Raw genomic sequence first — 272527 nt, 5'->3', positions numbered from 1 at the left:
GTGATACATAACTGTTACCCAAGTTTGGCAGCAAGGGCAAGATAAGATTGCAACTCAAGCTGACCATAGGCAAAAAACAAGATTCTACCTAAAAAATAACCAGAGTAGAAAGGGCTGAAGACATGGTTCAAGGAGTAGAGCACCTACCTAGGTAGCAGGCATGAAGCACAAAGCCTTGAGTTCAAACCCCACTACTGAAAAAAAAAAAGGAAAAGGAAAAAAAGGAATAAAGAAAACCAAATTTGAAAAAGAATTAATGGAACAAAAGAAAACTTTAGTTGGGCTGGCATATGTGGCTCAAGTGGCTCAAGTGCTAGACTGCCAGCCAAGCAAGGGAGCCTAGCAAGTATGAGGTTCTCAATTCAAACTCTGCTGGGGGGGGGAGGGGAAAAAAAAAAAAAGAAAGAAAGACAATTTTTATTTTGGCTAATCATGAGACTTGAGCTCAGGGCCTGATCACTGTCCCTGAGCTCAAGGCTAGTGCTCTACCACTTCGAGCCACAGCACCACTTCCAGTTTTCCTGAGGTTAATTGGAAATAAGAGTCTTAGAGACTCTCCTGCCCAAGCTGGCTTTGAGCCACAACCCTCAGATCTCAGCCTCCTAAGTATTAAGGATTACAGACTTGAACCATCAGCAGCCAGCAAGAAATTTAAAAAAATAACTATATGATATAAAAGAAAAGAGATATAAAAGAAAAACACCCACGAATCAAGCATAGAATATATTTTTAAGATAAACTCCCCCAAATGAATAGATGAACATATATATATGATTTATAATACCAGAAGTATTATAATAGGTTATTATAAATTATAAATATTATAAAATAGAAGTATTCTATTATTCAATAGAAGGTTTTCTTGATAAAGTTGAGCAAATCATGAAGAGAGGACTGTGGAGTAATATTTTTTAACACTGTAACAAATACCTTAGAAAACAACTCAACCAGGTAACTTGAGGAGATGGGGGTTGGCAGAGATGGGGGAGGATGATGAAAGGGGTAGCATTGATCTATAAACTGACATGTTGTACCGAAATGCTTTTGTACAAAATTGTAATAAAACAAAAACAAAAAGCAGATAAATATTAAAAAGGAAGAAATATCTAATTTGGCTCAAGATTTCAGTCCATATTTGGCTTTCTCCATTGCTGTGTCCTGTGGTGAGGCTGAACATCATAGATGTGGGAGAATGTGACAGAGGTTGCTTACTCATGGCAAACAAGAAGGTAGGGGTCAGGACAAGATATAATGTCCCCCAACACATACCAGGATGTGCCCAAAAGACTCAGGCCTCCCCTCCAAAATTTCCAACACTTCCCAACATAATGCCACTATCTGGAGACTAAACTTTCAACACATGAGGCTGTGAGTAATCTTTCATATTCAAATTATAACAAAGAACAAAAATCTACAGAGATAAAAAAAAACCAGGAGAGATAAAACTTCTAAACTAGAGAATAAATACAGAAAATCAAAATATCTAGCAAGGAATAATCTCAGAAAAAGAAGACAAAGAAAATAGATATGAGAAATTTATCAAAAAAGAATTTCAGCAATCAAGAAGCTGAAGCAGAAGCATCATCAGTTCAAGACCAATCTGGGCTAAAAAAAAAAAAAAAAAAAAAAAAAAAACTTGTCTAAAAATAAAATCTAAGGCCAGATGCTGGTGGCTCACACCTGTAAAATCCTAGCTACTCAGGAGGCTGAAATTTGAGAATCACGGTTCAAAGCCAGCCTGGACAGGAAAAGTCCATGAGACTCTTATCTCTAATTAACCACCAGAAAACCAGAGGTGGTACTGTGGCGCCACAGCATTCACCTTGAGATGAAGAGCTCAGGGACAGCGCCCAGGCCCAGAGTTCAAGCCCCATGACTGACCAAAAAAATTTTTTTAATAAAAATAAATAAAAAATAAAAATCTAGAAAGAATCCAGAAACAAAGGACATGGATTTTCTACATTGAAAATGCCTACTAAATATTCAGTACAATGGATTTTACAATGTTTAATGCCAATGCATATAAAAATGAAGTAGCAGAACACCAAGAAAGACAAAGAAGCCTTCAGAATGACAGTAGAAGGAAGGAAAAATCAAATGTAATATTTTAGAAATAAGAATGGCAACAGACTTCACAACTGCAACAATGGAAACTTTAAGGCAATGGAATAATGTCTTTGAAGTTCTTGGGCAAAGACGTCAAGTTTAAAACTTCATTTCCAGTGAAAATATCAAGGGGCTGGGAAGGTGCAGTGGTGGAGTGCTTGCCTTGCATGCATGAAGCCCTGAGTTCAATTCCTCAGCACCACATAAGCAGAAAAAGCCAGAAGTTGCACTGTGGCTCAAGTGATATAGCAGTAGCCTTGAGCTAAAGAACTGAGGGACAATGCACAGGCCCAGAGTTCAGGCCCCACGGCCAACTAAAAAAAAAAAAAAAATATATATATATATATATGTATATATATATATATCAACTCTGAGACTAAAATAAATGTCATTAGCTATCATTCAAGGTCTCTTAAGATGTAATTTGAATGTTTGTTCTATTACTTACTTCGCATTTGAGAAGCCTTGGGTCCAATCCTTAGTATCACAAAAGATAATAATGAATAAACAAAGAATAATTGTTGAGGTCCAGTAAGAAGATCTACCATAGGAGAAGTGAGAAATTCCCAAAATGATGGAGGAGGAAAGTTCCCAGTGGCAGCTGTGCAATGTAAGTGTGGAGTTACTAGTATCAAATAGGATCAAACGAATAGGTATATCACATCCAGTTATGTAAGTTGAACCCTAACCTAAGATATCTAACGGAGTCAAATAATAGGTAAAATCCTTTTTGCACATTGCTTTCCAAGTCGAAATCCTGCTGAGAAATTGCATCAAACTTAGAGGAAAAGGAATTTCTTAGTAATTGGTCTTCCCAAAGAGAATGTTAGTTTATAATTTATCACCTCAGGAAGTTTCTTTTAAAAATTTACCTTTTCTTTCAAGTCCCTGTTCGGGTGCCAAAAAAAATAAAAATTAAAAATAAAAATAAAAATTTACCTTTTCTTACTCAAAAGGACCATGTATATTAGTAGTGGCCCCTAGTAGAAATACTGTAAGTCTAAAAAGTAGCTGGATGTTGGTAGCTTATACCTATAATCCTAGCTACTCAGGAGGCTATGATCTGAGGATTGTGGTTAGAAGTTACCCCAGTTAGGAAAGTCCATGAGACTCTTATCTCCAATTAGCCATCCAAAAGCTAGAAGTGTATGTGGCTCAAGTTGTACAGCATTAGTCTCCAGCAAAAAGTGCCCAAGCCCTGAGTATAAACCCCAGAACCATCACACACACAGACACACAGACACACACACACACACACACACACACACACACATACATGCATGTGTGCACACACACATATGCCTTCAATAAAATATATAATAACAGCAATTATAAAAAATTTGACAAAAATTTAAATGATCTCATACTTTGGCTGAAGAAACATTAGTAATAAGTAACTAAAAAAATTAACCAATAAATAAATAATAATAATAATAATAATCTGAAGCCAGGCACCAGTGGCTCACACTTATAATCCTAGCTAATCAGGAGGCTGAGATCTGAGGATCATAGTTCAAAGCCAGTCCAGCAAGAAATCTGTGAGACTCATCTCCAATAAAATACTCAGATAAAAAGCCAGAAGTGGTGCTGTGGCTCAAGTGGTAGAACACTAGCTTTGAGCACAGAAAGGCTCAGGGACAGTGCCCAGACCCAGAGCACTTCAAGCCCCAGTACTGGCAAAAAAAAAATTGAGGCAATTATTATCTCTAGGGAGAACAATGAGAAGTTAAATAGAATGAAACAACATGGCTCAGCTGATAAAAAGAAAGACTTGCACATTTATATTTATAAACACGAAGTATTATGATATGACTATATTGAGAGGACAAAAAAATTAAATGCAGATGATGATAAGAGACACAACCCTTATTTTCATAATAATTAATCAATGGATAATATCTAAAAATAGCTAAAATTAGCAATATAGCACAATATTTCTGTATAAAGAAGGAAGTACATACCAGAAGACTTAGTTAAAATTTTTAAATAGTTACTGATTTTGAGGAACTGATAGAAGATAACTATACCTTTCTTTTTGGTTGCTTGTTAAACTAAAAAATATAACTTACTGTTGTGGTGCTGGAGATCTAACCCAGAACCTCATACTTCATAGGTGAGTATGAGCTATATCCTTAACATAAAGATGCCATTTTTAATGTGAAATTCAAACATACATACATAAAATTTGAGGACACAGTACAATGAACTCTTTCATTACGATTCCTCAGGTTTAGCAATTAGTATGATTTTTTTCATATTCGTTTCATGTAAACATTGCTAAAATTTTTCAATATTTTGAAATATACATGATAAATTAATGATATCATTACTTCAGAAGCCTGTAACTGATATGGAGAACAGGAAGAGGTGAAGAAAGAGAATATTTTTCTCTTTTGAGCTGATTTATTAATTTTTAAATTATATTTTTGTGATCTTTAAGTAGTTATACAAAGGAGTTACCATTCAACAAATCAGTTTGTGAATACAGTGCATCTTGATCAGTATCACCCCTTTGATCATTCTCCCCCATTCCTCCCAACACAAATTCCAAACTCTCCCCTTATATTTAAATTGCTATTTGTTTTATTTTATTTTATTTTTGGTCAGATGTAGGCCTGTGTGACGTCCCTGAGATTTTTTGCTCCAGACTAGCACTCTACCTCTTTGAGCCACAGCAATATTTCAAGTTTTCTGGCGATTAATTGGAGATGAATCTCAGAGACTTTCTTGTCTGGGCTTGGCTTTTAATTTGATCCTCAGATCTTAGCTTCCTGAGGATCTAAGTTTAGGCATGACCCACCAGAGTTCAGCTCTTTAATTATTATCTTACATACTTATTCAACGCAATGTTATAAACACTTTACAATCATTTAATCCTCACAGCAACTCAACTAAGTGAAGACTATCCCTATTAGGTAGAAGAGAGTTGCCTATCATTTGAATTTTTTTCAGTAAGAAACTGTTCTCCATTGTGTGTGTGTGTGTGTGTGTGTGTGTGTGTGTGCATGCGTGCGTGCATATCAGTATTTGGGCTTGCATTCAAGCCTAGCTCTTTTTCTCATCTTTTTCTGTTCATCACTATTGCTCTACCATTTGAGCCACACCTATACTTCCAGCTTTTAGTCCCTTAATTGGAGATAAGAATCTCATAGACTTCTTTACCTGTGCTAGCTTCAAATCGTGATCCTCAGATCTCAGTCTCCTGAGTAGCTAGCCTGGTTGCTCACACCTACAATCCTAGCTACTCAAGAGGCTGAGATTTGAGGATCACAATTCAAAATCAACCCAAGCAGGAAAGTCCATGATAGTCTTATCTCCAATTAACTACCAAAAAAGCTATAAGTGGGGTTGTGGCCTAAGTGGTAGAGAGGTGGCTTTAAGCACAAAAGTTCAGGGACAATGCTCAGACCTTAAATTCAAGCCCCAGAACTGACACACATGCACACGTTCACACACACATACCCGCATATAATATATATATATATATATATATATATATATGTATATACACACACACACACACACACACACACATATATATATATATATATATATATAGTATTTTCCTGATCTCAAGCTGGGTGCTGGTGGCTTATGACTTTAATCCTAGCTACTCAGGAGTCTGAAATGAGGATCACAGTTCAAAGCCAACCAGGGCAGGAAAGTCCATGAGACTCATCTCCAATTAACCACCAGAAAACCAAAAATGGTGCTGTGGCTCAAGTGGTAGATTGTTCATCTTCAGCTGAAGAGCTCAGGGATAGCATCCAGGCCCACAGCTGACAACAACAACAAAAAAATTCCAGGTCTCATATGATAATTCTTAAGGTTTTTTTAAACATTTTTTTCTTTCTCTAGTATAAAAGTCTTAGTTCTTACAATGATACTTCAAAAACAAAATCATGATATAGTCTATTGTTAATAATATGTTCTCCAGCTGGGAATATGGCTTAGTGGTAGAGTGCTTTACCTGGCATACATGAAGCCCTAGGTTCAATTCCTCAATACCACATAAACAGAAAAAGCCAGAGGTAGTGTTGTGGCTCAAGTGGTAGAAATCTAGCCTTGGGCAAAAGAAGTTCAGGGACAGTGCCCAGGACTGTTCAAGCCCCAGGACTGGTGAAAAAAAAAAACAAAAAAGTTCTGAAACGTATCCCAGTTTAGGTAATAAATTTTACAGTCACTCTACACATAAGATTCGATGCTTTGAGTCCTCACCATCAAGGGTTGCCTCCTCTGGACATTACTCTTCAGTGTTCTTGGCCCTGAATTTAGAAAAATATAGGGCCTGGTGGAACCATTGACCTTTTTTATTCCAAGATTTCTGCAGCTACTGAGGCAGCCTGGGAGTCACGGTGCCACACAATTGACTCACAATGAATTTGCTGTCAAATAAACTCAGCCTTTTTCATGGGATCCATTCCTAAGCCAGGGTTCCCAGCCCAGCATTTGTACTTGCAATCCTCTTCAGACCTGCCTTTAGGACTCCATATCTATCCTCTCTAAATGTCATTTGTTCATGTAGGAGCGTCGTTCCAGCCTGCCAAGATCATTTCAAATCTCAATTCTGTCATTCAACCTATTAGCCATGCTGTTAACTCTTGGTGTCATCTCAAAGTGTGATGAGCTGGACATCTACATCTTCATCTAAGTCGCTAAGAGAATTCTGCATCACATGGCTTAAAGACCTACTATTGGCATGATATAAAAATCCGGAACCTCTTTGGCTACAGTGAAGTGTCAGCTATGGATCCTCTAAGTAATCATTTATATATTTACTTTAATTTTATGGTTTAGTGTGTGTGTACGTGTGTGCATGTGTGCGTGTGCGTGTGTGTGTGTGTGTGTGTGTGTGTGTGTGTGTGTGTGGTTCTGGAGTTTGAACTAAGGGCCTTGTGTTTGTACCGCTTGAACCATGCCCCCATTTTATATCCCAATTTCATTCAATACATATGTCTCACAGAAATATTCTTCTGCTGCTTAATAGGGAGAACAAGAACAATATTTGTGTTTCCCAAACTCAGTTTGGTATTATACACATAATGATTTACAGGAAGAATTCCAAGTTACATTTCCAGTAGAATGGGTAGGGTGTCAGAATCACGTGTGGACAAGGGCAGGTCAGTCTGGAATGTGGCCCATACCAAGAAAGGCCTCAAGGCTGCCAAATGAGCAACCATTTGTTGTGAAGATGTTCATTGTTTGGTACTCAGGAAGCAATGTTTTCAGCACTTTACTTCCTAATACAATAATTTGTTATTTATTTATAGGCATTTGCTGTGCTTTAGTTACATTTTAGAAAATCAGTTGAAGGATTTGAGTTGACACACAACCTGTTATTATCTTTCCCATCTGAAATAGTGGAAAATGGGCAGCAGTTAGTATTCTCACACAGAACATGTGATTTGAATGAATGGACTTAAGGAAAATGTCTACATATCAACAGCTGAATGTATAAACAAAACATGGCATATATACTTAATGGAATGTCATTCAGCTATAGAAAAGGATGAATCTCTGATGTATGCTCCAACATGAATGAACCTTGAAAGCAGTAGGCTAAGAAAAAAAATCCTGACACAAAATGATAAATATTGTTGATGTCAGTGGGTCCTGTTTATAATCCTAGCTATTCAGGAGGCTGATATCTGAGGATTGAGGTTTGAAGCCAGCTGATACAGAAAAGTCTGACACTCTTGTCTCCAAAATAAGCAGCAAGAAACAGGGCTGGCTGGGCCCAGTAATCCTTGCTACTTAGGAGTCTGAGATCAGAGGATCACAGTTCAAAGCCAGCCCAGACGGGAAAGTCCCTGAGACTTAGCTCCAATTAGCCACCAGAAAAACAGAAGTGGAGCAATAGCTCAAAGTGGTAGAGCCCTAGCCTTGAGCAAAAAAGCTCAGGGACAGTGCCCAGACTCTTGAGTTCAAGCCCCACAACTTATAAAAAAAAAAAAGGGCTGGAGGCATGGCTCGAGTCAAGCAAACAGCTGAGCAAACAAGTCAAGCAAGCAAGAGGTTCTAAATTTAAATTCCTATGCTGGCAAAAAAAAAAGAGACAAATATATGATTATATCTAGAATAGGCAAATTTGTAGAGACAAAAACTAGAACAGTTATTGGGAGCTACTAGGAGAGAGAAAAATGAGATGTTACCACTTAATGGATAGAGTTTTTGTTTGGAGCAAAGAAAATATTTTTGAAATAGTAGGAATAGATGCACAATGCTGAGAATGTAATAAATACAACTGAATCACACTGATTAAAATGGTAAGAATCTAACATAGAGGATGTTCTTTCATTGTTGTTTTTAATTCTTTCTTTCTTTCTTTTTTCTGTCCTGGGCTTGAACTTGGGGCCTGGGCACTGTCCCTGAGCTTCTTTGCTCAACATTAGCACTCTACCACTTGAGCCACAGCGCCACTTCCAGCTTTATCTGTTTATGTGGTACTGAGGAATCAAACCCCAGACTTCATGAATGCTAGGCAAGCACTCTACCAGCCACATTCTCAGCCTGTAGTATAATTTTACTACAATAAAAAAAGAAAAAAGTACTATTTGAAAAAAAATTGACTGATAGAGTACATCCATATAGAAGAATCCAGGGATAATCTTGTTTTGTTGGGATGTTTTTTGTGCTGCCTTTTGTTTTTCTGGTTCTTGAACTCAGGAACTTGCACATGTGCTCAGATTTTTCTGCTCAAAGCTGTTGCTCTACCACTTGGGCCATGCCTCTAGTTTTAGTATTGTCCTATTATTTCCCTTGAAAGAAAAAGACACACACACACACACACACACACACACATACATACATACATACATATACACACGACCATGTTTTGTTCCATAGTCTGCTTTTCTCATTCAACAGCATACTCTGTCAAGCTGTCTGTGCTAAGACTTTCAGCTTCCCACTTTGTAACTCCTGTTCTGCAGCCTTGTCTAGGATAGATATGCACAGGGTCTGCTGAGCCATCACCTGTCAGGAATTTTACCAACTTCTGCTTTTCCCGAGCTCTCACCCTTCAGGTGTAACCCAGTATGTTGGCAATCTGACATCCTCCTTGGTCACTCTTGCTTCCTCGCCAGGTAGATAGATCCAAAGCCTCCACCAACATGGACCCCTGGGGGAACCTTCCAGGCAGTCACACTGATACGCCCGTGTGCTCCTCTTCTTCACACATATACAGCCTCAGAAACAATTCTTGCATTACTGTTTCTAAAATCAAAAAGCATGGACAATCATGACCAAGATTATTCAATCCTCACATAAACTACTATGTGACCATTAACAATGTTAATATAGATTACAGAACTGTATTCAATGGCATGAAAAATTGAATGGGAAAAAAATTTCAAAGTAATACATCTTATGTAATTCCATTTTTGCATCAAAAAACACACAAAGGGTTAAAACTAAGTATTATGGTACATGCTTGCAATCCTAACACTAGAGTGGCTCAGGAAGGAGGATGGAGAGTTTGAAGACAGTCTTGGCTACATAGTGAGATCAAGCCAGAACAGAGGTTTGAACTCAAGATCTGGTGCTTGCTTGGTTGCTTGCTCACTTCTGGCATTCTACCACTTGAACCATGCCTCCAGACTAACTTTTTGTAGGTTCATTGGAGACAGAGCCTAACAAGAGGGCTTTTCTGCCCATAATCATCATATCCCAGCTTCCTTGGCTGGAAAATTAATCTATTATGGTGTATGAGCACTAAATAATGTGGGTGCATATTAATAACCAATGTAGTTTCACCAAGAATCAGATGTTCAATGGAGAAAGTTATCAAAAATAAATAAATAAAAAGATGGGTATATGTTCAAAAAGAAATTTCTAGACTTGTCCCAGGACTCCATCCTAGACTCTTCCTCTTCCCTGTTTTTGTTAATAACCTCCAGGCTTACCAGACCATCAGAAATTTTAAAACATAAAATATGTTAAATGACAGAAGACAATATTAGGGCTTCACAGACACCTTGAATAATAGGACAAAATTAATATGTTGATATTTAAGGGAAGTCCTGTAGTTGTTTTAGAAATCAATTGTGCCATTACACTGTGAAGGATTCATACTTTGCCAGTGGCTCATAGGAGAAAAAGCAGGATTTATTTTTTTAACCATGGTCTTAACATTGATCCACAAAGCCAACTGGCTATTAAAAATCTAGGACATAGCTGAGCATGGCTGTGTCCTCCAGCTCCTCAGGAGGCCTCTAGACCAAGACCAGACTGGGCAAAAGCATGAGACCTTATTTAAGAAATAAAACTAATAGTAAAAGGACCAAGGGTGAATATAAGTGGTTGTTAATCCCAGGTGGGGTGAGGGATGGAGCTGGGTAGGTAGTTTGTACCTCTCCTGGATCCCAGGATAGGCTAGAAAAGCACTGTCCTCTAAGAGGACCCTGTACCCACACAGAGCTATCAGGGCAGACTGCAGGTGACAATAATGATGTACACAATCTCTCCATGATTGGTTTCAAGGCAGACCACATAATTTTTTTTGCACCAGTCCTAGGGCCTGACCTCAGGGCCTTGGCACTGTCCCTGAGCTTCTTTTGCTCAAGGCTAGTACTCTACTACTCGAGCCACAGCACCACTTTCAGTTTTTTCTGTTTATGTGGTACTGAGGAATCGAACCCAGGGCTTCATGTATACTAGGTAAGCACTCTACCACTAAGCCACATTCCCAGCCCTAACCACATAATTTATCCCCTCATTTACAGAGTGGTCAACCAAGGTCCAAAAGATGAAAGGAGGGTATTCTACATGATACTAGCAAGTTTATACAAGAACTAGACAACTCTCAACTCTCCTAGATGAAAGAATGTATGTATGGATGTATGGATGGATGGATGGATGGATAATATACATAAACAAGAATAAAGTACTGGAGGGGCAACAGATGAGATCGGGGACACACATTTCATTTCCTTTGAGGCATCAAGGAGGAATTCATCACAGTGATGTTTTTCTATTGACTTACAACCAGGGCCTTGCGCTCAGTATATACAGGAAAGTGCACATGCCACACTTGCAAAGGCTCTGCCTTAACCCCACATTCTCTCCTCTCTGCCATAGGGAACAGGGAAAGCATTGTGTAGCCCTTGCCCCCTCTGTGGATTTTCCTTTCTCTTCCCAAGATCCCTCCTCCAGGAGCCCTCTGGAATGGAGAAAGCAATGAAAGATCCCTCCAAGCTTCAGCAACCCCTGCTCAAAGTTCAGTACTGGGAAGATATCCTAAACTATGCTAAAGGAGCAAGATCCCAGGCCAAGCTCCCAGTATACACCACTCTACCCTCTGATTCTGCAAAAGCTTCCGTGCCTTTGGCCACTCATTACCTCTCTTCAATCCATGTCTCCTTCAGACCCCAGATCCCCAAGTCTCTTCCCCTCCCTCAAGATTCTCTGTCATTATATCTGGAAAGTGAGACTTGTGCATCATCATTAATGGACTAAACAGCAGGGTCAGCGAGGCAGGTAGCAGTAAATGCGGCAATTACGGCCGCCCCTCCATTCCAGTGCCTTCGCTCCCAATCCATCTCCCCTCATCACCGGGCGGTGCTGAGCCGGCCCTGCCTTCATTACATTAATCAGGTTAATTCCAAGTTAGAGTCCACATTCTAATCAAAAGGCAGTCCACAGGGGTGGGGTACTGAAGAAAGAGGGAATCCTTTTCCTCTCGAGGAACAGGGGCTGACAGGAGGGCCCAGGCCTGGACACTAACAGTCTAGCCTCCAGGGCGCCATCTCTTCCAGTGGATGCCCTCAACTCTGTCAGGGTCTTGATACTGAGACCTCTTTTGCATCCTAGATTCAAGTCAGGGCTAAAGCTCTGATATACCATTAGAAGCAGGAGAGAGTCCAATTCCCTGTCATTCTAAACAGAGCAACTACACCATCAAGTTCTTTTCCTTTCTTGGGCATTGTTGGCAAGATTGTACTTAGAGTCACATTGTAGTCTATATGAATGATGCACATCAGAGAGCCAACACTGGAACTCAAAGAGCTCATTGAGAGGATACAGAGAACTACCTTGATCTATTGTAAGTATTATAATCACATTATAATTCTCAATAACCTAAGAACCTCCTACTAAGTCACCTGTTAAAGATTTTACTATCTATACAGCCACATGGAGGTCCAAGCCTCCAACCTATGAATCCTGAAAGACAAACCACAGCCTGACCCCGCAGCCTGGCTTTATATCCTACAGGAAGAGCTCCACAGAAGAAAACTTTCTCTTGCCTTTTCCAGATTCTAACGTAATTCTGCATTCCTTGGTTTGTGGCTCCTTCCTCTATTTTCAAGGGCAGTAGCATATCATCTTCAACCCACTGACCCTGACCCCTTTGCCTCCTTATTAAAATATAAGAACTCTGGGGAGGACAATGGATTCATTCAGACCCAAGATAGATTTCAGTAACATAATGTATTTAGATTCTTCTAATTAGGATATAGAAATTGGGATGGACATTGCTTAGTTTACTATAAACTCCAAAGTCAAATTTATCTACAAGTCCAATTAATTCTGTACTTGCAAGATAGCCCTGCCCAAGAACTTGCCACAATGTGGCAGATTCTTCCATTGTTCTTACATCTCTTCCTCTTGGCCCACTTCTTGTATCAGTGCAGGTAATCCAGGAGAAAGGATGGCATGGCCCTGATAGCAACCTTCAACCAAAGAAGACCTCACTCCTTAGAAAAGTGACCAGCCTTGTATCCTTTCAAAAGCACAGTATAGGGGGCTGGGAAGGTGGATCAGTGGTAGAGGACTTGCCTTGCATGCATGAGGCCCTGGGTTCAATTCCTCAGCACCACATAAGCAAAAAGAAAAAAGCCGGAAGTGGCCTGTGGCTCAAGTGGTAGAGTGCTAGCCTTGAGCTGAAGAGCTGGGGGACAGCGCCCAGGCCCAGAGTTCAGGCCCCACCACCGGACCCAAAAAAAAAAAAAAAGGAAGAAAGCACAGTGTACATGCCTTTTTTTTAAAAAATCCCTAAAGATAGAGTTTCAGATACCTACAGTAGCACCTAGCTTTATTCTCTTTCACTCCCTGGGATCACCTCCCAAATACACTTTCTTCCCCTTAACACTTGAATTAAGCTCTCTAGTCAAACTAAGAACAAAGAATGTTAGCTGAAAATCTGACCAAGTTCTCATCCTTAACAAAGACAGTCAATAATTCTCGGCCTTGGGTTAAAGTACTGTACTAACTTGCGTGTTGGTACTTAAATACAACTCAGGTCTCCGATCTCTTGGATGACACCATCCACTCATCCTACACACGTGACATGCCCACTTCTGCCAGGGAGGTTCACATCCCTAGCCTTCCCCCCCCCCCCGGGTCATGGGGCCTGACCTCTGGGCCTGGGCGCTGTCCCTCAGCTCTTCAGCTCAAAGCTAGCACTCTACCATTGAGCTACAGCGCCACTTCCAGCTTTTTCTTTTATGTGGTGCTGAGGAATCAAACCCAGGGCCTCATGCATGCAAGGCAAGCACTCTACCAGTGAGCCACCTTCCCAGCCCACACACCCCTAGTCTTAACTCTTGCTGAGAGCACAAGGGTCAAGATCCTGCCGCTGGACACTGTTATGTGGAGGTCTCCTAGCACACCTCAAACTCAACAGCTCTAAAAACTGAACTCTCAGCAATATTCTCTTCTCTTTTTTCTCTCTGTTTTGCCTGATTTTCCATCACCTTTCTCTGTTTTTCTTTAAATTTTTCCAGCCTCATATAATGAGTGATTCAAGCTTTTGTCCTTGACCCTCCTCATTCCTTTCTCTTTTCTTTTTCTTTCTTTCTTTCTTCCTTCCTTCCTTCTTTCCTTCCTTCCTTCTTTTGTTCCTTTCTTTCTTCTGACTTTTTTTTCTTCTTTTTTTTTTTGGGGGGGGGGGGGTCAGTCATGGGGCTTGAACTCTGGGCTTGGGCACTGTCCCTGCACTCTTCAGCTCAAGGTGAGCGCTCTACTGCTTAAGCCACAGCACCACTTCCAGTTTTCTAGTGGTTTATTGGAGATAAGAGTCTTATGGACTTTCCTGTCCCAGCTGGCTTTGAGCCGAGATCCTCATATCTCCGCCTCCTGAGTAGCTAGGATTATAGGCGTGAGCCACCAGCGCCCGGCTTCTTCTGACTTTTTTTTTTTGGGGGGGGAGGGGTGTCCGGTCGTGGGGCCTGAACTCTGGGCCTGGGCACTGTTCCTCAGTTCTTCAGCTCAAGGCTAGCGCTCTACCACTTGAGCCACAATGCCACTTCCGGCTTTTTTCTTTTTGTTTATGTGGTGCTGAGGAATCGAACCCAGGACCTCATGCATGCAAGGCAAGCGCTCTACCACTGAGCCACCTTCCCAGCCCTTCTTCTGACTTTTTGAGACAAGTTCTTACTATGTAGCACAAGCTGGCCTTGAATTTACAATCTTCCAATTTCAGCCTCCCCAGTGCTAAGATTATAAGCATATACCATCATATCTGGCCCTAGATACTTCTTTTTTTCTTTTATGCAGTGTTGGAGATCAAACCCAGGGCTAAACAAGCACTATTACTGAGTTTACACACACACACACACACACACACACACACATTTTCTTGATCTGAATACATTCAGAGGTATCTCTTCTACTCCTGGGACATTGTTTTGACCTCTATATGCTGAAAATTCTCCTTTCTGCCTGTAAGTATTCCTTTCTGCTGACCTTTAGTTTCTTATTCATCTACTTTCTGGATATTCAACACAGATGTCCTAGGTTCAAACTTACTTAAAGACTCAGTTTAAGAGTGAACGAAGGCTTACACCTGCAATCCTAGCTACACAGGAAGCAAAGGTAGGAGACTCATGGTCAAGGCCAGTCAGGACAAAAATGCAAGAGACCCTATCTAAAAAATTGCTAAAGCAAAAAAAGAAGCTTAGAGGTATGGCTCAAGTGGTGGAGCACTTGCTGGCAAGGCTCTGGGATTAAATCCCATTACTGCCTAAATAAATAAATAAATAGGCACACTCAGTCCCCAATTCAATCTTCCTCCATTATGTCCCTTAAAAGAATCATCCACTACCTAGCTGTCCAAAACCCTACAACATCTTCCTTCCTCCCTCCCTAAATCTTTCCCAACATACCTAATCTGTTCCCTGTTTCTTCTTTCCTCAGACTCTCATAATATCTCCCCTACATTGTGCAATGGTGTAAACTATTTTTCCTTGCCTTCTCCAATACATCTTCCACCAAGCAACCAGAGCCATCTTTCTAACACTCAAAGCTGAAAGATAGTTCCCATTCAATACCCTACAGGAAAAAATCAATATTTCTTAGCATCATCTAGAGTTTTTTTTCCTCTGAGGTCTGCTCTTTTGGGCAACCCCACTTCTTTTCATGCTGTACATAGTGTTAAATCAGGCTGGAATATTATTCTTATATTCCAACTTAGCAATCTCTTCTTTATTTAGAAGCATTTTTTTAATGGTATGGTAATGGGGACCAAACTTACAAGCTTTGCACTTGCACTCTACCACTTGAGCCTCGCCTCCAGGCAGACCAGCTTTTTTTTTCTGGTTATTTTGGAAATGGAATCCTTTAGACTTTTCTGCTCATTCTGGTTTTAAACTGTGATCCTCCCGATTTCAGCCTCCTGTGTAGCTAGGGTTACAAATGGGAGCCCACTGGTACCCAGCTTGCTTTGACTATTTTCAAAGCAGGATCTCACACGTTACACCTAAGCTGTGATCTTCCTACTTGTGCCTCCCTGTAGCCAGGATCATGAACCACTATATCAGCCATTGGTTGAAATGGAATCCTAAGAATTTTTTATTTTTATTTACTTATTTTTTTAATTTTTAGCCCAGGATGATCTCAAAATGCAATACCCTGATCTCTGCTTCTAAAATAGCTAGGATTACAGGCATAAAACTCTGAATTCAGAAAAATAAAATTTTAGGGCTGGGAAGGTGGTTCAGTGGTAGAGCGCTTGCCTTGCATGCATGAGGTCCTGGGTTCGATTCCTCAGCACCACATAAGCAAAAAAGAAAAAAACCAGACGTGGCACTATGGCTCAAGTGGTAGAGTGCTGCCTTGAGCTGAAGAGCTGAGGGACAGCATCCAGGCCCAGAGTTCAGGCCCCACAACCGGACCAAAAACAAAAAAATAAGTAAATAAATAAAAGAAAAGAAAATTTTAAAAACTTAGTTTTTTCCAGAATGGTATCACCAAAGCAACCTACGTAATCCTTGTAAGAGCCATGATGTCATTTACCAGTTGGTCTCCTTTATTAGACTGAATTCTTGAGGGCAATGATCCTGTTACAGTGTCCCATAGCATTGTGCCAGGCTGGTAGCAACAATTCATTTTAGTGCTTCTTGAACAAATGAACTAATAGCTATGCAGCCCCCGCACAGGGTAACTCTTATCTATGTAATGACATATATACAGCCACTGTATTCATGGTTACACAGGCAGTGACAGTCATTGTCTGTTACTCACACTGTCATTCCAATGCACGAGGCATCTTTGACAGTCCATCACATGCCTCTAACGTCACAAACCTACAACCAGACACCAGCATTTACCCACCTACCCTCCTCCACGTCAACCAAATCACTCAGTCATACCCACGCAAACATGCACAGTCACAAACTCCCACATGGCCGAACACACACAAACTTACACACAGAGCCACACACGCACAGCCACGCACACAGCTCCAAACACCTCCAGGGCACACTTCATCTCCAATTGTGAGCAAATGCTGTTGGTTTTCATTAATCTGCAGACTCTGTGTTTGCCAGTCCCTCTGGCTCCCCTCTCCCTCTTCTCCACTCTCTCTCTCTCTCTCTTTCTGCTCCGAGGCAGGTGAGCGCATCAATTTTCTCCTCGTCTGTGGCAGTTAAATTAAATGGAATCGGCCTGATTGCTGAAAATCAAAGGGAAGGCTGATAAAGCAATTAAATCCCTCTAATTCCTCGTCCTGAAAGGTGCAGCGGCTCTGAAGCTAATTAACTTCATAATGAAAATCCTTCTTCACCCTTTTAGGTTCTTCTCCCCAGGTCTCCTCTCCTCTCCTTCTCTCCTTCTGGGGAGAAGCTGGCAACTGAGGAAGCGCTGGATCAGCAGCATTAAAAGTCAGAACCCTGAAGAGGTCTCAGGGGGGTTCTCCTGTGCTCCAGAATCCATTGTCCTCTCTCAGTGCTCCCCCACTCAGCCCCCTACCTCCTACACCCAGTTGCCTGTTAACTTTGCAGTTGTATTAGTCATACCTAGCCATACAGTTCTATGGAGCACCTAGCACTTACGGCAAACACAGACCAGCATCACCTTGTCAGTCCTTCCTGACATCAAGTCTGTCTCGGTCTCCAGTGGTACCCAATATACTCTTTCTCTTTCTCTTTTGCTTTCTCTTTTCCTTTTTCTCTCTCTCTTTCCCCCTCTCTCTCTCCAGCCCTCTTTCCATACCAACCTATTTTAATATGCCTATAATTTTGACCACTTAGTTTGTGCCCAGAACTCTACTAAGCACTGAAGCTACTATGAACAGGAACAAAAGCCAAGCTGTACTCCAGCACATCTGTAGGTAGAGACAGACAAGCAAAAAGCCAATCACTATATGAGCCAATAAGGCTTTTTTTTTCCTTGTATTTATTTAAGCAGTACTGGTGTTTGAACTCAGTGCCTTGCACTTGCCAGGATGGCTCTCTACCATGGAGGCCCAATAAAGCCTTTCTAAAGAGAAATTGTCTTATGCTGGTTATGTAGCCCAGTGGTAGAAAGATCTGACTTGATGTCTTCAGGCTGCTATGACAAAATACCATAAAACACAAGAGCATATGCACAGCTGATGGTGGGTGAGAGCAAGGGCTCACCAAGGGCTGGGAGTTACTTTGGAAAGGTAGCTCTGGGACATGTGAGACCTAAGATCTCCTCCTGGGACATGGCACCTAACATCTCCTCCTTACCTCCCTCTTCACCCACTCTCATGACTTCTGGCCCCACCTTTCCTTTAATGACTGTGAATCCATAAGGGAAGAGGGCATCTTGTCTCATTTGCTACCACTTCCTCAGCCCCATCTATCATAGCTGCTCAGTGGGTATCTGTTGGATTATATACAAAGAGTGACTCCCAAAGCTACATCCACAAACTCTAGGCCTTGGTTTTCCCAAGACTCACATCCTGGTTTTCTGCTTCCAATGGAATGTTTTCACATGGACATTTCCATCTCACATTTGCCATGGGCAAAACCAAACTCAATCCTTCCTCTACCTCTGCCCCAACTCTGCTTCTCTTCAAAGGTTCCCATGTTAGCAAATGGCACCATCAGTCTCATAATCTCATTTATAACCAAGCTAATGTCTTGGGTGTCTATCATGGCTGCTCCCCTCTCTCCTACCCTTCCCCCAATCCCAGCCAGTTTCTACTCCTATTCATTCCTTCTTCTCCTTAGATTCCCTTCTTCCCCCTCCCACTTCACTACCCAGTTATCACCTGTCATTGTCTTTCTCAATGATTTCCTGACTGGTCTGTGCTTTGTATCTCAGCCACCTCCAATCTGTCCTCCAAATGATTACACCATTCATCTGCTGAATGTCTACAGAGCAAAGGCCAAACTCTTCTGCCAGCCTATGGGATCCTCCTACAGCTACAAACACCCTGAACTCACGCCATAGTGTCTTGACTCATGCCCTACCTCTGTGTAGAATGCTCTTCTCTGAACTCTACCACCCCAGCTTCTCCTCCACTGCCTCATTTACTTTACAAATCCTACAATGCATTTTGCATTGAGCAAAATTTTTTTTGCTTTGGTTTTGGGTTTGTTTTTTGTTTTCTCATAGTGCTGAGGTTTGAACTCTTGGCCTTACCTCTGCTGTCACAAGAATCATACCTCTATGCCTGCTTTTGGCCAGTTATTTTTAGAGATGGAGTCTAATCCATTGAACCTCCACCTTCAAGATCTCAAAAAAATGTTGGGCTGGGAACGTAGCTCAGTGGTAGAGCACTTGACTAGTATGTGCAAAGCCCTGGGCCCAATTCCCAGCACAAGAAAGGAGAGGAGAGGAAAAAAGAGAAGAGGGGAGGAGAGGAGAGATTTTAATATAGCAGAGACTCCCTTCTCCATAAATCTTCCTCCTAGATCCTTTGGGGCCTTATTAGACATCTGTATCTGTTTGCACGTTTGTCTCCCTTACATGGTGAAAACAGGAAGGACAGAAGTCCATGGCATCTTTTTCATATTAGTTAGTACAGTGCTTGGTTTATCCAATGTGCCTCATGATTGCTTAATGAATGAATGACCAAATGGCCTGAGAAGAAGCTGAGGATCTTTCCTGTGATTAGATGTTTGGAGCACTTGCTGTAGAAGAGAAGACCAGCCATGCCCATTCCTTCATAGAGCATTATTACATTCCCAATCACCTCCCCTGGATCTCTTTGCCATGAAGAATCCTGCTGGTTGAGGGAAATGCTGTCAAGAGAATTTGCCAAATGGAGAGAGGCACACTGGGGCCTGTACTCAGCACCAACCCAACTTTGATTTGTATCTCCAAAGATCCTCAGAGATGTGGCCAGGAACACAAGAAGAAAAAAAAAATGATGGGCGGAACAGAAATGTGGAATAAAAGCAGAAACTAAAAGAAGCAAATATCATGAGGATATAGGGAGAGACAGTACCAGAGATATAAGGAAATTAGAGGAGCAACAAGATTCCAAGCCCAGCTCAAGAGCCTTAACCCACACAAAACCTATGCTGGGATTGGGAGACAGAGATCCTGAGGAAGGGGAGAGAAAAGCAGGCTCCCAATCCTCCCTCCGCAGGTGCCAGCTCCCATCTTGGGTAGTTGCCCCTCCCCATTCCAGAGCCAGCGGGCAGTACCCAGCAGGGGGTAGATGAAGCTGCAGCATGAGTGATGGGCACTGATTTGGACCCAGATTCATTGCTTGTGGGGGCTGGCACGGCTCCGATATTGGGAAGGGAGTGGGCAGGCGAGCCAGGCTGGATTGGCAATAGGGAAAAGGGTGTCTCCATAGAGGAAACCCTAGCTTTCTTCTCTGAGGCTCCAGAGGACGGGAGACTTAAAAGAAGACCCAAATGAGTCCTAGTTTCTATTCGAAGATGGCAATGTGGGTACACATCTGTGCGGCCTAGACATCCATCTAGGCCTACTGTTCCCAGCATAGTATACACAGCAACAACAAACTTGTGTGAGATGGCTGCATGCCCACACTCAGCAACACTACCTACTGTGTGTCACCGCCCATCTGAAACATTTATTCACATTCAGCCACACCTCGCACAACCCTGAACCCTAAGTCCCCGCAAATCCTTCATATACCACAGCCACACACTACCACACTCACCACATCGCCACCCAAACTCATGCATATCCATAAGGCACAGTCCTGCTAGACAAAAGACATAGTGCCAGCAACACGTATGTACACCCTCTCGCCGTGGCAATTCACACATAAGACCACTGACAATCTCCCAGACACCTTCATACATAAACACAAGCCGATGAGTATGCATGAACACACATACCCAAAGACACAAATTGTTGAAGTCTGGCAAAAGTGGTAGGGATAGCTCCATAACTCTGGATCTCTATCTTAAAGAGAGCAAAAGATGGTCAGGTTACTGGATTTGTAGAGACAGGTCTATGACCACAGCTCTAGTGGAGAGGCACATAGTGAGGGCAGACTTAGGGTTCAGATCTCTTCAGGACAAATCTTCTGTCCCAGATGTCTTGGGCTCCACCCACATGGTCTCAAGAAGTCCAAGGCCCTGCCAGGGTCTAATCTCTTTCAATCCTTACAGTCACCCCCCTCCCTGGCCTCTCTCCTCTGAGCTCATTCTCTTTCCATCTGCATGCCTTCTCCTCCCCCCACAGACCCCCCCACTCCGGCCCCCCTCCCCTCAGCCTTGGTGATAAAAGAGCCAGATTGGAGCGGGTGCCACGCAGCTTCATTCCCCACCATATGGGCCCAAAAGCCAAATCGTCAGCTAAGCGATTAAATCAAGTATGTCGAACAAAATGTTATGAACTGACATTATGGGTATATAATTTTATGCCATTTGTTGCCATCTGTTTATCTAAACAGCCCCCGTTCCACACAGACATACAGACTCACACCTTCCCTGCTACCCTCCACCCAGCAGGACCCTCCACTCCAACCTGGGCCAGAGGTCAGGGACAAGAAGACATAGTACCTGTAGTTGAAGAAGTTGGGGGGGGGGGAGCTGTTCTGGGGTTTGGGAGAATCTGAAGGAAATGAGGGACCAGGAGTCCCAGAAGGGTGAGGAATAGGAATAGGTAGCAGTCAGTATTACTCATGGGCCTAAGAAAGCCCAAGCCCCTGGAGAACAGGAGGTCAAGGCATCTGAAGTTTTGAACATAAAGATTGTGGCTAGAGCCCAGTTCAGGGCCATGGACAAGGGCCAGGGGAGTCTCATTGGCCAGCCTCCAGCCCGACACGTGGCGCGTGCGTGCAATGTGTGTGTGCAGGGGCAGGCATGAGAATAGCAGCTGCGCACAGCCATGGCTATAGGCACTTCCTCTCCCTGTCCTGCCACAAGCACAGCTAGGGGTCCAGAAGTTTAGGCTACATTTGCTTGGGTCTCCTTAGCATAAGGTCCCAGGGCAAGGTCAATGTCCAGTGGCTTAGGACCTTCTCCTCATCAGCATCAGCAGAATAACCCCTCAGTACTAGGCCTATGGTCCTTGGGAGCTCCCAATCACAGACGCTCAGTGACCCTACTTCTCCTAGCTTCTATCACTTGGCCCTTAATATATGTCTGTCCTTGTCGAATGGGTCTTTCTGTCCCCTTGTCTACTTCTTCTACCACAGTAATTGTCTGTGTCTCTCTCACCTCTAGGTTGGTTTTCTGTCTGCCTGTGGCTCTGTTTTTGGCCTTTCACTCTTCTGGAGGTGCAGGTTTGAACCTTGAGGCTATTCAGTTGCAGGGAGGTCTCCATGAAGGGTGCAGACCAGAATAGAGTGAGGAGCTGGGCCAGAGGGAGGACAAAGCAAAATATTATACACCTGAGAATCTGGTAGTGGACAATCAAGTGGCTCTGGAGCATTGAAAACTGTGGAGCTATTCCAGGAACTGGACCAAGGGTGGCTGGGAGTCAGAAAGTATAAGGAAAGAGGCAGGAACTTGATGCTTGGGACAAGCTAATGAAAAGCACAAGACCAAAGGATGGACTGGAAAGATGGTGGGCAGCTTCTCCCAAGGTATACTCTACATGTAACACACATACAGGGAAGCAGGTCCCAGGCAAATACCCATGCCAACTCTTCTCCTCACACAGAGGTTGGTCCCTTTCCACATCCACACCTCAAGGTTTCTAGCACACACCTTCCCAATCTGGGACAGCATCAGTAGCAAAACAGTAGCTCTGCTCTCAGGGAGGGCAAGCTCACCTTCTGCACAGTGGTGCCCCCCTGCCCCCACTCCTCCCCCAACCCCCCCCCCAACTGTATTGACAGGATGTGCCCGGCCCCAAGCTCTGCCTCTACTTCCAAGAGGCCACTGGCATCATCCAAGACTAACATCTCTATCATTGCTGCAGTGATTGGGGGGGGGGGGGGGGGGGGGAAGGAAGAACCCAAGGGAGAAGAGAGAAAAAACAAAAACAAAACACCCAGAACTACTCCAGATCATACTGAAGCCAAAACGGAAACTGGGAGAGAAAGATGAAGAAACAGAGACACGGGTCAAGGGATAGAAAGAGGTGGAGAAAGACAAAGAGAAGAATGAGACTTGAAGGCCCGTGGGGAGAAAAGCCGGGGGGGGGGGGGGGCGGACCACAAGCGGCGCGAGGGGACGCTGGCTGCAGGCGGGCGGGGGGCGCCCGGACCCAGAGAGCCGGGCAGGCGCGGGTGGTGGCAGCCGAGGCTGGAAAAGCTCATTTTGCTGGTAATTTACTCTCCTGCTTTTGGGCCGCTCTGCCTGCCGCTGCCGCCCGCCCGGGCTGCCTGTTCCAATATTAGATATAAACAAGTAAACTGTGTAATGGATCACATTAAGCAGGCCTTGCGTCTTGAGGCAGGATTTAATTTGCATGGCAGATTAGCTTGTCTTCCCAGCAAGGCACCCCGGGGCACCCCGAGCTGTAATAGGATCCCGCCTCTTAGAGCCCATTAAGGCAATTGAGAGCGCCTCCTAATCTCCTTCCCCGCCCTGCTCCAGAATCCCCTCCTGCCGGACGTGGGGAGGAACTTGTGATGGCCGGACCCCATCTTCTGATCTTGTGTGGTACCCACATCCATCCCAGGTCCCACTGCCCGCTTACAGTGGCGACACCAGACCCCATGGGCGACCCCTTTCCACCTCTTGTTTGGGGCTCAAACCTCAGAGAAGTTGCCCTCTGCACACTTCCAACTCTACATTCCTGTTCTACAGTTCCCCGGATTCTCTCACTGTGCTTTTCCCCACCTCTCCAAAGTCTCCCCAGACTTCAGCCAGTGTCCTGACCCCCTAGCCGTCTCCCTGAGATTCAGAGTTAGACCTTGTTCCATCAGTCAGTTATTCGTTGAACAGCTCTTTTGCAGAACTTCTTTTTTTTTTTTTTTTGCCAGTCATGGGGCCTGAACTCTGGGTCTGGGCGCTGTCCCTCAGCTCTTCAGCTCAAGGCTAGCGCTCTACCACTGGAGCCACAGCGCCACTTTCGGCTTTTTCTGTTTATGCGGTGCTGAGGAATCGAACCCAGGGCCTCATGCTTGCAAGGCATGCACGCTACCACTGCTGAGCTACCTTCCCAGCCCCTGCAGAACTTCTTATAAACACAGGATGGGAATCAGAGCGGAACTCAGAACTATGGAAATCAATATTTAATTCACAATTTGGTTTCAAAAACTTGGGGCTAAGGTGAGTGGTTATGATGACCCTTATTTGCGGGGTGCTTTAAAGATTGCAAATGGTATAGCTATTGGGTCCGTAGCCCTTAGAAGAAACTTTTCAAATCAGCCCCACTTGAAAGATGGGCAAATTGAGGTTCAGAGAGGAGAAATGACTTACTAAAGGTGTAACTGGAAAGTGGGTATTACAGGACTCAACCTAGGTCTCTTTGCACTCAATGCAGCAGCCTCTCTGGTATACCAGAGTAGAACAAGGCAATCTTAGGGTTAAGGACTGTATCAGAATCAAGCTAGCCAGGAGTGCCCAGCATCTGCTCCTTACCTGGTCCAGGTAAGTGGAACCGTACCATGGTTATATTTCCCCACTTACTTAATAAGAACCATTCCTAAGTGAGCATACTAAAAAGTTGTTAAGAGGACAAAACAGCCAAAGGCTGGTGACATCAAAAGCTAGGGTGACTAGTGGTAAACAGAGAAGGATTTCATCTGTGGAAGCACCTACCGTGTCCCCTCTGCATTGGAGAGACACTGAATTGGCTTAAGCTGGGCTGTAGAAAAGGCTGTAGAGTCTTCTAGCAAGGAGTTGGGGCCCCGGGTGGGTGGGATGGAGCCAGGCTGGTGGAGAAGGGTCAGTCCAGCCCTACTTGGCTCACAAAGGGTCCTTGTTGTGGGTAATGGGACTCCCCTGCCAGCTTTATTTGCTGTCAGTGGCTTTTATTAAAGTCTCCAGTTTCAGACCCTCCAACCTCCAGCCATTGTGTGTCCTCCCCTTGGGCCCTGCCCCCAGCCCCTGGCTAAGCTGACTCTGAAGGGCACCCCCTGCCCTGTCTCCTGGCCCCAGCTCCCCCAGCCACCAGCCTCCCATCTCCATCTCCCAGTGGAAAGGTAGAGCAGCTACACATGCAGGTTATACTTCTCAGTCTTGGCTCTCCACACCCAAAAGGAGTCTCATAGCTCAGATGTTGTGGGTAGGGGGTAGGGCAATGAGTCAGTCTGGGCTGACAGAATTCAGAGTGGCACACACATGTGTGTACGCACATCTATGCATCCCTGTGTGTCCTTGAGGGGTATGCACCCATCTGTTCCCCTCGTTCAAGTCTGCATACAGACTCACTGAATGTGTCCCATTTAGGAACTGAGAAAGTGTTGGGAGGGAGGCTGAAGTGATACTATAAGCATTTAGGAACCTTAAACCTTTACTTTCATCAGGCACCAGGTTAGTTGGGGTGGGGTGGGGGGCAGGGATGCATCTCAGCTCCGACTTGGGTAAGCTCTTCCTTCTCCTTCTTTTCCTGCAAGCAATAGGGAGAGTTTGCCCCTGGAAGGTTAGTGGAAGCTAGGCTGACCTTAACCTTAGATAGGTAGGACCCTTCAATGTCGTGAACATCAGTGAGTAGTTTGATTTCACTTCTCCCAGATACAAACCCTTCCTTGGCAGCCCAGAGCCCCAGGCCTAAATTCACATCCCAGAACTCAGACAGCAGCGGCCTGAACCTCACATGCTTCGTTCCAAGAGAACCCATTTGGAGAGAGTCAGGCCAGGCTTTTCAAGATGACCTCCTGATCAGAAAGTGGAATAAAAGTGGGTGCTTGAGCCAGGCACCTGTGGCTCATGCCTGTAAGCCTAGCTATTCAGGAGGCTGAGATCTGAGGATTGCAGTCCAAGCATATTATGCCTGAGCATAATAGTCCCTGTAAAACTCTTATCTACAATTAACCACTTAAAAACTAGAAGTGGAGGTGTGACTTACAGTGGAAGAGCTTTGTTTGTTTTTGTTTTTGTTTTTGTTTTTGGGTCCGGTTGTGGGGCCTGAACTCTGGGCCTGGGCGCTGTCCCTCAGCTCTTCAGCTCAAGGCTAGCGCTCTACCACTTGAGCCACAGCGCCACTTCCGGCTTTTTTCCTTTTGCTTATGTGGTGCTGAGGAATCGAACCCAGGGCCTCAGGCATGCAAGGCACGCGCTCTACCACTGAGCCATCTTCCCAGCCCCAGTGGAAGAGCTTTGAACAAAAGAGCCCAGGGGCAGCACCTAGGCTCTGAGTTCAAGCCCCACAATCGACAAAAAGAACATTAATTAAATAAATTAAAAGTGGTCACTTAATCGCAGAAAATCTTTGTTGAGCAAGGGGAACAGAAGAAAGGCATAGAAAATGGCCTGAGGGACTCAGTTGGGGACTAAGGGCTCCTCAGATCCCACAGGGGAGCCTCTCTGCCATGCCCTAGCCCACTCTGTAAAGGAAATGCAGATAGATGGCTCCTGACCCAGGTGAGATCTGAGGTGGGCATAATGCATGATCTATGACAGGTACATGTGGCAGGGTGTGAGCCAACGGAAATCAGTGTGTGGGTATGCACATGTATAATGCATGCACATTTCTGTGTGTGCTTGTTAGGGGCCCAAGTGAGCACAAATATTTGAAATCAAGCAGGAGATCAATATGCACGTTTATGCCTATCTCTTCTGGGGATGCTGCTCAGTTTGTTTATGTATGAGAAGGTATCTGTGTGAAGGTGACTAGGTGTGTTTGCTGCAGGATGTCAGTCCTTTGTATGTTGGAGTGTGTAGGAGAGGGAGAGGTCCAGAGAGTCCACAGGGCTCCCCAGGGTCTTCCGAGCGCCTGTCTTGGCCTGTGCCAGGCCATTTGGGGAGCGCCCGTGCTTTATGGTGCGCGGGTGAAAAATGGAAATGCTAATAAGGAGTCGTTAAGTTGTCTTGCAAAAATGTTAAATGATAAATTGGGTAATGTTATTGTTGAAATGAAATATGTAAAATAAATGAGTTATTTATTTCTAATAAATATTTTGTTTACGATATATTTGTAGGGGTGTTAATTATTTTCCCCCTCAATTGGGGCAACATATAAATTCTAATAAAGTGCAGGCTGTGGTGTGAAGACTGTGGCGATGGTGGCAGCTCCTCTAGGCCGGGCTACTGGAGGACCTGGGCCTGTGATGGATGCTGCAGTCACAAGTGATTGTTCTACTTGCTACAAATGTGGCCAAAAAGAAAGAGATGGAGGGAAGGCAAAGCAAGTCAGGAGAGAGAGAAAAATAGACCAGGGTTTCCATGATGAGATGATTAAATATCCTTAGGTAAGGTCTCACTCCTAAAGCAGCTGTTCAGACCCTGAGCAGTTGAGTCACGATGGGACTCAGCTTTTCAGAAGAAGCTATAAATACATAAGCAAACCAAGCAGTGAAGAACTTTCCAGTCACCTATACTCCCATTATTCCTGCTCTCCCCTGCCCTAGTTGAAGGTTCCCAGAGCTGCAAATGTTCCCTTCCCGGTTCCCTTCCACTGTTCCCACCCTAACCAAATCTTTCTCCTACCACCCTTCAAAGGAGGCCTACTCTCCTCCTTAACCCTGTCTCTTCTCACTCTGCCCTTTTCTCTCCAACCCACCCATACAGGAACCTCCAGGACTAGGACCATCCATGGCTGGCCTGTCCAGTGGGATCCTACGTTAGCCCCTTCAGGAACCATCTGACCAAAACTTGAGCTAGGTCCTGGCCTGGCCCCTGAGGCTGGTGGGGGTGGGGGGTGCACATTCCCCTTCAGAACAGGCTGCCACCCTGCAGGGCGTTATCTCTCCATGGGTAATAAAACTGCTGAGGCAGGACCACCTGGTGGGCAGGGACAGGCAGCCCAGGCACCAGATGCAGGGCTGTTCTGTCCCTGCCCCAGGGGCCATCTAGAACTCCCTCTAACCCCTCACACCCTGGAGCTGAGCTAGGTACAAGTTCTCACGGTAAGGCTCTAGGCTAACCTCCAGCCAGGAGTCTCAACTGCTTAGCACACTTTTTTTCAGGTTGGAGGAACCACAAGTACAGGATCAGACAGATAAAGGAGGCTGAGAGTCCTTTAGGGTTGGGATGCCCTGCCTCCTATGCTGGGGCTCCCCAAAGTCTGTGGGAAAGGGAACCTTTTTATTTTTTTACCTCTTCCACCCACCTACCTTTGCCTACCACCCCCATAAAACCACTACAGCAGCCGCTCAAAAATAAACCAAAAACACCCATCTACATATATGCATGCATATGTACTTGGTAACGTGTATATGTGCAAGAAAAATATAAGGCAAGGCTTGGAGAATGGAAAAAACTTTCATCCTGGGACTAAGGTAAATAGCAAAGGAAACTAATACAGACACATCACATGCAAGCTACATTCATACCACACTGACCCACACACAAGACACCACAAAGTCTCATGAGGTTCCAGTCTCACACGATCATAGTCCCACAAATGCTAATGCTACACAATAACACTTTAGAGGGAAGTTGGATCAAGGTCCAGTAGCTGGGAGGAAGGACCATGACAAAAAAAGAGACATGAAATCATTGCTTATTTGGAGGATTCAATAGGTGGGGAGGGGGGGGGGAGGAGGAGGAGATATCAACACTAGGGAAGGGTGCGCCCTACTGGACAGAACAGCTATAACTGCTGTCCCTGCACCCAAACCATTCATGCTGAAACCATTCAAGCCACCTGATAATTTTACCCCAACCCCATTATTCATACCAAGGTATCCAAACATCCCATACATGCATCCAGCCCACTCAGGGTGAGCCCCCTAGCCAGGAAATATAACTCTGGATTCTTTTCAAAATATGTAAAATCTTTGATCATCATTTGTTTAAACTGTATAAATAATCCACCCGGTTTTAATAGGATTTTTCTATGAATCAGCAACAAAGCATGAAATGTGATATTTTCACCATGAGTAACTGGGAAATTAGTCACCTCTGTTCATGGCTCTTTGCTGGCTGGAGACCCCCGTGCTATCTGATCCCTCCCTCCCATTCAGCTAAGGCTATCCTGGCCCCTTCAAACACTATCCCTACACTCCTGCTCCTCTTGGATAGTAGGGGCTGGAGAAATTCTGATAATTTCCTATTGGTCATCACTTGTTCTAGTAGCAATACCAGGCTACCCTGGGCCCTGGAATCATATAGTCCTCATCTGAATTCAAGACGTGTAGTTTGGAGTCCCACCACAGGCTGAGCTGGGGTTTAAGATGGGCAGTCAACCTAGGGATAATTAGTTGGGTCAAGAATGTTGTTTTAGGGGCTGGGAAGGTAGCTCAATGGTAGAGTGCTTGCCTTGCATGCATGAGGCCCTGGATTCAATTCCTTAGCACCATATAAGCAGAAAAAGCCGGAATTGGTGCTGTGGCTCAAGTGGTAGGCCACGAGCCTTGAGCTGAATGGCTGAGAGACAGTGCCCAGGCCCAGAGTGCAGGCCCCATGACTGACCAAAAAAAAAAAAAAATTGGTTTAAGGGAAGAAGATTATGCTATCTACCATTTACCTCCTGCTCCCCAAAGTGCTACCACACTTGCCTCTCCCCAGGCTGCTGTACACCATGTGTTGTTATATACTCACAGAGGTGAGACCCACACCCTTCTCAAAGGACTGGGCCTGCTTCTGGAAGTTGCCAAGCTGCCCACCCAGGTTGGGAACAGGAGATGCTGAGTCTAAGAAAAACACTGTTGGTGACAAAGAAGGGTCAGAGATAAGGGATCAGATCTGAGAAAGCAGGAGATGAGGACTTGGAGGTGAGCTTCAGGGGTAGGAGCCAAGCAGAGATCAGAGGGAGGAATCAAAGATAAGGGCAGGACTGGGGAGTTCTAAGAGTGAGACAGTGATGATAGGAACTGTCTAATACTTAAGAAAGGCTTTCAATCTCATTTCCAGATGACTCCTGACTCCTACCTCTGCTACCAAGTCCAGCAGCCCCAGGGCCCAATTGAGAACGCCAATAGCCCATGCCAGTGACCAAGGGCTTAGGAACAGGGCTGGCCCTGAGCCAGACAGCTCAGACCAAAGCCTGGTGAAGCTCAGCCTCAGAGCTGGGCATGGGCCATGGGGAAGTGGGGGTAGGGCCTCTTCCCCTCATCTTCCACGTGCTCCAGGCTGAGCAGAGCCCCTTTCCTCTCTGCCCCCTTTCCCTGGCCCTAGATGAATAAAACTCAGGGGGTAGGGGGAGCTATTCATGAGCCAGAGAATGTGTGAGCCGCCCAGCAGCCCCCTCTCATTAGGGGACCCCCGTCAGGTGGCACTCATTAACTTCAAGTTGTCTCTTGTTTTAAAACTCGGGTGAGGGGGGCAGGGTGGAGGGGCACATTGTCTGTCTGCTGCCCCAAAAGAGATTAGGCGCCCAGGGGGAGGGGGCAGGCAAAGGCCCTTTAATTAGTTACTTTCAAAGGTTCCCTGTCCCCTTTCTCTCGGGTCCTCCTCCTAACCCCTGGCTGGGCCCAGCTTCGAGGGGGGCGGTCTTTTCTGCTTGGCAGAGCCGCCTGGTCACTCAGCTTAAATCCTCCACAGTCTTTGTTCCTGCCTGGACAATGGGCCCAGAGCATCAACCACGGAGGCCAGGGAAGAATCAGGACCTTCTATGCAGTCAGGAGCCAGCCCAGTCAGTGCATCCTGGCACCAGGGCACAGCAGGGGTTGGGTACCATCGCCCCTTTCTAACCTGAAAGGAAGAGGATATAGATACATACATATCCCAACCTCAATACCTAGCTCTACAAAGGAAAAAGAAGGAACAAACTTGTATTGGTGCCCTTTTACATGAGTTTCTTGGGCGGGGTGTGGGGGTACTCTGCCTTTCTATATAGGAAAAACAATGTCCTGAGTCAAGCAGAAATGAGTACCAGTTTTGGTTCTGCTACTTATTAACAAGTGAAGAATCTCTCCAGTCCCAATTTTCCTCTCCCTTAAGACAGGAGAAATAAACCAGGCACCAATGGCTACTCAAGAGGCTTAGCTCTAAAGACCCTGGTTTGAAGCCAGTTTGGGCAGTAAAATCCACGAGATTCTTGTATCCACAAAAAGAAATAAAAACCTGGAAGTGGAGATGTGACTCAAGTGGTAGAGTGTCAGCAGCATTGACAGAAAAAATTAGGGGACAGCACCTCGATCCTGAGTTCAAGTCCCAGTACCAGCACAAAAAAATTTAGGGCCTGGATGCTATCATTGGGCTGCTGTTGCTCAAAGCTGGTACTCTGCTATTTGAGCCACATCTCTATTTTTTTTATGGTAGGTTATTGGGGATAAAAGTCCCACAGATTTGCTGCTCAGGCTGGTTTCGAATCATGACCCTCAGATCTCAGCCTCCTGAGTAGCTAAGATTATAAGTGTGAGACACTGGCAGCCTGGTGGGGGGAAAAAAAGAATTTTCTAAAAAAGGAGAAATAAAGCCATCTTCTTGAGTTCTGGGAATAAAATGACCCAACTATGTAAAAACATCTAGCGTAGAACCTGACACAGAGTAAACACTCGATACATGGTGGTGTCTTCTTGTGTGGATTCTATGGCTAGAATCTCATCCAACACCCCCTGTAACCAAAGAGCACACACAGGGGACCCCTTCTGCTTTTGAGTGCTGGTAACTAGTATGGACTAGCAATTTAACACAAAAAGTGCTGGGAGAAGCCTTGGAAAGTGGTGGATGTGCGGACATGAGTGAGGAGGAAGGACCCTCCCAGATGGAGGTGCTGAGAGTATGGAGGCATCCCATAGGAAGGGGTAAATGGGAAAATGAGGAGGAAGGGGAGAATTAGCCAGCCTGGGAGGGTGTTGCAGGAAGAGTTGGCGATTTGCCTGGGTCAGCAGATTAATGGCACTAACAAAGTTTCCGAGAGCATAGTGAGTTGGGGGGTCGAGGGGCGTCCATGTGGAAAGGCACATGACTAGGGATTGATCAGGCTGTAGATGAAACAGAGAAAGCTTCCCGGGCAGCGGAGGTAGGAAATGCCAAAACCAATTACTCCCCATCTCCTCTGGCCTCCAGATCCCTCCCCCAGAGAGCACGGAAGGAACTGTGACCTCTGTTAGTATGTGCACTTCTAATCCTGCATGAGCATGTGTGCTCGTGAATGTGTGTGTGCACACGTGCATGTGCATGCACGCGCGTGTACACGCACACACACAACAGATGTCACTCACATGGATAGGTGACACCCCATACACTCAGGAGAAGATCCACTCTTGGAAATCAGTAGCCTCAGCAGATGAGAACACGTGCTGGTCTGTATCCTCCCCTCCCAGTTACCCCCCCCCCCCCATGTAAACATCCTTTGACTCCTGACCAATCTTCTCACATCCCACCTGTGTCCTCACATAGCAATTTACCTGGAGGATCCAGGGACCTATGAGCTACAGGAACTGGGAGAGGGAGCCGCTGAGAATCCTTTTGAATTTCACCTCCATACAGTTGTTAGTTTGGGCTCAACCCTAGGCTCTTAGAGCAATAATGAATTAGCATTTAGGTAACTAATTCTCTATGCAAATAACTAACAACTTATCAGACCCTAGTTAGTGAAAGTGAGCCCCTCTTAAAAAATAAAAGCAACCCTATCCTTATGGAAACAATCAATTACACGTAGATTCCTTTTAACCTCTGTTTGTTGAATGAATAAATGTGAGGGACAGGGCAGCCAGCTTAAAGAATTCTTAAAGGCTATCAAAGAACCAGATCAAAGAGCAGGCAAATATCCCTTACAGGACTTAGAGAGAAACCCATGATTAAAAATCAACAGTTAAGAAGTGATTAAATGTAAGATACAGGTCCTTCAAACTCATATAGGTAGTCCAACATTTCCTACACTTAAGGTCTTTAAGAGAAATGGGAGTTAGGGTGAAGAGCTAGAGACACAGGAAGGCCAAACTTGCTTCTTATACGTGGAGGGGCAGTTCCCTTTCAAAGAGTATATGGATTGTGTGGAGTTTTCTACCTCCAGACACAGGGCTGAATTTGTGTTTCATGCCATATGTTGACTGGTGCTATTATAGTTATTAGCAATTATGTTTTATCATAAAAATCACTTTTCCTTTAAGTATGTGGGTAAAAAACACACACACACAAAACCCACAGTTGTTCTTCAAGTAAGTACTCATCCAGCCTATTCCTCTTGGAAATTACTTCTAGTTTTATAATATAAGGCAACAGGCAAGCAGGAAGGGAACTCTGAACATTCTCAGAGAGGCTCTGTTGGAAGCTAGGCCATGTGACACAGCACATAGCCCCCCACAGTGCTAGCTACGTTTCTACAGGGTTGTTCTGTAGGTATGATTGTGCCCCAAGGTACTACACAGCCAGTATTCCCTTCCCCAGGCTCCTTGTCTACCCCTCCTGAACCTCCAATCTCACCAACTCAGTCATTGGGACTCTTCATGACCCAAAGATGCCTTCCCCAGTCCCATACCCCCCACCCCCATCTCCACCCCTTGCCCCCGCCACAATGTCTACCAGGGAGACCGGCTCCTCTTGAGGCCTGCAAGCTTTTGTTAGTGTTATGTGAGCCGCTAGTGACAAGGGCCCTGAAACCCAACTCGACCAAACTCATAAAAGGGGTCACTGTCTCTTTAATTAAAGTTCCCTGTTTGGAGGTTAAAGACAAACCGTTTGATGGTGCAGGTGTGTAGAGGGGGGTGGGGGAGACCGGTGGAAGGGGCTGGAGGGAAATGGAATTCTATCCTTAGAGGGGAGCGGGGAGAGGCCTCACCAAGGCAGACTAGATGACCGCTGGGCAAGGTCTGATGGGGGAGCCCAGAGAGTCTCTAGTATGAGGATGGTCGCAAGGGAAGAAAATAGGCAGGAGCACACAGGCACCCCTACAAGCATGCCTGCACTCCAGGCCAGGAGCCAACCCTGCACAGGCGGCCTCCCCTTAGCCTTCCCGCCCCACATTCTGCCCCTCTGACCACTCCTCTTGTTCACTCCCTGATCCTTCCCCTCCCTACCCTTCCCAGAAGTTCTCCATTAAATGAGGGTCCAGGGCCTAATCCCATCTCCACACTGAAGCAACTTCATCACAGTTTAACATAAAAAGATCAGCTGGTATCGACCCGTAATTTGGACCCATGCCACGCTATTGGCAGGAAGACAGAATAAGTTAGGGTGGCCATGTTTCAAAAATTCTCTGTGTGCACTCAATCACGGCCCAGGGAAGGCGGGCGAGTGCGTAATAACCCAGCCGCGCTCTCCATTTCCCCTGTAGATCAATGCTAATACCAGGAGGCCCCGGAAGATGGATGGAACCGACAGGAACCTTGAAATCCCGACACGGGGGCTGGTGCCTCAACCGATAAAGGATTTCATTGCTGCTGGGGCAGGGACACAGAAACCCTAGGGGCCTCAGGGAGACAGTCTAGTGGGGGCCAAGGAGCTCAGGAGAGGAACAGCCTCTCTTTCTTGCTCACTAATACCCCTGTCACTTACAAGGCCTCTGACTGATGCTCACTTCAGAGGCTCTGACATGCACACCAGCATTGCCTGCCACCCCCTTGCTCTTATACTGCCAACCCAAAGCACTAGTACTTCCTCCAGGCCTCAGCTCTGGAAGGCCATGCTCAAGGGATCTCCAACTGCCATGTGTTCATGCACTTACACAAACTCATATTTGACACGGGCACACAAGCCTGCCACAACACAGATATACTCACACACTGGTACCCACATCTGTCCCCGTGGGACACTCGGGTACATATCCTTACACATATGTGCATCCATGTCTGTCCATTCTTCCTTTCCCCTTCTGTCCTTTGCATTTTCTTCCAATGCTGCTCAGAACATTTCTGGCTGATGACCAGTTGAAGAACTTTTCAAGACCCATTGGAAGCAAATCACTGAGACAGAATTATACACCAGATATACATTTCTAGAGATACCTAGACAGGAACATCCATGCTGGTCTGGGGGCATAGTCCTGGGTTCCAGGGGACAGCCTAGTCTCAGACTTGTAAGACATTCTGTCTCTAAATTTCTATGCCTTCTCTATAAAACCAGAAGCTAGACAAGGACATTGATAAGGTCCCCTTCCAGGTCTGAATTTCTGTCTATGCAGACACAAATCCTTACAAAGAATCACTCATAAACACAGAATCTGGGGCTGGGAATGTGGCTTCATGGTAGACTGCTTGCCTAGCATGCATGAGGTCCTGGGTTTGATTCCTCAGAACCACATAAACAGAAAAAGCCAGAAGTGGCACTGTGGCTCAAGTGGTAGAGTGCTAGCCTTAAGCACAGAGTGGCTCAGAGATAGAGCCCAGGCCCTGAATTCAAGCCCCAGGACTGGCAAACAAAAAACAAACAAACAACAACAACAAAGCATGCCCTCCTGGCTTTTCTTTTTTTCTTTTTCTTTTATTTTTAACTTAAAAAAATATCAACTGATATTCTAAATTGTAATAACTGCCATGTAATGTTCAGAATATGTAGGCATTGTATAAATCAGGTTAAATATGCTTATCTTCTCAAATACTTGCCATTTCTTTGCCTCAAAAACTTTCAAACTCCTGACTTTTGAAATGTATCACACATTGTTGTTACCTATCCACTCGCCAGCTTTGTCTGCTCCATTCTATGGTGTTCTAAGGCAGGGCCAAGAAGCTCCTCATTCTTCCCAGAGCAGGATGTTAGGAAACCTCAGAATCCACTCCTCCAGGAGCAAAGAACTGGGCGCAGAAAAGAAAGAGCATTGTGGAGAGGATCTGGAGAATCAGGGGCTACCAAGTACTTGCGCCCCTCACAGCCTGCTTTCTGATTTCCATTCCTGAGCTCAGGTCTAGGGCAAGGAGCCATTTGCACGGCCTCGCACTGACATCTTGTGGCCACATGTGAGGATTGCAGGTACCACAAGGAGGCGCTCTGTCCCCTGCAGAGAAGTACTGCACCCCTGACAATCCTAGACAGGACAGTAAATCCAATCCCTAGATGCTGGAGAAGAACACCCCCAGGGGTAGGGAAAGGACAGGAGGCTTCAGGGTCACTTGGCAACAAAAGAGATGGGAAAAAGCGGATGCTTATGAGAGCCTTGATTCTTAATAGAAATAAACCCATGCTTTTTTACAGCTTCAGTCTGGGGCTCCAGGCTGAAGGAGGAGATGCAGCCTTTCTAAATGATCCTCTGCCAAAGGAAGTGACACAGCCCTGGCCTCAGAGAAGGGAAACATCTGGACCTCCTTACAGCCTTAACCCCAGGACAAGAGAAAGGGCTTGGTTCTGGCATAGTGGAGCCTTTACCTTTGAGGAAAGAAAAAACTCAGCCCTGAGCAGGGCCTTCAGTTGTATTTGGAAAGCAGACAATATGGGGGTTTGGAAGCCCTCAGCCATCCTAGCCTCCCAAGTCAAGTCATAATCTGTGAGTCTGAAAGGAACATGTCTTTCTGTGGGTCTACCAGCAGCCTAGGGTTGGGAAGAGGGCAGAGGCATTTGTTTGGAAGAAGTGGCAAGTTCAAGTGCCAGCTTCATTTGCCCTGAAGAGATCTGAGGGAAAAGGGTATACAGAAATAACTATGAGGAGGCAACAATGCTTGATAAGAAATGTATTCGTTATCTTGCCCATGTAATTGTAACCTCTCTGTATGGTATTTTCACAATTAAAAAAAAAGAAAGAAAGAACTATGACTTAAGTCTCAGGCTTGTCCTAGAACTTTTATAGACCCGTTTTGTTATGCTTACAAAATAGAGCCTCCTGCTACTTCTAGAGCCATCTCAGTTACCTGGGGATGACAGACCACACATGGGGCAGAGGCCACATATTCCCAGCCTAGAGCCAGAAAACCCCGGGAGGAACTGGTCTGATGAGTTTGTTATAAATTAGAGACTCATTAAGAGGGGGTGAGAAGGGCTCAGTAACAGCTTTCGGGTCCCATCTTTTCGATTTCTTGTTCAGTTTGTTTATTGCAATTGTTCCTGTCTCATAAGATTATTGCAAAACCAATAAAAATGATCTATTCAGAGAAGGGAACTGCTCTTTTGACTGGTAAGCTGCTGCTTGGACCTGGACCCCACCTTTCCCCCCTTCCCATAGCTGCAGCCCTAGCCTGGTTGACCAGCTGTCTCCTGCCACGGGGTCAGCAGAGAGTGCCAGATTCCTGCTCACCAGGAACTGTCTCCACCTGCTATGCAGCCACCCTGGGCTGGCCTCAAGCCTCCAACCTGGCCCCATCACACCAATGACCAGTGTGCCCCAGCCCTCCAGCTCTTCTCAGTTATTAGGAGATGAGAGGCCAGAAGAAGATCCAAGGACAATCACTGGTGCCTAGAATTTCAAGGGAGTCTTTGACTAGGCTTTCTCTCTGTGCCTCAGTACATCTGTGTTTTTAGCATGGTCTTCCCTGCTCTGAAGTAGCCCTAAGGGTTACCTTCAGAGATTCCCTAAAATCAGAAGTCTTGGCTTTGACCTTGAGAAAACAGAGGCCTCTAGCCCCTTGCACATTTAGGAATCAAGTCACAAGTAAGAGGGGGGGATATGAAACACAGATCCTAAGAATTGTTTCTCTCCACATACACATGCCCTTATTCTGTGAATGATACCAGATCCGCTCAGGTATTATAATTTCCCTGAGACATCAGAAATATTGTTCTATTACTGGTGCTTGGTTGCAGGGCCTTTCAAGTGTGAGGAGATTAGAGTTGAGGGGACTTGATTTCATACAAAGTTTCTGTGTAGCCAGTTGCCAGTGCCTCATGCCTGTAATCCTAGCTGAGATCTGAGGATCACGGTTCAAAGCCACCCAGGGCAGGAAACTCCGTGAGACTCTTATCTCCAATTAACCACCAGAAAACCAGAAGTAGTGCTGTAGCTCTAGTGGTAGAGTGTTAGCCTTGAGCTGAAGAGCTGAGGGACAGCACCCAGACCCAGAGTTCAATCCCCATGACCAACAATAACAAAAAAAAAGTTTCTGTGTGTCAGAGTCAACATCTCCTGAGCTCATTCTTCCTAGCTCTTTCCTGTCTCAAATATAGAATCAAGGTCAAAGTCATGAAGTGAATTTGCCAAATTTCCATAGCCAGTGAATGGCAGCACTAGGAGAGGAATGGGAGGTGATTGGCCCATAGCCTTTCGCTTTTTACAGTCTTCTGTTCTGTCATCATCTCTTCTACTCTTGAGCCCTGTCTCAGGCTGGGAAGGTGGCTCAGTGGTAGAGCGCTTGCCTTGCATGCCTGAGGCCCTGGGATTGATTCTTCAGCACCACATAAGCAGAAAAAGCCAGAAGTGGCCCTGTGGCTCAAGTGGTAGAGCGCTAGCCTTGAGCTGAAGAGCTGAGGGACAGCGCCCAGGCCCAGAGTTCAGACCCCACAATCGACCAAAAAAAAAAAAAAAAAAAGAGCTCTGTCCCCTTCACCACTCCCTGCAGCCAACACAGGTCCAGGAGCATCCTCCAGCTCCGTGCTATCTAAGAACAGGCTTGGTCTCTCTAAAGCCACATAGATTTTTTTTTTCCCCCCAAGGTCAATGTACTAAGAATGCCCAAGGACCAGAGGAGGGAAAAACTTTTACATAAAAACCTTTGGAGGGCTGGGAAGGTGGCTCAGTGGTAGAGTGCTTGCCTTGCATGCCTGAGGCCCTGGGTTCGATTCCTCAGCACCACATAAGCAAAAAGAAAAAGCCAGAGGTGGCGCTGTGGCTCAAGTAGTAGAGCGCTAGCCTTGAGCTGAAGAGCTGAGGGACAGCACCCAGGCCCAGAATTCAGGCCCCATGACCGGACCCCAAAAAAAAAAACCTTTGGAGTTTATCATTTCAAAGAAATGCTATTATTTGGCTCTTTTATCTGTTTGTTTTAGACAAGGAGGACAAGAAGTGAAAAGTTTTCAGGAATCAGACTTTCAAGGACTTGGCACATTTTCAATGAATCCCATCAACATTTTCTCTTGATCTCTGCATATTTGTTTATACTAACAAATAAGATATAGTCTTATTATATGTCAGACACTGTTCCCAAGTATGTTACATACTTGATTTATTGATTTAATTTTAAATTAATTTATTATATAACAAAATTAATTTAATAAATCATCTTAACAATCCTATGAGGAAGGTACTGTTATTAGTCCCACTTTACAGATGAGGAAATTGAGTCACAGAAGAATAGCTTGCCCCAAGCCTCACAGGTACAGAATAATAGATAGAGTCCACATTCAAAGCCAGGCATTGTAGCTCTTATCCACTAAGGTAGTATTGGAGCAAAGAGAATTTTTCCTTCTCTCTTCTCTGAAGGTTCAGTATTTGAGTCTATAAAGTACACTAGTAATAGAAGAATTAACAGAAGAAAAGGCATGCAAATTTCTTACATGTAAGTGCATAAGAGACACACAAAATAAGAGACTCATAAAAGGGACGGATCACTACATCTTTTTTCTTCTTTGAAATGGTGCCTCATTACATAGTCCAGGGATAGCCTGAAACTATCTCAGACTATTAGGCCTATAGGGTAGGTCTCTATACCCTGGCATGGCATTTGGGGCATACAGAAAAAGCCTGGGATATGGCGCTCATAGAGAGTGGCTATGGTACAGAGATACATAAGAGTGAGAAGAAGAAATGAAGGTTGCTATATCATGCAAGCAGTGTCTCAGGTAAAAAGCCTTTCAAAGAATGTGTGATTATCGGGTGACAATCTCTGGGCAAGGTGTCACATTATCAGTTCTCAGGGCCAGCTAAGTAGCAGATAAGGGGCCCTGATTTACTTCACTAATATAGATTTCTCATTCTGATGCAAATGTCCAGAGAGAAGGAATAGCCATTCCAAAATAACCACAAATAAGCACACTTGGGGGTAGCATATTTGAATCTCCTACACTAAAAATCTTCTCTTTACAGAAGTACCAGTTCAAGGGCAGCTGGGGCCCATGTGACCAGGAAGGGAGGAAGATTCTTGAACCCTCAGAAGAGATAAGACGTCCTTGGAGCATAGCACCGTGTTCTCTCTAATCTCTTGTTTACCGCCATCCTGTCCACCTCTGCCCTTAGCTTGTTTAAAGGCCAATGTTTTATGCTCAGGGTGACGTGGGGAAGCACAAGCAGCTTGGACTATGGATCCCTCCCACATCAGTCCCTCAGGGGAGGATTCTACTCGATTCTGGAATCCAGGGACTGAGGTGTGATGCTGCGCACCCACAATCTCCTTGTGCCTTGCTCCTGCTTCTTTCCACACAGCCTCCTGCACTGACATCTCTGAGAAGGCCTTTGATTAAAGAGACAAGTGACTTTGCCCATTCTATTGATCAGAATAAATTACTAGGAACTAATTTATGGGCCTCCCCACAGCCGATGACATGGTGGATTGTGCGCTATTGGTCAGTAAATTGGATTGTCAGGCTAGATTATTGGTTCGTATACAGTTATCTCTCATAGCAATATCAGGCAGCCCAGGTAGCGGAGTGAAATCCTTTCTCTGCTGCCAGATGCCAGCATGTCATGAGGCCTTCTGGAGGCTTGGGAGGAAGGGGTGAGAAGGGAAGAGGAGGAGAGAAGAGGAGAGTCAAGGCGAGGCCTCGGTGCAGGATGCTTATTAATTAGTGCAGCAGCACAGCATTAAAAGAACATTAGTGTGGAATGTCTGCAGAGTGATGGGGAAATGACATTGTGGGCCTCCTCCTGATTCTCCAGCTATGGCTCTGCTGGGTAGAGGCAGGGAGGGGGGCTGATGAGCAGACAAAGGGGGATGGGAACCGCAGAGGGTGAGGAGTGATAAGGGCCAAGAAGAGGGGAAGGGAAAGGAGAGGCCACATTTGCTGGATGTTGCAAGCAGAGCAGGTCTGCTAAGTGCCAGCCTCGCTGAGCCCCACGCCAGGGAAATGGAGCTGCTGTTCTGCTCCGTACATCACAGCCAACGATGAAAAGTTCTAGAGCTGGGATTTCTCAGGCAATTTGGCCAGTGATGCATGGGGCAGTAGATCCTCGCGCACTCTTCCGTGCTTCTGCCAAGCCAGCAATAACAAAAACTTATTTTTTGCCAGGGAAACGGATATGAGTCAGGCAGCCCATCAGGAGTAAGGGGGGTGCTTTACCACGCTGCGATTTGTACCGCTCCACTGTTTCCCCCGAGCTCTAAAGACCTGCCAGGAGGTGACAAAGGCGAGACAATTTCAAGTTCACAGTCCTGTGTCCTCAAAGCATAACTGCGTGCCACGGATGGGGACTTGGAGGGGCTGTGGGTTGCATAGTCAGCTGTCTTTTCTAAGCCCACTGAGGTTGGGGAGGGGGGAATGGGAGGGGTTGGGGAGGGGCAATAAGCCAGCGGACCTGAGATACTGCTGTGAATTCTTAGTAGAGGCTCACCCACAGGGCACGGCAGGAGGGCATGCAAAAGTAGGCAGTGTTGGGGTGCCAAGCTGGTCATGAAGATAAGCACACCAACCTCCCAAGTGGAAATTCCCTCATGCCATGGGGATGCCAGTGTCCTAGCCACCTATCTGAACCCTGAACCAACTACCAAGCAATCCCTAAAGGGCTAGGTATGGAAACTGCCTTTGGTGTGGTTTTCTCACTCCTTTGTTGAGACATGACCCCAGAAGGGCTGCACTTGCCTTGAGGTTTGATCAGGAACACAGATAACCTGTTCTCTGCATTGTACACCTCAGGGGAAATGTTTCACGTGGTGCACAGGGTCCTTTTGATTTGGGCTATTATTCATAGGACACTGCAAGCTACCCAACAAGTAACCCCCTGCTGGCAGCAACCCAGACCTCAGGGTGTACTTGAGTTGACTCAGGGAAGTTTTCCCAGGGCCTACAGAGACACCAAGATTGCTCTCTTTCCTTGGGTGCTGTATAGCATGCCAATTTGGAGCCATGAGAAGAGGCCAATGAACTAAAAATGTTCTGCACATTCAAAAGAGAGATTTCAGAGATGGAAGCCCCTGTCCAGACCTCTAGATACCATTTTGTATCTACCCCTTAGTCACTCTGCTCTCCAAAAGTTAACCTGGGCTTCCTGGCCATTTCAGTATGAGCTTTGCTTGCTCAGTCACTCTCCCTTTATACGTTCTGTTAATAAATAGGAGATTCAAAGGAGGAAAACCCCTTAAAGTCAAAGGAAACAGAGGTAGGTCCAAATCCTCCAAGCTCCAAGACACTGCCCACTTCCACAACTGGTGCTGTGTCCCCGCTTTTCATTACTATATGGAAATGAGCACACAAGCCCCAGAGCACCCAAGCCTCCATGATGGAAAAGTTTGCAAAGCTTGAAACAAGAAAAGTGGGCCTGCTAGTCAGTCTATAAATTAGAGACTCATTAAGAAGAGGCGGGAAGGGCTTTGGGGGCCTGCGCCTTTCGATTTCTTGTTGAGCTAGTTTATTGCTATTGTTTCTATTTCATACGTTTATTGCAAAACCAATAAAAATTATCTATTAAGATCAGGAAACTCATCTTTTGACTTGTTGGTTGAGGTTTCTATAGAATAACCTTTAACTGGTCTGGTATGACTGCAAGAGAGGAACAAACCAGCGTAGCTATCTCCGGAGATCAAGTAAAAACAGAGAAATGTCTTCTGGGGGTGGGGGACAGAAAAGAATGCCCCTAAATAAGAACACCCCATCCAAATTCTGTCAGTTTGTTATATAGTTACATTACTTTCCTGGCACCTGTAACTGTGTAGATTTGCAACTTCTATTTCAGAGGAGGAGGAACTAGGTTGGAAAGGGGAAACAGGTAAATATTTAATTTATGGAATTCTTTTTTTCATTTTTCTTTTTTTCTTTTCTTGTTGGTCATGGGGTTTGAACTCTGGACCTAGGCGCTGTCTCTGAGCTCTTCAGCTCACGGCTAGCACTCTACCACTTGAGCCACAGGGCCACTTCTGGTTTTCTGGTGACTTATTGGACATAAGAGTCTCATGGACTTCCCTGCCTAGGCTGGCTTTCAACCATGATCCTCAGATCTCAGGCTCCTGGAGTAGTTAGGATTACAGGTGTGAGCCACGGGCGCCCGGCTTGGAATTATTCTTTAAAATGAAATTTTGGAAGAATGTTTCCACGTAAGAGTAATAAAATGTCTCTTCCAAGATCCCAGAAGGAAGGCTTGGGTCTTGTCACAGCCAAAAGAGAAGCTAACAATTACTGAATGCTGATGTGCCAGGCTCTTTCACACACACATCCTTTAAAAAAAATTTGGGGGGATGAGCAAAGGGGCACAGTAATGGAGGGAGAATGGGTGAGAAAATGTAGTCATTATATTCAAAGTAAATATGTAAAAAATGAACTGTGTAGCTTGAGGGTAGGGAAAAGAAGGGGGAAAACGGGAGAGAAGGAAGGAAGGGGTAACACTGACCAAGAAGCATTGTACTCATAACCTGACTTAGGGAATTGTAAACCTTTTGTATGACTGCTTAATAATAACAATTTTTAAAAGTTCTTTATGCTGGGAGATGTCAGTGATGAGCTAGAGGGGAAAGGACAATATAATCCCCAGCCTGAGAACACTAGCCCTAGAAGACCCAGTCACCATGTCTCTGGTTTTAACATAAGATCAGAAGGTACACAGTGCTATTCTCCAGGCCTTTTGGGATGTCCTCTGGGAAGATTCACAACCAATTGAGGGAAAATCCACCCAACTGTGACTCAAGTTAGAACTTGTCTCCAGAGTTACCAACACCCCTAAATCTAGTAAGAGGGAACCTCAGGGTCTTTAATAATCACTCTGTCAGGTCATGGGCTGGTGACTAATGGGCCTAGAGGAGGAGATGGTGAAAAACACTCTAGGAAATAAATTTGGGTGATTAAATTTCAAGGCAGTTCATGGAACAGCAACCTGAAGCCTAAACTAAGCCATCAAGTTACCAAGAGTATCAAGATTTCAATTTAACCACTGATGCCCAGGAACAAAGCTTGGATCTGCAAAGCATTAGTAGTTAAGAAAGTGCCTTCAAAGAAACTTTCCCAGTAACTCCAGTACCTTCCCAACCTTAGCTTTTCCTTCCAAAGGGCCAGCTAGCAGTCAAGAAAGTATTAGCTTTCCCCTGTAATTATGTCATTTCAACTTTTTAAGTTAAAAAAAAATCCATGCTCACTTAAGTAAGGGAGGTGAAGGAAGGGCTCCAATCAGGCACAGGCCAGAGCCACTTATGAACCTGAGACTCTCAGTTTACTAAACTAACAGAAGAGGTCCAAATTCCTCTAAGTCTCTGCTATTTCAATTGAATACACGGGGATTCAATATCACTGATTGAATCTCAAGGCCAAAATAGTCTTAGTCTAGCAGCTAAGGAGCAATCCCCCTTCCCAGCCCAATCATATCCCAGATGTTATTCAACTTTGCAGGTGAACAATGTCTAGCCTCCAAAATAAGGGCCAGAAATCTGATTTCCCCTTTCTCATACTGTCTCTGCACAGTGTTTATGGTCCCTGGGGCCATCACTTTAACTTGTTTATTTTTTGTAATATTTTAAAAATTGTTATTATAAAGGTGATATACAGAGGGATTACAGGTCCATAAGTCAGATAAAGAGTCGCCTCTTCCCTCACTCCCAGTTTTTCCCTCCTGTCCCCACCTGTAAGTTGTATAGTTAGTTCACTTTCAACAGTGTCTAAAGTACTGCTGAACTTGTTAGCTTTTTAGTAGAGCCAAATGGAGAAAGCTGAAGCTGCCCCTCCCCATTCTCGGTGATGAACAAGTCCAGGTGGGAACAGCTTAGCAACTGCAGCTGCTCCCTACCCCACCCCCCTCTCTCCTCTCTCTCTCTCTCTCTCTCTCTCTCTCTCTCTCTCTCTCTCTTTCCCTCCCTCCCTCCCTCCCTCTCTCCCTCCCTCCCTCCCTCTCCCTCTCCCCCCACTCTTCCTCCCCCTTCTCTCTTCCTCTCCCCAGATTTCCCCTCTCACTACCCTGGCTCCACGAGCCATTTCTTTCAAATCCAGCCGAGACAGCTGCTGGTCCCACCACGCTAAATTTCTAGAGGCCCTGGAACCCCTTAGCTGTTTTGGTGCAAATGGGCAATCTTCAGGGTCCAGACAAGGCTGAAATAGTTCAAAGAGTACTTCACTAGGAAACCGAGGGGGGGGGCAGCCAGAAAAGTAAATTATAAAAACAGAGAAATTCACAGGGAGCACAGATTCCTTCACCATAATAACTCACCTAACAGTCTCAGAGAAGTTTGTTACAAGAATAAGAAGATGGGAGGGAGGGAAGAAGGGAGGGAGAGAGAGGGAGGGAGAGGGGAGGAGGGAGGGAGTGGGAGTGGGAGAGAGAGAGAGAGAGAGGAAAGAAAAGGTAGAGTTTATTGAACACCCAGATCTCCTTGCTCCTCACTCTTTTTTGGTTCCTTTGTTCTTGGATACAGAACATACACACTCACACTTTAACCCATTGCCATGCCTGATAAGCTTTTAGTGGCTTTTAGAGCCTGTCACATAGCCCCCTGTCTACATCCAATTCCCAGATCTATATCCAGGAGCACCACATCTGCTCTGCCTACTGCCTGGGGGATCTTGACCCGGACTCTAGAAGAGGAAGGTACTTCTCCATCTACCTTCTGACACAGGTTCCAAGGAGCTTCTTTCAGAGAGCTCAATGACCACAAAAAGGCTACCTCCTCCCTAAAACTGCTTTTACCTTTTCTGAAAGCCAAGATCTTGATCTCTGACTGCTTGGGTGCTGCTTTGGTCTCTCTGGTTAAAGGCTGCCTGACAAGTTGATAGTGAAGCCATCTTTCCCAAGAGTCTTTCTCTCAGAGCCTTGGCAATCTGTAGATGCCTATCTTACCCCATTCAAATGCCTGCTCAGCTCCAGTGAATTTCCAGTATTCTGTCATTCCACTGAAGTGAGCAAGCACAAATATTTATTTACCTACTCTCAGCAAGAACTCAGAAGTTCCATTCTCAGTGGGACCTATAGAAGAGTGAGGCATGGGCTGAATGATACCTCCAAGTTCATCTCTAGATCTAAACTCAGCTACCTTCTACCTCTACATGCCCCATTGTTCATAGGAAATTCCTATCTGGCTGATTTATCAGCACCTCACATCCATTATCCAACTTGCTTTCAACCTAATATGTTATCTTAACATTGCCATGAAGCTGGAATCTATTAATCCAGTTATGCATGGGTTTGGGGGTCGAAATTGATTCTACTATCTATTAGCTGTATTGCCCCCATTAAGTCATTTAAGCTGAACTCTTTCTTTCCTTTCTTTCTTTTTTCTTTCTTTCTTTCTTTCTTTTTTCATTCTTTCTTTCTTCCTTTCTCTCTTTCTCTTTTTCTTGCCGGTCCTGGGGCTTGAACTCAGGGCTCTGGCTCTGAGCCTCTATGTACTCAAGGCTAGCGCTCTATCACTTGAGCTACAGTGCTACTTGCGGCTTTTTTTTTTCTTTCTATTTATGTGGTACCAAGGAATTGGTACCACATGTGGTACCAGAGTTTCATGATTGCTAAGCAAGCACTCTACCACTAAGCCACCTTCCTAGCCCTTTTTCTTTCTTTCTTTTGGTGAAGCCCACTTCACCAAACACTTAAGTGTTTTATACTCTTTCTTATAGTTGATATGAGAAATTAATAAAAATCAATAAACTATCTAGTATTTTATCTGGCATATACTAAGAACATTAAAAAACAGATACAACTTTATAGATAAACTTCCTTTCATAGGCAAACTGGTATCCCATGTCAATTCTTCAATATCCTTCAGTGACTTCATTGCCTCCAGAAAATTCTGCCTCCATAAACTGAAAGTGATGCTTGCAGGATTATTGTAGATTCACGTGATAGACTTCTCATTACAAATTAATAAATTCAGTCTTTCAAGCTTGATTAATATGCTTTTGCCACTAGGATAAAGGTCTGTTTCTGGTTGCACATAAAATGAGTTTTCTGAGCCCATTAGGCTGACCTTGGACCGGAGAAAATTCTCCAAGTTAATGGCTGACCCCCAAGAAACCTCCCAAGAGATGATCTGCCCATCACTCCTATCACACCTAGTCAACTCTGTATCAGACACCCCTGGATTTGCTGCCTTTTGTCCCATTTGAAATTGTTCTGAGTTGGGCCTGAGGCTCCCAGATAGTAAGTGTTTAGAACCTATTTGTTTTGTTGGTGGCTGGGTGAATGGATAGTTGAATGGGTCATTGGAAATTTGTATCTTTTTTCTTTTCTTTTCTTTTCTTTTTTTGAGGCTGGAAAGAAGTAGTGGTGGCCTAGCAACAAGGGATTCTGCCTAGCAACAAGGGTGGGAGGCAGAACCTGCTGGAATCATTTACAGTGGCTGACGAATAGGCAGAGGGAAAGAGACCTTTCTGGATTTTGTCAAGCTGGAGGTCTCAGACCAAAAAGAGAAGGGGGACCCCTAGGGATCAGGAAAAGAAGAGTGGGAGGCAGGGCAAACAGAATCAGCATATTTGAAGAGACACTGCAAACCCAAACTGGAAGAAAGCCTCCTGCCTTTTTCAAAGTGTGCATACCTCTAGCCAGGATGAGATGGTGCCCCAGGTAGACAGAGTCTACTTTCTGCACCCCAGTTTCCAAGGATGTTCATATGTGCTGTCGAAGCTGGAATTTGTTCAATCAGAAAGTCCAACATCTTGGAAAGGATAAAGACCTTCATTCACTTAAAATGAACCCACAGGCAGATTAAGTGACTTTGCAACATTGTCTAGGGCCAGGGACCATTAAGAAGTCCACTGGTCTGGCTTGGATACTTTGCCTCTTTTCCTCCCTTTGCAGAACAAGGGTCTGGACACGCCCTTCTGTGAACTCTCAAGACCCTTCCCTGAAGAGAAGAAAAATTGTCATCAGCCTTTGACCTGATTAATAATTAAAACTGCTGAGTTTGAGCTGCCCCTAACCGTGAGGTGTTCCAAAAACCCTAGCAAACTTTAACAAATAACCAGCCCGCTCAGGGGAAAGAGAAAGCTTTTTTCACTAGACAAACTGACAATTAGCCGCTTTTCAAATCCCCCTCCAGTCTTAGCATATTGGTTCTCCTTTGAAAGTGACTCGGCATGGGGTAGAATTTTTGGCCTTGAGTTGAGAACTACTGTGCATAAAATCAAAGAGAGGAAGCCAGCAGTTGAGAGAATAGAGGCTATTCGGGGATTAGTGATTTCAGAGTTAGATTTCTAATAACTTGGTGAATGGTGGGTTAGGAATGTCCTCCAGGAGCATCAGGCAGTAAACACCGTGGGACATGTCCTCACATTGAACTAGAAAGCAGTGAGTCACTACCCTAGAGAGCGGAAATACAAAATGCCATGAAGGAACTGCAACTCAGCAGCACCACATGGTAATCTGCCTTTTGTAACTGCTGCAGGCAACATCCCATGCTTACAATCTTGGGGTTACATGTAATGTCCCAAGTTGGGATCCAAGTTTTCTCCCCAAAGAGCCACAAATATAGACGCCCCCACATTAGACAGCACTCTGATAGAGAACAACGGGAGGAAAGTGGATGAGATAGGAAAAAGGAGAAGGAGGGGGCAAGCATTCAAACTGCTCATTTTCCCCTAGGAAGCATAAGGCCCAGCCACTACGGTGGGTGAGCAAAGCAAATTGGTAATGGGTGATCCAGATTGCATTGCAGTGTCTTGCCTGCTTTCCAGGCACTTATTGAATTTTATAACTCTTTTGGGGGTAAGACACAAACACCCAGGGTTTCTTATTGACCAGTTGGGGAGAGGGAAGCTGAGCTGGCTGGTCCAAGGCTGTTGCTCTTCCACAAGACTATACTATAGTCCATCTAGAAATTTTCTTTGTTTTTGTTTTTTAATGATTTTTTTAAGGTAGACTAGTGGTTGAGTGCTGGTGGCTCATGCCTACTATCTACTCAGGAACCTGGGATCTGAGGATGGAGGTTTGAAGCCAGCCTGGGCAAGAATTAACTCCAAAAGAGACTCCATTTATCCACCAAAAAGCTGGAAGTAGAGCTATGTCTCAAGTGAAAGAGCACCAAGGGACAATACCCAGGTCCTGGGTAAAAATCCCAGTTCCAGAGCTAATTAATTAATTAATTGATCAATAAAATACAGCTAGAGAAATAGAATAGAAAAATTGTGACATGATCAGCAGCTGTAACAGCTTCAAGATTTCAATAGTCCAGCCTAGAAAGCACTAGAATACTGTTTTTCAGACGTAGAGAAGGCAGAAGGCAGAGATCTACACACAGTTACTCAACATAGTCACCTTGAAAGGGTAGAAGGGAGCTTCATGAGTGAATTTTTTTTTTTTTGAGTCCGGTCGTGGGGCCTGAACTCTGGGCCTGGGCACTGTCCCTCAGCTCTTCAGCTCAAGACTAGCGCTCTACCACTTGAGCCACAGCGCCACTTCCGGCTTTTTTCTTTTTGCTTATGTGGTGCTTAGGAATCAAACCCAGGTCCTCGAGCATGCAAGGCAAGCGCTCTACCACTGAGCCACCTTCCCAGCCCCTCATGAGTGAATTTTTTTTCCAGCTTTGATACTGAGATTTGGACTCAGGTCCTCACACCTTCCTGAGCAGGCACTCCTAGCCCTGCAACCCTTAAATTTCCTTTTTCTTTTCTTTATTTTTATTGAAATATAACTTGCAATCAGCAAAATGGATGGTTCATAGGACTTGATGAATATACACACGTGCACTAGCTAGATCAAGTGGTTACCAGCAAGTTCCCTTGTATCTCCTCAATCAATATGCATCTACCACCACACACACACACACACACACACACAGTCACTATTTACCCTAAAATCTTTAAATAGTTTCATTTGTAGACTCATTTCATATGTACTCTTGTGTCTACCTTCTTATGCTCAACTATCTGCAGTATGTTGCTATATCTGTAGCTCATTCTTTTTCATTGTTGTGTTATCCCATTGTATAAATATACCACAATTTATTTATCCATTTTATAGCTGAGATAGTTGTGATACCTCCAATTTTTGTCTATTATCCATAAGCTACTATGAATATTCTTGTACTATCTTGGAGTGGACATCAACACTCATTTCTGTTGAGTAGATGCCCAAGAGTGGAATTGTTGGGCCATTTTTTTATAAACAAAATAACTGGGCTCAAGGAAGATACTGATTTATCATGGCTTGTTGTAAAGTTGATCAGTAAATATATTTGAAAAGAATAAAAGAAAGAATACTGAGCTGGGCACTGGTGGCTCATGCCTGTTATCCTAGTTACTCAGGAGGCTGAGATCTGAGGATCATGGTTCAAAACCAGCCTGGGCAGGAAAGTCGGTGAAACTCTTACCTCCAGTTAACCACCAAAAAACCAGAAGTAGAGCTGTGGCTCAATGTAGTAGAGCATTAGCCTTGAGCAGAAAAGCTCAGGATAGCACCCAAGTTCTGAGTTCAAGTCCCACAACCAACAACAACAAAAAAAAGCTGAATTTTTTTTCCAAAATTAACAAACACATTTGACACAATACTAACTGAATAGTGAGTTTTTAGTTGGAGGGAAATTTTAGTAAAACTAATCTTAAATTTATATAGAAGGCTTTGGAATGGCAGGTGCAAATGTGAAAAAGAAAAATGAACTATGAGAGACTTGTCTTTCCAGATATCAGACTATTCTATAAAGCTACTGTAATTAAATCAATTTAGTATTGGCATGGGAATAGATAAATAGATCAGTGGAAAAAATAAAGAACCCAGAAATAGATTGAGCATATATATATGTATGTATATATATATATATATATATATATATGAAAATTTACTATACAAGATATTGGTTATTTCAATTCTATGAAAAAATGGATTATTTAATAAATGATGCCAAGACAACTTCCATTTGGAATAAGATAAAACTAGACTTCTATTTTATACTATATTCAAATATAAATTTCTTACAGATTAAAGACAAATGTAAAAAATAAGACAATAACAATCTTGAAAATTTAGGAGGCTAAATGTTCAATATAAAGGGAGGGAATGTTTTATAAAGCAAGATTGGAAATTCAAAAGCTGTAAAAGAAAATATACACATAATTTATCTTGTAACAATTTTTTAAACTCTTGTATGGCAAAAGATAAAATAAAGTCAAAAGACAAATGATTTCTATAGGAGAGATGAATAATTAAAAGCAACAATAAACAGAAAGGTTTTATGAGTAAGCAAAAGGAAAACAAACCCAATAGAAAAGTGAACAAAGGATATCAGAAGGTACTTCATAAAAGAGCATATTTAAATAAACAACAGGCATAGAAAAAGAGGCACAAAATTATTAGTATTCAGAAAATGCAAATTAAAATATGAGATATTACTTCATATCTTTCAGACTATCAAAAATTTAAATGGCTGTAACTTCCATTGCTAGAAGGGATATTGGAAAAATAGTTTCTCCATTGTTGATAGAAATGTAAATTTCTACAATTCCATGTAATCAGGCAACATCTTCAGAAACTGGAAATATATATTCCTTTGACTCATCAATCATACTCTTTTATACCATAGAAATGGGAAAGAGTGTGTGTGTGTGTGTGTGTGTGTGTGTGTGTGTGTGTGTGTGTGTGTGTGTAGTACTGTTTATTTGTATTGGCCATTTTCCCCACCAGTACCTTTGAGAAAATATAGAAACAACTTAAAACCTATGAATAGGGACTAAGTGAGGTGCTAGATAAAACCAGGGGAAAAAAGTCCTTGATTTAAGGCATTTGAAGATTTCTATGGTATAAACTCCTACCACACCCAATTTCAAGCTACCAGGTGGATGTCAAGATACCAGGTTGAGCCGGGTGCTGGTGGCTCACGCCTGTAATCCTAGCTACTCAGGAGGCTGAGATCTGAGGATCGCGGTTCAAAGCCAGCCCGGGCAGGAGAGACCGTGAAACTCCTATCTCCAATAAACCACCAGAAAACCGGAAGTGGTGCTGTAGCTCAAGTGGTAGAGCACTCGCCTTGAGCTGAAGAGCTGAGGGACAGCGCCCAGGCCCAGAGTTCAAGCCCTACGACCGACAAAAAAAAAAAAAAGATACCAGGTTGAGAAGACATGTCAGCAATTAGCTCTAGAAAGTTGGGATCTTACATATTCCACACCTTAAATAAATTATAGCATACTTACATCTCTATTTGTCAGCCATTAAAAAGTACGAGACAAACCAGGTGCCAGTGGCTCATGACTGTAATCCTAGGTACTCAGGAGGCTGAAGTCTAAGGATTATAGTTCAAAGCCAGCCCAGGCAGGAAAGTCCATTAGAATCTTTTTTTTTTTGGTCGTGGGGCTTGAACTCTGGGCCTGGGCACTTTCTCTGCACTCTTCAGCTCAAGGTGAGTGCTCTACCTCTTGATCCATAGCACCACTTCCAGTTTTCTAGTGGTTTATTGGAGATAAGAGTCTCAGAGTTTCCTGCCCAGGCTAGCTTTGAACCATGATTCTCAGATCTCAGCCTCCTGAGTAGCTAGGATTACAGGCATGAGCCATGGGCACCCAGCTTCCATTAGATTCATCTCCAATTAAGTACCAAATAGCCAGAAGTGAAGCTCTGGCTCATGTATTAGAGGACTAGCCTTGAGTAAAAAGCTAAGGAACAGTGTCCAAGCCCTAAGTTCAAGCCCCAGGACTGGCAAAAAAAGAAAAAATTTGTGTGTGTGTGTGTGTGTGTGTATGTGATAGTCATATAGAAGTTTACATGATGCATTTCCAAGACATACTGTTGAGTGGGCAAAGAAGTGTATGATGATATAACTATATTTTTGTAAAACTATATGTTGACAAAGCCTATATTTGTATGTGCATAGGACTATATAAGTTTGAGAAGAGGGAGGAGGAAACCCAGGAAAGAGTGAAAAGGGCACACTTAGGCATTGTATATGTATAGAGAGAAATACAAATTTTTTAGTTGAGAAAAAAAGAAAGAAAAACACATTGAACCTCTGATACATGTCCAGTTCCTTACTAGGCTGTTCTGTACTTGCAAATATAGGAACATGTAAGACATGGTTTCCTTCTTTATTTCAGTTGGAAATATAAAGGCAAATAAGCAGAAGGCAATTTATTATGTTCAAGCAGGTGTGAAATCTCCAATGAACCACCAGAAAACCGGAAGTGGCACTGTAGCTCAATGTGAAGTAGTAAATCAAGGGAAGACTTCTCTTGTTGTAAGTAAGTTCCCCTAGATCTTCTTTGTTTCAAGTTTGCTGCCTGATCAGAGGCCTCCTCTTTCTTGCAGGAGACATCAGGACATAGATTGGCCAGCCTCCCAAGCTCCCCTTCCCTTCTTGCCCTTAAAGACAAACACATTTTTGCACCAGTTCCTGTCCAACCAACCCAGGTGTTGGGATGAGGGGGTTAGCTTGCCAAGTAGGCTCTCTACTACTTGAGTCACACTTCCAGCCCTGACAAACATATTTTATTTTAAAGCTTTTACTGCTTTACAGATACTGCTAATCACCATGGAAACAGACTGGAAAATATAAAGAATACAACTAAGGAAGTCACACATGATGAAGAATCTTTCAGGTGACACAGATTTGATTCTTGACTTCTTTTTAATAAGGTTTCTGGAAGTCCTCACTAGCTGCTAGTCTCTCCTTCCACTCTCTCCGTTTCTCTTATTCTCTCACCTTACCTTTCCCTCATTTCCCTCTTCTCCTATCCCTCTTTCCTTGGGTGACCAATTATTCAACAAGTGAGACCCTTTTTTTTTTTTTTTTGGCCAGTTCCGGGGCTTGAACTCAGGGCCCTGTTCCTGCCCCTGAGCTTCTTTTGCTCATGGCTAGCACTCTACTACTTGAGACACAGCACCACTTCCGGCTTTGTCTGTTTATGTGGTGCTGAGGAATCTAATCTAGGGCTTCATGCATGCTAGGCAAGCACTCTACTACTAAGCCACATTCCCAATCTGAGACCTGCTTTTGAAGTAGGTCATGTCCTAAAGCCTGAAGCCCGACAGAAGTAATGCCATTTATCTATTTATTCCCTAAGAGATGAGGCCCAGACCCCAGAGCTGTAGTCTGCTTAGGAAGTGCTAGGTGTTGCAGGAAACCACAAGTTGTTTCGCTTAGTGAGTGCTGCAAAAAAAATCCAAAATATTCCATCCGCCCAGTATTCCGGGAAGTAAGTCTAGACCTGCTAACAATGTTCATTCTCACTTCCGTACATGCTATGCAAGAAAAAAAACCTTTCACACATTTTTTGCCAAAAAGGATGTGGTTTTTATTTAAAAGACTAGTTCTGAGCTGTCTCGGGGTTACATGATTTGGGAAGCCTATGCCCCCATACACACCCACCCCCCACCCTGTGCAGTCACTAGCCTTGGTAATATAGGCTCCTATAATTTGGCGTATTAATTGTAGAGTCCTTTGTTTTCTTGCTGATTGGGTTACAACACTTTGAGTTGCCATCAGCCTCCCCTTGGGGGAAGGGTCTTTTCACCTCGAAGGCCTTTTTTTCTCCTGGGCCTCTCTTTTTTTGGGTTTTTGTCTTGTATGACACACTAACCAACAGGCCAGACAGGTAATCTGTATGTCTCCAAATCAAGGATTAGCTAAAACCTAGTAAATCCCACTTCGTCCCAGCAGCCTGTCTCCAGGAAGCTCTAGCCCCTGACTAATTCTCCATGGAGAAACCTCTTAGCTCCTCAGTCTCCCTGGCCACCTGATAGCCAAACCTGTCATTCACTGCAGTCTTCTCACTGCCAGAGGCAGTTTTAGCTCCCTTAAACTGGCTGGAATTGGTTGAGCATCCTCCAGCCTAGAGAGGATAACTTACCTCAAATTTAAACACTGCTTTCTGAAAACTCTCTATGACTAATATCATCCATTGATCACATCCGGATTTTATGTTTAGCTAGCCTCTCAGAACATTTACATAAAGTATGGAATTAAAGAAAAAGACTCAGGGCCGGGCGCCGCTGGCTCTCGTCTGTAATCCTAGCTACTCAGGAGGCTGAGATCTGAGAATCGCGGTTCAAAGCCAGCCGGGGCAGAAAAGACCGTGAGACTCCTATCTCCAATAAACCACTAGAAAACCGGAAGTGGCGCTGTAGCTCAAGTGGTAGAGCGCTCGCCTTGAGCTGAAGAGCTGAGAGACAGCGCCCAGGCCCAGAGTTCAAGCCCCATGACCGACAAAAAAAAAAAAGAAAGAAAAAGACTCAGAACCTGTTTACATAGGAAAAAAATGGTTTCATTAGTGGTAGTAAGTCAGTTCCAGAGGGTTAGGAAACAGTAGAAAACAAAGCAGAATTTGCCCTCTCTCCCCCTCTCTCTCTTTTCCTCTCTTCCTTGCAGTACTGAAGTTTGGACTAAGGACTTCATTATTGCTAGGCAGACACTCTATGACTTAAGCCATACTTCCACCCCCTCTTGCTTTCAATTTCAATTTAGGTAGGGACTAGTGTTTTTACCCCAGGTCTGGTCTTGAATCACAATGTTTTCCTACCCAATTGCCTCCCAGGTACGGGACTTGCAAATGTCTGCCACCACACAGTTTCTTTTGTTGAGATATGGGGGGAAGTTTCACTATTTGCCCACTGTTGATCTTGACCCTGAACTGGGATCTTTTTTTTTTTTTAACCAATCCTAGGACTTGAACTCAGGGCCTGAGTGTGCCCCTGAGCTACTTTTGCTCAAGGTTAGTGCTCTATCACTTGAACCACAGCACCACTTTTAGCTTTTTCTGATTAGTTTGTTTGAGATAGAGTCTCATGGACTTTCTTGACCCTGTTGGATTTGAACTGTGATTCTTAGATCTCAGCCGAGGATTACAGACATGAGCCACTGGTGCCTGACTCTGCCATCTTGTGTGTGTGTGTGTGTGTGTGTGTGTGTCAGTTGTGGGGCCTGAACTCTGAGCCTGGGTGCTGTCCCTCAGCTCTTCACTCAAGGCTAGCACTCTACCACTTGAGCCACAGTGCCACTTTTAGCTTTTTCTGCTTATGTGGTGCTGAGGAATCGAACCCAGGGCCTCATGCATGCAAGGCAAGCACTCTACCACAGAGCCACCTTCCCAGCCCCTCTGCAATCTTTTCAATATCTGTCTCCTGACTGGGAGGCAATCACTCTGGCTGGAATTACATATGTATACTACCATATCTGGACTTCTCCCCTCCCTCCTCTGCTCCCTTCTTTCCCACCCCCCATCCCTTTTCTCTTTTCCCTTTTTTCTTTCTTCTTCTTTTTTTTTTTTTTTTTTGGTCAGTTGTGGGGCTTGAACTCTGGGTCTGGGCGCTGTCCCTCAGCTCTTCAACTCAAGGGGAGTGCTCTACCACTTGAGCCATAGCGCCACTTCTGGTTTTCTGGTGGTTTATTGGAGACAAGAGTCTCACGAACTTTCCTGCCAGGCCTGGCTTTGAATTGAACTTCAATCCTCAGATCTCAGCCTCCTTAGTAGCTAGGATTACAGGTGTAAGTCACCGGCACCTGGCTCCTTTGTATTCTTTCTTTCTTTTCTTTGTTTCTTCTTTTTTTTTTTGTCAGTTGTGGGGCTTGAACTCTTGGCCTGGGTGCTGTCCTTCAGCTCCTCAACTCAATGCTAGTGCTCTAGCACTTGAGTCACAGTGCCACTTCCAGCTTTCTGGTGGTTTATTGGACATAAGAGTCTCATAGCCGGGCACTGGTGGCTCACCCCTATAATCCTAGCTACTCAGGAGGCTGAGATCAGAGGATCAGGGTTCAAAGCCAGCCCGGGCAGGAAAGTCCGTGAGACTCATCTCCAATAAACCACTAGAAAACCGGAAGTGGCGCTTGTGGCTCAAGAAATAGAGCACTCGGGGCTGGGAAGGTGGCTCAGTGGTAGAGTGCTTGCCTTGCATACATGAGGCCCTGGGTTCGATTCTTCAGCACCACATAAGCAAAAAGAAAAAAGCCGGAAGTGGCGCTGTGGCTCAAGTGGTAGAGCACTAGCCTTGAGCTGAAGAGCTAAGGGACAGCCCTCAGGCCCAGAGTTCAGGCCCCATGACTGGACCACCCCCCCCAAAAAAAGAGATAGAGCATTTGCCTTGAGCTGAAGAGCTCAGGGACAGAGCCCAAGTCCAGAGTTCAAGCCCCACGACCGACAAAATAAAATGAGTCTCACAAACTTTCTTGTCCAGGCTGGCTTTGAACCACAATCCTCAGATCTCAGCCTCCTGAGTAGCTAGGATTACAGGTGTGAGCCACTGGTACCCAGCTTTCTTCTTTCTTTTTTTTCTGTCTTTCCAGAGTTGTCTTTCTGTGTTCTCCAGGCTGACCCTGAACTAGAAGGCAGTGATCCTCTTACCTCAGCCTACTATTTGGGACTACAGATGCACTTCTGCAACTCAGAGTTTGCAATCTTTATAGTCAGATGAATGCTACTGATCCAGCTAGACTGGGAGATATAGTTGACAAGAAGTCAGAGATGGCAGCAGAGGTCACTGCCATGTATCAAAAAGGTAAGCATGCCAGGCACTGATGGCACACACCTGTAATCCTAACTACTCAGGAGGCTGAGATCTGAGGATCACGGTTTAAAGCCGGCCCAGGCAGGAAATTCCATGAACCACCAGAAAACCAGAAATGGCGCTGTGGCTCAAGTGGTAGAGAGCTCACCTTAAACTGAAGAGCTCAGAGACAGCGCCCAGTCCCAGAGTTCAAGCTCTATGACCAACAAAATTTAAAAAAAAAAAAAAAAGGGTAAGCATTCAGGCAGGGCTTAATCAGAGTTCACCCCTGCATTTTGCAACAATAGGGTGTTTCAGTAGCCTAAACCAGAGGTGAGACTACATATATAACCTCACACTTAATGAGTAATATTCCCAGACAAGACTTAGCTACCCACTGCTGGCACTTCACATTTTATTGACTTTAATCTTCATATATTACAACCTTATAAATGTGAAAAGTTACAAAAACATGCAAAGTAGAAATGAAAATTCTATCCCACACAAATATAATCACTTTGACAATGAAGTTCATGTTCTAGATAGTTGTAATATTATGGTCACGTAGAGTTTAAGCAACCTTAAGAATCTAAAAATAGTTACTGTGTCCCCTTGTCTCACCCATGTGTAATTTAAAAAAAAATTTTTTTTTTGGTCGGTTGTGGGGCGCTATTCCTCAGCTCTTCAGCTCAAGGCTAGCACTCTACCACTTGAGCCAGCACCACTTCCAGCTTTTTCAGCTTATGTGGTACTGAGGAATTGAACCCAGGACCTCATGTATACAAGGCAAGCACTCTACCACTGAGCCACCTTCCCAGCCCCTAAAATGAAAAATTTAAATAAATGCATTACCTGAATTGTGAAATGGTAACCCCTCTTTACAACACCTAAATAATAACAATGAAATTATATTTTTTAAATAATATTTTCCCTTTTTTGGCGGTCATGGGGCTTAAACTCTAGGCCTGCATGCTGCCCTCAGCTCTCCAGCTCAAGGTGAGCACTCTACCACTGGAGCCACAGCACTACTTCCAGTTTTCTGAGTGGTTTATTGGATATGAGTCTCATAGACTTTCCTGCACAGGCTGGTTTTGAACCCTGATCCTCAGATCTCAGCCCCCTGAGTAGCTAGGATTACAGCAGTGAGCCACTGGCGCCCAGCCTTTATAATTTATTGAGAATAAGTGATCACATAAATTTCACAGTATTGTGAGATAGTGATACTTAATCACAAACACATTTTAGTCCTCACAAAGCAAATTGTCATTACTATAGTCTATAATGTTTGTGAATTCTATGAACTTTAATAATACAACTATTTCTTCCACATCAGGTAATATGTTTGTTTCTTTCCTTTTACTTAATGTAAGCTGTTCCCTCTTGCCCTCTCATTCCCTCCCTCCCATCACTGCCCTTGAGTTGCTTAGTTTGTTTTCATCAATGTCCAGTGCAGCTGATGGGTCCCTCTGTTGTATATTTTCCCATTTCCCTCTGATTCTGTGTCCTCCTAACTTCACTCAGACTATATATATATATATGTATATATATATATATATATATATATAACCATTTATACACCATATATGTGGTCAAGAACATGGAGTCATTTAGAAATATGATAAATTGGGTGGAGGTCCTTTGTTTCTCGAGTCCTGTTTACTTTGTCATATCTTCTTGCATTTTGGATTTAATATCCACATAAACAGGGAGACCATGTGACATTTGTCTCTCTGTTCTTGGCTTACCTCACTCAAAACAATTTGCTCTAGTTCCATCCCTGTGAATGCCATTTTTTGTCCTTTCTAATGGTTGTATAAAGTTCCATTGTATATAGGTACCACAATTTTTGGATCCATTCATCTGTAGTGGGGCATCTGGGTTGTTTCCATATCTTGGCTATTGTGAACAGTGCTGCAATGAACATGGAGGTGCATGTGTCCTTGTATCCTGTTCCTGTTGCTTGGGGTAGATGCCTAAGAGTGGTATGGCTGGGTTATAGGGGAGGTATATATTAGCTTTCTGAAGTACCTCCAGACTACTTTCCAAAGTGGTTGTATTAGTATTAGTATTCCCACCAGCAATGCAATAGGATTCCTGTTTTTCCACATCCCCGCCAACATTTGTTGTTGGCTGAATTTAGGATGTGGGCCATTCTGACTGGAGTAAGGTGCTATCTCAGGGATGTTTTTATTTACATTTCCTTTTCAGTCAGGGATGATAAGCATTTCCTCCTGTGTTTCTTTGCCATTTTTATCTCTTCTTTTGAGAAGTTGCTCTTAGCTCCTTTGCCCATTTAATGATTGGTTGAAATTATATTTTTTAAAATTCTAAGTAAACAGGCAACAAGCCAAACCTTTTGTTTTTCCTTTAATAATCATCTCAGTGTTTTTTTTTTAAAAAAAACATATTCTTTCAAAAATTGATTTTCTTTCTTGGTTTCTAAAGCACATGTCTGGTTTGCAAATGAGATAATCTAACAATGAAATATACGTTGTCTTGCAACTTGTTCTTCTACCACACACACAGAAGATATTGTGGACATCTGTCCATGTCAATATCTAAGCATTACTGTGACTGGCAGGTGTGAGGCTCCTCTCTAGAGAAAAAACAGAATTCTTCAAATGCCAATGCTTATAGCTGAAGGTTGGGATCTTAGAGGAATTTTCATGGCTTTAATAAATTAATGTTACAAGCACTGGTAAGAAGGATTTCTCCGACTCAAAAGTTCACTCACAAGCAACTGAACTTTCCTCAAGCATTTATAAAAAGAAGTGAAATATAAATTAACTTGTTTGTGTATTTACAAGTACTTGAAACCAGGAGTAGAGAACTTTTTCATTATAAGTGAAAGTGAAAAACAGAGAAAATTCATTAGTAAGTTTTTCCTTTGTTATCTGTTAGAGAATTTCAAATGGGCTGTTTTTTCATAGTTTATTTAATTATTACTAAGGATTGAATTCAGGGCCTTGCTCTAAAGTCTCCCTTTTTAGCACTGGTTATTTTCAATGTAGGGTCTCTATGTTTAGGCCAGCCTGGGCTGTGATCTTCCTGTTTGTTTTTCCTCATATAACTGGGAATAACAGATGGCTGCTACCTTACCCAACTCTTGATTGAGGTAAAATTTCATAAAATTAAAAAAATACTTACTACAAAGGGGTTTCAATCCTAGAAGTCATATTCTCATAAACTTTTATGCCTGGGGTTGGTCTTGGACTGCTATCTCCCATCTTTGCTTCTCAAGTAGCTAAGCTTCCAGGCATAAGCCATTGCACCATCTAAGAATGTGAATTATACTGTAATTTTGTTCATCACCCACAGTGATGGAAGAAACCAGAAGAATAAAGTCCATATTCCTATTTGAAATTAGCCTTTGAGGGATGGATATAAGCTCAGTGGCAGCATTGGTGCAAAAACAAATGGAAGGAAGAAACGAAGGGAGGAAGGAAGGAAGGAAGGAAGGAAGGAAGGAAGGAAGGAAGGAAGGAAGGAAGGAAGGAAGGAAGGAAGGAAGGGGGGAGGGAGGGAAAGAAAGAGAGAGGGAGGGAAGAGAAAAAGAGAAAGAAAAAGAAAAAGAAAGAAGGAAGAGAGGGAGAGAGAAAGAAAGAGGGAGAAAGAAGAAAGGGAGGAAAGAAGAAAGAAAGAAGGGAAGGAAAGAAAGAAGGAAGGAAGAGAGGGAGGGAAGGAAAAGGGAGGGAGGGAGAGGGAGGGAAAGAAAGAGAGGGAGGAAAGAGAAAGAAAAAAAGAAGGGAGGGTGAGAGAAAAAAGAGGGAGAAAGAAAGAGGAAAGAAAGAAGAAAGGAGGGAGGGAGGGAGGGAAGGAAGGGAGGAAGGAAGGAAGGAAGGAAGGAAGGAAGGAAGGAAGGAAGGAAGGAAGGAAGGAAAGAGGGAAGAAAATTAGTATTAAGAGATAAGCTTTCTAGTTCAATAGTTTCTTTGAATCCATAGGAAACTGGTTCTAGGGCCTCTTTTTTTCTTTTTGCCAGTCCTGGAGTTTGAATTCAGGGCCTAGGCATTGTCCCTGAGCTTCTTTTGCTCAAGGCTAACACTCTACCACTTGAGCCACTGTGCCACTTCTGGTTTTTTCTGTTTATGTGGGACTAAGGGATTGAACCCAGGGCTTCGTGCATTTTAGTCAACCACTCTATCACTAAGCCACCTTTCCAGCCCCAGGACCTCTCTTAAATACAAAATCTATAGAGCCTTAAGTGTCTTGTATCATTTGGGTATAACATATGCACAATGTCCTATATATTTTAAATCATTTCAAGATTACTTATAATACTAAGATAATATAGATACTATTTAAATAATTGTTATATGGTTTAGGGAATGATTTTTAAGTCTATATATGTTCAGAATAGACCATTTTTTTCCTAAATATTTTAAATTCATGGCTGATTATACCCACTGATATAAGCGCTGTCTGGCTTGTAAACCTTGAACTCCACACTGCTGAACCCATCAAAAGGATCTTACAAAGAAATAAATAAATGATTTTTAACAAATTTCATTTCCAGTGATGCAGAAAAACCTTTTGACAAAGTTCAACATCCTTTTTTGAAAAAAAAAGCTCTAAAAGAACTATGGATAGAAAGACCATATCTGAACTTAATAAAAGCAATATATGACAAACCTACAATCAAGCCAGGTGCTAATGGCTCAGGCTGATAGTCCTAGCTACTCAGAAGGCTGAGATCTGAGGATTGCAGTTCAAAGCCAGGCTTAGCAGGAAAGTCTATGAGACTTTCATCTCCAATTAGCCACCAAAAAGCCAGAAGTAAAGCTGTGGCTAAAGCGACAGAGTGCTAGTCTTGAGTAGAAACACACACACACAATCAACAACAACAACAACAACTATAGTCAACTGAAATTATTTCCTCTAAAGTCAGGAATGAGATAAGGGTGTCCATTCTGCACTCATTCAGTATGGTAGTGGAATTCCCAGCTAAAACAATAAGGCAGAAGAAATAAAATAGATTCAAATAGGAAAGGAAGAAGACAAATTGTCCCTATTTGTAGATAATATAATCCTATACTTAACAAACCCTAGAGACTCCTTCAAACCAAATAAAAGATTATAAAGTTGAAAATAATCATTCTCTCATACCTCCCTTGTATCCCAGTCTTGGAGGACTGAGTGGAGTGAGGCACTGTCAACAGTTTTGTACATGAACAGTCTCTGATTTATGATGGCTCCACTTAATGATTTTTTTTACTTTATGATAGTGAGAAAGCAGTATACATTCAGCAGAAATTACATTCTGACTTTTGATTCATTTCTTAGGCTAGCAGTGTGTTGTATGATGATCTCTAGTGGATGCTGAGCTGTAGCTCCTAAGTCAACCAGGAGATATCTTGGGCAATATTCTGCTCTACCCTGTGCTGTCTTGCTAAGTTGTGATATTCAGTAGGAAAAGTGTACTAAATGCCTTTTCCACTTATTTCCACTTGAAATCAGTTTATCTCTATGTCTCCCCATTGTAAATCAAGGAGTATTTATATTTTCTTCAAGATATTGTCTACATACACAAAATATGTAAGCCAATTTTACATGACAATTCTTATAAAGAACCCCCACATAAAGCTGGGTGCTGGTGGCTCATGCCTGTAATCCTAGCTACTCAGGTGGCTGAGATCTGAGGATGAAGGTCCAAAGCTGGCCTAGATAGAAAAGTCCATGAGACTCTTACCTCCAGAAAATTGGAAGTAGTGCTGTGACTCAAAGTGAGAGAGTGCTGCCTTGAGCAAGAGATCAGGGACAGCAGCCAAGCCCTGAGTTCAAACCCCATTACCAAAAAAAACCACAAAAAACAAACCAACAAAATAGAACTCAGACAAAAGGGATTTCACTATATGCACAATACTCGTGCACTTTGAATTTTTTCACATTATGAATCTCAGGTATTTTTTCATATCCATACATTTATACCCTCTCTAGTCTTCATAATGATTCCTTAGTATTCCATGATAAAGCTATTCCATCATTTAAATAATCCCCTTTTGATGGACAGTTGCATTATTTCCAGTTTGGCTATTACAGAGATAATGCTGCTATAAGCAACTCTCATTCATATATGAACTTTGCTGCTGCTTGCCCAGTCCCTTCTGCTACTTCCCACAATGCATCTTGTCCAGACTTCTCTTCTTCCTCCTTTGCTGCAGACCCAGGTACTTTTTCTGCTTTGGAGACTATTCATTCTTTGGGGTCCTCTACCTCTAAGCTACCATGTTTCTATTGAGCAGCATATAAGACATTTTAGTGTTAATGTTGTCTGCCATCACTCCTCGATACAAACAGGGAAATCACAATGAGAGCAAAATGAATATTCACTCTAGTAGTCCCTGGCTCTAGTTTCTGTCTACTTTAGGAAATAATAAATGAAAGTCTTCTTTCTCATACACCAAACTCATTCATGATTCCAATATTAAGAAAATCAGGTTGATTTTTCCATAATATACCTTTACCATTTTGAAAGTGTGTGTGTGTGTGTGTGTGTGTGTGTGTGTGTGTGTGTGTGTGTGCGCGCGCGCGCATGTGCATACTTCTTTTATTCAAGGTTAGCACTCTACCACCAGAGCCAGAACTCCCCTTCTGGCCTTTTCTGGGGAGTTTATTGGAGATAAAAGTTTCTTAGAAGCTGGGTGCTGGTAGCCCACGCCTGTAATCCTAGCTATTCAGAAGGATGAGATCTGAGGATCTTAGTTCAAAGCCAGCCCAGGCAGGAAAGTCCATGAGATGCTTATGTCCAATAAATCACTCAGAAAATCAGAAGTGGCGCTATGGCTTAAGTGGTAGAGCGCTTGCCTTGAGCTGAAGAGCTGAGGGATAGCGCCCAGGCCCAGAGTTCAAGCCCCACACTGACGAAAAAAAGAAAAAGAAAAAAAGGTTTCGTGGAGTCTTCTGCCTGGGGCTGGCTTTGAACTGATCCTCAGATCTCAGTTTCTTGAGTAGCTAGAATTACAGGTGTGAACCACTAGTGCCCTGCTAACGTCTTCTTTTAAGAGAGAACTCATAGATGGGATCCTTGTTCTCTGTCTGCTAGTCTTTGTTGTTCTGAGTATTTTCTTAAACCAAGAAACTTATACTTTTAATTATAATGCAAGCAGGTAGGCTGCAATACTCTGTGACTAACAACTGAAAATGTCAAAACTTTGAGTACTAAAGCCAAATAATCCTGGGTGAGTCACACATAACCTCTAGGTACCTGTAACATAAAGCCAGTAGAATGAATAATTTCCCAAACCCTGTGGAGAAAGGGGGTAAAGCCTACACAAAGAGAGGGCAAGATTTCATGAGAGAATTCAGTACCAAAGTGAGCTTTGAGTATGAATGTCTCATGGGGCAGTCCATCTGTGGACACCTGTTGTTTTTCCATTTGTTCTGCTGAATTGGAGACACTCAGAATCCCTGAGGCTGATCCCTTGACTTTCACACCTGTCTGCATCTGAATTTTTCATTTGTGATCTAAGCTAGCAGCACTCTAAGGGCTTCTAGAAAATTAGGCGTGGCATTTCCTGGCTATGCTCTACAAAGCAAAAACAAAGCACATTTTTCTGCCTCCAACTACTCAGGAGAGGCTATTTTCTGCTCTGATCATAAAAAGAACACAAAGTAAGAACTTTGTGCTTGCAAAATCTCAGAAAGAAAACATTATGATAGGGAGCATGTGAAGCTCTAGCATGGGAAACTGAATTCTTGGGAGAGTCCTGGCATGGATGCTTTGGGTTTGTCATTTGTTGGCATCTCGGTTGAAGCCTGCTTCAAGAGTGAAGAGAACAGAGAAAAGGCAGATTTGGTGAGTGCCTGTGTGGCTAGCCAGGACCTTTCAAATGCAAACAATGTTCTCTGTTCTTTGATGCAATACAGTTTTCTATACTTCTAGTTGTTTCTTATGGGGAAGCTGAGTGCCTAAAATTGAGGGGCTGGAGAAAGAGTGGAGGAAAATGGGCATTCATTGACCAAGACCAAAACCAGGAGTAATTGAAGTCAATATGGTAACTCCTAAAATTTTACTTAGAGATGTCCAGGTGTCACCTAGGCTAGTACTTATCTGCACTATGTACTTCCTCTTGCTAAATGCTTACTATTATTAGTAGTAAATAATAGTTACAATTTACAGCTATCAGCTAATAAGCAGATGAAGAACGAACAATTACAGAGTATCTACTAAATGACAAATACTATTATTGCACTTTATATGGATTAATTAAATTAACACAAAGCAATGAGACGAATACTATTTCTATCTCTATTTACAAATGCAGATTCGGAGGCACAAGGTTAAATAACTTTCATGAAGAGTAATGGAGCTAAGATTCAAATCTGAGGAGTCTGGCTTCAGAGCCAAATTCCTGATCATCCTGTTATATGGCTTCATTTTTATTTTATTTTTGTGCCAGTCCTGGGGCTTGAACTCAGGGCCTGGTCACTGTTTTTGTGTTTAAGGCTAGTGCTCTATTAGTTGAGTTAAAACTTCACTTCTGATCTTTCTGGTGATTAACTGGAGATATTGGAGATAAGCATTTCATGGACTTTCTTGCCTGGGCTGGCTTTGAACTGTGATCTTCAAATCTCAGCCTCCTGAGTTGTTAGGATTACAAATATGAGCCTATAATAGCTATACTGCCTCTTTAGATGAGCAGTCACAGCCCTATCAAACTGAAGCTTCAATGTAGATAAACCACACACACACACACACACACTTATTTCAATTTCACAAATGTAAAGTGAATTACATATTACAGTGGACTCAACAATGTGTGGAAGGATTGAGCAAGAAACAACTAGGTCTCTTGTTTACAGTAGGAGGGAAAAGTAGCGCTATAATGGCTCTTATGAAAGCCCAGAAACATGAGTGAAGCTGATGTGCCCAAACAATAGTCAATCCCACTGTTCTGAATGGTTGGAGAAGATGCACAGAGAGCAACAGTGGGATAACACAGCTCAGAGAGAGAACTTATCATGAAGCACTTAAATTTCATTTGAGGGTTTTGTATGGTTTCTATGGTTGATGAAGTTTTGTTTTGTTTCCCTGTGGGTGATAAGTTTTGGAATAACATGCCCAGATTTGCTTATATAGAAGATGGATTAAAGAAAAGCAAAACTTAAGGCAAGAGGCCAACTTGAAAGCTTTTGCAAGAGACTTGATAGGGTTTCACCAGGATCTGTATCAGGCAGCGACGGAGATATAGAAAGGATCTGGGGGTACTTGAAATAGGTATTTTTCCAAATTCTACAAACCAATAAGAAACATATTAACAATTTAGGAGAAAATGGGTAAAATTTAAAAAGATGCAATTGATAAAAGAAGAATCCAAGCCGGTTGCTGGTGGCTCACTCCTGTAATCCTTGCTACTTAGGAGGCTGAGATCTAAGGATAGTGGTTCAAAGCCAGCTTGGGCAGGAAAGTCCTCAAAACTTTCATCTCCAATTAACCACCAGAAAACCAGAAGTGGTACTGTGGCTCAAGTGGTAGAGCACTTGCCTTGAGCTGAAGAGCTCAGGGACAGTGCACAGGCTCAGAGTTCAAGACCCACAACCAACAAAAACAAAAAGAAGAATCCAAATTTATGCCCCTAAGTGCATATTCAACCTAATAATCAAGGGAATGCAAAATAAACAAACAAAAAAGTCTGCCTTTCATATTACTAGAATGAAAGGGATGATGATGTAAAATATTGGAGCAGACATAAGGAAAACAATGCTCTCATATGTTAGTAGTAGGACTGTGAATTAGTACAAACATTTATGGGGGGGGGGGGAGATAAGGCAAGTAACCAGATAAAAGGCTTGCTTTTTCCAACTTTTTAAAAATTGCTATTATAGGACTGTGAAGGTGGATCAGTGGAAGAGTGCTTGCCTTGCATGCATGAGGCCCCAGGTTCGAGTCCTCAGCAACACATAAACAGAAAAAGCCAGAAGTGGCGCTAGAGAGCTAGCCTTGAGCTAAAGAGCCGAGGGACAGCAACCAGGCTGAGTTCAGGCCCCATAACTGACAAAAAAAAAAAATGCTATTATAATATACAATATGCAATATAATATACAAAGGGATTACAGTCACATAAGTCAGGTAATGAGTATATTTCTTTTCATGCAGTATCACCCCTTCCCTCACTCTCTCCCAGGTTTTCCTTCCCATACCCATCCACAAGTTGTATTGTCCATTTTCAACATAGTGTCTAGTGAGTAACACTGCTGCATTTGTTCCTCTTTTTTTCACGATTTCTGTGTCCCTCCTCCCCTCCCAAAGACAGATAAAGGAACAAACAAGACAGAAAGAAAAGAAAAGAAAAACAAAGAAAAACCTCTTTATTTCTTGGAGTTCATTTTTATTTACATTATTTTGTTTTGTTTTGTTTTTTGTTTTTTTGCCAGTCCTGGTGCTTGAACTCAGGGTCTAGACACTGTCCCTGAGCCTCTTCATGCTCAAGGCTAGCGCTCTATTACCTGAGCCACAATGCTACTTCTGGCTCTTTCTGAGTAGTTTATTGGAAATAAGTGTCATGGACTTTTCTGCCTGGGCTGGCTTCAAACTGCCATCCTCATCTCAGTCTCCTGAGTAGCTAGAATTATAGGCATGAGCCACTGGCACCCAGCTTGATATCTATGATTTTATATGGTCAGATGTATATAGGCATTGCACGTTTGTGCTCCTCTCTTAAGTATCCTCTTTTGGTCTCACTGCGTGTGAGTGTCTAGAGTCCTATAGAATTTATCATGTCCCAGGGTATTTTAGATCTATGAGAAAAAATATGCGCCATTTGTCTCTCTGAGCTTGGCTTACCTCACCTAACATGATTTGTTCTAGATCCATTCATTTCCCTGAAAATAACATAATATTATTCTTTCTAATGGCTGTATAAAATTTCATTATGTACCACATTTTTTTTGGATCCACTCCTCTATTGTATGGCATCTGAACTGATCCCATATCTTGGCTATTGCGAATAGTGCAGCAATGAACATGGACATGCAAGTGTCCTTAAGATATCCTAGTTTGTGATGTTCTGGGTAGATGCCCAGGAGTGGTGTGGTTGGGTCACAGGGAAGATCCACATTTAGTTTTTTGAGGAACCTCCAGACTGCTATCAGAGTGGTTGTACTAGTTTACATTCCCACCAATAGTGCAATAGGGTTCTTTTTCCCCCACATCACCGCCAACATTTGTTGTTCGAATTCACAATGTCAGCTAGTCTAACAGGGGTAAGATGGTGTCTGAATTTGATTTACATTTCCCTTATGGGAATGCGAGAGATGAGCATTTTCTCATGTGTTTCTTTGCCATTCTGACCTCTTTTTCTGAGAAGTCTCTCCTTAGCGCTTTTGCTAGATAAAAGGCTAACAGCTGTGAGTTAAAGGTGGCTAATACTATGTTTATAATATTTTTGTATATTTCTCTGTAGCTTTTATGCTTCTAAAAAGAAGTATAGAATGTCTGTAAGAGAAAAGATACAAGTAGTACTTAGCGTGAAAATCATAAGACTTGGTGACTGATGTAACACATGGGTGCTGAGGGTGACAGAGGAAGTTAGACAGTGGGACGCATTGCACAATTCACCACAACACATCCTGTGTGCCCAAATTAGACTTCCTGGCATCATTTACTCAATTAAAGACATCCTATTGGACTAGTGAGTTCCCTTTCAGTCTTTTGCTGATGAACATAAAAGTATATCTCTAAGGGGTTGGAGGCATGGCTCAGTTGGTAGAGCAATAACCAACGGATGAATGCATCAGGTACCAAGTTCAAGTCCCAGTATCAGACCAAAAGAAAAAGAAAAAAAGAATTATATCCGTAAGATAAATTAGAAGGCAAATTGCCAAATCAGAGGTCAGGTGATACGCATACATATATAGTTTGTGTGTTTTGTTTGGTTGGTTTTGGTGGTACTGAGACTGAACTCAGGACCTCGTGTTTAGTAGGCAAGTGTTCTACCACTGGAGCCATTTCCCCAGTGTAGCACTTCATGTATTTGATAGACATTGGCCATTGGTCTTTTTTGTTGTTACAGGTAATTTCTAAAAATGAACCCTGAGTAAGAAACTTCTTGTCCATTCCCTGTAACACTCCTCCAGGCACTCAAAACACTATTTCTTCTTTTGGCTCTGAGAAACATTTGCTTTAAGAGAGTATGATCCCACAGTACTATAGAAATAAACAAACTGCGTATATATCCAAACATTGAATGGCTGCCTGCTTTTACTGCAGGTCTGTCATGTTTCACTCAGTCCCTCCTCAAGGTCTGTAGCTGAGAGGAAAGGAAGCAGGCCTGCCTTCCCACATGGAAACTATGACCTGGAGACGCTGCCCCTATTTAATCAGGAATGTGCCCTCCAATTCTCATAGTCCCACCTTCCTCACACTGAAGCTGGGTACCAGGCGCCATTTATCATGCAAGAGCAGACTGAACAAAGGCCACTGTTTTCTAATTTGCAGGAATGTGGTGACTAAATAGATCTGTATTCATAAACTTCTTAGGATAGTGCCTAACCCACAGTAAGGTTCACAAAATGTCATTGAAGCTGCTGGCATTGTTAAAAAATAATCTCTGACTCCAACTCTCTATAACAGATAGGAAAACAGACCTGATTTATTTACTTTTTTTTTTTTTTGCTGGTCATGTGGCCTGAACTCTGGGCCTGGATGCTATCCCTCAGCTCTTCAGCTCAAGGCTAGCGCTCTACCACTTAAGCCACAGCACCACTTCCGGCTTTTTCTGCTTATGTGGTGCTGAGGACTCAAACCCAGGGTCTCACACATGCAAGGCAAGCGCTCTACCACTGAGCCACCTTCCCAGCCCGATTTATGTACTTACATTTTACCTACCTAGCTCCTATAAACATCCTCCCCTATACTTTAGATTACTTACCATACCTAGTACATTGAAAATTATATGTAAATATTGAGCATTCTTTATTATTCAGAGAACAATGACAAGAACAAGTCTACATGTCTAGTATAGACACAACCACTATAGGCCTAATTATACCGCATATGCAAGAGATGAGAAGCCAACGTTGCTCCACAAGTACTAGAGACAGAACAGAATGGCTGGTGCATACAATGGGGTATGCCCACACATCATTTATTCACATGGACTTCATAGAGTGCTTTCTCAAGAGTGTGGCAGATTCAGGTTTTGCTTTTTGGAACTTTCTGGAATTTTTTTTGGAATATTCTCAATCTATGGCTGGTGGATATAAATTTACAACCTGTAGATACAGAGGACTGACTATACACCTGTAACTAGGAAGCTTCCTTGAAAAGACAGCTATGGTATCATGGAACTCCTTCCACACAAATCTCTCTGCTACTGGAGGGTATAGCCATAGGAGGGCAGAAGGAGTGTCTAAGTTATGCCCCTTTGCCTTACCAGCTGGAGTGACCAAAGGAAGCCTAGATCCTTCGCTGGCATCCACATGCAGAAGTAGGAAACATCAATACAGGTTGTGGGAACCACTATCACAGTGACCAGTCTACAGCAGGGACCTTTTACATAACTGTCAGGGGAAATGCATATACAGTTAAAGAAGTAAAAGTTTTGTAAAAGATGCTCTGTAAGGGCTTTGTATGCTTTAATTTATAGTGGGTTAGAAATAAACTGCCAGGAAACTGGACACTAGGCAAAAGACATCAAAGAACTGTGTGTTCATGTGGGAAGACAAGAAGAGAGAAAAACTGAAGGAAGGCTGGGGAGAAGGAAGATAAATATTGTAAGCAAGACTAAGTTAAAGAATTAAAACAAAACCTCAGCCAGGATTTGGAAAATAATTTGGAGAAATTAAGGCTGGTTGACCATAAAAGGTTTGTTTGGGGAGATTTCTGGGCATGGGGACAAGAAAGCAAAGACCAGAGAAGTAGAGTAGCTTCTGCACGTGAAGTTTTTATGGGGCACATCTCAGTACAATCTTAGCCCCCTGAGTTGTGCAAAGCAACAGGTCAAAGGGCTTTGTCTTTGATGGGAAGGAAGGGGACAGTCACTGAACCAAGGTTAACATAAACAATAGTTCAAGTGTGCTGGGAGAGTCAAGCTCAAGGTGGGAGTCTTAGGAGGAGTAACACAACTGATAGCAGAGATTCTAAGCAGTCACAAAGAGGGAAAACATCTTGGGCTGACTGGCTCACATAGTACTTTAGCTCACAAAGACCAAGAGAACAAAGGTCACTCACAAAGAATGTTATTAAAAAGCTTGGGACTTTAACTTCTAATTCTACAAGTTTGGCAAAATTTTGCTCTAAAATTGTTACAGTGTGGTATTAACTCCAAGGCTCTTGGAGGGTACTATAGGGTAGACCAAGAAACAAAGACTCATTAGTTGGGAGGTCTGGGGAGCAGGGGGCAGGAGTATGTGGAGGGTGGCTTGAGAAGTGGGATAAAGAACAGGCACAGAGAAACAGGAAATAATTAACTTGAAAGCTTGACAGAGAAAGAAAGATCACGTGAGGGTCTCAAGAAAGGAATGGCCAGGCACCTAACTCAAGATCCACACACAAAACAACTGCAAACTACAAACAGAGGTTGAACTTAAAACTGCTGAGCAGATACATGGGAAAAAACATCAACTTAGTTTTAGGGGCCATAGGAAACTCCAAGTGTAATTTAATACCATTAAATGAGATCCAAGGTTCTTGGGAGTACTTAGTAAAACTGGCTCACGGTTTCTGAAGACAGCATTTCCCAATACTGTATGTCTAAGTGGAGATGAGCAACATTATAGGGAAAAATAAGTCAAGTAACTAAAACAGTTACTAGGGGTTGTTATTTTTCTCTGTATTACACAAAACTATGTAATATATGTACATAAGGTAGGTAGGTAGGTGAGGAGAGAGAGAGAGAGAGAGAGAGAGCAAGAGATTAAAATTTCATCTTGTTTACCAGTAGTGGTAGGCATAGATATTGCTTATCATCTGAAATATAATAAAGCCCTTCAGAAATATTGGTTTGAGAAATTCCAGACTACAGTCAAGTTTCTCATGCTTTGACTGCAAGTTATTAAGAAGGTTTTGAAATTGATATACTGGGTCACTGGACACATTAAAACAACTACAAAACAACAAACTCCACCACTGAATAGATAATAACAGGACTCTGCATATAGGATATGGGCATATATATGAGTTTATGTATGGGTCTTTAGATACCTGGCCTTTCTCTTATTTTATTGTTATTATAAAAGTAAAATACAAAGAGGTTATAATTACGTAAGTCAGGTAAAAAGTACATTTCTTTTTGGACAATATTATACCTTCCCCTGGTCTCTCCCAGTTTCTCCTTCTCATTCCCATCCACAACTTTTATAGTTCATTTCCTTCCTTCCTTTTTCCTTCCTTTCTTCCTTTTTTCCTTCCTTTCTTCTTTCCCTCCTTCCTTCCTTCCTTCTCCTCTCTCCTCTCCCCCTCATTCTTTCTTTTGCCAGTCCTGGGGCTTGAACTCTGGGCCTAAATGCTGTCCCCAAGCATCTTTGTGATCAAGGCTAGTGCTCTACCACTTGAGCCACAGCACTACTTCTGGCTTTTTATGAATGGTTTATTGGCGATAAGAATCTCACAGACTTTCCTGCCTGGGCTGGCTTTGAATCTTGATCCTCAGATCTTGGCCTCCTGAGTAGTGAGGATTACTGAGGATTACTGATGTGAGCCACCATCGCCCCACTGTATAGTTCATTTTCAAATAATATCTAGTGAGTACCACTGCTGCATTTGTTCACCCTTTGTCCCTCCATTTCTGTGTCGCCCCTTGCCCACCCTCCAAAGACAGATAAAATGAACAAATAAGACCAAAAAAAAAAAAAAAGAAAACAAAAACAGCAACAAAGGAAAAACCTCATTTCCATTTCCTGGGGTTCATTTATAAATATTATTTTATATGATTAAATGCACATAGTTACTGGCCTTTCCATTCTAGAGATAGTCACATGATGTTTCATAGATGATAAGGCCCTGTGTTACATCTGCAGCACTGCAAAAAGCAAACAAACAAAAAAGGCCTTAAAGTAACAGGATGAATGGGTGGGAAAGGAGTATAAACACAAAAGAGGTTCAAGTCTATTTCAAGGGAAGAAGAACCTTTAGAAACTCTCAACTTTCTGGTTAGTATGTTGAACGTATTTTCACCCTGCAGCACAAATCTCTATCATTTTTCCTATGCAGCTTAAACAAAGAAGAGCCTTGATGCTTATTGAGGATTTAGATAACTACTTCCCTGTTAAGAAGAGATTTTTAAAATTGTGTTTTCATTATGGCTCCATCTCCATTTATTGATCAAGGGATTTCTTGCCTCACTTAACTCCATAATCTGTTGCTTAGATTAAGAAAATGTGAAAACTATTGTTAGGTAGCATGAGTACAGACTTTAAAGTGATACCTTGGAGGCTGGATGATTCAAATGCTATCATCAAAAAAAAAAAAAGCAACTAATTGATCATGCAGAACATGCTTTTATGCATTATTCTTCTTTATGGACTGAGCATGCAGTGAAATGAATCAGATTAAATGTTTTGTAGATATAATGTTATAGAAGCAGGAACTTCTTTATGTAGAAACAGTCAATAAAAAGCACTAAATCGGGATAGGGAATACATGAAAAAGGCCTTAATAAACAATTTCATGCCATTCATTTCAACACATTTTCAGCACCTGTTATGTTCTTTTATATGTAAGGAACAATGCTTACAACAGCATTAATTTTTCAGCTATTAGAAAAATAAAAGTCCTTTATTTTGGTATTTCCTTTCTTGTAGTATCACTACCTCACATAGAAGCTTCCTGTACATAGAAGCTTTCTGGCTGAATCAGAGAAGAGTATGTTCACAATTTGCCTTCTACCTTCCCCTCTGCCAGTCTGTTGACCGCTTTAATCTTGCTAATTCTTTCTCCCCAGGGCTGCCATGGAAGAGATAGGAGGTGAATTTTTGGTCACTTAGGTAGGCTTAGCAACAGAAGCAGTGAGTTCAATCCTTAGTACAATAAACTTGAAAGATTTGTCCAATTTTTGTTGCTCATTTTGGGTTTTGTTCTTTCAACAGATTGAGCATCCTTGTTCATTAAGGCTTGCATACCCTTGAGGGAGGCATTTTGGCTATTAACAGTTATTATATTACAGTATTAACATTTTCCCTGTGCTAGGAAGATTTTTGCTTTGATTTTTTTTTTCCTTTGGCGATTGTTAACCGAATATAACAGTATTTTTCCTATCCTTGGAAGATGTTTTTTCGTTCTGATTTTTTTTTCCTATATAGTTCAAGTTAGGTTCCAACTCTCTCTCCTGCCTCAACCTTGAGTTCTGGGATTACAGAGCTGAGCTGAGTCACCACAACCAGTCTGGATGATTCTGTAAGAAATGAACTGACTGCAAGAACAGTGTATCTGGGGAATACAGGGAAAGGAATAATAATTTACTCAGCACCAATTACATGCAAGCATCTAGATATTTACATTTCTTTTATGGCTTATGATTATGCAGAAAAATGAGTAATTGTATAGGCTTGGAAACTGAGGCTGAGATTCTGTGACCAGTCTTTCAACTTATAAAGAAAGGAAATCCTTGGCTGACAGCTTGCAAAGCACAAGCCTTTTCCAAAGGACTGGAGACAGCTGGCAGCTTTTACTGATCTATGCTGTCCACACTTAATTGAAAGCTGACCCTATGTTCCTTTCAAAAATTTCCAAAGGAGCATGCTGCAGGGGCCTCATGAACAACTAGAGAAGAACAAAACATCTTTACAGAATGAAAACTGTTGTTGTTATTTTTCATATCAATGGGTTTCTTTTTTCTTAGAGAGACAGAGACCAAGACCCAGAGAGATGTACCCCTAACACTTAACAAGAACCTCATAAAATACACAAGTTTTCAGACTGGGATAGACTACAGAGGAAATGGTGACAGCATTATGGCACGTTGGCCTTCGGTGACGATGAAATTATGCACAACTAGGGATTAGTGGGGCATCGTCATGACGCGGGGGGCCCAAATGTTGGCCATCCTTACTGAGGGAGCTGCAGGTTTGGGTTCGCTTCTGCAAATCTCATCCCTAGCATAAGACGAGCCGGGTGTCGCCAGCTGCCGCAGTGCCCACGACGCCCCCGCTTCTCCTCCCCTCTCCACACGCCCCCACCCCCACGCACCCGTCAAGGCCGACGGGTCCCCGACGCGGAGGCGCGCGCCCTCGGCGCACGTGACTGGCGGGGGAGTGCAGTTTTCCTCCTCCCCGCCCCTTCCCCGAAGCCCTGCCTCCTCCTGAGGGGCTGCCGCTTTCTATTGCGCCACCACCAGAATGACCACTGGGCAAGCCAATCAGGGCCCGACTCCTCCACTTAAGGCCCGCCCCCGCCGGTCCTCAGGTTCCTTCCCGCTCACACCGGAGTCACTTCCGAAGAGAGAGAACCGCCATGAAGAGAGAAGGGGGTGCCGCCCACCTCTGCTCCGACAGCGTCCCCGAGTCCCAGCAGCAAGACGGCAACCACGCACCCAGCTTCTCCAGCTACAGCTCATGCCGCCGTCGCCAGCGGCGCCGACATGACAAGGCGCTGCATGCCCGCTAGGCCAGGTTTCCCCTCATCCCCAGCCCCGGGGTCATCGCCCCCGCGCTGCCATCTGAGACCCGGTAGTACCACCCCTGCTGCCTCGGGAAAGAGAACAGAGAGCCCTGGGGACAGGTACCGTGCAGAGGGGTTGAGAAGGGGCCGGGTCGCGGGGGCAAGGGTATGAGGGAGGACTGCGGACCGCCGCTCTTAAGTTCCCGCCATCCTCCGCGAGCTCAGGCCTTTGCGTTCCGGGGCCTGCAGGCTCTCGTCCCGCCTCCGCGCGGGTCCTTATGGGAGTTGGAGTCTTTCTTTTTTGTGTGTGTGTATTTGGGGAGCTACTCTGGGTCTAGTGAAGGACCGACCACCAGCCTGGCAGTGGCGGAGAGCCTGCCTTCAGGTGGAATGTGATTTTTGTCATGTTGGAAAACTTGGCCTGGGACCCAACCTATTTGATGGATATTAGGATAATTTTCTTAGGTGTTCTGTTATGATCCGAGTGATGTGGTAGTATGAACCATTTCTATATTCTAGGTGGAATTATGTAAGATGCGAGAGAGAAACCCAAGAATTTCTCTGTGGTCTTGGGTACACGATAATTCATACTTAAAAGAACATGCATACTTGAAATGTGATTGTTTTCTCTTGCAGTAACTTTCTACCTCTCCAAGAGACCAGTTTTGTACAGACTTTGCGGGAACTGTGTCATGAGATGAATTCATCAAATCACATCCTCTTAAAATAAAACATGTTTAAATTCTCTACCACTTGGGTGCTGTCTTTTATTTTAAAAGCTTTAACAGAAGTTTTACAGTGAATTTATGTTCCATTGTGGTACAAGTCCACAGTCACCTTAATTCTGGAAGCCGTGAAGCTTGAAAACTAAAAGGTTTTAGTAAGTTTTGGCACCACATCTAATTTGGCAGTCAAAACTAATAGAAGATTGTTTATGGTCTTTATTCCATTAAGTGTGAATATTCATAAGTCTTGTTGGAGAAATACTAATACATTTGATTACAGGCTGCAGCACCAAATCCATTGGAGGCTTTGCACAAAGAATTTGTCATCCCTTTCCTAAAATCCAGTATGTTCTTTATTCTAACACAACATTTGGCCCCAGAAGTTTCAGATAACTATGCAGCAATTAAAATTGTTTTTTTTTTTTTAACAATTATAAATAATGGGCATTTCTGTGCATACAAATTAAAAAAAATAGTACCACCAGTGATAATATGCATAGTTTTATCTTTACAGGTTACTGATGTTTTACTCAATGCCTTTTTTTTTCTAATGTATTAATTGAAAAGGAGCTTGAGCTCTTAATACTTTGAGAAAGATACTATTACATTTAATAATGAATGTAAAGATGTATTTAATATCCCATCTTGAATTAGCTTTTGTTCTTTAGTATTCTCCACCAGTAATGGTATTATCTTTCTCCCTTTAGCAGACTGTCTAGCATTTCTTACTTTGCTCTGTGGTAAAGTTAATTTACCCAATTTATTTTCTGTAAACAAATTATGTATTCTTTGATAGTCTGACACACATTCATCTCATAACCACTTAGGTTTTCTGCCAACATCTCAAACATGGTAACCTCAGTAAACCAGTATAAAGATACACAAAATACAGGGAGCTCAGCCTAGAATTTGGATTGTTCAGGTTTTCACTGAGTAAGTCTCATAGTGGATAAATCTTTACAAAAACTGGTATTCTACAGTCCACCTCTGAAAAACGAGTGATTTTTGCTTTCTGTATAACCCCCTTTTTATAGCTGACAACTTTACATGAACAAATACAATTATTCTGGTCATGCAGTTCTATTTTGTTTTGTGCCCATTTAGGATACAGAGTTTAAAATGTTAATCCATTTTTTTAAATTCATTAACTTTCAAGTCTCCTTTTTTGTTCTTGTTCTTGGTTTTCCTAGGTGGTGTGTTATTTTTGTAAATATCTTTAAGGATTGTTAGTAAAAAATCTGAAACACCAGTTAAGGCACATTCCAATTTTTACTGTTACTTAGATGAACATCTTAGTAGTATGAGCTTAGTATTTCATTTTTTTGGCTCTGCCTGGCACGTTCCTCTTCAGCCACCTCCCCACATCATCTGGATTGCTCATACATTCTGTCATCTGCTGTTACATTCTGAGAGTCAGTTTTACTCCACTTTTGTAATCTCCATTCAGCAAGTTTCTATGTTATTTTGCATCAATCACTGGAAATAACAGGATCAGATGGCTTTCAACATTTTCCATTCTTTCATATAGCTAAGCATTTCAACAAGAGCTCTTATCAATGCCCTGGATTCACACTTCAATCTTTACATTTCAATATTCTAGATTTCATTTCTTAAACTTACAGAAAATGATGAATTACATTCTTAACACTTGCCCAGCTTAACAAAGCATAATTGCCATTGTGTGAGCTTGATTAAACTATATAGTGAAATCCAGCCTGTAGTCTATAAATCTTAGATTTTCTTTCCACTTAATCTGAATTATTGAGGTTTATTATTTGTTTATGTGATACCATATTAGCTATGCTTTTATTTTCAGGAAGCAGTCAATTATAGATTTCTTCAAACGAGCTTCAAAACAAGGTATGCGTACTGCTAATACTTTTGTTGGGGGAGGGGGGCGGGGATGAGAAGGGCTGTTGCAGAGAAAGAGAGAGACGGAGCCAACTTTATACCATATCTAAATTTTGTTTGAGTCAACAGTTTTCAAAATTGTAAGTCAGAACTATATGTATTTATTTTTACAAAGATAGTTTAAATTCGAGACAGTCTTCACTCTTGAATGCATTCTTACATGTAAAATATCATTTACTATAGTCAATAACTCTTGATTCTCTATTACAGTAACTTTTAAGCAGAGCTATAGGGATTAGCAAGAGAATGTAATGTAGCAAAAGAAGGATTTATAAAACTAAAGCTATTGCCAAATAAGCCATGTCTTGATAACTACCATGTGTATCACTGTGCAGATATTAGTTTGAATTTTCTTGTGGTAACTTCAATACAGTATTTTAAACATTGATGATTAAGTAAGGCAGTGGCTTATTTTTAATAACATAATTTGTATGTTTTAATTGGCTATTTTAGACAGACATATGTTGGATTCTCCACAAAAATCAAACATCAAATATGAAGGAAGTAGATTGCCCATCTCTGGAACAGAGCAATTTGAAAGGAAATTATCCTCACCAAAAAAATCTAAACTCAAAAAGGTGTCGTCTGAAAAGAGCCCTATTTTAGAAGCTTTCATGAAAGGTGTTAAGGAGCACCGTAAAGATCCTGGTGTGCATGAGTCACGTCGGCCTTGTGTGTCACTAGCCTCCAAATATTTACCCAAAGGAACAAATATCTATGTTCCGTCTTCATATTTGTCAAAGGACATGAAGGCACTGAAGAAAAAACATCATCGATCTCCAGAACGAAGGAAATCACTGTTCATACATGAAAATAGCAGGGAGAAGAATGATAGAGATCGATGCAAGACTAGTGCAGACTCCAAAAAGCAGACTACAGGGGCTGACATCTTTAAGAACAGCCCCAGAAGTCTTAGTAGCAGAAGCAGCCTATCAAGACACCACCCAGGAGAAAGTACACTGGGAGCTAAGTTCCAGTCATCACTAGCTTCTTACTGCAGAGAACGAGAACTAAAGAGGTTGAGAAAGGAACAGCTGGAGCAGAGAGTCAACTCAGAAAACTCTTTTTCAGAAACAAGCAGTCTTTCCCTAAAATCTTCTAATGTAGAAAGAAAATGTAAACCAAGGCAGGAACAAAGTAAACAGAATGATATCATACCTGGAAAGAGCAATCTTTCAAACCTGGTATGTACAGTAATTTTTGCTGAATTAGCTTTACCATTACTGTATCATATAAAATCTAAAAGTAGTAGATAATTGCTGCATCATATTGGTATGTTAAGGAAAATAATGATGTACAGGTTGTGTACATTAGGATTCCTCCAACTACCCTTCATTGAACTCAGTAGTGTTTATTGGCCTTAATTTTTCAGAAAAGGAACAAAGGTTTGATTGTTTTTTTGTTTTGTGTTTTTTTGGGTTTTAGTACCAGTCCTGGAGCTTGAACTCAGGGTCCAGGCATAGTTCCTGAACCACTTGCCACAGCTCCGTTTCATCTTTTTTCAGGTCATTAATTAGAGATAAGAGTCTCATAGACTTTACCTTGGCTGGCTTCTATGATTATCTTCAGCTCTCAGCTTCCTGAGTAGCTAAAGTTACAGGTGTGAACCACTCACTGGTGCCCAGCTCAAAAATATATATTTTTTAACCGTATATTTTTTGGCGGGGGGAGGGCCCGCAGGGGGCATGGACCAGTTGTGAGGCTTGAACTCGATCTGGACACTGTTTCTGAGCTCTTTTTCCTCAAAGCCAGCACTCTACCATTTAGAGCCACAGTGCCACTTCCGGGTTTTGATTAGTTAATTGAAGATAAGAATCTCACAGGAACTTTTCTGCCCCAGCTGGCTTGAACTGTTATCCTCAGATCTCAGCCTCCTATTGAGTAGCTAGGATTACGGTCATGAGTTGCTGGCGCCCAGCTTGTCTTTTCTTTTTCAGTACTGAGGTACAAACCCAGGACATTGCGCTTGCTAGGCATGTGCTTTGCCACTGAACTACATCTCAGCCCTTAAAAATCTTTTTTTTTTTTTCCTTTTTTCTTTTTGGTTGTTGTTGGCCTGGAATCCTGGGCCTGGGCACTGTCCCTGAGCTCTTCAGCTCAAAGCCAGCACTGTACCACTTTGAGCTACAGTGCCACTTTTGGTTTACTGGTGGTTAATTAGAGATAAAAGTCTTATGGACTGTCCTACCCAGCTCCTCAAAAATTTTTATCAGGAAAATAAGCATTGTTTTTTGTTGGTGTTTTGGGTTGTTTTTTTTTTTTGCAAGTATAGTCATTTTTTAAGTTCTGAACTGCTAAGTGGAAATAGAATGGAAAATCTCATAATCACTAGTTTAGATTATATATTAGTTTTAATTGAATGTGGGTCTTAGAAAACTTAGATGGCAACTTAGAAAATTGTACAAATATAGCCATTACTTTTTTTTATATAAAATATAAACTAGAGCATAAAAACATCCCTCTCAGCCAGGCACTGGTGGCTCATACCTGTAATCCTGTAATTGTTCAGAGCTAGCACAGCCAGGAAAGTCTTGTGAGACTCCTTATCTCCAAAAAAGTACTTAGAAAAAGCTGAAGGGGCGCTGTGGCTGTTGTGATAGAGCACTAATGTTATGCCTAAGAAGCTCAGGGACAACATCTAAGCCCTGAGTTCAAGCCTCAGGAGCAAAACTAAAAAATTTCTCCCCTAGTGAAAGAAATTGTTAATTTTGAAGTACTTCTCTCCTTACAGAGCAAATGAAGGAAGGTCAGATGTCAAGGAAGTACAATGCTAAGCTATTTGTGGTGGTGCACACTTGTAATCCATCATTATTACCAGCAAGTCCTGGCTGGAATACATAGATACAGTTTAAAAAAAACCAAAAAACTTATTTTAGAACTTAAATTTTACCTCTAAATATAGATTTGCTTATTTCAGTCGAGAAATCTGTATTTCAATATTACAAAAAAAGTTCACTTTTGCCCAAAATTCTTAATCTTTTCTCCTTTTCCGGATAGGAAAATGGACATCCCTCAAGAAAAAGATCCTCTTCTGATTCATGGGAACCTACTTCAGGTAGAGTCAAAATTTAATTTATGAACTCTTAAATAAGTTTGCATGTTTTATTGTTTTTCTTTTTTGAGACAGGATCTCCCAGTGTAGCTGAGCTAGACTTGCACTCACCTCTGTCTGGGACTGCTAAGATTATAGGCTAAGTTTGCATCTTAATGACACTGCTTTTAAAAATAAATTTGTGCAGATATACAGCTCCCCTTCTACAGGTGAATTGTGTCACCTTAATTTACCTCTTAATTGTGATTCAGACGTCAGCAAAATGATTTAAAAAAGATGGTCCTTTAAAAAAAAAAAGCCAGGCACTGGAGGCTCATACCTACAATCCTAGCTACTCAGGCTGAGATCTGAGGATCACAGTTTAAAGCCAGCTCAGGCAGGAACATTCATGAGACTCATCTCCAAATAACCACCAGAAAACCTGAAGTGGCACTGTGGCCCAAAGTGGCAGAGTGAAAATGCTCAGGGGCAGCACCAGGCCCCAAGTTTAATCCTCATGACTGACAACATTTAAAAAAAAAAAAAAAAAAAAAAGTCCTTAGAGTCAGGTGTGATGAATCACTGTCTCAAAAAAAAAAAAAGTGCTTAAGCCAGGTGCTAGTAGCTAACCCCTATAATCCTAGCTACTGAGAAGATTGAGATCAGGAGATAGATTCAAACCCAGCTCGGGCAAAAAAGTTTAAGAGATTCCATCTTTTAAAAAGTAACAAAAAGCAGGGCTGGAGTTGTGACTCAAGTGGTAATGGCAGCTATGAGGAAGAAAGCCAAGCAAGAATAGGAGGCTCTAAATTTAAGCCTTGGTATTAACTAACTAGCATACACAAAAAAACCCAATGCTTGAATTTAGTATGCATAATCTGGTTTGTCTTGCCATCTCTCTGCTTTCTTCAAGAATTTTTTTGTTTCCTTCAAGAATTCTTTTTTTTTTTTGGTCGGTTGTGGGGCTTGAACTCCGGGCTTCTGCACTGTCTGGGAGCTCTCAGCTCAAGACTAGTACTCTACCACTTGAGCCACAGTGCCACTTCCTTCCTTCAAGAATTCTTAACAGGGCTGGGAAGGTGGCTCAGTGGTATAATGCTTGCCACCCATGCATGAGGTCCTGGGTTCGATTCCTCAGCACCACATAAACAGAAAAAGCTGGAAGTGGTGCTGTGGCTCAAGTGGTAGAGCTCTAGCCTTGAGCTGAAGAGATGAGGCACAGTGCCCAGGCCCAGAATTCAAGCCCCATGATCAACAACAACAACAAAAAAATTCTTAACAATATGATTCTCATGTTTTACTTTTGAATCCTTGGCTCCTTGGCTATATCAAGAAGCATGAGTTTAGCACCAGGCATACTACATAAGCCTATAATCCCAGCACTCAGCAGATGAAGGCAGGAAGATTTTAAATTTAAGTACAGTCTAGCTACATAGTAAGATACAGTGAAAAAGAAAAATAATCCTACATTCTTAGAATTGTGGACATAGTTCTTGGTATTAAAGATGCTTTATATAAAGATGAACTGTTTCAGTCATCAGTTTTTGTTTGTTTGTTGTTGTTGAGACAAATTCACTGTTAGTCTGGGCAGGCCTCAAAATTGATACCCCTCCTCCCTCTGACTATGCTGGGATTATACCACATTTAGCCTAGATATTAAAAGTTTAAAAGTTCTTCCGGGGCATGGTGGTACATGTCTGAAATCCCAGATCTTGGAATTTGAAAGTAGAAGGATAGTATATTTTAGACTCTTATTTGGAAGAAAAAAAAACAAAAAATCAGTAATAGCTCTTAATAAGCTAACTTATTTTAAAGCTATTCTATAAATAACTTTTGTGTCCTAAATTCATCCTGAATAATTCCTGAGCAAAGCAGAAATTTCTCATACTACAGCTGTACATAAATAATCTGGCTTCTGTAGAAAATTGGAATAAAACTCAAATCATCATCTCTGGAGTTTTCTTTGTAACTCCATATTAAAACCAAGCTCATACTATAACTACTCCAAGTCTTCTCTTTCTCTTAATCATTTGTAAATTTTCATTGCCTTCCCAAATATACCTGTTTTTGTGCTAAGGATTGAACTCCTGGTACCCAGACACCTAGTGCATAAGCACATGCTCTACCTTTGAGCTTTGAATGCTCCCAAATGCTGTTTCTTTTTTGGGGGGGAGGGGGGCCCCGGTCATAGGGCCTGAACTCTGGGCCTGGGCGCTGTCCCTCACTCAGCTCTTCAGCTCAGAGCTAGCACTCTACCACTTGAGCCACAGCGTGCCACTTCCGGCTTTTTTCTTTTTGCTTATGTGGTGCTGAGGAATTGAACCCAGGGCCTCATGCATGCAAGGCAAGCGCTCTACCACTGAGCCACCTTCCCAGCCCCATGCTGTTTCTTTTTTAAAGAGAATTTAACTTCAGAAAACTGAATGAGCATTGAATAATTTCATTAGGTAGTAGATATCTGTGAAAGATACCTTTGAGGGTCATTTGTTTATTAATTGGTTAACTTCATTTTATAAATTAAAATACCCAGATGATTTTATTAATAAAGTTGCCCAAACAATAATTGCCTAACTCTCAAATAGGCTTTGGGGGTTGTTTTTTTCTGTTTTTGTTTTATTGGTGGGAGGGCATTAGGGCTTTGTGCATGCTAAGCAAACTCTATTCTATTGATTTAAATCCTTCTCCTTTTTTTTTTTTTTTTTTCTGAGACATGGTACCACTATTGTAGTCTAGAGAGACCATGAACTTGCTAGAGAACACAGACAGGCCTCAAACTTTTTTTCATTGCCAGGAACATGAACTCTGCTTGCTCACTTTACTTACTCATGGCTGGTGCTCTACCTCTTGAGAGCACTTTTTTTAATTTTAATTTTTTTTGTTGTTGGTTGTGGGACTTGAACTCTGGGCCTGGTCGCTGTCCTTGAGTTCTTCAGCTCAAGGCCAGCACTCTACCACTTGAGCAACAGAGCCACTTCCTTTAGAGCACTTTTTTAACAAGCTTTTTGCAGAACTGCCGATAAGAATCCCATGGACTTTTCTGCCTGGGCTGGTTTTAAACCATAATCCTCTAGATTCTAGCCTCCTTAGTAGCTATGATTACAGGTATGAACCACCAGCACCTAGCCTGGCCTCAAACTTTTATTCTTCCTGCCTTCTAAGAACTGGGATTGCACATAGCTGTCACCACGTTTTTCTTGTTTTAGGATATTTACAATCAAATTTTTGGAGAGTGGAAATATCTGTCCATATACAGAAATATGATTTAGGGAAATTTGATTTTGAAAATAGGGACGGTCACATAGTCATAGATTTTTGTTTGCTTGCTTGATTTTTGCAGTGTTAGTATCAGACGTAGGACCTAGGGCCTCATGGATGCTAGTCAAGCACTCTACCACTAAGAATTACTGAGCCCTATGCCCAGCAATGGTTATTCTTTTTTTTCTTTATGTGCCAGTTCTGGGGCTTGAACTCAGGGCCTGAGCACTGTCCCTGAGCTTTTTTGCTCAAAGCTACAGCTCTACTTCAGATTTTCGTGATTAATTGGACATGAGAGTCTCATGGACTTTTCCTACCCAGGATGGCTTCAAACCATGGTCCTCAGATCTCAACCTCCAGAGTAGCTAGGATTATAGGTGTAAGCCACCAGCACCTAGTTAGATTTTTGTTGTTGATAGATTTTTGATGATTGGTTGGCTTTTGAGGTAGGGTCTTACAACTCAAGCTATACAACTCAAGCTAGCCTCAAATTTGTGATACTCCTGTCACTTTCACAAGTGCATTACCACACTCAATTGATTTTAAAATAGAAGTTATAAGTTATCTGTCTTCAACTACTTTTTTTTTTTTTTTTGTCAATTGTGGGGCTTGAACTCTGGGCCTGAGCTCTGTCCCTCAGCTCTTCAGCTCAAGGTGAGCGCTGTACCACTTGAGCCACAGTGCCACTTCTGGTTTTTCTGGTGGTTTATTGGAGATAAGAGTCTCATGGACTTTCCTTGGCCAGGGCTGGCTTTGAATCATGATCCTCAGATCTCAGCCTCCTGAGTAGCTAAACTCATCTTGTTTGTTTGTTTGTTTGTCATAGAGCTTGAACTCAGCTAGCACTCTACCACTTTGTGCCACAATGCCACTTCTACTTTTCTTTTTTTTTTTTTTTTTTTTCTTTTTTTTTGCCAGTCATGGGGCCTGGGCGCTGTCCCTCAGCTCTTCAGCTCAAGCCTAGCACTCTACCACTTGAGCCACAGTGCCACTTCTGGCTTTTTCTGCTTATGTGGTGCTGAGGAATCGAACCCAGGGCCTCATGCATGCAAGGCAAGCACTCTACCACTGAGCCACCTTCCCAGCCCTACTTTTCTTATATACAGAAGTAATACTATACTTTTAGATGTAGAAGTATTACATTTCAGGGACAAGGTAATCCTCTAGAAGTGGACCTCAAGTGGTAGAGTACTAGTCTTGAGCACAGAAACCCAGGGACAACTCACAGGCCTTATACTCAAGTCCTAGGACTGGCACAAAGTAGAAAAAATACTTGAAGGTGAAATACCTTTTGGATCTTTTCATTGATATGAATATACATTTGTTAATGTGTTAGAGATTTTTTGGGTGTTTTTGTCGGTTGTGGGCCTTGAACTCTGGGCCTGAGCGCTGTCCCTCAGCTCTTCAGCTCAAGGCTAGTGTTCTACCACTTGAACTACAGCACTACTTCCAGTTTTCTGGTGGTAAGAGGTTCACGGACTTTCCTGCCTGGGCTGGCTTTGAAACACGATCCTCAGATCTCAGCCTCCTGAGGAGCTAGGATTACAGGTGTGAGCCACCGGTGCCCGACTTATGTTAGCTTTGGAAAGAAAATGCGTGTTTATCAGTAGCTTTAAATTTCTTGAGTGCTACAACTCATCATTTGATAAATGACAGTATTGTCTTTGTTTATTCCATATATAACAAAAAGTATCAGCCTAAGCTATTAGAACTTAAGCATTTGAACAGTATACTTTTCACTAATCTGACAAAAATTAAATTTTAGCAGGCTCTAAGCAGAATAAATTTTCTGACAAAAGAAAAAGGAACTCTGTGGACTCAGATCTGAAAAGCACAAGAGAATCTAGACTATCTAAAACAAAAGAGTCCTTCCTTGAGAAGCGTCCTGACAGACATTCAAAAACATTTGTAAGATCTATTGCATTGAAGGAACCTGGTGATGTGCTACGCTTGGAAGATATATCAAAGGAACCCAGTGATGAAACTGATCGCTCTTCTGCAAACTTGGCACCTTCAAATTCTGGCCACCATTCTTCTAGGAATAGTGACCAAAATCGTGTGACAAGTACCAAAGACACTAAGATACAGAAACCCCACTTACCTTTACCTCAGGAAAAATCTACCATGAAAAAATCTAGCAACCTTCAGAAGACTAAAACTGCAAGCTCTCTGACATCAAAAGAAGAGACAAAATTTCTACCTTTACTTTCTCATGTTCCAAATGCTGGTTCCTCTCGAGTCCCATTAGATGCTAAAAATTGCACTCAAGTTCCCAAAAAAGAGAAAGATCGCTCCTCATCTAAAGAATGTTCTGGGCATTCTACAGAATCATCCAAACACAAGGAGCACAAAGAAAAGACTAATAAGGCTGACTCTAACATGTCTTCAGGGAAAATTTCTGGGGGATCTTTGCATTCAGAATATAGCACTCCAGCAAAGTCTCCCCCAGCTGCTTTGGAAGTTGTGCCATGTGTCTCAGGCCCTACAATACCTTCAGTTACAGCCCCGTCAGATAAAGACAGTTCAGGAAATATCAATGCAGGTAGCAGTGCACAGAAAAGAAAATTCAGGGGTGATTTTGATAGTGATGAAGAAAGTTTAGGTTACAATCTAGATAGTGATGAGGAAGAGGAAACATTAAAATCACTGGAAGAAATAATGGCTTTGAACTTCAATCAGACTCCTACAACTTCAGAAAAGCCTCCTCTTCCCAAGGGGCTTAGATCTCAGTCATCAGACTATACAGTAAGACATTTTATGGCTTCTTTTTTGTTACTTATAGAGTTAAAAAAAATGGATTCATTAGTGAAAGGATGAGTTGTTAAAATTTATTTTTAAATTTATCATTTACTACAAGTCATTATTAGAGTGAATCTGATATAATTCTTACTTGGTAATGACTTTCCCTTATCTCTAGTTTTATTACTGTAAATCAGTGGTCTCCAAACTTTCTTGATCACACTTTTTTTTAGTAAAAAATTTTTGAGCATGTACCCAATATATATGTATACTTATAGATTATATACATGTACCAATATAATACTGTTTACTTTCTAAAGTATATGCAAAAACAAAATTTTAAAGGAAAAGGAAATATATATGAATATTTTCTATAGAGTTATATAGAAGTTACTATAGACTAAGTTCTACTGGAGTTTCTATAGACGTTCCATATAAATAGAAGTTCTATTATTTTCTTCCTGCACCCCAATGGATCACCTTGCACACCCCCTGCTTTGGAGACCACTGCTGTAAATGAAGGTAGAGTGTAGAAATGTTGTTAATTGTGGTGTGCAATTTTATTTATAAAGTGCTTCATTCTATCTTGGGAGTAAGCTAAATTCTAAGGTGTCTTTAAATTTGGTGGGGAGGGTGTTACTCTTCATAGTAACACCTAGGAATTGATAGTTTTATTCCACTGACATAGAATTTAGGATTAAAGATAGGGTAGCCACAGAGTCCTTGGGTATTTGCAGTCAAATTGTAAAGCTAGCAGGGTTTTGTAAGTAGTGTCTTTCCTAATAGTAAAATCAAATTGCCTGCAGTACAAAATACTAGATTTAAAGCATGATGGTGAAAATTCTCCTTTAAAAAATGTGTATCTTGGCCCAGGTTATTGAAATAGAAGATAGTCTTTAGCACTCTGAATAACTTAAAACACATCTCAATTCTTCTAAGATTTTGTTACAAATTATTTTTAAATTTTCTTGTTTTAGGAACATGTTCATAGTGGAACTTACACAAATACTTTAGAGCGTCTTGTGAAGGAAATGGAAGATACACAAAGGTTAGTTAGCATTATGATTAATTTACTAAATTTTTAACATACTGCTCGTTTCTTTGGCTGGCTTTTAATGTACATTTTAAAATTCATGAAATATGCTAAAAAATGAGAAAATCATAAAAAATTAGTATGTATTTTATGTTAGTACTGTTAAAATAGTTGTCAGTTGTATGCTCTTGTTTATAAGCTGGACCCAAAGCCCCAGATTTTTTTTTTATAGTATTCTGTGTTTTGCATTAATCATGTAATTTTTTTCTGTGTTTACCAAAACTAGTATCCAGTAACTGAAATTCTTGATCAGAATCAGGGGTAGAATGTATGTTAAGTGTAAGCTAAATTCAGTACATTGACATGCTTCCATCACCCCCATATACCTCCAGAACTTCTTCATTATCCCGTATTCCTTATCCTTTAAACAATAACTCCCCATTCTTCCTTCCTGCTTTTGGCAACTTTGTGTTTCTATGAAATTGACTAATCTAGGCACTACGTATATCAGTAAGAGCATATCATATTTGTCCTTTTATGACTGGTTTATTTCACATAGTATAATGTCTTCATTTTTTTACTCATGGGAAAGACTGTTTCAGAATTTTCTTCCCTTTTAAAGTTTACTATTCCATTGTTTTATGTGTATACCACATTTTGTTTATTCAACTATAAATGGCCACTTCGGTTATATCACAGGTACTGGCCAAAATTTTTTATTTTTTACTAAACACAACAGACCTTTCTGTTCATTTTTTTTTTTTCATCTAACAGTGATTTTCTAATTCAAATGCAGTTTTGGATCTCCCTATAATCAATCTCACAGGGCTGGGCACTGGTGGATAATATCTTAGTTACTCAGGAGGCTGAGATCTGAGAATTTCAGTTTGAAACCAGCCCAGGCAGGAAAGTCCATTTAACTCTTAACTCCAATTAACTACCTTCCCTCCCCAGCCAAAAAAAGCCAGAAATGGAACTGAGGCTTAAGTGGTAGAGTACTAGCCTTGAGCAAAAAAAAATCTGAGGGACAACACCCAGGCCTCTGAGTTCAAGCCCCAGGACCAGGACACACAAAAAAGTTTATGTGAGCCGGGGACTGGTGGCTCATGCCTGTAATCCTAGCTACTCAGGAGGCTGAGATCTGAGGATCACGGTTCAAAGCCAGCCCAGGCAGGAAAGTCCGTGAAACTCTTATCTCCAATAAACCACCAGAAAACTGGAAGTGGCGCTGTGGCTCAAGTAATAGAGCGCTAGCCTTGAGCTGAAGAGCTGAGGGACAGAGCCCAGGCCCCGAGTTCAAGCCCCACGACTGACAAAAAAAAAAATTATGTGATTAATTGCAGACCATTTTTGCTAATAAGAAGGGAAGTGCATTCCTTATCAATTCAAGAAATATCCATGAAACTAGCAAAGAAAAGTTTATGTGATTTATGGGTATCGGCATGGCTTAAGTGGTAAAGCACTTGCCTAAAACAAATATTAGGCTCTGAGCTCAAACCCCATTACTACCAAAAATAAATAAGTTGAGGTAAAGTTTACTTGACTTCATTACATAGAAGGTGGCAAGTATATATATATATATATATATATGTGTGTGTATATATATATATATATATATATATGGCTGTAGAGATTTTTGTAGAGCCTTAGGCTAAAAATAATTTTTCTTGCTCTGAATTTAGGGAAGTTACCTCTCTTGTAAAAAAATAATACAGTGTTTTGTTAATTCATCGGATCTGGAACATAAAATCTGAAAAGGCTTATTTAAAATCAAGTATTGCTGCTAGGCACTGGTGGCTCATGCCCTTATTCCTAGCTACTCAGGAAGCTGACATCTGAGGGACACGGTTTGGAGTCAGCCTGGGCAGAATAGTCCTCAAGACTCTTATCTCCAGTTAACCAACAAAATAGTTCAACTGGAGCGATGGCTCAAGAGGTAGAAAAACAGTTGTGAGCAAATGAGCGGAGTCAGGATATGAGGCCTTAAATTCAAGCTCTAGCACTAGAGCTTTCACACACACAGTGAAAAATCAAATCGGTGTTGTTTTGCTGTTTTTCTGTTCACACTCTGGATGATTGGACGAGTCATTCTTGAAGTCCTAGTTATAAAGAAATACTTGAGTCTTGTATGCAATGGAACACTATTCTAATACTATATTGATAGCTAGACAAAAGCCTATTACCCAGAGTAAACTTTCTTTGTTTTGGTAAACATCATAATATTTATTTGGACATATGATTAGACCTATGGTGTAACAAATTTGTAATATAGCAGGATACTTAATGATTTTTTTCTCGGTGCTGCTTTTAAATATCAACTAAAGTTTTGTTTTTTAATTTTAATAATAAACTATTATGGCATTCTTTCGAATCTCAGGCTAGATGAACTACAGAAGCAACTACAGGAAGATATAAGGCAGGGCCGAGGCATTAAATCTCCAATCAGACTTGGTGATCAAGATAGTACAGATGATGAGGATGGCCTCTTGGAAGAACACAGGTATATCACTTTTCATATGTTCTCACGTATGCATATACACATACAACATACACCATTTAAGGTTTACATTTTGTAGTTTTCATTTTTGTAAAATAATTGAGCCATTGCTGGCAGTTTGCATAGTGAGTAATGTACCTGGGGTTTGTTGAGCAGGAAATGGTAGGTTGAAGTTACATCTTTTCTCCTGGTTATAGTTTCTTTTCATACAGACACATTTACTGATTCTTGACAATTAGCAGAATGTAAAGTTTTTCCTGCTCCCATCTTTTTAGTACAAAAACGTATGCAGTTTAACTACTTAGTATTTAATAACTTTTTGTATTTCAGGGAATTTCTAAAAAAATTTTCTGTTACAATTGATGCTATTCCTGATCATCATCCTGGCGAAGAAATATTTAATTTCCTAAATTCTGGAAAAATTTTCAATCAGTATACCTTGGATTTAAGGGACTCTGGTTTTATTGGACAAAGTGCTGTAGAAAAGCTTATTCTCAAGTAAGTAGAAAATAGACATTTTGCTTTTTACTATATAAAAAACAACTAAAAAAATTTTGACAAGTATAATCTAAAATCTTCTAACTTGAATCGTGACCTATATCATTTCTTAGTCCTTTTATTGCTGTTAGTCTTTGTATATTCTTTTTTTACTCCAGAACTGGGCCTTGAACTTGGCCTCTGTACTGTCCCTTAGCTCTTTTGGGCAAGGCTACACTTGATCCACAACTTAGTCCACTTTTGGCTTTTTGCTGGTTAATTGGAGATAAGAATTTTATGAACTTCCTTGGCTGGACTCTTTAAAACCTCAATCCGTGGATTTGGTACCAGCCTGGTACCAAAAGGGAATAAGGAATAAGACATTGTCTCAAAAGAAACAAATATTCAGCCGGGTGGCTTACGACTATAATCCTAGCTACTCTGGAGGCTAACATCTGAGGATCACAGTTGAAAGCCAGCCAGGCAGGAAAGTCCGTGAAACTTTTTTTTTTTTTTTGGGGGGGGGTTCCAGTCGTGGGGCCTGAACTCTGGGCATAGGCGCTGTCCCTCAGCTCTTCAGCTCAAAGCTAGCACTCTACCACTTGAGCCACAGTACCACTTCTGGCTTTTTTTCTTTTTTGCTTATGTGGTGCTGAGGAATCTGAACCCAGGGCCTCAGGCATGCAAGGCAAGCGCTCTACCACTGAGCCAGCTTCCAAGCCCCCGCACCCTCCCCCCCCCCCACTCTTATTTCCAATAAACCACTAGAAAACCAGAAGTGGGGCTGTGGCTCAAGTAGTAGAGCACTCGCCTTGAGCTGAAGAATGCAGGGACAGCGCCCAAGCCCAGAGTTCAAGCCCCACGACCAACCAAAAAAAAAAAAAAGAAAGAAAGAAACAATCCCCAGGATGAGCTTAAAAATACATTTATAACTGGTTGCTGATGGCTCACGCCTGTAATCCTTACTACTCAGGAGGCTAAGATAGGATTGCAGTTTGAAGCCAGCTCAGGCAGAAAAGTCCCAGTGAGACTCTGATCTCCAGTTAACCACTCAAAAACCAGAAATGAGGCTGTGCCTCAAGTGTACAGGGCTAGCCCTGAGCACAAAGAGGCCCAAGGACAGCGCCCAGGCCCTGAGTTCAAGCCCCACAACTGACCAAAAAAAAGAAAAAAAGAAAGTAATATACTTATTATTTAAGTGATAGAAATAAAGAAGTAAGTCTAGGAGTGTTTTAAATCTAGGAGTGTTTTCATCTTTTCTATTTCTTCTCTACCATTTTTAGCACCTAGTGCTTCAGGTACAATTGAAGTACTAAATTTCATGTTTAAATTCCCAGAAAGTCCACATAACATTTTTTTTTTTTTTTGGTTCTGGTCGTGGGTCCTGAACTCTGGGCCTGGGTGCTGTCCCTCAGCTCTTCAGCTCAAGGCTAGCGCTCTACCACTTGAACCACAGCGCCACTTCCAGCTTTTTTCTTTTTGCTTATGTGGTGCTGAGGAATCGAACCCAGGGACTCATGCATGCAAGGCAAGCACTCTACCACTGAGCCATCTTCCCAGCCCCTCTACCTAACATTTCTGCTTAAGGTTAGTTGGATAGAATTTAGTCAGTGCAGCCACATATCAAACTGAGAGAAGAAAAAAAAAAAGAGGCTGAGAAATGATGTTTGTTTTAGTTAGCCCAAATAAAAATCAGTTTGGTTGCCTTGAGAAAAGCAAAATTAAATGTTGAGATAGACAACTAGTAATCTATCTCCAGGCCAACCTAGTATGATTTCTCTCAATAGCTCCTCCAGTCTAGAAAGATCATTAATTTTGATGCTGAGTTTTTTTCAAGTATGTCCCCTAAGTGGCATAAGCAGATATCTTGAGACTTAAACTTTTAGCACTGTCCAACAGTGTAGCTTTGTTCCTCAGATACATGTGGACCCCAGTTAAAAGGCTGAATCAGCTTTAGACCACCAATTGAATTTTTTTTCTTTTTTGTTTTTGTTTTTTTGTTTGTTTGGTTGGGTTTTTGTTTTGTTTTGTTTTGTGGTTGTGGGGCTTGAACTCAGGGCCTGGGCACTATCCCTGAGCCTCTTTGTACTCAAAGCTAGTGTTCTACCACTTGAGCCACAGCACCACTTCTGGGTGTTAGGTGGTTTATTGGAGACAAGAGTCTCATGGGGACTTTACTCCTGGGCTGACTACGATCATCAGCTCTTAGCCTCCTGAGTGTCTAGAATTATAGGTGTGAGCCACCAGCACGTGGCTACACCAGTTGGATTTTTTAATGAATAACCCACTCATCTTGGTATAGAATCCACCTCCATAGACTGAGGATAATTTTCTTAACTCTTATTGTGTCAGATGTGGTGGTGTTGGTAGAAGAATTTTACCATGAGGGTGACAGTCATTGATTTTACTTTTACTTTTTCAGATCTGGAAAAACAGATCAGATTTTTTTGACAACACAGGGGTTCCTTACCTCTGCCTACCATTATGTCCAGTGTCCTGTACCTGTGTTAAAGTGGCTGTTTCGGGTAAGAGAAATGTTTGAGGAATTGCCTTGTTGTATCTTCCTAATCAAAACCAAACTTCTAAATATAATTTTTTGTATATTACTGGAGAAAAGTAATTTATTATATCAACTAATTATTTCATTGGATTAGAATGAGATTAGAAAAAGATTTTAAAGAAATGATAATGCAGATCTTGTGCAGAATAGTTGGTCATATTTTACATATTTAGACATCTTATCACTCTGATAAATAACTGTTAATATGTAGTTTTAGAATGGTTTTCTAATGCTTGTATTCCTGAATTTCTTTTTAATTTTTTCATGTTTATGGAAGTACCTATGTTCATTTTTCAGGATATAGTAACTATATTAACTGTATATATTAACTAAGAATATTAATATTAATTATGAATATTCTTGCATGTATTTTGTGCAAATCTATTTCTTTCTCTTATTTATATGTACTCTTAAATCCATAATATATATTTTTTTCTTTTTCTTTTTTTTTTTTTGGCCAGTCCTGGGGCTTGAACTCAAGGCCTGGGCACTGTCCCTGAGCTTCTTTTGCTCAAGGCTAGAACTCTACCACTTGATCCACAGCACCACTTCTGGCTTTTTCTGTTTATGTGGTACTGAGGGCTTCATGCATGCTAGGCAAGCACTCTACCACTAAGTGACACTCCCAGTCCCCATTAATTATATTTTTGTTGTGTAAGTAGCAGCTTATAAAATATCGAAGCAGAATCTTGATGTTCCTCTAGACAGGAGTAGAAATGTATTGCTTTTGACATTTGAATAATCAGTATAGGATTAAATATAGTGTTTATGTTGTAGCTGGATGCTGGGCTCATGGCTGTAATTCCAGTTAGTGAGACCCCATTTGAGCCATTGCTGAACAAGCACACACGCTTGTCAACCTAGCTGTGTGGGAAGTGTAAATAGAAGAATTGTAATCTAAGGTGGCCAGCATAAACATGAGATCCTATCCCCAAAATACCTAAAACAAAAAGGACATCTTTTCCAAAAAGTGCAGTATATGTTGGGAAAGCTAAGAGGTTATGGAGAGGCTTTTTTTTGTTTTGTTTTGTTTTGTTTTTGGGTCCGGTCGTGGGGCCTGAACTCTGGGCCTGGGCACTGTCCCTCAGCTCCTCAGCTCAAGGCTAGCACTCTACCACTTGAGCCACAGCACCACTTCCGGCTTTTTTCTTTTTGCTTATGTGGTGCTGAGGAATCGAACCCAGGGCCTCAGGCATGCAAGGCAAGCGCTCTACCACTGAGCCAACTTCCCAGCCCCTGGAGAGGCTTTTTATACTACAGTAGGTTCTCTACTGATTAGTAGTGTAGTGATACCCAGTTAGAGTGGAATTCTTCACCTCCTCTAGACAGGAAAGATTATGCATGTCAAACATTTTTCTTAATTACTGAATATTCTACTTTAATAAAATCCAAAATACATAAAAATATGCCCAGCACCTGCCGGACAGGAAAGACTCAACTCAAATTAACCACTAAAAAGTCAAAAGTGGAGGTATGTTTCAAATGGTAGAACTTAAGCCTTGAGCAAAAAAGCTGAACGACAGCACCCAGGTCCTAAGTTCAAGCCCTAGGACTTGCACTGAAAAAAAAAGTACACATACTTGGAGGAAATTATTCATAGCATGAAAGAATCTTTTAAATATATAAAAGTTTTCCCCAGATAGTATTTTTTAAAATATTGATATAAAAGAACCATGACTATTACATGTGAACCGAGCAGAAAAACATATGGTGTTTCTGTCATGGAAGATAGTGTTTCAAGGAATCTCATTTGTTAATTTTTGTTCATACAGTTATCATTTTTGAGGGCCAACTGTGCCAGCCACTAGACAGAATAGCAGTGAAAAAAATCAATTTATTCTCATAGGGCCCACATTCTAGGATATAGATGAATTATGTGTGTGTGTGTCTTTATAAAGGGTATAAATGTATGTGTAAATTCTTAAGTTCTGTGAAGAAAATTAAAGTAGGCTAAGGTAGATAAAGAGTAGAAGAGGAAGGAGAAAATGTACTTTGTTTTATTAGTAAGTAGTTTATGAAGGCAGTTCTGTTAATATATGATTTGGATTAAAGAAGAGCTTGACAGTTAACAGTACTTAAGAATTCTTTCCCCTCAGTAAATGGACATATGTTCTAGGAAAGATCTGCCTTACTAGGATTTTTTTTTAACCCATCTGAAGAAAGTAATGGTATGAGTAAATAATAGTCGTAGCTCTTCACTATTCTTACCATCTTTTTGTGACCTTCAACTTGTCAGTGTCTGCAATCTCCTATAAGGGGGTATGTTCCTGATAAATTCTTTTTTGGGGGGGGGGGGGGCGGTCCGGTCGTGGGGCCTGAACTCTGTCCCTCAGCTCAAGGCTCAAGGCTAGCGCTCTACCACTTGAGTCACAGCACCACTTCCAGCTTTTTTCTTTTTGCTTATGTGGTGCTGAGGAATTGAACCCAGGGCCTCAGGCATGCAAGGCAGGCGCTCTACCACTGAGCCACCGTCCCAGCCTGTTCTTGATAAATTCTGTCTCACCAACAGTTCCCAATGACACACTTGCTCATCTATCTCACTCACATATCTGTTTATTGTAACTCAAAACTTCATTTGCTGCTATGCCAGATATAATTACATAATGTCTTTTATTAAATTTACAGGTAAGATTTTGCATTTATCTATATTACTTTTCATCTTGTTATTGTTGGGCCTATAATTACAGCTTTTAAAATCATACATATGACAATGCAAACATATTTGAACATTTTTATTCTCTTCATATTTGAAAATCAAATTAATCATTCTTAGACTATCACTGTGTTAGACATTGTGTTACTTTTCCTTTTCAATTCCATTTCACAGTGGAGAGATTTTACCAACTAATAAGTGCTTTGGGGAAATTATACTCAAATTTATATTAATGTTATACTCTCAGCCACTATTTTTATTTTTTTAATTTATTAAGCTATAATAAAATAAACTGGGCATGATGGCACATGTAATTGATGCGTTCTGGAGGCTGAGGTATAAGGATCATGAATTCAATGATGCCATCCTGGGCTACGTGGCAAGACCCTATCTAAAAGAAAAAGTATAAAAATATTTGCGTGTATAAATGTAGTGGACCAGAAAAAATCTACTACTTAAAATAAATTTGGGGGCTGGGAAGGTGGCTCAGTGGTAGAGTGCTTGCTTTGCATGCATGAGGCCCTGGGTTCGATTCCTCAGTACCACATAAACAGAAAAAGCTAGAAGTGGCTCTGTGGCTCAAGTGGTAGAGCGCTAGCCTTGAGCTGAAGAGCTGAGGGACAGCGCCCAGGCCCAGAGTTCAGGCCCCATGACCAGCAAAAAAAAAAAAAAAAAATTGCGGGGCTGGGAACGTGGCTCAGTGGTAGAGCACTTGCCTTGCATGCCTTGAGGCCCTGGGTTCGATTCCTCAGCACCACATAAGCAAAAAGAAACAAAAAAGGCCAGAAGTGGCGCTGTGGCTCAAGTGGTAGAGTGCTAGCCTTGAGCTGAAGAGCTGAGGGACAGCGCCCAGGCCCAGAGTTCAGGCCCCATGACTGGACCAAAAAAAAAAAAAAAAATGTTGATGAGTGCCAGTGGCTCACACCTATAATCCTAGCTGCTCAAGAGGCTGAGACTTGACAATCTCAAGGAACGTCTGAGACTCTTTATCTCTAATATAATAGCCAAAAGAACCTGAAAGTAGAGCTCTGGCTCAAGTGGTTAACTGCTAGCCTTAAGGAAAATAAGCTCAGGGACTGCACCCAGGCTCTGAGTTCAAGCGCCAGGACTGGCACAAAATGAAATAATAATAATAATGATGATGATAATGATAATAATAATTTTGGTTTTATCATATTCGAAGGGAAATTGTTTTATTATGAAAACTTTAAGTACATAGGAAAGACATTTAAAATTTTTTCCAGAGCAGGCTGAATTCATCCCAACCCCAAATATATAGGAACAGTTAACATTTTGATCAGTGTTTTTCTAGTTTGTTCTGCATTTAAAAAAAAAAAAAAACTATTGAGCATTTTCATTTCATTGTTCTTTTATCCTTTGTAATGACTTTATAGTATTCTTTTCTCTGGCTATACCATGATTTATTTAAGGAGTGAAGAGCCTTCGTGGACTGTATAAGTTATTTGGTATGATGGGACAGACTCATGCTTCTTGTCAGCTGCCCAAAACCCATCTGCCTCTATTGATAAATTTGTATGGCCCAGGTATGATGTTATAAATATCTACATAGTCCTTGGCAGAAAAAGGGTTCCCACTCCTGGAACCAAGCTCAGTTGATAGACATTAAATTGTGTATATTTCTTGGTATATTTTTATATTATTGTGTTGCTTACTCTAAAACATCTATAAAGACCTATAAAACATCTTTTTTAGATAAGACAATTATCTAAACCTTGTTCAGTGTGCAACAGTCTAAGTAGTGCTATCTCCTCGTGACAAAGCTTAATACAGTCATAGCAAAGACACTTTTTCATGTGTTTTCTGTTTGCTTGTTTTTGTACCAGTACTAGGGCTCGAACTCAGGTCAGGGACTGTGTGCTGTACCTTAGCTTTTTCTTTCAAGGCTGGAGCTCTGCCATTTGAGCTAAAGCTGTTTCTGGCTTTTGGGTGGTTTATTGGAGACAAGGGTCTCACAGACTTTGCTGTGTATGCTGGCTTTTAACCTTGATCCTCAAATCTCTGGCCTCCTGAGTAGCTAGGATTACAGACATGAGCCACTGATGCCAGCTTTACAGGTTTGTTTTTGAAGTTACATATGTCCTATATCTAATTGAGAGCAAAACTCAGGTTATTTTCTCTACATTTTAGACTTGAATTTATTATAGCCATAGTCTGTGTGTCTTAAGAAAAACAAAAGAAATTGAAATACAATGAGTCTTCTAGAAAAATTACTTTCAATAACTTTATTTTTAACTTTATTATGGGAGGATACTGAGGATCAAACCCAGAGCCTTCATGCTAAGTAAATAATCTGCCACTGAGCTATACTCCCAGCATAACAATATTTTAGATTTTTATTCATTTATTTTATTTAGCAGCAAGGTCAAGGAGGCTGCCCTTGAACTTTAGGCCCTCTTGTCTCAGCCTCCTGAATACTAGAATAACATGCACACCATAGCCCTCATTCAGTTTTTTTGGTTTGGGTTTTTTTTGTTTGTTTGTTTTGTCAGTTGTGGGGCTTGAACTCTGGGCCTGGATATTGTCCCTGAGCTCTTGAGCTCAAGGCTAGTGCTCTACCACTTGAGCCACAATGCCACTTCCAGTTAATGGTTAATTGGTTAATTGCCTGAGCTGCCTTTGCAATCCTCAGATCTCAGCCTCCTAAGTAGTTAGGATTATAGGCTTGAGCCACCTGCACCTGGCATCAGTTTTTTTAACTTGAGATTTTATTCCTAAAAAAAGTTGTCTTCTAAAAGTTACATCATTTATCTCTGTACCAAAATTCCTATGTTAAAGGCCAACTAGATCAAAGTACAAGTGCAAGTGCAATGATTTTGCATAAACATTACTAAATTTTAATTTTTACCAGATTTACTCATTCAAAGCATAAAACTACTTGCCTCTTTTCTAATACTTTTGGTAACATGATATTATCAACATTCTTGATCTTTTATCAATTTTGAAATCAACTAATAATACTTCATGTTTTCATTGCTAATGATATGGAGCATCTTTTTTAAAATGCATTGGGAGGCTGGAAGCATGGCTCCGGTAGTAGTATAATAGAGTACCAGCTGAGCAAGTAAGCCGAGCAAACAAAGGCTCTGAGTTTGAACCCCAATACCATTCCCCTCCCCCAAAAAAACAAATTTTATTTTTTTTTTTAATTTTAAAATAAAATCTTCAGCCAAGCATCAGTAGTTCACACTTATATTCTAGCTATTCAAGGAGGCTGAGATCCAGCAGATTGCATTTTGAACCCAGTCTAGACAGAAAAGTTGCAAAGACTCCTATCTTTAATAAAACCAGCAGAAAGCCAATTTGGAGGCATGTCTCAGCCAAGCAAGCAAGCAAGCTAAGTAAGCATCAGGCCCTGAGTTCAAACCCCAATACTATCCCCCCCCAAAAAAAAATGCATTGGTAAGCTGGGCACCCCTGTAATCTTACCTACTTGGAAGGCTAAGTGTCACTTGAGCCCAGGCATTTGTTTTTTTGTTTTTTTAGTGTTTTCTTTTTTTTTGTTGTTTTTTGGGGTCTGGTTGTGGGGCCTGAACTCTGGGCTTGGGTGCTGTCCCTCAGCTCTTCAGCTCAAGGCTAGCACTCTACCACTTGAGCCACAGCGCCACTTCCAGCTTTTTTCTTTTTGCTTATGTGGTGCTGAGGAATTGAACCCAGGGCCTCATGCATGCAAGGGAAGTGCTCTACCACTGAGCCACCTTCCCAGCCCTGAGCCCAGGAATTTGAACCTGGTCAACATAGTGAGACACTGCCTCAAGAATTTTTTTAATTAAAAAACATTGTTGTATTAATCTATTTGTATATTTTTGAGTACTTGTACTAGTTCATGGTTTGATTTTTACCTAATGTGATCAGTACAGCCTTATTTTTTTTAGTTTCATGTTATATGCTCTAGAAAGACTTGGTTTTTTTTTTTGGTCCATCATGGTGCTTGAACTCTGGACTTGGGTGCTGTCCCTCAGCTCTTCAACTCAAGGCAAGCGCTCTACCACTTGAGCCATAGTACCACTTGCGGTTTTTTTTCTAGTGGTTTATTGGAGTTTAGAGTCTCATGGAGTTTCCTGCCTGGGCTGGCTTTGAACCGCGATCCTCAGATCTCAACCTCCTGAGTAGCTAGGATTACAGGCGTGAGCCACCAGCACCCGGCTTAGAAAGACATTTTTGATGGTTTCATATATTTATTTCTCTAAATATGATTGAAAGTTAAACAAACAAACAAAAAATACCAAGCAATGTGTTAGAGTTGAAGGAATTCTGACTTCAAATCAGATCTAGATTTAAATTCTACCTCTTCCATGTATCACATGTGTCACATTGGGCAACATATTTAATTTCTTTGAGTCTATTTGCTCATATGTGTCATAAGAACTACTTTAGGGTTATTTTAAGAGTTAAATAAAGTGCATGTACATTATCTTATGTTTCCTTTTTTTTTTTTTTTTTTTGCAACAGACCCTTGTTATGTTTCCTACACTGGCCTTCAGTTCTCAATCCCCCTCCCTCAGCCTTCCAAAGTATTTGGCTATAGGAATGTGCCACCCTGCCAGGCTTAAAACATATTTATATGCATCTAGCAAGTAATAAGCACTCATCTTTTCTGCTTTTTTACTTATATTGTCATTTACTTTTGACAGATGATGTCAGTTCATACAGACTGTATTGTATCAGTGCAGATTTTAAGTACATTAATGGAAATAACAATTAGAAATGGTAAGTACCTAAACTGACAGTAAATCGTAATATGTGTTATTGGTTGTTGTTAAATGCTTAATTTCATATTCTAAAATTAGGAGAAATTACTTTTGAAATCAAATATCTTTAAATATGAAACAAAATGTGCTACTCAGAAATGAAATGTGCTGCTTAGAAATGTGTATCTACATTTCTCCAGTTGCAATGGGGAAAAGGGTATAAGATCTTAAAAATGGCAACACTTCCCTAATGTTCACCAAATCATGAGTGACTGTATATTAAATGGAAATAGTTGGCAGTTTATTCATGTATAAATTCAGCTAATTTATTTAATTGGCTTATGAGTAAGCAGTAGTATTTGATAATGCACTTAGGCAGACTGAAAGCATATAAAATTATGAAAGGGCTGGGAAAGTGCCTTAGTGGTAGAGTGCTTCCCTTACATGTCTGAGGCCCTGGGTTCGATTCCTCAGCACCACATAAACAAAAAAAGCCAGAAGTAGCTCTGTGGCTCAAGTGGTAGAGCACTAGCCTTGAGCTGAAGATCTGAGGGACAGCGCCTAGGCCCAGAATTCAAGCCCCACGGCCACACACACAAAAAAAAGTATGAGACCTATAGCATGTGGTTTACCTAGTCACTTGTTTAAGGATTTACGACTGTTAAAGGTACTAAAGATGACAAAAATCTTCCTGTGTTAACTGTAAGTTAGGATTTATGTCATTTCTAGTTATTTCAAAATGTATTACTTCTTTCTTTTTACATTCTATTGTCTATCACTTAGGTATTTTCGTACATTTTTTTTTCATGAACGATACTTTTAATATTGTCAGTTCTGCAGAATCATTGTAATAATAACAAAGTTGGGCATGGTAATGAATGCTTGTTATCTCAGCATTTGGAAGGTCTGAAGCAGGAAGATCTCAAGTTCAAAGCCAGTTTGGGCCCTGTCTTTAAAAAAAAAATCAGTGTAGTAATCTGTTTTACATGCAGATTATTTGCAAATGAGTTTGTAAACCAGTGAAATAAAGAATTTTCTTCTTTTAATCAGATACTTTCAGTGACTCACCAATTTGGCCCTGGATTCCATCCTTGTCTGACATAGCAGCTGTGTTTTTCAATATGGGGATTGACTTTAGATCTTTATTTCCTTTGGAGAATCTTCAGCCAGACTTTAATGAAGACTATCTAATGTAAGTTTTCTTTTCATTGTTAACACCAATGTAACAGTAAGTTTTCTTTTCATTGTTAACACCAATGTTAACAATGTTAGCATCATTTTAAACAACTTACACAATACAACAGTAAATATTCACTTAATGAATTCTATATTCCGTATTTTTTTAAGTGAAAGTTAGGTCAATTTTAAGTTGATATTAACCTAAAAGTTATTGATATATTTAGCAGGAAAATAAGAGATATTCCCATAAAAAGTTTTTTTTTTTTAAGAAAGACTTCTTATTGTTATTTGATATTGTTTTGCAAATATTGGTCAAAGAAAATTAGATAAGAGAAAAAAGTGAGATGTAAAAATTGAGAAAGAGGGGGCTGGGAAGGTAGCTCAGTTAGTAGAGTGCTTGCCTTGCTTGCATGAGGCCCTGGATTCAATTCCTCAGCACCACATAAGCAGAAAAGGCCAGAAGTGGTGCTGTGGCTCAAGTGGTAAAGTGTTAGCCTTGAACTGAAAAGCTCAGGGACAGCGCCCAGGCCCAGAGTGCAGGCCCTATGACCAAAAAAAAAAAAAAAAATTTTGATAAAGAGTTGGTAAAAGATGGTTTGATAAGTAATTTAATCTATACATCAGAGCCTGTAGATCAGTTAAATAAGCAAGCATTTCTGTTTACTTAATAAAGAGAAACAAGTAACCTTCATATTGTAAGATACACTGAAAAAAAAGACATCAGTGGCAGTAAAGGAAAAGGAAAATAACTAAAAGTAAAGTAATTAGAAACATGTATATGAAACATTAGTGAAGAACCTAAATAAATGGAAAGCCTATATCATGCTTTCATATACGAAAATTCAGGGGTTGGGGTATGGCTCAGGTGATAGAAAGCATCATATGTAATGAGATCTTAATAATGTCAACAGGATTTTAGGGGTGCAGAACAGTTTGAGACAATACAACTGATTTTAACACCATATGGAAAAATAATATTCATGAAAGTTACATGTCATGACTCCCCTTCAGGCAACTTGAAAATAGTATGGTACAAGCTGGGCGCCTGTGGCTCATGCCTTTAATCCTAGCTACTCAGGAGGCTAAGATCTGAGGATCATGGTTCAGAGCCAGCCCAGGCAGAAAAGTCTGTGAGTCTCTGATCTCCAATAAAGCACTATGAAACTGGAAATAGCGCTGTGGCTCAAGAGGTAGAGCACTAGCCATGAGCTGAAGAGCGCAGGGACAGTGCCCTGGCCCAGAGTTCAAGCCCCATGATCGACAAAAAGAAAAATAATAATATGGTACAAATAGGAGGACACAAAGTTCCACCAGTATAACAAAGTGTGAGGTCCAAATATGATTTAGTATATGCTAAATGTCACATTCAAAAAATGAAGGAGGAGCTAGGTGCTGGTGGGTCACACCTATAATCCTAACTACTCAAGAGCCTGAGATCTGAGGATTGAAGTTCAAAGCCAGCCCGGGCAGGAAAGTCTGTGAGACTCTTATCTCCAATTAACTACCAGAAAACTGGAAGTGATGCTGTGGCTCAAGTGGTAGAGCGCTCACCTTGAGTTGAAGAGCTGAGGGACAGCACCCAGGCCTAGAGTTCAAGCCCCATGACCAATCAAAAAAAACAAAAACAAAAAAATGCAGGGCACTGGTGGCTCACACCTGTAATCCTAGCTATTCAAAATGATGAGATCTAGCTATTCAAAATGATGAAATCTAAGGTTTTGGCATGTAGAAGCCAGTGAAGGCAGCAAAGCCCAAGAGACTCTTAGACTCTCATCTCCAAATAACTACCAAAAAAGCAGGAAGTGGAGCTGTAGGTCAAGTGGTAGAGGGCAGGCCTTGAGCACAAAAGCTCAGGGACAGTATCCAGGCCCTGGAGTTCAATCCACCAAAAAAAAAAAAATGATGAGGGGGAAGTAAGCTGTTCAGTATCTGGTTTTACCTAGAATCTGGAAAGCCAGGTCAGTGACCTGGGGGGAAAATTGAACTTATTGAACTTATACTTCAGATTTATAATTCAAAGATATAAATAAATATACACAATAAAACATTAAAAAGTAAGCCCAGCACGGGTGGTTCATACCTGTAATCCTAGCTACTTAGGAGGCTGAGATTTAAAAAATCTGTGGTTCGTGGTTTGAAGCCAGACCATGCAGGAAAGTCCATGAGAAACTTAACTCCAGTGAACCACTAGAAAACTGGAAGTAGTGGGCTCAAATTGGTAGAGCACTAGCCTTGAGTGAAAAAGCTCAGACCCTGAGTTCAAGCCCAGTGACTCACTAAAAAGCAGAAAGCATGTCAAGTATTACCTGGTATGAGGGCATTCTGGACACAGGCAAAGAAGGATTGCTAGTTATAGAGGTCAGCCTGTTCTATATAGTGAGACCTAGTCTAGAAAAGCTAAGAGTAGAGCATTTCTATAATCTCAGCTTTTCAGGAGGCAAAGATTGAGAGAATAGCATTTCCATGCCCACCCAGCAAAAAGCAAGAACATATCTCATGATCCCAGTTACATTTTAGGCATGGGTGGAAGGATTAGCATCTAGGGCTAGCCCCAGGCAAAGAGCACAGCTCTGACTTGGAAAATAAGGAAAGTAAAGTGTGACTCAGGTGGTTGAGTGCTTACCTGCCATGTGTATGACTGAGTTCTACTCCAGCGCCAATAAAACAAATAAATAAGTGAAAATAATAGAATCTGGCCATGGATTTGAGGTTTTTATTCATTATAGAGATCATGTATGGTAGTGAAATAAATACAACATACAAAATTTATTACACTAGTGTTGATTAACTAGATTTCTACCTTCTATGTGTGTCCTTAAGTTACAACTCTTTAATCACAGGTTGGTTATGCTGGCCTTCTGTAGTCACCTCATTAGCAAGAACTCAGGTATGATTGAAGTTGATTTACAATGAATAACAAAAGAGGTTCCTCTTACCCCTGACAATAAAAAGGTCCAAGAGTTTCAGGAGGCCAGGTGCTGTTGCCTCATGCTTGTAATCCTAGCTACTCTGGAAGCTGAAATCTGAGGATCAAGGTTTAGTGTCACCCCAAGGCAGACAAAGCTTCAGGACTCTTGTCTCCAAATATCCAACCAAAGGCCAGACCTGGAGTTGTAGCTCAAGTAGTAAAGCACCAACCATGAGCAAAAACACCAACAAGTGTGTGAGGCTCTGCATTTAAGTCTCAGTAACCAGCACCAAAAAAGCTTCTGAGAAGAAAGATCAAATTATTTTTTACATTACAAGTGGTAATATATTCACATTTATTTATATATAAAATACTGTCAGAAGAAAGGATTAAAACTAGTGGCTAATTGTGGGAAGAGGAAATGGGTAGGAAGCTAGGTGAGAGGGCATCTCTTCATCGCATATTGTACCTCAATACGGTTGTTGTTGTTGTTGTTGTTGTTGTATTTTAACCTAACAATGTAAATGTACTGTTAAGTAAAAAAAAAATTAACAAAACCAGCTATGTTTTGAAAGCCGATTTTATGCCTCTCCCTGTCTCTGAGCGCCTTTACTTGTTAAATCTCTTCCATGGCTACTGACAACCTGAACTCAAACTAGAATGCTTAGAACTATTTGTTTATATTGTTATGGAAGGTTTTGTTTTGTTTTTCCATGCCTCGGGCTGGGCCTGCATGCTGTCCCTGAGCTTTTTTGTTCAAAGATAGTGTTCTTCCACTTGAACCACAGCTCTGCTTCTGACTTTTGGAGATAAGAGTCTCACAGACTTTCCTGCCTAGGCTGGCTTTGAACCAAGAGCCTAAGATCTCAGCCTCCTGAGTTGCTATGATTACAGGTGTGTGCCAGTGGCACCTGGCTTGCTATGGAAATTTTTATAGGCCATTTACGAGGTTGTGAGTTCTTTGTCATCAGAGTCACTTCCTCCATAGCTTTTTGCCACTAAGAGCATTGAGGATAATATGAAACAGCTAGTTCAAAGGAAAGCTAATGCATAGAAATAGAAATCAATCATACTGATAGTTACTTCCACTTGGAGGTAGCAAATTGACTTGGATCTGGTATGATGGGTCTAGGGTTGATGGAAATGATCTGTTTCTTGTCTTGGATGATAGTTACAGTAATATATGCTTATCAAACAATTTAAATGGGGGCTGGGAGTGTTGCTTAGGAGTAGAGTGATTGCCTAGTATGCATGAAACCCTGGGTTCGATTCCTCAGTGCCACATACACAGAAAAAGCCGGAAGTGGCGCTGTGCTCAAGTGGTAGACCACTACTAGCCTTGAGTGAAAAAGCTCAGGGACTCAAGCCCCAGGACTGACAAAAAAGAAAAAAGAAAAGAAATTTAAATGGGTACACATTCCTTTTGTTGTATATAAAATTGTCAGTGGGGTATAGTTTTAAAAAAGTAATTGTTTTATGGAATTGTAACCCCTTTGCACAACAACAAAATGATGATAATAAGTAATGATAATAATATGTAAAAAAATAAGATAATAATAAGGTAGACATAGTGGTGGAACCTATAATAGTGGTGGAACCTATAATAACAGCTTACGCTGGAGTCTAAGGCAGGATTTCAAGTTTGAGTCCAGCCTGGGCAACATGAGATCCCATCTAAAGAAAGAAAAAGACAATTTGTTGAAGTGTTTCTTATAATAAATAATTTTATATTGCTTTATTCCTTACTAGTTCTGAAATATTGACACCATTGGGGGGAAAAGGAAGTAAAGAAGATTCATCTTGTAAGCCAATATTTTCAACTCTTCCTGAAACCAACATTTTAAATGTAGTTAAGGTAGGAAAAAGCTATTTTGTATGTCTTTAGCAAAGAGCTAGAGCCATTTCAGTTTTGTCGTTATTTTTTTTAATCTACTAGCTTTATACCAAGTGATTATCATTTTGAAATGAGTAATTTTTTAGTTAGAATATATGAAAAAAAGAAGCATTACTTATAATTTAGTGATTAAGAAGAACAATGTGAAAACATTTTTAATGATAGAAGCAAATAAGTGATTCTTCTGAACCATTAAAAATATATTGAACCAGGAGCATGGGTCAAGTCATAAGTCCCTGAGTTCAATCCCTAGTACCAGGAAAGACATAACTATATGGGTGGGTGGGTAGGTGTGTGTGTGTATGAGAGAGAGAGAGAGAATTTAAAGAGAGAGAATATAAAGAGAGAAAGCATATAGAAATACATGTGTAGCTGGGTGCCGTTGGCTCACACTTGAAATTCTAAATACTTGGAAGGCTGAGATCTAAGGATCCTGGTTTGAAGCCAGCCAAAAGCAGGAAAGACTCTTAGCTCCAATTAACTACCAAAAGCCCAAAGGAGAGCTGTGGCTCTAGTGGTAGAATGCTACCTTTGAGCATAAAAGCTCAGAGATAGCACTCAGGCTATGAGTTCAAGCCCCAGGACCAGCACATACACAAAAAGTGTGTGTGTATACATTCACAGACACATATACATATATCTAAATCAAACAAATATGTATATTTATATACACACTTTTATTTATATTTATTAAAATCTTGTTGGGCTAAAATTCTAGCAACTTGAAAAGTAGAGATCAGAAAAATTGCAGTTCAAGACCAGCCTAGGCAAAAAAAAAAAAACTTATGAGCACCTCTTTTCCTCTATCTAAATCAATAAAAAATGGTAAACATGGTGATATCAGCCTATCATATCAACTACACAGGCAGTGTAAATAGGAGGATTACTGTTCAGGCCAGCCCTTGGAATAACTATTTGAAAAATAGTTAAACTTTTTAAGATGTGGGTAGAACTCAAGTAATTAGAACAGTTGTGTGGCAAGCACATTGGTCCTTAGTTCAAAATCAGTATGGCCAAAATGGAAAACCTTGAAAATGGGGGGAAAAAAACTAATACTTGTCCCTCCATTCTACCATTAGCATTAATCTTTGTGGCCACGTTTTCCTAGACATGTTATTTGTTACCTGTCTAGTTTTCTTTTGTGTCTTATAAAAAAAAAATCGTAACTGTTCAGGTAAAATATATTTTCTTTAAGTTACTTTGTGTGTTTGTGTCAAAAGTTTCTAGGCTTGTGTACATCTATACATCCAGAAGGTTACCAAGATCGGGAAATAATGTTGCTGATTTTAATGTTGTTTAAAATGAGTTTGGAAAAACAGCTGACACAGATTCCTCTAGTAGACTTTCAGAGCCTCCTGATAAACCTGATGAAAAATATCAGAGATTGGAACACAAAGGTAACATTACTAAAATTACATTACGTCAGTATTGTCTTTTTGTAAATCATTAAAATTTGACTCCTGCAGTACATGTAGAAATTGTATTTAATGGGGTTGGAGGTATGGCTCAGTTGGTAGAACACCAGCCAATGAGCAAAAGCATCAGGTAACAAGTTTGAGTTCCCATCTCAGACCAAAAAAAAAATAAGGTATATTTAAGTTCAGCTAAGATCTTTGGAAGATAAAAAGAGAACTTGGGGAAATATTGGGGGCAGGAGGAGTTTGTTTGGTGCCAATTCTGGGCCTTGAATTCAGGGCCCTGGGTGCTGTCCCTGAGTTGTTTTTTTTTTTTTGCTCAAGGCTGAGCTCTGCTACTTTTTTTTTTTTTTTTTTTTTGGGTCCGGTTGTGGGGCCTGAACTCTGGGCCTGGGCGCTGTCCCTCAGCTCTTCAGCTCAAGGCTAGCGCTCTACCACTTGAGCCACAGTGCCACTTTCCAGCTTTTTTCTTTTTTGCTTATATGGTGCTGAGGAATCGAACGCAGGGCCTCAGGCTTGCAAGGCAAGCACTCTACCACTGAGCCACCTTCCCAGCCCTTGAGCTCTGCTACTTGAGCCACAACTCCACATCTGGCTTTTTGGTGGTTAATTGGAGATAGGAGTCTCATAGACATTCCTGCCCAGTCTAATGCTCATATTTCAGTCTCCTGAGTGGGATTACAGACATGAGCCATCTGTACCTAGTGGTATTGTAATTTTTTTAATAATTGTTTTGTTTTGTTGGTCGTGGGGCTTGAACTCTGGGCTTGGGCGCTGTCCCTGCATTCTTCAGCTCAAGGCCAGCGCTCTACCGCTTGAGCCAAGCTCCATTTCTGGTTTTCTAGAAGTTTATTGGAGATAAGAGTCTCACCGAGTTTCTTGCCCGGGCTGGCTTTGAACTGAGATCCTCAGATCTCAGCCTCCTGAGTAGCTAGGATTATAGGCATGAGCCACCGGCACCCAGCTTCAATAATTTTTTTTTTTTTTTTTTTTTTGTCGGTCGTGGGGCTTGAACTCTGGGCCTGGGCGCTGTCCCTCAGCTCTTCAGCTCAAGGCGAGCGCTCTACCACTTGAGCTACAGCACCACTTCCGGTTTTCTGGTGGTTTATTGGAGATAGGAGTCTCACGGTCTCTCCTGCCCGGGCTGGCTTTGAACCGCAATCCTCAGATCTCAGCCTCCTGAGTAGCTAGGATTACAGGCGTGAGCCACCAGCGCCCGGCGCTTCAATAATTTTTAATACCAGTCTTTAAGGTTACAGGTAATCCACAAAGTGGAAATTACTGAACTAAGAGGGTTATTCATTTATAGTAAATAACATTATGGATTTACTGTCAATTAAGTATTTGTGTAAGTGCTAGAGATTCAACTGTGAAAAGGACTGTGTCCTTGCCCTCATGTGGCTTTCATCCTACTTAGGTGATAAGTAGATGTAGATTTTAGTAACATCAAGTGTGATTAGGTGCAACATAGAAAAGTAAAGTAGGACAAGCTAGGCGCCTTTGATTTGCACCTGTAATCCTAGCTACTCAGGAACTTGAGATCTGAAGATCTTGGTTCAAAGTCAGCCCTGTCAGGAATGTCTGTGAGACTCTTTATCTCCAATTAACCACCAGAAAACTGGAAGTGGTGCTGTGGCTCAAGTGGTAGAGTACTCACCTTGAGCTGAAGGGACAGCATCTAAGCCCAGAGTTTAAGCTCCACAACTGACAACAAAAAAAAAGTAAAGTAGTACATGAGAAGAGAAAGTAGTAAGGCAAGAATGCCTTATTATTTCATACGAAAAAACTTTTCTGAAGTTGTATCTAAGTAGACACTTAAATGAAGTGATAATATGAGTCATATCTACAGCCAGAATATGAGTTGTACTTCCATAGCCATATGGAGAGTAAACATGTATAGTTTTTATTAGGCCTTTTAAAAGATTCTATTATTTTTAATGGAAAGTTTAAAACATACACAGAAGTATGGAGGAGTATGAGAAACCCTTAGGAACTGTCACCTAGCTTAAAATGTTTTCCAGTCATAATCCTCTTGTTGATTTCATCCCTATATTTCCTTCCTCTATTTTATCAGATTTTTTTTTTTGGGGGGGGAGGGTTGTGTGTGTGTGTGTGTGTGTCAGTCTTGGGACTTGACCTCAGAGCAGGGCATTGAAATCAGGGCCTAGGTGCTGTTATTAAGCTTTTGTGCTCAAGGATAGCACCACTTTGAGCTACAACTCCATTTCCAGCCTTTTAGTAGTTAAGAGATTCGGAGTCTCACTGAATTTCCTGTCCAAGCTGCCTTTGAACCACATCCTCAAATCTTAGCCTCCTGTTTACAAGCATGAGCTACCAGGACCTGGCATCATCAGATTATTTTGGAACCCCACTGCTAGACTTTTAAAATACTGGAATCAGGGTTGGTAGAGTGTTAGCCAATGAGGGAAAGCATCCAAGTACCAAGTTTGAGTCCATGTCTCGGACCTTAAAAAACAAGAAAAGAAAAGGAATAAAAATTCTGGAATTGTCGGGCGCCAGTTGCTCACACCTGTAATCCTTGCTACTTAGGCTGTGATTCTGAGAATCTAGGTTGGAAAGCCAGCCTGGGCTGGAAAGTCTACAAGACTCTTCATTTAACCACCAAAAAAATAGCCAAAAGTAGAGCTGTAGCTTAAGTGGTAGAGCATTAGCTTTGAGCACAAAAGCTCAGGGACAGCACCTAGACTCTTGAGTACAAGCCCCAGGACTGGCACAGAAAGGAAATAGTAGAATAGGGAAAGGTGTGGTTTAAGTGGTAGAGCATCTGTGTGGCAACCATAGGCCCTTGAATTCAAAGTCTAGTGCTTCCACTATCCCTCCAGAACCCTCCCAAAAAATACTAGAGCCCAGGCACTCAAAAGACAGAACTGGCACCAGTGGCTCACATCTGTAATCTTGGTTATCCAGAATGCTGAGATCTGAGGATTACTGTTCAAAGCCAACCCAGGCAGAAGAGTCCTAGAGATTCTGATTCTAATTAACCAACAAAATCCCATCCTGACTTAAGTGGAACAGCAGCAGCCATGAGCACAAAATCAAAAATGTGCCAAATGAGATTGGGAGGTCCTGAGATCAAGCCTTACTCGTACAAGCACCAAAATAAAAAAGTGGAGGAGCCAGGCGCCTGGTGGCTCATGCTGGTAATCCTAGCTACTCAGGAGGCTAAGATCTGAGGATCGTGGTTCAAAACCAGCCTGGGAAGAAAAGTCTCCATGAGACTCTTATCTCCAATTAACTACCAGAAAACTGGAAGTAGCACTGTGGCTCAAGTGGTAGAGCACTCAGCTTGCGCTGAAGAATGCAAGGACAGTGCCCAGGGCCAGAGTTCAAGCCCTGCAACCGACAAAAAAAAAAAAAAAAAATGGAGAGAAATAGGATCCCTAAAGTACAAAAATTTTAGATCAGGAACTTACATGATTATATGTGACTCTCATACTTAGAAAGTGATATTTGTGTTTATTTTACTTTATTTTTCTAAGAGGAACCATTTAAATATAGATAGAGATAATTTAAGATAAACAATATATATTGTATATATTTAACAGTTTTTAGACTCCATATATCTTGAAAAAAACTTGTGTTCCATTTTGTTAGTGCTTCCATTATTAAAGGAAGGGAGATGTAGATTTGATGTCTTCTTTTTAAAAGAAAATCTTTCATTTTTTTTCTTTCTTTCTTTTTTTTAATTACAGATGCATGAACTCTGTCTGGGCATAAATGAACTCTCCAGTCATCCTCACAACCTTTTGTGGTTGGTACAGCTAGTTCCTAACTGGACATCACGTGGAAGGTATAGGAAAATGAGATATGTATCAAGAAAAATTTAATGAAGTGCTCTTAGATCCTTTATTTAAATTCATAATTTTGTAACTTTAATTTTTTTGCTGAAATAAGATCTTGCTTCATAGCCCATATTGGCTTAGAACTTGCTATATAACCCAAGTTAACCCCAAACACCTGGTCCTTCTGCTTCAGATTCTCAAATGCTAGGGTTACAAGTTTGCATCACCAAGTCAGTCCACTCATTTTTTTTCTTTATTTTTTGTTCCAGTACTGAGGTTTGAACTCAGGGCCTGGGTACTGTCCCTGAACTTTTTTGCTTGAGCCATAGATCCACTTCAGGCTTTCAGGTTTTAATTGGAAATGAGTCTCATGGCAGGCTGGCTTCAAACTCCAATCTGCTGGTACACATTCTTATCAGTTCAAAGTTAGATCAAAGCCTTTTATTTCCTTAACTATCTATCTATCTACCTATCTACCTATCTATCTGTCTGGATGGCCTGATTCTGATTCTTCAGATCATATTATATTCTTTTGTTGTTGTTATTTATTTAAACAGTTAAAAATTTAAGCCAAGCACCATTGACTCACACCTTTAATCTTAGCTTCCCAGGAAGCTTTGATCTGAAGATCACTGTCCAAAGTCACCCTGGGCAGAAAAGTCCACAAGACTCTTTTTTTTTTTTTTTTGGCAGTCATGGGGCTTGAACTCTGGGCTTGGGCGCTGTCACTTCCAGTTTTCTAGTGGTTTATGGGAGATAAGAGTCTCACGGATTTTCCTGTCCAGGCTGGCTTTGAACCTCGATCCTCAGATCTCAGCCTCCTGAGTAGCTAGGATTACAGGTGTGAGCAACCAGGAGCCTGGCTTCCACAAGACTCTTATCTCCAGTAAACTACTCAGAAAAAGCTGAAAGTGGTACTATAGTATAGCTCAAGTGGTAGGCTAGTGAACAAAAGAAACTTGGACAAAAGAAACTCAGGGACAGAGCCTAGGCCCAGAAATTAAATTTGTATTTCACAGTTGTGAAGACTAGAAGTTTAGGATTAGAATATATTCTGATGAAGTATTTCTTCCAGGTTGGAGAGCCACCAGCGCCTGGCTCTTGACTTTTGAGTTTATATGATAACCAAACAATATAGGTGACACATACCCTAAAAATGAATTCATTTTCTTTCTTAAGCAGAGAACTTAATTGTTCCAGCAATAAAATAGAATGCTTTGTATTAGTAAATTAGCAAGATTTAAAAAAAAAAAAAGGTAAGGGATCTTGCTAATTTACTTAGCTTTAAGCAATTCTGACATCATGTTCAATTTTCTTTTTTTTCTTCCAGTCCTGGGCTTGAACTCAGAGCCTGGGCACTGTCCATGAGCTTCTTTTGCTCAAGTCTAGCACTATACCACTTAAGCCATAGTGTTCTTTCCAGCTTTTTCTGCTTATGTGGTACTGAGGAATTTAACCCAGGGCTTCATACATGCTAGGCAAACACACTAAATCACATTCCCAGCCCTGTACAAATATTTTACATAAAAATCTTTACCATTCTTCAGTAGTTGGTTCTTATACAGCCTTTTTTTTGGAACATTGCCTGTATTTCAAATTAGAACTAGAAGAACTTTTGGCTTGTTTATTTACATTCCAAGGAATATTAAGCTGAGTTCTAAATACTTTTAAATTATAATTCCAGGCAACTGAGACAGTGTCTAAGTCTAGTGATTATTTCAAAGCTTTTGGAGGAGAAACCTGAAGATGTCCCTAATGCCAGTAATCTGCAGGTATGAATATACTTTTACTTTTAATAAATGGGAGAGGTAGTGAAATGTAGAGAAAATTGATAAATCCTAATCAAAACTTCTGAGGTTAAATCTCAGCTTTCAGCCATGTAATTCATGTAATTGTGTGTGTGTGTGTGCGTGTGTGCGTGTGTGCGTGTGTGCGTGCTGAGGTTTGAACTCAGAGCCTGGTGCTTTGCTCAGTTTTTTAACTTATATTGGTATTATACCACTTGGACCACATTTCGAATTCTGGCTTTTTGCTAGGTAATTGAAGATAATAGTCTTTTGGATTTGTCTACCAATACTAGTTTCTCATCTTTTTCATGGTACTTAACCACATCTAGTTTCTTCATCTATGAAATGAAGATGGTAATCCTTTTACAATAAATATAAGATGGATGTGGATAGTCAGATAAATTAATGAATAAATTCTTGGAAAAGCCATGTTACTATATTGAATGAGATTATTCAGTTTATCAAGTTTAGCAGTATTATGACATTAGAAATTCCAGAGCTATTACATTTATTAACTATCTTGTACCTATTTTGATGTTGAGTGGTCTTTTTAGATCATAGAACTTAGATGTGATTTACCTCCAATACTTATTCAGTTTGAATATATCACTATTAACATATGCTGTGGAAACTACTCGGAGATGTTGATAGGATTCAAAGATCTACTCTTAGTTTGATTCAGAAAGTCAACATAGAACCTAATCTGTGTGCCTGTGTTGTTCTTATTTGAGTAGCAATTGAGTACAAAATTCTCCATTATAGATCCTGGGAATAAATTAAAATATTGAAAAATTAAAAGATTAGAGATCTGCCTTTGCATAATCTAGTGATTGTAACAAAATAAAATCACCACTGAGGGTTAACTAGTATAGTAAAAACAATATTAGAAGTAAGTATAAGATGCTGCAGGACAAAAGATAAATGGGATGGCTTTTTTTTACTCCAGGTTGAAATAGATTTGATTCTAGAAATACGAACCACCAAAGTAGCAAATTACTCTCAATTCTTGCAGTGATATTCACTGCCTTTAAGAGATGAAGATAGGATTTCTGCTTTTTTTTCTTTTTTTCTTTGGCCAGTCCTGGGTCTTGAACTCAGGGCATGGGCACTGTCCTTGAGTTTCTTTTGCTCAAGGCTTGCACTCTACCACTTGAACCACAACGCTATTTTGGGTTTTTCTGTTTATGTGGTACTGAGGAATGGAACCCATGGCTTCATGCATATGCAAGGCAAGCACACTACCACTAAACCACCTTGTCAGCCCTGCAATTTACTTCTTAGCTGTTCTCTATTCTTTTTTTGTGTGGCTAGTACCAGAGCTAGAACTTAGGCCTGAGCACTGTTGCTGATTGCTCAAGGCTAGTGCTCTACTACTTGTTTTTGTTGGTTTACTAGAATAAGAGTCTCACAGATTTTTCTGCCAGGGTTTATTTTGAACTACCATCCTCCTATCTCAGCCTCCTGAGAGGGTAGGGTTACAGGCATGAGCCAATAGACCCAGGACTCTTCTCTCTTCTCATTACCTTTTCCTTTTGAATGAGTAACTCCTCAGGCTTACTACTTTATATTCAAATTACACAGATTAGATGTGATTTTTTTTTTTTCTATCCACCTTTTTTTTTTTTTTTGTATGTGTACTGTATCAGAGCTTTAATTCAAGGCCTCAAACTTTTGCTGGGCTTTCTTTAGAACTTACACTGGTTCTCCACTTGAGCCACAACTCCAGCCTTACCCAGTTGCTTACAGTGCTTCTTTCCACAATTCAGTGATTTACATCCACAAGGAAATTCAATTGTGTTTGTTTTCAAATAAATTTCAGAGAAAGCATTTCCTTGACCTTAGCTGAATGGTTTGGTCTGCTAAGCATTTATACTAAATCTTTAACTAGAAAACAATTGAAGGGGCAGGGAAGGTGGCTCAGTGGTAGAGCGCTTGCCTTGCATGCCTGAGGCCCTGGGTTCGATTCCTCAGCACCACATAAGCAAAAAGGGAAAAAAAAGCCGGAAGTGGCGCTGTGGCTCAAGTGGTAGAGTGCTAGCCTTGAGTTGAAGAGCTGAGGGACAGCGCCCAGGCCCAGAGTTCAGGCCCCACGACTGGACCCAAAAAAAAACAGCTAAAAAGGTCAAGGTAGAATGTACAGACTGGACAACTAGCCCAAGAAAAAGCAACTATAGAATCCTGGCATTATTGGCTCACTCCTGTAATCCCAGCGACTCAGGAGGCTGAGATCTTAGGTTCAAAGCCAGCCTGTGCAGGAAAGTTTGAGACTTTTTATCTCCAATTAACCACCAGAATACCAGAAATGGTGCTATGGCTCAAGTGGTAGAGTACTGGCCTTGAGCAAAAGAGCTCAGGGACAGTGCCCAGGCGCTGAGTTAGTTCAATCCCAAGACTGACAAGAAAAGAAAAGAAAATACTTAGTATTTATTGTTCATTGTCTCCTTTTTCTTTGTTAGATCTCAGTCCTACATCGATATCTAGTACAAATGAAGCCTTCTGATTTGTTAAAGAAAATGGTCTTGAAGAAAAAGGCTGAACAACCAAATGGCATTATTGATGACAGTCTTCATCTAGAACTTGAAAAGCAGGTATTCAGGTCTAGATTTCAAAGAAGTAAATGTTACTGCTGTCATGAAATTCTTCAATAAACTTAACAATGCAGAGTTCAGGTAAAAAAGGATAGTTGTTGGTAATTGAGGACCAAAATGATTTTGTATTTGGATGATTTTGTACTAGGACAGTTACGAAAATTAAAATCAAAGTCTGATTTAAATGTGTTGTTTTTCCTTTCTTGCCAGCTCAGTTCTTTATCATTCCTTGGCAACTTCCTGTAGGTAAACTGAGATGATACTTATGCTAGCTAAACAATGAATATTAATTTTACTCATTTCTTCAATAGGCATATTACCTGACCTACGTTCTTCTTCATTTAGTTGGTGAAGTTAGTTGTTCTCATTCTTTTTCTTCTGGACAACGGGTAGGTAATTTTCAGCTATTTTAAATAGGTGTTGTGGATGGAATGAATGGACAAGTTTTAGGAAAACAATCAATAAAAGCTGATTTTGGGGCTGGGAAGGTGGCTCAGTGGTAGAGTGCTTGCCTTGCAAGCCTGAGGCCCTGGGTTTGATTCCTCAGAACCACATAAGCAAAAAGAAAAAAAGCCGGAAGTGGCACTGTGGTTTAAGTGGTAGAGCGCTAGCCTTGAGCTGAAGAGCTGAGGGACAGCGCCCAGGCCTAGAGGTCAGGCCTCACGACCGGCCCCCCCCCCCCCCCCCCAAAAAAAAGTTAGCTGATTTTGCTATAGAAATCCCAGTATGCTCTAGAAAAAAGGGTATCATAGTGATTTTTTTTAAGTGCTTTGTTTTTTAATGTTTTGAGTTGAAACAGTGCCTTTGTTCTATAGCGAAAGCTAGCCTTAACCTCTTAATTCCCTGCCCCAGCCTCCCAGATTCTAGGTTTACATGCATGCATTGCCATGCCAGCTTTAATACAAAGTAGCGGTTTGTTTTTGTGTTTGTGTGTTGATCCTAGAGGGTTTTGCTTTGTTTTGTTTTGTTTTTTCATTGTGAAAATGCCATACAGAGGGGTTACAATTACATGGGTAATCCTAGAGTTTGAACTGAGCACCCTTAACTCGTGCTTAGCTTTTTTGCTCAAGGCTAGTGTTCTACCATTTGGGCCACACCTCCATATCCTGCTTTTTTTTTTTTTTTTACTGGTTAATTGGAGATGAGAGCCTCATGGATTTGTCTACCCAAGTTGGCTTCAAACTGCAATCCTCAGATATCATCCTCCTGAGTAGTTAGGTTACCAGATGTGAGCCACTAGTGCCTGGCTTTGTTTTTTTCTTTGTACTGCTAGGATCAGAACTCAAGGTCTCATACTTTCTAGGCAGGTGTTCTTAACCACATAAGCCATCTGTTAGCCCTTTTCGCTTTGGTTATTTTTGAGAATAGGGCCTCAATTTATTCCTGAACCATCCTGTTGGTTTGTTGGTTGGGTTGGGTTGGTTGAGCTGGTTGGTTTGGTTTGGTTGGTTGATTGGGTGGTTGGTTGGTTGGTTGGTTTTCTGAGACAGTATCTCACTATACTTGGTTCATGCTCCCAATCCTCTTGTTTCCTGCTTTCCAAATAGGATTGCAGGCATGCCCCACAACACTTTACTTCTATTTTTATTATTTGTGACTTACATTCATTTCACTTTGAAAGTATTATCACTTCTGTCAAGTAACTGTAGTATTTCAGAACCTTTATTGATGAACATTACATTTTTTTGTATATACTAATATACTTACTTGTATCTCTACCTGTTTGTGTAAGCATATCTGTAGGGCAAATTCCTAGAATTTCTAGTCAAATCCTTAGAGTTAAATATCTAGGTATAAAGATATTTAAATTTTCAGTTAGTAAAAATATAGCTATTGGACTGGGAAGGTGGCTCAGTGGTAGAGTGCTTGCCTCACATGCATGAGGCCCTGGATTTGATTCCTCAGCACCACATAAACAGAAAAGTCTGGAAGTGGTGCTGTAACTCAAGTGGTAGGGTGCTAGCCTTGAGCTGAAGAGCTGAGGGACATCATCCAAGCCCAGAGTTCAGGCCCCACAACGGACAAAAAATAAAATAAAAATTTTTTAAAGGATATCTATAGTTATTATTACACTTCTCTCCCAGAAAATGTCCATTTACATTCACCAAACTATACCTCCAAAAGATAAGGCACTTAATGTTTTATATAAGTAATTATGATTCTTTATTAATAAATCCTAGGCTACATACCACAACATGCTTGTTGTTCCATATTTTGAGGAGATAGATTCTAAAGGATTACTATAGCCCAGGGATTAAAGGTCAATAAAAGCAACACAGCCAGATCAAATATCAAAAACAAAAGTGGCCAGGCACCAGTGGCTCACACCTGTAATCCTAGCTACTTAGATGTTGAAGATGGAGGATCACAGTTCAAAGCTAGCCTGGGGAATGGGAAAGTGGCTCAGTGGTAGAGCGCTTGCCTTGCATGCTCGAGGCTCTGGGCTCTATTCCTCAGCACCACATAAGCAAAAAGAAAAAAGCCAGAAGTGGCGTTGTGGCTCAAGTGGTAGAGCGCTAGCCTTGAGCTGAAGAGCTGAGGGACAGTGCCCAGGCCCAGAGATCAGGCCCCATGACTGGACCCCCCCCCAAAAAAAAAAAAAGCTAGCCTGGGCAGGGAAGTCTATGAGACTCTGATCTCCAGTTAACCACCAAAAAGCTGGAAGTGGAGCTGTGGTCCAAGTGTGGTAGCACCCTAGCCTTGAACAAAAAGGCTTAGGGACAGTGCCCAGGCATGAATTCAAGCTCTAGGACCAGCAGGGGAAGAAAAAAGTGGGATGCGGTGGCTTGTGCCTTTAATCTCAGCTACTTAGGATGTAGGAAGAGAAGGACTACAGTTAAAAATTAGCCTGGGCTGCTGGGTACCAGTGGCTCATGCCTGTAATTCTAGCTACTCAGGAGGCTGAGATCTGAGGATTGTACTTTGAAATCAGCCCAGGCAGAAAAGTTCCTGTGAGACTCTTATCCTCCAATTAACCACTCAAAAATCAGAAGTGGCGCTGTGGGTCAAATAGAACACTAGCCTTGAGTACAAAGAGGCTAAGGAACAGCACCCAGGCCCTAAGTTCAAGTCCCACAACTGACCAAAAAAAAAAAATTTAGCCCAGGCAAAAGTTAGTGAAACCCTGTCTCTAAATGAGGTATTGTATAGTATATACCTATGGTTCCAGCTACCTAGGAGTTGGTAGTAGGAAGATTGAAGTTCAAGGTTAGGACAGCTCTATCGAAGTTAGTGAGAAACACAAAATAAAAGGACATAGGGGTGTTGATGAAGTGGTAAAGAGCAGCTGCCTAGCAAGCTTGAGGCCCTGAGTTTAATCCTCAATGCTACTATCAGCATCATAAAAGGACACAATTACAAGCCATAAAATAATAAATCATTTTAAAACTAAGCTGTTTTTATACAGCAAAAAAAGTAGCTATTATTAGAATATTCTATTAGAAAATATGTTTGAGGAAGGACTCTTCAAATTTCTGAGTACATCATAACCCAGTTTGTGACTTAATGGCACAGGAAAGCAATTTTTATTTTTATGTTTTTATTTTGTCTTATGGTACTATGAAAAACAAGCCTGGAAATTGAACCCAGGGCATCTTATATGCTAATCAAGTGCTCTATTGACTAGGTACATCCACCACCAATCTACATCCTTAACCCTGTGGGGTTTGTAGTGTGTTGCTATTGTGGTTTATAAGACATGGTCTCTGTCTTGTGTTTTCGTTTTTGGTCTTGGGGCCTGAACGCTAGGCCTGGGTGCTGTCCCTCAGCTCTTCAGCTCAAGGCTAGCCCTCTACCACTTGAGCCACAGCACCACTTATGGCTTTTTCTGCTTACGTGATGCTGAGGAATCGAACCCAGGGCTTGCATATAAGGCAAGCACTTTACCACTGAGCTACTTCCCAACTCCGGACTCCATATCTTGTCAGAATGATTTCAAATTTCTGGACTACATGCTTAGTTCCTGTGCATATTTTTTAATTTCACTGACAATAAATCATAAACATTCTGTTGTCATGGAAAATACTACTAATAAGACAGCTGTAATTTTGGATTAACACTAGAAATTGCTAACTAGAGAATGGCAGATTTTTTAAATAGTTTATTTGTTTCAACTGTATGTTCTTTGTTAATTTGCCATGCCTCAGTTTTCCTCCATTGTCATCTGTTTTGTTTTACATAGAAACACTTCGTTCTACTTTGTGGGGCTTTGGAAAAGCATGTTAAGTGTGATATTAGGGAAGATGCAAGACTGTTTTACAGAACTAAGGTAAGCTTTGTTTTTTAATCCTGGGTTCATGAATGTGTAAAGTAGAACCAGGTGTAGTTGGTACACACCTATAATACCAACAGTTGGGAGCATAAGGTAGGTTGGATCTCAAATTCTGGGCCAACTCAGGCTATATATCAAGATCCTGGCTCAATAAACAAAACCCAGTAGCTCATGCCCATTGTCTCAGCTACTTGAGATATATGTGATCGGGATAATCATGGTTCAAGACCAGCCTATCAAATGTTATTGAGACCCTATCTCAAGACGGTATAGTGGAATATATCTGTCATCCAACTCTGGAGGAGGTATAAAGAGAATCTCAGTTCAAACTAGTCCTGGCAAAAATAAAAGTAAAACAAAAATGGCAGATGCTGGTGACTCATGCCCATAATCCTAGCTACTTAGGAAGGAGGCTAAGATCTGAGGATGGAGACTAGATCTGAGATTTAGCCCAGGCAGAAATGTCCTTGAATCAAGACTCACCATCAACAACAAAAATTATCTAGCATGGTAAAAATTGGTTTTTCTGGTAAGTTGGAGTTCTGCAAACCATGTTAAACCTCTAAATATAAGATAAATAGGGCTGGGAAGGTGGCTCAGTGGTAGAGCGCTTGCCTTGCATGCATGAGGCCCTGGGTTCGATTCCTCAGCACCACATAAGCAAAAAGAAAAAAGCCAGAAGTGGCGCTGTGGCTCAAGTGGTAGAGCGCTAGCCTTGAGCTGAAGAGCTGAGGGACAGCGCCCAGGCCCAGAGTTCAGGCCCCACGACCAGACCCAAAAAAAATAAATAAATAAGATAAATAGCATTCATAAAACTTTGCAGAAGCTGGGCACCAGTGGCTCACGCCTGTAATCCTAGTACTCAGGAGGCTGAGATCTGAGGATCACGGTTCAGAGCCAGTCCGGGCAGGAAAGTCCATGAGACTCTTATCTCCAATAACCACTAGAAAAACCAGAAGTGGCGCTGTGGTTCAAGTGGTAGCACTTGCCTTGAGCTGAAGAGCTGAGGGATAGTGCCCAAGCCCTGAGTTCAAGCCCTAAGACCGACAAAAAAAAAAAAAAAAAAACTTTGCAAAAACACAAACAAGTCTAAACAAGTGAACTGATAAAGTAGAAAGAAATTTTAAAAAAGGAAAAACATTATCTTGACCCTTTGTTTTTTTGCCAGTATCAGGGCCTGGATGCTGTCCCTGAGCTCTTTTGTTCGAAGCAACCACTCTACCACTTTGAGCCAGAGCTTCCAGTTTTCTGTTAGTTAAGTCTCTCGGGCTTTCCTGCCAGCTTTGAATTGTAATCCTCAGATCTCAGCCTACTAAGCAGTTAGGATTACAGGCATGAGCCACCAGTACCCAGCTAAACCTGGCTTTTTGCTGGTTAATTGGAGATAGCATCTTTTGGACTTCCTGCCCAGGCTGGCTGTGAACTTTTATCCTCCAAGTCTCAGCTTCGCTGAATAGCTAGAATTACAGTCATAAGCCACCAGTGCCCAAGTGTCTTAAGCCTTTTTAAAGATGAGATGTGGTAAAGTAGGAAGCAGCCAAAGCTTTGGGTCTTATAACAATCCACCCTTCCACATTCCTATCTGGGCGTTTATAATCCAGTAAAATATAAAAGATAAACCCTTTGGAAAGTATGGATTACGTTTTTGTGGATGATTGTTAATAACTTATTAGGAAAGTTGATAAGGGTAGTTTTATTTCTGTAATTTGAAAGTCTGTACATAAAATTTGAATGGCTTTTTAATTTTTTTATTTATTTTTTGGTCAGTCATGGGGCTTGAACTTTGGGCCTGGGCACTGTCCCTCAGCAATTCAGCTCAAGGCTAGCGTTCTACCACTTGAGCCACAGTGCCACTTCCGGCTCTTATTGTTTATATAGTGCTGAGGAATCAAACCCAGGGCCTCATGCATGTGAGGCAAGCACTCTTCCACTGAGCCACCTTCCCAGCCCTTTTTCTTTTTTCGGGTCCAGTCCTGGGGCCTGAACTCTGGGCCTGGGCACCGTCCCTCAGCTCAAGGCTAGCACTGTACCACTTGAGCCATAGCGCCACTTCCGGCTTTTTTCTTTTTGCTTATGTGGTGCTGGGGAATCAGCTTTTTTCTTTTTGCTTATGTGGTGCTGGGGAATGGAACCCAGGGCCTCAGACATGCAAGGCAAGAGCTCTACCACTGAGCCACCTTCCCAGCCCTTTTTCTTTCTTGAGAGAAATCGAATTCAGTTGTTGAGCTCTGACCTTTTAGAGCTATGAGATATTTTGTAGCAAGTTCTAAATTGATTGTGTGAATGAAACTTTGATCTGATCTCTTTCCTCTTGATATTTTTTAAGGTGAAAGACTTGGTTGCCAGGATACATGGAAAATGGCAGGAAATAATCCAGACCTGTCGGCCTACTCAGGTATCATTTTATTGAAGTTTTGCTAAAGTTTATTAACATTTTTACTAATACTCTTCATACAGTTTTAAACAAAAGTATAACTGAGTATAATTATTTCTGATTATCTTAAGATAAATTGAGCCGGGCGCTGGTGGCTCATGCCTGTAATCCTAGCTACTCAGGAGGCTGAGATCTGAGGATCGCGGTTCAAAGCCAGCCCGGGCAGGAGAGACCATGAGACTCCTATCTCCAATAAACCACCAGAAAACCGGAAGTGGCGCTGTAGCTCAAGTGGTAGAGCGTTCGCCTTGAGCTGAAGAACTGAGGGACAGCGCCCCCCCCCAGAGTTCAAGCCCCACGACCGACAAAAAAAAAAAAAAAAAAAGATAAATTGAAACCCCATTATCTCTAATTTGTGTATATTTTCAGTTCTTGTTTTATATTCATTAATTTATTTTCAGAAATAATTGTGCTTATTGAAAGTTACGTAGACACAATTAAAAAAAAAGAAATGTTACATAACATCAAATAGATGTTATTTCATGAACTTTTTTTTTTTTTTTTTGGGCAGGGGGGGGGGGCGGCCTGAACTCTGGGCCTGGGCGCTGTCCCTCGACTTACCTCAAGGCTAGCGCTCTACCACTTGAGCCACAGCACCACTTCTGGATTTTTTATTTTTGCCTATGTGGTACTGAGAAATCGAACCCAAGGGCCTTATACATGCAAGGCAAGTGCTCTACCACTGAGCCACCTTCCCAGCCCCTTCATGAGCATTTTTAACAGTTCTTTTAAGATAAAATATACATACATTTTACATACCTACAGTAGATGATGGTTTTTAGTATATTCACAGTTATCATCACCACAGTCTTTCCTGCTCCCTGTTCTCCTTCATCCCCCATTCTCCAACCACTTTCATTCCCTTATATCCTGGGCAAACACTAATCTACTTTGAATAGATTTGCTAATATATTGCTGAACAATATCCACTGTGTGGAATGCCACTTTTTAATTCGTCCACGTATTAGAAAGACATTTGACTTTCTTCTGTGAATCATTAATACTTCCATTTATATGTTTTTGCTGGGAGTATATCTGGGAGTAGAACTGTGGGATCATCTGGTAATATATTCAGTATTTGAAGGCCCTGACCAACTGTTTCCATAGAGGCAGCACCAGGATGTGGTACATTTTACCAGGATATACACGAATTCAGACGTCTACACATTCTCCCCACGCTTGTTACCTTGTTTATTTTTGCTGGTCCCAGGCCTGAGAACTGTCCCTAAGCCTCTTTGTGCACAAGGCTAGCACTCTATCACTTGAGCCACAGCACCACTTCCCACTTTTTCTGAGTAGTTTATTGGAGATAAGAGTCTCAAGGACTTCCCTGCCTAGACTGCCTTTGATCCTCGATCCTCAGATCTCAGCCTCCTAACTAGCTAGGAATATAGTATCGGTGCCCACCTAGATTATTACTTTCTTGAATAAAGCCATTGTAGGAAGTGGTAAAATCTATTATTTAATTTGTATTCCCGTCATAGTCAATGATACTGAACATCATTGCTTTTTTCAGTAGAAAAAATATACACATTTTATTCAATGTTAATTCTTCATTTTCTCTTTCCTTTTTCTTCTCTACTCTTCTACTTCTCCCTGTCCCCTTCATTTGCCTCCCCCATTTTCTTCTTCCTCCTCCTTCATTTGAGACAGTGCCTCACTGTATTCCCTAGACTGGTCTCAAACTCCTTGGCAAAGTGACCCTCCCTCTCAATCTTTCAAGTTCCTAGGACCACAGAAGTTCCCCATGATAATGAGCATCCCTTAATGTGCTTATTAGCCATTTGTTTGGCTTCTTTGTTTAAGTTTTAGCAAGGATTTTAGTGTAACAGGATTAAATCGGGAAGAAATGAAGGAAACATTTCCTATACCCCATGTAGGAAATGAGTCATAGATTCCTTTGTTCTTTTTTTCTGTTTCCATTTGTTCTCTTTTTTGTGCCAGTACTGGAGCTTGAACAGAGCCTACATACTGTCCCTTAGCTTTTTCACTTAAGACTAGTGCTCTACTACTTCAGCCAGAGCTCTACTTCTGGCTTGGTTAACTGGAGATAAAGAGTCTCACATCCTGCCAGGACTGGCGACCAACCGTGATCCTCAGCTTCTTGAGTAGGTAGCTAGGATTACAAGGATGAGCCAGTGGGACCCAGCCTTAAAGACTCCTTTTTAGCTTCTTTAGAGAAATACTTATTATCCTTTGCCCATTTTTAAATTATGTTGTTTACGATGGAGTCACTTTTGTTTTTCTTTTATCAGTTCTGCTTTTGGTGTTATATCTTAGGAGTCTTTGGACAAGAGGGCCATTTTTTTTTTTTTTTTTTTTTTTTTGGTCAGTTACAGGGCCTGAACTCAGCCTAGGCGCTGTCCCTGAGCTCCGATTCAAGGCTAACGTTCTACCACTTGAGCCAGAGTTCCACTTCCAGCTTTTTCTGCTTATGTGGTGCTGAGGAACCAAACCCAAGGCCTCATGCATGCAAGGCAAGCACTCAACCACTGAGCTACCTTCCCAACCCCAAGAGGGCCATTTTAAAAAAAACAGTATTTGCTAGTAAGTTTGCCGTGCTGTTGTTTATAACTATCTGATGTAGAATTATCTAAAGTGACAGTTCTCAAATTTTAATAGACATAAAATCAACTAGGAGCGGGCTCCAGTGACTCACCCCTGTAATCCTAGCTACTCAGGAGGCTGAGCTCTGAGGATCATGGTTCAAAGCCAGCCTGGGCAAGAATGTCTATGAGACTCTTATCTCCAATTCACCACCAGAACACTGGAAGTTGTGCTGTGGCTCAAGTGGTAGAGCGTTAGCCTTGAGTTGAAAAACTCAGGGACAGTGCCCAGGCCCAGAGTTCAGGCCCTGTGGCCGACTTTAAAAAAAGATTGAACTAGGGACTTGCTGAAATGCAGATTCTAATTTATTGGGCCTAGAGTAGGATCTGAGATACTGATGCCAATACTACTGGTTTAAAGATGAAACTTTTGAATAGCCAGAGCCTAGAAATTGCTTATATTTCAGATCCAAATAATAGGAATACTAAATATTAACTAGTAAGAGCAATCTCACTTTTTTTTTTTTTTAGCAATCTCACTTTTTAATAACATTTTTATTCTTTTGTAGTTGTGCTTTTCATGAGATCCATGAGAAGTCTTTTAGAGTAGTCTTTAAGAAATTTTAAGCTCATGCTTTTTTTTTTTTTTTTTTGCTGCCAGTCATGGGGTTTGAACTCAGGGCCTGGACACTTTGTCCCTAAGCTTCTTTTGCTCAAGGCTAGCACTCTACGATTTGAGCCATAGGGCCACTTCTGGCTTTTTCTGTTTATGTGGTACTGAGGAATCGAACCCAGGGCTTCATGCATGCTAGGCAAGCACTCTACCACTAAGCCACATTCCCAGCCCTTATTTTTTTGGTCGGTCATGGGGCTTGAACTCGGCTTGGACGCTGTCCCTCAGCTCTTCAGCTCAAGCTCTACCACTTGAGCCACAACACCACTTCCAGCTTGTTTTAATTTCTAGCCTCAGTAGATTTTTTAAGCTGGCCATCTGTGCCAGTTTGTCATAAAACAAAATAATTTAGTAATACAACTATATTAATCAGCCTTATATATTAATTAATCTCGTTAAATATGTTTCTTTGTGAGTGGTTATAAGAAATACCCTAGGTTGACATTATATTCTTTTTCATTTTTCTATTTTAGGGGCAGCTTCATGACTTCTGGGTACCAGATTCTTAACAGGAGTTAAGAGCAGCAAAGATATGAACCAAGAGAAATTCGTTAAGAGCCTTCCCAAGAAAAATAGAAAAGATTAGTATGGAATCCAATGGATTGATATGAGAATACACAACAAATATTCCACTTGAATGTCTAGTATAAAGCTGGTAATGAAAAAATGCCTTCTGAAGCAGATATGAAATATAAAAAGCCAAGTCATATAAAAAAAAGGAGAGGTGGGATAAAAGCAGCTAGTAGACACTTATTTAACCTACCCTTATTAACTCTCCTTGTTAAATTATAAGCCAGTTATCTTTTTTTAGGTAGTATTTGTGGCACTTGGATAATCACAAGAACTAAGGAAGAAAAGAATTTGTATCAACTTGTGTTGAACATAGAAACACGACAAAGTTCCTGTTAAGTTTTTACTCTTGGTTATTTTAGGAAACAAAGGGAAAGCTTAGAACAGAGTTCAGTAATTGAAATCATAGACTCTTCTATAACTCCTGTATTTTCCCTCACTATTCAAGGTTAGACATCTATTAGGTTATTAGAAAACATTTAAACAGTTAAGAAACAGAAGTTTGGTATATTGTCAAATTCCCCTAAAAGGAAGAAGTTAAGCTGTAAAGTATTGGCTATGTTTTTAAAATGCCAAAACATTCATAAGTAGTTTATTTGGGATTTGTTTTAAATGCATATATTTTCTTAAATACTAGTTAAGTCATAGAATCTTGGGTAAATCTTAGAATTCTTCCCTTTGTTAACTATATAACAGAAGTCTCTATTGTAAAAGCTTGAAGTTCTGGAAATTTTTCCCAAAAATTTTTTTTCCATGAGTATATAATTTCAGCAGAGATCTAGGTAGTGTTTATTCTTTGGGACACTGTGTGTGTGTGTAAGAGTGTGTGTGTGTGTGTGTGTGTGTGTGTGTGTGTGTGTGTGTGTGTGTGTGTGTACTTATATCTTGAAGTTGTTGCACTTGAAAACCACAGCTGCTCTAAATTCTTTTAAACACTGGAAAGCCATCCTCTGGTTTAAATGGTGGAGGGTTAGTAAAAGTGCACATATTAGTCTTATCCCAGGGGTCTTTGGAAGCTTTTGGTAGTAATGGACTCTTACTAACCAGTGGAAAAATTTTGTTGTTGACCAAGTGTCCCTTTTAGGATTTGTTTCCTGAAAGAGAAAACTATTTTTATTGTTCGTAAAATACTAGATTGGGTGACTTGCTCTTTGCAGAGCAGTCAGTGTCCAGCTATAGAAGGGGAAGATGATGAAGGGGAATGGATGTTTTTGGTTTGAGAGGGAAGAAAATCACTTTTGAAAACTAACTTTCTACCTCTAAATAGAGGCTTAGGAGTAAAAACCATTTTATCTTAAATTTATCATTTACTTTTGAGCTCATGTCAAGTATTGGGCAGTTAGAGATTTTATAAGTAAGATTAGATAAATCTAGTTTGCAAGAACCCAAGCTGAATGACTCCAGGAGTCAGACCAACAAAAGTTTTATTCTGTGTTGAGTTTACTGGTAAGAATTTATCTTGATACTACCTCTCAAGGGTATTAATACAAAATGCCACTTATGGTTAAAGAGATAGATACAAAGAGTTATATTTGACAGAAAGTTTGAACTCTGGCATCTATCTGCCCAGCAATGGGGGCTTTCACTTTGTAATTTAATACTTTGTAGATACATTATTTGTGTGTAATTTTATAAGTGTTCATATTTTTCTCATTTTGCATTGTGTAAAGTGTATAAAATCTCAAAGTATAAAATACTGCTTATATTGCTTGTAATTACAGTGTGTAAATATTTTCTAATCGTGTACATTGATGGGAATAAGTGGGTTATTCAGGTTTTTTTTTTAAAGTGACCCTTTTATATTGCAGTTTCAACAGATAGATATCCATCAAATTTAAAACCACTTTGATACATTTTTATTTAGCAGTAAATAAGGGAAAAATAAACTTTTTAATTCTTTCTTCATTAGAGAAAAATACTTCATCTGTCCCTTTAAAGTAAGTGGCCAGGCGTCAGTTTAGGCCACTGCTTATGACACTGGTAGTGGTCTTCAGTCTCCAGGTCATGGTCCAGTCAGTATTTCCATTTGGATTCTCATAGAAATTATGATTCTCTTTCAGCACAAGAAACCCATGGTTTTCCTCCCAAATCAAGTATTTCCCTTCTCCCTCTTGAGCCCCCATGCTTTGTCTCCCTCCTGTTTTTACCCAATGAATGGGATGGTACAAGCAAGGGAAAAAATGTTCATTGCACAGAGAATGTCAGGCCACTTTTGGAACTTGACAAACAAAGCTTGCACTGAGTGGTGGTGTGTTTGGCAGTATATCTGTGCCAAAAATCACCTAGTCTAATTTTCTAGATGTGTATGTCAAACTTATTACCCTTATTGCAAGCAGAAAATTAAGGTACTTGTGTTTATGCTTTGTGTGTAACTTTGCCTTTTCTAACCTGCTTTTCTTACTGAAAATATAATTTTGCTATATCATGTTATGTGAAGAGGCTCACCATTCACAAAATGCATCTATGTAGCAGTAACGTAACATCATTTGTACATTTTCTGTCTATCTCCTGATGGCAGTGGTGCCTTTTGTCACCTTTTGGAAGGTTGGCGTTTCATTTTATTTTGAAATGCAAGTAGTAGCTTGCTTTTGACTTCACAAAAATCTCCCCAGAAAAAGATAGGTAATGATGTGTTATCATCCAGGCTCTGTTGGAGCATTTGTGTTTTTATCAAAACAGATCTTGTTGGTAGGAGCTGGCCAGTAATAATGTATGGAGTCTATAAACCAAGAGTAACGTTTGAATATAAATAATCATTTTAAGAAGTGAACCTACAAGCAACTGAGTTGGAGAATTAGGATGGCTGTGCTGGTTTGTCTCTAAGGAGGCAAGAGGTAGGAACAGAAGATGAGCACGCAGTCGTTAGTGTGGTGTTGGTGATAATTTTCTACTCGTCAGCATTGTAGGAGCATCTCATTGTGCGTTTATTTTCCCCAGGCAGTCCTGTCAACCAGTTAATCCACCAGCTCTTAGGTAGTAAATGCAGATTTCCTTTTAGTTTTTTCTTTTAAAATTTTATACTACATCTTGTTTAAAGTCCTCTGAATGTATGTGTGCGTGTTATTAAAACTGCTTTTTCTCGGTTTAAACGTGTTTGGTAACCTTTGTTGGGGAATGTACTCAGTGAAGTATTTAAATGCTCTGTTTCTTCTCTTGCCCCCATCCCCTAGGTTGTGGAGGTGAGGGGAGGGGGAGGTTACTTTATTTATTTATTTATTTATGTATTGTCTGTAGTGGGGCTTGAACTCGGGGCTTAGGCACTGTCCCTGTACTCTTTTTGCTAAAGGCTAGTGCTCTACCATTTTGAGCCACAGCTTCATTTCAGGTTTTTGAGTGATTAATTGGAGATAAGGGAACATTTCTGCCCAGGCTGGCTTTGAACCAAAACCCTCAGATCTAAGCCTCCTGAGTAGCTAGGATTGCAGGTGTGAGCCTCCAGGACCGGCTGGTTTTGGTTTTGGTTCTTAATACACTTGATTTTTGTCTCCTGTCTTTGGAAAGCATAAAAGCACAACTATACACAGTTCACTGTTACAAAACGAGTTAATTTTTCTACTTTACAGTCAGAAATTCAGTCATCTCATTTGTACTTCTTTTGCCATAGTCATTGAACAAGTACTGAGTACCTGCATGTCAGCCCCTATTTTTAGAATTCAGTAAAGATGAGTAACACAAAACGATTTTCATGAATCTAACCGGACAGTATTCAGATTGAAATAGGCTTTTGGACAAAGAGGGCTAGAAAACAGTACCCTTGACCTAGATGCCTTGTTCTGCAGTACAGGACCACCTTCAGCCTGCCAGGTATGCATAAGGCTCTGGATAAACCAACTGTAGAGAGGCAAAGGTTAACATACAGGACAAACTTCTTAGGAACTAATAGAAGGCCTTGGCATTGTTGCCAGAGACTTTGAGTTCCAGAACCAATTTTTTTTTTTTTGGTGGTGGGGATGGGGGTCTGTCGTGAGGCTTGCACTCTGGGCCTGGGCGCTGTCCCTCAGCTCTCTCAGCTCTTCAGCCCAAGGCAAATGTTCTACCTACCACTTGAGCCACAGCGCCACTTCTGGTTTTCTGGTGGTTTATTGAAGATGAGATTCTCATGGACTTTCCTGCCTGGGCTGGCCTTAAACCGAACTGTGATCCTCAGATTTCAGCCTCCTTAGTAGCTAGGATTACAGGTGTGAGCCACCGGCGCCTGGCTTTTCCTCCCTTCTGACAGGCTGGGTTAGAGGAAATTACCCATGATCATTTTTCTCTGATGAGTTGGAGGGATGGGGGTAATGGAGAGTGACCTATCTGTAAAAGCAGACATTGCCTTAAGTACTTAATGGGGAACAGGCTGCACAGCCTTTTGTACTTTAAAGGAATGCCTTCTTGCCTATAGGCCTAACCTTAGTTCCCAGATTCACCATACCAGCCTTTTGATCCTTGGTAAACTGTATAAACTCTTGAGTCTTCGTTTCATCTGGTACAAGGAATAATAATGATGCCCACTTAAGGGGTTGTGAGGAATAAGTGAGCCATGTGTGAAAAGTGCGCAACACAGCACCAGGCATATATCAGGAACACAATAAATGATAGTTGATCATTACTTCACTCTAACCTTGAGGCTCTGATGACAAATTGAGCTTAAGCACTGAAGGTGAGCTGACATCAAGTCAGAAAAAAAAAAAAATACTCTGCTTTGGACTCTGGGAGCCTCAGAGACTTCCCTATCCAACCCTATTTCCACTGGTAAAAGTAAGTTTGACTTAAACCAAGCTTGCTAAGGCTGATGGTGGGTGGTGTTTTTTCCAGCATTTGTGGACATGTCCTGACATTCCCTTTTCCTTGCTAACTATTCCCTAGGCTAGAGTCCAGAGAGGGCAAACCAGAAGACCCAGCTCTGGGTCTGATTCCAGGAAAACTGGCTGGAAGGAAAACATAACAGGCAAAACAGGCTTCTGAGGCACAGTGCAACCGTGAGACTACACAATTGTTGCACTGGTGACATCCTTAAATGAAGAAGCATCTCAGATATGTATATAGCCAAAGAAAGATCATGCCACCCAAGGGGAAGAGCTGGGTAGACATAGGTAGATGAACAGACATGCCCCACAGTGAACAGGAACAGAAAATCCTGACCAGGCCAGAGTTCTCTTACCTCAGAGAACTTCTGCTTAAGTTTCAGGAGTTCATGCCCTCCTCCTTACATAGGAATCCCCCTACAGTGAGTAGCTACAGAAGCTGGAGCCAAACCCCTTTTGGTGTGTGGGTGGCTGAGAACAAAGCCCAGGATAGTCAGCAAAACTCAATTTGTGAAAGTACTCAGAGCATTCCACGTGAAATCCTCTTATAACCACACTGAAGAAGTCAAGGTAGTGCCTTCAAGGTTGAGTAATAGCCTGTTCAACTAATGACCTGCCTTGTGTTCTAGGACATAAAATAATTTAGATTAGGGGACATTTTTTGGTTTTGAATCTTTAACTGTTGGTAATTTCTCTTGTTCATATTTTATCAATCTGATTTGCAAGGAGTATTGTTGATCAAAAGGCTTCCTATAGATTGTTCCCTTAATTGCTTTTACTTCTGATGCTTTGGTTAGGTTGAGATGTTACAGGAAGTGGGAGAGAGAAATGGATTGTGGACTAAACCTGTATTACTCAAAGTACTGAAGAAACTGCCAAGGGACAGTTTTAGAAAGTGCCACACTGCAGCTTATTGAAACTACATTTTGCTCATTTGAAAAAGTATGAGGGTTTGAGTCTGCCATCAGAGCACCTCAGAGGAGGAAGTCTTGCCATTAATAGTAATGTTAAGTGAGATGCAGAACCTACCACAATGGCCTACTTGCTACCATTTAAAGGTATGCGAAGTCAGCACTGTGCATGTCTTAAAACTTTTGAGCCAAGCCTCTTCACCTATTGGCTTTTGGAATTACTTTCCTATCAGGTACTAGGCAGTCTTCCTACCCCACACCTCTCTGTTAACCCCCAGCTCACTTTGCCACAGGTCAACAGATACATCTTTCATAAAGTTTTTACTGAATTCTGCATTCAATCCATCTTCTCAGGATTTTCTTCCTGAAAAGAAACTAGAGGGACTGGGAAGGTGGCTCAGTGATATAGAGCTTGCCTTGCATGCATGAGTCCCTGGGTTCGATTCCTCAGCACCACATAAGCAGAAAAAGCCAGACGTGGTGCTATGGCTCAAGTGGTAGAGCACTGGCCTTGAGCTGAAGAGCTCAGAGACAGTGCCCAAGCCCAGAGTTCAGGCCCCACAACCAACAAAAAAAAAAAAGAAGAAGCTAGATGAGTTTTTCCTTCTATTTCCCCCTAGGGAAAAAAAATCAAAACTCAACCTCTAAGCCAGGAGCTGGTAGCTCTTGCATGTAATTCTAGCTACTCAGGAGGCTGAGATCTGAGGATCACAGTTCAAAGCTAAGTGGGACAGGAAAGTCTGTGAGACCATCTCTAATTAACCACTAGAAAACCGGAAATGGTGCTGTAGCTCTAGTGGTAGATACTAGCCTTGAGCAAAACAGCTCAGGGACAGCACCTAGACCCTGAATTCAAGCCCAGGTCCAAAAAAACAAAACACCTCAACCTCTTACTTGCCCCTTCTCCATACTTCTCTAAAACAAGGCTATGTACAAATTTGAACAGTTCTCCATTTGCTAGTGATAGATATTTCCCCTGTAGCTTGACCTGCTTTCACCATCGCAGACCTTCCCAATCTTGCCTGTCTTCTTTAAACACAAGAATAAATTTCAACTCAAGATATTTCTTAGAGCCTCAACAAAATGGAGCTACTAGACCCTCAAGATGGGATGTGAGTACAATAAAAGAATTGAAGCTGGGAACTCTAAAGTGTGTGTACTTTTTAATAAGCATTTTTCCCAGTCATCTCCTCCACCCCATCCCACACATACATCCTGTTGGCAGAGTGCTGGGAGATGTGTTTGACAGGAGGGTGGAAGTGTGATGTGGGCCCTGCTGTCTAGCAGTCTGTAGTCACACACAGCAGTCCAAACTATGAGTTTACATGAGCTTAAGTGCCAAATGGAGTTTTGGGGAATCCAAAAGAAGGGATGAAGTGTCTTTCCCAAGGTCCCTAGGAAAATGCCACTAGAATCTGGCTCAACCTACTACAAACTTACTAAGAGTTTGTTCCTTTGGAACATTAGTCCTCTTGAGCCCGCATCAGTATTATCATGGATTGGGGAGGGGTGAGCAGACTAGGTCATGGCAGCCTGAGTTCAGGTTTCATTTAGACAGTAAGACAGTTGGTTAGTTCCTTTTTTTTTTTTTTTGATGGTTATAGGGTTTGAACCCTGGACCTTGGGCTTGCTATTCAAGTACTCTACTGCTTGAGCCAAGCTTTTCATCCTTTTTGCTCTGCCATTTATTTTGCCATGCAGGCCTGGGCTAGGCTCTTTCTGTTTATGCTTCCACATAGCTGCAATAAGAGGCACAGGCCTCTCTGCCTAGTTCTTTATTTGAGACAAGTCTCACAAATTTTTTGCCTGGGCTGACCTAGTGATGCTGCTGATCTCAAACTCTAGAAATCTAGGATTACACCTTGCAGGTCTGGCTTCCCTTTAATAATCCTCTAGGAAGGAGGAAGAGAGTGTGCCAGGGGGACCATCCTAGTTAAAGGAGTTGGGGGAAGGAGGGAGTTGATTGATTCAGAGACCGTTTTCCAGATTGCTGCTGGGTAAGGTGATTGAACCTGGAAAGGAGAGAAGATGGGTATTTGCCTGGCAACGTACACTCAAAATTTTAGAGTAAGAATGATGTTCTAGAGAAGCCGGAAGACAAGGCAGGAGCCTCAGTGACCGGATACCTGAGATGAATCTGGGTTTGGACTATGATTTAGTGAGCAAAAAGAGAAAAGCATATTTTAGCTGGATACTGGCTTAGGCTAGCTACTTGGGAGGCTGAGATCTGAGGATCATGGTTTGAAGCCAGACCTGGCAGAAAAGCCCCTGTGAGACAGTTAACAATGAACTACTCAAAAACTGGAAGTGGAGCTGTGGCTCAAAGTGGTACAGCGCTAGCCTTGAGCAAAAGAGCTCAGAGACAATGCCCAGGCCCCGAGTTCAAGCCCCAGAACCAACAACAACGAAAAAAAAGCATTTTTTAGTACATTCAGATCAAGCCCCCATCTCAGCCACTCAGACCTCAAGCTGAACATCCAAGCAGCAGCGGAGGCCTTTGAGCTGGGAAACCCGGACCCTTGCGATCTTAAACCTACTGTAGGACCTCATCCCGATCCTCCACACCCTCGGCCAGAGGGGATGGCCAAGAGAGAAGTGAGATGCAGGTTATACAAAAAGCCAGATGGCCCTCTGGGAACGACAGTACCACTGGGCAGATTTGTACGTCGACCGCCCCCCCACGCCACCCCGCAATAGGTGAGTGGGAGGGGCGCGCAGGCTTCAAGCCTGTGGAGTGCGCACCGGGCTGTGAGGTCCCACCAGGGGGCGGGGCCGGGCCGCTGCGCCGGGAACAGGGGACCCCAGATGCCGAAGGGCTGAGCCTCACCCTCAAACCGCCTCTATTGTGCTAGGGTGGGGGGCGCGAAAGAGGGAGCAGCGCCCTTCTCCGCACCCTGCCCTGACGGCCCGCCTCCAGGCCCCCGCCCCACCCCCGGCTCCGCCTCCACCCCCGCCCGCCTCTGACCGCGGCCCCTTCCTCCCGCAGCTGGTGCTGTGGGGTGGCCGAGCCGCTCTTCACCGTCTCTATGGCCCCGGATCCCAGCGCAAAGGTGAGGGAGGCGGGGAGTGCGGGCGGTGGCGGGGCTGGGGGCCTAAAACCGGCGACATCTTTCTTGTGGCCATTCCACCCTCCGAGCTGGGCCAGGCCTTTCTCACTGCCAAGACCCCCGGTCCTGCATAAAGGCTCTAGAAGGACGTGCGCCAGGCCTGAGGGTCGCGCAGGGCACCGACCGCCCCTCACCCCAAGGGTGTCGGGGGTTGGGAGGGGGGGGACTGGAGCGGGGCGGGGACCCGTGTGGCGAACAGTGTTCCCCTAGATCTGGGTCATGTCTCCTGGCGTCCGGCTGGATCGAAGGAGAGCTTGTCCTCGGGCTGCAGCCGTGGAGAGTGAGGTTAGATATAAAAGGAGAGAATCGTGGACTTTCCAGGAAGGTGGAGAGTGGGTGGCAAGGGAGGGACTCCCTGGAGCGAGGAGAGACCTCCGTCCTGAGCCCAGGGAGAGATGGCCTCCACTAGGCAGGTGGGCATCTAGGATGAAGGTCGAGAACCTGCTGATTGATCTTCCATTGATCCTGTTGGGAGGCCCCCCTCTGGCCTGTTTCTTCCACCCTTGGGTCTAGTAGGGAAGAGCTGATCAGAGTTCAGGAACAGGCCTTGGAAAGAACCCAGACTGTAGAACTTGGAGGGAAGTGTGGGGCATGAACTGGAGACCTTGAACCCTCAGCCACTGGGGGGAGGAGAGGGTGGATGCTTTGCCCCTCCCAGTTAGCCTCGCCCTCCCAACAGGTTAAGTTGGGGCCGAGCACTCCACCCCAAACAACAGTAGTTCCGTGGTGTAGAGGACTGCTAAGTTACAAATCCCCTTCTCTTTCCTTTTGCTAAGCTGAGTCTCCTCCTGTCTTGGTTTCTTACCTGCTTCCTCCCTTGCAAAATAGCCTTGACCTATGCGTTCATTCCAGGCCAGAAGCCTCCCCCACTCCAACCCACACACACACATATGGAATCTGGCCTTAGAATGGGACTTTCAGGAAAGGAGGTGGGGTTCTGTTCTGCATCTCACCCCATTGGACACTGGCAACCACCGAGCCTGCAGCAAGAATATTGACCCAGAATGCATGGGAGCTTGTTTCTGCATGGTAGTAATTGTGTTTGTGAATACATGTTCATGACTCTTGTATGAGCATTATTATGCATAGTTGATCAGTGGTTTGTGTGCATGTGTGCACACATTTATGTGTGTGTATACGGGACCTTCCTGTTGAATATGTATATAGTCCATGTAAACCCATGTATATAATCCAGCTTGTCCACCTCTGAGGCTCTGGGAACTGCTGAGCTACTAGACCTGGGGATATAACCTTTATGTGAATATGTATGACTACAAGTCATGGCCATCTCTGTAAACACACATGTGAGTAGACTGCCCGGTGCATGTGAGTGTGTGAATGACTCCTGTGAATGTGTTCACAGTCCTTTCTGAAAGTGTGTGTGTGTGTGTGTGTGTGTGTGTACATTCCTTTCCTCTGGACCCATGTGACTCAGAAGAAACCTGTGTAAGTGTGCCATGCACCACACTGTGAATGGCTCCTCTAATCTGGGGTGTGTTCCTCTTGCCCAATCCTAGAGACTGATCCCTCCTAGCTATATGGCTCCCCCTTTCTGTGCTGAGCAAATAGGAGGCCCCAAAGGTAAACAGGTGTGCCTTCACAGTGAGGGCTGGGGCATGGGCAGTCCCTTGCTGCCCTGGTGTCCAAACCAGGAACCAGTTCTATGCTCCAGAGACCCTTCTCTCCCCCTCTCGTGCCTGCTTCTCTGCCATGTTATTGCTGACCTTTGCCTCTTGAATAAACCCTCCAAATTCCTGTTATCCCTCCAGCCAACTCCTGTTTCCTCTCCTATCTTCAAGGCCAGATAGTTAATATTTGACCTGGAGGGGAAAGGCGAGGCCAGTGACACCCTCTGATCCTGCCTATGGGTGTCTGATGACCTGGAGTGGGTCAGGCCTCCTCCACACCCACGCCAGCCCAGGAAGCCTTCTGGAGTCCCTTCAGAGGCTTGCTGCATGGATTGGGGAGGCCTGTTACCCACCTCCACCTCATCCTCAACTGTTTGGAAATAGTTCCCAAGATATGTCAGGGGAAGTGGCAAGACCTCAGGGGTCCCATTGTTCACCTTCTCCATACTGCCTAAGTCTCATGTATCTGGCCTTGCATATCTCAGCCTCCTGCATACACATTACACCAATTCAGCTAAGGAACCTTGACACCCATACCTTGCCTCCACCCATGTGTGCCTGTGTCTGCCTACTAGCAGGTAGGGACAGGTGGGGATGCCTAGCCAGAGGGAACAGTACAGACTGGGACTCACATGGGCAAGGCAGAGATGTGTGCCTCCTTGGAGAAGAATGCCGAGAAATGTCTAATTAAAGAGAAATTCCAGAGGGAGCTCTCAGGCCAAGGAAAAGAAAAAAACAAAAGGAAAACAGGACAAAAATAACAAAGGCCCATTAAGCAACTCTGCCCAGGCCTTCCTGCATATGGCACCCCCGCAGGCAGGAGGAGCAGCTGCTACTCCATTGTTGGAGAAGCAGGCATTCTCCCAGAATTAAAGCCCAGAGATGGAAGCCTAGCAGACTGCTGACCTAGCCATTGGAGGCCATTACATTGAGTTTGGGTTGGGGGAGGGGCAGTCTAGGGTCTTGGTAAGGAGAGCAAGTTCTATCCCAGCCTCCTGTATCAGAGCAGAGAAAGACAGAATGACTCAAGTCCATTCCTGTGAGTCAATCTAGAGTGAGAGATTCTGTGGAAGCTGGTGTCCACCTTTTGGTGCCCCCTGAAGTCTGGGTAATGTTATCCTTCTTCCACTTAAACACAGATCAAGGATATTTTTCCATGTTTTGATTGTATGTCTTATTTGCTTTCCTTCAGAAAACAGACTTCAAAGAACCAAGACTAGCTCTGCTGTCAGAGGCAAGGTGACCCTGATAGTAACCTGTAACCCCCTCATGACACAACTCCCGCTCACCATGGAGCTTGCATTTGATGTTGAAAGGCATGTAATCCCTCCTTCCCTCTGACTTCTTAGCTGTGATTCCATGGCCACACAACCCGGTGGCTCCATGTCCCCCCCATTCCAGGATCCTCCCTGGCCCCATGACTCCTTGACCCCCGTGGTCTCATGACCCCTGACCTTCCACGTGACCTTCTTGGACTTTGACCCCTTGTGACTGTTCTTCCCCATCCCCACCTGTGACTGTCCCTGGTTGCCCGTGGGGGTCTTGTTGGTCTGGACCTTCCCAGGAAGATGTGGGGGAGGCTCTGGCCGCTCCTCTTCAGCTTCCTCACAGCAGTGGCAGTCCCTGGACCTTCCCTGCGGAGACCATCCCGAGAGCTAGATGCTACCCCACGGACGACCATCTCCTATGAAGGTGAGACCCTTCACTCTGAAAGGCCTTGGAAGCCAGGATGGGGGGGGGGGGGGGGAGAGAACAGCTCTGAGCTTACTGCTCCTATCTTCCCAGAACTCTCTGGGATGCGGCACTTCAAGGGCCAAGCCCAGAACTACTCAACACTGCTTCTGGAGGAGGCGTCAGCAAGGCTGATGGTGGGAGCTCGAGGCGCCCTGTTCTCTCTCAGTGCCCATGACATAGGAGATGGGGCTCACAAAGAGGTCAGCCCCTGGAACCTGGGCCATCCTCAGGCCCCCCACCCCAGCCTCATCCAGCTCCCTGGGGACCTCTACATCCTGGAAACCTTGCCAGCCTTCCATTACCCCTGGACAGTACTGCCTTTCCCAGCTCAGGCCTCCCTTGTATCCAGCGTTTCTCCTGAAATTTACCCTATCCCAATTTCCCCAGCACCCTGGAGCCTGATTGCCTGGCTCTATGAGTAATTGGTTTGGAAAATCAATGAACCAACCATTCATTCCCTTTACTTACCCCTGCTAGATCCACTGGGAGGCCTCCCCAGAGATGCAAAGAAAATGCCATCAAAAAGGGAAGAACAACCAGGTATGTGGTGTGCCCTGTCCCCAACAACTTCCTTCATCCTCTTCAGTTGGGAGTGACACAGCTGAGGTGATACAGACACTACTGCACCTCCCCCACTGTGACTGCTACTTGGAGTGGCAGGCCCTGGGAATTGCCCATCTAATCCAATCATCTTGTGGCCAATTAGTTTGTCCAGTCACAGTATCTTAATCCCCTTTGGGCTTCCAAAGTATAATTGTGATAACAATAAGTAACCTCCAGTAAGTGTAGAGTTAGCTATTACCTGCCAAGTTCCAAAATAACCCTGTAAGGTGTTGTTATCCTCCATTTTACAGATGAGAAACATGAGACGTTGGTTGACGATTAGGTCAACACTTGGTATTCTGTGAAAGAATAGTGTGTGCCAGGCATGGAGGCACATACCTGTAATCCAGCTCTCAGAGACAGGGGTAGGAGGATCATGAGTTTAAGGCCAGAGCATGAATTTGAGGGCTACATGTGGAGACTCTGTCTCAGAAAAGGGCTGGGATGTCGGTCAGCGGTAGAGCATTTGCATAGCACGTTCAAAGACCTGGGTTCAGTCCTCAGTATAACCCCCCTACCCATACACACAAAGGAAAATCTAGGGTGTCCACAGGTGGTTTTTTGTCTGGCTGTGTAACAGACTCATTCAAGAGCATTTTAAAAATCCACATTCCAGGGTCTACTAGCCTGGATTCCTATTCAAAGAGTCTGGGGAGGTAGTGGAAAGCTGCCTTTAAAGAAGCACTCCAAGGGGCTGGGAAGGTGACTCAGTGGTAGAGCGCTTGCCTTGCATGCATGAGGCCCTGGGTTCTGCTCCTCAGCACCATATAAGCAAAAAGAAAAAAGCCGGAAGTGGTGCTGTGGCTCAAGTGGTTGAGCACTAGCCTTGAGCTGAAGAGCTGAGGGACAGTGCCCAGGCCCAGAGTTCAGGCCCCACAACCGGACCCAAAAAAAAAAAAAGAAGCACTCCAAACAGAGCACTGGTAGTTCACATCTGTAATCCTAGTAACTCAGGCAGCTGAGATAGGATTGAGGTTGAAAAACAGCCCAGGCAGCAAAGTGTGTGAGATTTTTTTTGTCAGTCATGGGCTTGAACTCTGGGCCTGGGCACTGTCCCTGAGCTCTTCAGCTCAAGGCTAGCTGCTCTACCACACAGTTCCACTTCAGGTTTTCCACTGTCCCTCTTTTGCTTAAGGCTGGTGCTCTACCACATGAGCCATAATGCCACTTTTGGTTTTTTGGTGGTTTACTGGGGATAAGACTCTCACAGACTTTGGCTTTTGAACCACGGTTCTCAATCTCAGCCTCCTGAGTAGCTAGGATTTCAAGTATGAGCCAACAGTGTCTGACTCTGTGAGACTTTTATCTCCTATTAATCATCAGAAAACCGGAAGTGGAACTGTGGAATTCCAGAGGTAGAGTGCTAGCCTTGAGCAAAAGAGCTCAGGGACAGCACCCAGGCTCTGAGTTCAAGCCCCACGGCCAACCAAAAAAAAAAAAAGGTACTCCAGCAGTTTCCATCAAAAACTGTCTTTTACTATCAAGTGTGGATAGAAGCAAGATTAGTACGATAGGTGGAACCCAGGTCATAAGACCATAAATGCCTACCAGAGGGTTTGGATTTTTTTCTGTGGCAGTTGGCATCCTCACTATTTGGTATCTTAGAATTCTCAAGTTAGTGTACATATGAATTATCGAGCATATTATAAATGCAGATGCTGACTTAGGAGGAGGAGACCAAGATTGTACAGTTCTAATAAGCTCCCAGGTGAAGCTGTTGGCTGCTAGTTCTTGGACCACACTTGGCTAGCAAGTTTTCCTAGAATATTTCCTGAAGAATATTAGTTTTCGCTGGGTGCCGGTGGCTCACTCCTGTAATCCTAGCTACTCAGGAGGCTGAGATCTGAGGATTGCGGTTCATAGCCAGCTTGGGTAGGAAAGACCGTGAGACTCCTATCTCCAATAAACCACTAGAAAACCGGAAGTGGCGCTGTAGCTCAAGTGGTAGAGCGCTCGCCTTGAGCTGAAGAGCTGAGGGACAGCGCCCAGGCCCAGAGTTCAAGCCCCATGACCGACAAAAAAAAAAAAAATTAGTTTTCAAAGAGGGGTTTACTGGCCAATTTTGGTGGCATTCTCTAAGAAGTTCCCCAATAATGATATGTTTTACTATGACTTCCAAACATACTCCTTGAGTACAGAATTTCTCCCAAGCCTCCTTTGTAAAATGTAACCATCTTATGGAAAGATGTTTCCCTAAGAAATATAGAGTATTTATCTGGCCCCAGGCAACAGGTGGGTTAATAGGCTGAGTCTGAAGGCAAAAAAAAAAAAAAAAAAAAAAAGCAATAGAAAGTTTGGGGCATCCTATGGGCCAAAGGAAGGAGGCCTAAGCAGGCTAAGAAAGAGGAGGGATGAATGGGAGGGCTGCAAAGGTAAGTCAGTGACCAGGAGTTAAATCCTGGGTAATGGGAAGAATCATTAACAAAGCAAAGAAGGGAAGAATGCAGCAGGTTAGGACATTTGAGGTGCTGACAAGGCCAGCGAGGCTAGAATGGGGTGAAGGAAAAGGGGCATGTGGAGATCTGTTTGGAAAGTGGGCTAGAGGGGAGCTGTGTGCTGATGGGTGAAATGTCTCTGGAAGGAAATTCCAGACAGTGCCGGTAGTAGTCCTTTTGCAGGCCACCTGGGAGACAGGGATAAATGGAATGTTGTTTGCAACGTGTCCCTTTGTATTTTTTGAATTTTATACCATACACAAATATTCCTCATTCACTGAATAAATGGCATGGCTCAAAGTGCTTGCTAGGCAAGCCTGAGTTCACAGTCTAGCACCACCATCAAAAAGAGAAAGTGGCAGAGGAGGTGTCCAAGGAGGAGGTGATGCTGGTAATTTGGACTGGGTGGTGGTGCAGTAGATCAAGTTCAAGAGCCATTTAAGACAATAAATGAATCATGCAGAGGGCCCAGGTGTGGGATGAGGGAGGGGGAAGCAGCAGAGCTGACTCCTGGTCTGGACTGAGAGCAGGATGGATGCAGTGAGTGAGGTGGGAAAGACTGGATGAGCAGGTTTAGGAGGGAAGATGCAGGTTAGGGAGGAGGTGGTGAGCTTGTTTTCTGACAAGCTGAGTGTTGTGTCTGGGACAGCAGATGGAGAGCGAGTTGGAGCCTGACACTAGATTTCTGGGAGCTCTGGGATGGGGAGGCATTGCCAAGAAAGAGCTCCATGGGAAACAAGCATTCTCCAGAATGGGGTGTGGAGGTTACTACTTGAGACACAGGGGAATTTAGCAGACTAGTGAGAGGTCATCTGAGGGTTGTGACACTGAGATGCCAATGACAATATTCCGGGAAATATTTGTGTTCTGGCCCTGGGTGTCCTAGAAAGAACTGGGCATGGGCTGGGAAGGTGGCTCAGTGGTAGAGCGCTTGCCTTGCATGCCTGAGGCCTTGGGTTCAATTCCTCAGGACCACATAAGCAAAAAGAAAAAAAGCCGGAAGTGGTGCTGTGGCTCAAGTGGTAGAGTGCTAACCTTGAGCTGAAGAGCTGAGGGACAGCACCCAGGCCCAGAGTTCAGGCCCCACGACCGGACCCCCAAAAAACAAACAAACAAAAAGAAAAGAAAAAGCCGGAAGTGGCATTGTGGCTCAAGTGGTAGAGCGCTAGCCTTGAGCTGAAGAGCTGAGGGATAGCGCCCAGGGCCCCACGACTGGACCGAAAGAAAGCAAGGAAGAGAGAAAGCGAAGGAAGGAAGGAAGGAAGCAAAGAAGGAAGGAAGGAAGCAAGGAAGGAAAGAAGGAAGGAAGGAACTGGGCGTCAGGCACCAGTGGCTCATGCCTATCATCCTAGCTACTCAGGAGGCTGAGATCTGAGGATTATGGTTCAAAGCCAGCCTGGGTAGGAAAGTCCAGGAGACTCCAATAAATCACCAGAAAGCCGGAAGTGCCATTGTGGTTCAAGTGGTAGAGCTCTAGCCTTAAGCTGAAGAGCTGAGGAACAGCGCACAGGCCCAGAGTTCAAGCCCCATGACCGACAAAAAAAAAAAAAGGACAGAGGAAGAAAAGGAAGGAAGAGAGGGAGGGAGGGAGGGAGGAAGGAAGGAAGGAAAAGAAAGGAAGGAAGGAAGGAAAAGGAAGAAAGAAAGAGCGAATGAATTGAGCATCTTAGGGACAAGAGCCAAACTCCAAAGCTAGACTAGGGAAGGCTTCTAGCCAGGCCCTTGTAATAGGGACTCATATGATTCTCCCACCTTTTCCATAGACCGAGTGCTTCAATCATGTGCGGTTTCTACAGCGGCTTAATGCTACCCACCTCTATGCATGTGGGACTCATGCCTTCCAGCCCCTCTGTGCAGCCATTGTGAGTATGCCTGCCCTCACTGATTTGGGGCTGCAGCCCCTGATGGTTCTCAGTATCTGTGACAGACTGAGACACTTGTTTTCCAGAATGCTGAGGCCTTCACCTTGCCAACCAGCTTTGAAGAAGGGAAGGAAAAGTGTCCTTATGACCCAGCCCGTGGCTTCACAGGCCTCATCATTGGTGAGCAGGCCCTTATTCTATCCTGGCCCCTCACCCACAAGGATGTAGATTGCTAAGACTGGCTGTCTCTAAGGGCTTGAGGTGTGGCTCAAGTGGTAGGCTGCCTGCCTTGCAAGCTTGAGGCCCTGAGTTCAATCCCCAGTACCACACACACACACACACACACACACACACACACACAGAGGCCTGGCCACTTGGTCACATGCCCTCTTACATGTCCTTGCCTCAGATGGAGGCCTCTACACTGCCACGCGGTATGAATTCCGGAGCATTCCTGACATCCGCCGGAGCCGCCACCCACATTCTCTGAGGACGGAGGAGGCACCCATGCACTGGCTCAATGGTTAGGAGGATGGAGCACAAGATGATGGGGGGTAGGGGGTCTATCTCTTCATTTTTATTCCCTGGGGCAGCTGACCGTCCCATCCTCAAGTCCCCAGGTGAGCTTATCCATTCCACTCCTGTGTGTTGTCAAGGGAGGTGTGGGGTGGGTGAGCAGAGAGGTCCCCAAGTCTGTCTCCAAAGTCACTGGAACTGCTTCACCCACAGATGCTGAGTTTGTGTTCTCTGTGCTGGTGAGGGAGAGCAAGGCCAGTGCGGTGGGTGATGATGACAAGATTTACTACTTCTTCATGGAGCGTGAGGAAGGCTCCAGCAGCTTCACTCAGAGCCGCAGCAACCACCGTGTGGCCCGCGTGGCCCGTGTGTGCAAGGTGGATTGGGCTGAGGTTGGGGATGAGGTCAGGGCTGGTTCTCTGACCTGGTCCCTGAACCCTGACCCTGAGTGCCTACCTCCCCAGGGAGATCTGGGAGGGAAGAAGATCCTGCAGAAGAAGTGGACATCCTTCCTCAAGGCCCGTCTCATCTGCCACATTCCCCAGTATGAGACACTGCGTGGGGTCTGCAGCATGGACACCGACCCCTCGGCCCACACACACTTCTATGCAGCCTTCACACTGACCACCCAGTGGTAAGTAGAGGGGCAATAGAAGGCAAGGCCTGGGGGCAACATGGGCACAAGCAGAGGTCAATGAGGATGAGAGGGTCTGTTGGAAGAGGACTGTTGTAAAAATATTAAGCACCTCAAACTGCTCTCTGGCTACTCAGTGGCCTACCGACCCATGGACAGCACCTACTGGCCTTCAGTAGAGATGCATCAAGGAAACAGTGGCTGCAGGCCGAGCGGGAGCTGAAGGCAGATTCCACTCAGTGTGACTCAGTCCCTTCATCTATGTTCCGTTCCTAGGAAGACCCTGGAGGCCTCAGCCATCTGCCGCTATGACCTCACTGAGGTACAGGCTGTCTTCGCAGGTCCCTACATGGAGTACCAGGATGGTGCCCGGCGCTGGGGCCGCTATGAGGGTGCGGTGCCTGAGCCCCGGCCTGGCTCAGTGAGTACTCATGCCTGGGGCCCTTGCTAAGTGGAGTGTCCCTAGGAAGGGAAGGAGGGCCCAACCTTGCGGAGAGGGAAGAAGGTGATCCAATCCTGAGGTTCACCACCTCATTCCCTACCCCAGTGCATCACAGATTCATTGCGCAGTCGAGGCTACAACTCATCCCAAGACTTGCCGTCCCACATCCTGGACTTTGTGAAGTTGCACCCACTGATGGCTCGGCCCGTGGTGCCTACACGTGGACGGCCCCTGCTGCTCAAGCGCAATGTGCGCTACACGCACCTCACAGGCACACCTGTCACCACACCTGCGGGACCTACCTATGACCTGCTCTTTCTGGGCACAGGTGCTTCTGACCCACATCCCTCATCCTTATTGCTTCTGAGCCTAGTGATTCTTGCCATGACTAGCCTGGAGTTCCCAATGTCTTCTTTGTCCCTGAGCTCTTGTGTTCAAGGCTAGCACTGTACCACTTTGAGCCACAGCATCACTTCCAGTTTCCTGGTGGTTGGTCGGAGATAAGAGTCTCACAGACTTTGCTGTCCAGGCTGGCTTTGAGATCTTCAGATCTCAGCCTCTCGAGTAGCTAGGATTATAGGTGTGAGTCACCAGCACGCAGCTCCTAGTGTCTTGAGGGAGTGCTACTAGTTGAATCCTTGTCTGTTCCCAACATTGTGATTCCTTAGCTAATTCCCGTAAGGCCCTCTTGTGGGGTGCTGAGAGCAGACCTCATTGTTAGGGTCTGATCTCTGTCCTTTCCCCTGCCAGCTGATGGCTGGATCCACAAGGCCATAGTCCTGGGCTCTGGGATGCATATTATTGAAGAGACACAAGTATTCAGGGAGCCCCAGCCTGTGGAGAATCTAATCATCTCTCCCATGCAGGTAGCTGTGTCTTCTGACCCTCATTTTGCCTTTGCTAGATGAGGGGGCGTGGGGAGGCTGGGTAGGGGCTGTGTACAGTGTTGTCTATTACTTAGAATAGGGGTGTTGTTGACCAACTGTCATTTCTGGCTCCCAGCACAGCCTCTACATTGGGGCTTCCAGTGGAGTGATTCAGCTACCACTATCCAGCTGCTTCCGCTACCGCTCCTGCTATGACTGCATCCTGGCCCGGGACCCCTACTGCGGTTGGGACCCCAACACCCATGGCTGCATGGTGGCCACCACCATAGGCAACAGGTCCCAGGGTAGAGGTTGGGAGTGGGGAGGGTCATGTGTGGCATAAGTAGAGGAGGAAGGCCTACCAAGCCAGAGGGGATGTGGTGGCTAGTTGTACTGCCCTCCGGACTCTTTCACTGGGGAAACTGAAGCCTAGTTCCCCTTGCTCATGAACTCTGATCTTCTGTCCCCAGGACAGCACTGATACAAGACATAGAGAGAGGAAATCGAGGCTGTGAGGGCAGTAGGGATACAGGTAAGTGACACTTGCAGACGTGTGTGTCTGGCTGCACAGCCTGTCCTCTGCCACATACTGTCACTTGCAAGGGCATATTCTATATTAGTGGCTACACCTATGTGCTTTGGCAACAATGAGCCAGCACTGGGCCTGACCCAGGGTAAGAGCCAGACAGATACTGCCCAAATTATAAATGCGGGAACAGGTTCAAAGTGTTAGGAGGGGGTGTAGCTCAGGGTAGCCATACCTTAACACGTTCACATCCTTGGGTTTCACCTCCAGTGTCATAGATTTTTTTTTAATAAAGAGGCCAAGTGTTCTGTTATTTCTGGAACTTACAGCTAAGTGGTATCATGGGGAGGGTAGACATTTAAATGATCACAAAAATAATTAACTATAACTACTAATAATTACAATTAGAACAATATTTACAGGGAGTAATGAGTAGTTCCCCAAAGAAGATTTCATGACTAAGCTGATATCTGAAGGAAAAACGAAAGTTAATTGTCATAGCTAACATGTACTGATTACTTACTAAGTCCCAAGCACTGATCTAAACACACATATTTAGTCTCAGAGCACTTTATGGCAGAGGTACCCTTATTATTACCATGAGGGACAATCTTCCTGAGGTACAGGAAGTATAAGGAAACTGCTCTTAACTCAGCTAGTAAGTAGCAGGGTCAGAATTCAAACCTGACCCTAAGCAGTCTAATTCCAGTTTGTGCTTTTGACCACTATGCTGTGCTGGCTCCCACAAGTTAACCAAGCAGACACAGAGGAGGAATGGGGACCAGCAAGCAGGGGGAACTTGTTGTGTTGGAGCATCAGAAGACAGAGGTGGGCAGGGACCATGCTGAAATTTTGTCTTTATCTGAAAAGCACCAGAAGAAGCCTCTGAAGAGTGTGAGTCAAGGAGTGACACGATCAGATTTGTATTTTTAAAGGATTATCTCATCAGTTTATGGAGAATGGATTTGATCAGGGCCTTTGTAGCTGTGGGAGGAGAGAAGTGAATAGATCTGAGAGATTCTGATGGAGACTAGATACAAAGGTGAGGGGTTGGGAGATTCCCAGGTTCCAGGATTTAAGCAGCTAAGTAGTAGCAGCATTCACAGTAACAGCAATTCAAAGAAAGGACCTGGTATAGTTGCAAAGGGCACTTTGGCCTTAGTCAGGTGCCTGAGACCTCATGTGAAGTCCAGTGCATGGCAAATATTCAAGTTTGGCACCCAGGGGAGAGGTGTGTGCTGAACAAGTGATTAGGAGTCCTTTGCAGATGCAGGAGATGAGATGAGAGATGGGACAGAGAATGTAGGCACTACCTGCGCCTTGGAAAAGGCCAATGTAAACTTCAGAAAGCTTGGTAACCTGCCATGGACTCCAGTCTCTGTGCTTTGTGCTGGGACTTGGAACAGTCTGGCTTGCCATAACCCCTGGATAGGTAGGGACTGACCTGTCTGCCATCCTCCCCAGGGCCACCAGCACCACCACTGAAGACGCGTTCTGTGCTCCGGGGTGATGATGTCCTCCTGCCCTGTGACCAGCCATCCAACCTGGCACAGGCTTTGTGGCTACTCAATGGGAGCAAGGGTCTGAGTGACGGGCAGGATGGCTACCGAATAGGCATCGATGGGCTGCTGGTGACAGACACACAGCCTGAACACAGTGGCAAATATGGCTGCTATGCTGAAGAGAATGGCCTCCGTATCCTGCTGGCTTCTTACAGCCTCCTAGTCCGGCCAGCCACTCCTGCCCCAGCTCCACAGGCCCCTGCCACACATGGGGCACAGCTGGCACCTGATATGAGGCTGCTCTATGTGCTAGCCATTGCTGCACTTGGTGGCCTCTGCCTCATCCTAGCTTCCTCCCTTCTCTATGTGGCTTGTCTGAAGGGAGGTAGACAAGGACGTCGACGAAAATACTCACTGGGTCGGGCTGGCCGGACAGGTGGCTCGGCAGTGCAGCTGCAAACAGTGTCAGGCCAGTGTCCTGGAGAGGAAGATGATGGTGACGACGGGGAGGGGCCTGGGGGCCTGGAAAGTAGCTGCCTCCAGATCATCCCTGGGGAAGGTGCCCCAGCCCCACCCCCTCCACCACCACTCCCTCCGCCAGCTGAGCTGACCAATGGACTTGTGGCACTGCCCAGCCGGCTTCGAAGGATGAATGGCAACAGCTATGTGCTCCTGAGGCAGAGCAACAATGGAGTTCCAGCAGGACCCTGCTCCTTCGCAGAAGAACTGAGCCGCATCCTGGAGAAGAGGAAGCACACGCAGCTGGTAGAGCAGCTGGATGAAAGCTCTGTCTGAGCCCAGCCTCCCTAACAAATGCTCTCCCGAGCCAGCCTGTCTGCCTGGGTCAGACTGCTGCATCCCCAACAGACACCCTCCTTCACATACCCCCTTCCCTGCCTTTCTCCCCATTTTTTGATGTCTCTGTAGGCTGGCTAAGTCATGGCCAGCCAAAGCCCCCTCCTCAGTCTCCAAGACCCACATGTGAGCAGCCCAGGCCCACCGGTGCTCCTCAGAGGTAGGTGCTCCCTCAGGACCAGGTGCTTTGCAAATCTAGACCTAGATTCCATCCCCTTAACCTAAATGCTTGGGAGGAGAGGAGTCCATCCTCTTGTCCCATTTTCTGCCCAACCTTCCTCTTCCTCCCAGGTAGGGCTCTGCAGGTCCAGATGGCCTCAATGTCACCACCCTCTGCATAGCCCTGTGTCCTGGATAGTCCTGAATCCAGACAAGACCTCTGCCAGCCACCTGAGCCCTGCGTACATTCACATGTGCACATGGAAGAATGTTTATCAGTTGGGCTGCAGCAACCTTCCCTTTCTGCTGTATTCTGTTTTCATCCTTTCTGGATTTGGGGTAACCCCCAAATTGTCCAGTCCCTATTTAGTACTCTCCCTCAGTCTCAGGCCCATAGATAACATCTTTGGCAAGAGCTTGGGAACAGGCCAGCCTAGGAGGTAAGACTGCCACATTCCCCTCTTCTTCCTTCCTGTGTAGCCTTTGTGAGTCAGCCTTCCACTTCCCTTGGTCACATCGAAGACTGGCATCCCTTCCGAATGCATATGTGGAATGCACCCACATCACACACATGCTTACATTCCCACCCACGTGCATCTTCTGAGCTTCCCCTAGTTGCCTCAGACCTGTGTTGTCAGGTTTGGTCCATGAATATTTCAAAGGGAGAGTCTCTCCCATCTAGCTATCCTCAGACGTTCCTTAGGATGGTGACCAACACTGCACTCAATGAGCCAGCCTCCCTTCTGGGAATCAAGTATTTCTTCCCCTAGACCAGAGCAAGGGGAGACAAGATCTGACATCTCACCTGGCAAATGAAGCCCGTTCTTGGAACTATGCAAAGGGCAGAGGCTGGGAGTTTGGATGTTTGGCTCCCACCCCTGTCCTACCTCACCGGGGCACTTTCAGGGTCCAGGGGCCTCCAAAGTCTCTAGGCTCCTATGGGACAATCAATCCTGACTGAGCTCCCCCATTTCCCTTGGGTGAGGACAGACTGTTATTTTTGTAGCTGAGAACGTGGAATCCCACGGGTTTTTACTGCCCTTTGCCCAAACCTCTCCCACCTCCACCCCACAATGAATGTATTTATTGTGAGAACGGCTACACTTCTTCAGGAATGCCCACACTCATCACTCAGGTGGGTGGAACAGGCATGTAAAAGAGTGGGGAGCCTGGGCTCAGCTCCTCCCGATGTTGGTTAATAAATGCCCTTTCCCTCCCCACAGCTCTGAGTAGTCTGCTTAATCTAGATTAGCATTCTCTGATCACCAACAACCAGGCTCTGACCCTATGGAGATAGTGCTATAGTGATTTCTGAATCCAGGGTTGGCTTTGCTCCCCAAACAACCATTTGCAGAGAAAACTGGGGTCAGCTTCTACCTTGTTTATGCTAGGTAGGCAGGTACACAGGCCCTGTTAAGGCTCACATATTCACTGACTATGGTGATAAAAATATGAGAAGAAAAGTACAGCAGTTCTAAGAATTCAAATAGAGGTCTCTGGGGCTGGGAAGGTGGCTCAGTGGTAGAGCGCATGCCTTGCATGCCAGAGGCCCTGGGTTCGATTCCTCAGCACCACATAAGCAAAAAAGAAAAAAGCCGGAAGTGGCGCTGTGGCTCAAGTGGTAGAGCGCTAGCCTTGAGCTGAAGAGCTGAGGGACAGTGCCCAGGCCCAGAGTTCAGGCCCCATGACCGGACCCAAAAAAACAAACAAACAAATCAAATAGAGGTTTCTCTCTTCCTCACCATCCTCCACCCATTTCTATATCAATTTATTTATTTTGAGATGAGGATTTTGCTAGGTTGCCCAGGCTGATTTCAAACTCTTGTATTTAAGTGAGCCTCCTGCTCAGACTCCAGGGTAGTTGTGACTACAGGCATGTACCACCATGCACCCTACAAGATACTTATCAGCCCTCCTGCTTTTTCCTAAGAAAATTTTCAGCACCTCCCACCTCCTGGTCAAAGGGAGATAAAAGGTTCATTTTTGGAAAAGAGGTCTTGGGGTGAGAGTACAGTTGGGACCAGAGAAATCATGTAATCAGACACCAGGTCTAAGAATCAGGCCTGATGATTCCCTTGCTGTTGACATTGACCACACTGAAGAATTCTATGTTCTGCTTATTTTAAGACAATGAAAAGTTGGGGCCTGGTGTTGGTGGTTCATGCTTGTAAACCTAGCTACACACGGTGGTTATCTGATGTAAAAGCCACCCTGGGCAGGAAAGTGCATGAGACCCTTATCTCCAGTTAACTGCCAGAAAAGTGGAAGGGGCACTGTGGTTAAGTGGCAGAGTGCTGCTTTGAGAAAAAAAGAGCTCCCAGGCAATGTAATGAAGAAAAAAAGAAAGAAAATGGGGCTTATGCTTAAAACACGCACACGCTTTTGACGTGATGCTTGCCTTTGGGTAAGTTTAATGATCTTAGTGTACTGATCTGTACGAAAGCTAGAAGGTGCCTAGCCCAATGCTGGGCCACAGCAGAGTTCACTGTATGTTGTAGGTCAACGTTTGTTAGCAACAGGACATCAGAGCAGGACAGTCTTAGGAAGCCAGTCTGAAGACCTCTGTGTTCCAAATCTCTATTATCAATTTACATTTCAAATAACAGAATCTTGTACATAACTTCTCATCCTGGGTTTTAAGGATATCAACAAGGTTATGTGGGCTTCAAGAATTCCCAAGGTCACTGATAAACGGGTAGTTCTTTACCCCAAGCAAGATCTTTGCACTAAGTCCACTGGTGGGTTCCATTTATGTTCCTGATCTCAGAATCGGGGAGTTAGAATCACCTCTATTGGGGTGGTTCTCTCAACAGTCCAGAGGGGTTGGCGCTGGGTAACTTCACTGGGATTGAGCAGTATTCTGAAGCTCCCGGGGGCGCAGCCCGCCGAAGGTCGTCGGTTTGTTGGTGAAGGGGTGCCACTGACCCTGGATGCTAGGGTTGTCTGTGTGGAAGGGCTTGCGGATGCGGATTATGTCCAAACCCGACTGGTTCGCCAACTTCTGCACCAGCGCGGTGATCTCCTCCACCGACTTGCAGTTTAGGCTTTCCTCCCGCACGGACCCATTAACTGTGGCCATGGGGAGGTGGGAGAAAAGAGGTAGGTCGGGTGGGATCAGGTGTCAGCAGTTGGTGGGTTAAGCCCGGATCCCGCCCTCCGGCCCTAGCCCGGCCCACTCACGGTATTCGGCCACTACTCGGGGCACTTGGCACGGCCGCGGGTTCACGTAGATCACGATCCCTGGGTTCCGTCGGGCGAAGTCGGCCACCTCCTGTTCCACGAACTCCCTGAGGGACCCAGGAAGGGTGAGCAGGGTGAAGTCCGGAGCGAGGAATGCCGGGAGTGGCGTGATTCCTCCCAACCCACCTGGGCTCACCTGGCGCCGCGGGACGAGGGTGCGTCGCGGCTGAGGCTGAAGCTGAGGCGCTGCAGCTGCTGCACGTAGCGACCAAGCCCGTTGTGGAGGACACTGGCCAAGAAACGGCTCGGGGTCCCGCGCGCAGTCATAGCTCCTGACGGGAGTCTCACCGGCAGCGAAGCCGCGGAGAGCGAAGGCGGGACGAATCCGGGACTTCCGGTTCCGGAGACATCCGCGGACCGGAGAGTTTTGCTTCCGAGGTCACAGTTGAGTGGCGCGTGCAGGTGACCCACGTTTCGGGCGAAAAGGGGGAGAGACGCGGGTGGGGGCGCGAGGCTAGGTGTGGAACCCTGGGGCCGCTTGTCGTCGAGCGGAGGGAAGACCCGGGGAGGTGTGACGGGAGTCGGGTTGTGGCTCCCTAACCACGTGGAAGGACTCTGGGCGGCTGGAGCCGCGCGGCGAGGAGGGTCCCTAGTTGGGGCCTAGCGCTGAGAATATGCAGATGGCCGCAGAGATGAGGGCAGCGAGGAGGGTCTGTAGAGGGGTGCGAGAGATGAGGAGATGATTCAGAGAAACCGTGGCGTCCAGGGACCTGGAGAGGGTCCCAGACGTGAGGCAGTGGCCGAATCCATTTAGGACCTGGGGAGTCGTTAGAGCGGGACATCGGTGTGGATGGACAGAGACGTGAAGTAGCAATGTAGAGAGATTGAGAAGGATTCAAGTAGGGTGATGACGGGGGAGAGTTGGAGAGAGTGAGGGCTCTGAAATGCTAGGGTCTGCGCTAATGAAAGCCACCAAAAGCAGGCTTTCGCAGTAGGGATGTGGGTCCTTTTCAGAGGTGCATCCCCCCTTCGGATTTTGCTGTCCTTGCGAGGGGAGTGGATGGGTCGAAGGGGTTTGCCCCGCAGCTTGGTCCCAGGACCTCCTCGCAGACGATACAGGAAGGAAGCTCTCCCAGCCTTGGAGGTGCCAGTGTTACCTCTAACTACAACCGAAATCCGCCAGTATTTGCGCACACATGGGATCCCCTTCCAGGATGGTCACAGCTGTCTTCGGGCACCCAGTCCCTTTGTGGAATCCTCTGAGGTCAAAGATCAGACTAATACTAATGCTTCCTTCAGCCTCTTCATTGATAAAACCACAGGACGTTTTCTCTGCATGACCAGCCTAGCAGAGGGAAGCTGGGAAGATTTCCAGGCCAGCGTGGAAGGAAGAGGGGACAAGGCCAGGGAGGGGATCCTGCTTACTGAAGGCCCAGAAGCTCAGGACAGTGAGGAGATCCAGAGGATCTGGAATCGAGCAGTACCCCTGGGGGAGCTGCCTGACCCAGAGGAGGCTCAGCTGGCTCGTGTGATGTTTGGCCTCACCAAGGTGACAGACGACACACTCAAACGTTTCAGTGTTCGATATTTGAGACCTACCCGAAGCCTGGTCTTCCCTTGGTTCTCCCCTGGGGGGTTAGGATTAAGAGGCTTGAAGCTACTAGGAGCTGAAGGCCAAGGGGAGAGAGTACGATATGTGGAGACCACTATTCCCCGGCCTGGTGCCTTCCACAACCTGTTTGGATTACCACTGATCAGCCGTCGAGATGTCGAGGTAGTCCTGACAAGTCGTGAACTGGACAGCTTGGCCTTGAGCCAGGCCACAGGGCTTCCTACTCTGGCCCTACCACGAGGAACAGTCTGCCTGCCCCCTGCATTACTCCCTTACCTTGAACAGTTCCGACGTATTGTGTTTTGGCTCGGGGATGACCTCCGGTCCTGGGAAGCTGCCAAATTATTTGCTCGAAAACTGAACCCCAAGAGATGCTCCTTGGTGCGACCTGGGAACCAACAACCGCATCCCCTGGAGGCCCTGAACCAAGGCTTAAGTCTTTCTCGAATTCTTCGGACTGCCCTCCCTGCTTGGCACAAGTCTATTGTATCTTTCCGGCAGCTCCGAGAAGAGGTACTGGGAGAACTGTCGAATGTGGACCAAACAGCTGGCATCCGCTGGAGCCGCTTCCCAGACCTCAATCGTCTCTTGAAGGGGCATCGGAAGGGCGAGCTGACAGTCTTCACAGGTGATCCTTTGGGAAATCACTGCTTGGGGTGAAGGGTCAGGGGACCAGGTACAAAAGCATGGGTTTGGGCTTCTGAGAATGTTGAAAAGAAGGCTTCCCTGACCTGCCTTGGTTCAAGGATCAGACTTTGCTCCTCACCCAGGGCTGTGTTCTTACCTCCTGCAGGGCCAACAGGCAGTGGAAAAACGACGTTCATCAGTGAGTATGCCCTGGATTTGTGTACCCAGGGGGTCAACACACTGTGGGGGAGCTTTGAGATCAGCAACGTGAGACTAGCCCGAGTCATGCTGACCCAGTTTGCTTTGGGACGCCTGGAAGAGCAACTGGACAAATATGAAGAGTGGGCTGACCGCTTTGAGGACCTGCCCCTCTATTTCATGACTTTCCACGGACAGCAGAACATCAGGTGAGATCCTCAGAGCCTAACCAACATTTAGCACCTTTGATTCCCTACCTAGCGCTGGTGGAACTCCTTCTAGGTCTCCTTTAGTAGGCTTTGAGTTTTCAAATAGATGGATTTCAAAGAATGGGAGTTCTCAAAGAATAGCAACTCACCTGGGGGCCACTTGTAATAATAGACTCTCAATTCATTGCCTCTTCCCAGGTCTGTAATAGACACAATGCAACATGCGGTCTATGTCTATGATGTTTGTCATGTGGTCATCGACAACTTGCAATTCATGATGGGTCATGAGCAGCTGTCTACAGACAGGTAACAACTTCCTCTTGTCTAACTTGAACATACTTGTCTTCTCAGGAAGCTGGCCTCTAGCCACATACACTTTATTTTCAAGGCAGGGGAATGGGAACATGATAGCAGGAATTATGGACAGAGACCTGAGTGTAAGTCTTCAGGTTTAGAGTGAGGTTGGAATAGTTTGTGGGGAAATGTAAATTGCTCAAGAGTGTGTGCATGTTCCTGTCCTACCTGTCCAATAACCTCTTTTCATTGTTTGGGGATAGGATTGCAGCTCAAGACTACATTGTGGGGGCCTTTCGGAAATTTGCAACAGACAACAGCTGCCATGTAACACTGGTCATTCACCCCCGGAAGGAAGATGATGACAAGGAACTACAGACAGCATCCATTTTTGGCTCAGCCAAAGTGAGTGGCTTTAAAGAAGGTCAGGCTGGAGAATAGAGGGGGCGGGCAGGTGTGACTGGGGACATTTCTCAGTCAATCTTTTTTTTTTCCATCTGACCGTGGGTCCTGAACTCTGGGCCTGGGCACTGTCCCTCAGTTCTTCAGTTCAAGGCTAGTACTCTACCACTTGAGCCACAGCACCACTTCTGGCTTTTTCTGCTTATGTGGTGCTGAGGAACCGAACCCAGGGGTTCATGCATACAAGGCAAGCACTCTGCCACTGAGCCACCTTCCCAGCCCCTTCTCAGTCAATCTTAAACCATCTTGACTGTCTTGAACAGGCAGGAGGCAGTGCCACTAGAGCTATGACATGAGGATACGTGTGCCCAAAACACAAAGGTTGTTAATAGTTGGTTCTTTACCCTTCAGGATTTATGTCTTCTAGGAGAGGAACAGTGATTGCAAGTCGTTATGATGAGCCAAGAATAGATAGCACAGGTATTTGGGGAGCAAAGGATAAACAGGTCTGAGTTAGTTTGGAACATCTGGGGAGACTTCGCAGAGGAAGTGTCAACAAAGATTACACTGAGGCCTGGAGTAGGTGTTAGCTAAATAAATAGGAGGGACTTTTAAGCTGAAGGACCAGCCCAAGCCTGAAATTTCCAATGGCACACTGGGTGCCTATTACATGCCAGGTCTGGGCTGGGCAAAGAAATTCAGGTTGAGGAGCACAAACTGTGTCATAATTAAATGGACACGAAGCTAGGAAAGAATAATGTAGAAGTGGAAAAATGGTAGTACTTTAAGACCATCAAGAATGGTCCCTAACCGGGCGCCGGTGGCTCATGCCTGTAACCCTAGCTTCTCAGGAGTCTGAGATCTGAGGATCTCGGTTCAAAGCCAGCCTGGAGAGGAAAGTCCGAGAGACTCTTATCTCCAATAAACCACCAAAAAACTGGAAGTGGCGCTGTGGCTCAAGTGGTAGAATGCTCGCCTTGAGCTGAAGAGCTGAGGGACAGTGCCCAGGCCCAGAGTTCAAGCCCTACAACCAAGAAAAAAAGAAAAGAAAAAAATTAGATATGGTGGCATATGCCTGTCATCCTGTCTACTCATGATTTGGTAGGTAGGAAGATCTCAGTCTAAGGCTGGCCTCAAGCAAAAGCAGAAACCCCATCTAGAAAATAAAACAGAAGCAAGAAAGGCTAGAGGTATGGCTTAAGTCGTAGAACACTTAAACGCTGTCCCTAAGTTCAAATTCCTATTGTCCCCAACCTGCCTTCCCCCTCCAAAAAAAGAAGGCCTCTCTAAAACCAGTCATTGTGGCCCATACTTACAATCCCAGCTAAGCTACTTTGGAAATGGAAACAGGAGGGTCTAGAGTTTGCAGCCAACCTGGGCAAAGTTAGCAAAAATATGGTAGAAATGAAAGGGAAGCAGGTACAGTGGCTCATGCCTATAGTCGTAGTTCCTCAGGAGATTTGAGGTTAGAAACCAGCTTGGACAAAAGTTCACAAGACCTCATGTCAACCAATGAAAGTCAAATGTGGCCTTACATGGTTAACATCCCAGTTATATAGGAAACAATCTAGGGTCCAGGGACTCATGTCTGTAATCCTAGCTACTCAGGAGGCTGAAGAATATGGTTGGAAGCCAATAATTAGAAAAGTTTGTGAGACTCTTACCTCCAGGTAACAAGCGGAGCCAGAATAGAGAGGTAGGTTGGTGGCTTAAGCAAAAAAGGCAAGTGAGAGCATGAGGCCCTAAGTTCAAGCCCCAGTACTGGCATACAACAAAACACCAAGTTACGTAGGAAGCATAAATAGGAGAATCACAATAAGAAAAAACAATTTCAAAATAGCAAACCCATAGGGCTAAGGATGTGGCTAAGGATGTGATGAGATTTTTGTCTAACAAGCCAAGGCCCTGGATTTAATCCCTAATACAACAAAAAAGGAAAAACAACTGAAAACAAAAGACCTGGGCTGGGAAGGTGGCTCAGTGGTAGAGCGCTTGCCTTGCATGCATGAGGCTCTGGGTTCAATTCCTTAGCACCACATAAGCAAAAAAGCCGGAAGTGGCGCTGTGGCTCCAGTTGTAGAGCGCTAGCCTTGAGCTGAAGAGCTGAGGGACAGCGCCCAGGCCCAGAGTTCAGGCCCCACGACCGGACCCCAAAAAAAACCCAAAAAACAAAAGACCTCTCTTATGAAGTGTGACATTTAGATAGGCCTGTAAAGCACCTATGTTGAGTGTGGTAGCCCAGTATAGAGAAGAGATGTTGCAAGCAAAGAGCAATATAGACAAAGTCTGAAGCAGTAGCAGACTTATTGTCATGGACCTGGGAGATGAGTGGCCCTAGCATAGTTTGTAGTTAATTATTCAAAGAGGCTGGTGGAAGGGTAGTGCTTTCCCTCTCCCTGTTCTTGCCAGTGACGGGGTAGTGCTTTCCCTCTCCCTGTATTTGCCACTCCCCTATGTACTCACAGCCTTCCTTTCTACGGCTTTGATCATATTGCTTCTTCCTTTCTTCTTCCTTCTGTCCCCTTCCCCTTATCCCTTAGGCAAGCCAAGAAGCTGACAATGTTCTGATTCTGCAGGACAGGAAGCTGGTAACTGGGCCGGGTAAACGGTATCTGCAGGTATCCAAGAACCGTTTTGATGGAGATGTAGGTGTCTTCTCACTTGAATTCAACAAGACCTCGCTTACCTTCTCTGTCCCACCAAAGAGCAAGGCACGACTGAAGAAGATCAAGGATGATAATGGACTTGTGGCCAAAAAGCCCTCTTCTGGAAAAAAAGGTTCTGGGTCCCAGAACTCTGAAACTGGTTCAGTCCAGGACACGAACTCCCACCAGCCAGATAACTCTTAAGTTTTCAAGTTAGTGCAGAACTGCTCACTGAAATGAGCCTGATGGGACAGGCTAGGGCACAGACTTTTTGGCCCTTTGCTAGAGCTCTTTTTTCATGTAGTTCTCAACTGTGGGTCCTTCTCAGTCTAGTGCAGAGTTCTGTAATGAGAAAATTCAATTTAGCAGCTATTTGAGGACCTACTGTGTGCCTGGCTTTGTTTGAAGTTTGGTATATCAGCACTGCAAAGACAGGTAAGGTCTGTATCCACAGAACCCAGATCATGGTAGAAGAGACAAGTCAAAGAACAAATATAGTTTTAGTAATAAAGCCTATAAAGAAAAGTGTCAGAAGCCGGACATTGATAGCTTATGCCTGTAATCCTAGCTATTTATGTGGCTAAGATCTGAGTTTACAGCCAGCCTGGGCAGGAAAGTCCAAGAGACTCTTATCTCCAATTAAATACCAAACAATCCAGAATTGAAGGTGTGGCTTAAATAGTAGAGCACTAGCCCAGGGACAGCTTACAGGCTCTGAGTTCAAGCCCCAGGACATACACCAAAAAAGACAAGTGTTGGTTGTTGGTTATCTCATGCTACTCTGGAGGCTAAGATCAGAACAAGTTGAGTGGTAGAGTGCCAGCCATGAGCAAGCAAGAACACAAAGCACTGACCAAAAGTAAAACTGTAATGTGGTAAGAGTGCTTACAGGCTTGTTTATATAGTCTGAAAAGGTGTTTCGGAACAGAGGGCATGTGACATGTAGGAACAAGCATGTAAGCATCTGGAGAAAGGGATCCAGGCAGAGAGCAAAGTACAGAGCCCTGAGATGGCAGTGAGCAAGGCACACTTGAAATTCCTGAAGTTGGAGTTTAAATAGGGGACTTGTTGAAATTCCAGGCTTTAGGCTTTTGGAGCTAAAGGGTAACATGGTGGGTACCAAGTCTTTTCTGCTCTCCACTTTTGTAGAGCCTGCTGGCATTGGTGCTTAGCTGTGTAATACTGCTGGCCGTAGAGCCATGGAAAAGCCCAAAGGTGCCTGCCACTTGGACAGTGGTTCCATATATGCTGTCTCAAACAGCTGGAGTTGACTTTTTATAAATACAGCCATTTCTAATTTTAGTTAAAAAAAAAAAAATTGCTTTTTGTGTGTGTGTGTTCTTTCTTATGTGTCCACCAGGTGTCTCCCCAGTCTATAACTGGATTTCCACACCGAATTGGGAGTGGATGGGTCCCTCCCCCACTTCCAGGCCTTTGAGCCTTGAGGTATAATTTCACATCCTACCTTCCTTTCATATCTTTCCTTGCCTAGGAGAGATGGGGGTGTGCTAACTGTATGTTTTTTTCTTTATACAGGGGCCGGCCTTAAACTCTAGATCCTTTTGCCTCTTCCTAAATGCTACTACTACATGTATACCATAATGCCCTGCAAGACTCAACTTATTCTTATCTGTACTCCCATCCATTTCCCTCTAGTACCCTCTTCCACGGTTCTCTTTAATATACGCCAGAACTCCTGGGGATTTGTTAAGAAAATTAATAAACCAAGCTGGTGCACATGGTTGTAGGATGAAGAGTCTGAAGCCAGCCCAGACTACTGCAAGACTTGTTTCAAAAATGAGGGGTGGGGAGGGCCAGAGATGTGGCTCAAATGATAGAGGATCTGCCTAGCAAGTATGAGGTCCTGACTTTGAACCCCAGTACCATCAGTAAAAAAGAAAAATACAGAGCCCAACTCCATTTCTGATCCTCTCCTGTCCTGCATATACTTCTAGTTCCAGAATTTGAGGAAGGATCTAGAAGTCTTCATTTTATTTCATTTTTATTTTCGGGTCCGGTCATGGAGCCTGAACTCTGGGCCTGGGCGCTGTCTCTCAGCTCTTCAGCTCAAGGCTAGCACGCTACCACTTGAGCCATAGTACCACTTACGGCTTTTTTCTTTCTGCTTATGTGGTGCTGAGGAATCGAACCCAGGGCCTCATGCATGCAAGGCAAGCGCTCTACCACTGAGCCACCTTCCCAGCCCGCTAAGTCTTCATTTTAATAAACGCTAGGAAGTGAAAAAAGATGACCTGCAGGGCTGGGAATATGGCTTAGTAGTAGAGTGCTTGCCTAGCATGCATGAAGCCCTGGGTTCAATTCCTCAGTATCATATACACAAGCTGGAAGTGGTGCTGTGGCTCAGGTGGCAGAGTGTTTGCCTTGAGCAAAAGAGCTCAGAGACAGTGCCCACAACCAGAGTTCAAGCCCTAGGACTGGCCAAAAAACAAAAAGAAAAGACCTGCAGATCATGTCAATTATTTTCAAATGATGACTTTGATTTCTTCTGATATTTTAGTCCCAACTTCAACATAAATGGAGAAGAGACTAGTGCTTGAAGAATCCTTTTGTTCTGGTAAAGATGAACGTTTACTGCTCTCTAGAAAGGTGGAAAGGTCTGGAGTCTTTTGAAAAGTATAGCCACACATATCTTCTTAGACCTTGTAGCCAAGCTGCTGCAAAGCTGTTCTTGGGTAAGAACCTGGGGTGGGGGTAGTTCCTCCAGGGCCTGCTTTCTTGGGGGTCTCTCCCAGACTGGCTGGAGCCAGGCCTGTCTAATTCCCACAGTAATCATTGCCAGCCGTTGGCTGTTTCTAGGCCTCATCCAGCATCTGTAATGTGGAAGTCAGCCATTCCTTCCAGATGCACACCACCAGATTAGTCTTACCTTTAAGAACATGAATTTCACATTCCTCCTAGAATGATGTGTTTGCAGAAAGCCTGTTAGGAGTTTCCAGTAGGGAGACCTGGTGAGGTTCTAAATCAGAGAGAGAACCAGTCTTGCTTCTCCTCTCTGGTAGACCCTCCCCCACCTCCAATGGCATGCTTCAGAATGGTGAGGAGAAGCTAACAGCCCTGTTCCCTGCTCACTACACAAATACATTCCACTCCATACCTGCTTTAAACTCCCAGCATTAAGATTAGTCCAAAGTGTGTTCAGGAATCCCAAGAACTTAGAAGGTAGACTGGAGGAAATCCCTAGATTCTGCATAAGGACTCTGGGAGCCACTGTTGATGTACCCAGCTAATGGCTTGAAACAAGAGTATAGGATTGATAATTGTGTTCAAATGGTAAAGAACCTACAATCCTTAAGAATCATTAACTCCCATTTTCTGCATGGAACACAGGAAATGTTTCTTTTCTCCATTTTCCCCAACTTTAACCCTGTTGTACTAAAATCCTTCGTTAAAAAAATCTTGAGAGCTCAGGAAGGGCCTGGCCAAGCAGGGTAGGATTGCATCTGCAAGCCTGTCCTCAAGGCTGACAATGCGTGTGTCATACATTGTTGTAAGGGGCGTCATACATTGTTGTAAGGGGCAGCTTTGGTCCTCCAGAAGCTTCCTCTACATCGGATGGATTTGAGAAGACACTAAACTCACCAGTCTCCTGCAGCCCAAGGACTCAGGCTGCAAATATGGCCCACATACCTGACTTGGGCCTTCCCAAGGCTGCCTGAAGTGCCAGAGGGAGGGTGAGCCCTTGGTACCTCCTTGAAGTACAAACCAACTTCCTGTTTGTGCTTGTGGGTGGGACTTTTTATGAGTCTAAAGAAGCCTAGCCATGCCCTGTGGGGGGCCAGGACTAGCAGCCAGCTCACGTGGGTGGTATACACCTACATAAGAAGGGGGAGGTACTGGTTCTGCTTGGGCAAACTGAAGCCCAAATCTTCTTTGGGAGTTGCGGGGGTGGGGAGGGGGACTGTTTTGGTGAAGTTAGAGCCCTAATTGTCTGCTCCTAGGGGTTTTCCCTGTCTTTCTTGGAGGAGAACCGGATTGGTCTCCTCGCCGCGGAGAAAAGGGTGGCGGAGTCGAGTCCTAGAGCTGCTCAGGGGAGCTGGTAGCTTAGCTTTCGGCCACGTGCCGCGCGCCCCTTCCCTAGTCGAAAGGCAAGTCCGACGAGCTGTGAAGTCAAAGGGCAGCCTCGGTGTCGAGCTACTTTGGAGCTGGGTACTCAGCCGGCTCGGCATTGGGAGTGTTGGGCGCAGACCACTCCCCTCCCCGGGCTGGGGGCGCGGTCTCGGCTGCCCCGCCCCGCTGCACCGAGTCGGGCCGGGCTGGCGCTGGGAGTCGGGAGCCGGGAACCGCCGGGGCGCCGGAGTTTTCGCGGAGAGAAAGTGAGCGCGCTGGAGCGGGACCCTGGCCGGGGCGCGGCGGCACTGGGTGAGTGTGTGAGTGGGGGGCCTGACCGGAGTGCAGAAACTTGCCTTTCGGAAATCCCCGTTCCGGGCCAACTTTTCGTGTCTGGAGAAGCTGGGGGTTGGAGCGAGGAGGGAGTCCCCACTTGGTGGAGCGCAGCGGGGAGGCTGAACAGCCCAGCGACCGGAGAAACTTGTACGGCTAGACCGCCATGCACGCGTGCACTGTGCCCCTCGCACGCCTTTGGGACCCACGTGCTCTAGAAAAAGACGCGCTTCGTGAGGGACCCCCACCCTCCCAGCTGCAGGGTCCCCGGGCGCGCAGCCCCCGGCGGGCTGGGCTCCGGGAGGCCACCCCGTGACTGCCGGCCGGGGCGGGCCGGGTGGGACGCGTCTCCGGTTCCTACTTCCCGGCTGCCTGCTTGCAGGTGTAGACCAAGAGGTAAACAGAGGCGCAGGGCACGTGATTGGTCTGTAGTTTGGTGAACTGTGGGATCCCAATCCCATCACAGGTCAGGGAACCCCGTTCCCAGGCCAGGACGAATGTGCTTGGTCCGGTGCAGGGCTGTATTCCATTTTAAGCCTGAAGCAGTGTTAAAACTCTCCCAGGAATGGGAACACTACGCCTCCTGGAGCCGGAGTGGCTAGAGAGGCCCAGAGACTGTTGGGCTGGGGTGAGGCTTCTTGTGCTCCTTGTCTTCCAGCTCCGGAGCCCTCTTACTTGAAGGTATTTGGAGGGAGGCCTCTGATAGCAGTAGACAGCTGCCCCTATCCCTCGCCCCCAGCATAGGGAGCAGCTGCCTTTGAATCCCCTTCCTGCCACCAGCCACCTCCATCCCTGGCAGGACCAGGAGCTCCTCCTCCCAGCGTAGCACCAGGAGCCCACCAATGTAAGAGGGGCCCTCTCCCCTCCCCAAAGGGAATACATAAGAGTAAATACTCCCCAGTAACCGAGGGGGTCAAGGAAGATTACCCGCCCCCCCCCCCCATGAGGGAGCTGTAGCCCAGCCTCTCTTCTAGTCTCACCCCGCCCCCATTCCTGTCCCCTCCCCCTCCCCATGCTGAGCCCAGCTGCTGCTGGAGCTTCTGGGCCGGCTGCCAGAAAGGGGAGGAGGCTTTTGGTGCCCTAGGAGGCAGAGATCAGGGCAAGGCCAGAGATGGGGGTCTCCACTGGGGAGAGAGATTCTGTCTGCCCTTGTGAGGCTGAGGGTCTGGAATTGAGCCTGAGTGTGGCTGGGCTATGTTTCCCTTTCCAGGGAAAAAGAAAGAAAAACAACCCTTTCCATAGAGCTAAAAATAGAGCTGAGAGCCGGCCAGGCTGTGGCCTGGAAGGGGGGGGGAATGCTCCTTCCTGGGGCTGAGCCCAGCTCTGGCAGGCCTTGAGCCTCAGGGGGAGGCTACTGGGGAGGGAGGCTGGCCTTGCCCAGGGGTACAGGCATTAGCTGACCTGACCAGGTCACTGAAAATCTCTCAGGGAAAATGTGATAATTTGTGAAATGTGTGTGTGTGTGTGGGGGGGGGGGTTACCTATGAGGCAGTGTTTGAAAAGAGGGCTGAGACTTGCCTATTTAAAATGGTTTTTAAAGACCTAACAGTTGTGAAAGAGGGCACAACAGGCGTGCACCAGCGAGTGACTGTGAGATTTGGCCTAGGAGATTACAGAATGAAGGAACTTGGAATCACGTGACGGATGAGACTGATTGTGGCTGCCTTGAGACAGAATGTGGGAAAGGTCGAGTGGGTGTTAAGATTGTGCTGTTTTCGAGAGGGTTGGAATATTTGTGATTCTGGGAAAGACAATGGGATGCTGTCTGCTGTGTAGGTTTGGACTGTAGGTTTGGACCACTCACCCGAGATTGTTGGGGTGATGCTCCTCTCTGAGCACTGACCTCTCTTCTAGCAGATGACTGGGAGGTCAGGCTGGGGAGATCTGAGGCGATCCAAGGACAGGCCTGGGCTTGCGGGCTGAGGGCACCCGGCTTGGAGAGGGATGAGGGTGCCCGGAGTGGTAAAGGGGGTGTGGGGGGGGGAGCTGATGTGTGGTTCCCGGGACCGCCAGGTGGCGCCGCGTGAGCAAACCTAGAGTGCTGCCTCCAAGCCTGGGGGTGGGGCAGGCAGCTACAGCTCCTCGGCCCCGACTTGTGCGGGGTTGCGGGGCGTTGGTAGCCGGAGAGGGGGAAACCGACCCTCGGCCGGTCGCCTCTCTGGACTCGGAGGCTGGAGTGGGTCTGGCCGGGAAGGCTTCGTTTAAAGAAGGGGAGGGGAGGAGCGAGCGCCGCCGCGCCTCGGCCTTTTGTGTTTCAACAATGACCAGCTGCTGCTGGCCCCTGGGCCCCAGCTCGGGCAGAGGGTGACCCGCCCTCGGAGTCCCGATCCGATCCGAGCACCCCGATACATGAGCACCGGGCCTGGCAGGGAAGGGGCCCCGGGCGCCGCCGTGCCAGCCCCCTGCGTGCGCCCGGGCCGACACGCGTGACGTGGGGTGCTTGCGCGTGTCCGCGCCCCGGGGCGGGGACGCCCCGCAGACCCTCCCCCGCGCCGCGCGCGCCGCCCACTCGGGCCGGGCGGGGGCTGGCCGGGGCAGGGGGCACCGCGGAGGCGGGGCCGGGTCGGGCCAGGCCGCGCTCGCTTCCCCCTCGGAGTGTGGCCGCGCGCGGGCTGGAGCGGGCGGCGCGCCTGTGGAACGCTCGGGGCGGCCCAGGGCTGAGCATGGAGCAACGCGGTGGAGGTGAGGGGGCTGGGGCTTGGGGGCGCCTCAACTTTTACACGATGCGGTCCCATAGGGAAGCGGCGTTCCACGAGCCCCCCTGCTTCATGAAAAGGGGGTGGACTCTTGGGGGTCGGGGAAAGTGGGGGGGGGGGGAAGCGGCTTCCTGTTGCGGAATAAGAACTCGTGATTCCAGGCTGGCCTCTGGAGTTTGGGGGAGAGACTTTCCCCAACTCTCCAGTTCCCCACCCTGAGGTCTGTGAGAGTTGGGACCTGGGCCAGGCTCCTTTCTGGCTCTGGCTGAGTCCCCCACTCCCCCTGCCCACCACGGGGGGAGGGGAGGGCTTTCCTGTACCAGAGGGATTCCTCAGGGAGTGCTGGGGAGAGCCAGGGGTTCCCTTTTCCCACAGCCACCAACGCATTCTCAAAATGGAGCCGCTTGCCCCTCCTCTCTCCCGGCTCTTGGAGCAGGAGCCAGAGCCTGGCAGGCTAGGCCTGGCCTTCCAGATGCCTTGTTCTCCAGGCCCAGCTTTATATCCGTCTGAATTTAGGGGCCCTTAGCCGAATTCAGCCACCACGGCTTCTGGGTTTCCCTCTGGCTCCTCCTGCCTGAGCTTCCAGGCCTCTCTTTGTCTCTTGTCTTTGGGTTCCTGTCTTTCCGAGAGTCTTGTCTGCAGCTGCCCTTTTCCATTTGGCTCTCACTTTCTGTGCTCTCTAAAGTGCGTAAGAGTACCCAAGAATGCCAGCCCCTTCCCTTGTTTGCCCCATGCCCTGGAGTAGTGTTCCCTATCAGCTTTATTCAGAGCCAGGACCCCTTATGGAGGCCTGGGTACCCTACCCCAGGTCCCAGCAACTCCTCCCTCAGTCTGGATCTGCTTTTCTCAAGTGTCTTTTAACACTTGGGTGGACTGAATGGAAGTACAGGCAAAAAGGGGAACAGATGGGGCTCACCTACCCATCCCCCAGAGTAAAAAAAGCCAGCCTTCCACTCACCCAGGTGGCCTTGTATGCCTCTCAGCCCCCCTTCTCCCATAAACATTGTACAGATTCCTCTGTACATATTTGCACACACCTTCTGTTCACACACTGTGTAAGATATACATATCAGAGTTTACACATAAACTCACGTGCATGAATTTACTGTTACATCCACACTTTTTTTCCTTCTTTTTTTTTTGGGTCCGGTCGTTGTTATATCCACACTTTTTTTCCTTTTTTCTTTATTTTCTTTTTTTTTTTTGGGGGTCCGGTTGTGGGGCCTGAACTCTGGGCCTGGGCACTGTCCCTCAGCTCTTCAGCTCAAGGCTAGCGCTCTACCACTTGAGCCACAGCGCCACTTCCGGCTTTTTTCTTTTTGCTTATGTGGTGCTGAGGAATCGAACCCAGGGCCTCATGCATGCAAGGCAAGTGCTCTACCCCTGAGCCACCTTCCCAGCCCCTCTTTCTTTCTTCCTTTTTTTTTTTTGTTGGTTGTGGGGCTTGAACTCTGGGCCTGGGTGCTGTCCCTCACCTCTTCAGCTCAAGGCTAGCACTCCAGCCACAGAACCACTTCCTGTTTTCTGGTGGTTTATTGGAGATAAGAGTCTCATGGGCTTTCCTATCCCGGCTGACTTTGAATGGCAATCCTCAGATCTCAGCCTCCTGAGTACTCAGCTAGGATTATAGGCATGAGCCACCAGTACCTGACTCACATTTTTTTTTTTTTAGTCATGGTCACCATCACACACAACAAATGTACTTAGAACATACATATCTAGAATTTTGTCATACTTTTTAAAAGCGATTGCTCCTTTACACATGGTCTTGTAAAATCTACACATCAGAATTCATATGTATGTGTGTATGAATGTACTGGCACTTCTATCCCAACATGCATACACTCCCTCACCAGACTTACACACACATTTTCATGTACATGCACAGTGTTCATTTTCAGGCTTCTGTGCATATACTCACAAAAGTATGTAAATGTACACAGTCCACTCCCATGAAATTCTCTGTCCACTTCTTGGCCCTTTCTCTGCATGATGACTTCAGCAGATGCCTAAGTCCTGGTCATCAGCTGCCTCAGAACTGGGAGGGAGTTCCGGGTGGAGGCCTGCTGTCCCCTTCCAGGAAGGCGCAAGGCCAGGGGAGGAGGAGCCCTCTTGTCTGAGATCCAAGCCAGTGAGATCTTGGAGCAGCTGCTGAGGTGGTGGTGGGCTCCTGCCTGCATCCCTTAGGGGCTACTCTGGGAAGCAGCCTTGCAGGATGGTTTTACTGGAGGTCAGTAGCAGGTCAGGGCCTGTGCAGGCTCCTGCAGACCCAACTGATTGGGTGGGCAAAGCCAGGAATTGTCATGGAAACAAGCAGAAGCCTGCATCCTCTGAGAGAATGGAGACCCCCAAGGGCACTTAGGGGCTCCTTAAGAGCTGCGGGGTTCTTGTTGGGCCAGCTCCAGCCTTGCCGCCTCTCTGTCTGGGAGAAACTGAGGCCTAGAAATTGGAGACAGAGCACTGCCTGACCTTGGCTCTTTGTTCCCTAATTACCATCTGAGTTGGTGATTGCATCCCTAACATTACTTCTGCCCACCTGGACTGCCCTGTAATGAGGCTACCTGTCCCAAAAGAGTAGGGACCTGTGCTGGGAACCTGTAGCTAGGGCTCCCTGCCTAACCTGAGTCCTGACCTCTGTTGAGGGTGCAAGTTTGGGCTTGGGTCTGGGTCTCCACTGCCAAGTTGCCTTGAATAACTACCCAGGCTGCCATACCCTTATTACCTCTGCTTGGTGGAGTCAGTCTTCAGCCCTGTGCAGGCCACAACTGGGCAGTGTGGTCTGGGGCCCAGAGAGAATTGAGATTCATGCCAGTCCCCTTGGAGGGGAATTTTTGAGAGAGATTGGGGCTTGTTACTGATGTTGGGGTGTTGGGCCTGGGGACAGGAGAGGTGTTTGTATAGGTGGGACTCTGACAACACTTCCCTCCCTGCTCATAGGTTGCCCCAGAGGCCCCTGGCCAGGCCTGAGCCGCTGCCACCATGGCCATTGTTCACACTCTGCCAGTCCCACTGGAGCCCACTCCTGAGGCTGCCACTGTCCCGCAAGCTCCAGCCATGGGCAGCGTGAGCAGTCTCATCTCGGGCCGGCCCTGCCCGGGGGGACCAGCTCCTTCTCGCCACCACACTGCTCCTGGGCCCACATTCTTCCGCCAGCAGGATGGACTGCTACGGGGTAGCTATGAGGTGCAGGAGCCACTCTGCCCAGCTGTGCCTCCCAGAAAGACTGTCCCTGCCACAAGCTTCACTTACATCAATGAAGACTTTCGGACAGAGTCACCTCCTAGCCCCAGCAGTGACATTGAGGACACCCGAGAGCAGCAGGCACACAATGCCCACCTCCGGGGACCCCCACCCAAGCTCATCCCTGTCTCTGGAAAGCTGGAGAAGGTAAGGCCTGGCCCCTTTTGGGGGACCTAAGTGGAACCAGTTGTCCCCTGGGAAACTGGAATTTGTAAGTTTATATACAGGAAAGATTATGGACTCTAGATTCACCAGCCCTGGGTTCTAATCCCCTATGTACCTCACACTGGCTGTGTGACCTCAGGGAAACCATTTAAACTAAGCCCCCCCCCCCCCACTTTTTTTTTTTTTTGTATATAGTCATAGTAGTAGGCTAGCCTTTGTAGGCTAGTATTGAGAATTAAATAATCACGCTTAGCATAGTACTAGTACCTAGCAAGTACTCAGTAAATATTAGTAGCTTAAATTATTACAACACTGGAGCTTGAAATCAGGGCCTTGAGCTCTCCCTTAGTCTTTTTACTCATCACTCAAGACTAGCACTCTGCTACTTGAACCACCTCTCCACTGCTGGCTTTTGCTGTTTATTAAGAGTCTCCCAGACTTTTCTGCCCTGGCTGCTTTAAACTGCAATCCTCCTGAGTTGCTAAAGTTATATATAATACCAGTTATATATAATCTACAGGGGCTGGGAAGGTGGCTCAGTGGTAGAGCACTTGCCTTGCATGCATGAGGCCCTGGGTTCGATTCCTCAGCACCACATAAGCAAAAAGAAAAAAGCCAGAAGTGGCGCTGTGGCTCAAGTAGTAGAGTGTTATCCTTGAGCTGAAGAGCTGAGGGACAGTGCCCAGGCCCAGAGTTCAGGCCCCACATATATATATAAAATCTACAAGTGTGTGTGTGTGTGTGTGTGTGTGTGTGTGTGCGCGCGCGTGTGTGCGTGTGTGCGTGCATGCCTGCTGTTCCTGGGACTTGTTACTGGACACTGTCCCTTAGTGTTTTTTATACAAGGCTAGGACTCTTAACACTTCAGCCACAGCTCTACTTCTGGCTTTTTGATGGTTTGTTTGTTTTTTTTTTTTTTTGGGTCCGGTTGTGGGGCCTGAACTCTGGGCCTGGGTGCTGTCCCTCAGCTCTTCAGCTCCAGGCTAGCGCACTACCACTTGAGCCACAGCGCCACTTCCGGCTTTTTTTCTTTTTGCTTATGTGGTGCTGAGGAATCGAACCCAGGGCCTCTCTACCACTGAGCCAACTTCCCAGCCCCTGGCTTTTTGATGGTTAATTGAAGATAAGAGTCTCACAACAAGTAGTTCTGTCCAGGCTGGCTTTGAACCATTATCCTTAGATCAGCCTCCTGATTAGTTAGGATTACAGGTGTGAGCCACCAGTGCCCAGCTAGCCTGCAGCTTTTAACTTTAGACAAAGTCTTTAAGTTTGCCAAGCCTCCATTTCTTCCTCATGTGTAATTTGGAGATCGTCATAGTATTTTGCTTGTATATGACTGTTGCAATGATTACAAATAGACCTTTTGAATTGTTGGACATAAAATTGAGGAGGCCCTCTGCCAATGATAGCAATTACTTCTGGGGTTGGGGGGGGCGGCGGGCAGGGAATAAGTATGGTGGCTTTGAAAGCAGGTCATTCTCAATGTCGCATGGCACCCTGTTTCAGAACATGGAGAAAATCCTGATTCGCCCAACAGCCTTCAAACCAGTGTTGCCCAAACCTCGAGGGGCACCGACCCTGCCTAGCTTCCTGGGTCCTCGAGCTGCCGGGCTGTCTGGAAGCCAGGGAAGCCTGACACAGCTGTTTGGAGGCCCTGCCTCCTCCTCCTCTTCTTCCTCCTCCTCCTCAGCTGCTGACAAGCCCCTAGCACTGAGTGGCTGGACCAGCGGCTGCCCTTCAGGGACGCTGTCTGACTCTGGCCGAAATTCACTATCCAGCCTGCCCACCTACAGCACGGGGGGTGCTGAGCCAGCCACCAGCTCCCCGGGCATGCACTTCTCCTCCCACGGGCGGGGGGCACTGCCTGGGCCAGCCCGAGGGGCCCCTACTGGGCCATCCCACTCCGACAGTGGCCGCTCCTCCTCCAGCAAGAGCACAGGTTCCTTGGGGGGCCGTGTGCCTGGGGGACTCTTGGGCAGTGGGCCTCGGGCTTCCCCTGATAGTTCCTGTGGGGACCGCTCACCCCCACCGCCACCACCTCCCCCTCCTTCGGATGAAGCCCTTCTGCACTGTGTTCTGGAAGGACAGCTTCGAGACCGGGAGGCAGAGCTACAGCAGCTGCGAGACAGTCTGGATGAGAGCGAGGGTGCCACAGGCCAGGTGCGGTCAGGGGTAGTACTGGGGGCGGGTGAGGCACGGGGAATCATGCAAGGCATTTCTATAGGGGACAGAGCGGGTGGGCAATCACAGTGTGACATCTACCCCCCCCCCCCCCAGCCCCTCAGCTGTGTGCCTTGGTCTGAGAGTATAAAGAGTCAAGCCTAGCATTGCCTTGTACCAGGCTTTTGGGGCTCAAGGAAGTTATCTAACCTTACTGATTTTTTCTGGTTCCACTTATGAGGATTAAATCAGGCAAAGGGTATGAAGTGTTCAACATACCATGTAAGTGCCTGACGGTAGCAGGCACTTAGTCACTAGGTTTGTGGATGCTCTCCTTCCCTGAGCCCAGACAGGAGGCCACCAGAGCAATGAGTGTGTGGGGGTAGCCAGGGCTGAGGTTTGTGGGGGTTCTACCTTCTCACCCTAGGAATTCCGGCCAAGGCACTGGCCTCGAGAACGTGAGGACTGCACAGCACAGGCCCAGCAGGCCACACAGAGGGCACAGCGGACTCAGCAGCTGCTGCAGCTGCAAGTGTTCCAGCTGCAGCAGGAGAAGCGGCAATTGCAGGATGATTTTGCACAGCTGCTGCAAGAGCGCGAACAGCTGGAGCGGCGCTGTGCTACCTTTGAGCGAGAGCAGCGAGAGCTTGGGCCACGGCTAGAGGAGACCAAGTGGGAGGTGAGCTGGACTGTGGGAGGGAGGCAGGCAGGAGAGTCACTCCGAGACACACTGAACAAGCTTCCTCAGAGGCTTTATCCTTCCTCGTCTCTGAGATGAGCCCCTCTGACCTCCTATCTGGATGAGGGTCTCCTTACATCCTGTGTTAGGTCTTGTAATGTGAACCCAGGCAGACTGACTCACACCCAAGACACTCGTGCCTCTTACTTAGACACATGGACACTACCTTAATTGCGCCCCCTCCCACAACACCTGCCCCACTCATCCCCAGAGCCACGTGGTATTCTTCCCCAGGATTTCAGGATTCTTTGATAAGACCAGCTCTGAAAGAAAAAGGTCCAGTTCTGTGTTCTCTTTTTTTTTAATATTCGTTCATTCATTTTGTATTGGTATTGGGGCTTGAACTCGGGGCCTAGATGTTGTACCTTAATCTTTTGTTGCTGTTGTTGTTGTTTAAAGTTGGCAGTCTACCACATGAGCCACAGCTCCACTTCCAGTTGGTTAATTGGAGGTAAGAGGCTCATGGACTTTCCTGCCTAGCCTGGCTTCAAACTGTGATCCTCAGATCTCAGCCTCTTGAATAGCCAGGACTACAGGCTACTGGCTGTATGACTAGATCTGTCACTAGGGTTACGCACCTCCATTTGCATCTCTCTAAAGTGAGGATAATGATTGCCATTCTTCTGCTTAGCGTGATGCCCAAGGCTCAGCCTGCCAGAGAACTCTTCTCACCATCCTTCCTAACCATCTCTCATCCCCAGGTATGCCAGAAGTCAGGTGAAATCTCTCTACTGAAGCAGCAGCTGAAGGAGTCTCAGGCAGAGCTGGTTCAGAAGGGCAGCGAGCTGGTGGCTCTGCGGGTAGCACTGCGGGAGGCCCGGGCTGCCCTGCGTGTCAGTGAGGGCAGGGCCAGGGGCCTGCAGGAGGCAGCCCGAGCCCGGGAGCTCGAGCTGGAGACCTGTTCCCAGGAGCTACAGCGGCACCGCCAGGAGGCTGAGCGACTTAGGGAGAAAGCTGGCCAGTTGGACACAGAGGCAGCCGGGCTCCGGGAGCCTCCTGTGCCACCTGCTGCTGCTGACCCATTCCTCCTGGCAGAGAGTGATGAAGCCAAGGTGCAGCGGGCAGCCGCCGGGGCAGGGGGCAGCCTGAGGGCGCAGGTGGAAAGGCTGCGCACTGAGCTGCAGCGGGAGCGGAGGCGAGGTGAAGAACAGAGGGACAGCTTTGAGGGGGAGCGGATGGCCTGGCAGGCTGAGAAGGAGCAGGTGATCCGGTACCAGAAGCAACTGCAGCACAACTACATCCAGATGTACCGGCGCAACCGGCAGCTGGAACAGGAGCTGCAGCAGCTCAGTCTGGAGTTGGAGGCCCGTGAGCTTGCTGACCTGGGCCTGGCTGAGCCCACCCCCTGCATCTGCCTGGAGGAGATCACTGCCACAGAAATCTAGAGCTTCATCTCCACAAGGAGCACAGCCCAAGAAGGTGGGAGCCATAGGTCCACTCAGGCCCCCACTGAGCATCCTCCAACTTAAGAGTCCCAGAGCCACTCCTCTACCCCCCCCACTCCCCCCCTCTCCCCCCCCCCCCCCGCCCCATGCAGGCCCTTTGGGCCTCTGCCAAGCATTAACGTGGCCCTGTGACTTGGAGAGCCAAGATCACACCCCTTGAAGGCCTGTGCTCATTGCTACCCAGAAGCTCCTACCTACTCTGCCCATTTCACTCCCCAGATGCTGCCAATGCCACTGCTAGCCATTGTCCTATTTGCCCGCCCGCCCACCCTAGCCAGGGGAGCTAGGAAGAGGAAGGGGCTCCCTCATCTCCACATTCCCTTCACTCCCAAAGCCAGAGAGAGCCAGATGGCACCAGCTGCTCCCGATGTGCCTGCCCCTACCCTGCCCATGTTGGGGAACAGGGTTGGGACTGGGGGCCGACTCCCCTATCCCAGCTCTGAAATCCTTGTTCTGGGCTAAGGGGGGCTGAAGTCAGACCAAAGGAAGAACTCAGCAATGTCTTGTTTATTTGTGTTTGTGACCAAGCAGACCCACCCAACACCCAGGTTTATGGCCTCGTTTTCACTTGTATATTTTTCACACTGTAAATTTCTTGTACAAACCCAAAGAAAAAAAATTAAAAAAAATTTTTTTGTTTTTAAAAAAGGTGAACATCTGGGTAAACATCTGGTGGTCTGTTAGATCTCCACCTCTTTGTTTGTTCCCTTTTGAATGTGAGGGGGGGAGGGTGAAGGAGGATGCTGAGAGGACCAATGACCTCAAAGTCTGAGGTCTGGTGAACCACAATATGAATTATTTCTCTGTGTTTAAAGAACTAGAAAAGTTTTCCATCATCCCACACATTGAATACTGCTTGGGGCTGCATGTGTGGACCCCTTGAAGGCTCTGCATCTTTTGTTTCAATGGGAGAGTGGGAGAGACACCACGAGAAGCCTCCAGACCTTAGATTTCTCAGCCCCTTCTTATCTTAAACGTTTGGGGAGCAAGGAGTACAGTTGACACAGATTGCCGGCTAGCACATTGTTCAGGGACACCAAGCAAGCTTATCTTGAAAGGGCAGAGCCAGACAACTGTGAGGAAAGAAAGTGGGAAGATCAGAGCTACCAGTGTAGAGCTCCAGATAGGCAGGGCATGCCAAGCCTGGGCAGTGCCTCAGTCCCCGGGAGATTCACAGGAAAAAAATCTGTAGACCGCAGGTGGACCTAGGATTGGTGGGATGATCAGGTCAGTGGGAAATGTCATGGGAATCCTTGAGTGGGTTGAGGCTGGGGTTAGTGTGAAGAGTTGGAGAAGGGACTGGGCTGGGAATCTTTAGGAGCCTGGCCTCGGTCTGGTCATTCCCAGGAGCTTCTGGGAGCTGGAGGGGAAGTAGAGCGGCATCAAGGGATCCTTGTGCAGAGGAATGGTCTGGAAGGCACCGATCAGTGATGGCTGATGGGTCAGAAGGTAAGGGCAGCAGGCCAGCTCCAGGTACCCTGACCACAAGTTCCATGGGCTCTCGAGCCTTGTTTCGATAAGCCCGACGGATGGTGTCCACCGCTCTCTGGTGCGTTACCTGTTCCAGGCTCTCTCCATCCACTGCCACAAGCTCTAAGCCAGCCTGGAATAGGGTGGGATAATCTGTTCTATCTCATCTTCACCACTTAACACCAAACCTTCAGGGGCGGCCTCTCACCTCCGCCAGCTAAGTCACTCCTCCCCCTTCTGAATGCAGGAGATGGACAATAGGACTTTTGTGCCTGGATCTGATGGGGGCAGGGTGGGGCACAGACAATGGCCCTTTGTCCCTTAGGGCTCAGAGGTGGAACAGGATGGGCCGTGCTCAGGCCCAGGCTAGCACAGGGGACAGATTCTCCTCTAGGCCTGCTCATCCTACTCATACTGACCCCAGTACCCCCAAGCCACCTCCCACAACTAGTCCTATGCCTGAACATGTCTGGCTGGAAGGTGAGCAAGGAGCAGCCCTACACCCAGCCAGATTTCCAACTCTGGGGTTTAGTTAGGAGTGGCCTGGAGCTTCACCCACCTGCAGGGCCCCACTGAGGAAGGCAGCACCCCCTGGGAAGATCTTCTCTATCTTCACCATAGGCTGCACCTTGGACTCAATGCCTCCAGAAATGCTGATGCCTGGGGATGACCAAAAACACAGTGACACACTCCAAAGTTCTGAGTTCCCAGAGACTCCTAGGATGTCATACCCAAGTTCAGGGCCCACAATATATTCCAAACCCTGCATTTTTGTTACTGTTCCATCTCAGCTCCCAAATCTTCCAAATCCCAACCTTCTCCAAATCTAGATTCCCCGCCCCCAGCTAGTACCCCCCAGATTTGTTTTCCTGGGCTCAGACTTGAGATCAAGCCCAACCTCACCTAGACCCAGGAATCCACCTTCCCCACCCACCCAGCTCCATCTGGACTTACCTAAGGACTGCTTCATCTTCGACAGCGTGACGGTCCTCAGCTGCCCAATAGGGGCCTTTGTGGCCTCTGCCTCAGTCCCCCCAGTTCCATTTTCTGAGGGGCCTGGTCTGGCCCCCATCTTGACTGACTGCCCATCCAGAGGTCGTGGTAGGGGAGACCGAGCCTTCCGAGGCTTGTGATAGCGCCCATTGACTGCGCTGGAGTTGGAAATGGGTGCTGGGGAGGGGGAGCGCCTACGCCCTGGAGATTTGCCTCGACCCCGGCTATGGTTGCGGCTGCAACTCTGGACTGGGGCCTGGCCCTGGCTCTGCTGAGGGTCCTCTTGGCTCACAGGTTCTGTCAACAGCCAATTAGGCCTTGGGGGCCGGGGTGCCACTGGGGGTGGCTGAGGAGGAGGTGTGTGTGCACTTCGGCTTGAGGTGAAGGCATCTACAGGCACATCTTGTAAAGGAGGGATTCCTTTGTGATGGTGGCGGGGGCCAGAGGCGCTCAGAGAAACCTTGAGGTCCCCCAGCCTGTCCCTCAGCTCTCCATCATCCTCTGAGAAGCCATTCACAGGTAGAAGATAGAAACCTCCACGGCTGTCTGGGAAACAGGGCCAAGGTCAGGTGGCCCCCTCTTCAACTCCCAGCCCAGACTACTTTCTAGTCTTGCTGTGGTTTGTGTGGGGCTAGGGTTTGTGACAGTGAGGCCTGGTTTCCTCAGGCCTAGTGCAATAAAGAAAGGACACTGCTTACTGGAGAAGGTAGACAAAGCCCAGGGGTTATAATAGAATCTTACACTGTCATATAGTTCTACTTTTATTTTTGTCAGTTGTGAGGCCTGAACTCTGGGCCTGAGTGCTGTCCTTTGGCTCTTCAGCTCAAGGCTAGTGCCCTACCACTTGAGCCACAGCCCCACTTCTGGCTTTTTCTGCTTATGTGGTGCTGAGGAATCGAACCCAGGATCTCATGCATGCAAGGCAAACACTCTACCACTGAGCCACCTTCCCAGCCCCCTACTTTTTTTTTTGTGCCTGTCCTGGGGCTTAAACTCATGGCCTGGGTATTGTCCTTGAGCTTTTTTTGCTCAAGGTTAGTGCTCTACCACTTGAGCCACAGCTCCACTTCCTGCTTTTTTTTTTTTTTTTGGTAGTTTATTGGAGATAAGAGTTTTATGGACTTTCCTGCCCAGGCTGGCTTTGTACTACAATCCTCAGATCTCAGCCTCAATAGCTAGGATTACAGGCATGAGGCACCAGCACCTACCTTAGTTCTTCTTTGACATGTCTGAGAGAGTAGATTTTAAAAGGAAGTGAGTTAAAAACACTTAGAAGAAATAGTAGAGGTGGTGATGAGATGTAATAATGGTTCTGGGGCACACTGCTATACTCTAGGGAACCTAGGGAACTCTCAGTGTACCTTTGAAGACCTCATGTCGGGGGTAGGGATCGTGTTTGTTCTCTTTTGTCCTAGTATCCCCAAGGTTGGGTCCCCTCCCTGGGCTCTAGGACTCTGACTGACCAGGCACAGGGGTGATGAGGTGACGCTTGGGCGGTGTGTCTTGCCGAGCTGGTCTCAAAGCAGGAGGCCACACTGGTTGGAGAGGAGAGTAGGTCAGAGGCCAGGCACGCCTCACCAGCTCCCTGTGGGCCTATTAAGAGGCTCACAGATTCTGCTGCCCTCTCTCATGAGACCTTCCCCCTCTACTCCTGGCTCAGAGCTCAGGATCTAGAACTGTCCCCAGCTACTAACCTGCCCTGTTCTTGAGAGCCTCAAAAGCCTCCAACTCCACAGGCATCACCATGCTGTCAAAGCGGCCCAGGTCCGTGGGGGCCACTACACTCCTGGGGGAAGGCAAGGGATGCAGGCTGACCAGGGCTCAGTTCTGGAGGTATCAGGAGGAGCTTCAGCCCTGGGGATGTTGGGGGAGGTATCAGGAATCCCCTTCCTGTCCCTGAGCCCGCCCCTCAAGCCCCTCCTTACCTGATGTCCCTCAGCAGCAGCAGCTTCTCAGGCCTGTCTAGGATGGCCAGCAGGGGCCTCACTAGATCCTCTACACCACCCTCATGCACGTACTGTGGATAGAGGCATCACAGTCACACAGCAGTGGGAGATCCAGAGCCAGGGGAGAAGAAAGGCCAGGGCCCCCTGCGTGCCCTGGAACCCATCCAGCCCTCCCCATCCAATCCAGGGGCCGCAGGATGTTCTTATCTTGGTGACCTTCTGGAGGCATGAAATAATCATGGTAGTAACACAGTAGATCTGTAATAAATAGCAACAGCAACAACAGTTTGGGGGGGCAGACACCTTTCCAAGCTTTTTTTTTTTTTTTTTTAATAGGACCTCTTATTTAGCAGCCACTCTGAGAGGCAAAATTAACTTCCTGTTTTATTGATGAGAAAACTAAGGGTCAGAAAGGCCTTTGTGCCAACTGCTGGTGACTCAAGCTTGTAATTCTAGCTACCAAGGAGGCTGAGGTGTAAGGGCCAAAGTTCAAAGCCAGACAGAGCAGGCAAAAAGCCAGCAAAAAGCCAGAAGATGAGCTGTGGCTCAAGTGGTACAGCACCAACTGTGAGCTTGAGGTCTTGAGTTAAAGCCCCAGTACCAACACCCCCCACCCCTGCCAAAAAAAAAAGTCATACAGATTAGGATGAGGAACCCAATGCATCTGACTTTCACCTGCTCTGATGTTAGAAAAGCATGCACCAGGACTGGACTCCCCTCCCCATCTCCATTCCCCAGACAGAAGGAAGGAAACCGAACCTAATATTAGGCTCTAGGCCTGGAAGTCTCAGTCTTTGTTCTGAGCTGGAATGGAAACCTTGGGGAAGAGTGCTCTACAGAAAGCCTCTCTAGTCAACAACCTCCGCCTGGCACGGCCTGGATTCATACATATCCCAGGAACTAAAACACTGAACCACTCTACTTGGAAAGTACACTGCCCTCTGGTGGTAAGAGGGAGACAAATTCAGGGACATGCACACAGACCATCTCTTCTGGGCATAGACACAGGGCATGCTCTTGGTGGTCAGAGTGAGTCACTGAGAAATATTTGGAGATAAATAAAATAAAATATTAACTATGTATGTGGCTCTAAACTGCACACAAGGTTACAGGATTCACACACATATATATCATATATATATGTATTATACATATGTATGTGTATTTTTTGTCTGGAGAGACATGTTGCATAGAACTAGCATACATCCTTCAAGTCCACAAGCATACATTCAGTATCTACTAAATGCAGCGAGGACACAATAATAAAGAGTTTGTCTCAGATGTGGGAATGAGAGGCAGGGAGGCCACTCACAGCAGTGAACTGCAAACCATGGCAATGGGGGAAAGTGGTAATTTCAGAAGAGGGTAGAAAATCAGAGTAGACTTCTTGGAGTCAGTGACTTTATTTCCAAGATCAATACAGGGAAGAGCATGGGAGCAGGGAAGAAAATGTTCCATGGAATAATGAGTAGGGTAACATGGCGACAGGCCATGTGTTGTGTGCATACTATGTGACTAATAGCCCTAAAACAAGTTTGTAACTCTGTAGCCAACATGAGAAGACTACAGGGAAAGGGAAAGTTAGCAGTTTGGGGAGTCACATGAGGAAGGGCCTTGAACATGAGGGAAAGCAACTTGTACTCTATTCTACCTAATAAGGAATTGGGAGTGTAAAGTGATCTGAAAGGTAGTCTGTAATTGCTGATGTGGTGCCTGTGTAGAGAAAGTTCAAAGAATAAAGAGCTCAGGTCTGCACATTCATGCAGTAGGGCTCTATCCCAGAGGATGTTGAGGGTGGTGGTTGGATCAGGCTTGGACAGCATGTAGAGCAGAAAGGTGATATGGAGAATACAGAAAGACGACATGTTGGTGGTCTGAGAACTGGAGGGGCAGAGAAGAGAGTGCAGTTCAAGGCACTGGCTAAAGAAACAGACACAGAGCCCCACCTAGTGGCCAAAGCTCAGACTTGCAGGTTCACTGGAGCCATGACACATCCCAAGATTAGTTCAGAGCCCATACTGCCTCCCTCCTCAACATAAACTGACTCCATTGGCAACTATGCTGTGAAGTAGGCCTTAGTAAACGAAATCATGAATAATCATCTTAGGCTCCATGTGGCAATACATGGACACACTCCTGCACTTTTTGCCAATGCATATACCATACAGATAGACATTCAGCACCACCATAAGCCAGGCAGGAGTGGAGGAATCCACACATAATTTTCTGAAACCTCTCAATTTGCACACAGTGCAAGCAGATGCATATGCTCTACTGGGAACCCACTACAGTATAGAGGGATAAGAGAAGACCTTCCAGTTCTCCTGGAAGGGGTGAGCTACACCCCAAAAGCATTCCCACCCTGAAGTTCTATGCAGTCTTTTGAAACTAACTCACATCTTTCCCTGAGGCTCTTTGGTTCTGTATGGAGTAGAACAGGTAGGTATTTGGGGGGTTGACACGTAGCAGAGTTATAGGATTGCTTATCTGGGTAATAGAGAGGGGGTCTGGCATAAGCCTGAACTAGCTGGCTGCATAATGAGCAGAAGAGGATGAAGAAGGGGACAAGTCTAGGGGTTTAGAGAGGGCACAGGCAGGTGCCTGCAGGGACTCGCTTTCTTTCTACTCATCATTCCTCTGTAGGTCTAGATTCTCTCATCTTAAATGTCACATCCTCAGGAAGGCCTTCCCAGATGACACTCCTAAAGTGTGCATCCTGGATTATTCTTTGTGCTCTTTTCTTTTGAAGTATCTGTATGATTTGCCACTGAAGTATTAAGATTCAGGTTATTGTTGATCTCCCCTTTCTGGCAATGAGCCTGGTGTGGTGTGGGGGGGGGGAGGGGGAGGAGAGAGAGAGAGAGAGAGAGAGAGAGAGATCTTGCTTTTACTGACTACCTGCTCCTAGCCTTAAGTCCAGGCACTGGTCAGTGGCCTGAATAAGTGAGGGATTAGGAGACTGCATAACCATGCAAAGGGGATACTATCAGAGAGACCATGAGATAGGACGCATACAAGCTGGAGGCTTACCCGGGAACAGTGGCGGGTGACTGCAAGCACTTCATCATCAGTGAGCAGCCGCCTTGCTAGGTCCTGAATGAGGGGCCGTCGGCTCTCCCATGTCTGTACCCACTCATCTACACTGGGCAACTGGATGGAGGGGCTCCCAGACCTTGTAGAGAGCAGAGCTCGGCCCTTCTCCCGATCTGTGGAGCAGAGCAAGGATGATGAAATAGCCAGGAGTTGTTGGGGTGGGGTAGGGTGGGGCAGGAGCTTCTGTCATTAGGAATCAGACTCCACAATCAAGATACCTACCCAGATATCTGGACAAAATCCTAGCTTGGGCATAGGCTTCCATAGCAACTTGCCCACTAATGGAGTGCCAACCCCAGTTGCTTAGTCTCCAACAATGACCTCATGCCAGTGTGTTCCTTAATGGGTTCTTAGCCAGTATGTCCTAAAAATATACTGTCAGGAAGGGAAGGTGTGGCTCAAGTGGTAAGAGTACTAGCCTTGAGTGAAAAAGCCAAGTGTCAGCAAGAGGCCCTGAGTTTAACCCCAGTAGCATCAGCATAAACATGCAAATAATACATAAATAAATAATACATACATAAATAAAACATACTGTTATACTCCACTGGAGTCCTAAACAGGCTCCTTTATAGCCCAGAAATCTTGTTTTGGAAGTCCCAATGCAAGCTCTGAAATACACTCCCCTAACTGTATATAACCCCTTCTTCTAGTCCAGTCCTTTGAGCTGCCCCTCATACACACCTCTCTACCTGACCATGTTTGGCCCAAATGAGTTCAGTCCAAAGCTACTAAGCTGCCTCGAACATGGAGCTCTCATTTGTCACAAGGACCAGGCTGAGATGCTTGACTTACCACGTTTCAGTCTCCAGGTAACAAACTTCTGCACAGGCCCTGCACCTCCTGCTGTGAGGAAGAAAAGAGGGTCACCTGTAGGCTACCCAGTCTGGTAGGGGTTGGGATTGGGCTCAGGATAGGCTGGAATAGAATGTTCTGACTGGAAGTAGGCAGCACAAGGGGCCAGAGACCAGGCCCTGAGGGCTCCAATAGGGACTTCATTCATAGGCAATGGGGAGTCAGTGAGAGTTACAGATCCAGGGAAGATGTAGCATGGGCTACATCCAAGGACTGAGTTTGGGTACCTACCTTTAGGAGATAGAGAGGCAAAGAAGAGCCTTGGAAGGAGAAAAAGAAGTGTCCAGAGAGGGAGGCTGAGAGCCAGGAGAGAGCAGAACCTCAGGAGCTGCAGGAAGAGAGAGGGAGGAGTAAGAAGGGTCTAGCCAGCCCTCACATGGAAAGGTGTCTCCCATAGGACTGTCACTTGAAGCCTCAGAAAGCCCAACCCCAGGGAGGAGCAACGTCCTGACCCTCTGCTTGTTTTAGTCTATCCAATGTCCACTCTTCCTATAGGAAACGGTATCCTGAGGATTTGATTTCTTTAATTTCTGGGTGGGCACAGGACCCAGACTGGCCAGTGAAAGCACCTCATATGTGAGCCACATCATAGTGGCTTGCTCAGTTTGGTGGACCCTAATGGGTGCTCTCACTGTTTCTGTCTCTGTCCTGGGGCTTCAGCTGGAACTATTTAAGGAGAAGCTTTCTCTCTTCTGGGGTTGCTAAATAATGGCAGCCATCTTGTATAGACATCAGCAAAGTCTGAATGAAAGTGAAGCAAGCCTAATGGGAAAATGGAACCAAAAGACCTGAGGGATCCCTATCTGATAATAGTATCCACATCGTTAAGTCAGTATCTAGGCCAAGAGGGGCTTTATAAAGCTAATTTGAGTTTCTGCCCCAGGTACTGCATCAATGCATCCACTCTTGGTCTAGTCTGGGCTTGGAGCTTCACCAGGCGGGGGCGGGGGGCGGGGGGCGGCCTCTTGTAAGGGTCTTCAGGAAGAAGCCCCACAGAAGTACAGCCTGGATTGAGAACATGGCTTAGTTGTAGAGTGCTTGCCTAGCATGCATGAGATCCTCGGTTCAATTCTTCAGTACCACATAAACAAAAAGATAATGAAAAAAAATATATATATATATATAAAGTACAGCCTGAGCTGGCCATTCAGCTTAGGACCTGTTCTAGAAAGACCTTGTTCAAGGATAGGTCTAGAACTTGGTCAGGCCTGTGGAGCTCTGGCTAGAGGATGTGAAACCAAATGGTCTGCAAAAATACACTCTACCACTACCGCCAACACCAAGAGCACAGGTTCTGAGCCCAGCTTGTCCACTTCCTTATTAGGCTACAACTTATCACTTTCCCATGCTGTAAAATGGGAGGTGAGGCAGGTGACAAAGACCACATTTTTTTCTGAGCACCTTCTGTGTGCTGGAAGAGATACTAAGTGACTCATATTTGCTAACTCACTCCCCATGACTCCTAGGGAGATAGTATTGCTTCTATTTTACCTGTGAGGAAGCTGAGGCTCACAGGGTACAGTGGTGAGGCAGAGTAGTATTTCAACCTGGAACTGCCAGGTGGATTTTCCTGTCTACTGGACTTTTGGTGCCTACCTTTGTCCAGGTCCAGGTGAGGGCGGGTTTTGGTGGGGCTCCCGCTGTCCAGTGTCCAGGCCTCTTTGCGTCCATCCCCTGCTGGCCGTCCCTGCCGCCCTCCCTTGAAGAAGAGGTTCATCAGCGTCTTGGAGCGTTGTAGGGCCCCTTTCTCCTCAGGGGACCCTGATGACTTCTCTTTCTTTCGTTGCTTCTTCTCCTCTGCAGATATGAGGAAACCCCCAGGGGGCTGGAGGGTGGGCAGAGGAGGACAAAGGGCAGAGAACAGGGAGGGCAGGGGCAGACAGGATCTGCAGCAGAGTGTGTGTGTGTGTGGGGGGGGGTCCTTCTCCAGCTTTCCACCCCTCCCTCAGAGAGAAAGAGAAAGAGAGAGGGAGAGAAAGAGAAAATAGGTATGGGCATTCCAAGCTGGAGAGACTGAGTTAGGACTGGTTTTTAGATCTCAGAGCTGACCAGAACTGGAGTTGAGACTGAAGGTGGGTTTGGAATCCAGGCCTGGCTTGAAATGGAGTCCAGAGCAAGGTCTGACTATATTCTGGGGCTAGGACTGCACCAAAAACAGCAGCAAAGGGAAGGTTGGGACCACTTCAGCTTTGGTTTTCGGGGTTTCTGGGGAGAAAGCAGAAGCCCATCCCCACATACCCCACAGGGTCAGGTGGCTCTGAGATCGAGTGATGGGGGGCCGGGGTCGGCTGAGGGCCAGCAGCAGAGCAGTCTTGGGGGACTCTGAGAGGGCAGAGTCAAGACGACGGGCTGGAGGGGGGCCGTCAGCGCGGATGGCTGTGTCCCTGAGGATGACAGTGGGTCGCACGCTGCACCAAGTCTCCATGCGGCCCCCCATATCTGGCTCTGTCTGCATGGCAGTGTCCGCCCGTCCCCAGCCTGGGCTGTGGCCATCCAGATCCTCAGGTCCCAGGCAGACATCCATGCAGTCTGAGGGCAGGGAGCCCGAGCTGCAGGGGGCGCTGGAGGCATAGGAGGAGACACTGGAGCCGCTCTCAGAGGCTGGTGACAGCTGCTGCAGCACCCCGTTGCTCACTGCAGGGAGGGGAAGGCAGGGCCACCTCAACATCTGCCTGGTGTTTCCTCAGGGCCCTGTGAGGCTTGCAGACTACCCCTAGCTTGGGGATACAGGAAGCAATCTCGGGTAGCAGCCATGGTATGAGCTTCTCAGCTCTGCCGTGTCTTGTGAGAGAGACTGGGCAAAACACCTAAGACCTTGGACAAGACCCTAGAAGAGCCTGGAACTGAATCTGCCAGCCCTCAGGAGAATAGCCCTGGGCTGTGTGAAGATCTCAGCACATCTTCATCCCTGTCCTTGGCCCCACCCTTAATGCCTCCCATCTTTGGAGATCTGAGGCACTTACATCTGTCCAGCCAACAGTACTCAGAAACCATCTCCTTGTAGGCAGGGTACCGGCCCGTCTCCTGGGGAGGGCATGGTGGATATAAAAGGAGCAAGGGAGAAGGGTACGTAAGAATAGAGAAGGAAGCCAGGCATCTATGACTCATGTCTATAATCCTAGCTACTCAGGAGGCTAAGATCTGAGGATCATAGTTCAAACCCAACCTGGGCAGACAAATCTGAGAGACTTTTATGTCCAATTAACCAGATAAAAGCTGGACTGGATGTGTAGTTCAATTGGTAAAGTGTCAACTATGAGTAAAAAAAGCTGAGTGAGAATGTAAGACCCAGCTCAAGCTCCAGTATCGGCACACACACAAAAAGAAAGAATAGAGGAGAGATGGGACAGGAGTAACCTACCATGTCTAATCACACAGGCTATTTTCTTGCTAAACATGCCACGTTCCATTGTACCTCGGACTTGTGCACCTCCTCTTCCTTCTGCCTATTTCTTTTCCCTCAGCTTGTCTGCTTCACTAGTTTTTTGGTTTTTGGGGTTTTTTTTGCTGGTCCTGTGATCTGAACCTGGACTCTGTCCCTGGGCCTCTCTGTGCTCAGGGCTAGCCCTCTACCACTTGAGTCACAGCACCACCTCTGGCTTCTTCTGTTAATGTGGTACTAAGGAATCGAACCCAGGGCTTCATGCATGCTAGGCAAGCACTCTACCACTAAGCCAAATTCCCAGCCTTTTTTTTTTTTTTTTTTAAGTGCTGGTAATAGGCCTTGAACTCAGGGCCTGGGCACTGTCCTTTAGCTTTTTTGCTCAAGGCTGGTGCTCTATCATTTTAGCCACGGCTCTACTTGCAACTTTTTGTTAGCCAATTGGAAATAAGAGTCTCATGAACTTTTCCGCTGGGCTGGCTTCCAACTGTGATCCAGCTTCCTGAGTAGCTAGGATTACAGGTGTGAGCCACCAGCACCCAGCTCACTAGTTTGTCCTTGATCTTTTTTTTTTTTTTTTGGTCAATCATGGGGCTTGAGCTCTGGGCCTGGGTGCTGTTCATGAGCTCTTCAGCTCAAGGTGAGCGCTCCAACTCTTGAGCCACAGCGCCACTTCTGGTTTTCTGGGGGTTAGTTGGAGATAAAAGTCTCATAGACTTTCCTGCCCAGGCTGGCTTTGAACTGTGATCCTTAGATCTTAGCCTCCTGAGTAGCTAGGATTGCAGACATGAACCACCAGCGCTCAGCTGTCCTTGATCTAAATTTAAGTATCACTGTCTCAGAGAGGCCTGCCCTTATATATACCCACCCAGTTCTAAGGGCTGTCCTAAAAGACTCTATCCCACCTTTCAGCTGATGCACGAGGGCATCAGCCACCGTTTAACAGCATCTGGTCTCTCTTGGAACAGGCCTGCCTGTTTCCTATTGTAGCCTCAGTGCCTAACACAGTAGTTGCTCAAAAGTACCACTAAATGAATGAATGAGGGGCAAAGAGAAAGTGAGGAGTAGTCTGGGACAGTTCAAGAGGTAGGAAAGGGAGAAATGGATGTGGAAAAGAGGGGCAGTGTGTGGGGGATAAGGAGAAGATGAGGCATTGAATGGCAAGAAGAGTGAAGGAAAGGAGGGCACAGGAAAGGAGGGTAGGGGCTGGCAGAGCACTTGGGGAGAGTGAGGTGTCATTTCCTGAAGGAGTTAGCATGAGATACACCTAATCCTTAGGCAAGTGTGAGACCCAGATGAACAATGAAGCTAGCCACTTCCCTGAAATCCAGTATCTCACCCAGCCTTCCTTGCCCTATACCATGACAATGCCTATCCCGAAGGCCTGCCCAAAGCCACAGTTACCAGTCCACATTTCCCTTGGGACATATGCTCTTTCAACCAGAGGCCCCCACCATTCAGAAGAAGGGATACTAGAGCCAGCTGAATGACTGACTAGTTTCTGAGTTATTGTGCCTCAGTTTCTTCTTTTGCAAAATGGGGTGAGGACAATGCTTGCACTCCATTCCATGTGGGTATGGAAATGGCATAAATGGCAGAGCAAGGAGCCTAATTAGGAACTAAGTCAGGTGTGGTGGTGCATGCCTGTAATCCCAGCACTTGGGATCCTGAGGCAGGAGAATGGTGAAGTCAAGGCCAGTCTGGGTGCTACACAGTTGAGTCTGAGGCACGACTCTCATCACAAACAAACAAACAAACAGAACCAGGGTGGTCTGGGAAGTCCTTCTTTTAGTAAGGTCTTTCTCTGACCTGCAGTGCTGCTCACCTTGATCGTCAACATGATATGCGTTTGGCCCTTTAGCACTTCCACAGCCTGGCTATGGCTGATGTCATCAAACCTAACACCATTGGCTGCCAGGACCTGGTCTCCCACTTTGATGCCATTCTCCTCAGCCAGGCCACCATGGTCCACTCTGGAATGAGACAGATGTCAGCAGACAGAACCTTTGACTCTGGGAATGCTCAGCCATGCTCCTTGGCCCCCTTGTGGTGACTGAGCCCGATCCCCAGGCATGCAGCATTCCGTGCTCAGCCTACAGTCCTCTCCTTTCACCATGCCCTTACTTAGACACGTAGATGCCCAGGCCAAACTCTTTGCCCCCTCGGATGTTGAAGCCCAGGCAGAAGTCATCAGAGGTGGTGTACAGGTGGACGATGCGCCGTGCGCCGTACTCTGAGCTGCTGTCTGACGGTGTGGAACTGCACTTCTCCACCACCAGGCGCCGGTTCACCACATCCACCCTAGGACAGCATCAGGGGATCCTCAGCCAAGGCCTCCAGCCCCCCTCCTCCTCTCCCAGCAGCCCTGGTAGCTGTGTTAGAAAGCAGAATTTGCCTTTGGAGGACTCCAAGGCCTGGGATCTTCAGTGGGACTTAAACTTGGGAATCTGGGGAAATGTCCTCATCACCTCTTTTCATTGAGCCATAATACACAGGGCCCCATTTCACTTTCTCTCTTTCTCTCTTTTCTTTCCCTCCCTCCCTCCCTCCCTCCCTCTCTTCCTTCCTCCCTTCCCTCTATCCCTCCCCTCTCTCCCTCCGTCCCTGCTTGCTTGCTTGCTTGGGATAGACCCAGGGCCTAGAGCATGCTAAGTGTATATTCTACACTACCTTTCACTCCTAGCCCTAGGGCTCCACTTGTGACTCTTACAAGGTCCCAGTGGAGAGAGACTGCTGTATGCACAGGTTGCATGGCTGTAGTGGGAGGGAGGCCAGGCCCTCGAACTGGAGAGGAGAGCAGTGGGGAAGAACTGGGGAGGTACAGTCTTTCCTCACTTCAAGGTCAAGTCTTAGCCAAGCACCAGTGGCTCATGCCTATAATCCTAGCTACTCAGGAGGCTGAGATCTGAGAATTGCAGTTTGAAGCCAGCCTGGATGGAAAAGTCCATGAGACTCTTAGTTCCAGTTAACCAGCAAAAAGCCAGAACTATGCTAAGAGATAGCACCCAGGCCCTGAGTTCAAGCCCTAGTACCAGCATGCATACACACACACACACACACACACACAGGTCAGGGATGTTATATTTCCAGTGCCCACAGGACAAACAAAGAGCTCTTCTGACCATGGGTGGGGTTGGGGGGAACCTGGGGCAAAGCCAGGGTGAGGATCAGGGGGTGCTTACCATGTGGTCTTCTCCTTGGAGAATTTGATGCCCGGCACACGGCCCATGCGTCGCACCATCATGTGCAGGCGGCTGCTGCCTGTCAGAACCTTCACAGCACTGCCCATCGTGGTACTCTCCAGGCTCAGCCCGTTCACCTCTGTGATCTTGTCCCCCACGCACAAGCCAGCCTGCTCTGTAGCACAAGTGGGAGAGAGCTCCGTGGGGTAAAACTGAGCTTCCTCCTTCCAAGTGTTTGTCCTCAGAGTAAACTCTAGGATCTGTCCCTTAATCCATGCTGCCCACCAGTGGGCCCAGTTCCCAGCAGAGGCCTGCAGAACTGAGGCCTTTTCCTACCTCTAACCATAGGACCCATTGCTCCCCAATGAGGTAAAGGGGCTCAAACCAGCACCTCCTCTGGGGAACTGCACTCACCTGCACTGCTCCCCTCTTCTACTTTGCTGACGAAGATGCCCAGGCCATGCTCAGAGCCCCCGCGCACGCTGAAACCCAGCCTCCCCGTGGGGCTCTTCTCCACTCGGACTGCATGGATGATGTCACTTTCATCACTGTTGGCTGTAGGGATGGGGACACAGGTATGATCCCCATATTTACTCTGCGCAATAAGGACCCTGGGTTCTCCAACTTGAGCCCTGCAAAGGTGGGGTTACTGGGCACAGTCACACAAGCAAGCACTTAAGGTCCTCAACAGGGGACAGAATAGGAAGAGATTTTGAGACCATGATCCATGGAAAGCATGGGAACTTCTTGTTAGAACAGCAAGAAGTTTTGTGTGTGTGTGTGTGTGTGTGTGTGTGTGTGTGTGTGTGTGTGATGTTTACTGTGTTTCCCAGGTTCTCTTTCCTAAGGAAAAAAAACCTTTCAATCATGAGAATCAGATAAATAAAAAAGAAGGTTCAAGTTTCCATCCAGTGGGATACAGTGGGGGTAGTCAGGACTCTGCCTTGCAGCTGAGCAGGTACTTTAGCTTGGACTTCAAGTGGCTGCAGAGCTATGGTATAGAGGGCAGAACCACACCCAAGATGGAGACAGATCTTATAAGGAAAAGTCCTTCTTCTTCCTCTTCCTCCTCCTCTTCTCCTCCTCCTCCTCCTCTTCTCCTCCTCCTCCTCCTGCTCCTCTTCCTCTTCGTCTTCCTCCTCCTCCTTCTTCTTGCTGGTACTGGGGCCTGAACTCAGGGCTTAGGCTCTGTTGCTGAGCCTCTGTGTGCTCAGACTAGTGCTCTACCACTTGAAACACAGTGCCACTTCTGGCTTTCTCGGAGTAAGTTTGCTGGAGTCCTGCAGACTTTCTTGCCCAGGCTAGCTTCAAACTGTGATCCCCTGATCTCCGCCTCCTAAGTAGCTACGATTACTGGCACTCAGCTAGGAAAAGCTTTCTTAAACGTCTAGATGTCAAGCCAGGCACCAGATGCTCACACCAATAATCATAGCCCTCACATCATATATGGACATAGGGTATGCGTTGGGGGTATGTATGGCATAGTTCTTTTTTTTTCTTTTTTCCTTTTTATTTTTTGGTCAGTGGTGGGGCTTGAATTCTGGGCCTGGGCGCTGTCCCTCAGCTCTTCAGCTCAAGGCTAGCGCTCTATCACTTGAGCCACAGAGCCACTTCTGGTTTTATGGTGGTTAACTAGAGATAAGAGTCTCATGGGCCCTGCCAGAGGCTCACACCTGTAATCCTAACTACTCAGGAGGCTGAGATCTGAGGATCGAGGTTCAAAGCCAGCCCAGGCAAGAAAGTCTGGGACACTCTTATCTCCAATAAACCACCAGAAAAACTGGAAGTGGTGCTGTAGCTCAAGTGGTAGAACACTAGCCTTGAGCTGAAGAGCTGAGGGACAGTGCCCAGGCCCAGAGTTCAAGCCCCATGACCAAAAAAAAAAGTCTCATGGACTTTCCTGCCTGGGCTGGCTTTTGAACTGAGATCCTCAGCTCTCAGCCTCCTGAGTAGCTAGGATTATAGGCGTGAGCCACTGGAGCCTGGCCTGTGGCACAGTTCTTTTTAACAGAGTTGGACCAACAAGTGTAGTGTTATGGTGTGCCCCTCTACTCTCTGTCTCCTAGCTCCTCTGGAAACTTCTGCTCCCTGACCAACATGGCAATGGTGACCCTCAGCAGTGCCTTGCTGCTAACCCAGGGGTGAGGCACCCAATGGTGGATGATGGGAGCAAGCATGTACATTGTTGATGAAGAAAAGTCTGTGCCCCAAGAACATATACTCCCCTTGCTCCAACCATCTGGGATGAGGGTGGCAGGGGACTACAGAGATACCCAGCTGTGTCAGAGTTGAGGAACAGGGCCTGAAAAGTCCAGTCTGGGATCTAGCCAGGGAAGCTTGGCTAGCTAAGAAAGAGGAGAGGAGCTAGAGATGTTTATCTTGTCCTACGCACAGAAAGCCCAGACCTACAGGCCCGCTCACTGCTTCTCCCCCCCCCCCCCCCATACACATTCAAGGTCCTGTCTTGCTTACCAGCCCCGGCGCCTCACATCTGTTACTGTGGCCAGTCTGTCTCCTAAGTGGCTGCCCAGCCATGCTTTGTGATTTTTCACTTCCAACCTTTGTGGGTGACAGCTGCATCTCACTGCCAGCTATCTTTGTTGTTCAGTCTCTAAAGTTCTCCTACACTGCATTTCCAAAGGGTGAAGATAAAAGCCTTATCTCTTTAAGTCTTGTGCAAAGACCTAACTAGTTCAGGCAAAAGAATTGGTGTGTAATGGCAGCATCAGGCAACCATACAAACTTAGGTTGTGTAATGCCAGCCCTTGGGCTCCTTCCCTGGCCCTCAGTGCTCCTAATTCCTTATCTTTCGAACATTTATTGATCTACCATCAGATCCTTCCTTCTGACTTTTTTTTTTTTTGTCAGTCACAGGACTTGAACTCAGAGCCTGGGTATGGTCCCTGAGTTCTATTGCTCCAGGCTATGCTCTACCACTTTAAACTACAGCCCCTCTTCCAATTATCTGGTGGTTCATTCGAGATAAGAGTGTCCTGGAGACTTTTCAGCCTACTCAGCCTCCTGAGTAGCTAGGATTGTAGGTGTGAGCCCCCGGCACCTGGCTCTCCTTTTTACTCTTAGCAGTTAAAGTCGATCACACAATTGGCATACATAAATGGATTTGGAGAAAGGCAGAGTCCATGGGATAGGAGGGTCAGCTTAATACCTGCCTTGCTCACTGAGGGGCTAGCAGGCCACATACATTTTTCTTTGTCCCCACATTTCCACCTCCCACCTCTCCTGAATCTCTTAAAGACTGGACTGGAAGTGAGCCAAGGATAGATAAGGAAGAGTGACGGGCTCCCAGAAGCCCTCCCTTCCCTAAGACTCCTATCTTTTGAGTTCCCCTAACCATATTGGTTGTGCCTTGTCTCCCATCTTCCCCTTCCCAAGCCAATGACTGGACGCTGCACCCACCTTCGATGGGGGAGTTGATGAGTATGACACGGCCCATGGGCGATGAGGCTCGGATTCCGCGGGGGGGCCCATTCAACAGCCGCTGCTGCTTCCTCAGCAGGTATCGTGTTGCGGTGGAGCCTGAGTCACTGCCCAGGTGGCCTCGGGAAGAGAGGGAGCTTAGAGAGCCAGAGCTGAGTTCTCCTGGACCCAGTGGGTCAAAGCCCACTGTGAAACCACGGGCCATGGTGGCTGGGCTGGGGCTGTGTCCTACAGGTCCAGAAGGAACCTACTAGCCCTCCAGAGCCTGATTCCTGATGCTCTGAGCTCCATGAACCTTCGGTGTATGGCTGAGGACTGCTTGACGTGGAGCTCCTCACTTGCACTTCTCAGGACTATTTGCTCCAGTCCTAGGCAGGGAGAGCAGGTGTTGGGGGAGAGGGTGTAAATGCTGCCCTTATTGCCCTCAGAATTTCTACCCCCTCCTCATGGTTTCAGCATCCTGCTCTCTCATCATGTTTTAGGCCAGCCCAGCTCCCTACTTCTCCTACCCTTAAACCAGAATCTGCCAGGGTCATGAACCATCACTAACCTTAGGGGCCATTTAAACAAGATGGATAGGGAGTACTACTTCGCCCCTCATTTCTGCTCTCAGCTGAGTCTTCGGTCTCGTCCCCAGTCCTCTCAGTAGAGGTTGAGAGAATGGAGATAGCATTGTTGTGGGCCTTTAGTGAGAAAAAAATGAGGGGCCAGGACAGCTTACTGCAGCACCTCTCCTATGTATGTGGGTAGGAGCCAGAGTCCAGGGCTTCAGGACCTGGGACAGCTGCAGTCAAGGGCATCCCCGCCCCTTCCTCGAGATTGGGAAGAGACGGGGAGGGCAAGCGTGGGGCTCGGGTTCTAAAGCGGCTGCACGAACCCCTCCTACTCTGGGGCAGAATAATCTCCTGGAGAGAGCCCCCAAACCACCAGTCCCAAACCAGGGGTCAAGTCCTCTAAAGCAGCTCTGGGACCCAGAAATGCAGCCCCCACTCCGGGCGGACCCCTCGGACCCTCACTCCTTAGGCCGACCCCACTCACCTGCTGGCTTGCTCTGCACCAGCGGGCTCTGCACGCCCGCGCGTGCGAGCCAGTGCCGCAGCAAGGAACCCCGCCCCCAGGCTGCGGGAATAGGAGTGCGCTGCGCGGCCGTGGGCCCCAATTGGCTAGTGAGGCTGCGGGTCTGCGCGGCCGCGAGCTTCAATTGGCTAGTGAGGCTGTCAGTCACTCCTTCCCAGCTCCTCTCGTAGGCGCAGGGAACCTCCGCTAGTCACCTGGCCTGGCGCGGCTGAATTCTGCTGGCTTCAATTCTGACCCCGCCCCATCCGGCGCTCAAACCTGGGGCGTAGCTCTTGGCTCGCAACCCTCCCGCTAGGACCCCCGTCTTTCGGGCCACGCTAGCTACTAGCTACCTGGGTTCAGGGAATTGCCAACCAGCCACGGTGGTTATCTGAGGCTTCCGTGGGAGACTGTCAGCAGCGAAGAGCAGCAGCGCAGACTGGCGCTAGGGTGTGCGGCTGGCACGCTCTAAGTGGGGTGTGTGTGTGGGGGGGGGTGTACATCCTTCTATGTCAGATGTCTCTCGAGTCAACTTGCTCGGGAAGGCCGCAGGGCAGGACAGCTGGTCCCAGGACACTAGGACGAGAATGAAATCTTACTGTTTCATTGTTCTGGCAGGGATTCATTTGATTATAGAATTCATTCATTTGATGCTGGCAGGCATTGAGACTTCTGGCCTCTCCATATCCCAGGACCTGTAGCTAAGGTCTGTGGTGCCCAGCCGAGGGCTGGGGGCACGAGGAGACTGAGGCGAAGGAGAGCTAGGGATTCTGGAGGAGAGCCTGGGGAGAGATGGGGACACGGAAGTGGCACGGGCTCGACAGGACGGTGGTTGTGAAAGGATGGGAATGTTGAGATTCTGCTTGAGGAGCTTGTGGATCCTGGGTAGGAGCCCAGGGTGTCAAACAAGCAGAGGCCATTGCCAAGGCAGCCATCCAGTAAACAAGTAGTAACCTGAGCTCCTCCAGGCGGGAGCACGGACAGAGGCCCGCTCCTCCACGCCGCCCACCAGCGTTTAGCGCTCCAGAGACTCTCTGGCTGCAGGGGTCGCGTGCCCCTGGAGGCGGACCAGGGGATTGCAAACCAAGAGGGCAGCGGCGAGGCTCCTCCCCTCCTCTCCCTGGCTGGGAAGGGGGCCAGAACGAATCCCCGCGTTATGATTGGCTCTGAGAAACCCTGTAGGGCTTGGTCCGGGTGAACTGGGCGGGGGGGACATTGCCCCCCAAAAGACATCCCGGCTCTGCCAACCTCTTGGCGGGCTGGGCAAAGAAGCTTGGGGTGCCTCCGCCCCTCGCGGCTGCTTAGCGTCATGCGTGACGTCCCCCGTGAAGGCTGGGAGGGCCAACGCCAGCAGAGAGGAAGGCCGATCTGAGAGCTGCGGAGTCTGAACCCCGGAAAACGTGAGTGCCCCTTGCCCCGAGTGGGGTTCGGAATCTGGCGAGGGTGGTGGTGGAAGTTGGATGGCTGGGGGCAGAGGAGGCCAGCTTGAAATGCATTCGTAGTCCTGTGGAATTCAGTATCTCGGGGTTTGTGTGGCACAAGGGGAGTGGCTGAGCAGGGGTGGGGGTGTTCAGAAACTGTAGTCACCCGTTCAAGTGTCTGCAGCCGATGGATGTGTGTTTGTGTGTGCTTAACGGTCCTTAAGGCTGGGCTATGCAGGGTGTGGTGTGTCCACCCTGTTAGTGTGTCAGGGCAGGGCGTGTCTGTCTGTCTTTGTGTGTGGCTATGTGAGTGTGTGAGTGTGTGTTGGCCTATGAGGGAGGAGAAGTGTAGTTGGAAGGGATTAGTCATTCTACAGCATTTTGCCTTGCACAGCCAGATGGCTGCTCCAGCTTTCCTCTCTGTGAGGGGTGCAGGGGGCATCTACAAAGTCCTGTTCTTTCTCCAGATAGGTGGCTCAGAGTGTGGTGCTTTGGTGTCAGCATCAGCCCTACCCAGCCAGGGATCAGGGAGAGCTTTAGGTCTTTCTGTGTGGGTTGGAGAAGATGGGTTTGGAGAGGGGACATATAGGTGTCCACATGCAGGCAAATGGCTGCCATCAGAGCTCCCTGTTTGAGATCTGGAACAGATAAGCCCTCAGGTAGCCAATGAGCCCTTGCTTTCCTCTAATCTGAGGCTAGAGTGTGGGTTGCCTTTACCACAGTTCCAAACAGCCTTGGGTTTTTTTAATGTAGGTCTCAGGGCAGCTGGAGCTGGCAGCTGTCACGGGGCACCAGTATGTAATGCATGTATTATACTTTTTGTGCAGCAGAGCTCATGAGTAGCTACATGAGATAATTAGTTGCTACAGATGTGTCAACCACATATAGGTAAATCATCCTTGATGAAAGGCTGCACCAGACCAAAGCCCAAGAAAATCTACTTTTTTTCTTGGATCTCCTCTTCCTCCACTTCCTGTAGTTTCCTAGCCAGGTCATTGGCAGAGAAATAAATAACTCCTCCCTCATTTTGCTTACCTATCTGGAGTCACCTTGAGTTCTTGAAGAGACTGGCCATACGCTCAGGAATAGGCAGGGCCACCAAAGTGTCTCCAAGTGCAGTTCTCAGACCTAGCCCTGTCCTTGCCTTGCAGGAAATGGGTGACTTGCCCTTAAATATCAACATCCAGGAACCTCGTTGGGACCAAAGCACTTTCCTGGGCAGAGCTAAGCATTTCTTCACTGTTACGGATCCTAGAAATCTGCTGCTGTCTGGAGAACAGCTGGAAGCTTCCCGGAACATTGTGCAGAATTATAGGTGACTTTGTCCCCCCCCCCCGCCCCTTTTTTGCCAGTCCTGGAGCTTGAACTCAGGGCCTAGGCACTGTCCTTGAGCTTCTTTTGCTCAGGGGTAGCACTCTACCACTTGAGCCACAACACCAGTTCCATCATTTTCTGTGTAGTGATACTGAGGAATTGAACCCATAGCTTCATGCATGCTAAGCAAGCACTCTACCACTAAGCCACATTCCCAGCCCTCATTTAGTACATTTTGTAGCTACCTCCTTAAGCTAGGGAGTGACTGGTTCCATTTCCTCAATGCCTTCCTTTTTTTTTTTTTTTTCCCTGTTGTGGGGCCTGAACTCTGGGCCTGAGCACTGTCCCTCAGCTCTTCAGCTCAAGGCTAGTGTTCTATCACTTGAGCCACAGCACCACTTCCTGCTTTTTCAGCTTATGTGGTACTGAGGAATCGAACCCAGGGCCTCATGCATGCAAGGCAAGCACACTACCACTGAGCCACCTTCCCAGCCCAATGCCTTCCCCTTTTGACCTTCCTGATAACATCACAGATACCTATGAAGGATTTTACAGTACTTGGATTGGGGGGGGGTACATTGATATTTATGGGAAGGAGCTGTTCTGTACTTCACAAATCCTCTGCAGGCCCTTTCCGACTGCTAGTCCACTCTCTACAACGATAAACAAGTTCAAAGTAGAGTCCCAGAGAGGTAGGAGGCCATATCTCTTGTCTTCAGGAAAAAAAGAAAAAAGAAAAAAAATCTGTTGTAATGTCCTAATCCCTTTGAAATCATTATAAGCCACTGTTATCAATGACCCAGAAGAAATTGTGTAGTTATAGAGGAAACACAAGTAGGAACCTTCACTTCTGCAAAACTTTAGCTTTCCCCAGATTCATGAAACTCCATTATTCTGGCTCCTCTGTCCAGAGTTCCCAGAGAGGCTGAGGCAGAGCTTGAGAGCACATTTGCCTCCTTAGAATAGCCTAGCAGCTCAATGTCAGCTTCCCTAGGGCCGGTGTGATAACTCCGGGGCTCACCGAGGACCAGCTGTGGAAGGCCAAGTATGTGTATGACTCTGCATTCCATCCGGACACGGGAGAGAAGGTGGTCCTCATTGGCCGAATGTCAGCCCAGGTGCCCATGAACATGACCATCACAGGCTGCATGCTCACCTTCTACAGGCAAGTCTTATCCTATGTCACTTTGCTGAGTGCTGTACTCTAGAGCAGCCCGGGGATTGGGGACTTCTACTCTGGGCCTATGGGTAAAGAACAGTGGATGGGTGGGAATGTGTGTTAGAACTCCTATTCTTCAGAACTCAGCCTCAGAGGTCCTCTGGCCCCCAAGACAGTTGGTCCATTTGTGTATGGGGAGTTACCAGGCAGGTTCTGAGGTTAATTGAGTCCCTTCTGAAGGGTTAGCGTACCTTTGAGAGGGTGTGTGTGTGTGTGTGTGTGTGTGTGTGCGTGTGTGCGTGTGCGCGCATGCTAGTCTTAGGGATTGAACTCAGGTCCTGGTTGCTGTTCCTGAGTTTTTGTGCTCAAAGCTTAAGTACTCTATCAACTTGAGCCACAGCTCCACTTCTGGCTTTGGAGGTGGAAGTCTCATGGCCTTTTCTCCCTCGGCTGGTTTCAAACGGTGATCCTCAGATCTCAGCCTCCTAAGTAGCTAGATTATAGGTGTGAGCCACCAGTTCCCAGCCCTTTGAGATTTAATTATAGGGAGATTCAAAATGAGGGATTCTATAGAAAGGACAGAAGTAAGTACTGAATCTTTGTTTCCTCAGGAAGACCCCAACTGTGGTGTTCTGGCAGTGGATCAATCAGTCCTTCAATGCTGTTGTGAACTACTCCAACCGCAGTGGCGACGCACCCATCACTGTGCAGTAAGAACCAGACCCCAGCAAGAGGCACAGCACCCTATTCCCCCAAACTCAAAATGCACTTTCCTGGCTACTCCTGATCCCTGTGGGCCAGTTCTCCTCTCAGCCATACTCTCCAGCCCTTGGCAACATACCTAATAGAGGGCATGAGGTCCTCTCTTGTACCTCTTTAAAAGGAGGAAGTTGAGTAGGAAACTCCCACAGGAATTTACACTGAAGCTGGGGAGGGCTTTCTCTGCAATGAGCCCACCCTGCTACACCTCAGACATTAAGGATCTAGCATCTCCCTAAAGCAAACAGCCAAATGCTGAACTCTTCATCTTGCTCTTGTGATCTGAATCTTCTATCCACAGGCAGCTGGGAACAGCTTATGTGAGTGCTACCACTGGGGCTGTGGCCACAGCTCTGGGACTCAAATCCCTCACCAAGGTAAAGGGTTCCTCCTTACCCCATTCATCCTGCACCCACTTTTCTCCCAAATATCCTACAGTCTGGAGCTACAAGCTCCCTAGATTTCTCCCAGGAATTTCTCTTTACTGCATGGCCCTCAGGATCATTGAATATCACTTTTCCTCCCCAGCACCTACCCCCCTTGGTTGGCAGATTTGTGCCCTTTGCAGCTGTAGCTGCTGCCAATTGCATCAACATTCCCCTGATGAGGCAGAGGTGAGTAGCCCTGGCTGCTGGTACAGGTATGCCGTGTGTGTGTGTGTGTGTGTGTGTGTGTGTGTGTGTGTGTGTGGGGCATACCAGCCAATCATCCAGCCCAGCATGAGGGACAATCTCTTCCATCACTAGACTTGAGCTGCAGTGCTCTGTCTGCATCCCAGTGAATGAGGATCAACCCCAAGGTGCCATAAAATAGGGGACAGACAGACATAGAGTCACACAGAGTAAAACTGATTTGGGCCCTGATGGAAGCATGTCTCTGAGCAGCAACAAGACTAGTAGAGTCCCACAATTTGCATCAGAAGGAAGGGGAATATAAAATGAGTAGGGAAAAAATGATTAAAATGAAGCCAAAATGTACCTGATTTCTCTCAGTTCAGTATCAAAAATATCAGGCACATTTCTGGCAATTACAGCACCAGGGTTTGGGCCATAAGCACCCCACACCACTCTAATAGTTTTACTTATAATATTCTGGAAAAGTATGTAGGGAAAAAAAATACCAGGGGCATTCACAATGGTTGCATCTCAAGATGACTGGCTACAGCTATGTCAAGCTGAATCCATATTCTCTGGAACACTTGGGTGGGAAAACTAGCCTTTGAATCTTGCGTGTGAGGGGACTCTGGGAAGCAGCGGACTATGTGGGTGGGACTTAGGGCCTATAATCTGTCCACTTCTCTTCCCAGGGAGCTGCAGGTGGGCATCCCAGTGACCGATGAGGCAGGTCAGAGGCTTGGCCACTCAGCGACTGCAGCCAAGCAAGGAATCTTCCAGGTGGTGGTATCAAGAATCTGCATGGCAATTCCTGCCATGGGTGAGGCAGGGTTGGCTAGGTGGGGCATGGGAGGCTCTGGGAGAAGGGAGGAGTGAGGTTCTCAGAGTTGTCTGGGGAGTCAAGGGGCTCTGGGAAGAGCAGGAGGGGCTGTGAAGGAAAGGCCCTTCATCCTTCCTTCATGTTCTTGACTTTCACTCCACTAGTTCCTCTCTCTTCCCTAATCTCCCCTCAGCCATTCCCCCAGTGATCATGGACTCTTTGGAGAAGAGAGATTTTCTGAAGGTAGGTACTCACCTGTTGGTAATGAAGCAGTAGCCAGTCCTACCTGCCTCCTTCTGGCCCTGTACTTTCATCATTCAGTAAAAATGATAGCTGGGGCAGGGGTGTGGGTAGGGGAACATTAAAGGGACAGGAAGAGGGCTGGGAAGGTGGCTCAGTGGTAGAGTGCTTGCCTCGCATGCATGAGGCCCTGGTTTTGATTCCTCATAAGCAGAAAAAGCAGAAACTGGTGCTGTGCCTCAAGTGGTAGAGCGCTAGCCTTGAGCTGAAGAGCAGAGGGACAGCACCCAGGCCCAGAGTTCAGGCCCCATTACAACCGACCAAAAAAAAAAGGGGGGGGGGGACAGAAGAAGAAGACAGGGAAGGAAAGAAATGGCTTTTATCCTGAAAGAAATATGGTCATACTTAATATCATACTCATGTCATCATCGACCATCAAATAGACACACACACACACACACACACACACACACACACACACACATACACACACATACATATACATACATAGATAGGTCAGGGAAACAAGGCACAGGAATACCAGCAGCTCTGGCTTAGTGTTTGAGTCATTTATTGAGAAATACTCATTGAATAGTATTTATGCACCAGACATGTTTTAGGCATGGGAAGATACAGTTCAGAAAAGAAAGTCATAAGATAAACAAATGCAAGCTATTCAGTATACATTGTATGGAAAATGACCTATGTAACTTGTGGGCAGGAATGGGAGAGGGAAACTGGGGAAAAGCCAAGGAAGGGGTAACATTGTCCAAAAAAAGAAATGTACTCATTGCCTGACTTATGAACTGGAAACCCCTCTGTACAACACCTTCATAAGAACAATAAACTTATACTTTTAAAAAAGACAATCATGGGACTGGGAATATGGCTTAGTTGTAGAATGCTTGCCTTGCATGCGTGAAGCCCTGGGTTTGATTCCTCAGTACCACATACACAGAAAAAGCCAGAAGTGGTGCTGTGGCTCAAGTGGTAGAGTGCTAGCCTTAAGCAAAAGAAGCTCAAGAAGTGCCCAGCCCCAGAATTCAAGCCCCAAGACTAGCCCAATAAATAAATACATAAAAAGTAACCAATAAACACCTCATTTTAGATTGTGGCATGTGCTTTATAAGAAGCCAGTGGAGCAACATAATTAATTGAGGCAAACACTTTAAATAGGATGGTCAGAGGAAGGGCCCTGAAAACTGAAAAGGATAAAAAGGAGACAGATAAAGAGCTCAGAAAAGTGTTTTGGCTAATGCAAAAGCTCTGTGACAGGAACAGGCTGGTACATTTGAGGAACAGAATGCGGTGCCTGGAACTGAGTGAATAGAGAAGGGTGTACTAACTGATGTTTGGAAAGGGACAATTCATAACACTGGGATGAGAGGAAGCCAGTGGGGCTCAGAGGAGGCTGAAGAAAGCAACTCCTGGAAAGAAGGAGGGAAAAGAAAGGTCAGGAAGTACATGGGAATCAGTCCTGAGAAGTGACAGTGTATGAGGTGTAGCCTGGCTATATGACTTTAGCCTAGCTAGAGTGAAAGTTTGAGGTCTGGAGAGCCTAGCCCTTTTAAGGGCTTAGGAGAAGAGGCTCAAGGCAGGGCCATGTGAATAAAATGGGATGTGGTTTAGGGGACGCGAGCCATTCCACTGTCTCTGTTTCTCCACAGCGTCGTCCCTGGCTGGGGGCACCTCTGCAGGTGGGACTGGTAGGCTTCTGGTAAGTGTGCAAGGGGTCAGCTGGGGGCATACATTCAACTGCATGTGTCTTGGGCACCTGTAGAGCACAGTGTGTGTTAGGAGGTACTAAAGGGCCTGTTCTTGAAAGTCAAGAGTTCAGTTGAAAGGGGCATCCAGTCTATCGTGGACATATATACCCTTCAATACCATCCAGGAGTTTCCTGTCTACTTAATTCCTGATTTTATCACTTTCTGGCCTCAGACCTTTTGATTAATGCTGGAGAGCATCTGTCCTCAGTCAGAACCTAATTAATGGGTTTAATGTTCCTAAAAGATCTTGGGCTTAATATTCCCCAAACTCCTTTGGCTCTAATCCTCACTCCAGGGGTCGGTATGTGGCTCTGTGGTACAGCATTCACCTAGCATACATAAGGCCCTGAGTTTGATCCTCAGTACGAAAGTCCCTCCAGGGACTCTCAGTGAGGTGGGTGCCAGGAGGAAACACAATGAGATCGAAGTTTCATGAATCTTTCAATATTCTTCTCCCCCAGCCTGGTGTTTGCCACCCCGCTGTGCTGTGCCCTGTTCCCCCAGAGGAGGTAAGTGCTGCCCCGAGGTTCAACCAGGAGTTTCTGGACAGTTTTCTACATCTCTGGACCAACTGATCCTCGGGCCCTTAGTCTGCCTCAGGGAGATCTGGCAGGCACTCAGTTGATTTGAAGGTGGGGGAATGACAGCAAGCCAGCTCTGGGAGAAGGATGGTGACCCCTAGGCTTGAGTGGCTGAGTCCAGGGGACATTCAGCTGGCCTGTGCTGTTCTCTTGCAGCTCCATACATGTGACCAAGCTGGAGCCAGAGCTGAGAGCTCAGATTCACAAGCAAAACCCCAGCATCGAGGTGGTTTACTACAACAAAGGGCTTTGAAGAGGGTCAGCCTTTGTCCCCCTCCTTCCCTCCTTGGCCTGAAGTTTTGGTGCCACCTTGCCATCTCTGCCACTTGTCCATCTGCCTAGTTTTGGGCAGGGGGCTTAGTAGGGAAGCAGCCATTAAGACCAGCAATCTGCTAGGCTAGGGAAGGTGCCCTGTAAGCCTTTTTCTCTCCTCTCTGGTTTCAAAGAGCAGAATAACATAACCTTTCCCTTTGTGCTTGTCTCTACATGTGTACATACATGACACAAGCATCTTTCTAAATTTGATCCTAGACACTAAGAGTAGACATGTATCAGAACATCCACAGAATGTCAGGACAGAGTCTGAGGGACATAAGCAGGCCAAACTGGGACAAATCCTTCAGGTTTCTGATACCTGGCTCTCAAAGCTGCCTCAGGAACTGGCCTGACAGAGAAAGCAGTGTTGGGATGAGGCAGGCAAAAGGCTTGTGAATCCTTCTGACCATCCCCCATATCCTAGAAAGCTCCATTCCCTCTCCTCTATCAGAACAAAGGAGTCAGTATCTTGTTCTTGCTGCCTCCCCATGTCCTCCACACTTAGTGTAGGTGCCTTTATGTACAACGTTAGATCTTAGTCTGCTGGGATTACATGGCCTCAAACAGAAATCCTACACTCCATATTCCTCTCCCCCCTTGAGGGCTGCCACTACTCACATCATTCATAGAGGGAGACTCATAGAGTACAACAAGTACTCCAACTCCACAGACCTCATATGTACAATCTAAAGACAAGAAATTCTGTGTTCCATTGACTTTTCTTACAATCTCTAACAACCCCTCTTAGCTTCTTTCCTTTCTTTTCTTCTTGTCTTTTGGAAGTGTGTGGCATTAGACTCAGGCCTCACATGTGCTAGGCAACTGCTCTACCACTGACCTATATACTCTCAGCCTTTCCTTCTTTTGCTTAAGGCCTGGCCTTGCCTTTTTCATCAAGGTCCTGTTGGCTAGACCAAATGGAAGATGGGTTTGGGGATGGCATAAGGTGTGGTGTTTCTAGTCCAGAGTGTAATTAGATCTCAACTCTGGCCTCTATGACTTCTGGCTAAAGAGGTAGATGAGGACAGATGAAAAGACTCCAGTGGTATCCTGAAACCACTCTCCTGCTCCTCCTAACCCATTTCCTCCCAGTGATAACAGCTGTGATACCATGGTGAGTCAATAAATTGTAAGCCTGTCTACTTCTTAAACCTTCATTTGTTCCCTGATCTGAGTGCCCAGGAATCCCTTGCCTTTCTTTCCTCCAAATCCTGGTCCCTACCTATCTGTAGAGAGCCTCATTTCCCAGCAGGGGGTGCTCTGAGCTTAGAAATCCACACTCTCATGCGCACCTTCTATTCACTCTGAATATCATAGAGTCCTATCATTTCCCTCTTCACTAGCGGAGGAGGGTGGAGCACGCATTCTACATTGATTCAAGCTCTGGGCTTTTTGTTTCCTTCAGGCATTTGGCATGAGGTGGTGACCTCTAGTACCCAAAGAGGCCTCTAGAGTGGAAGGAAGAAGGCCAAAGACTGCCATTCCCTATCCCTTCAAGGAAATAATTCCTCACCTGCCATTTTCCTTCCACCCAAAACTCTCACATGAATTACTGGGAAGCAATATTTAGGGCTGACTGATCCCACAGTGACCTAAGGTGAATCTTGACCTGGGTCTTGGGGTAAGTAAAAGTTAGCTTGTCTGGGAGGCAGGGCCAACACCAGCTCCTGTTACAGGTCCTACTGGTTGGTGCCAGGCTCAATGAAGCCAAATGCTTTAAGTGCATTATCTATTTTGATCTTCATAACCCAGCCCTGTGAGGCACACATGTTATACCCATTCTTGGAAGAAAAAAAGAAGGTTAGAAGCATTCAGAAAGTTGCCCATGGCTCCACTAGGACATGAAAGAGGATTCAAGCTGAGCTGTATGACTCTAAACTACTGTATTGACCTTCCTCTCACCTGTGAATTACCAGCCAAATCTGGTCATTTTTCAATCCCTTTGACACCCACTTCCGGGACCAGTTTGTTTACAGACCAGCAAAGTGACAAGTACACAAATGTACACCAACCTTTTACTAAGGCCTCTAAAGATCTTCCAAATTTGACTTTCATCGCCTATATATAAGCAAAGAATCCCCTGTTCTTTACTAAATATGGCATAACACTTAAGTTACCCATTCTAATTCCATCTCATTCTGCTAATCAGACCACTGCCCACTAGAACCATTGAGTCAACTCTGAAAGCTTCTTTCTGTGGTTCAGCTTTGGCCTTTGGGAATCCCCTTGAGAAGAGGCCTTGCATTTTTATCAGAGCATAAAACCATTTGGGGAGTGAGGGGCAGCAATCTGGGAAAAACAAAATTGACAAGAACATTTTATAATATAATTACCTGTTCTCTGAAATAATGCTGAACCACATCAGAGAGAAAACTGGAAGGGCACTAGTGGCCAGTTACAAAAGTCCTCTTCTGATATTTTCCTCCTTTGTTCCACACGTTTCTCAAAATACAGCAAAAGTTAGGGGTAGAGTACTTAACAGGCTCTCTAGGAACCAATCCTAGCCAGGTGTACTCTCCAAACAGTCTCTATGTACTTAGAATTTTCCTCAGAAATAAGCATTTGGGAAAGGAGGGCAAGGAAAGTGAGTAGGAGTGGATTGATTGGAATATATTATAAACATTTGTGGAACTGAAACAATGAAATTTCCCCTTCATAAATAATGTAAGCTAATTTTTTTTTAAATCAGCGTTTGGGCAGAGGCAGGAGTTTCTCATTGTGTCACTTTTCTTCTCTCTTTGATGGGCCTCCTGTTTCCTAGTACTTAGACTTCAAGGACCTTCTGTGGGAACTTGCATTGGTGTCCTTGGTCTTCCCTCCCTAGACTCCCTGCTTTCACCTGGCCTCATCTGTCTCAGAGTCCCTACCCTGCCTATTATTAAGACCAGAAAGAGGCCAGGAGCAGTAATTAGTGCCTGTAATACCCACTATTCTGAAAGTGGATATCAGAAGGATTGAGGCTCCAGGTCAGACTGTGTACAAAGTATGGTGGTGTGTGCCTGTCAGCTATGCAGAAGGCAGAAGTAGGAGGATCCCATCCAGGCCTGACAAGGTAAAATTGGAGAGCTAGTCCCCAAAATAAAGCAAAAGGCGTTGAAGGTATGGTTACTTAGCAAGTAACTCCAGGCTCCGAGTTCAATCCTCAATACCACCACCAATTTTTTAAAAAAGAAAAAAAAAGTCTAGAAAGATCATAACTCCCCTTGCCCATCTTCTGAGAGGAAAAAGAAAAAAGAAAAAGCTTGGGTCCTGGAGCCCTGGCCAGGTGGGGCTCAAATTGCGCCTTTCACGAATTGGATATCGATATCAGCTGCTTAAGGCCAGCCTCATCTCAATCCCTGTGGGGTAATGCGTCATACCCTGTCCCAGCTTTGCCTTAACCAGAGGCCTCTACGACTGAACAAAGCCCCTTTTCCTCATAGGTAAGTCGATCAGCCTCAGGCTCCGCCCTCAGAGCCTGTCAATTACTTTATTGGGTCACGCCCCCTTCAGTTGCCTGTCCTATCCAGAAACGGCCCCGCCCTCTTGGTTCCTGTCACTCAAAGCTAGCTCGGCTCCACCTCCTCGTTTCCGGAACAACAACTTTCGTACCAACTGGCCGCAAGCTCAGCGCACTTTTCCTTATCCTAGACTGGAACCTGCGATCTGGACCCCGTTTACTCTCGACCTCGGTCCTGGACCGCTAAATTTCCCCCAAGCCTCATTCCTTTCTAGTCTGGAAATCCAGCTGCCTGGCGCTTCCCTTTGACTTCCCGCCCGGAAACCCGCAGGTTTTCGAGGAATCAAGCCTCCTCCCTGTCTGTCCGTCCTCCCGCTGGTTCCTGTCGCCATTCTCGCTCGGCCCTAGCACCCAGCGGCTCAGAAGATATTTTCTGAGCCATTATATTGTTAATGTGGCTCTGTGCCCTGCACTGGGTAGAAATGGACAATCAGGTGGACCGAGTAACCAGCTTCCCACCTGCTGGGACGCGGCGGGTGCCTGACAGGTAGTAAGGCCCCCTGGCCCTCTTCACTATTGCTAGAGGTTGTGGGGGAATCTTGGTCCATCCGGGTCAGTACCAAGCAGGGAGCTTCCTAGGATGCTCCTTTCACACTTTTTTTCTCTCCTCAGTTCCGGTCCCAGCCCAGGTTCACTGAGCCCCAGCTTTCGGCTAGGTCTTCCTCTGGCTTCCTTTTTCCAACCTTGTCAGGCCAGCAAGTATTGTAATTTAATAACACTAGGAAACTGTGGAAGAACCTTGCATAGCTTGGGCTAAACACAACCCCATCCCACCACACCAAGAAGCTCCTGCAGGGTTATGTATTTGAGAGTTTGCTATGTTGGTCTATAATCTAGTTATCTCTGTTAACTTCATGCTGACTGAAGACCTTCCTTCTGTTACCAAAAAGGCTTCAAGGACAATTTTTATTTCTCAGAACATTGCTGGTTTGTTTTGTGCTGAGGATCAAACCCTTGACCTTGCATATGCTAAGCATGCATTTGTACCACTGAGCTATACTCCCGTCTCAGCTCTTACACCCTTTTTTTAGGGGGGGTCCATTCGTGGGGCCTGAACTCTGGGCCTGTACGCTGTCCCTCAGCTCTTCAGCTCAAGGCTAACGTGCTACCATTTGAGCCATAGCACCACTCCTGGCTTTTTTTCTTTTTGCTTATGTGGTGCTGAGGAATCAAACCCAGGGTCTCATGCAAGCAAGGCAAGCGCTCTACCACTGAGCCACCTTCCCAGCCCCTAATTTGTTGTTTTTTTTGGTCGGTCCTGGGGCCTGAGCTCTGGGCCTGGGCGCTGTCCCTCAGCTCTTCAGCTCAAGGCTAGTGCTCTACCACTTGAGCCACAGCACCACTTCCAGCTTTTTTTCTTTTTGCTTATGTGGTGCTGAGGAATCGAACCCAGGGTCTCATGCAAGCAAGGCAAGCGCTCTACCACTGAGCCACCTTCCCAACCGGTCTTACATCCTTTTTATTTTTATTTTTTATTTTTTTTTTGTCGGTCGTGGGGGCTTGAACTCTGGGCCTGGGCGCTGTCCCTCAGCTCTTCAGCTCAAGACTAGCGCTCTACCACTTGAGCCACAGCGCCACTTCCGGTTTTCTGGTGGTTTATTGGAGATAGGAGTCTCACGGTCTCTCCTGCCCGGGCTGGCTTTGAACCGCGATCCTCAGATCTCAGCCTCCTGAGTAGCTAGGATTACAGGCGTGAGCCACCAGCGCCCGGCTACATCCTTTTTATTGTGCTAAAAAACACTTTAATGCAAAACTAACCATCTTAGCTAGGTACCAGTGGCCTGTATCTAGAATTGAGTCTGAGATCTCAGGATCAAAATTCAAATCCAGCCCAGGCAGAAAAGTCCATAAGGTTCTTTTTTGTTGTTGTTGGTCATGGGCCTCGAACTCTGGGCCTGAGCCCTGTCCCTTAGCTCTTCAGCTCAAGGCGAGCGCTCTACCACTTGAGCTAGAGCACCACTTCCAGTTTTCTGATGGTTTATTGGAGATAAGAGTTTTCACGGACTTTCCTGCCCAGGTTGGCTTTGAACCGTGATCCTCAGATCTCAGCCTCCTGAGTAGCTAGGATTACAGGCGTGAGCCCAGTTTCCATAAGCTTCTTGTCTTGAATTAACCACCAGAAGAGGAGCTGTGACTCAAATAGTAGAGTGCCATCCTTGAGCAAAACAAAAACAAAAAGCTGAAGACAGCATTCAGGCCCTGAGGTAAGCCCTAGTAATTGCACACACAGACACAGACACACATAATACACACAAAAGTTAATCATCTTAACTATTTTGAATGTACAGTTCTGTAGTGTTACATATATTTTCACATTGTTATGAGACATATCCCAGAACTTTTTCTTGGAAACCTGAAACTATGCCCATTAAACAGCTCATATCTTCACTGTGTGTGTGTGTGTGTGTGTGTGTGTGTGTGTGTGTCTGTGTGCCATTCCTGGGGCTTAAATTTAGGGCCTGGACACTGTCTCTGAGCCTTTTTGCTCAAGGCTAGCACTCTAATACTTGAGCCACAGATCTACATCTGGCTTTTTGGTGGTGAATTGGCAATAGAGTTTCACAGACTTAACAGCCTGAGCTGACTTTGAACTGTGGTTCTCAGATCTCAGCCTCCTGAGTAGCTAGGAGTAGCCACCATACCCAGCTTATATCTTCACTCTTAAACGCTCTCTCCCCCCCCACCCCCAGCACCTATCACAGTGCTTGATCTGTAGTAGGTACTCAAAACTTGCTGAATAAGGAATCTGAATACAAAAGTAAGCCACACTTATATGTTGATATTAGATAAGCTCACAAATTTAGTACTTCTCAGTCTGTTTTACATCTCATCAAACCTCAGAAAGTAACACATATATGAGAGAATCAAGACTCACAGCTCTGGTGATTTTCAGTGTGGATTATAGGGAGCCTGGCCTTCCCAGGGAGGCTTATCAGAATCTGAGGGAGTAATGTGGCTTAGATAATGTAATGCTTGTGCCTGGATATGACAGACAAGAGGAGGATGAACTTAGCTTTTGTCTTCTTTTTTTCTTCTTTGACCAGTCCTTGGGCTTGAACTCAGGGCCTGGGCATGTTTTCTTAGCCTTTTAATCCAGGTTAGTGCTCTATCACTTAGCTACAGCTCCAGTTCCAGCTTTTTGTGGTTAGAGATCAGAGCCTAATGGAATTTCCTGCCTAGGCTGGCTTTGAACTGGAATTCTCAGATCTCAGCCTCCTGAGTAGCTACACTTACAGGTGTGAGCCACTGGTATTGGAATCTCTTTTATGTGGCATTGGGGATAAACCCAAGAGCATGTAGTGGGAACTGTATGCTAATCAAGTGCTCTACCACTGAGGTACATTCCTGGCCACTTAATGTACTCTTAACTACTTCTGGGAAGTTTTAATCTAATTTCAACAATCCAGAGTTGTTCACAATGTGATCAAAAGGTATTATGGAGCTTATGGGGACTGGGAATAGTGATTGAGGATGGTGACGGAAGTCTGGATGTCAGATCTTCACTGATCAAGCCAGATGAGGTGATCAGAAACAAAGGAGAGAAAAAAGGCTACGGGACCCTTCTGTGCTCTTGGTTAGGTTGAGTCTCCTTGGCAAATTCCATTCCTTCATGTTCTGCCCCCTGGAGGCCACACAAGGTCTGTTGGACCAGACAGACCTGCTATCTCTGTCACTGGAAATCTGTGGGCCTTTGGGAGCCTCCATCCTGAAGAAGGGAACAGGTGGATGCATGGGGGTCTCATGAAGGTCCATAGTCATCCTTCCTGCCACCATCCTTAGGTGAGTATTAGGCGCCATTCTGGTGCAAAGGCCACAGAGCCGATGGGTCCCTAGCTCCCTGGCTCATACATTAAAGATGCAGAGGTGCCAAGATTGCTGTGCCACAAACATGAAGACAAATTTTTAATCCCGAGCAAGAAGATGCCTGGAGATGGTGGAGGGGGGGGAGAAAAATGAATTAGGTTTTTATTATGTGTTTTATTATGCTGTAATTGAACAGGATTAGGTGAGAATACAATATCTTTCTGATGCAGCTGGAGGTGAGTGAAGAGAAGCTGACAGCAAGCAGGATAGTGGGGAGCCAGGACTGCAGGACACAGGGATCCCCAGAGAGGGCTGAATGCCAGTGGCTAGGTGGGCCCAGCCCCGGCTTTGGGTTCGGATGGGGGAGGGGATTGTGATTGTTCAGGGAATGGAGTTAGCTACAGGTCTAGCAAATTCTAAAGGAGGCCAGGCTCAGGAATTAGAGGACTACAGAGCTTAGAAAGATGCTGTAGGGAGATACTGAGTCCCAGAGAAGGAAAGGGTGCAGTTATGAAAAGACCGGACCCCTCAGGGATCACTGGGATCCAAAGGTCCAGGAATTCACATTTGCTCCTAACATCTCTTTTGGGACGCTTAGGGCTTAGGCCTTGTAGGTGACTATTCTCATATGCTTACCCACATCCAGGCATCTTCTTCCTGGGGATTAAAACTTTGTCCCAGACCTGGCACCTCCACACTTTGAATTGTATGAATCAGGGAGCTAAGGAACAGCAGGTTCTGTGGACATTAAGGAGTACTCATGTTGTGCTCAGGGGTCATTTATTGCATGGGTACTCAATCCTTAGATCCATCTTTTTCAAATCCCACCTAACTCCTGTCTGCCTCTGAAGAATTCCTATCTATGCAGTTCTGAGCCAGCATTCCCCACCCCAGTCCCAGCACTGTACTCGCAAAAGGCCTCCCCAGGTAAAAGGCTCCTAGCTGTATCTCTGTGCTAGGCTGTAGGCGAGGGAGGTGAGCAAACCCTCCTCTCCCCTGGAACCATCCTGGTCTCCCAGAGCCCCAGTCCGGGCAGCTTCATTAAGGGAGGCTGCCAGCAGTCTCACCTGCTGTAGCGCCCTTGTGCTCCACCAGGGCCCAGCTCCTGGCGGTGATGGAGAGGCCCATTAGCTGCTTTTACCTTTAGGGCGGACTGGGCCCATCCCTCCACCTCCCAATTAGTATGTGAGAAACCGTCAACCAAGATTAATAGTTGCCAGGCTCCAGGGCAGGGAGATGAGCCCAGATTCAAAGCTCAGGCCAACACAGGCAGGCCTACCACCTGCAGCTACTATGTCTCTTTCCCCTCCCCTCAGTTGGTACCTCTGAGACTCTCAGGTGAGTCCAGCAATGGGATTTTGGGTGGCAGTGTTCCAGGTTATATCTAGGACTTGGGTGTGCTCCAGAGCAAGAATGACCTCGTGCTGGGGAAGAAGGTACATGCTCTCAACCAGATTCCTGCTTTTCTACCGACTTGGATTTAAGGACTTCCAATCTGAAATGAACTGACCATCACTTTTGACACTCATGGCCACCACCAAGTAAATTCCTCTTTGCTCATTGTGTCCTGGCTGATTTTTATTTGGGTTTGTTTTTTAGTCAGGGTATGACTCTGTAGTCCAGTCTTGTCTTAAACTCAAGATCCTCTTACCTCTTGAGTGCTAGGATTAGAGGCACATACCACCATGCCAGCCAACCTGGCCTGCTTTTCAGTATATGTACCATTTTTGCTTATTTGTGCAATTTTACATACATACACACACATATATATAATTGGGGGGGGTCCAAGATTGGGTCTCTTATTCAGTATCTAACACTTGCTCATTGGCTGATGCTCTACCATCTCAGCCAATGCCTTCAACCCCTGAGGAATTATATCATTAATGTCCAGCTCCCCAACTAGACTAAAGACCCCAGGGAAAAAGGGCCACAGTTTTGCTCCCCATGGGTTATAGTGCACTTGTGTGTTAAATGGATCAGTGTTCAACAGGCTTGCTCCCTTGTGTGTCTATTTGAACATCTGCTTTTTTTTGGGGGGGGGGGGGTCTGGTCGTGGGGCCTGAACTCTGGGCCTGGGCGCTGTCCCTCAGCTCTTCAGCTTAAGGCTAGCGCTCTACCACTTGAGCCACAGCGCCACTTCTGGCTTTTTTCTTTTTACTTATGTGGTGCTGAGGAATTGAACCCAGGGCCTCAGGCATGCAAGGCAAGCGCTCTACCACTGAGCCACCTTCCCGCCCTCGAACATCTGCTTTCTGTGAAGTCTCCTACTCCAGACTCATAGCACCTACATGCTTTCTTCTAACTCAGATTGTAACCCTAACATTTCCTTCTCCGGTTTTTTTTTTTTTTTTTTGTCGGTTGTGGGACTTGAACTCATGGCCTAGGCACTGTCCCTGAGCTTAATCGCCAAAGGCGAGTGCTCTACCATAGCTCTACAGTGCTGGACTTACTGCCCAGCTGGCTTTGAACCACAGTCCTCAGAATTCAGCCTACTGAGTAGCTAGAATTACAGGCATGAGTCACCAGTGCCTGGCTTCCTTCTCAGTGTAACGCCTTTTTCTCCTCCAGGACATAAACTCTTGGGCTGACTAGCCTCTGACTTGGCCTTTCCTCTCCATGGTAGAATGCTTTGGCAAAGACTCATACAGCTGCATCCCCAATGCCTACCAGCAGGAAGCCAGGCATTGCACATAGGATGGGGTCTGAGGGCTCAGGAGCCTAAAGGCTGTTTGAATTTTAGTCTTCCAAGGACTCAGAGCTACTGGCTAGTAATTCACACCTGTAATCCTGTCTAATCAGGAGTCTGAGGTCTGAGGATCACAGCCTGCCGGAGCAGGAAAGTGGGCAAATCCTTTATCTCCAATTTGCCAGAGGTGTAGCTGTGGTTCAGGCAGTAGAGCAACAACCTGAGGGACAGTGTTCAGGTCCTGAATTTAAGCCCTAGCACGTGTACACACGCACCGCACACGCGCACACACACACACACAAAGCAAAATGACTTGCCTGGGGTCACACAGAAGCAAAGCTAGGATGAAGATAACTTTCCTGTCTAATACGCTGGGTGGTTTTTTGTTTGTTTTTGCTAGTCCTGGGATTTGAACTCAGGGTCGGGACTAGTGCTCTACCACTGGAGCCACAGCACTACTTGCAGCTTTTTCAAAGTAGTTTATTGGAGAAAAGAGTCTCACAGACTTTCCTGCCCAGGCTGGTTTTGAACAGCGATCTTCAGATTTCAGCCTCCTGAGTAGCTAGGACTACAGATGTGAGCCACCAGCACCTGGCTTAGAACTAAATCTTAATTCCTTCTCTCCTTTGGAGGCTTAGAGATACCCTAGATTCTGTTAAAAGAATATTCTTCCCATTAAGTATTAACTCTGGTCTTTAATCCCAGCTCAGACAGAAGGATCACATGAAGGCTGTGGATGTGTTGTCTGGCACACACACAAAGCCTTGGGTTCAGTCCTCAGCACCACAAGAAAATTAAGCACAACTGAAAACAAAAGAATCAGTGGAGCTCAGGAGTTAAGGGTCCAGCCTGTACAACAAAAGTGAACCCCGTCTCCTTAAAATAATAATAACAAACCTCAGCGCTAAATTTCTCTTTCTTGGACATCAGTCTGGGGCACGTGAACTGTCTCTGGTCTCCCAACGAACACCCCAGTAGCATCAGGGGGAAATACTGATCTGGAATTAGAAACAAGAATGGAAGAGAACAGAAGAGAAAGTTCTCAGAGTGGAGGGCTGACCTGTTCTCCACCAGATCACACCCCTGCCACTTCGTTCAGGGGAGGGAGGGGGTGTGTTTAGGGATGGAGGTGGGGGCAAGATCGATGCATCACTGGATTTGAAGACCGCAGGCTTTCACCTTGCCGATAATGGGGTGAGCGGTGGTAAACTCTCTCCGACAGAGCGGGCTCCCCCGGCCTTAATGAGATAATCAATACTTGTTCTCGGCTTAATTTCCATCTAATTGCTCTTTAACGACGCCGGATAATGGGCCGCCTCCTGTGAGGAGGGAGCTGGCTGGGAATCCGACCCGTCTCGGACTCCCGCCTTTCCTCCCCCGGGCCAGCGGGGTGCCCCGGTGCAGGTAGGAAGGGGGCTCGCGGCCGGCCGGGCAGGTGGTGCCGGCTTCCCACCCACGTGCTGCGGAGCTCTCGGCCCCCACCCGGGCCACACCCGGCCTTGGATGCGGGATTCCGGCCAAGGCTCTCTATGTTGGCCTTGGAACTACCTACAGTGATGGGCGCCGGCACCGCAGCCCTCTGGACAAACTCTTTTACATTTCCCCTTCCCACCAGCGCAGGGGCCTGGTCCCGGGGGCCTTACGCTGTGTTCAGTACCCAGAGAAGTCTGTCTATGGGATGGCTGGGCCCTCTCCTGCAATGGTACCACAGCACCCAGCAAAGGAGGCCAGGGGAGTAAGAATGAGGAAGGCTGGTCCCTGTAGTCCCCAGACTCCTCTTGACCTCACCTCAACTTGGAAAGCCACTTCCCATCTACCTGTGTCAGCACCAAAAGCTACTGGAGGTTCCCTCCAAGGCCAGGCAAACCTCCTGGCTTCCAGGGAACTGACCTACCTATCCCAGTTCATCTCCCGCCCCCCCGCATTTTTGTTTGGGCATGGAACCCAGGGCCTAGACTAAGTGCTCTACCACTGAGCTACCTCCCCAGCCCCTCCTGTCTTCTCTTGTCAACCCTTAAGTTTTTTAGCCTCGGGAGACCAGATGCTGTGACCTCCTCACATCCTAACTTTCTGCCATTTGGGCACACACTCCCCTGTGCCTCAATGCTTGAACATGAAGTCTTTAAATCGTTCAAATATTTATTGAGGTTTGGTTCCAGCTGTGGCTGCAAATCAGATTAATAAAGATACAGTACTAGAAGCTGGTCACCAGTGGTTCATGCCTGAAATCCTACCTGCTCAGAAGGCTGAGATCTAGAGGATTGAGATTTGAAGTCAACCCCAGGCAGAAAAATCCATGAGACTTTATCTCCAAACAAGTCAACAAAAACCCAGGCTGAAGGTATGGCTCAAATGGAAGAGCACCAGCCATGAGAAAGTAAGCCAAGCAAGCATGAGGCCTCAGAGTTCAAGTCCTGGTACTGGCACAGGCACAAAGACAAAAGATAGTATACTAGTGTCAGAACAATATGAGCCTGGGCAGTGCCAGGTTCAAGTCTCTGTAGCTTACTGACCAGTATGACTCTGGGCAAACTTACCTAAGGATCTGAACCTCAGTTTTCTCATATAAAAAAAATAAAGTAAGCTGGGTGCTGGTGGTTCACACCTGTAATCCTAGATACTCAGGAGGCTGCTACCTAAGGATTATGGTTGAAAGCCAGTCCGGGTAGGAAAGTCCCTGAGACTCTTGTCTCCAATTATCTACCACAAACCCAGAGGTGGAACTGTGGCTCAGAGTGGTAGAGTGCTAGCCTTGAGCAAAAGAGCTCAGGAACAACACCCCGGCCCTGAGTTCAAGCCCCACAACTGACCAAAAAAAGAAAAAAAAAGTAAATCTGAAACAAACTAATGTATGAGACTTGCTTGCCACAGTGCCTGGCACAAAGTAACCATTTGTTAAATGACAGCTATTCTTACTATGACATGTGAGAGCTGAAGGAACCATCTGGTTTGAGGAACATAAACTAAGGCTAAACTCTAATTGGGAGACTTAAAAAAATTATTGTAAAGGTGATGTACAGAGGGTTATAGTTACATAAGTTAGGTAATAAGTATATTTCTTTTTGAACAGTGAAACCCCTCCCTCATTTTCTAGTGTTCCCCCTCCTGACTCCCTTAAGGGGGAATCTTCAATGAGGGAAGCAGGTTCAGTAGGGACTGTTGGTGCGCTGGAGAGGACCAGTACTCACCTTAAGTTGCTGTTGGATGGAACTGATTTATTATATTTTATTAGCAGGTATTAGTTGTACAAGGGAGGTGTCATTTGTGACATTTCCACACATGTAAATAATGTATCTCAATAAATCTCACCCATCTATCACTTTTTTCATCCCCCTCCTCCTTATTTATTTATTGGTGTGCATGCCAGACCTGATGTGATTTGAACTCAGAACCTGGGCACTGTCCCTGAGCTTCTTTTGCTGAAGGCTACCAGTTGAGCCACACAGCTCCAGTTCCAGCTTTTTCTGAGTAGTTTATTGGAGATAATGCCTGGGATGGCTTCAAACCTCAATCCTCAGATCTCAGCCTCCTGGGTAGCTAGGATTACAGATGTGAACCACTGGCGTCTGGCTCATATTTCTGTTTTCATACATGCAAATAAACTCCACAGGTCACAGTTGTTCTCATTCATTAGCTGTCTATCCTCTTGCTGGTACCACCAAGAGAACCTCCTCTTTCTTTCTTTTTTTTTTTTTTGGGTCAGGTCGTGAGGCCTGAACTCTAGGGCTGGGTGCTGTCCCTCAGCTCTTCAGCTCTCTACCACTTGAGCCACAGCACCACTTTCGACTTTTTTCTTTTTGCTTGTGTGGTGCTGAGGAATTGAACACAGGGCCTCAGGCATGCAAGGCAAGCGCTCTACCACTGAGCCACCTTCCCAGCCCATCATTCTTTTTTAAAGTGTACATTAATTGCACCAAGGAGTTACACTATGATATTTCAGACATACATGTATTATATTTTGTTTAGGATAACCCTCTATTGCTTTTTTTTTTTTTTGGTTGTTTGTGGGGCTTGGACTCTGGACTGGGCACTGTCCTTCAGCCCTGCAGCTCAAGGCCAGTGCTCTACCACTTGAGCCACAGCACCACTTCCAGTTTTCTGAGTGGTTTATTGGAGATAAGAGTCTCACAGACTTTTCCTGCCCGGGCTGGCTTTGAACCGAGATCTTCAGATCTCAGCCTCCTGAGTAGCTAGGATTACAGGCGTGAGCCACCAGCTCCCGGCTTCCTCTATTGCTTTTTATTTTCCCACTTCCCACAACTCTGTTGATCAACAGTTTAAATGGAGAGTCTTCATGTTGTCTTTATATTTTACTTGTAGCATATTTTATTTTGTACCATATTTTAAAATTACTTACCTCCAGCTCACACCTGTAATCCTAGCTATTCAGGAGGCTGAGATCTGAGCAGATCATGGCTTGAAGCCAGCCTGGATAGGAAAGTCTGTGAGACTCTTATCTTCAATAACTACTCAAAAAAAGCCTGAGGTGGTACTATAGTTCAAGTGGTAGAGTGCTGGCCTTGAGCAAAAGAAGCTTAGGGTCTGCATCCAGGCCCAGAGTTCAAGCCCCAGGACCAATAAAGAGTAAAAATAAAATAATTCACCTTCCATCTTTCTTTTTCCTTCTCTTATCCTCCTACATAGCCCCATAGACTCCTGTTCTATGTACGTGTATATCTATATACCTATACCATATATGTATGTGTGTGTCTTTACCTGTCTATGAATATGCACGTTTTTTAGGTCTGGCTTCTATAGGAACTGATTCATTTTTGTGTGTTGTTTGTTAAAGCAATCTGACAGCATCAGCAGTTTAGATATTACCTCTGATTTTTCCTTACTTCCCTAACTCAGTTCAGTACCTCCTCAAGACCTCTTTAAATGTATTTGCCTAACAGTTCTGACCACTGCATTCTAGATTTGTTTTTTTTACACAAAACTTCTCAATGTTTCAATATTGGAAATTTAGTAAAAACTAAAAAACACTGTGCCAAGTACAATGTATCTAAGGTTCATCTTATTTCTCAGAAGTAGTTTCAGATGGATGGTGGCTGCTGACACAGCTGAGCCTGGAAGCCCAGTTTAAGTGGAAACAACCACTTCTCCTAGGCCCTTCCTAGACTGTGGGGCCTCTTTAGCTCCACCCACTGCAGATGCTGCCCCATTTATATAGTCCCTGGTGTCTGGGCCAGTGACAGCACTTGCAGCTCCAGAAATGCAAGATCTGGGTCACAAACAGTCTTGTTTCTTGCAAAAATACATCCATATACTTTTTGAATTTTGTAAAGACAGCAATTCAAGTCCCAGGACACAGGAGATCTCAGCACGCACTCTCTCTGTCTCTGTCTTTCTCTCACTCTCTCTTCTACCTTCTTTGAGCCACAATTCCACTTCTGGCTTTTCCCTGGTTAAATGAAGATAAGTCTCGCAGACTTTACTGCCCTGGCTGATTCTAAACCATAATGCTCAGATCTCAATCTCTTAAGTAGCTAGAATTATAGGCAAGGGCCACCAGTGTTTGGCTATCACTTCCTAATTAAAAGCTCCATTTTCCTACTATATTTCTGAGGCCATCAATTCAGTTTGATTCAATATGTCTTCCTTTTGCATTCCCCTAGTCAGGGATAGAGTGAGTAGGTTTGCTGGCCATAGTTCTGCTTGCTACCTTCCTCCTCCTCCTCCTCCTCTTCCTCCTCCTCCTCCTCCTCCTCCTCCTCCTCCTCCTCTTCTTCTTCTTCTTCTTCTTCTTCTTCTTCTTCTTCTTCTTCTTCTTCTTCTTCTTCTTCTTCTCCTTCTTCTTCTCCTCCTCCTCCTCCTCCTCTTCCTCCTCCTCCTTTTTCTTCTTCCTTCTCCTTCCTGCTCTTCCCTTCTTCTTCCTCCTCCTTCCTCCTTCTTCTTCCTCCTCTTTCCTCCTCCCTTCTTCTTCTTCCTCCTCCTCCTCCTTTTTTTTTTTTTTTTTTGCCAGTCCTGGGGTTTGAACTCAGGGCCTGAGCATTATCCTTGGGTTCTTTTTGCTCAAGGCTAGCAGTCTACCACTTGAGCCACAGCACCACTTCTGGCATTTTCTGTTTATGTGGTGTTGAGGAATTGAACCCAGGGGCTTTGTGGATGCTAGGCAAGCACTCTACCTCTAAGTCACATTCCTAGTCTTACCTTTCTTCTTGTGTCTTACCCTTGGGAAGAAGACAGAAAAGGCATGAAGGAATCTGGGGTTCTGTGAGGCTGAGCATATTCTTATGAGCATGAGACTTACAAACTTCTTTTTTTTTTTTTTTTTTTTGTCGGCCATGGGGCTTGAACTCTGGACCTGGGCTCTTCAGCTCAAGGTGAGCGCTCTACCACTTGAGCTACAGCGCCACTTCCGGTTTTCTGGTGGTTTATTGGAGATAGGAGTCTCACGGTCTCTCCTGCCCGGGCTGGCTTTGAACCATGATCCTCAGATCTCAGCCTCCTGAGTAGCTAGGATTACAGGTGTGAGCCACCAGCGCCCGGCGAGACTTACAAACTTCTAAACATAGTCAGCATTCTACTAATTATAATCTGATGTTCTGCCAGATCCCAAGATTCTTCCTGTGGTTTGGTTGCCTAAAAGCCAAGTAATTCATGGATGACTAATCAGTCCTCCGTATTCACTTCTTTGAGTCTTTGAGGAAAGCATCTACTGTTTCCTGCTTGAAGTTCTGAGCATATATTTACCAGGTAGTTATTTATTTTTAGTGAACTGGTCAGCTCAAGGGAGACTTGAATGGCAGCTTCTTTTCCAACTCTCCACAGAATGGATGATATTCATTATATATTTTTTGTGGGTTTGGGGATTGGACTCATCTTTAATACAAGCATCTGCAGCAAAGGGGGAATCAGAGGCAGGACCATTTATGCTTCAACAAACTTTAACTTCATCTTGTTCATCTGAATTTAGCCTCCTTCATGTAGGTGTTAAGACCTAAATCCTCTTCTTGCATTACTTACATCAACTAAACCAGAAAGTCATTTTCAACTTGTACCCAAAGTGAGTCAACATTTTTAAAGTGAATATGCAAAATATTTTGCTATTTAATATTGTCGATGCACATAATTGTTATTGAATGTGTTTGGAGTATTAATTGATAAAGTACCAGATGATAAAAACCTAGGAACATATGTAACTTTTAAATTACCATATGTAAGTAACTCCCTTGTAAAATACTATTACATTACTCTTAAAATGGATCCTTTGGGGATAACAAGTTCGACAAGAAATGTACTCACTACCTTACTTATGTAACTGTAACCTCTCTATACATCACCTTGACAAAATTAAAATTGAAAAAAAAAAAGTGGATCCCTTGTACAGTCAACAGCTTTGGTGACGTGCAAATCCACCAGAGGGCGCTCGTTCCCTGTCGATCTAGTCTAATCTCCAACATCAACGACCGCGAAAGGCCAGGTTAAACTTGAGCACATTTAAAAACACAAATATTTGTCAGGAATCTGCTGCGCGGCCAGTACATTCACCAAGCACAGTGGTGCGTTAGGACATGGTTTTAGCCTAGCAAAGACTGAACGTAAGCGTTCTAGATCTAGGTGGCAGGTTATTTTATACCGGCTCAGAGTCTCAGAAAGCGCGTAGCAATCCACGAAGAGACCTGGGGCTGCTACGACTCCGTATCCTGGACGACGATCTCACTTCCAAAGATGTTTCTTCGGAGCCCGGGACCTCCCTGCGGCTGGTTGCATCGGTGGGCTCTGCCAGACCCCGTTTCCTGCCTTTTTCTAAAGGGTTTCCTGCAGTTCTGGGGACTTCACCCTCCCCCCCCCCCCCCGCCCCCCGCATCTACATTCCCGTCACGGCCGGGGCAAGGACTGGAGATCGACTTCCACATTCGGTGACAGCTGGCTCCGCCCGTTCCTTTCCGGTTTAAAACCCCGCGGGCTTTTCCTGTTCCGAAGGCCTACGGTTCTCCGGATTCTCGCGACAGTTGCGAATCCTCGCGCGAAGTTCCTTCGGTCCCAGTCTGAAAGCAGGATAGCCACGTCCTGCCCGCCCACTTCGTCAGGACCCCTCAGGCCGAGTGGCTTCTGTGTTAGGAGGACCCGGGCTTGGCAGGCCTCAGATGAGTTTTTAGAGGGCAGCATCCCGGGCAGACTCTCAGAGCCTGCGCCCGGTACCAGACGCGCATGCGCAATCTGCGTCTCCGCGCCCCCCGCACCCTCCCCCCCCCCCCCGCCCCCAGTCCCCGTCCCGGGCGGAGCTAGACTAAATACCGCCACTGCAAACCGCGGTTCCACTCCTACAGATGTGATTGCGGAGCCGCTTCTATAAACGGCTTGGGACAGGATGGGGCGGGGCCTGGCCGGGACGAGTTGGGCTGGCGGGCTTCCAGGGTTGCTCCTCTCCCGCCCCCAGCCCAAAGTGCCACGGTGGCGCTGGTGGCCGCTTTGAGACCGAATGCCTCTGGTTCTACCAGCCCGGACACCGTGGCCTCTAATCAGGACCCGGAGCGACGCTCGTCGGGGAAGCGCCCCGCCCACCCCTCCCTGCGGTGGCTGGTTCGGTTCCGACCTCTAAACACTGGGCTCCTCCGCGAGTTGAAGCACCTGCAGGCTGTGGGGAGGGAGGAGGCTAGATGTGGATAAGCAGATGGATGTAAATGCCGAGACTGGTCCGCGCCTGGGTGGAGAAACTACGTGGGCCAGGCTGCCACCGGCCCTGGGAAGCCAGCCCTGGGGTGCGGGGAGCCGGTGTTCGTGGACCCGACCCTCCCGAAGCTCCGGGACGCACGTGTAAAATGACACCACAGTGTAACGCAGAAGCTATAGCCTTCCTCCGGAGCTGGGAAGGGCACAGACAACCCTTTGGGCTTCCCAGACATCTCTCCACCCCCAATCCGGGTCTCCAGTCCCCGCACCCCTCTTTCCCAGCGTCGGTGTCCGGTGACTCTCCTCCTGCATTCTCACTGTGACTGCGGGGCAGGCTAGATGGAACTGGCCCGAGATGGTCCCCGGGGGGGGGGGGGGCTGCAGAAAATGGGCCGCCTCTGAACCGAGGGAAGGCGGGCAGGCGACGTCGAGGGGCGGAGAGAGGGCGGAGGAGCTACTCCGAATCCTAGGCGGAGATCCTCCCGCAGGAGCAGTGGTGGCCAGCGGGTCCAGCTGACTGTGCGTGAGCCTCTGCTTGCTTTGGAGTTGCAACACAGCTGCGTCGTGGGGCCTAGTGCGGGACACCAGGTGAGTCCCAGGACCCCAAGCCGTAAACAAGCAGCATCTCTGCCCGGTGCTCTCCTATCCCTTTCAACAGTTTCTCCTAAAGCCATTGATGTCCATTCATCTCTGGGGCGATGGAGCATCGGCGTTGGGTGGTTTCTGACGTTGTGTTTATCCTCCAGTAACAACAGCTCAGTCACTTGTCCACCGACACAGCTGGAACCCCTAGGGGATCGCAGGGCCTCTGCAGAGGGGAGGGGACAACTTGATTCTCAGGTAGCAGGGGTTGGCACTGTGCCAGGGCTCAAGCTCTCGTTGTCAGCGTCGGCTTCGGCTTTCTGACCTCTTGGTCTGGCTTTTTTCCCTGGCAGGGTGCCACCAACGCGCCGATGTCCCGAGTGCACCCAGGGCTCCCAGCTAACCATGCTACAGCTGCTTGGGCGCTGCCCCTGCTACTGCTACTGCTACTGCCCCCAACCAGCGCCAGGCCGTCGGCAGGCCCCGGTTACCTGCGGCGGGGCTGGTTGAGGCTGCTAACCGAGGGCGAGGACTGCGGTCCCTGCCGGCCAGAATTGTGCGCGGCACCCCGGGGTTGCCTGGCGGGTCAGGTGCGCGACGCGTGCGACTGCTGTTGGGAATGCGCCAACCTGGAGGGCCAGCTCTGCGACTTGGACCCCAGCACGCGTTTCTACGGGCGCTGCGGCGAGCAGCTCGAGTGCCGGATGGATGCAGGCGACGACCTGCACCGTGGAGAGGTGCCCGAGCCGTGGTGCGCCTGTCGCTCGCAGAGTCCGCTCTGCGGTTCCGACGGCCGGACCTACGCTCAGATCTGCCGCCTGCAGGAGGCGGCCCGCGCGAGGCCCGACGCCAACCTCACGGTGGCACACCCAGGCCCCTGCGAATCGGGTACGCAGCACCCGGGGCCTTTATGCCCTCGCCGTCCCCCCCCCCCCCGAACCCCAAGTTTTGGCGTTCTGGAGGCACAGCTCTCCATCCTCAGGCAGCATTGATGCTCTCACTCCTGATCCTCAAAGGCTCCAGCTAAAGATGCAGGTCCCGGACTAGCAGACACCCACCCATCTCTGAAAGGCACACAGCCAATAACTGGCTCAGACGGAAAGAGCCCTCAGACTTTGCCTAGATCACGGGAGCCTGGGCAGATGCTGGTTCCCGGGCGATGCATCTGTGAGCCCATTCTGTATGCTTCTCCTTTCCCCTACCTGTAGGGACTTAATGAAGGGGGGGAGCGCTATTCTCTTCTCTCCTGATCCCGGGGGTTTGAGGGTAATTCAAGTCTGAAGTTTTCTTTGGCTGCTTTCTTTCATTTCCTGAGTTTCTACCCTGGATGTGGCTTGGCTGGGTCTGTGGTGAAAACATATGCTCCAGCAGGAGTTCCCAGCGATTTCCCCCAGGCCTCCCGGCTTGCCATTTAATGTCTGGTTTCACGTTCCCCAGCTCAGGCTTCGCATCTCTCCCTTCCTCCCCCGGGGACTGGAGTGGGGGAAGGGCAGCTCTCCCGGCCTTTGGGAACTGTCGCGGGCTTAGAAAAGGGGAAAGTGGGGAGGGAGGTGTTGGTTACCCGCCCAGCAGGAAAGGGACTGGAGGGTGGAATGAGGACACCGGAGCAGTCGGGGACAGAGTGACACTGCCAAGTTTAAGGTGTGGGTCTCTGTGTTTGTACAGTTTGCACAAACGCTCTGTTTTTACACATTGCTTTGCATCTCTATAGCAGCATTTCTGCCTTTGTGTATTCCTGCATCAACACTTATATGTATCTTTGTGTACACGTCCTGTTTTATTTACAGACATGTACTGACCTCTGCATATTTTGTCTTCTGCCACAAGTATACCCACAACAATTCCCGTTGGGTGTCCTTGTTGGACTGGATGTACCACCCCATTCTCACCTCCATCCCCCAGAGCCCAAGATAGTGTCGCAGCCCCGGGACATTTGGAATGTGACCGGGCAGGATGTGATCTTTGGCTGCGAGGTGTTCGCCTATCCAATGGCCTCCATCGAGTGGAAGAAGGATGGCTGGGACGTCCAGCTGCCAGGGGATGATCCCCACATCTCTGTGCAGGTAGGGACAGGAAACACAGGCTCTCCCTGATAGTGTAGGGCTCCCCAAAATGACCTTGCTGACTCGACATGTGGTTCTAGTTTAGAGGTGGACCTCAGCGGTTTGAGGTGACTGGTTGGCTGCAGATCCAAGCGGTTCGTTCCAGTGATGAGGGCACCTACCGCTGTATTGCCCATAATGCCCTGGGCTGGGTTGAGGCCCCTGCTTCCCTGATAGTACTCACACCAGGTACAGGGGACATCTGGGGGTTGGGAGGATGTGTAGGATTAGAGCCTTTGAATGTGTGTAAGAAACAATCCTTCTGGGAATGGGAATGTGGGCCCCTACACACAAGCACAGCCTCCCCCCAGAGTGGGATATGTGGCCATCCACAGTCTCTTCTTTGCCTCCTGTGTTTTCAGACCAACTGAACTCCACAGGAATCTCTCGGCTGAAATCATTGAACCTGGTTCCTGAGGAAGCCGAAAATGAAGAGAGCTATGATTATGATTTCTACTAGCTCTGGGTGGTGGGGTGGGTGATGGTCCTAATATCTGTCCCTGCTCCTGAGAAGACCTGGAATAGATCTAGAAAGGGTGAACAAGGTCCCTTCATGGATTAGTTTATGCTCCTTGTAGGATGATCATGGTGGTGACAGTATGAAAGAGACAGGTTGTAATTGTAATCCCTCTGACCTACACCTTTATAATAACAATAAAGTAAGTTAATTTAAAAAAAAGTCAGGTGCTGGTGGCTCACACCTGTAATCATAGCTACTCAGGAGGCTGAGATCTGAGGATCACAGTTCCAGCCCAGAGAGGAAAGTCCATGACAGTCTTAGCTCCAACAATTGCTCAGGAAAAGCTGGAAGTGGTGCTGTGGTTCAAGTGATAGAGCACTAGCCTTGAGCAAAAGAAGCTCAGGGACAGTACCCAGGTCCTGAGTTCAAGTGGAAAGAAAGACAGACAGACAGAGACAGACACAGAGAGACAGAGCCAGACACAGACACAGAGAGAGGCAGGCAGGTTGGAGGACAGTAGGGAGAGAAAGCAGAGATGAGAACAGGAGAGATGCAAAAGGGTCTATGAAGGAGATGCCCTGGCCAGGAGGATTCTTAACACAGACCAGCTGGCCCCTAGGTTAGTCAGGTTGCAGTATCCGCAGAGAGGGTCCTCTTCTCCTCAGCAGCCTTCCCTCCAGTCCTGCTCAGTCAGTCTCTCCTAACTTCCCTTCCCCATCAACACTGGTTCCTATTATTTTCCTACTCCTCCATCTTTGCCTTCCCTCAGGTTACCCTTCCTCAGAACTCATTTTCCAGTTTTCCCTCTTTTCCAAGTCCCAGGGGCAATTCCATATCTTACACTGTACACAAGATGGGGTGTCAATAAAGACTTGTAAACAAACCAAGCCACACACCTACACAGTTCTTGTAGATGTACACAGGGAGAGTGGGGATTCCCTTGAGAGGCCTCCCATATTAACTGAATTCTAACTTCTAGAAGGTTCGGGTTCTGCCCTCTCAGTACACTCCTGCCAGGTGAGAGGCTTGTACTATTGCCTACATCTAGGGAGAGAACCTGGAGCTATCTGGTTGGAGAAAGGGTGTCCCTGTCAGCCCACAATTAGAAATAGATTTCCTGTTCCTCTATTCATCTTGCTTTCCAGGCAGAGCAGGGAGCCAGGTGAATGTGGGTGGGACTCCCTATGAATATGAATGCATAAACGGGACATCTTCCCCACCTCCCATGCAAACCTTCCATTTTCCTCACCAAACTCAAAAGCAAGGTAAGCCTGCTTCCAACTGCCCTAATTGTACCCTGTTCTGACTTGGAGGTCCGGTCCCTCTTTTTAGGTCCTAAAATCTCCCTCACATTCTGGTTCTGTAACCTAGTTCAGGGACACTGGGGAAGTTATGGAATGATGGAAGGAGAGACTGAAAACATCAGTGGCTCTATATGCAGTTGGGAGCTCATGCCACTGTTGGAATGCTTTTGATTCCTTGCCTGAGAGTTCTCTGAGGCCCAACTCCGGGAGCTGAGCCTCTAGGGAGGGGCGTGGCCCACAACCGCATCCTAAAGAATTGGCCACCACCTCCCCACCCTCCTCCCACCCATCTGTCCATCTGCTACTGCCTCACCCAGTGCCAGAGGATGGTTCTCATTGACTAGAGCTCAGAGGCCCCAGGAGCTGAACACCATATGGAAGCTGGCTGGGTACTTGGAGAGAATTCCAAGGCCACGGAGGGGTGTGTGTGTGGGGGGGGGGGGGCGAGAATGAGGCCCAGTTGAACAGTGCGAGTTTGGCAAAATAGCTTCCTCTATAAAGAGGGGACCTGGGTCCCCACATGGGCTAGGGACCCCCGCTCCTCGCTTGATCATTGCCCAAGGCAGCCACTGAAGTCCTTTCAATCGGAACCTGCCCACCTGCAGGTTCGCGGCTCCTAGCCAAATTTCCACCCAACCCCAGAGCTGCCCACCCGGGGAATCCAAACTCCTAGCTCGCGATTGCAGGTAATTCAGGGACAGCCTCCTTGCAGCCTCCTTCCCCCGCTCCGTGGCCCTGGCGGCTCAGGTCCCGAAGCCTGGAATGGGAGGTTCTCCCGCCGCCCACCCTCCCCGCACCCCGCCTCGGCTGCAGCAGACGGGGGTTTAATAACGTCGCTGGAAAGTGACACGCGATTTATTATTAAAGTAATGCGGGCGCGGGGACGGGAAAGGTTTAATAAACGCGCTGAGATGCCGAGGATTATTCACCGCAAATAAATGAGAGCGCGGGCGGCGTTTTAATAAATAATTTCCCGCTGCTCCCGGGGGAGAAGCGGGGAGGAGGACGGGGCGGCCCAGCCGTTGCCGATCCAGTTTCGCCCCCCGCGCGGGCTTTTCCGCTAGGTGTCTCCTCCCGCAGGGGTGAAGGTCTGGGGGACGACTGAGGCAGCCCGGGGCGGGGTGGGGGGAAGCGGGAGACGTCTGTCCTTCCCTCTCCTGGCACCCAGGGACTTCAAGCAGTTTGCCTAAGATCGCGAGCACGCGCAGACCGCGAGGTCAGGGCGCCCGGCTCCGTCCCGCAGCGCCTGCGCACCCGAGGGCCTGGGCTCGGGCTGGGCCGCCGCTCCGCGCCGGGGCGGGTGGGGGTCGTCTCTCGTCCACCCGCGGGCAGGGCGTGAGGAGTAAGCCAAAGGGGGCTGCGGGCGCTGGTGTGCTGGTGTGCGGGTGCTGGTGTGCAGTAATGCTGATCCACCACTCCCGGAGCCGTCGTGGGGCCCCGAGGGTCCCTCTTCGCGAGGCTCTGAGTCCAGAGAGGGACTCAGACAGGCTTCCGGCTCGCTGGGGAACTTGGGTCTGGTTTGAGAAGTGGGCAGAACAGCCCCAGGGCTGCTCCCCGCCATCAGAGGTCTGGAGGACGAACTCCACAGCCGGGAGACCAAGATATGAGACTTTGAGAACCGAAGACAAGTTCGTAGTGAGGGTGGGGGGCTGGGGGGAGTGCTGGGGTACACTTGACTCCACTAATTTTGTGCCTTAAGCGGGGAGGGGGGGTGGGGGGGGCTAGGGGGGTGGCGCCATCTCTAGCAACACTTGGGAGTACGGAGGTGGGAACGGGTACCACCTAGTGGCGGTTTAATGGTATCCAAGCCTGAGCCAAGAACCTTCAGACAATTTTCTCTTGATTGGAAAAATCTGTATGCAAAGGTACTTTAAGGTTGGGCACCGGGACTCACATGTGTAGTCTCAATACGCTGCGGGTGGAGATTGTGAGAAGATTGGAAGGACTGAGGTTTGAGTCCAGCCTGGGCAAATAATGAGGCCTCATCTCACATGGCTGCAATCCCAGCTAATCAGGAGGCATAATAGAGGGATCCTTTTCTTTTTCTTTTTTAATTATTTTTTTGGGGCTTGAACTCTGGGCTTGGGCGCTGTCCCTGCGCTCTTCAGCTCAAGGAGAGCGCTCTACCGCTTGAGCCACAGCGCCACTTCTGGTTTTCTGGTGGTTTATTGGAGATAAGAGTCTCACGGACTTTCCTGCCCGGGCTGGCTTTGAACCGTGATCCTCAGATATCAGCCTCCTGAGTAGCTAGGATTACAGGTGTGAGCTACCGGCGCCCGGGTAGGGGGATCCTTTTCTGAAGTCTCCCTGGGCAAAACTGGGAGACCCTAACTGAAAAATAACTAAAGCAAACAAGGGCTGGTGGTGTGACTGAAGGAGTAGAGCACCTGCTTAGCAAACATGAGGCCCTGAGTTTAAACATAGGTACTGCAAAGTAATTATGGTAATAATAAAAAGGTGTTTTAAGGCCTGGGGGATGTAGCTCAAGTGGTAGAGTGCTTGCTTGGGATTCATGTGCTCTTGGGCTCAATCCCCAGCAACATAAATAAATAAATAAATAAATGCTTCTGTTTGTATTACTTAGTGTATACAAACCTGCACATGTGTTTGTTTTATATGTTATGTTTATATATTTTAACTGTGGCATTGTAAATGAGTAATATCTAGAGTATGTCTGTAGTGGTTGTATTTCTTTATATGTATTAATATGCAGTCTATGTATAGATTTAGGTATGTCATGTTATATATATATGTTATCTAATGTGGGTAGCATGTAGATATATATATATATATACATATACATACACATATATCATACCTAAGCATTGGATGTATTATAAGTATATAGATATGCATTTGTTTATGTCTGTGTTTCATTATGTGTCATTTTTTTCTACCAATATTTGTTATGTATCAACACTAGTATAGGTCTGGGGTTAATCATGGGGGGAAGTGATTCCTGCTTCACTGAACTTATAATCTAGCCTGATATGTATGTAGAATGTACATATAATTACATTAATTATACTTTCCAGATTATGTGAGCATGTACATGTAACTGCATGTGCATGTGTGAGGGGCAGACAATGTTAAATTCTAGTTGGCTAGGAGATTGCCTGAATTTATACCCCAAAGCTCAGTTCTTGAACCCTACTCTGAGTGTGCAGACACTCAGGGTAGAGGGTAAGAGGCTGGAAACAGACTGATTGCCTCAAAGGTTATATTTTGACGTATCCTCAGCTCTCTGTATGACTAAATTCTTTCTAAATAAGAAACAGCTATGGAAGTCCACTTATGGTAACAAAAGTTAAGGCAAATCAAATCTCACCCCTGCTCAACGAAGAACATTTGTATGTGTCTGTGTATGCATGTGTGCACAGGTATGCTGTAAAATTGGGCTTTGAACTCAGGGCCTCATACTCTTGCTTGTTTTTGTTTTTGCTTTTTCTCAAGGCTGGTACTCTACCACCTGAGCTACACCCCCACTTCCAGCTTTTTTGCTGATTAATTGGAAATAAGCGTATCACAGACTTTTCTTCCCATGATCCTCAGATCTCAGCCTCCTGAGTAGCTAGGATTAGAGATATGAACTACTGGCACCAGCTTGGCAATAGGCTGTTTGAAGGCAGTATTAGTGGGTACTTAGAGACTGGCAGGAATCAGGTCTGGGAGCTAGTGATCTCTGGGAGTCAGCTGCAAATAATGGGAGATGGTTTGAGGATGCCATTCCAAGGGTTTAAGGATAGAGTAGTGGGATGGAGAGGGGCCTGAAGTGACTAGTGAGTTCAACATTAGAGATGGAGTTGGAGTAGAAGGAGCAGAGGCAGAGGCTCAGGCTCTGGTGGTAGGGATACACCACTCTTGGGTAGAGCCTGGAAGTCAGGTCAGACCTTCCCTCTCTGCCGTCCCTTTTCTTCCCCATGCTAGGACCCTCTAACCCTCTTTAAACCTTTTTACTTTTCAAGCTGGATCCCACATGTGCTGGGGGCAAAAGAGGAGAGCTAAGGTCAGGGCTTGGCCTGGCTTAGGAGACTCTGGTTGGTGAGGTGGGGCAGGCTAGCAACATCAGTGTTCCATGAAGTCTAGTCCAAACTACCTAGGGCATTGCCTGTCTAGCTTTTCATAACACTTCCAGTCTGAGCTCAATACAGGAGACTCAAACAAGGGTGAACACGGGCCTGACAAATACAGCAGAACATACACTCCTGCTCAGGTTGGCTTTGAACCTGGATTCTCAGACCTCAGCCTCTTGAGTAACTTGGATTACAAGTGTGAGCCACCAGTGCCCAGTTTAGATTTATTTTTTTTTTGACACTTTCTCTGCAATCAGGGTGACTGAAGCCTTTGTAGCCAGAGTGAATATTTATTCAAGACCAGTTAGAGTGACCAGTATTACCTCATAGTTCAATCTGATCCCAAGTGGAGAGTCCCTAGGTTGTATAGGATAAGATTTGAGGGAGCTGAAATAAGGTCTGGAATCACCTGGGAGAAAAGGCAGGGTATCTGAGAAATGGAAGGGCGAGGGAGTCTCTTGGGGTGACGGGTAAAACTGTAGGGATGATGACTTCCTCCTCTCACTGTTCACTGTCCTGAATAACCAGGTGAGGCAGGAAATCCCAGAGTTCTGTGCTTAACTGATCTCTAGTGACCCAGATTCTAGCTCCAGTGTATGACTTAGTGTTATAGAAGTGTTAGATTCTGCCAGGCGCCTGTGGCTCACATCTGTAATCCTAGCTACTCAGAAGTCTGAGATGTGAGGATCCTGGTTCAAAACCAGCCCAGGCAAGGAAAGGCTTTGACCCCCTGATCTCCTATTAACCACCAGAAAACCGGAAGTGGCGCTGTGGCTTAAGTAGTAGAGCACTTGCCTTGAGCTGAAGAGCCTAGGGACAGTGCCCAGGCCCAGAATTCAAGTCCTAGGACTGGGGGGGGAGGGGGGAAGGAGAGTGGGGGGGGGGGAAGAAGTGTTAGATTCTGGAGGTCAATGGTCAAGGGGATCTCTGCGGATAGTGGCCTCTGAAGGGTAAGAGTGTGTCTTTAGTGCAGAACTAAGGACCAAGAATAAGCTGGAAAGGAGACATGAGGGTTTTGCAGTCTCAGACCTGCTGCTTTTTCCTTTAGACATTGGGCTAGTCTCCTAACTTTCCTTCCTCTGTGTCCCCTTTGGCAAGGGAGCATCTAGGGGAGAGGAACACAATAGGTGTTCCATCAATGGCCTACCTTCCTCTGATTAGTTCCAGACAGATGACCTACGTGGAGAGGCGCAGGGTGCCCAGTCTAGAGCTTCCTCTGAAGTGTGTGTACTGGGGAAGGGGTGATTGCAGCCCTGGTGCCTGCCTGGAGGAGGCCCTAGGAATTGGGATTTAGGAAGAAGGGTTAGGTTGAGGCAGGGTGGGTATGTCCAAAGAAGACATTTCCAGAGAGCTTGTCAGTCTTCACCCCACCTCCCAGCTCTCCATGGGGAGCCCCTGTCAGAACTCAGGCCTCTAGCTCTGACTTGCAAGGAGAAGCGTCCCCCAAACTCACCTCCATCCATCTCTTTTATCTGGGCTGCTGAAGGGCTAGTACTCCAATGGGGCCTTTGATGGGGAACAGATACAGACCAGGCGGAAGCTGCCGGAACTGTGCTGAGCTGGAGCTGAGGACCAGGCCAGGGGTCAGTGAAGACAGATAAAGCTCAGAGCAGCTGGGGGCTCAGGGGACTGGTAGTGGGGGGCTGCAGGCTGGCTAGCCTGGAAAGAGGTAGGGCTGGAAGCTTCTGATGGGGGCCAGTGTCCATCAAGGGCTTCAAATGGCCAGACAAGGACTTTGATGACTCTGAGAGGAGGGATAGGGGTCTAGGAAGGCAGGATGTCTGCCAGGAAGGAGGGTTGGTCCTAGGAGAAGTTGACACTGGTGTGGGTGTGGTGTGTGTGTGTGTAGGGGGAGGCTCGATAGGGCATGCCTTAGGCAGGGGTTCTGAGGCTGCCTTACCTTTAAGACAGAGATGGGAAAATGGTTGGTAAGTGATTCTGTGATTTTAGTTCCTGTTTTAATTAACTTTGAAGGGCTTGGGGCCTCCCTGAACACCAGAGAGGAAAGGAGAGGAGACGTTTATTTTCCTCTTTTCCCTTTTAAAGACAATTTTATTAAATCACTTTGTTTTCATTCTGGCTTGAACATGGGGCATTTAAATAGAAAAGTAATTATTTCACCTCGTTTGCTTATGGAGAGATAAGAACAGGGAAAGGGAGAGCTGCTGGGGAGAGGAAGGGAAGCGGCTGCAGCCTTAGCTGCTACAAACACACAGTGGAAACCACACCCGCACACACACCCACAAAAGCTACTCACACTGCACAAATCATTTGCCCACAGAAAGACACATCTTGCTCCCTCTACCCAGAACAAGGCAGCCCAGTATTTGCAAACACTCCTCTCTCCACATTCTCCTGAGGACACACCTTCACTACAGCCTGCTTACAGGCAAAGGTTCTCTGTCTTACACACAAAAACTTGTGACCCAGGTACTCTCAGCTACCTCCCAACAGACACCGACCAGTGTGAATGGAACACACACCCTCACACACAGAGGCAAATACACTATGTTTGGTTCTTTCAAGCTGATTGTGTTACATCACCACAGATACACACAGGTTCAGACACATAATTACACACTCTCAATCTCAAACATACAGACACACCCTAACAGCACCCTTGGGGACAGCCTTGTGTGATGGGTGATTTCCTGGAAGGGAAGAAGAATGTGGGACTCAAAGGGATTCCTGAGTCCCTGAATCTACCCAAGCTACCCCGTAAACCTCTGTCTCTGATCCTGCCACATTCAGCCTTGATTCTGCTTCCTGGATGGGATGGATTCTCTCTCTCTCTCTCTCTCTCTCTCTCTCTCTCTCTCTCTCTCTTTCTCTCTCTACTGCATCCTGTAGCCTTACAAGCCCACCCCCACCCCACTGGATCAGAACAGGAGGCCCCAAAGGGTTTTTGGGCTCAGTCTTGCCCAGGCCAGGACCAAGGTTCTAACTTTGGTTCCATTCCTCTCGCTATGCTATGCACCTCACCGCACTGGTGTCCGAGGGGTTAAAACTTGGATAAGCCCTCCCTCCTCCCCCCCCTCCCTCCCCTCACCAGGCTGGTACAAGGAGGGCCGGGTTCGCGGGAGCCATACCTGTACTTTGTCTTCATCTGTCACCCCTTCTGACAGTCAGATACATCTTATGGGGGGGGGAGCGTAGGGGGTGGGGAGCAATAATTAACCTCTCCCGCCTCAGCCCCCAATGCTGCTTCCTCTGCCGCGATTGCGATTGCGTTGGGGTCTGCAGGCAGGAGCTGGAGGAAGGGAGCCGAGGAAGGGAGCTCAGAGGAGATGGAGGGGTGAGGGGCGAGGGGAGGAAACGAGTGGAGCAGAGAGGAAAGGCCTTGACATTTTTATTGCCCTGCCAAGCTCCCTTCCTATCCTCCTTTCCTCTCCTCTTCCAGGGGATGGTGGGCAAATGGGAGAGGTGACTTAGAGGGATGAAGACAGTGGACCTCAATTCACCATTTTCCCTCTTACCAGAAGAGTGTGGCCACTGACAAAGGCATGGGACAGATGGGGAGCTGTGGGGGGAGGGAGGGGGTGTAGTCTTCAGGCATTATCAGCCCTCTGGAGAGGTGGAAGCACTGGGTCCAGAGCCTGTCTTGGGCTTATATAGAGGGAGTGGGGCATCATGTGGGTGTTTCCTGTTGATGTTAAATGACTAGAGCTTGTAGTAAGGACCAATTTCCCTTCCAGTTTCCATCGTAGGGGAAAGTGATCCCAAAGCCAAAGAAGTGTGGATTAAAGAGGGCTCTAGATGGTGTGGGGGCAGGGGCAAAGGACACTGACAAGTAAAGCAACACAGGAAGTGGCTAGAATCAGAGCTCAGATAAGAAGACAATTTGAGCTAGGTCCTCAGGTTGAGACAGGTAAGAAGAGGAACTCAAAGCCGGGCACTGGTGGCTCACACCTGTAAATCCTAGCTACTCAGGAGGCTGAGATCTGAGGATTATGGTTCAAAGCCAGCCTGGGCAAGGAAAGTCCATGAGTCTCTTATCTCCAATTAACCACCAGAAAACTGGAAGTGGCACTGTGGCTCAAGTGCTAGAGCGCTAGCCTTGATCTGAAGAGCTCAGGAACAGTGTCCAGGCTCAGAGTTCAAGCCCCAAGATTGATCCAAAAAGAGCAAGAAGGAGAAGGAGAAGGAGAAGAGGAGGAGGAGGAGGAGGAGGAGGAGGAGGAGGAGGAGGAGGAGGAGGAGGAACAACTCAGGTGTGGAGTATTCTCAGTCCTTCCTGAACTAAGGTACCTTGGAAGGAGCTGGTCTTAGACTCTGTTCTACAGGAGACATTGGCAGACAATGGGAAGTAGGAGTCAAATGCTGGATTCTGCCTGTTCCCTAGGCAGCCTGAAGGCCAGGAGAATCTAGCTTTGTCCACCTCTTTGGGAAGTTGTATAGTGTCTGAAAAAGTAGATCTTTCCTGGATGGACTTGAATAGGCTTGTAGACATAGCCTGGTCCATGAATCAAAGTCCCTGGGTTCTAATCCTGGTTTGGCTACTAGCTGTGTGATGGAAGATATGTCATTTAACCTCTCTGGACCTCAGCTTTCTCATTTGTCAGTTGTAGGAAGGGGAACTGCTACCCCAGTGACATACTCTAAACATTGAAGATATTGATGTCTGGAATCTTCTGGGTCCTGGGGAACTTTATGTATAGGGCCAACTGTGCTTCCTCTAGTGGACACAAACTCTGAATGCTTCCCATCCCTTGGCAGCATACACAAAAACCTAAAGGCTCTCTCTCTCTTTCTCGCTCTCTTTCACACACACACACACACACACACACACACACACACACACAAACACAAAGTCTCCTAGCCTCTATATTGAATACATCCCTGGACTCCCAATCATCTGTAAAAATTTGCTGTGGTTGAAAAGAAGCCAGGGGCCAGGGCACCCCAACAGAAAAGCTGACTCTATACATTTCTATTAAGATAAAAAGAAGAAAATAGTCTAGCAGAGCTGGAAGGCAGAATAGCAAGACAGGATGTGTGCCATGTGGGGGAGGGGACATTGAGTTGGGAAAGGGAAGAGATCCAGTCTTAGAGAAAGATGTGGAGAAACTCCAAATGGCAAAAATCTCACTGCCCAGGGGCCTGGAGTAAAAGGATTTGACAGCCCTGTCAGGAAGTCACCTAGATGAATCCCACATCCGGCTGACAGGTTCTATCTCCCCAGGGGAGGAGTCCCCATGAGTCATACTGTTCCCTATCCCCTGATCCTTCACTCACCCACCCTAACACACATGCATACACACAGCCTTGTTCAGGAACATGAAATTCATTTCTACTATTAATTTGCTCACCTAGAGAAATGCTGGGAATTTTGACAGCAAAGGGGAGAAAAGCAGAAAGAAGACAAGACTTCCTGGGGTAGGGCCACCAAGGCTGGCACTGGGTCACCCAGCAATGTCATACCTAGAATTGAGCTGGTCTTCTGGTCTTTGTGGCACTGAAGATGGAGGAAGGCTTTTCTGGCAGCAGGAGTCTAGACTCCTGAACCTAGGCACATTGGACCCATGGGACAAAGCCAGGCTCTTGCTCATCAAGGGGAGGGATGGGTTGGAGGGAATGGCAGAGGAGTTTCCATTTCCTCTAGCTTTGTGGTCAGAAATGTTTTCACCCTCTTTGGCTACTCTCAGGTTTTCTTTCTGGCCTTCCTCCTCTTAACCTCCCCTTCCATGTGAATGGATCTCAAGAATAAGCCCCAATTTCTGTTTTCACCTCCAGACTCCAGCCCAGATCTTCACCCACTACCTTAACAAATGTAAGTCCCTAGCCTGCCTGCCCTTTTGTTTTCTCCCTCTCCCTCTGCCTCTTGTCTATACTGGGGCTTGAAATTGGTCCTAATAGTTTGACTTACTTGCTAGGCTGGCACTCTACCACTGAGCCATGCTGCCAGACTGACTGTGGATTATTTTGGAGATGGAGTCTCTTGGACTTTTCTGCCCAGGCTAGCTCCCAACTACAATCCTCCAGACCTCAGCCTCCTGAATAACTAGGATTACAGGCATAAGCTATCAGCACTTGACTATACTCTATCTTTTAAAAATAATTTTTATTAGTTGGTGCCAGTAGCTCATGCCTATAATACTAGCTACTGAGGAGGCTGAGCTCTGAGGAGCCCAGTTCAAAGCCAACCCGGGAAGGAAAGTCCTGAAACTCTGATCTCTAGTTAACTACCAGAAAACCGGAAGTGGTACTGTGGCTCAAGTGGTAGAGTGCTAGCCTTGAGCTGAAGAACTCAGGGACAGCACCTAAACCCAGAGTTCAAGCCCCATCACCTACAAAGAAAAAAAAACAACTTTTAAAAAATCATCCTTTACTTTAAAAACACAGTCTATTAGTATAGGTTACAAAGAGTTCAGTTTAAATAATGTAGAAGAATATAGAATATAGAAAAGCCAAGCCTTTCCTTCACTCTCTAATCCTGCTCTCTGCTCCATAAATCACTGCTGTTGACAATCCAGTGTGTATTCTTCTGGCCCCTTACCTCTCCATCTCTCCCTCTCTCTCCCTCCCTCCCTCTCTCTCCACATACACACACACATTTTCAAGACCATTTCTATATATGTAGATTTATTAGGTCATTGTATCATTTTATGATTTCCCTTTTTTTGTTGTTGTTGGTGGACATGGAGCTTGAACGCTGGGCCTGGGCATTGGCCCTGAGCTCTTCAGCTCAAGGCGAGCATTCTACCACTTGAGCCACAGCAGCACTTCTGTTTTTCTGGTGGTTAATTGGAGACAAGAGTCTCAGGTACTTTCCTGCCCAGGCTGGCTTTGAACTGAGATCCTCTGATCTCAGCCTCCTGAATAGCTAGGATTACAGGCATAAGCTGCTGGGGTCTGGCAGATTTCCCCTTTTAATTTAAATTATAAGGAGTGGAATGGGAGTGTATCTCAGTGGTAAAGTGTTCATTCAAGATGTCAGAGGGACGGCTGAGGCGCTAGTAGCTTATGCCTGTAATCCTAGCTATTCAGGAAGATGAAATCTAAGAATCACAGTTCAAAGCCAGCCTGAGCAAGAAAGTCTGTGAGACTCTTATCTCCAATAAAGCATCAAAATAGCCAGAAGTGGCACTGTGGCTCAAGTGGTAGAGCACTGGCCTTGAGCGAAAAGCTAAGGGACAGTGTGTAGGCCCTGAGTTCCAGCTCCAGTGTACGCATGTGCGTGCGTAGACACACACACACACACACACACACACAATCGGAGGGACATGGTGCCAATTTATCAGATTGTTTCCAGTGTTACAAACAATGCCATGGTGAGTGTCCTTAACATATGTCATTTTATACCAAAATGAGTTGTTCTAAGATTCAGATTTCTAGATATGCATTGGTCCTTCAAAAGCTACATTGTATGTATCTAAGCTTGACTTCTCTTTCTCGTTTTTGAAATACACAATTGGAAGCACTCAGTGATGTTTGGAAGAGGGTTGCCAGTTGGTTGTTTTCAGGTGAATGTCTCTAAGCACTTCAATCTCAGCGAGTCCAAAACTAAGTTTACCCCTCTCCTGCCATCCTGCCATGCGTCCCCTTGCTCTGAGCAGCATTAGCTCCATAAATGCTGTCGTTAAGCACCATACATTGGGTCATCTGTGACCTAGGTGTTTGTGTGTCTAGATTTTTCCAAGATTGTCCAATTTGTATCAATCATTCTGGAAGAGTTACTGAAAGGACTCAAAATTGTTCAGAATTAGACAATAAGTTATATGGCCACACTATCCCTTTCCATCTCTAATTTCCCTTTAACCCTCACCAAGACCCACTAATACTTCTCCCTGCACTCTTTTTTTCTGTTCTATTCCTATTGCGTGTCAAGATGACATCCTAAGTCTTGAATGATAACAGGCTCAGAATTAGCCACTCCACTTTTTTTGTTGTTGTTGGTGGTGGTCGTCGTGGGGCTTGAACTCTGGACCTTGGCACTGTCCCTGAGTTCTTCAGCTCAGGGCGAGCACTCTACCACTTGAGCCACAGAGTCACTTCCCATTTTCTGGTGGTTAATTGGAGATCAGAGTGTCATGGCCTTTCCTGCCTGGCTGGCTTTGAACCATGATCCTCAGATCTCAGCCTCCTGAGTAGCTAGGACTATAGGCATGAGCCACCAGCACCTGGTTAGCAACCCCACTTCTACTGATCTTTCTACCATACTATTAGTCTTGTCTTAACATATGACTAATATCATTCCTCATTGCTTATAGATTTGAGCCCATTCATGACCCATCATAATGTGATGATGGCTTGAAAGTGCAGGCACTTTCAAGTGCAGGGTGTATCAACTTATGTGGAGATGAGGCAGTGCCAGGCACTGGGAAAACAATGTCATGCCACTGCACCCAATCTGCATGAAGTCACCCAGCATGAGAAAGTCAGATGCATAACACATAAAGAGGATCTAAAGGAAGCCCAGAGGTAGCTTGATGTCTCTCTGAATTCAGATCTGGGTGGGGGTACTTTTAGAGAGAGGCCCCCTTGAGCACCATTCCTTCTAGCTATGTTTCCTTTCCCTGCTCATCTGCTCTGTCTACTGGGTCCACAGCAATACTCACCTCTTATTCCAGAGCCCAAGTCTACAGGGACATCCTTTCATTCTGGGAAGTTTCTGACTGTCCCTCTTCCAGCTGCTTTCCACCCCCTTGTACTCCATGCCAACACTAAGCAGTGTCAGATAGGATCAAAGATCCAGGAACATCCGATCTGTGAATAAGAGGGAGGGTGTTAATAGAGAGCTATGTAATGTATAAGAATTGGCCTAGTCACTCCCAAGTACATGGGGTGTGTGTGGGGAAACTACTCTAAGGGAAGTGAGGGAAGTCAGAACTCCCCCCTTCCCACCATGTTTCCCCCATCCACCTGAATCTTTAGGACAAGCCCTGAAATTCTTTACCAAACCCAAGGATGCCTGAAGCCTTTCCACTCCTTTTCTGGCATCTCCTCCCTTCTCTTAGAGGTTGCCAAATGAATGGTGAGCTTGGATGGGTTCTGGTGGCCAAACTCCAAACAGAGGGGGAGGCATCCTGGCCTCCTGCCAGCATTCCATCCATGGTAATTTGGCAGCCAAGTGCCAGCTGCACATATCTGCACATCTGTTTATGCCTCTGGCTTGTTATTTATTCTCTCCCTTTCATGGGCAGCAGAGCCAGAACACACCTCAACTCTTCCCAAGTTAGATTAAGCAGGAAAGAAGGCTAGGACACTCAGTCACTACAAATGCTGATGTTCATTGAAGAGTATGCCTTCTCTAGCAGCTGCTGCCACTTTTCATAGAGCCACTGAGGAGAGGAGGGGTAGGGGATGGGAAAGAGTGGGAAGAGTGGGATGGGTTGGGGTGGGGGAAAGAGCTGTGGAGTTAGAACCACAGCCATTTTGGGAATAATCAGATGGGCTAATCTGGGCTCCACTGAGGAAAGGGAAAGTTATACAACTCTGTGAAAACAATCACCCTGGCTTTTCTTCCTCTTAACACTAGATTTCAGAGTGTGTGTATGTTTCTCTGTATGTGTGTATGTACTGATGCACACATGTACTGATCCTGGGACTTGAACCCAGGACCTGGGTGCTGTCCCAGAGCTTTTTTGCTCAAGGCTAGCACTCTACCACTTGAACCACAACTCGACTTCTATATTTTTGGTAGTTGAAGATAAGAATCTCACAGACTTTCCAGCTTGGACTGGCTTTCAACTGCAATGATCAGATTTCAACCTCCTAAGTAGCTAGGGATTATAGGAATAAGCCACTGGTGCCTAACTTGTGTTCTTGTGTTCTTGTACAGTGTAGGAAAGAGTCAGTCATGAGACTCAACCTTTTAACAAGTGGGTTTTGTTTTTTGTTTTTGATCTTAATTTTTCTTAAGGGATTCCTGGGGGTGCCAGGCTCTATCCTTGGGATTAGGGACAAGGAGGGAACAGAGGAAGAAGAGGAAGAAGAGAGGGAAGGACAATGGGGGAAGGGAAGATAAAGAAACAAGGGAGAGTTTTAGAGGATGGGGTAGTATTTTGTTAAGGAAGGAAGAAAGAGACAAGGACGTTTAGAGATCAGTGAGAATGGCCTGGATGCTGTCCTTGGTCCTGACTGACGAAGGGTCCAGGAATACCTAACCTGAATGGACCCCCAAAGTCCTTGCAACTTCCTTTGAAGGTGATTAGATGATTTGGAGAAAGAACAAAGAACCTGAGCTTTATCTGAGATGAGCTAAATCCACAGATCAAATTTTACTCATGCTGTCTCTCCTGCCTTTCTCCAATGTAACTCTTTGTCCAATCAAAGTTCCTTGCAGAAGGCAGACAGGTGTGGGCTCAGAAGTAATATAGACACTACTCCTGGGAAAAGGTGCAGATAGGTACCTGGGTCCCAGAGGACTTGAGTTTAACCTCATGAGATAAGGTGACTGCAAATTGGGAGAATGTTAGCTCAGTCAAGCTAAAAGCAATAAGACTCTGTCCCCTTCCCCCCAAAAAAGTCTGTACAAACATTTCGCTTCTATTTGCCCTCTTGCTCCTTTGTAGAACTCAAGTGGCAACATCACTTTATCATTTTCCCTCCTTTAAAAAATTATATGTAATGAGCTATTCCCAGGAAGGCCTTAGCAGATGGGAGTTTAATCAGCTCGAGTCTAAGCACACGGGTATCTTAGCCTAATTCAATTCCCACTCATTCATTAAGGAAAATATTCATCACTCAGAGATTACAGCAGGGCCAAAACTCTGAATGGATTCTAAAGAGCTGTCAATGAAATGGTATCTGCATTAGCCTGCTCAAGAGGCCATATCTTGGGGGGAGGGTGGCTACAAGCCATGACCATGTATTCTATTTTGAGTATCTCTGTTTGAATACCTCAGAGGCAAACACTGAGGGGGGAAGATAGAAGAGGAATACCGACATCCTTGGAGAGTCCCTGTTTAGAAGGAATATATTTTGCTCCTGTTTTTGAGGAGCCTCTGGTCTGATGGAGGAGGGGTGGCTTCTATGCTCTAGATTACTCTGAGTGCTTTGAAGAGAACTGACCAGACATCTTTGTCCTAGAATCTATAGCAAGAGGCAAGAAATTACCTCCTCATGAAGGCAGCATCACAGTTCCTATTCCTTATAGGAAATTGGAAGCTAAACCTGAACACAGAAGTTTAAACTCCACACCATGGGACACCATGAACCTCCCTCTGTCACAGGAGGCTGACTGATTCAAGTGAAGAGGAAGGGTAAGAGTAAACCCTTCTCCAAGGTCTGATATTCCCAAATAGATAAGATTCTCACTTATATCAGATGACTGCCATCTCCCGATACTGAGAATCTTGGATGCTTCTCTATGAATAGTTCTTGCTTACATTCTCATCTGTTTCTTGCAGTCCTGGGAATTAAACTCAGGGCCTTAAACATGCCAGGGAAGTACTCTACCATGGAGCTACAACCCCAGTCCCACATCTCCATCTGAAGTTTGGGAAGTTGACTTGTTGATCATCTCTGTCTTTCCTGATTTCACTTTTCTTTCTTTCTTTCTTTCTTTCTTTCTTTCTTTCTTTCTTTCTTTCTTTCTTTCTTTCTTTCTTTCTTTCTTTCTTTCTTTCTTTCTTTCTTTCTTTCTTTCTTCCTTCCTTCCTTCCTTTCTTTTTCCTTCCTTCCTTCCTTCCTTCTTTTTTGCCAGTCCTGGGGCTTGAACTCAGGACCTGACCACTGTCCCTGAGCTTCTTTTTGCCCAAGGCTAATACTCTACCACTTGAGCCACAATGTCACTTCTGGCTTTTTCTGTTCATGTGGTGCTGAAGAATCGGACCCAGAGCTATATGCATGCTAGGCAAGCACTCTACCACTAAGCTACATTCCCAGCTCCTCTGATGTCACTTTCTGTGGGCCACTTTTCTCTGTTCTCTTCTGGCAGGGATGGTGCGAAGGCACACACTTATCCCAGGTATATCACAAAAGCAAGACATCCACAGGGCTAGACTTCCCACTGTACCTATTCGTAGACTTCAGTCCTAAATATGGTTCTGAGAACTCATGAGAGTTAATCACCTGAAAAACCTGTCTCTTCTGTTCTTTTGTTTACCTGGGCCAGACAGAAGCAGAGAAAAGTAGGAACACAGTGTAAGGTCTGCCCTAGGCCATGTAGGCCCTGTGCAGACACCTCTACTTCTGGGCTAAGTTTCCGCCCAGTATCTGTGTTACCTAGGTAACTGGCACACCTGGAAGCAGTCACCTCCCCCTCCTGCTGGGTCACATCCTGGGCCCACCTGTGGTCATACCTCCTATCTGACTGAAGGAGGGTCCCAGGCCCTGAGATCACATACAGATCCAGTGTGGCCACACCTTTCTCCCACCTGGCCATACCTCCTCCTGTCCCTGGCCTAGATAAGTCTTGGCCCAAGGGGTGGGTCTTCCCATGCTTTTCCACCATGCAAGGTGGGGGCAGCAGTTCGGTATATAAACTTGTTTTCCTGCCTGAATACCGAATGATGTTCTCTTCATCGGCTATCTAATGAAATCTATTTAATATACCTTACATACAGAACATGTGGCCTGCCCTCATCTAGAAGAGAGGAAGAACTTTCTAGAGGCAGCTCATTGAAGCTGACATTTGAAGAACATGTAGGAGATCTGTGTGTGTGTGTGTGTGTGTGTGTGTGTGTTCACAGAAAAGGAAAGAACATCTCCCCTATTGACTCCCACTCCTAGGCTTCTTCTCCAGGCTCTTAGGAGCTATTAGTGACATCTCACTCTTTAGTTCAATCTCCACAAGTCCTCCCTTCTTCCCACACCATGCCCAGAATCCAGCCTTCCCAGTGTGCCCTCAGCTTTGAGACTGCATCAGAAAAATGTCCTTCAGGGATTCACTTGGAAGACTAGAGACTGGAAGATGGAATCTGGGTAATCTTCATAGGAAACAACCAGCACCTAGGAGATACATGGTCTCTACTACTTTCAGGCCCACATCTTTTGGAAAGAATCAGAGAGAGCAGAACAGAGTTCAGGACAGAGGGCTGGGAGTCCCGGAGGTAAAAAGGGTCAGAGAAGAAATGAAAATTCAGCCCATCACAGTAATACTTGTAGGGTACTATAATGGAGATCCACAACTTACCCCCCACCCCCGTCTCCCCACCTTGCTCCACACACATGTGAGCTCTAATGTAACCTATTTTAGACTTGGAACCTGGAGCCTGGTTCTGCTACTGAATAGGTAGTGGTAATATAATTGGGAGCCTAGCTTCAAGCTTTGTTTTCCCACTTAGTAGCTATGGAACCTTTGGTCAGCCACTGTTTGGTATGTGTCCATTTTCTTCCTCTTAAGAAGAACTATATCAAGCAAGGGTGTCAGTGGCTCAATACTGTAATCCTAGCTACTCAGGAGGCTAAGATCTGAAGATTGAGGTTAAAGCCAGCCCAGGCAGGAAAGTCCAGGAGACTCTAATCTCTAATTAACCACCAAAAAGCCAGAAGTAGAGCTGTGGCTCAAGTGGTAGAGTGCTAGCCTTAAGCAAAAGAAACTCAGCAACAGTGCACAGGCCCTGAGTTCAAGTCCCAGGACCTGTATACACACAAAAGAAGAAGTATGTCAATCATGCTGAGAACCCAGGACAGAGATAAGGGACTAGATAGTGTGATCACCAAGGTTGGCATACTAGGTCTTGATGCTCTGGGACCTTTCTTAGGGGGCCTTCAGAGGAACAAGGCCATGTATATAAATTTAAAATACCAACCAAACAGAAAACTTATTTTATATTTAAAGGCTGAGGATATAGCCTAATATATTCAGTACCTTGAATTCAACCCCTGCATGCATGCGCACACGCGCATGAACACACACTCACACTCACACACACATATACAAAACTCTATTAAAGTAGCAAAGAAATGAATGTCAAGAACTTGGCTTGTACAATTGCATGAGCTGGCAAGAAAGTCTGAAATCTGTAGGGCAGAGAGTAAGAAAGGAAAGATCAGAAATAAGTTGAAACCCCAGGGCACTAGCCAAACTTTGGTCCATAGACAGCTAGGTTGGGAAAATGAGAGCCAGCAAAGATCAGATCCATGGAAGATAATCTCCCTAAAGTCAACTGATTAGGAACTTTGATTACATTTCCAAATATCTTTCCAGCTGGAAAGAGATTGGCTTGCTTAGCCAAGCCTTGTGGACACCCAAAATGAAACAAAATAGGTGTGTGTGTGTGTGTGTGTGTGTGTGTGTGTGTGTGTGTGTGTGTGTTGATTTTCATGACTTTTAACTAATTCTCTTTAGGAATCACTTGGTGTAGGTTTTCTGAATCAACCTGGCAAGAATTCTACCCCACAAGAAATTGGGACATCTCTTATTAGCAAAAGGAGGCTAGGTAGGTCCTGTCCTTAGTTTTCCTTGGTGAGAAAGAAGGGTGTCTCTATGGGATTCCTGGAATTTGTAGAAATGTGCCCCGTGGGAAGGACCTCAAGATTAAATCCTCTGGGGATTCAGAATTCTGGCTTTTGGAGGGACCAGAACCAGAGCTACCAGCAGCAAGTGGTGAGAATGGCCTCAGTGACCAGTGAGGTTTTAGTAGGTGATTATCCAATAGAAGCTAGAAACTGACAGGGTAATTATTAGCTTCTAATTGCAGGGCAAACCCAGGCCGGGATCCTCCTCTCCAAAGCAGAGGGCATTACTATTTGCATAGCAATTAATTACTTTGGGAGCAACAGAATTTAATTACCCACTAGTCTGCAAGAGCCAATAATTAAATTACTCTCAGAAATAGAGTATTTATTTCCCAGTTAGACTGAGCAGGTAGCCCCTACCTTGGAGAGTGTGCCTGAGTGGTGACCCTGGCCTGTAAGTAGGATCTTGGTCTGATCAGGCAAAGCAGCAGCCTCAGTGCAGGGAGTGATCACTTTGTGAGGCAGATGGACACCCCAGTACATACAGGCACAGATCTCTGTGGAGTCTAAGGACTGATGACACTAGGCACTGACCCACATATATGAAGATATTCTGTGTGGTATGTGTAGAACCACAGAGAATCACACAAATGGTAAAGAAAGGGGCAATGAGGCCAAAAAGGGTTACAGTTGTTTTATCTGCATCAAGACTATTTTTCCCCAGTACTATGTTTTTTAGTAACCAGGCTGTATGATTCAGGCCTCATTTTGGAATCTCTGCACACCTGATTCCTCTTCAGACCTAGGGTTTGGACTGGGAGGAACTCAGTACAGAATGGGAGTTAGCATGGGGTGAAGGAGTATCTGAACATCATTAATTTTTTTTTAAATGAACTAAGCTGGCTACTAGTGACTCATGCCTGTAACCTTAGCTACTTAGGAGGCAGAGTTCTGAGGATCATGTTTTGAAGCCAGCTTTGGCAAGAAAGACTATGAGACTCTTACTGCCAAATAACTGCAACAACAACAACAAAAAGCCAGAAATGGAGCTGTGGCTCAAGTGGTAAAGCTCTAGCCTTGAGTAAAAAAAAGCTCAGAAACAGCACCCAGTCTCTGAGTTCAAGCCCCGGGATGGGCACATACACGCCAAATCTGAACTAAGAAGTCAGGTGTTGTAGTCCTAGCTACTCAGGAGGCTGAAATCTGAGGTTTGGGGTTCAAAGCCAACCTTGGCAGGAAAGTCTGTGAGACTCTTATCTCCAATTAACCACCAAAAAGCTGGAAGTAGAGTTGTGGCTCAAAGTCGTAGAGTACTAGCCTCCAGCAAAAAACAGAAACAAGTCCTCCCTGAGGGCCTCCCATGACCAACTAACTAAATAACTAACCAAATAAATAAATAAATAATGTGAATTAAATTTATATCCCTGAATCAAACAGTCATTCTAAAATATAACATACTCCTGGAAGATATGAGCTCATTGAAGGCCCTGAGGTTTAGGGACATCTGGAGGCTCCCTAATAGAAAGTGACCCCAACGGAGAAGAGCTGTGTTCGTTGCAGCCCTTGTTTCCTTTTCTTGACAGAAAACAAGACCACGGAGGAGCATAGAGATGAGGAGCAAAAGAATGGGGAAAGCCACTAGGATATCTTTGGGTCAGCTAGCTCAATGACTTGGACCTCTGTCTCCCAGTTCTGAGACAGCCCAGAGTCTGGACATTGTCTACCCACTATCTTCTGTGGCCCTTCTCTCCATCTACCAGACTTTTTCTGCACTTCCTTGCTCCTCATTGGCTGCTTGAGATCAGCAGTCAAGAAGTAGCTGAGGCCAAGTAACTTTTACTTTCATTCTGTTTGGAGACTGTGTAGTGCTGAGGATTCTATTGTTGTCCAATCTATGGAATAGTGGAGCCAGTGACATGGTGTATAATCCCCTCTGAGAAAGAATTGGAGGACAGGGGAGCTGGGAAGGTGGCTCAGTGGTAGAGTGCTTGCCTTGCCTGCCTGAGGCCCTGGGTTTGATTCCTCAGCACCACATAAACAGAAAAAGCCAGAAGTGGCATGATGGCTCAAGTGGTAGACCACTAACCTTGAGCTGAAGAGCTGAGGGACAGTGCCCAGGCCCAGAGTTCAGGCCCCATGACCACCACCACCAACAATAAAAAAGAATGGAAGGATAGGGCCAACATTCCCTTTATTCTTCTCTCCTTCCATCCTGGGAAGCATCTCAGGCAAAGCAAATAGATCCTGCTTATTTTACACCATTATCTTTTTTTCTCCGCAATTTTATAGGTGAGCATCAAGCCCCTGTCATGTGTGCTGGTCCAGGGCTGACCCACGTCAATGTTCCCTGTTGCCTCTGGATGAATTTCCAACTAGTATCAACTCCCAGAATGGCCTCCTTGGAGTATCCCCTCTTAAGGCTTGAGCTGAGCCCCTGCCCCCATTTCAGGTGGGATCCTGTGGAAGCTTCTAATGAAGTTCTCTCTGTCCGGGGCACCTACCACTCGAGGAAAGGAGCTGCGGCCAGCCTTCAGCCCAGGCTGCTGACAGCAGCAATCCATCTCCATCACAGTAATGGCGTCCCCATTAATCGGCCATAAACTAATAAAGCAAGCACTTTCCGCCCCTCAACCCCCCCCCCCCCCCAACTTCATTAAGTCTTTAGTACATTAATATGTCTTACTTAGTGTCAGCTAAGCCTCTTTCTCCATTTGGGGTGGAGCTCACTGGGGTAGGTGCTTTGCCTAGTAGGTAGAGGGATGTGAACCCTCCCCTGGCCTGGGCTGAGGGGGTGGCTGGTCCAGGGCTGCCCACATCCCCTCTCCCTCCTCCTATTCCACCTGCTGCCCCCTGGAGGGGCTTGAGAGGCTACAGAGGGGGAAGAAGAGCAAGAGAAATTGGAAACCCTAGAGAAAGAAGGGTGGACAGAAAGGAGAGGGAAGGCGGTGGAAAAGGAAGAAGGAAGCTGGAAACGTGAAGAGGAAGGAGGAGGCCAGAGGAAGGGGGAGGCTGGAGGAGATGGGATTGGGGGGAGGAACTGTACACCTCCAAATTAAATTTGTGATTCAGGCATCAGATGGGCCGACAGCCAGAGATTAATTCGACTGATCGAGTTATAAAGAGCAGGAGGCCTGGGTAATCAATCTTACAGCTGTCAGGCCGACAGGCAGGAGTATTAACCTGGCGAGACGGCATGTACGGAGGACTTCATTTCATTCACCCCAAACATATCCCTGACCACCTCTGGCCCGTCTCTCCAAATAATAATAATTGTGGCTGTTAACGATGACAGAGACAGGACGAGGTCTTCCTTCCCAGAGCTCCCGTCCATTACTCAGTTAGACCCTTCTCAGAAAGTAGAGCAAATCCCCAGATTTGGCTCTCTTGAGAAGACAGGATTCTAAGGAGATCCTCAAATAGGTCAGAAGTAGAGCCAGGAAGGTACTGTGAGATGAAGGACAATGTCTTAGATCTCGTCCACCTCCTGGGTAGGGATGCTTCTCCCCACCTCCCCAAACAGCTGCCTTAGCTCCTGGCATTTTCATGTCCCGCTAATGGAAGCTGAGGTCTAGAAGTGAGAGTGCTTTTTCTCCTGACCACAACGTGGGGCCTTGGGTGAGGTGGCTGAGAACCCCCAGCCCTGGCACGGGCCCCTGGGCTAGGACACTGCTTTTCCTGGCAAGCTATCTCTTCTCTGCTCCAGCCTGACAGTGTCAGTCTGCACCTGGGGTGGGGTGGAGGGCTCCCTGCAGAGACTTGTGGAAACACCCTCCTTAGGGCATAGCCTGGGTGGGGTGGGGGCACTGCCTTGAAGTTGACACCTCTCTCAGCTCCAGCTAATTTTCACATCCTTCAAACCTTGATGTCTTTTTCTCCTAGCTCCAGGGAAAGGAAGAAGGTGAAAGAACATGTGTGTGTGTGTGTGTGTGTGTGTGTGTGTGTGTGTGTGTATACGTACGCGCGCTTGCGCGTGCGTATAGATATGATGGGGCTATCTTTAGGATGTTCTGGGCTAATGAGCGAGTACCTCATTAGTTCTTTGAAATCCTCTCACCAGGGTGTGCTACAGGTGTGTGTGGGGAGGGGGGTGCTTGGAGGGTTGAGATGAGGTGTGAGCTTTTCCCTCTTCCCTCTTTTCTCTGTGAAAATCAGCTACAGAGCTAGTGGAGAGTCTCTAGTAGTTTAACATTATCTTTTTTTTTTTTTCTTTTTTCTGATCCTGAGGCTTGAAGTCAGGGCCTGGGTTTTATCTCTGAGCTTTTGAGTTTTTGTGCTCAAGACCAGTGCTCTACTACTTTGAGCCACAGCTCCAAGTTTCCAGCTTTATGGTAGTTAATTGGAGATGAGAGAATCAAGGACTTTCCTCCCTTGGCTGGCTTTGAGCAGCAATCCTCAAATCTCAGCTTCGGAGTAGCTGGTCTTACAGGCATGGACTGCAGGCACCAGCTGTTATCTATTTTTTAATCTTTTCTCTTCATGGGGCGCAGGTTGACCTCAAACCTGTAATCCTTTTGCTACCTGAGTGCTGAGATTACAGATAAGGGCCACTAAATTCAGCTCTAATAATGCTTCCTGTTTCTATTGTCATTATTTTACCAATCTAGAAACCACCTCCTCCTCCTCACAGAAAGCAATACCATAGCAATAATGCTCTCATTTATTACGTTCTAAGAGCCAGGGGTCTATAAAGAGTTTTATGTACAGGCTCAGGCTGGGTGTGGCTGGGCAACCTATAATCCTGGCACTCAGGAGGCTGAGGCAAGAGGGCTGCCAAGTTCAAGACCAGCTTGGGCTACATAACAAGAAGCTATCTCTTTGTTGGGGGGGGGGGCGGTTTACGTACGGTCCTAGCATTCACAAAAAATCCTAAAAACACAGGTTCTAATTTCAGCCCCATTTTGCAGGTGCAAATCTGAGGTGCAGTGCTGGGTGCTGGTGACCCACACTTGTAATCTTAGCTACTCAAGAGGCTGAGAAGTGGAGGATCATGGTTCAAAGCCAATCTAGGCAGGAGGGCTGGAAAGGTGGCTCAGTGGTAGCATGCTTGCCTTGCATGCATAATGCTCTGGGTTCGATTCCTCAGCACCACATAAGCAGAAAAAGCTGGAAGAGGCACTGTGGTCAAGTGGTAGAGCTCTAGCCTTGAGCTGATGATCTGAGGAACAGCACCCAGGCCCAGAGTTCAGGCTCCACTACTGACAAAAAAAAAGAACAAGAAAAAAAGCCAATCTAGGCAGAAAAGTCTGTGAGACTCTAGTTAACAGCAAAAATCTGAGTTGGTGGTATGACTCAAGCGGTAAATCACCAGCAAGCGGGGCAAACAAGCTGAGTAAGCTCAAGGCCCTGAATTCAAGCTCTGATAACAAGGAAAACAACAACAATTCTGAGATTCAAAGAGGTTGACAGACCTACTGAAGCTCACATAGCCAGGAAATACTAAAGTCAGTAATGTCTCTCAGTATATGCTAACTTTCCTTCTGGCCCTCAAATGTTATTTCCCCCATCCAGATCCCATCCTCCACCAAGATATCCCAGCGTTCCCTGCTGGCTGATTCTGGATGTCCCCAGATGAGGTTACTCAGGTACCCAATCCCTTGGGTGTGGAAAGGGTGAGGAAGGTAATACTACTGTTTGTTCATAGGGTGGGGTGGGGGTCTGGTGTCAGAGATGAGAACACTCATCCAAGCCAAAGGGAAGCATGGGGGCCCCATGAGAGGAGGCTCCCTAGTGTCCTGCCCTGGAGTAACCTCAGGGAGCAGCATTGCCCCCTCCCCAGGCCGCATGGCCTCTTGGGAAAGGAGAAGGTGCTGACTTGCCCACACAGCCTGTCTCCCCCAGGGATGGAGTAATTGGAGTGATGCCATTCTGGGTGTGCATAGTGGCTGGGATGGATCCTGACATGGATGGATCTGGAGAAAAGAATCTCTATCTCACCTCCTGACCCTACCCCTTCATCACCAGGGCAGGGCCTAATGGAAGTGAGGAAGGGAGCCTAGTTGGGGCAGTAGTAGTTAGAGGCTAGAGCTAGGCCAGCTCCTCTCCCAGGCTCTCTGGGGCCCTTTTCAAGTGGTTACTTCCAGGCTGAGCCTGCCAGGAGAGAGGGAGTGGGAACTGGGAGCTTCTTTCCAAGCAAAGGTTCAAGGGTCTCCTTTCTTGAGCCCCACCCCTTTGCTTAGGGCAGCCACTGATTCCTCCCTGTCAGTCTTGCTTTTTACTCCCTATCCGGTACCAAGGTCCTACCAAGGCGCCCAAGTTCCTGGAGGCAGTGTGTGTGTGTGTGTGTGTGTGTGTGTGCGTGCATGTGTGCACGCACACATACACCTATGTTAGGGCTTGAACTCAGAACTGGAGCACTGTCCCTGAGCTTTTGTGCTCAAAGCTAGCATTCTATGACATGAACCACAGTTCTACTTTCAGCTTTTTGGAGGTAGTTCATTGGAGATAAGAGTCTCATGGACTTTTTCTGCCAGCAATCCTCAGATTTCAGCCTCCTGAATAGCTAGGATTAAAGGCAGGAGCCATGGGTGCCCAGCTTCTGGAGGGTTTGTGTGGACCATCAACCATCACTGCCCTATTTGAAGTGGAGATGGTTGGAGATTCTCAGGAGGCAGTCCCCACTCTTAAGGTTTTTCTTTTTTAAAAAAAATCATTTTTGGTAGTCTGGGGATCAAACCCAGGACCGACTGAATGCAAGTGCTCTACTACTGAACTGCATCTGTAGCCCTAGTCTTAAGGTTTTGATCACTGATTGCTTGCTGCTCACCCTTCACCCATTCCACGACCTCATTCACTCAGGATTCTGCAGTTGGGTGTATGTGTTGGGGGAACTTGTGTGGCAGTGAAGGTATCTGCTGATTTCTAGTCCTTACTCCCAAAAATATTGCTATAGAAACAGAGCCCAAGCTGTCTGGTCACATCATGATCAACATGATTGTCCACTCACATCATGCCTGTGAATTGACATCTGTAGATGAGGGACAATATTCTTTCTATGATTTCTGCCTCTACTTGGGGCTTGAAATCAGGGCCTGGGCGCTGTCTCAGCTTTCTCTGCTTAAAGTTGGCATTCTACTGCTTGAACCACACCTCCACTTCCAGCTTTTTATTGATTAATTTTAGATAAGAGTTTCACAGACATTTTTACCTGTGCTAGATTTGAATGATGTTCCTCAGATCTCAGATTACTGATAAATAGGCTTACAAAAATGAGCCACTGGTACCCAGTAGAAGACTTTTTTTAGCCAGTCCTGGGGCTTGAACTCTCAGCCTGGACACTGTCCTTGGGTTCCTTTTGTTCAAGGCTAGCCGTCTACCACTTGAGCCACAGTGCCACTTCCAGCTTCTTCTGTGATTAATTGGAGAGAAGAGTCTCAAAGACTTTAACCTGGCTTCAAACCACGATCCTCAGATTTCAGCTTCCTGAGTAGTTAGGGTTATAGGCGTGAGCCACTGGTGCCCAGCAAGACTTTTTTGTTTAGCATACAATAGTTATAAAAGTGGTGTTACGACATTTCCACATATATATGTATGTATATGTGTGTGTATACACACACACACACAGAAAGGGGGGGAGATTCCTTCGGTTGTGGTAATAGCTAAGTGAGATGGAGGAAAGGGTTTAGTTCTGTGTTGGCATATTGTGGGTACTGAATAAATGTTTGAAATGATTACCCAGAGTGGGGAGGGTGTGGGCTTTGGGGAAACGCTGTCCTTACCCTCCTCCCAGCTCTTCCATCTTATACTCTATGACAAGCCCAGGCAAAGGCCTTCAACTTGAACATCCTCCACTCCAAAGAGCTTTTTGGACAAGGCTGGAGAAACATTGGTGTGATACATAAGAGTGTGCTTGGATACATGTGTGTTTCACATTCCTGTTTTGAGAAAGGAGCTATTTGGACATCATCCAAGCTCTGCCCTGTGTGTGTGTGTGTGTGTGTGTGTGTGTGCATGCGTGCACGTGCATGTATATGTGTGCAGTAGCTGGCACCAAAATACTTGCTGATTAATCTTTGTCTTTAGTGTGCCCAGCTCTGGTCCCTAGGAAGCTCCTGGGCCTGAGCTGGTGTCCAATGGGCCTGAGGGGGCAGAATCAGGCCCAAGAAGATGGATTTCCCTGTCCCCTCAGCCCGTGCCCAGCAGGGAGGAGGGAAAGGCTGCTTCATTATGGCTAATGGGATTATTGAGGGGACAGTAGTCATGGGGCATTAGCTGCTAATTGGGTCCATAATAAAGTTAATAAAGATCTTATGGTCTTTGCCATTAAGTATAATTAAGGGGTGCTCTGTGGTGAAAGGAGAGTGTTGGCGGGGAATAGGCACCGGGCTTTTGCTGGCGAGAAGGAGCTAGAACAGGAGCAGGTGATGGGAAAGCTGGCAGCCATGCCAAGTCAGAGAGCTGCACTAGCTTCCATAGCTCACCCGTGACTGAAGTCCTCAGAAAGTCTTCTGGAGACGGTAGTGGAGGGAGTGAGATGGACAGGAAAGGAAGGGGTTTCACTATGTGCTATTGATAGTTGTTCAGGGGGAAGTTATTAATTATAGCCCAAGTCCCCACATCCTTGAAGAGGCTCAGCATGCACAGGTCTTTTATCTAAACCCCAGTTTCACCAAAAATAAAAGTATCTGAATGCTTATTTTAATCTTTCTCTTTCCCCTAAATTGTGGCATATTTATTGCTTTTTCTTTTTTCTTTTCTTTTTCTTTCTCTTTTTTTTCTTTTTGCATTTTTATTGCTACCCCCCCCTCCCCCCCGGGTCAGCAGTGGGGCTTAAACTCAGGGCCTGGGTGTTGTCCCTGAGCTTTTGTGTTCAAGGCTAATGGTCTACTACTTTCAGCCAAAGCTCTACTTCTAGTTTTCTGGGGTTAATTAGAGATAAGAGTCCCACAAACTTTGCTGCCAGGCTGGCTTTGAACTGAAATCCTCAGATTTCAGCCTCCTGAGTAGCTAGCATTACAGATATGAGCCACTGGTCCCCAGCCAAGTGGATACATTTAGATTATCAAGTGTGCACCTCTCTGGAAACTTAGGTAGTTTTTAGTCTTTACCTCTTACGATTCCACAATAAGTACAGGCAAGTTCCTGAAGAGCAATCGATGGGACAAATAATAATATTTATTGAAATTTTTTGATAGATCTGGTCAGATTGGGCTGGAAACATCCGTGCCAGACACCAGCATGAGTTTAGTGTGTTGGAGGTTCTGGGTTCAACTTCAAACAAACCAACAAGTCAAAGAAAAAGAAAGAAGGAAGAAAGAAAAAAAAAGAAAGAAGGAAGGAAGGAAACTCCATGTCAAATCTGTGCAGGTCCTCAGCCAGGAACCACATCCTTTGCACTCCTAGTCAATGATTGGTTATTTTGCAAGGATTTAGAAGTCCCAATAAGCCTCCTTAGGGATGGGGGGGGGGAGGGGGGAGAGGCCATTCTCCCCTTGGTGCCTGAGAAAGCCACAGGGTAAACACGGTTGTCAGAAAGGAGGGAGAGTTACAGTTGGGGTCAAGGGTTAATGCAGATGGAGCTACTGGGACACGCTGTGCAAAGCAAACAAAACAAGTTGGGGGAGGGGAGGGATCTTCCCATTCCTGGGGAGGGGGATGCACCCACCAGCCAGCTGGGGTTTAGACTCTGCCATCATGGGCACAGTCTCTGAGCTGCTCAAAACTTTGTGGTCAGACTGCTGGACCCTGTAGCCAAAGGGATATTTCTACTAAAGCCTCCCAGAGCCAGAGCTGGCCAGGTGGGCCAGTGGAACCCCCTGAGATCTCCAGGGCCCCTCCCAAGTAATCCCTCAGCAGCCGATCTGAAGGCTTTGAGAGGCATTAGGGGTGAGCTGGGCGGCCGCCCTGGAGCCAGGCACCGCTTTTAGAGCATTCCGGGGCATTAGGTCCCTGTCCCAGCCCAGCTTTGCCCACATCCCACTGAGCCCCAGGGCTTTTCTGCCATAGCCGTCCCTGGCCTAATTACAGGTGTCCATGTCAGGGTCAGCGGTCAGGTTAATTTGGGACTTGTCCTGGGGTGGCCAGGGCTCATTAATGGAGTCCCAAGGAGTCCAAGGGATAAGCCATGCAAACAGGGGATTAGAGGCTGAGGAAGACTGTTGTGAGTGAATCTGGACAGGGAGGGCCCAGTGGGGACAAGCCTCAAGTGTATGTTCACACACTTACCTGGACACTAATTCAGACAAACAGTAGCTGAGACACTCTTCAGAGACACAGGTGTGTTCACCCTCACACAAGGCTCACAAGCATACACCATCCAAAGTTACAACTGGCTTCCTGTGAAGCCTTGGAACATTTGAGGGCTAGGGTTTGGGGGAAATGACCCAAAGATACTATTCTTCTCTCAGAAATTCGGGCCTGCCCCTGCCAGCCTCCTCTTGAACTGCATCAGCTCCAGCCAGGGTGATGGCGTTTTCGTCTCCTTTTCTTTCTGAACCTCCTCCCACCAGAATTCTGAAGCAGTGGCCTGTGGGTAGAATGTCTCTGAGCTGTTACCCCCAGCCTAGCTTGGGGAAGGGCTGTTTCCCTCCATCCTGCCATCCAGCTTGCTTCCCAGGGCCCAGCTGTCAGCCAGCAACCAGAAAAATCTCCTGTGTCTCAGGAAAATCCATGGGTTCTCAGCGAAGACAGGACCATACTAGACAGAGGTCTCCAAAGAGGAGAAGGAGGAAGAGGAAAAAGCAGCTGATGGGAGCCAGGGCTGGGAGAGGGTGGGCAAGGGGAAATCACTTAACCCCAAAGCTGCCACTGGTCTTTGGAACCTCTAGCACTGATGGAGGCCAGCTGGAATGGGCTGAGGAAAAGAGGCCCCAAGTGTGGGAATGTGGGGAGGGGCCTTCAGGACTTCCTGGGTCGGCTGAGAGGAGGGCACTCTGCTACCCCAGCTAGGCCCCTGCCACCAGCCTTTCTTAGGGCGTGGAGGCCACCAGACCTGACTCCCTGATTCTGTTGCTAACAGGAACTTTGTTTTAGCATTAACCCCCTCTCTATCCTACCCCAAGATGGCTAACTGATATTACTGCACTCCTAGCAAGGTAGAGGCTCAGAAACTCAAACTTGAATGTGTTCAGACTTCCCCCAAAGATGCCTTTCCCAGTTACCTCCTTGACTAGGGTCACAAGTGACCCTTGGGCCCTTCCATTAAAGAAATAGCTACTAGGGCTGGGAAGTTGGCTCAGTGGTAGAGTGCTTGTCTCCCATGCATAAGGCCCTGGGTTCGATTACTCAGCACCACATAAACAGAAAAAAGCTGGAAGTGGCGCTGTGGCTCAAGTGGTAGGGCACTACCCTTGAGCTGAAGAGCTGAGGGACAGTGCCCAGGCCCAGAGTTCAGACTCCAGGAACGACAAAAAATAAAATAAAAAAATAAAGTCTCTTGAATTTAAAAAAAAAAGAAAGAAAAAAAGAAATAGCTACTACTCTAACTCCAAAATTTCTCATCAACAAAGGTGTCCACAGGCCCAGGCTGCCACCTGCTGTCACCTCATTCTTGTTGGAAGCATCCATATACCCTTCTCGTATTCCCTGTTCCCTACATCCCATCCGCTGGACCTCCCACATACTCCAGGTCCATAATTGAATATAAAGGCCCAGAAGCCACTGCAAACAGCAGCATTAATCACCAGCAACCTGGCAGCCTCCTGCCATAGATCTTTCTCACACATAAAATAGCTCATGTTAATCATTGCTGCTGATTTATTGTCTTTTCTGCCTTGTACATAAATTATTCACTCTTTCCAGGCCACTTGGAGGAACCCTATAATGAAGACTCCTGTCCTCCCATCTCCATCTTCAAAGTGGATCCTCAAACCTCTGGGTCTACTGTAAAAGTTCACTAACAACACATGGAGCCCAGGCAAGGAGATTTGGGGTGCTGGAGAGAGTTCACATTCAAGAATATCTATCCCTTCCAGAAGCACTTGTGGGGATGTACAGCTCCAAGAAACTGGGCAATGCTTGCATGGGAGGGGGTGGGAAGGGACTTCTCCGGCTCTGGGCAGGGGAGTAGAGCAGAATGGAGAGGAGGTCTTCAAGGTGGTCCCTGGGCTTCCTATGGCATTGGGAGAATAGGGCAGAGGGGTCTTTGCCTGGAGGTTCCTACCTCTGCTGAGAACCTCTCCTGCCAATCAAACCTAGCTCTTGGGAGTTTCCCATCTATTGAAGCAGGATATGGGTGTATCTCAGTCTTTTGGAGACCTGTGTGGGTCTCCAGTGCTAATGGGCTGCTTGTAAATGGTGGCAGTAGTTATGGCACTGTCCACCAGATGGCAGCCCTAAAACTCAGGATGGCAGCTATAAGAGGTGGTGGTTGGAACAGGGTGAGGAAAAGCCTCTGGAAAAATGGCTGCACCAGGAGGTGACAGAGATGGGGTCTGGCTGAGTTTAGAACCCTTAGCCTAAGTGGGAACAGAGGAGAAAACTCCTCTCACGCCAAAACACGCATGCCTTCTTCAAATGGGATCATCTCAGAAGAATTGGGGCCCAGAGGTATAGAACCTTAGACCAAGGAGGAAGAGGTTTCATTCTGCAGCCTGACTGGCCCCAGCCCAACTCTGCTGAAGTACAGCCAACCTGTCAAGACACCTCTTCTTAGGTTTAAATCTGCTGCTTCCCAATTCTTCTTGCTTGGCTAGGAAACCCCTAGAAGCAGCCAAGACAGGAACTGATCAGTGGGTACTCAGCATCTGGCCAATCCACTGTCCTGAAACACTGTACTTGGCTGTCAACTGCAGGATCTCTGCCCACCAAAGACCCATTCTTTCCTCCCTCCTCCACTTGTACATTGTGAGCTGCCCAGAGATACAAACCAGCCCTATGATTCAGGAGGCTTGTTGCCTCAATTCGGTGATTGCCAGAAGGCCTCCAGCCTGACACTGCTTCAAGCCATTTACTTCACACACCCTGGGTGTGTGGGAGGTGTCTCACTATCCACTGAGGCTGAAGAGAGCACTGCAGTTTGACAGTGTGCAGAGCATTGTATTACCAACTAACAATAGGATGTTCCCTCTTCCCCCTTTAAGACGTTGGTTTCTGGCCCTTTAACTACCTGGAGTCAGGAGGGTGGAGCTAGCAGAACCAGGCTCTGCAGGAGAGCCAGGCCTAGGAAAATATCTGAACTTCATATCTCCTTGGATGACCTTGCCTAGATATTCTTGCTGTAAGCCTCTCTCTAAGCTCTCTGGAGTTATTAGCCAGATTCTGAAATGTCCCCCTGGCTCCCAGCAGCATCTTTAGGTCTTGATGACAAGGTCAAGACATTCCCATCAGTGAAGAACATGGTTTCTCCAGGGGCAGCCTTTGCCCTTCTTTACACCTATGGAGCTGGACATTGTAGGGATGAGGCTCAAGGAACTGAATTGTTTGAGGATCACAGCACAGTAGACTTCCCTAGAGCCAGACCAAAGTCCTCATAGATCTGCTGTTTCTCTAGGGCAGTCCATACCAGAATGGGCAAGTGGAGGTTTTCCTACTTAACATCTGAGTGCTGGCTTCCTACAGCAGCTGTCCTAGAAGTGGCACATGACTGACTTTTGTCCTGTCCTTTCTATCTGGGCCTCCTGCTTCCCTGCCAGCCTCTGGCCCTTCCACACCTAGCTTGCCTGGCTTTCCTGGCCACTGTCTTCACATCTGTCTTCACATTTGTTTCAGTGCTGTCCGAGCCCAGCTTGTTTATCCTTCAGGGGGTCCAAAGGAGTGTTTCAGCCCCAATTATGCTCTGACCACAGATACAAAACAAACGTTCTGGGCGTCAGAGGTGGAGGAGGCTCAGACAGGCTGGTGCCAAGGGGCCTGATAAAGGGGGATCCACTTGGGCTTGGAGGTGATGAGAGCTGCTCCTAGTGATGGGGCCCTGGGGATTAGGGGCTCATGGGTAATTGGTCTCCTCAGCGCACAGAGGGGACAGTGCCTCACTCGTAGCATCTCTCTCTCTCTCTCTCTCTCTATTTCCCAGTGTTGCCGGGGTCTCATCTAACAGAAGTTTTGGGGTAGGAGTGACTTGGAAAAGCCTTGCTTATCCAGTTGTTGACTGGGTCTGGCCATCCCTCTGCAGAAAAACCTTGATTCTTCAACTTAAGCTATCCTGTGGAGACCTTTTATTCCCTCTGTGGCCAGTGTCTGGGGAAGGGGGTGACAATCAGAGATTCCAGACCCAGCTCTGCTGGCCTATGTTTGTGGTATAGACTGTGGTCTTTGTGGTGGAGGATCAGGAAGAAGACTCTAGAGTGACCCCTAGAGTGTCTGTTGACTGGCCATAGGCAAAAGGGATGTCGTTCACCATGCCTGGCTAAGAAGCTCTCCCTATGTCCACTGCTCCCAAGATCTGGTCATTGTCTGGCCACTGGCTCCTGTGGAAATTGGATGGGGGAGGCAACAGGAAGCAATCTGGAATATGTTATGGAATTGGTGTTTTAGAGAGCCTTGACCTTGACCTTGGGTGACTCATAAGCTTTTCTCTCAGTAGTTGCCCAGACTCTGGGAGCTTAGTTCTCCATCTTATTCTTCTCTGGCTCCCCTTCTAGACAAGGGAGCACAGATGAAGGGAAATCTAGGTCTAGGTGTTTTTAGACACCATCTGGCTAACTGGTGGTGAATCCTAAGTGCTTCCCAGAGACTTCCTCCTAGGTCTTCTGGGTCTTGGTTGGCATCCTGGTTTATCCTGCCCTCAATCCCAGCTACTCTCTCCACACTGAGCTTTGACTTCTTCTGAGAGCACTCACTTCAAGGACACCTAACCTATTTTTGTTTTGGAGGACCTCATGTTTACACTGGCTGCTGGCTTGGCATCACTTAGCCTAGTTATTCCTCTGCAGCTCCCAGGCTTCTCTCTCTCTTCTCCCTCTGATATAGCTCCTTCTACAGGGTAAGCATGCAGCAAAGCAGAGATTCAAGTCATGCTCACCGAGTTAAGAGGGCATGCTGGTATCAGTATTCTCCATCCTCATCTTCAGTATCTAGTAAGAAGTGACTGCGTGCTGATCACCCACTAAGGACTCTGAATGTATTTTCTCAGTGTGTTCATATCACCAAGAGATAGGTTCTTTCATTTCTCTTATGGCTTCCTATGTTCTGGAGGGAGAAGCAGAGGCAAAGATGTTAAGTAACTTGCCCAAAGTTCTTGAGCTGATCATTACCAATACAGAGTCTCAATTAAGTCCTCTACCTGGGACCAACCTCATTGGAGCAAATATCAGGTCAGGCTAGGGCTTATGCCCAGAAAATTTGAGACAGAAAAATAGATAGTAGGGGCTGGGAAGGTTGCTCAGTGGTAGAGCGCTTGCCTTGCGTGCTTGAGGCCCTGGGTTCGATTCCTCAGCACCACATAAGCAAAAAGAAAAAAGCCGGAAGTGGTGCTGTGGCTCAAGTAGTAGAGCGCTAGCCTTGAGCTGAAGAGCTGAGGGACAGCGCCCAGGCCCAGAGTTCAGGCCCCACGACCGGACCCCAAAAAAAAAAAAAAAAAAAAGAAAAATAGATAGTAACCACAGAGGGACTTAGAGTAGAAAGTTAGGGACTGGGAGTCAAAATGAATGAGATTGATTCTCATTCTGCCTCTTGTTAGCTGAGTGACTTTTGATAAAGTCTTTAACCTCTCTGTTTCTTCTTCTGTGACATGACTACCAACTACCACAGAGATTAGGAGGAACAAAGGAGAAAATGTACAAGGTGGGATTTTAATAACTGGTGTAAGCGACTATTTGTGGTTGCAGTCACTCAATATTTGCCATGAACTGCTAGGAGTGAATCCAGTGCTGTGGGTATAGGCAGGAGACCCTGAGTGTCCACTTGTCCCCAAGATGACAAATTACAAGTCAAACAACAGTGCAGTAAACTTGCTACTCTCTGCTTTCCATTACCTTTCTGATCATCTTATAACTATGACTCAGACCTCAGACATCTTTTCTTTTTCTCTCTCTCTTTCTTTCTTTCTTTTTCTTTTTTCTTGGTAATACTGGGGATAAAACTTAGGATCTTTCACTTGCTAGGTACTCTGCTCTTTGAAAAATGCCTCCAGCCCCTTTTTGCATTAGTTATTTTCTATGTAGGGCCTTATCTTATACCTGGACCAAATTGTGCTGTGATTCTCCTACTTGTGTTTCCCCATGGTGCTAGGTATGAAAGGCATGCCCCACTGTACCCAGTCACTGGTTGGAATGGAGTCTTGGGAACTTCTTTTTGCCTGAGCTGGCTTTAAACCATAATCCATAATCTCAGCCACTTGAGTAGCTAGGATTACAGGCTTGGGCTTTCTTTTCTTTTCTTTGCCTTTCTTTCTGTCTTTTTGTCCTATTGGACCTCCTGCTTACTAGACTGGCATTCAAAGACTGGAGCCATGCCATCAGCCCTGATTTTTGCTGGTTATCTTGAAGATAACGCTTCTGTCCAATCTGCTCTTGAAGTGAGATCCCCTAGATCTCAACCTTCTGAGTAGCTATGATTACAAGTGTGAGCCATGGCCTCACTTTTTCTTATCCTTCCCCGCCCCCCACCATTTTTAGTATTCCAGGGGTAGAATGAAAGGCAAAGCCTTGTGACATTTGTCAGAACAAAGAGGGCTTTACACAGTGAATAAGAATTTTAAGACCAGGTGCTGTTGGCTCACTAGTGTAATCTTAGCTTACTTGGGAGGTTGAGATATGAGGATTGTGGTTCAGAGCTAGCCCGGGCAGGAAAGTCTGTGAGACTATTATCTCTAATTAACCACCTGAAAACCGGAAGGGGAGCTGTGGCTCAAAGTGGTAGAGTGCTAGCCTTGAGAACAGCTCAGGGACAGAGCCCAAGTCTCTCAAGACTGACCAAAAAAAATTTTTTTTAATATCTCACATTTTTCCCATGTCAAATTTTACTGTAGAACCCTTTATTCATTCTACTTACACATTTGTTAACAGATATTTAAAGTTTTTAAAGTTAATTGTTCTTACATTGTGTGTGTATGCACGTGTGCATGCACACATACACTGGTACTAGGTCTTAAACTCAGGGCAAGGTACTCTGTCTTAGTTTTTTGTGGTTGTTGTTGGTGGTGGTGGTGGTCATGGGGATTGAACTCAGGGCCTGGGTGCTGTACCTGAGCTTTTGTATTAAAGGCAAGCACTCTACCCACTTTGAGCTACAGATCCACTTCCATTTTTCAGGTAGTTAATTGGAGATCAGAGTTGCACAGACTTTCTTGCCTGGGCTGGCTTCAAACCATGATACTCATATCTCAGCCTCATATTACAGGCGTGAGCCACCCACACCTGGCTATGTTAGCTTTTTTTGCTCAATGCTGGTGCTCTACCACATAAACCACACCCGTACTTATGGCTTTTTGCTGGTTAATTGGAGATAAGTATCTCATAGCCCTTTCTATCAGGGCTAGCTATGAAACATGATCCTCAGATCTCAGCCTCCTGAGTAGCTAGGATTACAGACATGAGCCATTAGTGCCTGGCTTCATGTTTGCATTCTTGCTAAGAAATACAGATGAAGCACCTCTTTCAATTCCAGAATCCACCAAGAGGCCACTGCTCTGTCAGTTTGTTGGGCTTCCTTTCAGGTTATTTCCTAGGCATTTACAATACAGGTCTACGTTATACATGAAGAAACATGCCATTTTGAGTGAGTTTTTGTCTTTGCATACAAGCATTCTTACTTTTCTGCAATTTGCTTTTCCAATATGACTTGGATTAAAAATGCATTTTTTAAAAGTATGAATCGTTATACTGAACCAATACATATTATTTCATAGTATAGAGGTATTATTATTCATTTAATTCTTCAACCAGTGGACTTTTAGGACAGTTTAATTTTTCATTGTTATAAATTCCCTAGCATGTTTGTTTCTGTGGGCAGACGTGGCTATTTTGTTAGGATAATGGATACCTAGAAATGAGTTGCTAGAATGAAGAAGGGTATTGTTAATTTTAATAGAACATCCAAAATACTTTCCAAGAAGACTGAACTGATTTATGGTACTTCTAACAGAGAACAAGATAATCCTGCTTACATATACTCTCTCCCATGTTGGCTCCTGTAGATATTTTGAATTTTGAAGGTTTAATAAAAAAGAACAAATCCTATGTTTGTTTTTATTAATCAGTGTATGATTGCCTTTCTCTCATTCTAAGTTCATTGGATGTTTTTATTTTTGTTCCTATACATTGTCTGTCCATATTCCTTGCCCATTTTTCTATTGGATTTAAAAATATTTTTCTTATTGATGTGATGTAATTCTTAATTCTTATTTTTAAATTTATATGTATAGTTTTTTTTTTTTTTTTGAGTCTGGTTGTGAGGCCTGAACTCTGGGTCTGGGTGCTGTCCCTCAGCTCTTCAGCTCAAGGCTAGCGCTCTACCACTTGAGCCACAGCCCCACTTCCAGCTTTTTTCTTTTTGCTTATGTGGTGCTGAGGAATCAAACTCAGGGCCTCAGGCATGCAAGGCAAGCGCTCTGCCACTGAGACACCTTCCCAGCCCTAGTTGTTTATTTTTGTTTGTTTGTTTGTTTGGGGCTTGAACTCCAGGCCTGGACACTGACCCTGAGATTCTTTTGCTCAAGGCTAGCACTCTACCATAGTGAGTGAGCCACAGTGCCTCTGGATTTTTCCATTTATATGGTACTGAGGAATTGAACCCAGGGATACATGCATGCTAGGCAAGCACTCTACCACTAAGCCACATTCCCAGCCCCATTTTTTCTTTCTTTTCTTTTTTATGTTTTTTATTGTAAAAATACTGTACAGAGGGGTTACAATTACATGAGTAAGGTAATGAGTACATTTCCTATCGAGCATTGTTGCCTCCTCCTTTGTTTTTCCCCTACCACTCTTCTTTCCCTCCTCCCCCATTTTTTTCTAACATTCTTATAATCAGCTCTTTTTTTCCCCCCTCTGGGTTTACTTTGTAAATGGCATGATAGAAATAACTCTTTTGGGGCTGAGAAGGTGGCTCAGTGGTAGAGCGCTTGCCTTGCATGCCTGAGGCCCTGGGTTCAATTCCTCAGCACCACATAAGCAAAAAGAAAAAAGCCGGAAGTGGCATTGTGGCTCAAGTGGTAGAGCACTAGCCTTGAGCTGAAGAACTGAGGGACAGCGCCCAGGCCCAGAGTTCAGGCCCCATAACTGCCCCCCCCCCAAAAAGAAATAATTCTTTTGGTTGGGCACTAGTGACTTATGTAATCCTAGCTACTCAAGATGCCGAGACCTGAAGGATTGAGATTTGAAGTCAGCCTGGGTAGAAAAGCCCCAGAGATTCTATCTCCAATTAACCAGCAAAATACTGGACTGGAGGTGTAGCTCAAGAGGTAAAGTCCCAGAAAGCTAAGCAAGTTTGCAAGGCCTAAGTTCAAGCTCCAGTACTGACACAAAAGAAAATAAAGAAATAATTCTTTTAAAATTAACCTTTGGGCCAGGTGCTGGTGGCTCATGCCTATAATCCTAGCTATTCAGGAGATGGAGATGTGAGGATCCTGGTTCAAAGACAGCTCAGGCAGAAAGTCTCCATGAGACTCTTATCTCCATTTGACCTACTCAAAAACCAGAAGTGGAGCTGTGGCTCAAAGTGGTAGAGGACTAGCCTCGAGCAAAAGAGCTAAGAGACAGTACCTATGCCCCAAGATCAAGCTCCAGCACTGGCAAAAATAAATAAATAAAAATTAAAAAAATTAACCTTTGGCCAATACAACATACAGCAACACAAACACACCACTGGTATCTGGACTATGATGCTGATTTGCTAATACCATGTATGGTAAATGCTTTCATGACTTAGAAACTATAGCATTCATAGTCAATGACTGGTGTCAGGTGAGGTGAAGGAAGGGTAGGCTGATATGAGAATGACATGAGAGGATCCCTTCAAATGGCTCAGGTGAGTGGAAAGAAGTGGAACACCCTAGACTTAATTCTCTTGTTCCCACATTTCAATATGAAAATAGCTTCAGGTAGAGAGTGACAGATGAATCCCATAGGATCCAGAGAAGCTACCACAAGTGCATCCAATACACAGGACATCCTTACAATATAACTTGTCACTCACAGAAATGGTGCATTTCCTTATCACCTCCTGCCCACCCCCACATACAATGCCAGCCACTAGGAAGTAGAGATTGTGACCTCTTCATTTCTGTCTCCCTCACACCTCATAAAACCAGCACCTTGGGATTAATGTGTGTGGGCATACATCCTACTTCTGTGTATTGGGATTGGTATATAAGAGAAGGACCTCTTGTCAATCATATACATGATGCATTACAGGTGCATATATACACAGGCCATGACTGAGAACATGTGCATGAAAGATAGTAGGCCCGTGTCTGTGTACCATCTCTTCACCACTTGTTAACCCTCCACTCCCCTGGGTCAAGGAGATTTTATTTTCTTTAGTCGGTCGTGGGGCCTGAACTCGGGGCCTGGGCACTGTCTCTCAGCTCTTCAGCTCAACACTAGTGCTCTACCACTTGAGCCACAGTGCCACTTCTGGCTTTTTCTCTGTATGTGGTGCTGAGGAATCGAACCCAGGGCCTCATGCATGCAAGGCAAGTACTCTCCCACTGAGCCACCTTCCCAGCCCTCATGGAGATTTTTTTCTTTCCTCTTTCTAAGTAGGAGTATTTATAATTATTTTTTTTAATTTTTATTATTTTGGTTGGTCGTGGGGCTTGAACTCTGTGCCTGGGCACTGTCCCTGCACTCTTTAGCTCAAGGCGAGCGCTCTACCTCTTGAGTCACAGTGCCACTTCTGGTTTTCTAGTGGTTCATTGGAGATCAGAGTCTCATGGACTTTTCTACCCGTGCTGGCTTTGAACTGTGATCCTCAGATCTCAGCCTCTTGAGTAGCTAGGATTACAGGCGTGAGCCACCAGCATAAATAGGAGTATTTATTAATGCGAACAAAACCAGGACATTGCAATTCTTGTTTCTCCTGGGAAGTTGCAATTGTTGTTTCTCCTGGGAAGGCCTCATTCTTTCCCCTTTTTTTCCTCTTCTTGCTGTCTTCTTTTTTCTTCCTATTTCACATTGCTCCCTATCCCCTTCGGGAGGAAGCTCATCTGAGTTCAGCCTTTGCTGACATGGCCATTTGAACCCATTAGCTGCTTCCTAATGAATGACTGCCTTCTTGGCCCCTCCCCCTAACCAATTGGGAGGGAGGGATCAATTAGCTGGTACTGTATACATACATACACACACAAAACACTTATACATGTACTCATACTCCCATGTATATATGACATATCACATATACATTCATGACAAACATATATCTTTTTTGTCTTCACTAGGAACATCCTGCAAGGGTTACTACCCAACTCCTGAGAGAGGTGCTTCTTTGCTCATCAAGCAGAAGACCCATTAATTGCCCCCATAGTCCTCAGACCAGCTCATTCTCAGATTCCTGTGATTTCAAGTGGAGTCCAACTATCATATTGTAAAGATGAGCAAACTGAAGTTTTGAATAGGGAAATGTCATGTCCAAGAGCTATCAACCAATTAGAAAGCCCCTGGTCTGATTCCTGGTCCAGTGCTAAGCAATCCAGAGAGAGAAATAAACTGCCCCACAAATACTCCCCTTGGCCTAGATAAAGCTGTGGGATCCCAAAGGTAGCAAGCCGGGCTGGGAAGGTGGCTCAGTGGTAGAGCGCTTGCCTTGCATGTCTGAGGCCCTGGGTTCGATTCCTCAGCACCACATAAGCAAAAAGAAAAAAGCCAGAAGTGGCGCTATGGCTCAAGTGGTAGAGCGCTAGCCTTGAGCTGAAGAGCTGAGGAACAGTGCCCAGGCCCAGAGTTCAGGTCCCACAACCGCACCCCCCCCAAAAAAAAACAACAAACCAAAGGTAGTAAGCCTAGGCTAAGATGTATGCTCATGACCTATACAAGGCAGGGACATGAGTAGAGGTGTGTTCAAAGGAAAGAAAGTGGCAGTGGCTCGAGGGAGCTGTCTTGTTCTCCAGGTCAGCTTAGCTCAGAAATTAAGGTGAGAGCTCCCCATCTGACTCCCATAAGCCTTTGCTTTGGCTTTCTCTTTCCACTGAGTCTCGACTTCAGGAATCCCTGATCCCTGGCCAACTCCTCCTGGCCAGACAGAAAGAGGAAACCTCACTGAGTATCCTGTTCCAAGAAGTTGTCCTCTGAGGAGTGAGGGAGGGTGAGGTCCAGCCTTGCCCTGCACCTGCACTCTTCTCCAAATTCCATATGATAACAGGTGGTATGAGAACTAGGCCCAGGCCTGAGGGACACTATGAAACTTCCATAGCTGAAAATTAACTTCTCCTAAGGGCCTAGCCACTTCTCTGGCCCCTTGATCTGATTGCAAGGGAAATCAAGGACAGGTCTGAGAGATCTTTATGAAATGGGTCATAACAAGTATGGGGAGCTTCCAGAGTGTCTCTTCACCCTCTGGAGATAGAAACAGCACTATCCTTGTCTTTTTCTTGATCCTGGGTCCCTGACTGGGAAGCAGCATGAAAACTGAAGCCAATCTGCCCATTTCACCTCCCAGGGATTGCCTGGGAGCCTCTCCCTTGCTGATATATATTTTGTTGGTTGTGGGGCTTCAACTCTGGGCCTAGGCGCTATCCAGTGCTTTTCAGCTCAAGGTGAGCACACTACTACTTGAGCCACAGCACCACTTCTTGTTTTCTGAGTGGTTTATTGGAGATAAGAGTCTCATGGAGTTTCTTGTCCGAGCTGGCTTTGAACAGCTATCCTTAGATCTCAGCCTCCTGAAAGACTATACTTTCAGGGATCATTTCTATAGTTCGTTACTAGATCTCAGCCTCCTGAGTAGCTAGGATTACAGGTGTGAGCCACCAGCGCCTGGCTCCCTTGCTGATATTGACCCCAGAACAGTCTCTATCAATCACCAGGCCTACCCTCTATTCTCAATGCCCTCAGCAGGTCTCAGCCTAGCAAATCCTTCCCTAGGCTATTTCCAAAAGGAATCCTTTTCCAGAACAGTCCTACCTTAAAAGGCAGAGTGACAGAGTGCTGGTGCTGGGGGAGATGGAGCCTCTTAATAGGGTCATCATGGTGTTAGTATCTGATGGAGGAGGCAATGGGCCTTGGGGCCATAGAAATGGTGGAGACACTGTTGTAGGTCAGAGCAGTTGGATTGGAATCCTAGCTTTCCCGTTTAGTGCTTGAGTAACTTCTGAAAGTCATTCTGCTCTTAAGAGGTGTTTGCAAATGAGAGGAATGAGACTTTGTTGCAAAGATTAAGTTATAGGTAAGGTCTTATATGCTTATACATGCATTGACAAGATTATATTAAAGACAGTGTTAACAATGATTGGGATCTGGGGAGTAGCTCAGTGGTACAGTGTAATCCTAGCACGCACAAGGCCTGGGATCAACCCCAGCAACAAGAAAACAAAAACACTTGGGAATGGCCATGGTGGTACATGACCTATGATCTCAGCTACTTGGGAGGCAGAGGTAAGATCTCAGTTTAAGGCCAGGCTGGTAAAAGCTCAAGACCCTATCTGAAAAATAAACTAAAAGCAAAAGGATTGAGTGGAGTGACAAACTCTTAGTTCAAGCCCTAGTTTAAGCTAAAAGGAAATGAAATAAAGTAATAAAAACAAAACCATAGTTATCTCTGGAAATGTGTTAACAGGGGCAAGGAGAAAGTCCTACTTTCTACCTTATTGTCTTTCATACTGCTTTACTTTTATTACTACGCACATTTCATATTTATTTAAAGCGAGGAAGGAGAAAAAAATAGGATGAATCACTACTAGCCAAGTAGCCAAACTGAATTTGAGTCAACAAAGGGTAGCCTTAATTGTTACCTGTTAAATGAATAACAATACCTCCTTCCTGAGCTTTGTATCTTGGTGTGAAAGTGATTTGTAAATAAATTGCTATTTAAGAGCTAGTTATAATTAACATCTAGGTAATGATGTCGGCCCAAGCACAATTATATATGTGAGCCAGCTTTAGAGCCAGCTCTAAACGGGAGTAGGTGTATATATCGTTATCGTTAAGGGTGATTATGTAAATAGAGCAGGGTGGTACTTCAGAACACCCACTCAGTAGCCAAGCCACCTATATGAATCCTGAATTCACTGGAGATGTGATATTGACCAATTTATTTCACCTCTTTGGGCCTTAGTCCTCCTATCTTTAAAATGGTAATAATAACCTTACCTACTCCAGAGCATTCCTGGGAAGGTTACTATGAACTATATAATATGAAACTCTTTAAGCAGTCCTTGGCATATTGTAAATGTACAATTGTTTTCTGTTTTGTGTCTCTGTGTGTACATTTTGATATTCCTCATCTCTGGAAAAGGAAGAACACTGTCTCTCTCTTCTTCCATGCTGGCTGTGGAGATGACCATGTGGGCCTTTTGATCTGTTGGCAGACCCCAACCATGGGAATCTATGGTGCTTGTTTTGTTTTTTGTTTGTTTGGTTTTTTTGGTTGGTCATGGGTCTTGAACTCTGGACCTGCGCTCTTCAGCTCAAGGTGAGTGCTCCACCACTTGAGCCACAGCGCCACTTCTGGTTTTATAGTGGTTTTTATCGGAGATAAGCGTCTTATGGACTTTCCTGCCGGAGCTGGCTTTGAAGCACAATCCTCAGATCTCAGCCTCCTGAGTAGCTAGGATTACAGGTGTGAGCCACTGGTGCCTGGCTTCTATGGGGCTTAAAGAGAACAAGGCCACCTTTTGTGGAGGGTCCAGAGTCAGGATACATCCTTTCAGGGAGCCCTGGAGAAGATAGTGTGACTCCCAGGCATTCTGGAAAGTTCCCTGGCAATGCCCCCATGGTCCCTCTGGGTCACTCAGATAAACTGAGCCGAGAGAGCAGGGATGGGGCTGGGAAGATGGTAGAGCGCTTGCCTTGCATGCCTGAGGCCCTGGGTTCAATTCCTCAGCACCACATAAGCACAAAGAAAAAACCCAGAAGTGGCGCTGTGGCTCAAGTGGTAGAGCGCTAGCCTTGAGCTGAAGAGCTGAGGGACAGCGCCTAGGCCCAGAGTTCAGGCCCCACGACTGGACCCCCCCCCCAAAAAAAAAGAGAAAGCAGGGATGAAGAGAAGTAGGTCACTCTTACTTCAGCAGACAGAAGAGACCAGGGGTTAGGGTTTTGTAACCTAAGGCCAGAAAGAAGTATCCAGGCAGCTTCCATTATCTCCATCTTCTTCAAAGAATCAGCCTTCCCCAACCCACTTTCTGCTCTCAGTGCTTCTGTTTAAGGCTGGATGGTCATTCCTATCCATCCCAAGTCTAAGAGGCACTTCGCTTCTGGGAGATGTTGGGCTGCTAAGCAAGTTAGGCAGGTTTGGGAGAAGGTGGAGAGACCTTGACTTGGGGGAGGATCCCAGGTCTGGATGCCAAGGCAGGGGCCAGCCTGGGAAGGGAAGGGAATACGTTCCCAGCTAGAGCCCAGCCAGGAAGGAGATGGAGCAGGCAGGCAGACCCACCCTCTTTGGAGTCACAGCCTGTTTTCCAATAGAGACACTGTGTTCCAGGGTGCTGCAAGATTAAGAGCTTTTAAACCCTGAACTGGGACAGAGGGTCAGGCAAGAGTTTGTTGGAATCACAGGACAATGTAGCTTGACGTGGGATTTAGTTATTTATTCTACATTCTCCATGAAGTCACTCATGTGGGTTCAAGCACTGGGTCCCCCCAACTCAAGCACATAATCACACGCATCACTCCTGGGCATGTGCACACAATCGTGTACACACATATACAAGCAGGCGCAGTCACACAAGGACAGTGCTGGAACTCATGGTCCTTTCACTCACCTGACAAGTTAGGCCAGATCCTGGGAGCTTTTCAAGATGGAGAGGCCCTCTTAAGGTTTTTTCCTCCTGAAAAGCCATGCCTAGGGCTGCTCTTCCCTCTGAGCAATGTGGTTTGTCTCTCTGTAGAGTGTCTGGCCATCTGCATTTGTGAACATACCTGAGGTCTCAATTGTTCCAGGAACTGGGGGCTCCTGAAAGAGAGGCCCAAATTTCTATCAGAGCTTTGTCCCATAAGATGCTCCCTTAAAAGGAGGCCAAGGGGCTGGGAATGTGGCTCAGTGGTAGAGTGCTTGCCTAGTATGCATGAGGCTCTGGATTCGATTCCTCAGGGCCACATAAACAGAAAAAGCTGGAATGGCGTTGTGGCTCAAGTGGTAGAGTGCTAGCCTTGAGCTGAAGAGCTCAGGGACAGCACCCAGGTCCAGAATTCAAGCCCCATGACTGACCAGGAAAAAAAAAAAAAAGAGGCCAATAAGTTCCACAGAAAGAGAGTTGAGGTGGGGTGAGCAGGCGGATGTAGGGGTGAGGGGGAATTTGAATGGGTGCTCTCATCTTCAAAGGAGTGAGAAGGGGCACAGGAAGAGTGCAGGGCAAGTTGGGAAGGGAGCAATATGGACATGGTGAGGGTCATGGAACAATCTTCATGCTCTATTTTAAAGATAAATATTTAAAGACATTCAGACAGTATACATATTATGCATGTCCTTTATGACATATATTGTTATATATAGTATGTATATAGTATGACTTATGACATATATTACTATATATGAATAGAGCTCAATGAATCTTCATGAAGTAGACATACCCATGTAAATAGATAAAAGAAGTAAAGTAGCTAACTATTGGCATCTTAGGAGCCCTTCATGCCCCCTTCCACAGTGCCCTCAGAGTGATCCTATTCTGGCTTTTTATACCAAGACTAATTTTTTTGTGTCAGTACTAGGGCTTGAATTCCAGATCTGGAGCTCATGATCTTTTTATGCTCATGACTAGTGCTCTACCACTTGAACTCCGCTTCTTACTTTTTTTGTGGGGGGGTCTGGTCGTGGGCCTGAACTCTGGGCCTGGGCGCTGTCCCTCAGCTCTTCAGCTCAAGGCTAGCACTTTACCACCTGAGCCAGAGCACCACTTCTGGCTTTTTTCTTTTTGCTTATGTGGTGCTGAGGAATCAAACCAAGGGCCTCATGCATGCAAGGCAAGCACTCTACCACTGAGCCACCTTCCCAGCCCCTCCGCTTCTCACTTTTTGTTGGTTAATTGAAGGTAAGAGTATCTTAGTTTGGGCTGGGAAGGTGCTCAGCGGTAGAATGCTTGCTGTGCATGCATGAAGCCCTGGGTTCAATTCCTCAGCACCACATAAGCAGAAAAAGCCAGAAGTGGCGCTGTGGCTTAAGTGGTAGAGCCCTAGCCTTGAGCTGAAGAGCTGAGGGACAGTGCCCAGGCCCAGAGTTCAGGCCCCACAACTGACAAAAAAAAAAAAAAAAGAGTCTTGGTTTTGTCTGCCTGGGCTGGCTCCAAATTGTGATCCTTAGATCTCAGCCTCCTGAGTAACTAGGATTATAGGATTGAGCCATCAACATCCAGCAACTTTTGCCTATTTTAATCCTTTAAATAGGTGCAATCACAGAGAATATTAACTCTCATCTTTGGTTTCTATTGCTCAGTATTATAGTTCTGAGATCAGTTTGTGTTGTTTAGACATAGTTCATTATTATTGATGATGATGACGATGATATGGGGATTTAACTCAGGGCCTTGAATATGCTAGGCAAATGCTTACATACTTAAACTACAATCTCAGTCCTTTTGCTTTTAATTTTGTTTTTGCCCAGAGTCAGCCTCATCCTGAGATCCTCTTATCTATGCCTTACAAGTAGCTGGGATTAGTGGTATGCACCACAATACCTGGCCTCTAGATATATTGAAACAATAGTCATATACTGTACACACATTTTTAAAAGCTCATGTCCCCTGATGTTTCACCAAAACAACAACAATAACAAAAACTGGGTCTGATGACTCATGTCTGAAATCTGTAGTTATTCAGAGACTCAGAGGATAGCAGTTTGAATCCAACCTAGGCAGAAAATTCCTGGAGATTCCATCTGCAAAATAACCAGCAAAGAATTTGGGGCTGGAGGCTTGGCTCAGGAGCTACAGCACTGGCCTAGCAAACAAGCCTAACAAGTGTGGGGCCCTAAGTTCAAATCCTATGATCAGACAAGAAAATCACATCCCAGAAAGTCCATGTATAGACTGTTCCTGCCATAAGTATCCATACACAAACTGCTAACACACAGGCATACACAGGCACAAACACACCCTTGTTTTCATGCAAACATGTCCACTCTCATTGCATATACTTGTATGTCACTCACACAGATAAATATATAGACTCTCTTACTAAGCAGCTCCCATAGGTGTATATATCACTCAGATAACTACCATTTGTCACTCATGATAATATGCGTGTGTATGTAAGTACTAACACCCAAGTATTCATCTTTATATGAAGTTATGCATCCTCAACACAGATATGCCATACATACCACTCTTTCCACCCACAAATGCATACTCATATCATGTACCTCCAGCCTCCTGCACAAGCCCCATGATTCACATGCATGTGACCGCTCATTCATATGCTGGCAGCTCCCAGCTTCTTTGGCTCAGACTCTGGACAGACAGTAGAATGTGATAAAAATCAACAGCTGAAAACTGTCCTGAGAGCAAAGTTATACTTTGTTGAGAAATCTGAGCTCTTATTGGAGGAATACAAGTGCCTGTGTCTAGGGTTAGGGGAGAGGGGGGGCAGTAGGGTGTACTCCCAGGGCGCCTGTGGCCTTTGGGCTGTTTCCATTATATATATATTTTTAAATGATGAAAGGGCCGGTGCAGTGAAAGCAGGGCTATGAGTAAATAAAGCTGCCCCCTCTGACCCTTGGAGGCCAGAGCACATCCCAGGATGAATGTTCATTAGGGAGGGTATGCTTTAGCCCAGTCCAAGTTCTTCAACGATTAAGGCTTTGTGCCAGACTCCCAAGGGGGACAGGGGAAATGAGAACCTCTGGATGAGGGCAGGGGACATGTAAAGGGATAGAGGTAGAGAAAGGAGTAGGCAGTATGGGAAGGGAGGTGGAGTCACTAGGGAGAGAAAGGGAACTGGG

At 45.7% G+C, this 272527-nt stretch overlaps 8 protein-coding genes, 1 long non-coding RNA gene and 1 pseudogene across 18 annotated transcripts; 8 read left to right on the top strand and 2 right to left on the bottom strand.

Annotated features, from left to right (window-relative positions):
- The first annotated feature begins 64537 nt into the window (after window positions 1-64537).
- Window positions 64538-130260, top strand: Slf2 (SMC5-SMC6 complex localization factor 2). 3 transcript variants are annotated; one of them, XM_042689674.1, is made up of 20 exons: window positions 64538-64774; window positions 78056-78099; window positions 78604-79334; window positions 81148-81205; window positions 86202-87181; window positions 88153-88223; window positions 90586-90708; window positions 91036-91203; window positions 93605-93707; window positions 101048-101123; window positions 102155-102296; window positions 106941-107046; window positions 108306-108482; window positions 112214-112311; window positions 113988-114075; window positions 116547-116678; window positions 116990-117067; window positions 120859-120945; window positions 123275-123343; window positions 127075-130260. In XM_042689674.1, exons 1-20 carry the CDS (start codon window positions 64695-64697, stop codon window positions 127108-127110), a joined length of 3447 nt encoding a protein of 1148 aa, XP_042545608.1. In that variant the 5' UTR covers window positions 64538-64694; the 3' UTR covers window positions 127111-130260. The 3 variants fall into 3 exon arrangements, with proteins under 3 accessions (XP_042545608.1, XP_042545607.1, XP_042545606.1); XM_042689673.1 differs by lacking the exon at window positions 64538-64774 and adding an exon at window positions 75258-75634 and having other exon boundaries at window positions 86205-87181; XM_042689672.1 differs by lacking the exon at window positions 64538-64774 and adding an exon at window positions 75259-75634.
- A 5573-nt stretch (window positions 130261-135833) lies between these two features.
- On the top strand, window positions 135834-150958 carry Sema4g (semaphorin 4G). 2 transcript variants are annotated; one of them, XR_006148846.1, is made up of 16 exons: window positions 135834-135919; window positions 138797-139296; window positions 139390-139538; window positions 139816-139878; window positions 144140-144238; window positions 144325-144418; window positions 144648-144761; window positions 144968-145131; window positions 145219-145388; window positions 145665-145809; window positions 145936-146158; window positions 146581-146696; window positions 146833-146993; window positions 147167-147228; window positions 148687-149739; window positions 149871-150958. XR_006148846.1 is itself a non-coding variant. In XM_042689499.1 (15 exons), exons 2-15 carry the CDS (start codon window positions 139173-139175, stop codon window positions 149517-149519), a joined length of 2517 nt encoding a protein of 838 aa, XP_042545433.1. In that variant the 5' UTR covers window positions 135834-135919; window positions 138797-139172; the 3' UTR covers window positions 149520-150958. The 2 variants fall into 2 exon arrangements, 1 of the variants encoding a protein (XP_042545433.1); XM_042689499.1 differs by having other exon boundaries at window positions 148687-150958.
- Window positions 150959-152301: 1343 nt separating this feature from the next.
- Window positions 152302-153264, bottom strand: Mrpl43 (mitochondrial ribosomal protein L43). Its single transcript, XM_042689504.1, has 3 exons — window positions 153115-153264; window positions 152919-153025; window positions 152302-152807 (listed from the first exon to the last, which is right to left on the bottom strand). The coding sequence occupies exons 1-3, from the start codon at window positions 153243-153245 to the stop codon at window positions 152578-152580; spliced, it is 468 nt and encodes a 155-aa protein (XP_042545438.1). The 5' UTR covers window positions 153246-153264; the 3' UTR covers window positions 152302-152577.
- A 194-nt stretch (window positions 153265-153458) lies between these two features.
- On the top strand, window positions 153459-159133 carry Twnk (twinkle mtDNA helicase). The gene is made up of 5 exons (XM_042689501.1): window positions 153459-155158; window positions 155324-155564; window positions 155763-155870; window positions 156122-156263; window positions 158801-159133. The coding sequence occupies exons 1-5, from the start codon at window positions 153916-153918 to the stop codon at window positions 159107-159109; spliced, it is 2043 nt and encodes a 680-aa protein (XP_042545435.1). The 5' UTR covers window positions 153459-153915; the 3' UTR covers window positions 159110-159133.
- Window positions 159134-163162: 4029 nt separating this feature from the next.
- Window positions 163163-173794, top strand: Lzts2 (leucine zipper tumor suppressor 2). 2 transcript variants are annotated; one of them, XM_042689502.1, is made up of 5 exons: window positions 163163-163285; window positions 168940-169389; window positions 170914-171567; window positions 171995-172246; window positions 173008-173794. In XM_042689502.1, exons 2-5 carry the CDS (start codon window positions 168982-168984, stop codon window positions 173689-173691), a joined length of 1998 nt encoding a protein of 665 aa, XP_042545436.1. In that variant the 5' UTR covers window positions 163163-163285; window positions 168940-168981; the 3' UTR covers window positions 173692-173794. The 2 variants fall into 2 exon arrangements, with proteins under 2 accessions (XP_042545436.1, XP_042545437.1); XM_042689503.1 differs by lacking the exon at window positions 163163-163285 and adding an exon at window positions 165887-165988.
- Window positions 173795-174239: 445 nt separating this feature from the next.
- Window positions 174240-192471, bottom strand: Pdzd7 (PDZ domain containing 7). 5 transcript variants are annotated; one of them, XM_042689494.1, is made up of 16 exons: window positions 192087-192471; window positions 189084-189224; window positions 188670-188844; window positions 187612-187788; window positions 187313-187460; window positions 185069-185129; window positions 184344-184739; window positions 183702-183902; window positions 182046-182096; window positions 181191-181366; window positions 178140-178231; window positions 177909-178000; window positions 177678-177749; window positions 176176-176760; window positions 175781-175881; window positions 174240-175354 (listed from the first exon to the last, which is right to left on the bottom strand). In XM_042689494.1, exons 1-16 carry the CDS (start codon window positions 192310-192312, stop codon window positions 174980-174982), a joined length of 3069 nt encoding a protein of 1022 aa, XP_042545428.1. In that variant the 5' UTR covers window positions 192313-192471; the 3' UTR covers window positions 174240-174979. The 5 variants fall into 5 exon arrangements, with proteins under 5 accessions (XP_042545428.1, XP_042545429.1, XP_042545430.1 ...); XM_042689495.1 differs by having other exon boundaries at window positions 182046-182093; XM_042689496.1 differs by lacking the exon at window positions 175781-175881 and having other exon boundaries at window positions 175103-175354.
- Window positions 192472-194313: 1842 nt separating this feature from the next.
- On the top strand, window positions 194314-203295 carry Sfxn3 (sideroflexin 3). Of its 2 annotated transcripts, none has more exons than XM_042689579.1 (11): window positions 194314-194563; window positions 195736-195899; window positions 196893-197063; window positions 197669-197767; window positions 198118-198193; window positions 198345-198430; window positions 199123-199250; window positions 199444-199493; window positions 201158-201207; window positions 201719-201766; window positions 201995-203295. In XM_042689579.1, the coding sequence occupies exons 2-11, from the start codon at window positions 195739-195741 to the stop codon at window positions 202089-202091; spliced, it is 966 nt and encodes a 321-aa protein (XP_042545513.1). In that variant the 5' UTR covers window positions 194314-194563; window positions 195736-195738; the 3' UTR covers window positions 202092-203295. The 2 variants fall into 2 exon arrangements, with proteins under 2 accessions (XP_042545513.1, XP_042545514.1); XM_042689580.1 differs by lacking the exon at window positions 194314-194563 and adding an exon at window positions 195322-195472.
- A 6658-nt stretch (window positions 203296-209953) lies between these two features.
- LOC122115805 lies at window positions 209954-224792 on the top strand. The gene is made up of 4 exons (XR_006148843.1): window positions 209954-209963; window positions 210476-210482; window positions 213251-213255; window positions 224554-224792. It is a non-coding gene; the product is annotated as an uncharacterized LOC122115805 (long non-coding RNA).
- On the top strand, window positions 221189-224136 carry Kazald1 (Kazal type serine peptidase inhibitor domain 1). The gene is made up of 5 exons (XM_042689362.1): window positions 221189-221349; window positions 221697-222231; window positions 223246-223406; window positions 223487-223634; window positions 223808-224136. The coding sequence occupies exons 2-5, from the start codon at window positions 221715-221717 to the stop codon at window positions 223903-223905; spliced, it is 924 nt and encodes a 307-aa protein (XP_042545296.1). The 5' UTR covers window positions 221189-221349; window positions 221697-221714; the 3' UTR covers window positions 223906-224136.
- Window positions 224793-266325: 41533 nt separating the features above from the next.
- Window positions 266326-266420, top strand: LOC122116043 (annotated as a pseudogene).
- Window positions 266421-272527: the final 6107 nt, after the last annotated feature.

The sequence above is a fragment of the Dipodomys spectabilis genome, unplaced genomic scaffold, assembly GCF_019054845.1.
Source record: "Dipodomys spectabilis isolate Male_0828 unplaced genomic scaffold, ASM1905484v1 ptg000125l, whole genome shotgun sequence".
Lineage (NCBI taxonomy): Eukaryota > Metazoa > Chordata > Mammalia > Rodentia > Heteromyidae > Dipodomys > Dipodomys spectabilis.
The sequence above is the reverse complement of the archived record's forward strand: the minus strand, read 5'-3'. Positions and strand labels throughout refer to the sequence as shown.

Bases quoted from the DNA above. Each gene is read 5' to 3' on its own strand.
- Lzts2 (XM_042689502.1), top strand. From the start codon at position 168,982: ATGGCCATTGTTCACACTCTGCCAGTCCCACTGGAGCCCACTCCTGAG. The intron at 169,390-170,913 runs GTAAGGCCTGGC...ACCCTGTTTCAG, and splicing joins TCTCTGGAAAGCTGGAGAAG to AACATGGAGAAAATCCTGAT. The intron at 172,247-173,007 runs GTGAGCTGGACT...TCTCATCCCCAG, and splicing joins TAGAGGAGACCAAGTGGGAG to GTATGCCAGAAGTCAGGTGA.
- Pdzd7 (XM_042689494.1), bottom strand. From the start codon at position 192,312: ATGGCCCGTGGTTTCACAGTGGGCTTTGACCCACTGGGTCCAGGAGAA. The intron at 183,903-184,343 runs GTATGTGGGGAT...TCATATCTGCAG, and splicing joins GAGCCACCTGACCCTGTGGG to AGGAGAAGAAGCAACGAAAG. The intron at 181,367-182,045 runs GTAAGTCAAGCA...TCTGCTCCACAG, and splicing joins TACCTGGAGACTGAAACGTG to ATCGGGAGAAGGGCCGAGCT.
- Kazald1 (XM_042689362.1), top strand. From the start codon at position 221,715: ATGTCCCGAGTGCACCCAGGGCTCCCAGCTAACCATGCTACAGCTGCT. The intron at 222,232-223,245 runs GTACGCAGCACC...TCCATCCCCCAG, and splicing joins CCCAGGCCCCTGCGAATCGG to AGCCCAAGATAGTGTCGCAG. The intron at 223,407-223,486 runs GTAGGGACAGGA...ATGTGGTTCTAG, and splicing joins ATCCCCACATCTCTGTGCAG to TTTAGAGGTGGACCTCAGCG.
- Twnk (XM_042689501.1), top strand. From the start codon at position 153,916: ATGTGGGTCCTTTTCAGAGGTGCATCCCCCCTTCGGATTTTGCTGTCC. The intron at 155,565-155,762 runs GTGAGATCCTCA...GCCTCTTCCCAG, and splicing joins CACGGACAGCAGAACATCAG to GTCTGTAATAGACACAATGC. The intron at 156,264-158,800 runs GTGAGTGGCTTT...CTTATCCCTTAG, and splicing joins CCATTTTTGGCTCAGCCAAA to GCAAGCCAAGAAGCTGACAA.
- Sfxn3 (XM_042689579.1), top strand. From the start codon at position 195,739: ATGGGTGACTTGCCCTTAAATATCAACATCCAGGAACCTCGTTGGGAC. The intron at 199,251-199,443 runs GTGAGGCAGGGT...ATCTCCCCTCAG, and splicing joins CATGGCAATTCCTGCCATGG to CCATTCCCCCAGTGATCATG. The intron at 199,494-201,157 runs GTAGGTACTCAC...GTTTCTCCACAG, and splicing joins AGAAGAGAGATTTTCTGAAG to CGTCGTCCCTGGCTGGGGGC.
- Slf2 (XM_042689672.1), top strand. From the start codon at position 75,495: ATGACAAGGCGCTGCATGCCCGCTAGGCCAGGTTTCCCCTCATCCCCA. The intron at 79,335-81,147 runs GTATGTACAGTA...TTTTCCGGATAG, and splicing joins AGAGCAATCTTTCAAACCTG to GAAAATGGACATCCCTCAAG. The intron at 102,297-106,940 runs GTAAGTTTTCTT...ATTCCTTACTAG, and splicing joins TTTAATGAAGACTATCTAAT to TTCTGAAATATTGACACCAT.
- Sema4g (XM_042689499.1), top strand. From the start codon at position 139,173: ATGTGGGGGAGGCTCTGGCCGCTCCTCTTCAGCTTCCTCACAGCAGTG. The intron at 144,239-144,324 runs GTGAGTATGCCT...CTTGTTTTCCAG, and splicing joins AGCCCCTCTGTGCAGCCATT to AATGCTGAGGCCTTCACCTT. The intron at 145,389-145,664 runs GTAAGTAGAGGG...TTCCGTTCCTAG, and splicing joins TTCACACTGACCACCCAGTG to GAAGACCCTGGAGGCCTCAG.
- Mrpl43 (XM_042689504.1), bottom strand. From the start codon at position 153,245: ATGACTGCGCGCGGGACCCCGAGCCGTTTCTTGGCCAGTGTCCTCCAC. The intron at 153,026-153,114 runs GTGAGCCCAGGT...TGGGTCCCTCAG, and splicing joins CCCTCGTCCCGCGGCGCCAG to GGAGTTCGTGGAACAGGAGG. The intron at 152,808-152,918 runs GTGAGTGGGCCG...CCATGGCCACAG, and splicing joins CCGAGTAGTGGCCGAATACC to TTAATGGGTCCGTGCGGGAG.